Below are 241,636 nucleotides of genomic sequence, written 5' to 3' on the forward strand. Positions count from 1 at the left end.
CTCAAACAGTGTTTAATCTCAGATGTGATTGTTGATCGGCTTCACATATAAAGTGAACCTCTTGCCCACATAGATGTAGGTCAACATTGGACAAAATTCATAATTTAAGAACTGGCTCCTTTACAACTCATGAGTGTGCATATGAAATGAATTCGCTACACCCACAAGATGTTGAATATGCATGACAGAAAGGCAGGGCACGGAATTTCAAAGAAAGCGTTCAAAGAAATCATTCAAAGATATTCAACACACAACTGGATTTGCAAACATAATGCAAACAACTAAGATCCAATCAAAAGTAAAAATTTAATTTACCATGTAAAGCTGTTAACTTTGTCAATACACACCAAAAAAACACACAAACACAAGAAAGAGGCTTTGGCATTTTATTACCCAAGACTTCTTTTGTGATCACAAACTGAGGAATAGCTTATTTGAAACCAGCACCTGAAAGAGTGGAAAGCCTTTTTTATTTCTATTCTGAATTGTAGTAAAATGATTTGACATCCTCACTATTCAAAAGGCATTTTACGTGACATGTTTAGACAAAAGAGACGGGTAGAAATGTTACCTAGTCTCAATTATACAGGCTGGCAAAATGAAGTGGACTACATTCTTTTACATTTGTGTAGCCTGAAGCAACTGAGCAAAGCAATGGCATGAATGGAATTACTGACTGATTATCTGTGCTGTGTTAAGAGGATGATGTGAGACTATGGTCTGAAATACTGGTGAATGACATCACACAGACGTTAAAATAAGTCTCTGCCTTGTTAAGTTTCATTATGCAGCAATAATGCTGTTGCTAACCAGTATCTCATCAAATTCTCCAGTAACATAACATTCTCAAAACAAGATAAATTTACCTGCAAAGCTAAAAGATGATTAATGTTATCATTTACGCTCATGTTATTCTATCAGTGAAGAATGACTTCAATTTATCTTAAAGGAACAGTTCACCCAAAACTGAACATTTGCTAAAAATTTCCTCACCCCGAGGCTATCTAAGATGTAGTCTGTTTCTTAATCAGAACACATTTGAAGAAATTTAGCAGTACTTCTCTTGCTCAAAAATGGATCCAATGCAGCGAATAGGTGCCGTCAGAATGAGAGTCCAAACAAAGCTGATAAAAACATCACAATCCACCCAAGTCCAGATCATTAATTAATGTCTCTTGAAGTGAAAAGCTGCACGATCTTAAGAAACAAAAGCATAAAGACGTTTTTAACTTCAAACCTTTAGCTGATTTTGATGTGAGAGGACAACACTGAATGGGCTTTTTCACTGGAGGAAGCGTTATTATGGATTAGGAACTGGTATTTTTTTCCAGAAGCAACAATTAATAGTTCAAATGCCTTAATGATGGATTTGTTTTTACAAACGCGCAGCTTCACAAAACATTAATTAATGGACTGTGGATTACTTGTGGATTATTAATGATGTATTTATCAGCTGTTTAGTCTCTCATTCTGACGGCACCCATTCACTGCGGAGGATCCATTGGTGAGCAAGTGATGTTTTACTAAAATTCCACAAATCTGTTCCGATGAAGAAACAAACTCATCTACATCTTGGATAGCCTGGGTAAGTAAATTTTCAGGGTGTTTATATTCCTTTAAACATAAATTAAGTATTGATTTTTAAGCATAAGCTTCTTTTTTATGAATATTATTTATTTATTTGTTTGTTTTTTAATTTAGTACTGTTTTCAAATACATCTTTCACATTGTAGCCAGGTAGCATGATTTAACATGCAGTGTTTATTATATCATTACATTGCTGTACACAGCAGAGTAACACCTGGTCAATTTTCTTCTTGGCCTTATACCAACTTGCATAGTTCAACTGCTAGGAGCTGTTAACAGAGATCTCATTCTTAGGTAGGGCATGTCTTCAAATGGCTGCCATTAGATGCCAGTGCCATAACGCTACAGATGGTATCGGCCTGAAGGCACTGCAGCACTGACATGTATAGCTTTTCTGTTTTTTTATAAGCCTCAAAATGACAGATCTTTGAAATCTGGCCTTATATCTTATGCATGCAGAATGCTGGGTATGCATGACTGAAAAATATGAGTAGAAAACTGTTTTAAAGTCCTTTGGATGTTTATTTTGTGTTATAAAAAAAAAATGATGAAACATGAATGATAAAAACTGCAATGTATTTGATAAAAACTGAACAACTGTTATTCTAATGTTATTCTTTATTAAACAAACATTTTGACCTTCATTATATTTATATGAAATTAATTTAATAATTCAGCCTGTGTGGATTAAATTGAAATTTGACAGACTTAAAGCATTTCTTTAGTTCTCCCATTGTACCTTAATATCAACTCCCAAACAGCATATCTACAAACCAGAGCGTGACACACACCAAATTAAATAAATGCGTAGACGCAGGGGCGTAGAATTAGGGGGGGTACGCTAGGGACATGTCCCTACCAATATCCAGCCACTAAACTGTCCCTAGCAATATTTTGCTCAAATAATTAAATATATGTATATGTTTTTGTCATTTCAGACGCATCTGAAACGTCATATCATTGATATTATCTAACAAGTTAAAGTTAAAGACTTCAGAAATCTGCGCGCTCTCAAGGACGCGCATTTAATAGCCTACATGTGCGGAATGTAGTTGCACACCGGATGAAAAGCGCAGCGCTCACAGGTATTGCACCCAATTCAAGACAGTAGTCGGTTTATGTCCCCACCAATGTCGAAAGCAAACCTACGCCCTTGCGTAGACGTACCTTTCCCAAACAGAGATTGCTGAATTGCAAAGAACCATTTTTGCCAGTACAATTTAAAATTATGCAAATTGAACCCTCGTCCCAGCTATGTGCTAGTAACTCTATTCTGTTTTTGAACGCATGCATTTTACGTATTTCAATTACAGTAGGTGAGCGCTGTGACCTCAAGGGACAGTTTTACCTTTGAAGTTCTTCATTAACACTCTGAAGGAGCTGAAGGGAGTAGCAGACCACCGTCTTAAATCCCTTTATAAAAGCCCCTTCCCTTTCTGCCCCTTTGCAAACTCATAGGGTCAAGCACATTTTAAACACACACGCACACACACACACACAATTAAATTGGACAATGAAGAATTTTTATGCTTACCAAGGCTGCATTAATTTGATTTAAAAAGAGAGTAAAAACAGTAATATTGTGAAATGTTATTACAATTTAAAAGAACTGTTTTCTATTTTAATGTATTTTAAAAATATAAATTATTCCTGATGGCAGTTTTTGCTGCTTAATATTTTTGTGGAAAATGCAATACAATAAGATTTAAAGACATTTATATTCAGACGTTTATAGTGTTACATATAAGATTCCGATTTCAAATAAATTTCTTTTGAACTTGAATATGTACATTTTCCAAATATATGACAGAAAAAAATTCACAACCAAGATTTCCTTGGGTTTGCGCAAATATAAATGCATATGAATATTGAGTGGTCCAATGCATGGATAAAGCCCACATTTTCACAAATGGTCAGGCAGACATTTGTGAAAGCCCCAGTCGTCCGCCTTGTCCTGCTTTGTACACACGTATTTGGAGCGGTGCCAGTGGGGTTGTCATTAAGGGTTCTTTGTTAACTCTGAGGGGGGATAATTGTGCAGCAGGATATTGCTCTACACACCCTCAATGAGTGACAGAATATAGAGGGAGCCCCAGACCTCTTAGAGCTGCTCATTACTGCTGCTCTACAGCCCTCTATTGTGCTGATGGGTAGAGGTGTACATATTCACATACCCACCCTCCTTCCTCAAAAAAAACAACCTTTTTTTTTCTGGCACAGTCTGGTTTTTATGCTGGTTAGAGTTGCTGGGGTGTTGGTTAAAGGTTACTCTTATGGAAGTCTTTTGTGACAGAACTGTCCCACCAGAGATATTGGGGGAAATCACCAAATTTTAAAAATCTTCACTAATCTTCATTCCAAAAATGTTTTAATATGTTTTTCCTAAACTATGACCTCAAAATTTGAAGTTACAGCAAATATTTATTTACTAGTATCGTAAAATGCTACTGTTTTAAGTCTGTCACAGTAAGTTTGGAATTCATAGGCCTAAAATTCCAGTAGTGTCAAAAAAATTGAATAAATCACATATTATAATTATTCATTCATTCTTCTTTCAAAACATGAACACCTATACCTTTTAAAAGTTTTGGATCAGTAAGATCTTTTTTTTTAAAGAAATTAATACTTTCTTTCTGCAAGGATTTTTTTTTTTCCTTTTTTAATTTTTTTTTATTAAAAATTTTTTTTCTGCATTAAATGCATCAAATGTGACAGTAAAGACAATTATAACATTACAACAGATTTTCTACTTTTCTATTCATCAAAGATTCCTGAAAAATATTTTGCACTTTCCACAAAAATATTAAGCAGCACAACTGTTTTCAACATTGATAAGAAATGTTTCTTGAACATCAAATCTGCACATTAGAATCTGTAGGATCACGTGAGACTAAAGACTGGCTTCTGAATAGTACTGAATAGTACTGTAAATATATCAAACAATGTGACAAACTTCTGTGTTCTGTTATTAAAATCAGTAATAAATAGTCCAATGGTTTAACCACCGTTGCTGGTTAAACTAGTTACCCTAATAGAGACACCAGCATACCAGAATGTCATGCTGGGGACCAACATCCAAAACATATGCTGCTGACTACCTATGCTGCTCTTTTCAACAGATCTTCAGAACAATGAGGAGAAAAAATGCAATTTAATCATCATGATAATTGTTGTTCACTCAGACAAAATATTTCTGCCTGTCTTCCATCTTAATCCGCTTATATCGCTGGATGAGATATCAGTTCATTCAGTGTTTGTGGAAACAGCTAAAGATCAAGGCATCTCTGCACATACTTTGTACCTGGTGCCAATTTGGTGGCTGTGAAACGTGAAAGACAGTGGATAGAAAGACGAATCTGAATCTCAGGCTTCTCAGAGCTCAGTAAGGCGTGGAGAAGGTGACCTCTCCCTGACTGCGCCGGGCTGTCGTCCTAAAGAAGAACAAACAGTCTGTCACCAGCTGTCCCCCAGAATATGCCAAGACTGCTCTCCCACCCACAATGCACTCCTGTTGCTTACAGCCAGAAGGCCAAGGGATGGGCACACTGTGGAAATGCTCCTCACCCAGATTTTTTGGGATTAATAAAGCTGCTTGGGAAGCCCCAAATATTTTTATCTACCAACACTGTTGCGTATAAGTGCTGATGCAAGAGCAAAAAGAGGGGAAAAAGATTTTGTACACAGGAAAAATGGTCATATTTTATCTGGACAGAACAGTTTTGGTGACTATTGACTTGCATTGTTTTAAAATGCACACACACACACGCTTTTAGAAATTCCTCAAAATATTTTCTATGCTCATACAGGTTTGGAACAACTTTATGAATAAGCAAATGATAACAGAATGACCATTTTTGGGTGAATTATCCCTTTATGACTACTAGTAATCTTTTAGCTCACAAATACTTTGTTAACAGGGAGATCAGATTTTCCCCCTTGAATCTGATGGACTAAAATGGCAGGTTGTATTAGGCCAGATCTGATATTTTCTTTTCAGATTAGAGTCACTTTTACACAACCTCACTGGTAGTCATAGAAACAAAGCAAATGCTTAGGTTTGCCATGCGTGAGACATTAGCAACGGATTGTATTTTTCATGAGGGCAGTATCTAACATATTTGTTTGGACAACAGAATGAAAAATGGTGACATAACAGCCCACTGTGCAACAAATAAGGAGGAAAAACACTGATCTGATGGGCTAAGATGCCTTAACAAAAGTCGGATTTTAGTTGGATTTCAAATGGCCAAAAGTGGTTTAAATTGGCCCTGCAAATATATATATATATATATATATATATATAAACAACTAAATTGGGTCTAAACATAGCTGTTAGTGCATCTTTTTTTCAGCCTTTTTTAAACTAATCAATTAGTTCATTGTTTGCTCATTTGATTATCTGTAGGTGAAAATTATTAATCACAAACATGCCTCTACCTTCATTTCTTTCAAAAAAACATACCTGTACATGCAATTCACTACAGTTTCCAGTTGAAATGAACAATGGTGGCAGTAAAACACTACTTTTATTCCTTTTCACACAAACTACGATTACATTGGCATATTATCAATAAAATTAAATACTTTTGTTTCCTTATACAATACTTTGTTGTGACCTAAGGTTCAGGTTCAGGTTCACTTTATTTGTAGCCATGGGTAGACTATTGCAGTGTTATGAGTTCTCACATCTTTCACATTTTGCAAACACCACAAACATTAAACAACATATACGATAAAGTGCTATAAAAGTCCCAGCATCACCAAAAACCGCCTGGACAAAAAACAATAAATAACTAATATACAAATGATGTAAAAATTACAATAAAGGTTTTTTTTTTAAATATAATAGTGATAAAATAAAATAACACTTTTATCATAGTGCATGATTTGTAAATTTGTAATACATTTTTATATCTGCATTACATAACCAGCACCATATGTATGGCTTTTCTGATATAGTAAACTTGCTTAGTACCTCACCTGGTATAGTGTTGTACTTGCAGTGTGAAGTGTTGTAGTATGAGTCCTGTGAAACTCAATAAAATGATAAAAAAGACTTTGTCAAGTAAAAATGGCATGGTTGCTTCAGCAAATGTGTATTATGATGCAAATGTTTGCTTTTGTTAACCATATCTGTAAGGTGGCATGTTGGTACGCGACAGCATTAACCTTTTAGCGTCACTCATGAACATTTCACTTCTAAACTCCTGCAATACGTACAGCTAATGTAATTAAACATTGCCAGATTCACGTTCATCTGTTTCAGATAAAACGGAACATGCTTTTATGCACTCATTGGACATTTTGAAAGTGTCTTGAAGCATTCAAGAAGCAACATCATTTTGCTGAAATTTTGCCACAGGCACATTTTCCAATGAGCTTGGGTTGAAATTATAAATCCCATCAGGTTTATAACAGCACACTTCTTCTCAATATGTCACATGGTCTAAGGTCAGTTATGTCTGTAGCTTAAACAGTACTGAACCTTAATACTTAAGGTTAAGAGTTTGTTCAAATATCTAGAAGGAATAGTTCACCCAAAATGAAAATTCAGGCGTCATTTACTCTCCCTTCATGTAGTTCCAAAACTGTATGTCATTCTTTCTTCTGTGAAACATAAAAGAATATAGTCTGGGGAATTGATCAGTGTGTGTTATCCATGCAAACTAAGTCAAAGGTCACCAAAACTGTTTGGTAAGCAACATTCCTCAAAATACTTGGAAGAATATTGTTAGAAAGAATGCAAGTGACGTATTGTATATGCTGACAGAATTTTCATTTTTGGAAAAACTATCTCTTTAAGTATGAGTAAAAGTCATTATTGTGTTATCAAACATTGCTAATAATAAAACATTGCTAAGTGTTCACTCTCCACAGCTAAGACTACTCAGGACCCTGGGAAGTGGCCCTATGCTTAGATCATCTTTGTAAAATCACAGTAGGGCTACTGAATAAAGGCCTGGCTTATGAACATTAAAAACATACAACAAGCAAGCTTGATGTTTGGCCAGAGAGAGACTATTTTTTAGCTCAGAAATGATACACGTTACCTTTGTGGAAATCAATAGTGCCATAAGGTTTCTTTTCACATAACTTTGAGGCCTTGCTTCAGATGATTCAATCATCCCCAAAGCAACAAAATATCTTGTACCGATGGTGTGATGCAATGCAACAGGGACAGAAGTGGGCCGTGCTCTGTTTGTTTCAAAGATTTGAACAAAAACACTTGAGCTGAATACAGAAAGAGAACACTTCCACAACAAAAATATCATGTAGTTTCATCTTATATCTTTGTTTGGTAATATGGGCTGCATACTGAATGAAATATAAATGGTATCAAATAAATAACTGGCTTTGTGCAGATGATTGCATCAGTATGTATAGATTTACTTAACAGCCTTTTTTTTTTTTTAAATCATGAGTTGGCTTAAAAATGGATAATCTGTATGCAGAATTGATTCATTCTGACTGTGCAAGGAGTAGATTTGCTGTTGCAAGCAGGGCTTTCAAGAGTTTATTGATTCCCCACATGAGCCGCTTGGCTGTATTGATGTCTCTCACAGTCTGGTTTTGCCTAAAAAAAATAATTATACAATTTATGCAACTAATTTAAGATGGCATATTTCTCACACGTACTTGCACAAATGATCTGGTAGGCCCATGCATAAATCAGGAGGGAAGATAAGTTTTGGTATTAACCAAGTTGAGTGAAATGGATTCAGTCTTTTCTCGCTTTCCCCATTTGTACCATGGGAGGATAAAAAAAAATAGCTTTGAACTTCATACGCTCAAGTATGTTTGCCTGTGGTGGAGACGGTCTCTGAAAGATGTGGTCGGGGGTAATGGGGGTTTTCAAGGCAGTAGTGCATATTTTATTTATTGTTCACTGCAGTACTTTCTGATGTTGTCAGGATTTAAATCTAAACTCTAACATTTTATTTTTGATTTAACTTTTATTTCATGCTAATCACTGCTGAGATTATAGTACACAGATTTGACTACACATGAATGATGTTATTTAAAGTTATTCATTAGTTTCAGATAATTAAATGAATGAAAATGATCTTGCAGTGTAATTTGATGATTGCAAATGCTAGGCTATTAAAGGGCAGTTTCCATGAGTAGCCCTATGCTATATAAAAGTAGCGATGCTGCTAACTTTATATTTTTCAGTAACGTGACAGGTTTCAAAGTCAAGTCACAATATATAATGCTTGATACAATACCGATTGTTTTAAAGCCGCTTCACGTTAATAAACGGAAAAATAACAATGTTATATGTTGTGCAATTCAAGTTAGATTCAGTGAATCGGCTCATCCTAAACTGTTCTCTCTCACATGCAGCACTGGAAAGTCTGATGTCACTGAATTGGATAATACTAAACATTTCTCTCTTGCATAAATATTGAATCAGTTCATTGAATGGTCACACATATGTAGCAGTATAAAGTCCTGATTCCTTGTACTGATTTGGTTCATCCTAAATGGTTCTCTCTCACTTACATAGCACAGGAAAATCCAGTTTGGGAAAGTCTGATTCATTCTATCATCACAAACAGTTTTACGTGTAGCATAAAGATTCATTCTAGTGAACTGGTTTATGTGGTTGATTCTGGACAGAGTGATTTCGAAGCATTCTATTGATTCGGTTCAAGCTAAACTTTCCTCTCTGAGATGTAGGCTAGCACTGAAAAGTGTTAAATTGGTTCATCCTTATAAACACACACACATAAACATAAAATGTGGTAGTTAGCTAATCTGTAGCAACGGCTCTTCTTTAGCATAGCTAAATTTTCACAAGTGTATAACTTTAGCATGTCTAACTACTTCAAACTATGATTAGCTTGTAGCTACGCACCCAGCAATTGTAGACTCCCTAACATCTGTCAAGGGTAACATAAATGAAATCTTTCAGTGGTATCTTATAGGATACCATTCGTTGGTTTCGTTGCGTACAAATGTAGTCAGTTTGTCTCTTAATCAGCAAATCTCAGTTGTAACCTTATTAAATTTAGCTCGGTTCCTCTCTGGTGTTCTCTCATAACTCATCACCTCTGTATCTTCAGACTCAGGCAGGGCTTTCTGACTCCAGCTTGTCATTGCGTGGGTGTGTGGAGATAAGGGGTCTTTATTGGTAGACCCTGCTAATCTGACTTGGCAGGGGGGATTGAGGCCAGGCTGTCCTGATTGTGACGCCTCCATCCAGCATGACTTTTTGTGGATGGCCCCAGCTGCTCTGGATATGTCTTTAATGAGTGATGAAAGAGGCAGACGTAGAGTCGGGCAGGTTGTGGGGCCTCCCTCCTCTAATCCACCCAGCCCTCCTTCACTGCGTCTGTCTCTCAGCCCTTGTTTAGTTGCATGCCCTGCAGCAAATCCAGTGCTATGATTCATTTTTACATGAGAATAGCATTGTCCTTTGGGCTTTTCCAGTTTGGAATGGGTGTAATGATGTTAAAGTGGTTAACCTCAAAAGGTGAACACTGCAAAAATAAAGCTATTTTTAATCAGGATCTTTATCTTGATTTCTAACAATTCCTAAAGCATGAAAGAAAGAGTCGCCTGAGAAGATATTAAGTGATGTGCACTTTAATATATGTGTAATCCTCTGTTTTAAAAATGTAACATATTCTGAAAAAACACAGTGGCTTAGGGAGTGACAATAAATTTGGCATCTTTCTTTCATCTGACTACTGTATTCAATCTGTTTGTTCATATGTTTTCCTGGTTTGGATTTTTTTTCTTTTGCTACTGAAGCAAATGGGGACAGAAAAACAAACGGTAACACTTTCCAATAAGGTTCATTAGTTACCATTACTTAACTACATTAGTTATCATGAACTAAGAATGAACAGTACAGCATTTATTGACCTTAATGTTAATTTCAGCATTTACTAATGCATTATTAAAATCACAAATTGTGATTGTTAACATTAGTTAATGCAATGTGAACTAACATGAACAACTGTATTTTTATTAACTAACATTATAAAAGATTAATAATGTAATACATGTACTGTTCATTGTTAGTTAATATGTTAACTAATGTAAACAAATGACACCTTATTGTAAAGTTACCAAAAAACATATTTGTTGTAGTTTCCATTCTCCACTACAGTAGTTTAACCAATGTGAAAAAAGTCTAAATTTTACCCAAAAATGACATTTCTTTTCACCATGTCATTACAAACCCATTGTTATTTTGACAATTTTTGATGAATCATCTCACAGCTGTTCCAGAAGGGAGAAAAAGCACCAAAACGTTTTTGGAACAACATAAGGGTAAGTATAACGCAATATCAATTATTTCTTCAATATATTTAAATGTTATCTTGCCCCTTTTTTAGGACACTGCATTCTAAAGACAATTTCATAAAATTCAAATAAGCTTTATAAATCTTGATTTCAAAGTCTTTAAACAATGTTTTTCATGCTTGTTTAATGTACCATAAACAATTATTGCACATGTACCTGTAAAACAGTCATTAACGGTTTGCAGACAGGTGGATCTTTTCATGTTCATTCAAGTATTCATGCATGTTAAGAAATGTGCTGGAATTAAAATGTTTCTATTTTTGTGGTTATATAAACATTCATAAAACACAAAGAATATAATATAAATGGTAAAAAATGTGTTGAGTTACTGAAAAGGTTCATTTTATAACCTTTTTATACTTTTGATCATTTAATTTGTGGAAAAGAATGTATCATACAAACAAATATTTTTATTGCTATTTACATTTACAAACAAAACAAGCATATTAATTTATTACATTTAATACAAACTGACATTTGGACTTAGCAACTCAACCCAAGTACTGTAATTTAGATTCAGACTATGTACAAAATGTAGGCGTTCCTCTGCTGGTGATGAGGTCCTGTACAAATCAATATGAACTTAAAATCTTTCTCCTCTGAACTTCAAGGGAAAGACCTTTAAATATCTCCTCGAACAACATAAAACTTTCTGTAAAGTGTAAAGCCAACCAGGCTGTTGGACACATCAGTTTGGGCCTGTGGGAAATTTGGGCTAATCTAATGCAGATCTCACTGTACTGAACATGAAAGGCACCGAATCGTAAATGAGAAAACCCAATGACTTTGAGGAAGGAGAGATGGACTGCATTTCAAATGTCTGAGGAAAATCGCCTGATCACAAATGTATTTCTTTGAAGCTAGACTGATCTTGGTACTTTTATGTTAATGTAACTGTACCGAATAGATTGCGCATTGCCTCCCCCTGGTGAATGGACCATGCAATTACACCACAGTGCTTGTGGTATGGAGGTCTCAATTGTTACAAATAAACCATCAAACTTCATCCAGGTTTTTATTTCGCTTGTTAATCTTTCCTAAAACACCCTGCAAGTGACCCATAGTCTCCATCATGTGTCGAACGTTGTCTTGGACAGTTCCCATTCCCTCTCGCCTCCATGAAATTCGCAGTTCCTCGATCCATTGCAGCACTTCATCCAGCTGTTTCTGAGTTTCTTTCTGCTCCTCAAGCTCAGCGAGAAGCGCTTGCTTGGCGCACACCTCAGCTTCATAAGCCTGCAGCAGGTTAGCAATGGAGTCCTGCAGCTTCATGAGGTCTTCTTTGCCTTCTGGGTACTTCTGGTGCAGCTGGTCATCTGGCAACAGGACGTTGTGCGGGATGGACAGGATGCGGTCCATCAGCATCCCCTTCATGCGCTGAAACATGATTTCAAAGCGCTCCTGTAGGAACTGCCGGAGTTTTTGGGTGCTCTCTCGGGCTGTCAGTCGGAGTTCTGCTGGTGGATCCTGGCCTGGACACAATCTTTTCACAAACACAGATTCAACAGCGACCAATATGTGATTGAGGGAGTCTCGAAATGCATCGCGAACTCGTACAGTGCAGGTCTCTGGGGTGAAGCCGAAGAACTGTGCTTCATACAGCTGAAGAGATTCAGATCCCACTGAAACTGTAGTCATAAGAGAGACAAGTTAAGCCACAAATATATGCACTTATCCATACACTGGCAGTCAAAAATGTGGTTACTAAAATGTTTCATGTTCTAAAAGAAATCTCTTATGCTCCATTTATATGATCAAAAAACAGAAATATTGTGAAATATTTTTACTAACTAAAATGGCAAAGCTGAAATTTCAGCAGAAATCATTGCAGATTCGCTGACCAAGAAATATCTAGTATTTTATACACACACGTATATATTATATAGGCTTGCTTTTTAGTCGTGTCGTTGGATAGTTTCCAACAGCAAAATGACTAACTGTTACTGTTTCTCAAAACATGAAAGAACTAACTTAGCCGCATGAAACTATGACAATAACATTTATCTAACGTTACATGTAAAATGACTAAATCATTTCTAACATTCTAGAGTTGCGTGTAAAGTCACACAATTAAGCCCTTTCCACTATTTGTGTATTGTTGATGTTTTGTTAGTTATTCACGAATTCATAAAAGTTTGAAAACCCGAGTCGTGTTTTACCTCCGCTCTCTGCCATCTCTGCAGCGCGCGCGCAGTTCAACCTTCTTCGCGCCTCACTCAGTTCAAGTGTGTTTAAAAGCGCAATATATCGCCCCCTGGAGATTGGGAGCACACCAGCACTTCGTAGATTACATTTACTTTTGCATTTAGTCATTTAGCAGATGCTTTCATCCACAAAAAGACAAAGACAATGACAAAGGTACAAGACCGTGTACTGTTATGTCCTTCCTTACTCAACGAGGGAAAGAACTACAATCCCATGAGGCACTGCGAAGATATCATCGAATTACAAACTATGGATTTAAAAAATAAACTATTAATTTAAAGATGCTTTAAATATACTTCTGACTGGAACCCGACTGTTGCACTCTTATTTAATGTGCATTGCCATCCCAATGTGAAACTTTCAGCATAATTAACACTATTTTCATACAAATATGGACAATCTTTACCAACCAATAGAAAAATGCCAAACTTCCACTGACCGGGATCACACAGTAATTGACACGTTAGATGACCAATCAGAGCGGTGAGATCTTGAGGCGTTAACCAATTGGAATCATCAAAAAACCGAAAGCACCTCCTTTATTCGTTTCCCCCAGGTGATGACGTGTCAAGAAGGTGCCGGAAGCAGCGTTGTCGCTCCAAAAAATGGCATACCAGACAATCCGACAGGAATATTTACAGATTCCTGTGGTCACTAGAGCTTATACCACCGCCTGCGTACTCACTACAGCCGCCGTGGTAAGTAACTGGATGAATATTAGGGTCTTAACCGCAATTTTCTGCCGCGTCCTCGTCCCTGGGCAGTTAAAACACAACTTGTGTCCTGTAGGATGTTCTCAGGACATTTTAACATAAACCCTCCTGTAAAATGTCTGTGTATGTTATGCCATGTTAAGAGTAATGCATCTAATGTTACTTGTCTCTAGGTCTCGAGTCCAGTTGCTCTGTTTGCATGTTCACATCATACTTCCTGTGTTTAATTACAACCTGTGTTAAACCTCAATTGAATTTGCTTTGGATTTCACTTATTTTAGTGGAGTAGTAAAATGTCATTAAACGCTGTTTGTTTACTTGCAACATGTAATTTGTATCTAATTATGGTGTTTACTATGTGTCCACAGCAATTAGAACTCATCACACCTTTCCAGCTTTACTTCAACCCAGATTTAATATTGAGGAATTATCAGGCAAGTGTCAAAATAAGTGTTTCTTTCAAGAACATTGTGCTTGTGTATTTTGAACCCTGTAAAACCTGACATATGAAATAATAGTCAGAAAAAAAATGAAATCGAATAGTGTATGCGTGTATATATATATATATATGTATATGTATGTATCATATATGATACAGTAGGCTTTATAGTGTTAATACTGCAGCATGTGATTCTAAATATTTTGTGTGTGTGTTTATAGGTATGGCGGCTAATAACCAACTTTTTGTTTTTTGGTCCGGTTGGGTTCAACTTCTTATTCAACATGATATTTTTGTATCCTTGTTATATCATAATATATTCATAGTTGATTGTACAGTTAGCAGTGTAAGGGATGTTTGTCTGAAGTTTAAGGTTCAGTCCTTAACTGGAGTCTCACAGGTACCGGTACTGTCGGATGCTGGAGGAGGGGTCCTTCAGAGGGAGAACCGCTGACTTTGTCTTTATGTTCCTCTTCGGTGGCCTTCTCATGACTGTATCCTTCACATTTTCTCAAAGAGAAGCAATAACTTCTGTCTGAAATTTAGATGAAGGCATGCATGTTATATAGCACATTTCATTCACAATGATATTTCAAAATTATTTGCTTAGATCAGGGGTAGGCAACATCGGTCCTAGAGTGCCGATGTCCTGCAGAGTTTAGCTCAACCCTGAAAAAACCCTGACCTGCCTGTAGCCCCAGTAACTCTGAAGACCTTGATTAGTTTGTTGCCTACCCCGGCTTAGAAAATCAATTTTACTTAAACTTTCTGAAGGACATTTTAAAATATAAAACATTAAAAAGTTTTATTAAAATGTATATTCACTTCCAGTCAAAAGTTTTTGAACAGTAAGATTTTTAATGTTTTTTAAAGAATTCTCATCTGCTCACCAAACCTGCATTTATTTGATCCAAAAACACAAAAAGCAGTAATATTGTGAAATATTTTTACTATTTAAAATAAGTGCTTTCTATTTAAATATATTTTAGAATGTAATTTATTCCTGTGATCAAAGCAAACGTTTTAGCATCATTACTCCAGTCTTCAGTGTCACGTGATCCTTCAGAAATCATTCTAATATGCTAATTTGCTGTTCAAAAATCCTATTTTATTAATATTATTATCAATATTTAAAACAGTTGAGTACATTTCTTTTCAGGATTCTTTTAATAGAAAGATCCAAAGATCTGAAATAAGCTTTTGTAACATTATACACTATACCATTCAAAAGCTTGGAGTCAGTATATTTTTTTTATTTTTTATTTTTTGGGAAAAAAATTATAGACATTATTACTTTTAATTAGCAATGATGCTTTAAATTGATCAAAAGTGATGGTAAAGACATTTATAATGTTACAAATAATTTCTATTTCAGATAAATGCTGTCCTTCTGAACGGTCTATTCATCAAAGAAACATGAAAAAAATATTCTCAGCTGTTTTCAACAATAATAATAATAATAATAATAATAAATGTTTTTTGAGCAGCAAATCAGAATATGATTTCTGAAGGATCATGTGACTGGAGTGATGATGCTAAAAATTCAGCTTTGAAATCACAGGAATAAATTACATTTGAAAATATATTCAGATTTTGGCTGTACTTAAATGTACGTTTGGTGAGCAAAAAAGACATTAAAGCATTAATCGTACTGTTCAAAAAAGTTTGACTAGTAGTGTGTATATGTTTCTAATTTAAGATCTTAAGTCAATTAAAATACTACAAAAAAAATGAAAGTCCAAAAAAGATCGTTAAAAAAAAAGGATTACATGAATGGGGAAAGAAAGTATAAATAAAAGGACACGCTTTTAAATAAAATAATACAGTATAAAAAAATAAATGTTGATCATACATATTGCATTGAAGGCAATGTTCCAACTTAGGCATGTTTCTATTAATATATAATTTTCTAATATGCTTTAGCTCATCATCCTATTTATTGAGAATTTCAAAGAATGAAATAATAGTTTTGTGGTGCCATGGGAAGAAAAGAAGAGGAAGATTAGTCACTTCTCACTCTAACCTCAAGATGTAGACAAATATAGAAGCTGAATAATGAAAGATGTTTGAACTCATTCTATGTTTAATAAAGTCATGTGAAACATCTTGTAGAAACAATAGTAAAAGCAATCAAAAATATCCAGTTTGCTAAAAATAAATATTACAGATAAGCACTTTAAGATTTCAAGATGTATAACATGCATTACCTTTTACATTTGTTCGGTTGTAATTTTCTTAATAGCTGTGCAGATATTTGGCACGTTTGTGAGTCTTGTGTTCTTAGGTCAGGCTTTCACCATCATGCTTGTGTACATATGGAGCAGGAGGAACCCAAACGTGCGCATGAATTTCTTCGGCCTTTTGAATTTCCAGGCCCCCTTCCTCCCGTGGGTGCTCATGGGATTCTCTCTGCTGCTGGGAAACTCCATCATTGTGGATCTTTTAGGTAGAGACTTGTGTGGATTTATCGGATTTATTAACTTGTCTTGTGATGACACTTGCATTGACAATATATTAGTCAAATTTTGTTCATTATTATTTGTAATTTTAGCATGATGAAACAGATTAATTAATCTGTTGTTGGTATTTATATGTTCTGTCTTTCCATTTAAGGCATCGCAGTGGGACATGTGTACTACTTTTTGGAGGATGTGTTTCCCAACCAACCAGGTGGTGGCAGATGGCTGAAGACTCCCTCCATCCTGTGAGTGCTAATGTCTCATGTCTTTGCAGTGTCTTTATTTGCAAAAACGGATAACGGATACATTTTAAAAAATCATGTTTTTATTGTTAGTTAGCTGTTTTTTTTTAACCTAGTTAAAATAACCCAACTGCAGTTTGATTGAGATTAATTGGAATGCACCATGAAAAAACATATTTCTGAGAATCTCAAATAATAACTTCTAGGTACTGTTTTAGTCTTTTGAAGTAAAACATCCTTTCTTTCTACCTCTCCAGTAAGATGCTGTTTGATACTCCTGAGGAAGATGCCAACTACAACCCTCTCCCTGAGGACCGTCCAGGAGGCTTTGCCTGGGGTGAGGGTCAGAGACTAGGAGGCTAGTCTCAGCCCCCTGTGCCTGCCACATAATGGACATCTCTGAGAGCAAGAGAAAGAAAATCTTCTTCTTTCTTCTGTTTCTCTTGTGTACAGAAGAACAGAAGCTCCACCGAGCAAGAGGGAGACTTGTAGTTTGTGTGCACGGAAATCATACGCCTCGAAATGTCTTCATAACGCTCCTCCGACTGTGGGCATGGATTTAAAAAAAGAACTGACTTTTGATATGTTGCTGTTGCTGTTGTTGCCGTGAACAACCGCAATTACAAATCGAGCAGCTGTGAAAGACCAATATCTATTGACAGTCACCATTTTGTTTATTTTTTTTTTTTTTTAAGAATAAATGTATGGAATCAGTTTCAGAGTACTGCTTGTTTGTGTTGTTTTTCTTTTCCAAAAATAATTTGGAATAATAAAAAAGGTACAATGTAGTATCAGACATGAAACTTGTCAGTGCAAATATCATTAAAAGGCTTACTGTATAATGCGTAGGCCTATTAAGAGGTTTCTCAAACATCTTTAGAACTTGCATAACCACTTCCACGCAAATGTCTCATACAGTATGGTGCTTCAACAGAAAATGACCAATCAAATGACATTTTTGAAAAATGTATTACATTTCTAACAATGGGAAGTGAAAGATCAGTTTTGATAAGTGAAAGTAAATAACTTGGTTTTGCTCAAATGTACAATAGTAGCTTGAAGGAAACATACAGTTGATTTCAGTAACCCTTCATGTGTCCAGCTGAAGGGAAAGTCACTGATTTTGTGTCTTTTACCCGACGTCATCATAATCCTCACTGTCATAGTTAACAGGGACTTCAACATCGTCATAATCTTGAGAAACCGCATCTTGGTCTTGACTTTTAGTCACAGCAGTGGCGTAGTGTGGAGTGAAGGTGGGTTGTTGGGGGGCAGGAAGGTTCGATTCTTCCTCAACCTGCACATAGTCTGACGCAGGCTCCAAATCCTCATAACTCCGATCCACTAGAAATTCAGATAAGAAATTAAACTGTTACATTTCTCTTATTCTGAGCTCTTATTGGAAAAATCCTATGGAAGTCAATGGCTACGATTAACTCATAAAGGTTTGAAACTATATGAGTAAATGCAGACAAGTTTTTATTTTAAGGTGGTCCCTTTAACACGAATGAAAACGAGACAAATCGTGCTGGATAAACTTTACACTCTATAGAGTTTTTGTTTAGTGAAAGTTTTTTCAGAAAGAGGTTTAAATGATAATAGTAAATCTACTGCAGTTCTGTCCCTCACTGCCTCATTTTCATTCTTTTAAAACAAAGAAATATGGCTCTAACCTGACAAGCAGTTGAGTGCAACTTGAGCCATCAATATTTTGATCAGTTTTCCTGGAGAGACGGACAATTTTAAATAGTCTGTCAAACGATTAATCGCATCCAAAATAAAAGTTTTTGTTTACATAATATATATGTGTGTACTGTGTATGTTTATTATGTATATATAAATAAACACATACAGTATATTTTTTGAAAATGTTAATATAATTTATATTATACATAAATATATTTTTCATATATATATATATATACATATATGTGTGTGTATTTATATACACATAATTAACATACACAGTACACATATATTATGTAAACAAAAACTTTTATTTTGGATGCGATTAATCGTTTGACAGACTAATTTTAAATATTTATTGCTGATAATTTTATCAATGTTAAGGACTGGAGTAAGCCAGCATATAGATGACCCTGAGTTCAAGAAACGCTTTTTTATTTATGTTCTTTCTTAATATTTTTGCTTCTAAAAAAAAATGGGTATGTCATTGCGGTGCTGTAGAATGAAGTAAATGAACACATTATATTAAAACAAAACTGACCAGATTCCATTGATTTGAACTGATCTCTGGGAGGTAAAGGTGGTTTCTCAAGGTCTTTATGATGAACTTGGTTGTTCCTGTAATTAAGGAAGTAATTTATTGTAAACACATTGTTGTGTAGTTAGCATATAGTCTTATATGATCTTGACAGACTTACTGGTGTTTTAAATTTGTGCCACCGTAATGATTTGGTTTTGCTTGTGTACTGTACCAAGCAGCTAGAAAAAGAGGAAGCAAAGACTGAATGATTGAAATTAAAAGTGTTAAATAAAATGAATCAAACATAAGTGGTATACAACAATCAAAGTGCTATAAAAGTGTCGAAGTATTATATTTACTGCAGTAAAACGTGTGATAATGAACTCGTATTTTACCTCTTTTACTGATGCAAACATTGATGAATATGAAAATCATTATTATCACCAAAGATACCAGAATGATGGCCAGCAGTAATATTGTCCAGTAATACTGACGTAAAACCTCCATCTGTGAAATGAAACATATAGAAAATATTTAGATTCTATGATATATCGCTATTAGATTAGGATATTTTGTTCCTCATTTTGATAAATAACATATAACACGCTAACTTGAAACTTCTACTTCTTCTTTTGAGCACTGTTCAGGCACATGCTTGAAGTTTCTTATTTTCCAGTCAGCTGGGTTTTCTGGGTGGAGAATGTTAACCTAGTTTTAATATGCTTCCAAAACATGCTTCATTATACTATTTTAATATGCTTTCGTAATGACATAAAACGAATCCATACGTGCAAATGAATACAATGGTTTTCATTTGTAATATTTCAGATTTATCGCTATGGCATAAACAATATCTCTCTAGCTCTATCATGCACACAACACTCATCCTGCAAGAGACCAAGCTTTACACATGATTAACTGACTTCCTGCATCATTCTTTTATTAGCACTGGCTTATGCCATGCCACCTTCTCAGTTTTTGAATTCATTTCTTTTAATAGTTTAGTATTTGAATGTTTTTCTCACAAACAAAATTAGAAAATAGACCATTATTCATAAACTGAATCATTCTCAGTTGGTAAAGTGCTGATTCACACAATCCAAAATGTTAAAACAATTAATAACGTTGTAAAGGAATATTGTATATTGCAACGGAAATATTGTAGATAATTCACTGAATGGATCTTAGATTGGTTTTAATAATATAAAGGAGCTTTTTAGATTGACAAACTTCGATAACCAATAAATTATTGTTATGATGTGTTTCTGTATTCTTAATTGCTATTAATTTATAATCTACGCTTGATTGTAATTAACTCAACTGTTTTATGACGGCTGTTTATGTGTTTGTGAAAATAAGAAAAAAACAATTACCTTTGTCTTCAGTGTAGATCACATCAGTCTTGTACGTGTTCTGTACAAATGGCAATTACAGAAGTGTCCCATACATCTGGAAAATTGAAATAAATGATTAAATTCGTCAGAACTTCCAGCCTCTCTCCACCCACCAGTCCTTCCACATAAGCTGTAGGTCTGTGTGACTCAGTGTGTTGTCAGTCACTTGGGCTGTGTGTGTTTTTAGTGGGCTGTGGGGAGTTGACCTAGAGAGAGAGAGAGAGAGAGAGAGAGAGAGACTGAGTAATGGAACTTCTGCTATTCTGCAGTGATCTGAATCCAAGCACGTAATTCGCCGTCAACTCAACGAGGGGCTTCTATATGTTTGTATTGGGTGTGGCCTCAGGGGTTTGTTTGTTGATTTATTTGTGGTATAGTGGGTGTGGCCACCAAAAGATTTGTTGAGATATTCATGAGTTTATTCATTTATTTATATATTTTGGTCAACATAAGCCTTAGGTCTGTGTGTCTCAAAAGTGTATTGTTAGAATCGACTGTGTTTTTTAGTGTGCTATGTGGCATAAACTTACATACATTTGTTACATCAGCTAAAGATGGTGTCGTGCACTCTTAAAAGGATCCACCTGTGCTGGTTCTTACACACCTCTTTGTCTAAGGACAACACATTTAACACATTTTAACACAAAAAATGTGTTATTTAAATAGCCATTTATTTACTGAGTGTTTCATTGATTAATGACAGTGCTGGGTAGATTACATACAAATTGTAGTCCATGATTACAAATATTTTCCATTCTTTGGTATCAGCATCATGAAGTGCATGAAACGTTACATAACGTCAAGGTTTCCCAAAACGGCTTTACTGAAAGAACTGCAAGGGGCTTGTGAAGTGATGAAGAGCAAATAACTATAATCAAATCATAAAAATGGCAAATAAACAGTTTGTGAAACAATTTAAAGAAAATTTAAGAAATAATCACTTCTACCTTACAACTGGAAAGAATTAGATACACCATCTCTGGGAATTCTGCTAAATTTGACAAAATGTTGCAACCAGTTTTCTCTTTTCTGACCCACAAGGATTAATGACGTGTTCTATTATTTTAATTTAGTAACAATCTTTATATATATATATATATATATATATATATATATATATATATATATATATATATATATATATATATATATAATCATTGTAGGTACTCTTTATAGGATATTTTGGTCTTTTATGTTGTCATTCTCCTTTTTTGTCTTAATTTCGTGCTTCGTTTTACATATTGCACAGATTTTTGTAATTGTTTGTTTTTGTTTGTGTCTGTAAAAAAACAATAAAAATGTTAATAATAATGAAAATTTAAGAAATAAAAAAAGAATTAGGGTGAATCAATACATTATGAATAATTTACTGCCACCGTGTAAGTAATATGTAATTATGTAATTTATAAATAAGTAACTGTAATCTGATTATGGCACTTTAAAATGTAATATCATCTAATTAGAAGTGTCAATGAGACACATACAGTATAAATAAAATTGAATAGTGTGTAATAGTTTTAGTGAATTGTTCCTGAGATGATTTATTTGGCTCACTTACTGTGGAGTAGTGGGTATTCTGTACATTCAACATTTGTTTTTTTTTTGGTTGGTTGGTTGGTTTGTTTATTATGGTATAGTGGGTGATTCAGTGAATATATTCATGAATTTATTTATTTATTGTGGTATGTTTGATTGTTTTGGTTGTTTGTTTGGTTTTGTTTATTGCAGTATGGTGCCATGAAAAATGTACTGATCTTTTTTAGTTATTTATTAATTATTATTATTATTATTGTGTGTGCATTTATTCTTGTGGTGTTAATTTATTAAAATTGACATATATCTATCTAATGAATAATAGACACATATACAAAACAAACAGCACAAATAAAATTGCATTTATAAAATAAATAACTATAGATAATGCAAACATAATGTCAAATTCGAGTCTTTCTGTGTTGTTTGATTATCATGAATTTATAATTTACTGAAGAAAGCTCCGCCCATTCGGTGCGCGCATGCTCAGTGCGTGTTATTTCTACAATGACGTTGCTCAGTGTCTAGTAGCCTGTTCTGCTGGGCGCTCCTCGCTTTCGTTCAGAGAGCCGCTTTTCTAAACTCAGCCCCGGGAAACCATGGCCGAGCAGGCCTCGGGACCCACCCGGCCGCCTCAACAAGACGGTAAGCATCTTTCACCACAAGGAGAGGTTTATCGTGCTGATTTAGCTGTGCTCGTTGAAGGCCTGCGGCCTGTTCGTCCACGGATTAGCAAGCAACAGTCAACCGGCTGACAGATACACCTCTATTTGCCTCTTTATTAAAACACTCTCATATGATGGGTTAATCCTTGATATGCGTCGATGCCTCCGACAGAACGCTTTGGATGTGCTGGTCTTCAGGTTCACTAAAGCGTGTTTATTATATGGTCAACATGATATTGTTTCACCCAATGATCAGCAGATGACAGCCGGACTGACAGAGATCTGAAAGTATCAGGACAGACACGGGCTTCAAGTGATTTATCATCATGTCTACATGTTCTTGTTTGTAATGTTGTTCAGATGATATGATGATCTTAGATGGTAAATATGCCCCTGGCAATGTATTAAAGGAATAGTTCACCGAAATTAGTTCTTCTGGTCACAATATGTAGATCAGTTTGTTTCTTGAACAGATTTGGAAAAATGTAGCTTTATACTCAACTTTGGATCCTCTGCGGTGAATGGGTGCCGTCAGAATGAGACTTGTGAATTATTGTAATGTTTTTAATCAGCAAGTAATCCAAACAGCTCCAGTCCATCAATTCACATCTTGTGAGGTGAAAAGCTGCATATTTGTAAGAAACAAATCCATTATTAAGACTTTAAACAGTTGCTTCTGGACAAAATATATAATAATCCATAATAACGCTTCTGTTAGTGAAAAAGTCCATCCAATGTTGTCCTCTGACATCAAAATCCATCCACAATATTTGTTTAGAACTGTTTTGGACTGTTTTCGCTTTTGTAAACAGTGCTTGATCAATATTATTGAGGACTCGTATTTTAGGCACAAACAATGATTTGAAGTTAAAATGTCTTAATAATGGATTTAAAAAAAATTACAAACACTAACTAGACTTTAGTTGTTGTATTGGAGTCATGTGGATTACTTGTGGATTATCATGATGTTTTTATCAGGCTCTCATTCTGATGGCACCCATTCACTGCACAGGAGCCATTGATGAGGAAGTAATGCTAAATTACTTAAAATCTGTCATAAACGAAGAATCTAATTCATCTACATTTTGGATGGCCTGATAGTGAGCAGATTTTCTTTGTAAGTATTCCTTTATTATTATCAGGTATGACTCAAATGACATTTTATGGAAACGATTATTGTTTATGTCTATGCACGTGCTGCTTCAGTCCCGTTGAGCTACATTTTTGTTCATAACAGCCACCTGTCATCCCTGCAGGACTATGGTTGCTTTGGGTGTAGTCATCCTATACAGTCGTCCTTTGCTGCACTTTGTAATGCATATGTGTTTGGAAAAACTTGTGTTTAGGCCTAATTAAAGTAAAAACCAGCAATAGAAATGTATGATCATGACATATTCAGGGTTGACTGACCAATGTGGCTGCACTGGCTTGGACTTGGCAAGTCTGTGATTGTTTACTTTGATGAAATACTGCTTGTCTAGAATGATGTGAGGATTGAAGAAAGCGTTTTTGTTTTTTTCGTAGGCTGATGTTCTTTAAATGAATCTGCCAGCTGGCATGATGGCTATTAATCAAGCTGAAGTTTTATTAACATCATCTGTGGCTCTGATTCAATCAAAAGAGAAAAACATATCGTTCATAGTCATTTTTATTAATAGATGTGTTTTTCTATATTCATTTTTATTTCATTATATTATAATTTTTTTTGAGATAATGTAATTGTAAGGTGTAAAATGTCATGTGGGGGTCATAATAGTTGTCGTCTTTGACATGATATTTTGTAACACTTTAAAAGCCCCCGAACCTCACTAAGAAGTCAAAGTAGTCTGTGTAAAGTAGTCTGTCCAAACAGCAAAAGAGGGCTGTGATGTGTTTGATTAGTGAATTAGAATCAAAGATGTCCCAAATAAAACTACAACATGTGAACTCTAGAGATCTGAAGAGAATGTGAGCTATTTTTGATTATTTATTGGCCTAAAGTTTTATATGCTTGACATTAGTACAAGTACACTACTACAGCTCAAAAGTTTTGGGTCAGTTTGATTTTTCTTTTTTAATTAATACTTTCATTAAGCAAGAAAGCATTAGCCTAATTGTTGAAAAGTGGCATTATAAACATCTACATTGTTACAAATGTAAAAATTTAATTTACAGCATTTAAAAAAAATCCTTTTTTTTTTTTTTTTTTTATTGTGGCTTCCACCAAAAAAAAAAAAGTTTTGAACATTGAGAATAATAAGAAATGTTTCTTGAGCACCAAATCGACATATTAGAATGAATTCTAAAAAATCATGTGAAACTGAAGACTGCAGTAATGGCTGCTTAATATTCAGCTTTGCCACCACAGGAATAAATTACAGTTTGAAATAAATTCAAATAGAAAACAACTATTTAAAATTATAGTAATATATATTATTTAATGATGAGATTAAAAAACATCTGACCACAAGAATGGTAGTGTATCTTCAAAAAGAACAAAAATAAAAACAAATAGCCTAATTTACAAAAAATGTAAAAACATGCACAATATCAATCCACTAGCACAGCAATTCTATTATTTAGCCAAGCAAGCATGGTTATCTCAGTCTCTCAACAATGTTTGTTATTGGAAATGTCCCATCATGGGTCATGCATTATTTACATATATTTTCCTTGTGATTGTAAAGAGCCAAAGTGCCTTTCTGAGGTAGATTTTTGTGACTTTGTGGCACTGATGGATGCTTGATTGCTCCGGCAGGGGTTCTGCAGCAGGAGCAGGAGCAGGAGCAGGATCGAACTGACTTCCTGAAGCTCAAACAACAGCTGGAGATGGAGTTCAACCAGAAGCGGGCCAAGTTTAAGGAACTCTATCTGTCTAAAGAAGGTATTATATATGGTTTACAATATTTGCTGATGGACAAGTAAGAATCAGAAAAAGAGATTAGTTTTAGTTCATTTAAAAACAAATGGCTTGTTTTTAGTTTTGCTTGCTTGACTGTTTTTATTCATTTGTGTTTTTATAGTTATTATTATTATTGATGTTTTTGTTAATTTGTTTATTTATTTGTTCTTTAGTTCACATGGGTGTCATAGCAGAGGTGTAGTTAATCACATGCAGTTTTAAAGGGAAAATAAATTCTTTCAGTTCTCACCCTTTCAAGAGACAATGTAACGCATCCATTACACATTGTGCCTGGATGCACACATAGATACAGTAGACTGAACAAGAGGTCGTCAAAGATCTTTATTTCCCAGTGAATCTGTCCTGGGGCAGGATGAAACCACTAAGCCAGATACATTTCCAAACTTTCCTAACAATGTTAGCAGGGATCTGAACACTAAGCTCCGTTTACACTTAATACATGAATATGGAGTTCAGTTATTAGTCAAAGTTAATGAAATGTCATTGTGAGGACACGAAGTATTAGTGAAACAAATGCTGGTGACCTTACAGAACTGAAGCTGTTGGCTCTTCTACATAAACCTTTGTTCTTTTCCTGTAAATATCTCAGAGGAGCTGAAGAGGCAGGCTGCTATACTGGAGAAGGCCCATGCAGAGCTGAGCAGTGTGCAGAAGCAGCTGGAGGAGTCTAAAGCAGAGATGGAGACCATCAAAGCGGTGGCCACTGTCTCTGAGGACACAAAGCAGGAAGCCATCGACCAGGTCAAGCAGCAGTGGCAGGAGGAGGTGGCGTCACTGCAGGCTATTATGAAAGGTAATAAGATACTGATTATTTTCATGCTAAAGTGTCTGATAACTGATACGTAGAACCGCTTTTTATTTATTGTTCTATTTCTGCTGTTTGAAATGGTAACTAAATCGTTCATCTCTATCCTGAAGGTGACTAAACTGCTGTCTGACAAGACTAATATTTCTTTGAGTAATAATAAAAAGTAAAATACTTTTTGCAAGCAACAAATTAAAGATGGCAACCTTCAATGCCATAACAGCACTGCGTTTAAGAAGCAGCCATGGGTAAAATAGCTTAACATTTTAAAGACTTTCTAGATGGCACCATTTATTGCCGTTTTTCATATTAGCTACACTAGTTCTACCGAAGTAATTTTTTTTCTTTTTTTTTTCAGCAATACATTTAGTTCTTTACACAAAACATTTCTATTTCAAATAAATGCTGTTCTTTTTAAAGTGTTATTTAGTATTATTTATATACTATTAACATTTTATTATTATTTTGAATTATTATTTTTTATATCGCCGTTTTTATTTGAATTCTTAGTAAATTTGTTTTGTAATGTTGTCATTTGTTTATTTGTCAGTTTTTATTTGTTTCCAGTTCTCAGCTTAGTTAGTTGCCAGGACAACATTTCTCATTTTTGTTTATTTTTGTCTAGTATTAATTATTAATTTTATTTCAGCTTTAATTCAATTAACAATTTTTTTTAAAATACTTTTAGTTTAACTTTGTCTTCAGAGCAATTTTAAATTGTAATAACATTTCACAATATTACTGTTTTTTTTTACCTGTATTTTTGATCAGATAAATGCAGCCTTGGTGATCATAATAGTTATGTGCCTGAATACAGTTTTGAGAGGTGTTTGACTTTATTTTTATATTTTTGGCCATTTATCAGTAAACCTAATACCTGAACATACAGATAATCAATCTATCTCCATTAAAATGTGTTAAATGCACTTTACACATGTTGGTTGCTGAATATATTTTTATATTCAATATACTTAATAAATGAGCATTCAGGGGACACATGATGTGTAGAGACAGAAGTGCAGACCGAAATCTGCAGTGCGTCTTCTAGTTCAGATTCAGCGTAAGCCTTATTAAATCGTAAGCGTCATAAATAAACCCTATTTGGACAAGGAAGGATTAGCAAGATTTCTACTTTTGATCTCTGCCGTGAATGTAAAATGTGTTTGTGAGGCTTCCTGTGTGATGTATAAATCCTTATTTTGATGTGCATGTTCAGATGCAGAGCGGGAAGTTAAGTTGCAGTTTCAGCAGAAGCTGGAGCAGGAGCGCTCTCAGTGGGCACAGTACCGCGATGGGATGGAGCGAGAGGTGGCTGAGCTCCGCCGCCGTCTCTCTGAGGGACAGGAGGAGGAGAACTTGGAGAACGAGATGAAGAAGGTCAGATTCACTTTTCGATTTGACTACTTTTTAGCATTTCACTTCCCTGAACTGACAAAAAGATATGAAAGAGCCATTTTCTCTGAATCGTGACGCAAAGCCAGAGTATTTGCATCGTGTTAGTACTGGGTGTTTAACAAACTTGGGTTTATATTAATCTAGGCTCAGGAGGACGCAGAGAAGCTACGCTCTGTGGTGATGCCAATGGAGAGTGAGATTGCAGCGCTGAAGGCCAAACTGTCAAGCTCAGAAGATCGAGTTAAGGAACTCGAGGCAGCAAAGGTTAGACATGCATCCAAAAAAGTGGAACTGAGAGCCAGAATGTTTTTTTCAGAAATATTATTAGATGTGACTCATTTCTTTGTCATTTTGTTCCTTTCTTGTGGTTATCATGACCTCTTGAATAGACAAATTCACACCTGGCCAAGTGACTGAACGAATATGTGTAACATTATAGCCGTTAGTTATAATTATGACTGTGACAATGTTTTGGCCTTAGGAATGAGCCATAAATCATTTGAGTCTTGTAAAACTTGGTAGAAGTCAATGATCCAGCAGCCATCTCAGTTGTGAAGTCGAAAGGTTGTAGATGAGTCTGCCAGTTTATTTTCAAACATAAAATGTTCATTTCAAGTGACTCTAAAGTGTCAAGGTTGTGTGAAGGTCTTTGTTTATGGGTGCTTCTACTTTTAATCATGGAAAACATGTTTGAACATGTTTGGTTAAATTCCAGGTGAAGGAGCTCAATCACGTTCTGAAGGCTGAGAAGTCATGCCGTACAGATTTGGAGATGTATGTTGCCGTCCTTAACACCCAGAAATCTGTCCTTCAAGAAGACGCAGAGAAACTTAGGAAAGAACTACATGAAGGTATGTGACCAAAATATGCAAAATAGAAAATGTTTAGAAGTTTTAATTTCAGTTTCAAGGTTTTTTTTTTTTTAAACACTGTATGTAATTTTTCTTTTTGTTCTTATTTTGGTTGATTGGTTGGTCAATTCTGGTTGCCACAAGCTGTGTCTGGTTTTATTTATTTACTTGCTTGCTTTTAACTTTTAACTTGCTTTTAATGTCCAAGCAGGCACTGGTATAAGATACAGTTGATGTATATGATATAGGATCATTTTTTATTACGCTTTTATTTTCTTATTTTTTTCTATTGTTTAGGGTTAGTTTGGGTTTAGTAATGTTTTATAATTTCAATTAACATCAGCAAGGATGGATTAAGATAAGAAGTGAGAGGAAAGGCATTTAAAGTGTTTCTGTTCAAATAATCTTTTTTATTTCAAATAAGTGCTGTTCTTTTGAACTTCCTTCATTCAAGAATTCTTTAAAGATTTGTTAAAAGTTAAGCAGCATAACCATTTTCAAAATTCATAATAAGAAACATTTCTTGAGCACCAAATCAGCAAATTAGAAGGATCTCGGAAGGGTCATGTGACACTGAAGTAATGGCTGCTGAAAATTCAGCTTTCAGGAATAAATTACATTTTAAAATATATTCAAATAAAGACCTTTATTTTAAACGTTATTCCTAGTATTATTTTAAATTGTTTTCTTTCCTTTTTTTAACATTAATCTTACTGATCCAAAACTTTTGACTTTTAATTTAGTTATTGATGAGCATTATAGTTTGCACTACACTATACCTTAATGTCATATAAGGAAGTGCATACAGGATGTCTTTGTGTTCTCAAGGCCTGTTTTAAGAGTTAAACTATTTTTAACTTGACGCTGCCTTTAAACCTCACCATTCATGCATGGTGCCAGTTGCTCACAAAAGAGAACAAATGCATCCTGTGTGAATGTTCCAAATACAGTAGCAAACCTTTGCATGCTTTTTTGTTTACTTATACGGTAATTAACGCAATCCAAATCTAATATTTGCTGTAAGGCTAGATGCATTAGATTGTGTTTCATCATCATACGTTATGATTAGATGTCACTTGCACATGTGCACCAAAAATGGGCTTCATATCCCATTCCCTGTACATAGTCAGTTGATTTCAATTGATCGGCAGTTGTGGTTTGTCTTTCAGTGGTTCACCTGCTGGAGTTGGAGCGGCAACAGCACAATCAGCTGAAACACACTTGGCAACGTGCCAACGATCAGTTCCTGGAGTCCCAGCGGCTGCTGATGCAAGACATGCAGCGCATTGAGAGCGTTCTGTCCTCTGAGCAGCTGCGGCAGGTGGAGGAGATGAAGAAGAGGGACCAGGTACTTCTGTTGTTTAATGAACTGGAACCATTAATCTAGCAATTCTCAATTGAGGCTGTTTAGTAGGTATAAAAGGTCTGGTTGGTTGCACTGTGTCCTAACCAGACGTGAATCAACAAGCTTTCAGTGTAAAGTATTTTTTTTCTGGTTTTACTAAAAGCTAAAATGCTTCATGAAGCACCAAAAAACCCTTTGCCAGTCAGAACATTTCTGTTTAACACACAACAATGTTGAGCAGGAGTTTAGAGCAAAGATACTTCGCTGTGGGTGGAGCTGCTCAGCATGAATCAACAGAAACCAATTTTTTTAATACATTTAATTTTTCAGTATGTATTACCCATAAACATTTTGCACACAACATATAGAGTATGTCTAGAAGCATTAGATCAATTTTTCACTAGAGGAACCATTTCATAGTTCCTAGAACTTTTGGCACAAGTACCCGCTTTTGCTGTATTAGCACCGCAGGAATTAGTTCTAGGAACTCTGTTTCTGCGAGCTAAATTAGCTCCTACTTCAGAGTAAGGTCTAAAACAGTTCTATAAGAAATATAATTGACAAATGTATGCTGATTGGCCAAATGAATAGGAAAATGGCATTTTTAAAAAGCCATGTAAAAATATTTATTCCACGAACATGGAACACAGTGATAACGGGATTTACCTGTTGTGCTCTGATATGATATGTAACACTGCAAGCTGTCATGGGAGATTTAGTCACATTTACATGCTCTTAAATTTGCTTGTGTAAATTGTGCATTACATTCCATCTCCTTTAACACGAAACCTATGGCATCACAAAAACAGCTCTGATTACGGCGTCTTACTGTACATTTATGATAATATTTGGTCAGGAAGAGGATGAGAAAGAAAGATTGAGCCAGGCTAAAGAGGCCAGTGAGGATGATGGGACAGAGCATGCAGAAGCAGTGGAGGACTCTCTGCTCGGACTCTCCATAGAAGAGGTATTTTTACAGAAGTCTTTCTGGATTTATGATTTAATATAATTTACTATCAAAAATGGTTGCATTCAAAGGCATTGAACAATAAGAATTTAAATAATCTTTAGAATATAATTAAAATGTAACAATTCCTTTTTATTTTTTGGCAAACAAAGTGCTGCACAACAGAGGTTTATTGTTAAAATGAAAACATGAAAAAAAATTCCCCCAAAAAAGGTTGATTTAAATATTTTATTATATTTATATATACATGCATACATATACACACACAGGGTTGCACATAAGTGGTCCGCAGGTGTGCATGCACGACCAAATAAAGAAATGCGCTGTGTAAATACGTTCAGACCCTTCTTTTGCGTTCCGACATGGTTGACAGCTATTAAAGCCAAATTACCGTTTTAGATCAACAAACTGGAATACTGTATACGATTTCTATTCTAACTGAAAGCATAAATCATATACTGTGATAATACTCCCTTTTTATTTTAAATAATAGTATTATCACAATTTATTATTTTGTTTTATTATTATTACTTTAAAACTAAATACATAAAGTGCAATAATATTATCACTATTATTAATTATTTTTTTTTATAGTTATATTTAATGGGTCACAATATGTGCTGTGTGAGGACCAAAACAAATCTCCAGGTGCTCTTATGTGAACCAGGCTGAAAAAAAAAAAAAATATATATGTAATATTTTAAAGGCACCAGTCTATATCTTGTTTTGATAAAGTGTAAAGCCCAACTTTGATTTATTCTTCCATAATTTGACAAATTTCACTACAATCCATGTTATACCATAAATTTTTATGACTGGACAGAAGTTATAGCTGAATGCTGTGCTAAAATATTTTGTATAGTGTTATAAAAATAACCGTTCATCATTTTGGGTTGTAAATAGAATTGCAGTTAAACTTAAAATCTACAATGTTGACTGTAATGTTACTTTAAATGTTAAGCATCTTGTTTTCACTTTCTCATTTTGATCTCAGTCCCACCTCAGTCAGAGCATCCACAGCTCTTTACACTCTCTGGATGCAGACACCCCGGGCCGCCCAGACAGCTCTGACCCTTATAAGGATGGGCTTCGGAGGGTGCAGTCCACCGATAGCCTGGGTTCTTCAGGAGGGGCCCTACAGCCTCACGGGCTCGGCGGACACAACAACAAGGCCAAGTCAGCCAGCCAGCTGGACGAGTCAGACTTTGGTCCTCTAGTGGGGGCAGACTGTGGGGGCTTTGACAGCATGGACACCTCCTCCATATCATCCCTCCAGCCAGGACATTTTCTCCTCACCAAGGACCAGGAGAAGGCCATTAAGGCCATGACCCCAGAGCAGGAGGAAACTGCATCACTCCTTTCTAGCATCTCTCATACTGCTGATACGGCTTACCTGCCACCATCTGGCTACCGACTGGTCAGCGAGAGCGAGTGGAATCTGCTGCAGCAAGAGGTCAGATAGTAAATGCTTTTTTTATTTTAAGATCCAGTTCTTGCTGTTAACAAACCATTAACTATGACTTTTGCCTCAATAAACTCCTAATTTGCTGATTTATAGTAGTTAGTGAGGTAGTTGTTAAGTTTAGATATTGGGTAGGATTAGGGATATAGAATATGATCACTAATAAACAGCCAATATATTAATAATAGGCGTGCTAATAAGCAACTAGTTACATTACATTACATTATTCATTTAGCTGACGCTTTTATCCAAAGCGACTTACAATTGCTATATATGTCAGAGGTCACACGCCTCTGGAGCGACTAGGGATTAAGTGTCTTGCTCAGGGACACATTGGTGTCTCACAGTGGATTCGAACCCGGGTCTCTCACACCAAAGGCATGTGTCTTATCCACTGCGCCATCAACACCCTTCAATATGGTTATAGTGAGATATCAGTTAATAGTGAGAATTGGTCGCTATACTAAAGTGTTACCTTTATTGCCAAGTGTTACCCATATTTGAAGACTCGGCTGTCTCTAATTTGTTTTCTGTACTGTCGAACCCAGCCAAACAGTAGCCTTGTTAGTGAAAATACACTCACTGGCCACCTTGCTAATATAGGGTTTGACCCTCTTTTGTCTTAAGAACTAACTTAATTCTTCGTGGCATAGATTCAACAAGGTGCTGGAAACATTCCTCAGAGATTGACATGACAGCATCACACAGTTACTGTAGATTTGTCTTTTGCACATCCTTGACGCGAATCTCCCATTCCACCAAGGGTGCTCTATTAAATTGAGATCTGTGGAGGCCATTTGAGTTTAGTGAAGTCATTGTCATGTTCAAGAAACCAGCTTGAGATGATTTGATGCTTTGTGACATGGCATGTTATCCTGCTGGAAGTAGCCTTAACGAGATGGTTACATTGTGGTCATAAAGGGATGGACATGGTCTGCAACAACAATACTCAGGCAGACTGTGGCATTTAAACGATGCTTAATTGGTATTATGGGGCCCACAGTGTGCCAAGAAAATATCCCTCACACCATTACACCACCATCAGTCTGAGTCTGTGATACAAGGCAGGGTGGACCCATGCTTTCGTGTTGTTTATGCCAAATTCTTACCCTACCATCCGAATGTTGCAGCAGAAATTGAGAGTCGTCAGACTAGGCAACCCTTTTCAGTTTCCTGCTCGTTTGCTGCTGTAACCCATCTGCTTCAGGGTTCAACATGTTTAGAGATGTGTTCAGAGATGCTCATCTACTCACCTCAGTTGTAACGAGTGGTTATTTGAGTTACTGTTGCCTTTCTATCAGTTCAACCAGTCTGGCCATTCTCCTCTGACTTCTGACATCAACAAGACATTTTCACCCACAGAGCTGACGCTCACGGGATATTTTCTCTTTTTCAGACCATTCTCTGTAAAAGCTGGAGATGTTTATGTGTGAAAATCCCAGCAGATCAGCAGTTTCTGAAATAGTCAGTCCAGTCCGTCTGGCAACTAAAATCATGCCACATTCAAAGTCACTTAAATCTCCTTTCTTCCCCATTCTGATGCTGAGTTTGAACTTCAGCAGATTGTCTTGACCATGTCCACATGCCTAAATGCACTGAGTTGCCGCCATGTGATTGGCTGGTTAGATATTTGCATTAACAAGCAGTTGAAATGGTGTGCCTAAGAAAGTGGCCAGTGAGTGTGTGTGTTGTGATCTAAAATCAGTTATAGTTATATTTGGAACGCCATATCATTTTGCTTGTAATATTTTAGTTCTGCATGTTATTTATACTGTGTGCAGTATGGCTTTTTTAATGTATGATCTACCACATAAGCTTTTATATAGCCATTGGAAGCCTACAGTACAACCATTGTCCAATTCCATGAACAAATGACTCTTCTGAGCCTTTCTTTTTAGGGAATCAGAAACAGTGTATTGGTAGATCAGTTACCAAACAAATAAATATTTCGAGCTGGTTCTTTTTAGTAAATCAGAAACTTACAGTGTAGGGCTGTGCGATTTGGGGAAAATATCTAATTGCGATATTTTTGACAAATATTGCGATTGCGATTTGATTTGCGATTTTTAAATTTGCAAAGTCAAGTTTCAGCTCAATATTGTCAGTAATGTGCAGCACAGTATGAGTATCATGACCCTACTGAAAAAAAAAAAAAACAATAGAAATTCTTAGTTTCCATAAAAACCATTACAAAATTCCTTTGTTTTGGGCATTATTCCATTCGGAATTACTGTTGTTCTATTGGTTGCCATCTGCTAAATTACATCCCACCAATAGAATGCATCAAATGTTTCTATTGTGTTTTGGGAGGGGATCTACTGTTTTTTTTTTTTTTTTTTTTTTTTTTTTTCTTCTGCAGGGAAGATTATAATGGTATTACTACTTTTACAACATTACTGAATTTCACAGGAAAGATTTGTTTATTATTTATAAATAAAGAACTGTATTTCTTTAGTCAATTATTAAAGTATTCGTATGCTACACGGGCTGATTTATTCATTTTTAAGTATTTGGGATTTTAAGAACAAGTGGGAAATGTGCTGAATGTTTCATTTCGTCCAAGTGAAATTGGCAAGCAGTTAGACTTAATTTACATTCGTTTTAAACGCGGAGCCAGGCGCGAGCTGACACAGGTTACGCGCGTGCGTCAGGCCTCGTCCATATTGCCAGATGCGCTCGTGAGAGACTTGCGGAGCAGAACTGGGTGCGAGACCGCGAGTATAAAAGTATAAAAGAGCAATACGAGACAGGCTGCGTGTGTGCAGCAAGTGTAAACGGCTCGTCCGCGAGACGCGCAGAGCGGAGCGAGTATGAGAAGCATTCAGAGACACGGGCTGTGTGTGCGGTCTTCTGAATTAGCGAACATGCATTATAAACTTATTTCAAATTAATCTGTTGGGGAGATAAAATGTGTAAGATAAAGTTCATGTAGCCTACTAATAAAAACATCTAAAAATCTCCAGTACTGAAAACAGAACCGATAAGGGAGCTCTTGATATGCGTTGTGACGCAAATGACCTTTTTTGTTCGTTGTCTGTCATTTTGAAGCTGAAGTTACATGCGTTTTTCTTTAGTTTTAATTTGCCTAACTTTCGATCTGACCCTTTTTAGATGGTGGGCGTTTACACAGTTGGCTAGAGCAGTGCTGATTGGGGAGAACGGAGGTGCGCTCATGCTATTGGTTAATAAGACCGTCACTCAAGGCTGGCACTCATGCATATGCTCTGGAACGGAGTAATATCGCGTCCACATCGCAACGTCTCAAATCGCGATTCGATTTCGATTAATCGCACAGCCCTATTACAGTGCAACCATAGCCAGTTCTTTTAAGCTCCGAAGTTTGAATCAGTGTAACGAATCCGTCACTGAAGGCACTAAATCAGAGGTTACTGATTCAACATCTGACTCACTAGACTATAAGTTGCCGTTGTTTCCACTAATGTCCATTTCAAATGAAGTTTTGTAAAACTTAAATCAGTATAATTACAGTGATATCCCTCACTGCAAAACTGATCCCACCCAGCAAAAACACGTTGAAAAGACGTTGAAAAGACGACAATGCCAGACGTCTAAACAACGTCAAAATGTGGTAGAAAAGTGAAAGGTGAAAAGACGTCTTTTTCGGGTCGTCAAAAAGACGTCCAAATTACGTCTAAATGTGGTTGAAAAATTGAAGTTGAAAAGACGTCTTTTCATGCCTAATTCCAACCGTGAATTCATTATTATAATTATATATGACAAGACAATTCACAAAAGAGTACCAAAACATTTATTGACACATTAAATACATCTTTCACGTAAAATAAACACATACCTGATCACATCTTAAGTGAATTTGATCAAACATACCATAAAAACAGCAATTTTGTGAAATATAACTACAAATAATTGTTTTCTATATGAATGCATTGTAAAAATGTAATGCATTCCTGTGAACAAAATTTTCAGCATCATTACTCCAGTCTTCAGTGTCACATGATCTTCAGAATGTATTCTAATATACTGATTTACTGCTTATGAAACATTTCTTATTATTATCAATGTTGAACACAGTTGTGCTGCACAATATTTTTGTGGAAACCGTGAGATTTTTCAGTATTCTTTGGATAGAACTTTCAAAAGAGCAGTATTTATTTGAAACAATTTCAAATATATTTTTCAAACAATTTAAAAGTCTTTACTGTAACTTTTCATCAAATGAATCCATATTTTCTATATAAACATAATTTTTCAAAACAATAAATCTTTAATAAAATATCTAAAATGTTTATAAAACAGAACAATGACTAATTATAACCACATTAGAACATATTTCACCCAAAAATGTAAAATCTGTCATTAATTAATTACCCTCATGTCACTCCAAACCCATAAGACCCTTTTGTGCAGAACATGAAGATATTTTTAACAGATACCTTGTGTACACAAAAAACCCCAACAACCCCACACTGATGCATCATGGTGCTCTTGTGAACGTGTTATTTTGTAAATAAAAATGCAATGTTTTTTTGTGCACACAAAACATTCACATCACTTCATAAAATTGGGGTTAAACAACTGGAGTCACAGTTTAATTTAATGATACCTTTAATACCTTTCTGAGTCTTGAAAGTGGTAGTTACATAAACTGTGAAATGGAGGGGCAGAAATTTCTCTAAAAAGATCAACATTTATGTTTCAAAGATGAACAAATGTCTTCGAGGTTTGGAACGACATGAAGGTGAGTGATGAGAATTTTTGGTTTAACTAACACATTAGGTACATCTGTTCATTCAGTGGCACCAGTAGATCTCTGCCTGATCTCTGATCTTCTAGTTCTTCTGCTCCTTCCACCATCCCAATCCTGGATTATTGAGCCACGACAGAAGTTTCCACTTTGAATGCTACAGCCTGGCTGTTTTTTCTCCAGCATCTGAAGTGAGAAAGAAAACAATAACCAAAATATAAATGTAACAATAAAAACAATAATAAATAAATAAATAATAATAAAAAGCAACGGTTGTCCAAAATGTAAAGTATACACTTGAGTGTTCCCTACTGTTAGGGCATTTCCACCTCAGGGCACAAAAGTGGGAACTGACTTGCAGCATGAGAACAATTTTCTAGAATTTTCAGCACAGTTTTTTTTGTCACTTCCTATACAGGGCTCCAGACCGTTTTGTGAAAAAATGTTCTGCCAGTGTGTGTAAACTTTGTGAGCGATCGCACTAGCACGACCACCACATTGCCCCACCTCATAAGCGCTGCTATTTCTGTTGCATATGAGAATCATTAAACAGCAAGCGAAACAAAAGCTAGTGAAACCGCGCTACTCGTTTTAGCTGTGCAGCGCTGACCGTTTATCAGTTCGGATCAACGCAGCACAAACAAACTTCACTGAGCTCAGAACAGGTTTACTAAAGAAGCAGTGTTGATTTCGTGACACGGTTACTGTACAGTGCTGCGAGATCCAGTGAGAAGCTCTTGAATTCGCTGCAGAATGAATAATGTTGCTGTGAGCTCTAGTGAGAAGCATTCGAATTCTGCACAGAAATCTGTTATAAACAAGTAAAACAGTGCTGACATATAACCAGAAGTAGTTACGCTAACTATAACCATGTTCTTGTGGCAGAAATAGTTGAATTTCATTACATTATGCATTTCAGGGTTTGTACAACCTTTTGAGAGAGAAATTCTAGCACTTTAAAGTATTTCACACAATTATTTACAGCACTTTAAAACTCTATAAAGGATATAATTTAAAAGTTACTTTCAAAGGGATGACCAAAATATACTTTGTGGTAAACAAACGCTTTTGTAAAATTAAAAAAAGGGGCATCAAACTAACACAGTAGATGGCAGCAGACGAACACTTATAGGCGTTTAAAAGAGTTCAAAAATTTGTTATCGGTCATAACTTGAGCAGACACTAGACATGGATGAAGCTTTCTAGAGCACATGTGTCGACCCCCGCGTTCGCGCACAACATCAAATGGAGTATACTTTGAAAGGCTATGCGTTCGACTGTACACATATGCTAGCGTATGCGTACAAAAACGAAGTATACTTTGGGATTTAGTTTGTTCATGTGCACTACACTAGGTTGGAGCAAAACTCCGCATGTAAGTGGACCTTGAGAGACAATGTTGAGATCTCCTGCAATATATTCTTTATTGATGAAGATTGATGAAGCCGCAGCCCTGCCGAGTTTAGTTCCAACCCTGCTCCAACGCATATACCATGTAGTTTTCAAATAAGCCTAAATGATTAGATTAGCTGAATCAGATGTGCTTAATTAGTTATATCTAAACTGTGCGGGGCTGTGGCCCTCCAGGAACTGAGTTTGACACCCTTGGCCTATCCCAGTTTTGCCTCCCTCCCACTGTTAAAAAGTAACTAAGTAATTTTTATTCTGAGTACATTTTAAATGAGCTACTTTTTACTAGAGTATATTTTTAGACTGGTACTTTTACTTGTACTTAAGTAAAATTTCATTAATGTAATGGTACTTTTACTTGAGTAGAATATTTTCGTACTCTTTCCACCTCTGCACAAAGTTCAAATAATTTTCAATGGTTGCTTTGTCGCGTCCAGTGTAGACACGGTTTGAGAGTGTGTAGCTTGTGCATTGCATTCTGGGTATACAATACAAATCACCAGAGGGAAAAATTACTATTTATGTTAATAAATAAATGGACTAATATTCGATTCTCGTGTTATTAAAGTTTGTGGTCAGTTGTTTATGTTTTTGAAATAAGTCTCGTGTTCACCAAGAAAACTGCATTTATTTGATCATAAATAAAAACAGTAATGTCGTGAAATATTATTACAATTTAAAATAACGGTTTTCTATGTGAATATAACGTAAAATGTAATTTATTCTTGTTTTCGCTAAGCATGATTTCTGAAGGATCATGTGACACTGAAGACAGGCGTAATGATGCTGGAAATTCAGCTTTGATCACTTTTTTAAAACGTACTGAAATAGGAAATAGTTATAAAAAAATGGTAATTTCACAATATTACTGTTTTACTGTATTTTAATCAAATAAATGCAGCAGTGGTGAGCATAAAATACTTCTTTCAAATACATGATAAATCTGGCCCTTAAACTTTAGGCAGTGTATGTTTGAGGTATTACTTACAAGTCATATGCTTCATTAATGTCTAGAGATGCTCTTCGACAGGAGATACTCTAGTGCACGGCCATCAGTGTGGAAGAATCTAGGAACATAAACAATCTGTCACAGAGCCAAAGAAAAGAACAAGAATAATTTACAGAATATACAATATAAAAATAAACAACAATGTACATTTTTACGTTTACTTATTTAGTAATGCTCTTACTTATGTTGCTTATGTTTGGACATTGAAATAACTAACAAGCAAACACACACACACATATGTATATATGTGTGCGTGTATATATATATATATATATATATATATATATATATATATATATATATATATATATATATATATACACACACATATATAAATCTTGCAAAATAAAATTACAGATCCATTGTGATATAGGCGAAATATATTGTGAAAGATGCATATAAAGTTATTTAATAATCTTTCTCAGATCACCTGTGTTTTCTATTTCTCTGTCAGCAGCTCCCTTCAGAAATGTTTAAATCAGGAACTTCTGTGTTGTAGAACGTTTTTTCTGACACTTCTGAAATCACAGAACAAGTGGTATCTATGTGTTTAAAGATCAAAACCTGTTTTAAGTTTCAGCCCATTTTCACACTCTGTGTGAGTGATTTATCCAATTAACTGTACAGTGCATACTTTTAGGTTAAATTAATTGGCTTACTTCCATTCATCAGTTGACAAATTGCTCGTCTATAGTTAGCTCTTATAGTTAGCCTGATGCTAACAGACTTTTTCCGAAGACACTAAAAAGAAAGTGTCAGGAACAATGGCATGTACTATTTGTGTAATTTTAGAGACTAAATTTACCTGAAATTAGTGAAAACAACAGTGAGAGACGGCGTTTAGCTGTTTGACAGTTGAGCTGCCGCCTCGTTTCCATGGAGACTTCCTCAGCTCCAGCTCAGCGCGCGCACATTAAAGCACGTAGAAGTCACGCAGAATGTACGCAAATATGATATAATATAATACATTATATTATATAATAGCTTTAGAAACGGTAAACTTGGTGTAGAAATAACACTGAAAAAAAAACATTGATTAAAAATGCATGAATTCGTACACAGCCAATTTACACATGTATCCCGAGGAACAATTTTTAAGCTTTGTTTAATGTAGGCTACTTTTAAAATATATTTCAATATATTTAACACTGCTTCAGATATATGTCAGATCATTCTTCACTTGCTACATGTGCATGGCTATTTTAGGGCTATACAGTCCGAAATAAACGTGCTTCTGCTAAATTTGGACTAAATTAGACAGACCAAACAAAACCCAATTTTCAACGTCGATTTTTGGGCTAAATTTGGACCAAATCCGACGGACCAAACAAAGACCAAATTTCAACGTCGATTTTTTTTTTTTTTTTGGTCTAAAATAAGGCCATGACGGGCCGACTTGATTTAGCCCCAAAAACGACGTCCAAATGACGTCTGATGCTGGGTGGGATTTCTGTAGAAAATACAGGGAACTGTATCCCACAATGCAATGCACTTTCCTTTTGCATTTTGGTGAATGATCTGGATCAAAACTGTTTGATAACTGGACACTGCTTGTTTAAACATGCAATGTAATGAGGTCATATGACAACAGGGTAGTATATATCTTAAATATGCTTTCATAATACTTCTTGTTTTTTTTGTGGTTTCACCCCAGTTGAAGAACGCTGGAAGGAAGTTGGGGCGGCGATGTGATATGTGCTCTAATTATGAAAAACAGCTGCAGGTCATTCAGGGACAAGAGGCCGAGACACGAGATCAGGTTTGTTTTTTATACGACTAATATCCCATATTGACAAGACCCATAATGAAATGATTCAAAAGGACAGTCTATAGTAGTAATTGTTACACCGTGAACTTCCTTTGCCTTTAGGTTAAAAAGCTTCAGGCCATGTTGCGGCAGGCGAACGATCAGCTGGAGCGGACGATGAATGAGAGTCAGGAGTTAGAGGACTCTGTCAGACAGGCCAATGAGGAAACTACTGCCAAGGTAAAGCTCATGGATTTTGTGAAAAACAAATCTGTTGACAGGTTAAAACTGGATGGGTTCACATGCTAATTGGAGCATCATATACAGTGAGGAAACTGCAGTCATGTTACATCTTTATAATATTTCCTCACATCAGCAAGATAACAGTTATGTATTAACCCCTAAGGCAGCATACTAAACAAAATGGAATCTCATAAGCCACAAAACTTAGATTTTTGGGTCACACTTTATTTTAACCTGTTAACGTTCACCAGAGCGACAGCGCACTTAAGTTCTGTACAGGCCCCTCCCACGATAGTTAATTGACAAGGCCGTCTTACCTTAGACCCGCCCTGATTGAGGTGAGAGCTGTCCGCCATTGTGTCGACTCCGGTGCAGGGGAAGACATGATGTCTCCAATTAAGAGATTGAAGTGATTAGTTGTTGGATGTAATAATGAATATAGCAGTCGTCATTTACTCCCGACATCTGAGCCCCTGAAGATGCAGAGGATTAACGTTACTTTCGCTTTGAAGGGAATGCACCGAACCCTGATTTACATAAATGCGTGTTAGGATAATGGAAGTTTTAAAAAACCCAAAAAACATTTGTTTCTCATTTAAATTTTTATTTTATTTAAACTGCGCACCCCCCCCCCCCCCCCCCCCCCATTATTTTACATCAAGGTGTAGGCCTATGCCGTCCGTGCCTCCAAACTTTCTTATTCATTTTGCTAATAAATGTTCTACGTTTCATAATTATTTGTTCCTCATTCTTCACAGATTTTTAGTTTTGTGTACCTATTTAAAATTTGTGTAAGTTATGTTATTTTATATTAGGCATATAGCATGGCGTATTTTTATTGGTTTTATTAATAAAAGTTCTACGTTGTATTTTGTTTGATGCCAAATTGCCGCTAATTTAAAAGTGTAAGTAAAACGTGCACGGAGCTTTTATAAGCTATTTAAGCAAAGGAAAGTGAGGAAAAGCTCAAATAAGTTTTTTTTTTTGTGAGGAAAAGAGGGAAAACTCAAACGAACTAAAAACAAACAACTGCTTGACGCCGAATTGCTGCAAATTAAAAGTGAAAGTAACATGTGCAAGGCGCCTACAGGCTATATTTAAAATCGAAGGAAAGTGAGGGAAAGATGGAAAACTCAAACGACCCACCACCACCACGGTGATACCGGTATTACCGGTGTTGTCACACGTCGATTAACCGGTTGGAAAATTTTCTCACCGTCACAACCCTAATGCGTGTATGTTCATGCAAATCATTCGTGATCCAGCTTTATCTACAGAATAAGTGAGTATACGGGTTTTTAAGAATCTTTGCAAACCACCTTTCCTAATAATGTGCTAGTTTGCCAGTTTCGCGGCTGAAGTTTAGTATGCTCCATAGATAGATACCTATACCTAGATGCCTTATTATCGACTGTTTCTATGGGCCGCGATACGTAAGCCATCCGCCATTTTCGGAACGGTCTGCGAATCTTTTAGCGCATTGACTGTGTGCATCTACAACAGCAAGTTATATGCTTGTACTGTATATCTTTGAATATTCAATGATTATTATGGTGAACACGAGATGGATGGCGCGTCAACGTATCTGGATTGGTCGAAATGGTAACATCTATGGTTTGCTCATCACTCCATGACTTTTGCCTCAAATTCCTAATTTGCTGTTTATTAATAGTTAGTATGGTAGTTGTTAAGTTTAGGTATTGGGTAGGATTATGGATGCAGAAAATGTGCTTTATACCAGTTAACTAGTTAATAGTGAGAATTGGTCCCTATACTGAAGTGTTACAGATTTTTGTTTTAATAATCACTCATCTACACCACACACTGTGTTTTTGATCAAATAGATGCAGCCTTGGTGAGCGTAAACATAAAAAAGATCTTAACGACCCCAAACTTTTGAACAGTAGTGTACCTTACAAGGCAGCTGTTTAGAGGAGCAAGTATTTGTTGACTAAAAATGATGTGTGGTTAGGCAGTTCACCAGGGATTAGAATATAGACTCAGTGTCTTCACAGTATTTTTCACAAATGTGAAGAATGTATGGACTGCTCTGAATGTTACTGTTCTTCCAAGTCAAATGACTTGAGTGATTTTCATTTGTCTGGTGCGCAGATCTCCGAGTTGAAGCAGAAAGTTCAGGAGTCTGAATCTCTCATAAGCGCTGTCCAACAGGCCTTCAGCCAGGCCAAGAGGAACACCCAGGAACAGATGGTATGACCAAATACACACACTTCTACACAATGACATTCACTTGCTTTGCCTGATGACTTTCAGTGAAAACATGTTTTGTTTTTCATTGAAAGATTTTTAATGAAGAATGTCTTGGTTTAGATATTGTCCTATTTTGAATTTCTCCTTCATGACTATGTGATTTATACTAATGCATAAAAGCATCTTTTGGCAATCGGTATTTATGCTTTCTGCACTTTCTTGAGCCACATCTGTTTCAAATCTGAAGTTGCGCTATTAAGGTGATACACTTGATGCTGTTGTGACATGATCCCCTAAATAAATCACCCTTGAAAGGTTTCTGTCAGTTAGTTATTACCTGAGGAATGCACGGTGAATCTCTCAGTGTCACTAATATTTTTATTGGCTGATTTCCTTAAAACATTTTCCACTTTACTTGGATATATGCTTTAGAAAACCATTTGTGGCTTCCAGTGGGTTTAGGCTAAGGTGTGCGTGTTTGTGTTCAGGCTGTGCTGCTACAGTCCAGAGAGCAGGTGACTGAAGAGCTGAACAGACTGCAGAGAGATAATGAGAGTCTTCAGGGTAAACACAGACTTCACATGACGCTGCAGCAGCAAGAGGACTTTCACATGCCCACCACTGTACAGGTACTACAGCACCTACTGTATAAATGCACCTTCCATTCAGTTCCACTGCGCTTTAACATTTGAACACACCCTGTTTGATTGGTCCCCCATCTTTGGCAGCATAGTAAGAAAATGTCAAATATTACAGTACTTCTGCAGATGAGGTTAAGGACTGTCACAAAGTGAAATGAAATCGTATTATATCTTGATGCACTTTGAGGAAGGCACCATTGGCTGAAATGCATCAAGTGTGCAGCCGTTTTATTTTATTTGTTTGTCAGCTGGATGAGCAAATGTTTTCTTGGACAATAAAAATTATACCAAGAGGCAATGTTCAGTATAATCGTTGAAATTGATCAGGAATATTATTTGAATCTAAGAAAATTATTTAATAAAAAGGAAAACTGATAAAATGTTAGAAATAGAAGAGTAAATGGTAAAATTGATGATAATCTTAAAGTATGGAGAGGAAAAAAGTTTATTTATTAATAAAATCTTCAAAAATTAAGGGAAAAAATGAGAGAAATAATAATGTCACTTTGGATAGAATCGTCTGATAGATAAACGTAAACGCTGACATGTTGACATACCAATATGTCACAGATGTGTATATATTGGATACTGAGCTCATCCAATCAGATTATACAGTCTGAACTATTTGTTTCTTAATATCATTTTGCCACCTAGGAACTTCAGAAGCTGGTGTTGCAGTACAGAGAGGACATTGTTTCTGCGTGCACAGCGGCAGAGCATTTGGAGGAGAAGCTGAAGGCTGAAATTCTGTTCTTGAAGGAGCAGATTCAGGCAGAGCAGTGTCTCAAAGAGAACCTGGAGGACACTCTACAGCTGGAGATAGAAGGCTGTAAAGAAGAGATCGGTGAGTGGATTGCAGAAGTCAGTTGAATTTGATAATCAAAGAAAGCTAACATTTGGATGCCATGATGGTTTATACAGTACCAGGGTTCCTCAAATCTGGTCATGGAGGGCCATTGCCCTGAGTTTAACTCCAACCCTGATCAAACTCACTTTCCTGTGATTTTCTAGGGATCCTGAAGACCTTGATGAGCTCGGGTGTGTTTAATTAGTGTTGGAGCTAAACTCTGCAGGGCATTAGCCCTCCAGATAAAGATTTGAAGAACAGAAAAGATCACTGCATTTTCAGTTCAATATATTTATAGAATAAAATTGTATGATGTTAATGTTTTTGAAGTAGGGCTTTATCAAGTTCCCATAAAAAAAAGGAAGAAAAATGAATCATGATTCATTTTGTCCGCTCATTTGTAAAGCATTTAATTTTCTAGATGATTAAAAATTTGTGGATATGTTATAATAAAGAAACCTTTTCCAGTTGAATGTCATGCTAAAATAAGTACATTATGAAATGTCTCCGTGATATAATATTGTTGATACCGCCCACCCTTACCTTGAATGATCAAAAGCTGCTCTCAGCGGCACTGAATGTTCACTCTTGCTTACACTGAGGTTTTGAAATATGAATCTTTAGTGGTTTGGAAAAATGTAACCAAATCCAAAACTGATTAAACTCATTGAAGGGCTTGTGAAACTCCTTCAATCAGAGGAGTGCACACATTTATCTTCTTGCATTTCAATACTGTCTTTTTCTCCTCCACTTCTCCCTGCATTGGTGACTTGTGTTCAGACATCCTGGAAGGTATGAATCCCTGTCTGACTGTTTGTGTGTCTAGGTCGTGTCTGTCTATAGTGGCACCACCGATGCCATCCAAACACACCCTAAACCCATTAGCACTGTGTGTACAGAACCTGCTCTATCACATCCACATCACTGCGTCCTACTTCATTTAGCTGTGTGCTACACTAATACTAATATATCTTCACATGATGTTGGGTTCAGCTCGGAGAAATTCAACTTGGGATGTGGTCATGCTCCTACAAATGTGCATGACCTAATAGAAATGTCACCCCACACTTTTCTGTGTGCATTTGAAATGTTGTCTGAATACTTGTAAGTGCTGTGGAAAGTACTTTGTAACTGTTGTCAAGCTTAGAATTTAAAGCCAAATTAGTCTTTTGTAGGTAATTACATTGAAAGTGAAAGTAAAAAAAAAAAAAAGGAAAGTTTTAAGATTTGTTTTTGCTTTTGAAAAAAAGTCTCTTATGCTCACCAAGGCTCCATTTATTTGATCAAAAATACAGTAAAATAAAATATGTGACCCTGGACCACAAAACCAATCTTAAGTCGCTGGAGTATATTTATAGCAATAACCAAAAATACATTGTGTGTCAAAATTATTGATTTTTCTTTTGCCAAAAATCATTAGGATATTAAGTAAAGATCATGTTCTATGAAGATATTTTGTAAATTTCTTACCATAAATATATCAAAACTTTTTGATTAGTAATATGTATTGCTAAGAACTTCATTTGGACAACTTTAAAGGCGATTTTTCTCAATATTTAGATTTTTTTTTTACACCCTCAGATTTCAAATAGTTGTATCTCGGCCAAATATTGTCCTATCCTAACAAACATCATACATCAATGGAAAGATTATTTGTCCAGCTTTCAGATGATGTATAAATCTCAATTTTGAAAAGTTTACCCTTATGACTGGTTGTGTGGTCCAGGGTCACACACAGTACAATTTGAACATTAACATTAGAAATATCTTTAACTGTCACTTTTGATCAGTTGAATGCATCCTTTATAAAAGTATTAATTTATTTTATTATTGTATTATTGCTATGGTGGGACATTTATTTTTATTAATTTGTTTTTTTAATTTGTTTTCAGTTTCATAACTTCCTTTTTTTTTAGCAGTGCCTTGCACAAAAACTATATTTAAGTAATAATACTTAACATTAATAATAATTTGCACTCATTTTTACATTAAGTCAAAGACATGATGAATAGTATTTAACTAATTATTACCTGCAGTTTTAATTTTTTAAGCTACACTGTAGGGATTTGTTACTTGTTAAAGTAATTAAAAATGCCACTGTTTTGAAACAGTACATCATATGTTTATGCTACTGAATAATGAAATATCAGCTACATATCTTTCAGTTAGTTAGTCCCCTGCACTGCTCAGAGGCAACCTTAATACTGCTTGTAAGGGTTCTTTAGGTGGCACAGTGCAGATAGAGTAGTCCAAGCTTGAGGAGAACCTTCATAAAACACATCCACAACTATTTACTTGTAATTTTCAAGTCATGTTGAATTCATTGTCAAGTCACAGTTTTTCAATTTTCCTTCTGGCTCAGTCAGCAGCACTAACACACGGATGTTTGAGCGAATGATTCCTCTAGTTACAGAAGAGAAGGCTTGCCTTGTTCTCGTGCTCTTGTCTTCGAGAACTAGCCATGCATGGACTAATGCAAAACACAGCAACAGCATGTGACCTTGCCTTTTGTTTTTTGTCTTCCAACATACAGCATCTTTTTCCAGCTTGAAAATGGAACTGGAAAGAGTGAAGAGTGAGAAGGAACAGGTAGGGCAGAAGTTGAAGGCAGACTGCTGAGTTGTATTACCTTTTGGCTGAACATTTTTCAAGTTTTTTTGTTTTTGAATAATAGATTTTGAGATGTGCATTTTTCTCAATGTATTAAATAATGTTTACTTTGCATGGTATTGTATGGTAAATTGTACTACTAGTAGTAGTAATAATAGGAGTATTTTTCCTACAGTATTTTTAGTCATTATCATCAATGTTTTGTTGTTGTCTGTACTTGTTGACTAATCTGTTGATTTTTACAACAGCTGGAGAGCAGCTTGGCAGAGAAGAGCCAGATGCTGGAGAGCGTCCAAGGCCTGAAGAACAGTCTGGAGGAACACTTAAAAGCTGCCCTCGGCAGCAAGGTCTGAACCCCCATGTGATCACTGCACTCTGCTTTCACACTAGACGTCTGCTTGCTGATCTTTGAGTTATGTTTCTCATAAAAAGTCTTTGCGAAGTTCATAGTCTACTCAGTGCTTCCTGTGCATGTGATAGATCATTTGATAAGATAAGCAGTTCTCAGAAAAAAAGTCCATACAAACAGCAGTATTTGATTTACAACAAACAAAAGATCACATGCTTGTTTTAATTAATGTAAGCGTGTATTATAAAGTAAACTGAAACCCTAATTTAAAAAAAAATTGTGTGTGTGTTTTGTAGAGCACTTTGGAGACTCAGGTGTTTGAAGAGAAAGACAAGGCACAGAGACTTCAGACAGAGCTGGATGTCAGCGAGCAGGTCCAGAGAGATTTCGTCAAGCTGTCCCAGACCCTTCAGGTAAACACATTTCACTAGTCGAACATGAAGGACTGCTTGAGGCACAACATAGCATGCCAAGACTGTTCACGGAGATGAGAGTAGCTTGTCTTTTTTTTTTTCTTCAAAAAGTCACATGACTTTTTTTGACGCACATCTAGGAATGTCTTCAGTACATGTTTCCTTTGGCTTACTAAATAAAAAATGTGAGTGTGTATTTTAATGCCTAGGAGTGTCAATGTAATATGATTTCAAAGATGAATTAATAAATTAATTGTTATATAATTAATCAATTATTTTAATCTATTTATTTGTCCAATTGAAAAGTGGTTTATTTTGATACATTTAACTGCACTGTTAAACATGAACAGTTTTTTAATGTTTGTCAATAAAAAAAAAAAATTCTTGCAAGTTGAGCAGTATTTTTTATATATATATATATATATATATATATATATATATATATATATATATATATATATATATATATATATATATATATATATATATATAAATACTTATATTTATCAAGGATGCATTCACTTGATCATAACTGATTCTTTTGACATTTTTTCATCATAGAATCTTAAAACAAATATATAATTATTATTATTTTATTTTTATTTTTTAAGACACTCCTAGTTCGCCATATAAAACAAAATGTGGACAAACACTTAGATTGTTTTTGGGATTGCTGTAGTTTATGCCACACACACACAGACCCCGACACAGATACACCACACACACACCAACATGTACGTGTCCAGCTGGAGATACAATGTTCTTGTTCTCTCTACAGGTGCAATTGGAGCGCATCCGGCAAGCGGACTCATTAGAGCGGATCCGTGCCATCCTCAACGACACCAACTTTACAGACATCAGCCAGCTTCCCGAGACATGATGTCACTTCCTCCTTATGACTCCACTGTGCACATAAACGCACAGACTCCACCTGTACCCCAGATCTTCGGCCCGACTCCATCAAGATAAACCGAATTGAGCGAGGAAGACTTGAGTGAACACTACTGATTCCTACTACTGCTATCCAGTTCGTACATGCGTTCTCAAGAGCACGAAACGACTCCTGTCTCAATTTGAGTGAAGGGTTTGTCCCTTATAATGCAGTCTCCAAAACCGGATCCTGGGAAGAGATCTGCCAATCTTTCAACGAATGCTGCTTTTGTTCCTCATTCAGTTCGGGAAATGAGAAAATGGGTCCGAGAGGATCAACTAACATGACTGTCCCATTCCCAAAGTTCCCTTCTCTTCCGCCTTTCCTTCTCTTTCTTCCTCGTCCTTTCATCTGCTAAGCTAGCAGCGGTAACCTATGAAGGAAACGGACACTTCTGAAGTGTTTTGTACATACTTGTATACAGATTATTTGTGTATATTGCGTTAGTTAAGTTAATACACAAGACTGTGATTCCCTTTTTAACCCGCCTCCTACGTTTTCACAAGCGACAAGCTGTTTCTCCTCGTCCGCCAATCATTTCACTGAGATGTAATTACTAGCTGCGTCATATCACTTTTCATCAACATCCGTCTTCTTAAACCCTCCAAGTTCTCCACAGTCCATGTTTTTTTTCCCACTTTCTGGCAATTTAACAAAATTGGTGACCTTTGCTTGAAGTTACTGCTACTTTAGTTAGAACCCACTGATGTTTCTGCATATTTTTCTGCGTGTAAGTGTTTTTTTTTCTTTCAGATATTGCAACCTGATATTGCAACCTGATGATTTTTACGGTTAACGTCTGGTCTGGTTTTGATATTTGCTTGATTTTTGTTAAGTACACGGCAACAGCACTTACACTGACTGTTTTAGAAAGTGTTTTATCCATCATTCTGCTGTTTGTATATTAATGAAAGCTCACTATGTTTATGATTTGCAGTCATTGGGATGTCCTGTGGGACTAAGGGGCATCTTGTGTACCTTGTTAAAGGGTACAATAATCAGTTTTTTTGTGTGGCGTAAACAGAATAGCGTATGGGATTTGCAAAACCAAAGCTCATCATGTTGACCTTAAATTCTCAAAGCTGCAGAGTTAGTTTAAATCATATTGAGAAGATGAAAACATAGAAAGGGCTAAAGGTTTTAAACAATTTTCTGGCTCACGTTTCCTTTAAAACAACAGATGCCAGGCGATGTAACTCAACTACAGGAAACAAGTGTTTGTGATTTATATTCCGTTGTCTAAATCCAAAAAATCTGTTTATTTTTTACAAGACCAAGACCAAAAGTGGCATGTGATTTTTGGCAAGGTCTTTTTAAAATCAAATCAAATAAAAAATAGATACATTTTAATTCGGGCTGCAGAGTTAACTTTAAAAAAACAAGTCTTGATAAAAACGCCTGTGGCTTGAAAATGAAAATTGGCTGAAATTCTGATACAACAACAACAAAAGGATAGTTAAAGCATGTTGAACATTAAGCCTGCTAATTTTGTAATTGTAAGAGACACAGCTGTCAATTTGAATTCAGACAAAATATGCCATGTATTAAAATGTGTAGCTTTTTACATCGATAAATACAATTTAAGTTTCCTGAGCAAATCCAACCACTGTCAACTACATATGAGTACACAGAACTTAAACAACGCTACTGTAGTATGACCAGTGCTGCTGCTGTGATCTGATGATGAAGCTCTCCTGTGTGAATATGTGCATCATATTATGACCATGTGTGTTGTGGATTTTATTATCTGTAAGTTGCACTTCATAACGCTCACGCGTCCCGTGTCGTCTTCACATTGCAGAAAACATGTAAGCTTCATGTAATTGCTGCTTCATATTTCACTAGAGCAACAGAAGCGATTCACTTCAGTGTAGTCTTGATGTCAGAATATTTTAGGAACTACATTTTTCATTAGCAGACACTGTTTGAACTCTAACTGATGTGGGGCAAGGAGACTACCGTTTTTAATGAAAATTATGTTTTAAAAAGACTTTTCTCCTCTCAGTATAATTTATAATTCATGACAGATCATTTCTACTGGGTTTGTGAAGAGTGATAGTTCAGATACTTTCACAATAACAACAGTTCTTTGCATGCTGTGTTGCAAATGCAGAAGCCCTTGCGGATTTATATACTGTACTGTGTACATATCCCTGTATATATCTATATAATAAAACAAATTGAAACGTAAGTTTGATGTGGATTGGAAGTCAGTAGTCATTCCATTCCCCTTTTTCGCTTTTCTTCCCATGATTACATAAACCTGTGGTTATACATTGTTTTTAATGCATTTTAAATGTTTACATTTTAATAACAAAGTGTAATTTCTGCCACATTGGAAGTATGAGTCATGCTTGGGTAATCATAATTATGAAAGTTAGAATTTTGATTCGTCACTATTACGAGATAAACGATGAAATGAGTCAAAATTAAGAAATAAAACCAATTGACATTTAGTCCAAATTGATACGTCATAATTATGGATAAAGGGTTAAATTGCCATAAACTCAAATTGAGAAAAGTTGAAGTTATGACAAGTCAAAAGTATAAAAGTGACAAGTTCGAAGCTGAAGGTCAATCGAAATAAAAAAAAGTCTAAATTATGAGATAACTGACTTTGACAGTCGAAATTGACTCGTCAATTATGACGAAAAGTTGACTTATCAATTTGTCATAAGTGACTTGTCTCATTTGACCTCTCATAATTGAGGTGTTGAAATTGAAAAAAGCTTAAATTGAGAAATTATTCAAGTAATTATGACAAGTCAAAATTGATTTTGAATTGACATCAAATGTCACAATTACAGCTGTCAATTATTACAAAGCAGTCAAATATGACAAGAAATGGACTTTGCATGTCATGACTGTGAATTTCATCAATTCTGCTTTTCATCATGATTGATAGCATGATTTTTTCATTATGTGGTGGAAATGGGCTTCCAATATCTTGCCCCATAGATATCCACTGTGAAGTAAATTACTTGTAAAGGAGCAGTATATTATTGTGGAGAGCAATCAAGATTAAAGGGGTATTTCACCCAAACGACTCCCCTTCATGTTGTTCCACAACCGCAAGTCCTTCATTGTCTATCATGGTACAGTTGTAAATGCACAGATGAGAAGAAATAGTTGAATGAAGTTCTTTTCTTTGAGCACTAAAATAATTTTCGTATCTTTATAAAAATACAGTTGAACCACTGATGTCACATGGACCATTTTAACAATGTCCTTACTACCTTTCTGGGCCTTGAACGTGTCAACTGCGTTGCAGTCTATGCAGGGTCAGAAAGCGCTCTTAAATATCTTAATTTGTGTTCCGAAGATGACGAAGGTCTTGCGGGTTTGGAACAACATTAGGGTGAGTAACTGAATTTTAATTTGAGAATTTCCATTAATGGTTGAACTATCCCTTTATCTTTGGTAATAAACAACAGATACAGTTGAGCTCATCATCTGTTGAACCCGGGACATTCCATCTCCTCACTACAGTAAATATCCAAGCTCCTTGTTCTTGACATGATCTTTTCCCTCGTCACATTCTGCCTTGTGATAAGAGGAGGGAAGGAAAAGAGGGAGACGTCTTCATATCCAGCATGACCTCTTCAGATAAGCCATTGTCTCAGTTCAGGAAATAACGCCAATGCCCAACACTGCGGTCTCACAGCTGATAAACTCTTACAGCAACATACACAGGAAAGACTCACTTTAAAGTACAAAACTCTTTATTTTCCAGGAGATGTGTACATGTACATACCACTTATTAAAAAATAGTTTATACAAAAAACCCAGGTATTTCTTTCTTAAAAACCTTCTGCATATAAGAGGTTTAGGTCAAATACTATGGTTTAAAGGAGATGTTCTTTTGTAGTTTCATTGAATGATAGAAAAATGATCATCTATTGGACACTGAGGACTGTTGATTGCTGATGGTCAGAAACTGAAGTGGTTCTTGATGTCCTTGATCTGCTTCATCATGCCAGCGATGTGCTCTCCCCTGCAGGACAGAAGCAAGCAGTTTGGGATTACTGGACTAACAACAGTTGTGTGTTATATATGTTCATCGCTTAATTAATGCAAAATCAAGAAAAAAAAAGTAAGATTACCCTTGCGGTATCATGAGACATCTGGACATTTGAACATTTTACTTAAAGTCGATTCATATTTGACTATAATATAATATATAATTAAAAATATACAAATAATACACACCATTCATATACAAAATAGATTTTTCATTACAATAAGGTTTTTGTTCAGCGTTGCGGTAACCAGGTTAAGATCTGCACATGGAAATGGGGAGGTTTTGTGTGTAACAAGTAAAAGGGGTGTTGATTTTTTTTTGCATAACAGTTACAAGGATGAAACTTTTGCGTAACAGGGATTTGATTTTTTGTTGCTGGACGAGGAGACACCACCCCTCACAATGTAGAGCGCTTTGAGTGCTTAGAAAAGCAGAAAAGCGCTATATAAATGTAATTAATTATTATTATTATTAAAAACAACAAGGATGAGTCTATGTAGAACAGTAACAGGGCTTTTTGCGTAACAGGAATGATTCTTTATGTAAAAAGTATTTGTTGATTTTTTGCATAACTTAACTTATAAAAGGACGAGTTTTTTACGTAACAGTAACGGATTTGTTTTTTTGTGTAACAGCAACAAGGATGATTATTGCGTAACAGTAACGGATTTCTTTTTTGTGTAACAGTAACAGGGATTTGTTTTTGTTTTTTGCGTAACAGCAACAAGGATGAGTCTATGTATAACAGTAACAGGTTTTTTTGCGTAACAGAACTGAACCTTTTATGTAACAGTAACAGGGATTTGTTTTTTTTTGCATAACAGCAACAAGGATGATTATTGCGTAACAGTAACAGATTTCTTTTTTGTGTAACAGTAACAGGGATTTGTTTTTGTTTTTTGCGTAACAGCAACAAGGATGAGTCTATGTATAATAGTAAGAGGGATTTATTTTTTTGCGTAATACAAATGAGCCTTTTATGTAAAAGTAACAGGGATTCGTTTTTTTGTTTTTGCATAACAATAACAGATAGTTTGTGTGAAATAGTAACAGGGACTCTTTTAAACGTAACAGGGATAAGTATTTTTGCATAGCATTAATAGATCAGTTTTCTTGCATAATAAGTTTTCTGAACATTATTTGTTTTTTTAATAACAGTAACAGATATTAGTTTATTTGCATTACAGTAACTGGGATGAGGTTTTTTCGCCCACATCAAATACAATTCGCCCCATTACATACAATCCTATCTTTGCAGTCTTGTAGAACACTGTCATGGTTTTAAAAATAGAATGTCATTTCTATTTTATATATCTGTCATTTCTTTTTATTCACTTGGATTCAGGGTATAATATAACCTAATCATACTACAGTATAAGAGATGGTCACAGACCAACAACAGACCTCTGCAAAGCGTCTTTGGATACACGCTTAACAGTATGAATGGCGCTAGCATTGAAATTTGGTGCTTTGTGTACGTGTGAAGTGAAAGCAGGTGGTAACTATGTACATACTCTTCTTTCAGCACTCCCTGTACACACTTCCTCTGGTGGGCGTTGAGTGTGAGACTCGAGCGAGCAGGAGATGCTCCTGTATTCATCTGCTTCTTCTGATATTCCTTCTTCATGTTCACCTGACAACACATTACAGCACACAATGACACTGGGGAAATGACATGCATCCGCTCTGCTCATGGCAACAGGGGAACACTGCCAAAACAAACCAGGTTTTAACTAGGATACATGGTGAAGCAGCGTAAATATCAGACTACCAACTGCATTAAAGAGACCTGTTTAATGCCGTTGTCAAGGTGACGAAGCTGATCATGGATGGTTTGCAGTTCCTTCCTCATTTCCTTCTCACTGTCTGACAGCACAGGAAGTTGACTCCGCAGACTTCCCAAAACCTGTTTTACTCTATACACACACACACACACACACACACACACATACATACACTCAAGTGGTTGCATCATAGTAACAATAAATACCATAAGGAAGTTCTGAGTTCAGAAAGTTCAGAAAAACATGCTCATTTCAACATTTTTCTATTTTCTATTTCTATTTAACTATTTTCAAATAAAGGTGAACCTGTTCATGATGGCTTCCTGACGATACTTGGCATCTTCATATTTAACAGCCAGCCGCTCCGCAGCCTCCGTCAGGCTTTTTCTACAACACACCATCACATTTACCATCTTTACCACAGCGATAATAACACTTCTGTGCAGAGCCCACTCACATATTTTCAATGTCTATCACGCAATAATAACATGAGGTTTTGCTTTCTATTTGTAGTACTCGTACATTTAGTTCTTCTCAATGACTCAACTGAGCTAAATGCATTTCTGTATGTGTGGTTGTGATTAGTGCTATTCAGGCAGTGCTGGGGTCACCTGTCCTCTCTACAAAGAGCAAGATCCTCCAGCTGCTTATTCTTCTGGCCGGTCAGGAGCTTTACTCTGAAAAGGGAACAATCATGAATAAATGATCACAGATGTATTTGCATGGACTGCAACAGTTTCTCAGTACTAAACAAGAAATGTTGATTAGGCTGTTTATGTGGAACAGTTTTATACTCTACTGAGCATATTTCTATTTCAGATATAAATGAGAGCATGCAGTGCTATAACTGAAAAATAGTAATGCATTGGTACCATGGTGCAAATGGAAATACTATAGTAGTTTTATATATTACAGTTGAAATGTTTGGGTTGATTGACTGATTTTTTATTTTTTTTTAATTGATTGATTGACTGCAAGAAGTCTCATGCTCACGCATTTATTGTTAGGTATTGTTGTGAAACAGTATTGTTGTGAAATATCATTACAATATATATATATATATATATATATATATATATATATATATATATATATATATATATATATATATATATATATATATATAACACATACACACATACAGTGGTGTGAAAGTGTTGGCCCCCTTCCTGATTTTTTATTTTTTTGCATGTTTGTCACACTTTAATGTTTCAGATCAAACAAATTTAAATATTAATCAAAGATAACAAGTAAACGCAACATGCAGTTTTTGAATGAAGTTTTTTTATTATGAAGGGAAAACAAAATTCAAACCCACATGGCCCTGTGTGAAAAAGTGCTTGCCCCCTAAACCTAATAACTGGTTGGGCCACCCTTACCAGCAACAACTGCAATCAAGCGTTTGCGATAACTTGCAATGATTCTATTACAGCGCTGTGGAGGAATTTTGTCCCACTCATCTTGACAGAATTGTTGTAGTTCAGCCACATTGGAGGGTTTTCGAGCATGAACCGCCTTTTTAAGGTCCTGCCACAGCATCTCAATAGGATTCAGGTCAGGACTTTGACTAGGCCACTCCAAAGTCTTCATTTTGTTTTTCTTCAGCCATTCAGAGGTGGATTTTCTGGTGGGTTTTGGATCATTGTCCTGCTGCAGAACCCAAGTTCGCTTCAGCTTGAGGTCACGAACAGATGATCGGACATTGTCCTTCAGGATTTTTTGGTAGACAGCTGAATTCATGGTTCCATTTATCACAGCAAGTCTTCCAGGTCCTGAAGCAGTAAACAGCCCCAGACCATCACACTACCACCACCATATTTTACTGTTGGTATGATGTTCTTTTTCTGAAATGCTGTGTTACTTTTACGCCAGATGTAATGGGACACACACCTTCCAAAAAGCTCAACTTTTGCCTCGTCAGTCCACAGAGTATTTTCCCAAAAGTCTTGGGGATCATCAAGATGTTTTCTGGCAAAACTGAGACGGGCCTTTATGTTCTTTTTTACTCAGCAGCGGTTTTTGTCTTGGAACTCTGCCATGCTGGCCATTTTTACCCAGTCTCTTTCTTATGGTGGAGTCATGAACACTGACCTTAACTGAGGCAAGTGGGACCTGCAGTTCTTTAGATGTTATTGTGGGGTCTTTTGTGACCTCTTGGATGAGTCGTCGCTGCGCTCTTGGGGTAATTTTGGTCGGCTGGCCACTTCTAGGAAGGTTCACCATTGTTCCATGTTTTCTCCATTTGTGGATAATGGCTCTCACTGTGGTTCGCTGGAGTCCCAAAGCTTTAGAAATGGCTTTATAATCTTTGCCAGACTGATAGATCTCAATTACTTTCTTTCTCATTTGTTCCTGAATTTCTTTGGATCTCAACATGATGTGTAGATTTTGAGGATCTTTTGGTCTACTTCACTTTGTCAGGCAGGTCCTATTTAAGTGATTTCTTGATTGTGAACAGGTGTGGCAGTAATCAGGCCTGGGTGTGGCTAGAGAAACTGAACTCAGGTGTGATAAACCACAGTTATGTTTTAACAGGGGGGTTTGGATTTTCCCTTCACAAAAAAACCCTTCATTTAAAAACTGAATGTTGTGTTTACTTGTGTTATCTTTGATTAATATTTACATTTGTTTGATGATCTGAAACGTTAAAGTGTGACAAACATGCAAAAACAAAAAAAAAAAATCAGGAAGGGGGCCAACACTTTTTCACACCACTGTATATACACACATATAAATTAGGACTGCGCAAGTAATCGAATGCGATGATTATGTGCATCTAGTCAGTAAAGCCGGTTCTGTGATTAGTGGTAAATTTCCTTTACATGCTTTCAGGTGAAGCGGCATTTACTTCACAGAGCCGTAGTTCACTGACAAGCTACACAATATTGCGTTTATAATCGCAGATTAATCGCATTTGACTTGGCTTGTCAGTGAACTATGACTCTGTGTAGTAAATGCCGCTCCATCTGAAAGCACATGAAGGAGATTTATTACTAATCACAGAACTGGCTTTACTGACGAGATGCGCAAGATCGCATTAAATTATTTGCACAGCCCTAATATATATTTATACGTAAATGTGTAAGTATATGCATATGTGTCTGTCTTTAACAATTCTCAGAAATCATGTTTTTTTCATTGTGCTTTCCAATTAATCTCAATCAATCTGCAGTTGGGTTATTTTGACTAGGTTAAAAAATTACTTTAAAAAACAGCTAACACAAAGTCATGATAACAAACTCTTCATATATATATATATATATATATATATATATATATATATATATATATATATATATATATATATATATATATATATATATATGATGAGTTCATTTGCAAAAACCAATAAACGCCACTTGTTCTCCACAGATCTGAACCCTAAACAACGTTTTGTCAAAAAAGCCGGTACTGTCCACTTTCAAGGCATCACAAGTTCACGTTTTACTGCAGAAGCCGACAGGCACCCTTGTTGTTTTTGAACAGAAGCCGATAAATCCATTTTAGCGAATCAGCACACTGTATTCAGGTCAGGTGACAAGGCTACTTTCACTTTGACGTGCTAGCTGAGAGGAGTTTCATCAAAGCTGATTAAAAGTGATCAAGGATGGATAATTTTGACAAACTTGATGAACCTGTGATATCTTCTTCAGGGCGAAAAAGGAAAATAAAAGCTGAAATGTTTTCATGGATCCTTGCAAAAGCAGCGTGTTACAATGGTGAGGGAAAAGCTCTGTGTATTGCGTGTAATCACATCCATAATCTATGATCACAGCAACAACAACGTTTGTCAGGCATCTACATTGTCATCCGAGGAGATTAAACAAGTTAAAATTAAAAATTTAACCACAAATTAAACAAGTGTTTTTTTAAACACTAAAACATGAAATGTGGAGTTATCTGCTTTTGCAAAAAAAGGATTTTTGGAGCTATCTGCTTTTGCTATAAAACAAACCTTTAATATGTAAAAAATAAAAAAACAAATACAGATAATAATTTACAAAATTAAAGTTCATTGAAATTGTTTTAAGTTATCATTACTTAATCAAAACAACCCAACTGCAGTTTGATATTACCTGGAATGCACAAAAAAAAGAAGTGATTTCTGGGAAAAAAATAAAAATGGAGTTATCGGTTTTTGCAAATGAATTCTTCATATATATATGAAAATGTCACAACGAAAACATCCTCATAATTCTAAAAAAAAAAGTCTATCACTTTTGATCAATTTAAAGCATCCTTGTTAAATAAATGAAAAATAATATTAATAATATTGACACCCACATTTTTGAGAGGTACCACAGTTATTTAAAAAAAACAGCACTTAAAATGATCCTAAAAGTATTTTATCTTGTACCTTCTCTGCATTTCTTCATGCGCCAGGCCCAGTTTAAGGATGTACTCCTCTCTGAACACCTGTGTGGCTCTGCTCAACAGCTGCAGACATTCTGGAGGAGGAGGAGACGAGTCCTTATCACCTGCCCTAAAACACACACACACACACACACATAAAGTAACAACCTCAACGACAGCTTCAATAAAGTTCAGAAAACATCCATTCAGAATGAGAAATATTAGTTAAATATAACCAATGCAATATAATGCAAAAAACAAACAAACAAAAAACAAGTTGAAGTGCTTAAGCTCCATTATGGAAAATGTAGGTGGTTTGTTGCTAGTTCAAGATGGTCTACCAGCCCTAATGGGTAAAAGACCAGGATGATCTAGCAGGCCTAAACACAGGTGATTAATCATATAATCTTAAATTGGTTTTAACTGTTTTTTTCAAACTTAATCCCCCGGTTTCACAGACATGGCTTAAGCCTAGTCCTAGACTAAACTGTAAGTCTGAGCTGTTTCTGCTGAAATAAACTTGCACTGACTGATCATAAAATATATCAGTGCCTTTGTTTTGTCTCAAGATGCACCCCAGTAATGTTTTTTTTCTAAGCATGTTTATAAATATTACTGAAATGTCCTAAATGAACTATGGCCTACTCCTGGTTTAGTCTAAGTCCTGTCTGTGAAACCGGGCCAATATCAGTCACATTTTACCTTAGCATTAATGGATTGGTTGAGCTGCGTGCCAGGATGTTGCGAATATGCTGTTCGAAGGAGTCTTCAGCCAATCCACGCAGAGGAGAGCTTCCTGACCCCGCCCCCGGATGAGAGCAGAGCAATGGAGGGGACAGGGGACGAATAGAGCTTCTACGTGGACATTTAAAAAGAAAATCTTAATCTTATAAAAGTAATTTACTTTCAACTACAATCTAACTCAGGGATTCCCATACTGTCTTGTCAGCTGATCCCCTTAAATATAAACCATGTAAAATATTTAAAGTAACCCCTGATCTCTACCCCTGTAATTTAATATTTCAATGATTTAGCAACACATTTGTATGCTCTCTCATGTTGGTAATAATACCACTATTCATTATTATTAGTTAAAGACAGTATGTTTTAAAGCAGTTCCCTCACAATCCCCCATTTGGGAAACCCTGCCCTAACAAATAGGGAAAGAGTGTGCTTGTCACATACAGCAGAGGGAGCAGGAGACACTCGTAGTTACTCGTGATGCAGATCATGGTGGCTCCCAGGGACAGGTCTGACACTATCCAAAACCCACGAACAGGAGCCGGCAAACTGAGAGCGAGAGATAAGACGAGAGGGGAATTTAAATAAGCACCAGTAATCTACAGCGCTTACTCATCGTCCCTTAAGGTTTGCTTAAACGTCTGCAAATTGGGCTTTTGTTTCACAAGAGATCTGGGTTTTAGCTTTAACTGTCACTTCTGGTGCCATGGCACTGAAATGTTAATTTCCTGTGAGTGTTCTTCTACCTATTAGTGAGAGGTCTGGTGCACAGGATGTGCTCAACTATGCAGCGCTGCTCTGCTGCCAACTCCTGCAGACTGTCTTTATCCTCTTCATCTGCAATATCAAAATACATATTGAGTTCTTCAAACAATGTAATCGTAAATATTTAAATGTCACAAGTAAAGGACGTACTCACCAGACCCCAGAAAATTGTGCAGTTTTTTGAACCAGGTGAGTCCTACACTGTGTACACCGGCCTCGTGGGTGCAGTGGTACCTGTGCTGACACAGAGGGTCTGAAACAGAGGGTTGTTGATATAAATTAAAGCAATGACAGTTATAAAATTACAAAACATTACATCAAAAAATTGTTCTTTTGAAATCTCTATTTAATCAAAAATTTGAAAAAATATTGCACAAAAATATTAAGCAGCACAACTTATTTTAACATTGATAATAACAAGAAATGATTCCTGAGCAGCAAATCAGCATATTAGAATGATTTCTGAAGGATCATGTGACTCTAAAGTCTGAAGTAATGGCTGCTGAAACTTCAGCTTTGCATCACAGTAATAAATTACATTTTACACCACTGTTCAAAATCAGTAGCACAAATGATGCTTCTTTTCACAAATGGAATTTATATGTGATCAAAAAATTTAAAACACCTATTTTTAATATTTTAAATATATTTTTATCCATAATGGCACATCAGCATTCACTCTAGTCTACTAAAAACTTGTTAAATAATCCTAAAAAAGATTTAAAATCTAATGTGCTGATTTGAATTGAGAAACCTTTCTTGAAATTAAGAAACATTTAATGAAACGAAATAGTCATCTGTAACTTTACAAATGTCTTTACTGCAACTGATAACCAATTTATTGCATCTCTCGAGAATAATAGTATTAGTAACTTCTTGCAAAAACACTTCACAATGATTGTAAAATTTAGAATTTTTCCAAGTATGCCTAAAGTTCCTGAAACCACAGTTTCCAGTGGATTTTTAAACGCTGGCCGACTATTACCCATGACATCTTGCAGATGTGAGGCCAAATCTGCCAAGAGCCAAGGAGACAGCATGCAAAGAGGTTTTTGGTATCAAAATGCAATTTTTTGACACACTACCGCATACCCAAAAGCAATTTGATTCTCATCCACAGCAAATTATGTATCATTACGGTGTAACATAAGTATTTAAATTATGACGTAGCCTCTGTGTGTGGTGAGTTCTTGAGTGACCTCCTGACCTCGGTGTAATCTGATTGGGCAGGTAAAATCTGACTCTGTAATTTCTTCCTCCTCCCCAGCAGCCAGTTTGAGGGTCAGTTCCAGCTCCACACACTCAAACACATAAAGCGAGGGCACAGCGTCGGAGCCTCTGGACCATCTCTCTAAAGCCTGAACGCACAGAAACACAGGGGCTCAGCATCTCTCACACTGCACGAGCCGCATTTGATGATTCGTTAGATGGATTGATTGAATTATGTCTTACTCCGCCATCCTCCTCTTCCTCTGCTTCAAGCACCACACAGTGGTACAGCATGCCTGATTCAGTGGCAATAACCAGGATGTTTGGCACACAAGGCAGGCAGAGCACAGCGCACGCATCATAGCCGTAATTATCTTCTGCTGCAGGGTACATGGGTAATGGGCCCATCGGCTTCCCTAAATTACTGACACTAAGAGACAGATTGAAGATAAATGGAGCAGATATCTCACAGGCATAACATTAAGAAATCATTATTGTGACAAGGAACTAAAAAAGATGAGGAAAAAAATCTTCAATTCAAGGCAACTGTGTTAACATCAGGAAAAATATTCATTATACATTTATATACATTATTCATATATATATTACACATTTTACTCCAGGTGTCATAACTGAAATGTGCCCAGACACTTTACTATATTTTTTAAAATTCCTATTAGTCTCAAAGTCAGTACAACAAATACTATAAGCCTGTTTCCACCGCAGGAACTTTCCCCAGGTACTGTGGGCCGGTACTCGGTGGGTTTCCACTGCGGGAACCACAAAATTTGCCCCTGAGAAAGTCCCTGCTCGTGAGTTAGTACTTTTTCAAAGGTCCAGAATTTTTGGGGGTGGGATTTGGGCACTGAACATGCTGATTGTATGAGTTCATGCAGCATTGTATTTCAACCATTTATTCGCAGAATTTAAAAAAATTTGACTGTTATTTTGTCATGAAAAGTATTTCAGGCGAGAATGTAGTTGTTTAAAATTCAAATCTGTGGTTTATTTATAAAGACACCTATTTGAAAATGTGCTGATTTTGGAGATGTGAGCTCCATGCGATCACCAGGCGCTCAGTGCTCATCTCTCAAGCTGAGAGGACCATAACCTCGGCTAGTCCTTCTGATATTTGCCGCTGGCTCTGATGTCTCTATAGTGGTTAAACATAACATATAATTCATTTTGTGTAAATGTAACAGGTAATCTTTGGTCTTTATTCTATTAATCCATTAATATGTTCAAATGAAAATAAAAAAGAGGCAGTGCTGTTTGATATAATATCTTGTTTCCTTGTAATGCACATACATTCTTTGAACTGCATGTCTGCGTCTATTAATATGTTTAAAGTGCCCCTATTATGGGTAATGAAAGGTTCATATTTTGGTTTTGGGAGTCCCCCACAACAGGTTGACATGCATGCAAGGTCAAAAAACACTTTCATCGTCTTATAATATGGATTTATTTTTACCCTACGCTAATCTGCGGTGATTGGTCTCATTTTCATTTCATCAAGTCTGTAATGCCTGATAAAGCAGCGTTTGTGAGCGCAGTGCTGCTTTGTGTACAGCGTTACCGGGGAAACCACTATTTTTAAAGCTCAAAAAGCTGCATCTAGTGGCAAAGAATGAATTTGCATTTTCATTCAGACCAAAGCGAAAAGACCAACAAGTGGGCGGGCAATATGCTAATGTTTCATGCTGACGTCAACATGAAACGGCTTGGACTTAGCTTTAAAAATGACAAATTTCAATGATTCAGAGTCCACTCTTTCTTTTGTGAGAAAATAACTTTATACATGGTACACTTTCAGATTTAAAACTTTGCAGGATGTTTTCATTCACTTAGAGCTGTATTACACACTGCATGAAATGTCATTTAAAAAAATTGATAATAGGGGCACTTTAAATGAAAACGAAAAGAGGTAGTGGTGTTTGATATCATATTTCGTCTTATTGTAAATGCAGTGAGGAAAATTGCAGTAACCAAGGCGAGCTGACTGACGTTATCAAGTACGCTGCTGTTCCATTTGCAGAATTACTGGACTTGCGTCATTCCATCAGGAGGAGCAGTCGCACACAGTCCTACGTCACCAGACTATTTGCCTAATCTTCACGGTACTTTAAGTTGCGATGAAAACACAGACAGGAACAGGTCTGGGGGAAAAAACTTCCTGGGACAAATTGTTCCAGGTAATTTCGGTGGAAAAGTGGTTTATAATAGGGCTACGTATTGGCAGCAAAGTCACGATACAATACATATCCTGATACAGAGGCCATAAAATGATATGCATTACGATAAGAGTCTGCAATAAATTTCACCTCTGCAGAATTTAGTGCTGTTTATTAAACACTGAATATTATAAGGCATTTGACCTCTGCATAATGTACCACAGTATAACAATATAGGTAATGGCGTAGGTTTCATGTTAATATTGTGCAGGTAACCAGGTACAATATTCTGATTTTTTTGCATCTTACTTTTAAGCCCACAAATAATAATGTAATCGTTCTAATAAATTTATTTTGTAATGTACTCATTCTAATATGTGACCCTGGACCACAAAACCAGTCATAAGGGTCAATTAATAAATAATTAAGTTTTACATTGATGTATGGTTTGTTATGATACAACAATATTAGGATGAGATATAACTATTTGAAAATCTGGAATCTGAGGGAGTAAAAAAATCTAAATATTGTGAAAATTGTCTTTAAAGTTGTCCAAATTAAGTTCTATGCATATTACTAATCAAAAATTAAGTTGATATATTTACAGTAGGAAATATACAAAATATCTTCATGGAACACGATCTTTACTTTTACTTTATTCTTGGAAAAAAAAAAAAATCTATAATTTTGACCCATACAATGTATTTTTGGCTATTGCTACAAATATACCCCAGCGACTCAAGACTGGTTTTGTGGTCCAGGGTCACATATATTAATAAAATCATCTTTACATTGCTGGTAGGTTATCATTACACACAACAACAAAAAAAATAAACTAATGTGCTGTCATTCAGCAATTTCTCAGTGCTGCCAGGCTGACAAAGATAAGCAACACACTTTGCAGATATTTCCGTATTGCGTAAGTGTGATGCTATGATTTGGGGATTACGTCTCTATATATCAGGCAACCCCCACTGTTTCTCTCTGCAGGCTAGATTAAACCGTGTTGCAACCTATATATTATAATCTATTTATTATTTTTAGAAACCTTGCACTTTTCTACTCAGTTTAAACGCTGTTCTTGTATTCAAATTAAGGGTGGTCCACTACTGTGAAAGTAGTATGTGACAAAACATGGTCGTATTGCTGTATCGAGCACAGCCCTTTACTATAATAATGTCTATATTCAAAATACATATTTATTTCACTGTGAATATATAGATTATATGATTTTTTCACATGACTGTACTGCAAAATTGATGGACGTTTCCATAACTGCCATTAAAATAATGTCTAAATGCAAAAAAGGATTTATTTTAATATTATTTCTTCTAGTATTTTATATTCTATGAATTAGCTATTATTTTGTTATTTTTGGTTTTCAAATGTGCTTGCCATTTTATTAGTTTTTTTTTTATTATTTCTATTTAGCTTTAATATTGAATCTTTTTGTTGTATTGTTTTTAGTAATTTTAAATGCTTTTTTAGTTATGAAAATTTGAAGGAAAAAAAAAATTTCTAATTTTTTTCAAATTAATATAATATTGTATGGCAGTTGAATGGGTTTATATAATTGAGATTTTTCACTGTTTTGGTAATAGTGAGTATTGTTACCACATCATGACAGGGTCATAGTAGACGTGTTTGTTACCTGTGTGTGAGAGAAATATAGCTCAGAAACGTCTCTCCATTCCAATAAAGTATGTACAGTGGATACACCAGTAGCTCTGCCTTCATACGCAGACCGCTCAGACGAGGAGAATCCGCCAGCGGCCCAAAGTCAAACGCCACGGCCGTCTCACCCAGAGATGCTGCATAGGAACGTCTATCAAAGAGAGTGACTTCTTTAACTCAACATCACAAGTTATTTTGTCCATAATATATATGTTACTCTATATCTTAATACCTCATTTTTAGATCCAAGCAGAATACTGAAATCTTCTAGCAACACTATCTAATGAAATTAATAATATAACACTGCCAAATTATGGTTTGATAAAAAAAAAAAAAAAGTCTTACTTAACTAAAAACTTACCCTCTTGTATGAATAAAGCTTTCCTCGTCTACCTGAGACACAGATACAACTTTGGCAGGGGACTGTGGCTCCTTAAGATTATAAAATCTGGAGGAAATAAAAAAAAGTGTGTACAACCCAGTAGAATCATAGCAGTAATTTTAGTTTTGGTTGCCTGAACTTTCAATGGAGAAACAGACAACTCTCAGGTTTCATTAAAAATACCTTAATTTGTGTTGCAAAGTTTAACCACAGTCTTGACACAAGGATGATATAAACAATAACATAACTAACTTTAACACCTCTGCCAGTCATTTATTCCAGATACCTGATGGTGTTATCTGAGGTCAGTAAAACCAGATGAGGCTCCTCAGTTTCACTGGGATACCAGGCAGCCTGTCGGAGTGTCACAGAGGCAGAACTGGTGAAGAAACGTTCAGCCACAGGAATCGTTCTGTGAACAACAAAACATATATAAAGAACCTGAAAGGCAGCACGGAGGAATAATGCAGGAATAATGCAGCTCTCTTAAACTTGAGGCGTACTCACTTGCAGTTGATCTGGATGCGTCCACCCTCGAACTCTGACCTCTTGCCCCAGCGCTGAGGCAGTTCCAGTACAGTCGCTCCACGCTGACCGATGAGAGCCACATGATACTGCGTCGGGCTGACGAGCACCTGACAAACCTCAAACAGCGGCGGGTTGATGCACAGCAGAGTCTGCGGAGAGTTACGGGACACATAGTCAGTGAAATAACGACACCAGACAAGCTCTGTTTAAACACACTGACCTGGTATTTAGAAGTGTCCGCGTCGCCGTCAGTGTTCAGCTGTCGCAGGTTTGTGGTGTAAAACACGCTCTCAACACTATCCCATATGAATAAGTCACCGTTCAGACAAAACGTAAGGTTCTTGGCTATTCTTTTGCTTGTCCCCTGAGGCTCTAAATGAAATCTGTCTTTTAATTTACTGAAGATGTCGTGGTTTTTCAGCGCTTCCCTCCAGCGATCTCCCGCGAACGACGCCATGTTTTTCTGTGTTGTCACAGAATAAAGTCGTCAGTGAAATCCACCAATAGGATCACGCTACACGACTACAACTTTTCTGTTGCATCGCGGGATTTGTAGTTTATAAATCATGTTAGCCCGAACTACTGTACTGTAGCACACTGAAATGAAGAAATATGAAATTATTAAAAACATACAAATAAAAAGTTGTTAAAATATTTTGCATTTATTAAACAATCTTTTTTTTATGAAAATATTTTCTACATTCTCTGGCTATTTGGCGATAATGTCCATTATGTCATAATTCACTATACTTTGTGTGAAACAAAACAATCCCAGCCCTTCAAAACTGAATATAATAATACCAATTATTATAGAATTAATATATTTAATACATAATCTGAAATATTTAATTTAAAGTTATATAAATGATAAAAACATAATCTTAAACGTATTAGATTTCAATTAGTTGCCAGCGCAAATTTTCGTTCATTTATTTATTTTTATTTTAAAATGTATTTATTTATTCATTGCTTTATTTCAATTAACAAAAAAACATTTTGCATGTCGATGGTGTCGAGATTAGGCCTGCAACAACTGTGCAAAATTTGGGAGTGTTGTTTGACTCTGCGTTATGCTTTGATTCACATATTGGTCAGATTGTTAAATTATGCTTTACCAATTGCGGAATATTGTTCGTATGTCCCTCACTTAATTTTGTAGATGCTGAAACTATTATCCATGCTTTTATAAATTCCAGATTGGATTACTGTAACTCCTTATATAGCGGCTTATCTGCCAAAGTTATTAATCGCCTCCAAATAGTACAAAACTCTGCTGCTCAAGCACTTACATTAAAAAGAAATAAAAATCTGCACGTCACTCCCCTCTGAACCGTTAAGCCCAGTGTTCATGTTGTGGCTATGTTTTTTTTTTTTTTCTTAAAAGATGTAATGTAATATTTCTTAGCTAAAGCTTTAGGTTAAACTGAAAGCTAAAGATTATTATTTATTAATATCACGTTAATAAAATTGTAAAATTATTTCGTTGTCTTTTTGCATAGGATGAGAGAACTCGGCTTGCATGAGGAATTGTTTTATATCTCTGCCGCATGTAACTGATTTGTGTATTTTGTATCGTGTCATGTAGCCTACGGCACGTTGTCAGTGCTGCGGCGTGGCGCCTCCTGGCGGTGGAACGCGGAACTGGAGGAATCTGTAAACGTGTGCCATAGTCTCTCCGTGCATTGTCTTCGCAAACAGTCAGTCCTGGAGCGCCTTCATGCCGATGAGAGCTGCTCCAGCACCACTCCCGTGTTCACGTACATTTGGCGCCGAGCGTGAGCAAAATGGAAGTTAAATGGCTGGCAAACGGAGTTGTTTAGTGCGCCTCACGGGGACAAGAATGTCCCAGAAAAGGGACGTGAACTCTTACCCAGATGGGTACAGGGTCCTCAATAGCAGTGAACTACGGGAGCTCCTACAAGATGAAGAAAAAATGAATCAGATCGTGCGACTCAGTGAAAAGGTATTTCTTCCGTCCACACACACAGTTTGGACCATTAACAGGCGGTTTCTTTGCATGCTTGTCATTTTTCTCTGATCAACTGTTGTACTTGTCATTTGAACAAACTGTGAGGTAGATTATTGCATTCACACATTATACTGATCGTGTGATTTGTGTTGGGTTATATGCATTACACGCCGTCACATACATCTGTACCGTATACAGCGCTGCAGACGAATACAAAGACTCATGTACTTGATAAAATAATGTTTTGTACAGACAATGTTTCTTAAGGGAATCTTTTCCCAAAAATGTACTGTCAACATTAAAGTTTTTGCATTAAAAGTAAATAATGAATTAAACTATTTTAGTAATAGGCTGCTTCACATATTAACATAATTTCCCATTACAGCTTTGCCAGCGTACAAAAGTATTGACAAAAATGCGATTTTCCCTTCCTTGATATAAAAACCAGTTTTAATACGGAATACTTCATTCTGATTGGTCAATTAATTGGTCATTAGGCAGTGAAATATATTCATACATTATATATACTGCATATTTCACTGTTGTGTAAACGGCAACATTAATAATATATAAATGACTATTGTTATATTGTTCCAGTGTTCATGTTGTTCCTCTCTCTCTTTCTCGCTCTAATTTGACTTTTTTTTTTCTTAATAGATAATGGACTGTTTTTGTTAGCTGAAGATTTAGACTAAACTAATTCTCAAATTCTTTCTAAAAACTCTTATATTAAATGTCCATTTATTTATATTATGTATAGATGCCCCCTCCCCCATATAGACAGTGGGAGTCGCAATAATGAGCAGCTGACTGTACACCATCTCTTAAATATCACTATCATTGCATTTTAAGTGGTTATTGTAATGCAGTCAGTCTTCATTGTATTCTATTCCTATATCAATCTGAAATGAATTTTGTGTGGTTGTAATATTTTCTGGCTCACCGTGTATAGGCTATAATATCTCTCTCTCTCAGATTATTGTGTATTGAAACACAGCGAGGTTATATGAGAGCTCTCAAGGTGGATCATTCATTTTCAGCTTAGAAAATCGTTTCTCATTTGGGACTGATCCGGTGTCATTGTATATGACATTTGAGACTTAAATTGCTGTAGCTTGATACCAGTTCCCTGCATGCCCACAGGAAGCATGAGCATGTTATTTGAAATATAAGGATAAATATGTTTGCACTAGGTCATAAAACAACCTCAGTCTTCATAAAATATGATATACACATCAGATACAGTACATTATACTCATTAATTAAAGGAATAGGTCCTTATGTCATGCTAAACTTGACTTTATTTTATTTGTGGACACATAACAGGAGATGCCCTGGCTGCTCTTTTAAGCAACAGTGAAAATGAAGGAGGACCGAGGATGTCACGCTTAGATAATGACGAAAATTATACCAATCACAAAGTCTGTAGAGGAGAAACAGAGCAAAATTTAAGCTAGTATTCTTAAATCTCATGCTTGCACATGTTCAGACTTGCATCACAATTGTTCACGAGATGACACATGAGAACCAATAGAGGCATCACTGACTTTAAATGTAAATGACACATTAAAAAAGAAAGATTTTCCAGAAAGCCATCATTTACCATCAGAAGACTATATGGCACGACATTCATGGTCATTGTCATTTTCAGTGCCTTTTGGTCATTTATGAAACTTGACAGCCTCTTTCTAAATTCACTTTCATTATATGTAAAAGAGCAGTCAGGACATTCTTTTAAATTTATTCTTATGTGTTTCACAGAAAGGAAAAAATTTTGGTTTGGAATGACATGTTTGAATTATGAACAATCAGCGTTATTTTACTATTACTTATGTGAGGATATTGTTAATAATTGTTAATTTTTTATTATATTTTCAGTGTACGTGTATATATATATCAGTTTTAGTAATTTTAGTACTTAAAATGAAACTTATTTCAGTTTTATTTGATCATTATTTCAATTACCAGAAGCAGTTTTTAGTAGCTTTTAGTTTTGGTCAACAATAACAATGGAATTAGATTTTTTATTTATTATTTAAATATATTTATTTATTTCCCCTAAACTGAGCAATGTTTCCACATTAGATAGATTACAGATGGTCAATGTGTTTTTAACAGCAGAGGCATGTGGTAAAAATAAGAATTATACCAACACAAATAACTGCAAACACAGATGCAGCCTCTGTATACTGCATCTTATGGATTGATGGCTGTGCACGAGAGTTATGCGCTGGGGTTGTAGAGGTCAAACTCCTAATGACTTGTGATCAGTGAGGCCCATCACTATTCCCATCACAAACAGGTCAATTCATTAACACACCAAGGTCTCCAAGGGCAACTGCAATGAAAGGGTCACAATGGGCTAGTGCTCTGGATACAGTTATTGCTCTTGTATGCATGAGCGTCATTCCCTAACAAGGAATTGTGGAGTTTTTACTAAATGGAAAAGGCTCTGTAATACCCAGGCTGTGCTCTTTCCTATGAATGGCAATGAGATGGCCTTTATGGTTAACTTTATGTGCTCATTAGTGATACAGAGGAGAGAGTCAGACTTACTCCTTGAATTCATCAGTAACAGCAGCTCTTTGGTCATTCATGGTTTATTGACCAAGCCAGACTATCTCGGACTAAACAGATGGTCTTAATGTACTGTGCTTACGCTGCATGCTTAATGTGTACAGCCATCATTAATCATATAGATTCTTGCCTTTGCTGTTTTGTATTGTTTACATGTTGAAAACAACTACATCTTAAGCTTGGATGTTGAATCTCGTTGGCGCAACCAAAGGTGTGAGTTTGGGGAGAAGCCGTCTGTTTGTCATTCAGGGGCAGCGTGCAAGGAACAAGTGTGAATTTTTTTTAACTACATTTTTGGCAAATATTTTAATATATATGTCTGTGTGTTTTTAAACTCTAAAACATGAAATGTGGAGTTATCTGCTTTTGCCAAAAAAAAAAGATTGTTGGAGTTATCTGCTTTTGCTAAAAAATAAACTTTTAATATGTAAAAAAACATACTTTCAATTAACTTTAATTTAGTAAATTACCTGTATTTGTTTAAGTTATTATTACTTAATCAAAACAACCCAACTGCAGTTTGATTGATATTACTTGGAATGTGCAATAAACAAATTTGATTTCTGAAAAAAGAAAAACAAATGGAGTTATCAGTTTTTGCAAATTAACTCTCTCTCTCTCTCTCTCTCTATCTCTCTCTCTCTCTCTCTCTCTCTCTCTCTCTCTCTATATATATATATATATATATATATACAGTGCTGCTTGAAAGTTTTTGAACCCCTTGCAGAATCTGTGAAAATGTGAGTAATTTTAGCAAAATAAGAGAGATCATACAGTACAAAATGTATTTTTTATTTAGTACTGTCCTGAGTAAGATATTTTACATAAAAGATGTTTGCATTTAGTCCACAAGACAAAAAAAAAAAGCTGAAATTATTAAAATAAACCCATTCAAAAGTTTGGGAACCCTTGGTGTGTGGTTACCTGGATGATCTACGACTGTTTTTTGTTTTGTGATGGTTGTTCATGAGTCCCTTGTTTGTTCTGAACAGTTAAACTGAGCACTGTTCTTCAGAAAAATCCTCCATGTCCTGCAGAATCTTCAGTTTTCCAGCATCTTTTGCATTTTTTGAACCCTTTCCAGCAATGACTGTATGATTTTGAGATGCATCTTTTCACACTGAGGACAACTGAGGGACTCAAACACAACTATTAAAAAAAGGTTCAAACATTCACTGATGCTCCAGAAGGAAACACGATGTATTAAGATCCGGGGGGTGAAAACTTTTTGAATTTGAAGATCAAGGTAAATTGTACTTAAATTGTCTTCCGGAAAACATGCAAGTATCTTCTGTTGCTTCCGAAGGGCAGTACTAATGGAAAAAATATATATTTCTACAAAATAGCTCTTAATGCGTTGTGTTTCATTCTGGAGCATCAGTGAATGTTTGAACCTTTTTAATAGTTGTGTGTGTGTGTGTGTATATATATATATATATATATATATATATATATATATATATATATATATATATATATATATATATATATATATATATACACAACTTTTAAAAAGGTTTTATATATGTTATATATAATTATATATAATCACATGATTGTCATGAGTTAACTCGTGATTAATCGCAACTTTTTTATTTGTTCTAAATGTACCTTAAATTAATACTTTTCAAGTTTTTAATACTCTAATCAACATGGGCATGGACAAATATGGATACTTTATGCAAATGTATGTTTATTATTATTGAAAATGAAACCATAGTCAACATAGAGCATGAAGACATGTCATAGATGTTTTTTCAAAGAACTTGTTCATGTCTATTAGACACATGAAAAAAGAAATAGCAGGTTCCCATTACTTCTCTTTTTTTGCACTAAGCAATTTACTCACACAAACCTGTTTATATTTCTGGATGACAGGGCAGCTCACTTCTTCTGAACATGCAAAATGTACATTTATTATTTATTATTAGATTTGTTTGCCTCTCTGTGCCCACATACTGTATTTTGATGCAGCTAAATTCTCAATAAAACCATTTTCATTGATATATTTTACTGTTTCTGTTGTCAGACAATAGAATGAATATGAAATAGTGACTGAAACGCAACCCAGTAAGACTACATAACCAGGTCTCTCTTTAATCTGCACAAAAATCCTGATAATAAAGCCGTCTTCTGATGAAATAAAAATACACATAAGATAATGACAATAGCTATACTTGCATGTAAATTAGAGAAGCAACATAATATCAAACGGCTGTTTCATCAAGAATGAGGCAGTTGTTTCTGAATGGGTCATTGAATCTTTGACTCAACCGATTCGAATCATTCAGTAATGAAAACACGGTTGAGTGTTGCTGTGAGATGAGGCGAGTGAGGTTATGGTTCTGCTGAAACAACAAAAAAAGTCAATATTGCGTCTAAAATGTAAGTGACTTAATATTAATTACTTGTTTAGTGAACCGTCATATGAAATCAGTGTCAAATTTTCAGTCGTGATGGTATTCAGCACTCTTTGTCGTGTGATGTTGCTTAACTGTATCATGTTATAAAAACTCCACACTTCTAAATTTTACCGCAGTATGCTAACTGAGTTTAACTCACTTTAACACACTGTTAACTCACTTTGTGTTTGCTGCGCTCATTTGTTTCTATTTCTCCTCGAGAGAGGCAGCGCAGCCTTGTTAGCGTCATTACATTATGCACTATCGATCGCCATTTAGACTAAATGATGAAGAATCATTATCGCGTTTTGGTGATTGTTATTGGCGTTTTAATCTTGTCCGGTCGGGCAAGTAAAATTCTCTTTCAGTTGGCCTTTTAAAAAATCCACTTGTCCCGGATAAGCGGACAAGCCCTGCGATGTGTGTTTAGACTGCTTCAGTAGGCTAGGTCCAATCTTTACGACTCCTCTGTATTTAATTTAGAATTTAGCGTTTGATAAATTTATTCAATTTCTGTATATTTCTGCTGAGGGGCACAGGTAGATAAATATGACATTTATTATAATGGGTTTATGTGAAGATTGTTTTAAGTTCACTTAAATTAGAAGTTATTTTTAAAGTCTAATAAATGTTCAGATAGATAGCTCTTAATTATAATGTAAAGTTGAATGGCTATAGTCAATGGTTAAATATTATGGGGAAACATTTTTATAGGGAAGTCAGTATTAATTGGTACCAGTGATACTGGCCCTCAGTCATAAAAAAGATGCCATTAAACAAATATTAAAAATAGACTGTCTTAAATATGTTGTTTGTACATTAATTTGAAGATTTGAAGATAATTTGAATGTAAAATTATTGCAATATAAAAGTATATTTAAAAACTTTAATGTTAGGTGGGATTAATCGTGATTATTTTCAGAAAAATGTGTTTAATTAGTTATTTTTTTTAATAATATATATATTTTTTGTAATATATATTACAAATCACTGCTCTAATGACAAACAGTACATATGATACATATACATACATACAATTTTTGAATCATATCATGCATTTGCTTCCACAAAATGTATTTAAAATTATGGAAATGCATGGAAAGCACATAAAAGTTAAGTAGCTAAATACACCACCATTTGAATGTTTGGGGTTAGGATTTTTTATAAAGCAAATGATACTTTTATTCTGCATAGATGCATTCAATTGATCAAAAGTGACAGTAAAGTGACTTACAAAAGATTTCCATTTCAAATAAATGCTGTTGTGAACTTTCTATTTATCCACTATTTATCAGAGATTCCGGAAAAATATATTTACACATATATAGCCATCAGCATATTAGAATGATAATAGAAGGATCATTTGACAACAAAGACTGGAGTAATAGAGAAAAACTGGAGAAATATTTAAATTCTTGAAATATTTCACAATATGACTATTAAAAAAAAAACTTTTGACCAGTCGTGTATATTTTAGTGGCACTTTAAAAACATTTAAGTCATTTTGGCCAAAGAAACATTACGAAAGGATCAGCCATTGTAGAAAAGTAGCAATTTGTGAATCAGTTGTTCTTTTGAATTCTTTTTACTGAATTGATTCTTAATGATTCATTCACAAGACTGATTCAAAATTGTACTTTTATGGTGCTTTAGTGTCATTGAAGTTTGAAAGTTACAGTCCACCTTCATTCTTAATAAACCGTTTCCTTCTCTGTTCTTTGAAAGAAAGAAAGTCATACAGGTTTAGAAAGACATGAGTAAATAATGACAGAAGTTTCACTTTACTTGGAGTGAACTATTTCTGTACGGTATTTTCCAGTTTGTAACTGTAGGCATTTGCATTTTTGTATTTGTTTTATGACCATTGTATCATCCAGTCTACATGGTCTCCAGAGGACTTGCATCTGCACAGTGTATAAACAGACATACAGGCAGCTGCAAGCGGATAAGGATAGTGTGTGTCAAATCCTGTTTAGGGAAAATGCTCTCTGTAGGTCCAGGAGTTTTACTTCTTGCATTAAACAGCAAGAGAGAGAGGAAATGGGCAAAGAACAGAGATACTGGAGAAACATACACCAAAGACCCTGCTGTTTCCCTCCGCTTTCAGAATGTTCATTCTCCAACCACAAGTGTGAAAGACATGCACATCAGCAGGGGCTGGACTGGACTGGACAGTTATTGGCTCTGGGTGACTTATGACGCATGCGGCAGACTCAGCACTATGGAATACTAAGAACCAGAGAGGGAAAGAGCCTCAGGACTCACTCAGATGTTCCTCTGAAGTATGCCCCAGTAACTAAAAGATTGATCATGGCCCTGTGAAATGTGAAAGAGCATGTGTCTTAGCTGTCTTTGTGGTATGAAGCGCTACATCCTCGCCAAGATAAACCACATCCTTTCCTGGAGTTGCAAATGCTGAGATGAATTTGTAGGTGACAAAGTGCATAAAGTTTTAAAGAGTTTTATTTCAATTATAGTTTTATTCAATTATAGTTTTTTAATTGTGAAATTGATGTGGCTGAATTCATTTAATAAACAATTCACAACTTGGTGCATTAAAAAAGACAAACCGACACCCATAACTAACAACAACAAAAAATAAATCAAAAATCAAATCAAATACCCTGTGAAATCAAAATGAGAGTTTTATGGCTTTTTACTGGTGTACTTCTAAATTCACTTTTAGTAGATATTACTGTTATATATTATTAGATATTACCATTATTATAATGTACTTAAAGGGGTCATCGGATGCCCATTTTGCACAAGTCGATATGATTCTTAATTAAAAGTCTGTAACATACTTTGGTTAAAGGGGTCATATGATGCGATTTCTTGTTTTCGTTTTCTTTAGTGTGTTATGTACCTGCTTGTGCATGTATACGATCTGCAGAGTTACAAAGCTCAAAGTCTCTCACAAAAGGATTTATTCTATCTAAAAGAGAAGGCTGATCCAGACCGGGCTAAAATGCCTCATTAAAACACGCCCCCACATGTCTACGTCACGCTGTGGAAATATTTGCGTAATGCCTCCTAAATGTGCACGCAAACAAGGAAGACGTGGTTTCAGTAACCGCAGTAGTGTTGATGCAGCCATGTCAGAGAGACGCTGTGTGTTTCTATGCGAAAGCACAAGCACTTTATTTGGCCTTCCGAAAGTAAACAAAAAAACCCCTAAAAATATAGGCTAAATATTATATATAATCATAATCATTCAAAAATTTTAATAAATAATATAATAGTATATACATAATACTAAAACAACACTGACTCATAATAATCCCATACCACCTTCTACTGACAATCATTGTTCTTGTCTGTGACGTAACTGATGCCTTTTAGCTCTAAATGGAAGAAGCTTTTGATGTCTTGCCAAACTTCTTATTTCATGAGTCCTGAAAGTGTGACCAAAAAAGAAAGAGTTAAAAGCTGCTATTGCCCTATATTTGATTTTTTTGTGATTCACACGCAAACTGGCATGTCGCCTATCTAAACTTCTAACAGTTATGCATATTTAGCACAGCATGCTTTGGGATATGTTGCTCTTTTTTAAAGAAAGAGATAAATATTCATGATTTGACCTCCATGTGTAGTTAAAAAAGATGACATGAATACTGAGTCCCGCTGAGCAGGCATAATTGTTAGGCAGAGCATCAGAGTGAGTGTAATTTCTGGGTGTTGAGTGTAAATGGATTAGGTTTGCAGGAGAGATAAGAAGAACGTCGTCTCCGCTGAAGCCACACTTTGGATTATGAGTGAGAACTGTAGGAAAATCTATGACAACCCATATCCAATTCATTACCCAAGCCATTTATCATCTTGTCTAGATCCTCAAAATGGCTCTGTAGGAATTTAAACGATCCTTCACTGATCATACCCTCATTTAGTGGTCGACAACATCTTTATCGTCTTTAAATAGATTCTGAAACTTCAAGTGGAAAGATGGTGTGCTCTTTGTTTGCTGTGAAACCATGGAAATGCTTGCCTCGTCGGAGTGGGCTGCAGTAATGGGAAATAGTTAATGAAAGCTGAGAGCTTGTAGTCCTCTGCTTGGTCCAGTCATAAAAAAGTAACACCTATCAAGCTTAATTTGTGGTGTTAATTGCACCATATGATTTACTCAAGTAGCCCAGGTTACTGGATTTACGTCCATTATCAAAAGATCATAGCCTTAACTCTATTCCTAATTCTAACCATAACCAACCCCTAAAACCAAAAACAAATGGTAGGAAACTAAACACTAGTATGCAGGCATGAATGCTTTGGCCACCGCATCAAGTGGTCCCATTGTACATATTTAACATTCATTCTTGCATAGCGATAACACACTTTAGTACTCAAAGGAGAAATATAGTTGAAAACTGACCATAGAAAAGACATATTACGCTAATGACCGGAACAGAATGCTGAGAATGCAATGCATATTGTACCTCAGATGGTGTTGACACATTCTGGATTTCAAATGTGCATAGTTAGATGATTCATAGACTAGCGTAGAATATGTTTTAGGCCTAACCAAGGAGGTCTATAACACCTAGTTTGAGCTATCCATTAGCATTCCTCTTCATCTCAGTGGCAGTTATTTGTGATTTGATCTGTCATTTTTTGCTAATGGTTGCTCAGTTCTGCAGCCAATTTCCTGAGCTATGAAAAACGCTAAACTCTTACTGTAAAAACAATAGTTCTAAAATGAGTTTTTTTTCTGTAGAAATGCCATTGAAGAATAATTTTTGGCTTCCCCAAATAACCTTTCAGTGATCAGTTCTTCAAAGAATATATTTTTTTTCCTGAAAGAACAATTCAATAGTACTAAAAACCTTTTTCCACTATAAAAAACCCTTTGTGTAATGGATTTTGTTTGTTAAAGGTTCTTCATAGAACCATGGATGCTAATAAAGAACCTTTATTTTTAAGAGTGTGTATATAGCTAATTATTTATGTGGTGACATGACACTTGATTGGCTGATGACACACTGTTCCGAACCCTTCATTAGTGAGTCTCACACTTGGCTCATTTGGTGATTTTGTTTAGGAACCTGGCATGTTTTCTCTCATAGTTTGGTTTGTTTAGGCATACATGAACACGGCAATCATGGTCGGATCCGCTCCAAGCCAATTGTTCCAGGATTGGCTGAACAATGTGGTCCTGGCCTGATTGAAAACTCTGGAGTGGTTTGGTTGTGGTAAGAAAGCAATCTGACCCAGTGGACCAATGATCCAAGCTGTATCATAATTCATAATGGGAAATATGTTACAACAGTGTCTGTTTCTGTTGGTGAGCACATTACATATCCAACGAGAGCCATTCATCTTAAAATGTTGTGTTATTGCAATTCTCTGAAACAGGTGCATTGCAAGAATGCTGCCCCGACAAAACCTTGATACTATTAGCATAATCCCAGAGCATAGAGGTGCACTCTGACCAATGAGAGGACAGTTTTATTCACATGTGAAATGCATAAACACATTATGGTATGCTTTGAAATGTTGCCAAATGGAAACAAGAAGAAAATGCTAAATTGTAATGATTTATGTCCCTGTTTCAGAACAAAGCCAACAATCTACTGGTCAAGAAATGCTTTTTTGTGACTATAAGTCCATTTGAATTGGGCATATAATCTAAAATATCTCAAATTAAATATATTTACTTGAAAAAATCTGTACACTCTTAAAAATAAAGGTTCCAAAAGGAGTTTTTTGCTGTATTGAAGAACCATTTTGGTTCCCCAAAGAGCCTTTCATTGAACAGTTCTTTAAAAAATTTATTTTTTTCTGGGTGTGAAGAACATTTGAATAATTCAAATAACCTTTTTCCACTAACCTTTTTCCTTTTGTGTAATGGAAAGTTTCTATACCATTGATTCTAATAATGAAATCTTATTCTAAATGTAGTTTTCACCCCTAAAGAATTGAATGTCGACAAACTGGGACAGCACAGACATTTCATGTGTTTGCATTTTACTCTTCACGGCTTCATTCGTCATGCAGAACTGATGCGTGTAATTTGCAATTATTTAGCGTTATGTGATCAAAAAACAGCTTGACGTTTTCCATCTGCGTTTGATGAGGGATTAGTTCTGAACATTTACATTGCTTACACTGTATATAATATTCCTTTAATTAGAAAATGATTATCTGCTCGTTCTGTGCTCCGCCATTCTGGAGAAGTTGTCTCTGAGGAGAAACATTCAGTCATCACCCACTCTCTTGAAGCGTTGATGGAACATCCCCATCATGTAAACAGCAATTATTTGAGAGTTGAATCAAGCAATTGACCTTTAAAATTTGAGGTTTATTGTTTCTCAGCAAAAAGAACCTCACATAACCTTAACTACGTTTTGATCACGTATGCTCTTTTGAGTTATTTTAAGCAGCTCAAGTATTCCAGATTCGTCGTCTTCAGAAGATGATGGCTTGATCAAAGGGGACTGCTGTTCTCACATTCGCCCTTAGCTAGATAGATTCTGTAATAGTTGTGCCACCAGTGGGAACGTCAACGCCGTGTTTGGGGGGTCTCGCACAGCATTAAGAAGGAAGGTGAAATTCTCATATCCGTTGAGCGAATGAATCATTAATCCTCTTATATGCTTGACTAAGCATGCTCAGTCTTCATAATGTTCCCCAAGTTTTGAAATGCATAAAACTGGCAGTTAATATTCACAGCAGCAACAGAAGAAGAAAAATCAAGTTCTGTTATGACCCAAACCCTCACTTACAGTAAAAGTAGGGGTCTGTGGTTTCGACTGATGTCTGGGCCTTTGCGAATGCTTTCCATGAAGACATTGGTTTGGACGTGGCTCTGCTTTTCCCTCCATGGTTAGAGAATGGTCTTGGGCCGTGTCATGTAGGATGGTCAGAGCGAATAATGGCACTTTTTTTCAGGGACATGTGGACAGATTTATCCAGCAGCCATTCCAGCAGGATTATTTCAGCATGGGACTTTGTTTTATTGTACTCAAGCAACGCGTGGTAGACTGAGTCGGTTGGTTAATCGAGCATTGTCTTCATTGGCGCTTCAGGCTATGTCCCCTTTTCAACGGCAAATCACTGGAAGAATGCTCATTCGCTCTCATCTGGAAATCATCAGCTTGCTTTTATAGAAATATAGTTGAATGTCAATATTTAGTGTCGTTCGGACTGAATGAACTTGTGGTGAGTGAAGGCTTTACCTCCAACATGCTATGTTGCTGTTTCTGATGCCATCCTGTGTTTATTATGTTTTCTCTCATATTGCTTGTTATGACCTTGAGCCGTAAGCCTTCCTGTCACATTCATGAATTGGGCCTTGAGAGAAAATCACTACTTTAATATGAATTAAGCAGAATCTTAAGAACTGGTTATTGATATTCATTTCCCAGTTCACAAGCCCTCCATTCGAATGACTACCAAAATTGATTCACCTTTATTTATAAAGCGCTTTTAACAATACAGATTGTGTCAAAGCACTTAACAGTATCAAATTGGAGGATAGAATGCCAGTAATGTATAATAATATTAAACACTCAATTTTCAGTTAAAGGCATTTCATTACTGAATTCAGAGATGTCATTGTCTAGCTCAGTTTAGATAAATGGTATCTGTGAAATCAAATTGACAATAATCACTAGAAATTAAGTGTCCCCAATTTTACATTTACATTTTTTCCAATCTTAGTAAACTCAACTAAATGCTAAATGTCTTTGTTCACTCACAGATGTGGGCCCTTGCCCAAGCCATATACCCAGTTCTCACTGTTCTCATGAAACATAAGGATCTTTTCTCTACAAATCAAACATATTAGCTAAAGCCCTCAGTCACGCTAGTGTAAATTGAAGGCTATTATTTTCTCTTTTTTAGAATTCCTACAATCTCTTATGGACACGTTCATGGATTCTGTGCCTGGCATAATAACCTAACTTCAATATGACCCTGAGGAATTTGATGTATTGAGTTGCATTATTCACACTCACTCTGTACAGCTCATAACTCCCGAATAAAATTTTGAGTTCTCTGTGTTCTTGCATTCCTGATGTCTGTGGTTTGACCTTGATGGCCATCTTGTTTGAGGAGCATTCTTAACAGCATCTACACTGGATTACATTGAAACAAAGGTTCATCTGCTCCAAATGAGCAAAAAAAAAAAAAGCTAATTTGTGAAACAAGCAATATAAGCATTCGCTTATAGCAAATCTGATGCAGCTGTGACAAGCAACAGGACATTGTGTCATGGAGAACCATGCTAGCAAGATGTTAAAACGTGTTAGAAACATGCTAGCAACTAATGCTTCTTGCTGCTAAAATATCAGCAAGAAGCAAGAACATGCTAGCTAAAATATCTTGGGTTACATGCCAAAACTTAAAACATGCTAGCAACATGCTAAACCATGTTAATATAATAGAGCATAATATAGTATATTGCACTAGCAACACCAAGTAACAATGATAACAAACTACACTAATCTAATTTTCATATAATATTGTTTATTGTATAATAATTTTTTACTTCATCGTTTACAGTTATTTAATAGAGGAAACAACATATTGACTTTATAATATCACATTTCCTATTTTTCACACAGTAAATGTACACCGTATATAAGAAATGAGCTTAAATGTCCCTGCGATACTCATCACTGATTAACACATCTCTGACTTTCTTTAGGTTGTAGAATCGATTGATTGGTGTTAGATGGTATTAAAGATTATCAAATATGTTTTTAGCTGATGAATAACTAAACTTTTGTGTTCAGTTCCAGGAGCTCCAGCTGGACAGAGAAACCTTGTTAGTAACCAATCGGAGTCTTGCAGAAGAGAGCCTCTCACATCGCCCTCACCTTCAAAACGGCAAGCGGCAGTTGGCTGCAAAGTACGAGGAACTGGCAAAACTGACCGCTGCCTGCAGGGAAAAGCAAAGCCGACTTGGTGAGTAGAGGTTCAGGGTTTTGTGCGAGTGATGCTGTGAATGCTAATTACACCAAGTGTTTCTCATTTTCCTCATGATTCAATACACATTGTGTTGTTTGCGTCTTATATTAACTATAGCTAGGTCTAGGCAATAAATCCATATCAATATTTATCAGAAAAAAATAAGTCTATGATATTGATCGTCTCGTCTCGCTGTATGAGGAGACTCCACATGAAATCAATCTCTTCAGAGCTGATCGGTCACTTCATGATTTCATTTGATGGAAGTCATGTCGGATACATTGTATTTACGAGTTGAACGCACATGAACGCCACCACAAAGTCGTTATTACATGTGGGAAACTCAAAATTTTCTTTAAGCCCCGAGTTTCCTAGTTGGGGGCGTGTCAGTGTGAAAACGTGTCAGATGCAATGGATGCAGCCGAAGATTTTTTACAATAAAACTATGTTACAAATACAAAATATCATATTATTGTATAATTACCATAGAATATATAATTATTCCGTTTACATCACCTTCATAAATTAAATAAAACAGAAAAAAATAAAAAAACACAATGATGTGCATTCTTCATTCATCATTTTGTAGATGTAGAGTTAAAAAAATCATTGAATTTTATGTAGAAAAGTTCAATCTCCGACCAAAGTGACTTGAATGCACCGGACATTGTAATTACGACTTGTCAACTCGTAAGTACGAACGTCCCAGGAGGACTTGAACCCAGCAGAAGTGACTGGCAAATACAGACTGAAACTCAAAGGTCTTTGTGACAAACCGCCAAAATAAACGTTTGGTGTAATTTGAAGAATAATAACAGAAATATATTACTATTGTCTACAATTCTCAAAGTAATAATAACAGCAACAATACAATTTATTAAAACGTTACATTGAATTAGTAGTGGAGCACCTTATTTGACAAAACTAAAAAATATGTATTTTTTGTTGCAATTCATATTTTCATTTGATAAATATAAAATATATTTTGATTTAAATCTTAATTAAGTTTTATTGTTTTATAAATTCCTTACATTACACAACATTTTAAAATGGTTCATTTAAATAATAACATACAGTATCCAGAGAGGATAAAAAAACAAAACAAACATAGAATTTGGGGTAAAAAATAAAATGGATTTCAATGAATGTGAGATTTCAAGGATTAATCGGTCACACTTTAATTTAAGGTCCAATTGTCGTGATTTACAAATCATTAACTACAACTTTTGTCTCAAACACCTAATTTGTTGCTTCATTTAGGTATTGGTAGGATTAGGGATGTAGAATATGGTCATGCAGAATATGTGCTTTATAAGTGCTAATAAACAGCCAATATGTTAATAATCGGTATGCTAACAAGCAACTAGTTAGAGAGAACTGATCCCTATACTAAAGTGTTACCGATTACTCTATGGAAATTACTTTTAAACAAACAAATTCTTTTAACATCCATTTTCAAAAAAACATGGCGTGCATTTACATCCACAATAATGATATAAAATGAATATTAATATTGAATAATATGAAAAATGTGGCTATTGGAATTTTGGCTATATCGCCCAACCCAAGCTATACCATAGTAGGCCTATATAATAGTTAGTTCCGGTCCTCTAATCTGATTAGCATGCAGCAAGGAAAAAGCAGGAAGTGGGAAAACCAAGAGTAGATCTGGAGTGGTTTGAGTACAGAACTGCTTTAACCACACAATCTGGCCCACCCTGCCTTTTTTTTTTTTTTTTTTACCTCTACCTGCTTTTTATGTTGCTTCTCTGGTTAGGTTGTGTTTAAAATGTGACTCAAAAGTGTCAGGACAGAATGTCTTTCAGGGAAAAATTATTGTGTGCTCCTCCCAGATTAAACATTAGACACGATAATTTAAGCAATAAGCATGCCGCTAATCTGATGACGCCGGCTGTTGACTGAGCAGTTTAAGAATAGCATGGGGACACTGCTGTCGTAATATTTCAATATCACCAGGCAACATTGTTCCATAATAACACACCCTGATGTCCGGAGCTCCTAAATTATTCAGCACGAGAACGGTTGACATGCTGACCTATGCTTGGATTGTTGATCCGTCCAGCTGCGATCTCCAGTGCTGGAGCAGCGTTACCTTCATTCGCCCCCTTACCAGGGTGGAGTGTAGCGGTCAGGTCCCAAAGGGGTAGTCTGGGGCCACAAGGTCCCCACCTGGCTTCCCCACCTCTTTTCAATGCCAGTCCAGGAATAACTGCCCTCATCTGGTTCAGACGTACTTAAGGTGCTCAGATTTCACTTCCCTAACAGTTCCTCATGGGTTCACAGGGACTTGTTTTCCTTTTTCTCTCAGCATGGCCAGAATAAGAGAAATATTATTGTGTTCTTCTACGGTCTTCCTCTCTTGGCTGAACGCTCAGCATGATAGTTTCTCACGCCCCATCTTTTTTATTGGCCCACTGACATGGCATGCCGATTATAAGCTTGTACAAGAGAGAGTTTGTAGGTTAGAAATCAGTTCTTTTGTTATTGTTTTCTTTATTATTTTAGGCTTCAGAGTTCATAACGGTACATGGTCAGGATTTGAGCATTGACGTCTTTCGATGGTTAAATAGTCACGGTATTCTAAATGTTTATTAAACCGAGGAAAATAAATTGGAGGAAAATAATTTCAACTTGAGCTTTCCTTCAGTTTGTAAAAACAAACAAAAACATGTTTATAGTAAGGCACTTACAATGGAAGACTGTTTGGCAATTGTACTGGAGGTTTTAAACGCAGAAATGTTTTTCAATAAAAAAATATTCAGTAAATATATGTGAACTTGGCCTTTCAAGGTTTGACTACTTTTCTAGATGGATGAACTTGTCAAACGATTAATCACATCCAAAATAAAAGTTTTTGTTTACGAAATAATTTATGTGTACTGTGTATATTTATTATGTATATATAAACACACACACATAGAGTATACAGTTTTAAATATTTACATGTATATACATTTGTTTTCTTACATTTTACATTATACATAAATATAAACATAACATATTTGTCTTAAATATATACATGCACGTGTTTGTATTTATATATATATATACATACAGTGCCCTCCAAAAGTATTGGAACAGTAAAGACAAAATTGCTCTGAGTCAAGACATTTACAAATATGATTAAAAGATGAATATGAGACAAAACTACAGAATGTCACATTTTATTACTGGGTGATTCAACACACAGATGTTTTACCAGCTAAGAAGTTCAGCACTTTTAGAGTTTCATCCCTCTATCTGATGTGAGCAGAAGTATTGGAACAGTTTCCTCACGGGTCTTTCTAAGTGATCAGCTGTGTCCTGTTGCATTAATTCTTCAGATATTAAAAGCAGGAAATGTGTCGTATTAGTTATATCCATTACTTCTGTATTCTGAATCTTGCATTCGATGATGACACACACAAACCCGGATGAAGATGAGGGAGCTGACTTTGAGAGAAAAGCAAGCAATTTGGATGCTAAAAGAAAAGAGGAAGTCAATTAGAGCTATAGCAAAAACAAAGGGCATGGAGAAATCAAGAGTTTGGAAACCACCAGCGACAACGGCAACCAACAACTACCTGATCGGCTGAGAAAGCAACAGTAGTTGATGACAGATAAGTCATAAAAGCTGTGACAATGAACCCTAAAAGACGTGTCTGTAAACTCACCAACAACTTCCAGAAAGCTGGGGTGATGCTCTGACAATCTACTGTCCTCAGGAGACTTTGACACAGAATTACAGATGCTACACAGCAAGATGCAAACCTCTGACCAGATTCTTTGGGAAGTGCTTCATATTGCATCAGGAGAGTGACCCAAAACACCCTGCCAGTTCAGTCAAGGAATTTATAAGGGCAAAGAAATGGAAAGTCTTAGATTGCCCAAGTCAATCTACAGATTTAAATCCGATTGAACATGAATTTCACCAGCTGAAGAGGAGAGTAAATGTAGAAACTCCCCAAAACAAGCAACAATTGGAATTGGCTGCATTAAAGGCTGGGAAAAGTATTTCAAAGGATGAGACCAAGAGTCTGGTGATGTCTATGGGTCACAGACTCACTGCTGTGATTGTGCGCAAGGGATCTGCAACTACTACTAACTGTCCCAATACTTATGCTCACATCAATGAGTGGGATGCACTCTAAAAGTGCTGTTCTTTTTATTTGGTAAAACATGTATTTGTTGAAACGGCTAATAATAAAACGTGACATTCTGTAGTTTTGTCTCATAATCATCTTATTTGTAAATGTCTTGACTCCACAGCCAACAGAGCAATTTTGTCTTTACTGTTCCAATACTTATGGAGGGCACTGTATATAATAAATATATACAGTACACACACATAGGGTAAACGTACAAGCTCACCAAAATCTACATTGAGACATTTTTAGTGCAGAAGATATTGGTTTCGGTACAAAAAGTTATGCTAAAATAAAATATTAATCTCTCACATAAAAATATTTAATTTTATTTTAAATGACAAAATAATTTTTATTAAGATATACATCATTAAATGCAAAAAGTCTGGCTGTGCTGAATTAATGGGTACATTTGTGTAGTCTTTAAGCACACCCCTGTTCCCATTAAGCTTACATCATGTTTTATAAAAAAATTCTTGTTTACTTTAAGAAATGTTTTTAAAGAATAATTGAAAGGTTTAATTTGAAGGTACAAAGTCAATAAAAAAAACACTAAAATCAAGCAACAAGGCGTTCAATTTAAGCAGTTATATTTTCATAGGGAAGTGTCATTTGAGCACACTGGAACATCAAGACTAGTCCACGTTCAGCTAAACATGCATTAAAAAATTAAATAAAACAAACACACCAATAAAACATTTCATTCATGGGGATGAACACAGAAACACTTCTGTGTGAGTTTTTTGTGATCGGAAGGAATTTAAAATCTGCTAGTGTGTGATCCTCAGTCGTTTAGTGTGTGATGGCCAGTTTTCCTTTGGGACCATTTACAAAGTCGTTAAGTGTATGATGCCCGGTGTTTGGTGTTTTAAAAATTTGTTCACATTTTAAAAGTCATGTAGTGTATTCCAGCCTTTAGTTGTTTTTTTCCTGGAAAGATACGATAGATTTCTGATGGACGACATGCCTCTTTCATCTTTGGGCATAAACTATAGCTATGTCTTAATTTTGTAATCTTAAAGCTGTTAAAATAAGTTATTAGACATTTTATAAATATTAACTTAAAATGATTACCATCAGTTAGCATTTAAAGTCTGTTTATGAAGTATTTACATAGATGGTTAATGTGGAAGAGCATAAAGAGAGCACACTGAGCTTAATTGGAGCAGCAACAATTTTTAATACATTTCATGTAATATTTATTAAAATGACAAGATTTAGCTAAATAAATAATCTAGTTTATGTATTAAGTTCATACATATTTTAATATGAACAACTATTATTAACAATATCTATGAAATTATACTTTTCTTTATTGATGTCACACTGAAGCTTTTCATAGTCGTGCACCCTGTCAGCTCACCTTAAAATAATATGAAATCTTTCAAAATTACAGCACTGTAAAACGACAGACTAGCAATAAACTGTCAGTTTATAATATTATGGATGTAAAAGTACAAGCTAGTAATGCCTGCAAAGTAATATGTTAGTGTAGCACACACTCTTATCCAGCTAGTTAGCTAACTGTGTTCTGTAGCATCTGTGCTATGTTGCTAAAACTATCTAATGTAATTACTTCCCACATCCAAGTTCCAGGTTATAATATGCAAAAGTCTGAACATTAATCTCTTAATTTTACAGTAAGTAGTGACACTTACCCAAAATAAAGGCTTAAACATCTAAAAAACTCACATTTAAGGGGCTCCTCTTTTGGTGAAAAGTTTTTAGACAGCTTTCAAAATGGCTGCCAGACAGTGTCAACACATGGAGACTCATATCTCAATGTGCAATGATCCAATTGATTTGAAATTATAGGACGTATATAGTAACAAACACATCAGTTGGTTAAGACATCAAGTGTAATAAATTATTATTATTTTTTATAATCTGAGCTCCAAAATTAAAGTGTGCTTAATGGGTATATGAGCTTAATAGGTACGTTTAATAGGTACCTATATTATGTAAACAAAAACTTTTATTTTGGATGCGATTAATCGCGATTAATCGTTTGACAGCACTACCCAAAAATGAAAATTATGTCATTAATTATACTTACCCTCATGTTGTTCCAAACATCACATTATGGTTGAAACACTGATGTCACAATGACTATTTTAATTATTTCCTTACTACCTTTCTGGGTCTTGAACTTGTCAGTTGCGTTGCTGTCTGTGGAGGGTCCGAAAGCTTAATTGATCTTGTGTATCTGGGTTTTTATGCCCTGCAAACTTAATTGTTTGATTTTCTGTGATGTACTCTACATTGTTGATGCAAATTAGTATAATGATATCTAGCTGGTTAAAATGGATTAAAAAAAAATACATTACTACAAATAAAAATTTATCATTTTCTGGTGGGCCAGTGAAAATGCTTGCTGCACAAAGAACTACTGGCCCAACTTTGTCAACAAGAAAAATTATTGTTTAACCTTGCTTCTCCATCATTTGCTTTCTTAGTGCTGCTATGATCAATTGGAATTGTACTTATGTAATTTAAAAGAAGGTTTTTTGGCACATGATTTAACCAGGGTGCAAGATTAGTTGTGGAAGGCAAATAGCTTTGTGAACAAGACCTATAATAAGCCTATTTTACATAGAATTAAGCTGTGCTTTTGCACTAAGAAGAATGACAGTAACTTTAATTGATTAAACCAAATGAGTTTAAGTACTTGTTGATGCTTAGTTTAAGGGTATTAAGTGTCTTGGAATGTGGGTGGACAGTGAAATACCACACTCAAAAGTAGTGCAACTGTTTAGTTTGCTTTTCTGTGTGTTTAGGCCTAGTCAAACAACAATTATCTGTTGTGTACACTGATTTTTTTTGTTCGCGAAGGAAGCTGCTTAAATAAAGCTGCCCAATTGGGATCTCAGAGGAAAACGTTGGAATTCTGGAAGTCTGTCTCTGAAATTCTTGCTCCGCCATCGTTCTTGGCCTGTTCAGTGCACAACCTGCTGTGTGCATAAATGATTTAGGCATGTGGTGGCTGTACAGACTACAAATTTAACCAGTTGCATTAATTCATGTAAGGTCAGGCCGTATATTTCTGCTGTAGCTCACAACATTGGCCCACCCTTCGTACTTTTGGGGCTGCATTTTAGCCCTTAGACCAAAGAGGCTGGTATGTATTATTTGTTGACTTTTTTTGGCCCCTCCTCACCATTGTGCAACCCATCTAGTGATGCAGATCCATTTGAAAGGGCTTTTGTTTGAAACCCCACCTCCAGTGCCGTTCAAAGAAAAGGCAGAGATTCTTATGATAGTCAGAATGTCTCAACCGCCAACCCACCCTTTCACCCGAGAGCCCGGCAACGTCTGGGAACCAAAGTCTGAAGGAGATAGATGAAAAAAGTTGCTGGAGTGAAATGCCAGCAGGAAATTGAACTGTCGTGAGCGGGCAGAGAGGAGGAGGAGGAGACGGTGGGGTTCCTTCGGTGTCCAACAGAACAACAAAAGATCAGCGGCGATATCTGCTTGTCCGCTTACATGCTCTGACAGAGCTTGTACAGGAAGTTCCCATCTCCATGACCACACGGGCAAAGATCCACTCAAGAAACGCTGTTTCACAGAACGCTTTTTTTCCTTTGCGTTTGCAGCTGCCGGCCAGTGACGGAAGAAGGGTGGAATGTTCACCTTCCTGTCACCATGTAGCGCATGTGTACCAGTGCCTCCAGCTGCAGGCTACAGCCGGATGGGTGGGATAGATTGTTCCCCCAACCCCAAACATCTGATTTGAATTCTCTCAGAGCTGAAAGAAAGAATGTAAAACTGTTGGATTGCTCCATCAGCTGAGACCGGAGTTCTGGCTTGGAGGCTTGCGAGTTATTGCGTAATACACAGTGGCAGTGGCAGACGTTAGGAGAAGAATTTGGCTCTGGAAGGTGCACTACTAGTTTCTTGGTGGGAATTCAATCTAGCTTGATGATGCCACCATGTCGGGCAGTTTCGCTCCCACTTAGACTTCCCATTTGCTTCTAATGCTTTTGCCAAATGTGAACGAGCATGACTCAAGATTATTTAAGTCTCTATTTAAGTGAAGTGAAGTGACATATTGCCAAGTATGGTGACCCATACTGGAATTGGTGCTCTGGATTTAACCCATCCAACGTGCACACACACAGCAGTGATCACACACACACACCGTGAACACACCTGGAGCAGTGGGCAGCCATTTATGCTGCGCCCGGGGAGCAGTTGGGGGTTCGGTGCCTTGCTCAAGGGCACCTCAGTCGTGGTATTGAGGGTGGAGAGAGCGCTGGACATTCACTCCCCCCACCTACAATCCCTGCTGGCCCGAGACTCGAACCCGCAACCTTTGGATTACGAGTCCGACTCTCTAACCATTAGGCCACGACTTCCCCAACTTCTGTTCTTCCTCACATGTGGCCAACGGCACATTCTTGACCTGTAGTTTTTTCTGGAGGGCGACGTGGTCCTGGTATGCAATACCATCCATCCTGCTTCAAAAGCAAAGAGCACCGCGAGTGCCCTTTTATTGTTAACCTAGCGTGACGACACCGTTTACCCGAGGCCCGACCTGCTAACCTTTCACACACACTACAACCTATCATTGACATCTCAACACAGAACTTTCACCATACTGGTTGTCAATCACTCTGCCCTTAACAACAGAACCCCCTCCACCCCTCCAGAGGGGGGTCAGCCGTCATTGCGAGTGTGAAAAGGGCATCTTTATCTCAAAGTGCCTTTAATCACATGGCTAAGAGACATGCTGGGACAGCCGATGACGCCGGGGAACTTTGTGAGAGCGCACTGATGGAGGAGTTGGTAATTAACTGGATGGGAAGTCGCTCTGGCCCTCTCTCAGTGTTTGAATGCAGGGGGCAGTTATCAAAGCTGGATTAGGGCCATTCAGCTACCACACACATGAGGCCTTAATCACTCAGTGGGAGAAAGGGGCCTCTCACAAGCTTTTGAAATCAATCTCCTGAGAATCCAACCCAAACTGGGAACTCCACGCCAAAAGACCTTAGGAAAAATACACTTGATACATTATGTTGACATTTCTGTGTTTGACTATTTCACATTGGTTTAAGCTCAGTGACATTGAAAGGAAGGGATAACTAAATGCTCTGCTGAATAATAGGCAGAGGTGTCAAGTAACGAAGTACAAATACTTCGTTACCTTACTTAAGTAGAAATTTTGGGTATCTATACTTTACTGGAGTAATTATTTTTCAGCCGACTTTTTACTTCTACTCCTTACATTTTCACGCAATTATCTGTACTTTCTACTCCTTACATTTAAAAAATAGCTCGTTACTCCTATTTCATTTCGGCTTGTCATCGTCATGGGCGTTGCTAGGCCATTAAATTTCTGCTCAGCCCCCCTAAAAATCTTGCGATTCTTCCCCTTTAAATTTGGAACGGCAGCAGACTTCGGCTTCTCCCCATCTTTCTGCGCGTTCTTCAATCCACAGACTGCGGTGGCGCAGAGGAGAGGACAAGGTGTGTGTTTATCGATAGATTGTTATAATATCTACATCTGTGCAGTTCTATGTCTTAAATACAGTTTACAAAAAGTCATGGGAGAGCAATCGGTTTCCAATCTTCTGTAAAGTTTTCGCTGCATTCACCACTCATCACACCACAGCTGTTTCCTTCAGCCAAAGCCCTTAACACATTATACGCATACTTTATAAAACGATCACGTTATTGCTATTTTCATTTGAAAATTTAGCTTTCAATATAGAACTTAATATTACAGTGCATGTGGTATTAACTACCATACAGTTATGCATAGAAGTGATTAAAGACAGTGACAGACAGCACTCAGTCAGTGCACTCATTTTAATTGCATATCAGAGTGATTGACAGAGATTGAAACATTGTGTGTCCTTCTCACAGACTGCTTCAGTTTTGCTGTTTTTTTTTTTTTTTTTTACTTTTAAAAGTTAATCACAGCACCCACATAGTTTAATCCATTGTCCAGCCTTATAGCTGTGTTGTTTATATTGCTAATATGGATAGTCAGTGTAAGTTTAAAGTGATATGATGTTTTATGTTTACAATTTTCTGTTTGTACTTGAGCATAGAAAAAGATTTGTACTAGTAATGCAAACAGTAACATTTTTGGTTTGTACAGTAAACAGGTGTGTGTGTGTGAGATCAGGTAGACTTGTATTTGGCTTGTACTCGGATGTTATACCCATCTATGCAATACAGTGGAATACTGCAATAAGTTTAGTATACCATCCTACCCTATTAATACATTTATTTTGTAAATATTTATTTATTTTTTATTATTATACCATCATTGGGGGCTGAGCCCCCCTAAAATGAAAATTCTAGCATCACCCTTGGTCATCGCTCAAAAAAAATAAAAAAATAAATAAAAACCTATCCAGATAAATCGCGCCATCCGGATAGAGTGAATTGTGGTTGGATGAGAATATAAACCTATACCATTCCGACACCCTATTGGTTTGTACGCGATCCATCGCACCTGCACATGACACAAATCACGTCACACTCAAAAAAGATTATTTCTTAAAAGTTATTATTTCTCCACTACTGGCTCATTTATCAAACGGGTGCTTTCTCTTCGTCCGTTGCCCTCACAGATTCCTGCAGCTAAGCTTGGATGTACATTTACTTTCCAATAAAGGTTATTGATGACATGTCTCTGAAGTTTGACTTTTTGCACCATTACAATACTTACAGGCAACTAGTCATCATATCTTCCGCTCCATGAAACACGTTAATGCTCAGTAGTACACATATATGGTTTTTTAATGTATTTGCATTGTACTAAAATGCGTTCATTTTCAGTGGGCACATATCCGGCTGAAACGGGTAGCCTAGTGCATCCCACATTTTTCAACATTAACATTTTAATATAACATTATAGTCATTATGGCCTTTAGAAAAAAATTTTTTTGAGGAGGTGGGGTAGTGCACAATAGGCCCCTGTGCCGCGGCCTAAGCTTTTGTCCTTACAGTTTTTCTCAATTGCTAAAACACTAAACCCTATTGTCTGAACCAAATGCTCAGTTGCCTGAACCCACTGATTGAATCAATCACTCTTTTGGCAAAACCATAAGCACTTTTCACCTGTTTAGACACAACTTGCCAACACATTTTCATTGTGATGCACCCGTGCTGCATAATGGTGAGCACAGGTGACAAAAGTCAAACACAATTAAAGCACAGCTGTCACCACTTGAACACAACAACTCAAAACTGATCACACTTGTGGCTAATGATGTGAGGGAACATATACAGTAAGCCAGTTCAGAGAGCACTGGTTTGTGAGGCCCTACAATGGATAGAAATCTGAGAGGAAGAGTTCGTGTGAGAGGAGGTCGAGGTGGTCAGCGAAGACAAAGAACAGTAATATCTGATGAAATCAGAGCTACTGTGATTGACCATGTTCTTGTCCATGGTATGAGGATGAGGGAGGCTGGACAAAGGGTACAACCAAACATCAGTAGATTCACAGTGTCCACCATAATCCGAAGATTTAGAGAAGAGAACAGGTAATTACCTTTTTTTTACATTATAGTACAGTATGTAAATGTTGACAGCAATTACTGTATGACATACAGTATAGAGTCCACTATAGTATAGAGCTGGTAAGTCTCGCCCATCCGTAAAACCCCACTGGACCTCTAGATTGAAAAATCGTGGGGTTTTACGGATGGGCGGGACTTACCAGCTCTATATACTGTACCACAGTATACTGTAAGTAAATGTTTCAGTACATCACTGTACCAATGTACTGTAGTATTGTAATGGAGGGTTGGTCTAACTGTTTGTAGGCCTAGTATTCCATGTATATTTTTGTACTTTATTTTTACAAGTGGCAAACGCATAAGATTTCTGTTTGTTTTTACAAGTGCTACGTGTAAATGCACAAGATTTCTGTTTTGTCTTTTTGTACAAGTGCTATGCACAGGTTTTCTTTGTTTTGCAACATGCATTTAGCCTACAGTGAACAATAAACATTTATTTCTCCAGCTTCATGTCCTGAGCATTGTTTTCTATTTTTCTACGTAGTGTTTTTAATTTTGATTGACTCGGGGCACGATTTGACAACATAGTTCAGTTTTGAGCACAGATTGAACTGTTTTGAGGGGAAAGTTTGGTTTTGCAAGAAGAGTCTGAGGTTTTGTGAATGTAGCTTGAAAATGGGGTTTTGTGTTCATAGTTCAGAGAAAAGGATAGCAGCTTTCAAGAAATGTGTCTTAGCAATCGAGAAAAACTGTAATGGCATTTTTTTTTTCTTCCATTACTTTTATACTTTAAGTAGTTTTGAAACCAGTACTTTTACTTGAGTAAAAAACTTGAGTTGATACTTCAACTTCTACAGAAGTCTTTTTAAACCCTAGTATCTATACTTCTACTTGAGTAATGAATGTGAATACTTTTGACACCACTGATATTAGGAAAATAGCTCAAATATTTTCATAATACCACTAATAAGCATAAATTGTCTGTAAAATGGTAGATTGTGCTCAAGTTAATTCACAGTACTATGATATAAGTATTAGACAGTATTATAATATAGGACCGATCTGCTCCTTCATGATACATTTGATAGAACTGTATCTAAAAACTATGTTAATGCATCTGATTTAGCATGGTAATATAGTTGGAAAGTTGAAAATAACTTTTCTATTTTAATGTATTTTTGTTTGTTCCTTTGATGGCTGAGATGTGCTGCTTAATATTTTTGTTGAAATCATGAAACATGAAAAAGCATTTATTAACAGTAGAAACCTTTTGAAATAATAAAAGTCTTTACTTTTAATCAGTCTTTAACATATCCCTGAATAAAAGTATTCATTTCTTTCAAAAAAGAAAAAATGTAGGCCTACTGACCTCAAATTTTTTGAACAGTTGTATATTTCTATTTTGAATAAATGCTGTTCTTTTAAACTTTTTATTCATCAAAGAATCCTGAAAAAAAGTATCACAGTCTCCAAAAAATATTAAGCAGCACAACTGTTTCCAACATTAGTCATAAATCAGCATATTAGAATGATTTCCGAAGGATCTTGAGACACTGAAGACTGGAGTAATGGCTGCTGAAAATTCAGCTTTGTCACCACAGGAATAGATTATATTTTAAAGTATATTAAAACAGAAAACTGTTATTTTAAATTGTAAGAATATTTAACAATATAACTGTTTTTACTGTATTTTTGATGAGCACTGACACTTCTGATGACACTTCTTTCAAAAACATCTTACAGATCTCCCCCCCAAAAAATCATACTGATCCCAAACGTTTGAACGGTAGTGTATATAAACTTAGTGCCTATTTTTTTATTTATTATGAGCCATTTATGGCCATACACGATTGTTGAAAGAGATGTAATCATGTTGATTCTGTTTTTAGCATGTTGCGGTTTATTAGAAGAAATCACATGCTGACCTAGCTGTCAGGCCTTTTAATTAAACAGAAAGGTCTCCTCAGGCACCTGCATCCTTGTGTTTGGGCTTTTGTGGTGTCCCCACATTGTCTGTTTTGACCCGAGGAAAACCCGAACAAAAGCCCTCAATGAATGCATTCTTCAGAAGGGCACTGGTGTGCTTTCCCCTCTAATTTTGCATCAGAAGTTTACATTTTAACACAGAATCTTGCAGTGCTGGAGCATTACAGATATCAATTCAGTGCTTTAATGAAGGAGACGTGTTAATCATTTACTGCCCTCGTATTGTTCCAAACCTGCATGACTTTCTTCTTGGGAAAGATCATCATTGATTTATGACTTGGAATATAGTGCAGAAGCCATATGGACTGCTTTTATGGTTCTTTTTGACATCTTCACTGTGAACTGTCATGCGTTATGATATTTTTATGTAATTATCCTTTTGTGTTCCATGGAAAGAAATTATAGCATACCGATTTTAGAACATTGATGTTGATTTTTTGCCCAAACTAATCTTTTACACGTGAATACGAGAGGATTTGATGCACAGGCTTTCGCATGCAAACCCACCGGGGTTCTTTAGTCGTCTGAAGTTATTCCTTTCATTCTGATGACAGGAAAGCAGCCGGTGGTATTTATCTGTAAAGACCACAAAAGAACACCCACCGTTCTGTTATTTTGACAGGAAGTGAGGGAGTGTGTGCACACACGCTTGCAAAGTAGAGGGCTTTGCAATTTTTCCTGTGCATATGCTCACACATTAATCAAGTCTATTACAACTCGTTTTGCCAAGAGTTCCATTAAACGAAGCCAATGTGAACTAAAACACATGGAATAAATTCCAGATAATCAATTATTCCAAATAGTTGTCACTTTTATACTTGTATACCGTCCATCATTGTGGAAGTACACACCAATTTCTTTATTGAAAGAGAAGGTGAGTTATAGAAAGTGAAAATATTCTTGAATGAATGATGGGAGGCCGAGCACAGCAATGTGATGACACAGCAGCATTAGTTGGTGACGCAAACAAAACGTTTGCTAAAGTGTTACATTTCAAGGTGGCTTTACACAGACAGAAGTCCTTGTGTAAATAGCGCTTTCCTCCCATACATATTAATGTATGGAGTCCAATCCATTGACATATGACTTGGGCAGTGTTGGGGAAGCTACTCTGAAACTGTAGTTTGACAAGCTACAAGCTACTCGTAAGTTAAAGTAGTTAAACTACAGTCAAGCTACCCTTTTGGAAAAGTAGTTAGCTACACTACAAGTTACTATCAAAAAGTAGCTAGCTACATTGAAACTACTTTTTATTTTTTTGAACAACGTATATTATAAATAACTGAATACGTGTCTGAGGAATGTTTTAAGTAAAATATTTAGTGTTTAAAACAATGCAATACAATTCTGTTTAATTATGGTTTTATTACACACAACACTCAAATATCTCAGACTGTTACAAAAAGTGTAACCTTTACTTGTCGTTTCTTTGAGAGACATGAACTTGGACAAATAAGGCCATGGGTAATTAACGTTAGTTGTTTCTCCATCCTCCAAATCTGCCGCCACGTCTTGCTCCATCATGGATAATATGGGTGTGTCAACCCACTTCTGTACGTCAGTGAACCGTTAGCCGCAAGATGCGTGATTAAACAACAGGTGGCGGTAATGGCAAAAAATGAGTTTGTAATCTAACAAGAAGAATATCCTTGCATCGCGCTGATTCGCGCAGGCTCGACAAAACGCAATGTAGCTTTTGCTCGTGCTACACCGCTACTTGCTGCAAAAAGTAGTTAGCTGGAAAAGCTACACTGTTTAAAAAGCAACTGAGCTACTGCCAAGCTACTGAAAAATGTAGTTAAGTTAGTAGCGTCGCTACTTGTAGTTAACTACTCCCCAACACTGGACTTGGGTTGACAGGGTGCATTGCGCTGAAAAATTGACTGGTCCACCGAGTCTTGCATGCTAAGTTCTTTTAGCTGTTCAAAACTTATTGAATGAATGTGTTTTATTGCAATGAACAATTAATCTTCAATCAATCATTCACCAGTCAGCTAATATCTCATGCTTAGAGGCATGCTCATGCATATTTTACTGACATAATAATTAGGGTAATCACCTAGCTGGCGAGATGAAAATAATTAGGTTTCAGTTCACTTCAGAATGCTTTTGTGGCATGACAAAAATAGATTTATTGATTCTTAACCAATTATGAGCATGTAAAATCAAGTTCATTTACATCCTCTGAAAGCTGCACTAACACTGCAATAACAATAATAGTTTTTTTCTAGGTTATTGGTAAGTCAGCAGCAGTGTTGCTATTGTTAACTAAAACTGAAACTATTAAAAGGTGTTTTCATTAATTGAAATTAAGCTGACATAGAATATAAATATTAGATAAAATGCATTAAAAAGCTTAGCGATTGATATAGTTTATTTATAGTTATTGTCAAAGCTTCAATGTACTGTCAAAAAAACCTTCATTATTTTTTATTTAATTCTAACAAATAAGTTCTTGTTAAAAACAAGCCAAAATTAAAAATATTTTACTTATAATTTCTGCACAGGTGAGACTTGGTGTTTCCAAACAAAAGGAAATATATTGGTATCGGCCAAAATATCGGCAAAAATTCAATATCGCACATCCCTAACTAAAACCTAAAAAAACGTGAACTGAAAATGTAATAATAAAAGCTACTTAAAAATATTAATAAGTGCTATAATAGTACATAAAGTAATTCATGAATCTTAGTCTCATGTGACTGGATATCATTTTGTCAAATATACATAATTTCATTACGAGTAAAAGGTTAACGTTGCAGACTACTGGAAGCGTTTTCTGAAATTCTGTCTTGGTGAATTTGTTGTGTTGTTAGCTTTTGTTTTCTTCACTAATAGCATTGTGTTGCGTATTATGTAATGCATAGCAGTGAGTCATATCCATTGACATGACTCAGATTGACATTGCATTGCATTGAAAAAAATGCCTAGGCCATTGGGTCTTGCATGCTAAATTTGTTTTTCTACTCAAGACTTGGAGTATCAAATGATTAATCTATAATTTATCCAACACTCACCATCTTCAGCTAATATGTCCAGATCAGAGACATGCATATCTTTGTATTTGTCTGTTGTAAGATAATTACCAAGCCAGCAAGATGAATAATCAAGATTTAATTCATTTGAAAATGCTTGATTGCAAACAGTCAGTAGTCTCCCTTCCTTGATCTTTGGATCATCTCAGTCCTGCTGGAGAACATGATCATCAAGTTTTGTTTAGTGCTTCAGTTTGAGTGCTGCTGAAGGACAAACCTAATACTACAACATTCTAAAAAATCATTTTTTATTTTTTTTTACTCAAGTTATTACACTAATGAATAATATTTTTTTATTTTGGACCCTTGGACTGTATTTTACAGTATTGTCATTATAAATAAGTGAGAATGTGAGTTTTTGTTGTCGCTGACAACTGATTTCATAAGGTTCGCTTGTCAAAAAAGAAGCATAATAATATACTTCAAATCTTAAAAGTATATTTAAAAAAACTGTACTTGAATACAGTATAATATAATATAATATTAATAGTGCTGTCAAATGATTAATCACGATTAATCGCATCCAAAATACGTTTTTGTTTACATTTATATATGTGTGTGTACTGTGTATATTTATGTATATATAAAGACGATACGATACCTTGAAAAATATCGATATTCGATACCATGGAGAAAAAAACTGCCACAATATTAAGGGGGTAATTTTTTTAATTTAAAGATAAATGTAACAAGTCGAGAACATGCGGTATATTTTACATGAACAAAAAATGTCTTGAGGTACTGCATTTGTTGATTTATTTATTAATCTTTTATTAATCTTAGTTAAATGTTAATTGAAACTAACGTTTACTAATACATGTACTAATTAAAATCCAAAGTTCTATTTGTTGATATTCTCATTTGCTTCATAACCAAAATATTTCCAGATATAGGGCCCTATGAAATCCGTTTTATTTTTCCCCAAATTCCGTTTTATTTTTTCTACATTAAATTTTTTTCCATTTTAATTTTTCTGGATTCCATTTTTTTTTAATGGTCAAATTAAATGCTATTAATCTAAAAGCATGTCTAATTCATTAAAATCATGAAAATTATACAATTTAATATTTAATTTATTAAAAGTGTAACAAAAATGACACGTTTAGGGCCGTATGAAATGTTTTATTTTTTTCTCACCTTATGTTTTATTGTTACCAAATTCTGTGTTTTAGCATGTCTATTATTTGAATGCATACAAACTATTTTTATTTATTCTTACAGTAGCCTTATGAAATGTGTTTTCCTCCTCAGAAATTCTGTGTTGTGTATTTAAATTTTATATCAGATGAAGGCATAAAACAATTTTAATTTATATTTGAATTAATGAAAATTCAACATTTACATTTTTGGCAAATGAAGGGGATTTACTATTAAAATTAAAATATTTTGTGATTATTTCTTTTTTTAAAATGAACAGTAGTAGTAAGTAGTAGTATTATGTACATTCTACTAAATAATAGTAATATAGCCTATTTCTGGCACACGGTCTTTAATAGGCTAAGTTAAACCGAACTTTTATTTTGACGGGTTGCTGTGAATACCTTTAAAGTTCTGTGTGTGTATGATATGATGCTAGTTTTACTCAAATTAAATGGTAAAATTTAAGGATCAGTTCTGGAGATATTGTTGATGTATTTATGTCCTCATTGAGACGGCAGACGCTGAAATCACCGCGAGCGCCACATTAGTAAACACAACCGCCCGTGCAGCACATTCACACAGAGACGCGCAGAACATGCAGGATTCATATTTAAATCGACTTTTGCAGCTTAATATTTACAGATACTAGTCCATATCGTGATTTGATTTAAGTGTAATTACCTACTTTTGATTAATTCATCCAAACTTTGACAAATTCCGTGACATTCCGCGTTAAACTGTAAATTCCGTTTTTATGACTGGATTCCGTGGCGTTCTCTGCATCGCGGAGATCATAGATCCCTACAGATAGCGCTCCTGCTGTGTTCTTTAACAACCAGAGCAGTCATCTTTCTATTCACTTCACTTTTGCTATTTAACCAGAGCGAAGGAGACGAGTGCGGTCACGTGTTGTGCTTGTCCATGCGCCTTTGGAGAGAAGTGAAAGTGACAGCTCGGCTAGTATCTGTGTATCGATACTTCGGGAAATTAATATTGGTACCGTTCAGATATTTCAGTATCGATATTTATCTAAATATCGACATTTTTGACAACACTAATACACAGTACACACATGTATTATGTAAACAAAAACTTTTATTTTGGATGCGATTAATTGCGATTAATCGTTTGAAAGCACTAAATATTAATGAAATAAAAAATAAATTGTACTTAAGAGAACACACTGTATTGTTTTTTAGCACAATTGAGTGCACACAAAGTATACTGTGTGTGGTCATGTCAGATTAAAAGTTTTAAAGTACTTTTTTTTTACATACTAAAGAACAGTACTTGATTATCATTGCAATGTGAAAGTGAAAGTGAAAAGTGTGAAAGTGAAGTGACATACTCGGAATTCGTGCTCTGCATTTAACCCATCCAACGTGCACACACACAGCAGTGAACACACACACACCGTGAACACACACCCGGAGCAGTGGGTTCAATGGGTTCAATGTGTGGTTCAATATTATATTTAAAGTTAATATATTTTAAATGTATTAAAATTACAAATGTGTAATTGCAAGAAAAGATAAATGCTAGTATTCAACAGTACACTTTAACCATATTTCTAAGACAATAGAAGTCATTATGAAATTGCATAAAAATAAGTGGTCTACAGTAAGTAGGTACGCTAAAGTGCAGTTAATTGCATTTCATGTAAATTTAAACTATAATAAATTTTAATTTCATTCAGTTTTCAGTTACGTATGTTCATTTAAATTGCATTATTTCCAAAAGTGTTCTTTCTAAAATGATGCTAAAATGTACTTCTTTTTAACAAAGGTTATCCTGTGAGAAGAAACAGCTTAAACTTTTGGAGAATAAGAATGTTTTTCTTTTACAAATGCTAAGTCAGATCTCAAAAGACCTTTGTAACAAAACGATTGTGTGGACTCAATGAAATCAATTAGCATTATGTATTCATGGAGGGAGGACAGCGCTTGGCTCTGGTTATTGAGCTCTGAAGTTCAGTCCAGGTGAATGATGATTTTCTTTCTTTGATTGGCCATTCCATTCATGCGCCTAATTGGTTTCAATTCTCAATTCTTTTCTGCTATTGTTTCTATTTTAGTTTCACGTGACCACTTCCAGAAGAGGACAGTGATCTGTCATGTCACAACAATGAAAGCGTTGGGTCCTTAGCTTCATATCCATCACGATCCATTGTAACTGCGAGATCCCACATGCCCCGGGTCATATCTCTGGCTCCAGTAGTTTCCTCGGCGTGAAGCGAGCACCCTGCGGCCCATCTGCATGGTTTCTCCCCAGTATGTAGGTCACCCACAGCTGCTCCCCAAGTGTTTGTTTGGCTGTCTGTCGTCTTCCATTACCGTTTCATAGCGTGGGTCTCCGGGGTCATCCACGTGGTGTGCCACTCCCCCCCAGGCACACGGCAAGAACCTACAGATACACACTAATGCATGTGACATAGTGGGCCTTTGATTATTCATGTTGTGAGAGCGGGGCATGTAGCGGCAGTATTAAAGGCTTTGTTGTGAGTTATTGGCAAGGCGTGTGCCTGAATGTTGGCATCAATCCGTAGTAGTGACGAGATGAATTAAGGATGAAGCACATTATATATGAGTCTTGCTTACATGAGAGAATCTCAAATAGATTAACTTGAACGAAGCAGCGGTGAATGCTTGAAAAAGCAAGTCTGGAGATGCAGGAGCGTACTTGAATAAAAGCTATTTTACCATTTCAACATGGTATTATAGTGATGACAGGTTTTTGGTCACTACCATGATTATTACAATGTAATAACATGTAATTAGCTGCTGTAGTCTGTTTCACGTAAAGTATGTTGCGTGATTTTCCCACACCTGCTAGTAGCAGGGGATGTAATAGAATTTATCATCCAGAAATATTTTTTAACAGCTATAAAAATCTTTCTGTATCATTTTATCAAAACTTTTTAAAAATAAATCTCTTGACAATCTAATTATTTGAATGTTTTTATTTCCATATAACGTTCAAAAGTTTGGGGTCAGTATTTTTTTATATATTTTTTTATTTGATCAAAGTATACAGTAAACAGTAATCGTGTAAAATATTATTACAATTTCAATGAGCTGTTTCTTTTTTTGTTAGTGAAGTGAAGTGAAGGGACATTCAGCCAAGTATGGTGACCCATACTCGGAATTCGTGCTCTGCATTTAACCCATCCAACGTGCACACACACACAGCAGTGAACACACACACACCGTGAACATACACCCGGAGCAGTGGGCAGCCATTTATGCTGCGGCGCTCCCGGGGAGCAGTTGGGGGTTCAGTCGTGGTATTGAGGGTGGAGAGAGCGCTGGACATTCACTCCCCCCACCTACAATCCCTGCCGGCCCGAGACTCGAACCCACAACCTTTGGATTACAAGTCTGACTCTCTAACCATTAGGCCACGACTTCCCCTCGACTTCCCCTTTATTTACATTTTTGATCACTTTAACACATCCTTTCTAAATAAAAGTATTAATTTCTTAAACACCTTCTTAAAAATTTTACTGACCCCAAACTTTTGAATGCTAGTGTATATAATATATTTGTTTAATTATTTGACATTTTTTGTTAAAATAACTGAAAGATTAAGTTAAATTGTTATTATTTTTGTGACACTTTTAAGTTACTTTGCTAAATAATATCTTTTTTGTGAAAAAAAAAAAAAATTGTAAAACACAATTTGTAACATTATTTACTTTTACTGTAAAAGTACATGTAGTATTTTCTTAAATATAATACTGATTTCATTCTACATTTTAAACTGATTAATACTTTATACTGCTGAAAATTCGTAAAAGTGCATACATTTTCTTGAATATTCTCACACATTTTAAAATTAAATGACATACGGTATTTTTTTACTGTATAAAAGGTCATATTTACTGTATATTTTTAAACCTTTTTTACCTTATTAAAATGAACTTTTTCCAAAGTGTTGGAGTACCATTTAAATGGTGAATAATCATACATTACCATTATAATTACCAGTTGATACCTTCATTTTGCCATTGTAGCTCCCCACTAATTTTCTCAGGAGCATTTCCATTCTGTAATGGAGGTTTGTTTAGGGAGCAGCTCTGGCTCATTGAAGCGCAAATGGTGTCATTGCTGTGACCTGTCTGTGCCCTCGATGGCCACTAGCTCAGCTTTTCACATCCCCTGTGGACTCAACACATCTGCACATTAGCATAATTGCCGGTTGCCACAGCAACCCCAGCACAACACTTAGAGGGTTCGAGCCCCTGACTCTCATCGGTGGACATGAGCTAACAGAGAGTGATTGCATCCACCCTCACCCTCAGGGCCCTGCAATAACACTGTGAAGAGACCTGAGAGCAGCTTCAGTCCCGCACTTTACACAAGACTCAAGCCTACGGAGCTTCTTCACAGCTGAACACACTCTCAACTGAACTGAACACACTGTTGCGATGTTCTTTTGTACTGTTGGCACACAGTCACCAGCCCCTGAGAGACCTAATTTCTGTTTGTGCAGCGGGACGCTATCAGCTGATGTTTTATTTATATATATATATATATATATATATATATATATATATATATATATATATATATATATATATATATATATATATATATATATATATATATATATATATAGTATTAATGTGCAATTTATTGCATCATGCACCTAAAAGACCTCAAAAGTAGTCGTAGCATGTTTCAGTCTTCTGAGGTAGCTTTATGAGAATAACAGACAGAAATGTAAGTTTTTTTTTTATAGAAATCATCCTCATACATAGCTCTCAAATCTCAAGCAAGCTTGCACGTTCAAACGTGTAACAGTTTATGACAGACTGACAGCTTAGTGAGCAAGCTTTTAACTCACTGCTCGCTTGATTCAGTTAGGAATTATTTCACTTGGTAACTGAGGGTGGAAATCAGTCTATTCACACCAAAAACGATAACTATAACTATATGGCCATCCACACATGGTACGAATGTTGTTTATTATAAGCACTTTGCCTTTATGTAATCTGTAATCTGCTTTCAATAGGCCTAATCAAGTTCTTTAAAGTCTGGATTCTCATTGGCTGTCTATGTTTTTATTGTTCATCAGCTTTAAAAAACGTTCTGAAAGTGATTCCAACAAAATCATTCCTCTGTTGTTATAGTTATAGTTGTGGTGTGAACTTTGCTATTCTCGTATAATTAGAGTGATTGTTTAGCGTTTATATTTACAGTTATCATACTTAATGTGAACGTGCCTTTACAGATTGGATATTATATAGATATCTGAAACACAATATGGTAATATTGCAATTATTTAGGTTTTGTGTATAGTTTCTCAAATATGTGTTTTTCTGTTCTCTTTCATTTGCATTAGACTTTCATTTGAAATGCTTTACACAATTAGATTCTAAACTCCTTTTGAGTTTGGATTTTCACATTCACATTTAAATTCACATTTGTATAGCGCTATTTACAATATATACTGTATATTGAATATGCCATTTTATTTGTTGTGTTTGTTTTATTTCTATATACACTGCTGTTCAGAAGTTTGTATCAAGTTCAAGTTTATTTGTATAGCGCTTTTTACGATACAAATCGTTGCAAAGCAGCTCTACAGGAAATTAAGTTTCCACAATATATTTATATATTGCAGAACCTTAATATATTTAACTTATGGCAAAATTTGGTAATTCTGTATGTTGTCTTGAGCGTTGGCATCCTCTGATGTCCTCTGAGGGGTTGGCATCATCTTTTCTCAGGTGTTCGGTCATCTCAGATCATTTTAAGGGTTGGATCCAGACTGAAGCTTCTGTAATTCGTAGTTACAGAAACAGAGAAACAAATAGAGACATAATTAGCGTAGCTGCTGTTCCATCTAAGCAAAAATGATTTGTTCAATAATAATGTACATTTGATCAGATATAACTGCAGTACAAGATTATAAGATGCATTATGTGAATGCTTGGCTGAAGAGATGTGTCTTTAATCTAGATTTAAACAGAGAGAGTGTCTGAACCCCGAATTTTATCAGGAAGGCTATTCCGGAGTTTGGGAGCCAAATGTGAAAAAACTCTACCTGTCTAATATAACACCCAGATTTTTTACTTTAGAGGATGTAACATTGTATCCGTCTAGTTGTAAATTGTAATCCAAGAGATTCTGTGTAATGTTTTTTGGTCCAATAAGTAATATCTCTGTCTTATCTGAATTTAATAGGAGGAAATTATTGGTCATCCAATCTTTTACATTTATTACACAATCTATTAGCTTAGATGGTTTATAAGTTTACTCTGGTCTTGTTGAGATATATAGTTGAGTATCATCATCTTAACAATGAAAACTAATCCCGTATTTTCTAATAATATTACTAAGGGGCAACAAGTATATTGAAAATAGCAGAGGACCTAGGACAGATCCTTGTGGTACTCCATACTTTACTGGTGATAATTGAGATGACTCTCCATTTAAATGAACAAAGTGGTAGCGATCGGACAGGTAGGATCTAAACCATCTTAAAGCCTGCCCTTGAATACCAGTATAGTTTTGTAATCAATCTATGAGTATGTTGTGGTCTATAGTGCTATAACGCAGCACTAAGATCAAGTAATACTAGCAATGAGATGCAGCCTTGGTCTGAAGCAAGAAGCAAGTCATTTGTAATTTTAACAAGTGCAGTTTCTGTACTATGGTGAGGCCTGAAACCTGACTGAAATTCTTCATAGAGATCATTTTTTGCAAGAAGGAGCACAATTGAGCAGACGCAACTTTTTCTAAAATTTTAGACATAAACGGAAGATTTGAAATGGGTCTGTAATTTGCCAGTTCATTAGAATCTAGTTGTGGTTTCTTAATAAGAGGCTTAATAACCGCCGGCTTGAATGGTTTTGGGACGTGACCTAAAGACAACGAGGAGTTAATAATATAAAGAAGCGGTTCTTCTGCTACAGGTAACAACTCTTTCAGTAGTTTAGTGGGTACATGATCTAATAAACATGTTGTTGGTTTAGATGCACTAAGTTTATTTAGCTCTTCCTGTCCTATAGTTGTAAAGCACTGCAGTTTTTCTTTGGGTGCGATGAATGAAGCTGAAATACTAGACGCAGTAGAATATACATTTGTTATTGTATTTCTGATGTTATCTATTTTATCAGTAAAGAAATTCATAAAGTCATTACTATTAAACTGTGAGGGAATATGTAGATGGGGTGGCGTCTGTTTATTTGTTAATCTAGCCACTGTGCTAAATAAGAACCTTGGATTGTTTTGGTTATTATCTATGAGTTTGCGGATATGCTCTTCTCTGGCAGCTTTTGGAGCCTGTCTATAGCTGGACATACTGTTTTTCCACACAATTCTAAAAACTTCCAAGTTAGTTTTTCTCCATTTGCGCTCAAGATTACGAGTTTCTTTCTTGAGAGAATGGGTATTATTGTTGTACCATGGCGCAGTACGTTTTTCTCTAACCTTTTTCAATTTGAGGGGGGTAACAGCTTCTAATGTATTAGAGAAGATAGTGCCCATGTTGCTAGTCATTTCGTCTAGTTCATGTGTATTTATGGGTACACAGAGCAGTTGAGATAAATCAGGCAGGTTATTTGTGAATCTGTCTTTGGTGGCTGGAATAGTTCTGCCCGGGTGATAACGCGGAGCCATATAATTAATATCAGTAATACGCAGCATGCACGATACAAAGAAATGATCAGTAAGTTGTATGTTTTTTTAAAGATGTTTGTTCAAATGGTTCCAATTTTTTGTCATTTTTATAAAAAATTTGAACTGAAATTAATGAAACTGTTTCAGTTGTTGATAATGAAAAAAAAATAAAAAATTATGCCTAATTAAGTTTACTGTTGTTCAGCACTACCAGCTCAACCATGACAATCTTCAGCTATTTACTAGTGATTATTTTAGTAAATGTGTTCTTGTTTTTTTTTTCTTCTAAGCACAATGTATGTTCACGATTTTAATAAACTACTCTTCAGACAGATACAGACATTTGCTCGTCATCAAAAGTTGGGAATACACTATACAACTCCCAAAAACATGCTCCTCGTTGCTGAAAACATTTGCATGCCATCAGTGCAACATTTTTTTTTAATAAAGGGTGATCTTTTTTCCGCCTACTGTCAGAGAGTGAAATTGCATTTTCATTCAGCCCGTCTGCTGATTTTTTTTGCAAATTTTTGTATTGTGTGAACAGACCTATAGTCCTCTGATAATAACTGCAAGGTAAAATATACAGCACAAAACATTTTTTCCTACTCGTATCAATAAAAGCTCATTTTGATGAGTGATTTATTAACTCAGTAATTGCGAACCACTCAACTCTTCGAGCGATTTAGCAGTTTTGTGAATCTGTTCAGCCAATTACCTGAAAACATACTAAAAGAATCATTCACTCACTCTATGTAACCGGAGGATATTTATTATGTTTGTTGTCTTTCACAGTTTTTGCTGTAGGGCTGTAGACTCTGCAGCAGGGCTACTGAAGCACTGCAGAGTCACAGTAATATCTATAGAAATGAGTTTTCTCTCCCTTCTCTAGAGATTTTAATGCGATTCTGAGCCAGTGTTGTGTTGAGAATTTAAACTGACTGAGATTAAATGTTTGTGGTTTTCCAGAGGCCTTCATGGAGAAGCACAGCCCTCAGACTGCCCACAATCTGCTCCAGGAGGAGGTCGCACGTGCCGAAGATCAGTCTGAGGTGATTTCAAAATCATTTGCTTCTTTTATATATACAGAAACTCTTTGTGTCTTCTCTTCTCGGTCCCTACCCACCCTGTATCAAAAGACAACAAAATGCAGGTAAACTTTTGACATGTTGTTTTTTTAGCAGAACTCTCAGGATGTTGTTTATTCAGACACACCGTTGAATGAACATGCCCTGCCAACTGAACCAGAACAAAACAGAATGAAAGCTTGACAAAAGTGCAGAAAGTCTTTACTCTACATGACACCATCCTTATTTACATTGAACCTGTTGATCTGAATTTTTGAGGGTGACATGAGGGTGAAAATCCACCCTAAAATCCACTAACCTCTGCACTACTTACAAAGATGGAGCTGTGATCTAATCAGTGATTTAAAGCATTGACAGCCGTGTGACATAAATAAGAGATGAGGCAAACACATCATGTCTGATGTCATGTCTCCTGTGGTTTGTCCCAGAAGTGGAAAACCAGCACTCCCAATATTTCATTAAGAACATTTGACCACACATGGTGCTCAGGTGCATTTCCAGTTACTGTAGATATAGGTGTATAACCCAACCCCACTTTAAAAAAAAAAAAAAAAGGGAATGGTTTGTTGAACCTTTGGACAAAATATTACAAAATAATTAAATAAATAAAGTTTGTATGTGAACTTTATACATCAGGCTTTTATGGCATATATAGTATGATACAGAAGAAAAAACACTACATTTGAGCAACAATATGTAATTTGGCACAGTTGCTGATATTTAAATGCTTAGTTTTTTGATAATACAATGATAATTTAGGTACGTACAAATAAACAGTCCTCAAAAGCCTCATGTATCCTGTTTGAAACTCACTTTTTAGCTCACATCTTTTTTAATGGATAATCACGTAAGCCCAAGTTGCTTCAATTGTTATCTTAAAATACTAACAATAAAAGTTGTTTACTTTTCTCAGGTCCCTCCTTCAATAAATCAGGCAAAAAATATTAATAATAATTTTTTTCTTAATAATAGTACTCAACAAGCTGCTTGATTTGAGGTGGTGTCATTCACATTTAAAGCACCGGTGTAGGGCAAGTTATGAAGTAATAGACTATACAAATTGTTCAATATGAATACAACAGTTGTTATAACATCAGCCCTCATTGTCTCAGAAGCATGAAAATGGTTCCATATGTTTATATGGATATAATTACATTTTAGCATGGCCATCCCTGTTTTTCATCCATGTGCTCATGTTTCTTGTTAGCATTCATTACTAGTGATGGGAAGTCTTTCCACAAATCTTTTCTAATGAAAAGTGTTTCAATGAACTGTTTAACAAAAAAATGATAAAAAATGATTTAGCAATTCATTGCATATTACACTACCTTTCAAGTTTAGGGTCAATGTAAATTTTTTGAAAGAAGTCTCTATAGATTCATCAATTGTACATTCAGCTGATCATAAATACAGTAAAAACAGTAATATTGTGAAATATTATTACAATTTAAAATAACTATTTTCTGCTTTAATATATTTTAAAGTGTAATTATTTTAAGTGTAATCATTACTCCAGTCTTCAGTGTCTCACGATCCTTCAGAAATCATTCTAATATGCTGATTTGCTGTTCAAGAAACATTTCTTAATATTATCAATATGAAAACAGTTGTTGAAAGCAGTGCTGCTTAATATTTCTGTCAAAACCAATGGAAGTTCAAAAGAACAATTAATCCATCCCTCCTGAATAAAATTCATAATTTCTTTAAAAAAAATCCTGCTGACCCCAAACATTCCCAAAAACAATATATAGGCACACATTGCTGTTTATTCATTGTTTTATTATTAATTATTAGTGAGGGTATTTATTGTAATTTCATGAAAAAGAAAATCACATTCAGGTCAATGAATCAGTGAGCCGTTGACCCTAGACTGTTTATTTATGAACCAATTGAATGGATTCATTGAAAATATCTGACTCAGAAGAATGATTTTTCCACAACCTGAACGTCTCCATTCATTATGTAATGTGTTAGCATCACAGACTATTCAACAAAGGGCTTAAAACAGCTCAGCACAACATGGGCCATTAGGAAAAAATACTCCTTAGACCTCTTCAGCCGCCTTGCCCCATCTGTTCAGCTTTGTCTGATTGATCTACGTAGGTTTATCCATCCTCAGGCTGTAAAGAAGCACGGTGTCTTCCACCCCACACAGGCCCAATCAATAGCTCCGTGATTTTGTCATTATACCCCTGCCATCTGATTGATGATCTTACTCCATCATAAGTAAGCTGTACAGAGAGCCAGCCTTCAGCAGGAAGCATGCCAGACAAAACATCAGTCAAAACGTGTGTTTCTGAGCTGGATTAGGCCATGAATTCCCACAGGACTTGCATATTCTATTAGTTCAACAACGTCTGGAAAAGGGCTGATGCAACTGTTCGTAGTCTGTTCTCATATGAAACTATAAAATTTTAATGACGTCTTTATTGAGAATTATAGAGAGCTAATAAACAGCAGGAGACCACATGAAACACGGTTCGAGGGCTCTGCTTCATCCATTAAGACAAATGGTCTTTTAAAAATAAAAGCTTTGAATGTATAACTTTGGATTCATGCAGTAGTACTTTTTTTGTTGATTACACTGAGAAACCCTACTGAAGGAAGCATTATTACTGTTGCTTATGCTTGAGAGATTTGAACAAACCCCTGGCTGTATAGTATTAACGGTAACACTTTATTTTAGGATCTCTTAACTAGTTGCTTATTAGCATGCATATTACTAGAATATTAGCCATTTGTTAGTAGTAATTAAGCACATATTAATGCCTTATTCTACATGACCTTATTCTACATCCCTAATCCTACCCAATACCTGAACTTAACAACTACCTTACTAACTATTAATAAGCAGCAAATTAGGAATTTATTTAGGAAAAGTCGAAGTTAATAGTGAATAAGTGTTCCCTATTCTAAAGTGTTACCGTATTAACTTGTCATGCAGTGTTTTTTGTGTTTGGAAAGGTGTGTTATGATATTTTTGACCTGATTTTTGCCAAAAACTTAAACGAGGAGAAAAAACACAGACTTGCACTGAAAGAGGAACTCAAGCCATAGCTATAGACCAGAATATTACAGACTTAGTGGCGAGCTCTTTTGACTTGGGCCAGGAAAAACCACTGAGCAACATCCTATAAATAAGTGCTTTAATATTATTTATTTATAGTATCCATAGTATTATTGTTATATTTTGTTAAAAAATATTTTTAAAAATATATTTTTTCTTTTTCTTCTAAAAAATAAAAATATTTTTATTGTTTTATTGCCCTGGACAACCTAGCAACCTCACATACTAAACCACTCATAACACCATAGCAACATGTATAACAAATGTTTTCTATGGAAAAAATAAAAACTAAATATTTTCTGAAAAAGGCAAGAAATTAAAAGGAAGTCTTACAAAATCAAGTATTTGTATTCATGTAATAGCTTTTCGCTCATTTAACTTTGTGTTTGTGTAATTGTAGTTTTATCTACAGTTCATCCATCTATCTATCCATCTGTCTGTCTATCATATTTATTGTTTGTCATTAGAGCAGTGATTTGTTTTATATATATATATATATGTGTATGTGTGTGTGTGTGATCGTATTTATTAAAATTTTAATTAGCTTTTATTTTTATTTTTCTAAATTACTTTTTTGAATAATTTCAATTTAGCTTTTTCAGTTTTAGTTTTAGTAACTGTAGTATTTTATTTCAGTTGCAGAAAGGAAATGTCTCATTTTTGTTTAAGATTTTCAGCTAATATTTACATGTGTATATTGATTTCTTATTTTATTTTTTTCAATTTCTGAAAATTTGTGAAATAGTTTTAGATTAACAATAACAGTACTGGGTTAGAGTTGCTCATTGCTTGTTATTGTCTCACATTGATGTGTAGTTTGTCAGGGGAGGTGTCCTAAAAGTCTTTATTGTTCTGTCTGTGAGGACATTTAGGGGGTGGGTTTGTGCAGACAAGACTTATCAATTATTCAGTGTCCCATACTGAGACAGACATAGCGTAGACACCTGCCCCTTCCAGCAGAGCCTTCCACAGACACTTCAGGGTCCTGGTATATTTATTGTGTGATTATTTGAGCACACGTCATCTTTGTCTGTTTGTTAAGCCCTACAGTGATTTTGTCAAGTAACGTAAAAATGTTGCTTAAAAATACATTAAATTACCCTAACTTAGTTTTTTGGCTGGTCAGGCTGGAAAATCAGCTACAGTAAATCAGGAGTGAATAACTAACTAACTAAATAGGTCTGCACAATTAATCAAATTTGAAGCTGAAACCAGTGCAATTAGCATAACAAAGACTGCAATTTAATTAAGTATGTAGTCTGTTGCGCTGCATGTTTCAAAGTGAAGCGCGGCACTGTGGTCTGCATGCACACAGCTCATAATTTTGAGTTTTCAGTGTCTCAGAGCAACTTTGCTCACTGTAAATGCAGTCAACTCAATCTCTGCATGTGAGATTGAGTTCATCTCACAGCATGTGTCTCATGCTGTGAGTTTAACACACATTTGGGAACACATTTACATAATTTCCAACATTTTTGTGGACAGATGTATACAGCATTTCACCAGTATTCCACAAAAAAAACTAAAATAAATAAATAAATAAAAGCTTAAGGATTTGACATTTTTGTAAGGTTTTAATGTTTGTAAGTGAAGAATTTGAGGGTCTAAATTTTAGTATCGCCACTTGTAGCATAAATGATTATATAATGATCTAATGTTCGTTTTTTTATTTTAAAGTTGCTGTCTATTTTTTACAATTTAAAGTTAAAACTATCATAAAATCATAAAATAAAATAATTATTGTATTTTGTTTTGTTTTATTTTACTTTAATTTGTTTTGTCAATTATTATTTATAATTGTTTTGAGTTCCCAAAAAAAGAAGTTAGTCATACAGCACTATATATGAATAATTTTACTGCGGTGCCACTAATTAAAATAACAAAATCAATACAAATAAAATACTGAAAAAATATTCAATATTATATCTGGTTGCTTGCATGTCGTGTGCATATCGGTCACCATTAACTGGTATTCGAGAATCTTACATTTTGGTGGGTACTTCAAGCTTCAAGTAAATGTATTATGTGCAAGGGATTCAGCTGACCATCTTACACCTGCTTAGAACAGAAAACCACCTTAGGCTGGTCTAAACTGTTTTTTTTGGGGTTTTTTTTCCAGCAGGGAAAAAATTATTTAGTGCAGAAATATTTGGTAACACTTTACTTAAAGCCTTTGTGTGTAATGCATGATAAAAGTAGTTTTAATGCATTATGCATTATCCCTTGTAATGCACCTTATAATGCATTGTACAATCTCATGAATAATTGAAACCACAATTAATTCATTATAAATTCATTGTTAGACTATGCAATTTAAATTTGGTTTTAATTATTTATGACAAGATCTAATATATTACAATGCACATTAAGAATAATTATAATGCATTATAGCCTGTAATGATCATTTATAATGCATTATAATATAAAGGCTATACATAAAGTAAAGTATTACTTATTATTTCTTTAAATGATGTAATCAGTCGGACTTCATGAGATTCCACCATCAAAGTCATTTTGAAGGGTCATGTACAAATAACGTTCTTTATATAACTAGGTTTTGACATTTGTCTTGGAAGACGATGAGTCAGAAAGGGGATGTTTGTGTCTGCGTCACACTTGTTATGAATCCGGCTTGACTTCCTGTCCTCTAATACCTGTTTATTTGTCATTTGACCTTCACAGGAGTTGCTGGAGAGGTTCATGGAGGGCCACGTGCCCCTGGAGGAATTCCTTGATTCTTTTCAAAGCCACAGGAAGATGTACCATATCCGCCGCGCTCAAGCTGAGAAGCTCCAGGAGCTCAACAAAGCCGACAGGAAACCGAAGAAACAGGAGGAGGAGCTAAAGAGGGAGGAGGAACATAAGGATTCCCGGCCAAATGGCATCAGCGCACACGGCCCTCCCCGTGTCTTCCAGCTCCGATACGGTCTGACCCCGGCCATCCTGCTGCCGCTTTCCTCTTCCTCTGCTTCGGTCCTACCTCCTCTGGACTCCCGCTCAGGCCAGCCGCAGGTCTCGGGGCCTTGCGCCCGTCACTCCTGCCCCGGGCAGCCCGTCGGCCTGAGAGTAATTGGACAGTTACCCGGGTGGCCGATGAGACCGGTCCGATTGCAGCAGCTGTACAGGCCCAGTCCCCATCAGCCCAAGCCCCCATGTCGATAACATGAAAGCCAAGTTACGCAGAGACCACGTGAAGCCTTCATCGAGTCGATATATCATAACGATGCTGCCATGATATCAAATCTTCATGTACCCAAAATGGGAGGAGAGCGGAAAGCCATGAAGTATTTGTTAATGTCGCTTGTCGTTGTTGCTTGTTCGTTTCACTTCAATCTGTTTGGTATTTGTGTGGGTTTCGTCGGGACGTGGCAGCAGTTAAGCTGCTGTTTGTGTGAGGGAAGTGCCCTGTTTCATGAGACACTGCTTTTTGCCTGGAAGGTCTTTTGGGCCACTGAGGGACACCACTGAGGGAAAATGGCACCTTTTTGTAATGTTTATGGGTGTTCAATAAAGTCTAATCATGATGTTTATTTTAAACCTATATCTTGGTTGTTTCGTATTTTATTTTCCTGTTCTTAATTTTACTGGCTGCACTGTTTCTTAGTCCATATGTTTTTTTTTGTTTGTTTTTTATTGCATAGAATCATTCTTAAAACAGCAAATTTGCCTGAGATTCAAAAATGAGTTAAATTCATTTCACTTGTTTTATGTATAAATCTCAGTAAATGTATTTATTTTTTATTCATTTTTTAATATCATTGAAAAAGTATCAGGTATAAAAAAAACTGTTGTCTTATTACATATTTCACCTCAAAATAAGAAAAATAATAGTAATTATTATTATAATACAACATATTTGTGCATAATGCAGTATTAAATTCTTTTCAAATTAAATATTGTGAATTAATTCATTCTTAAAAATGTGTAATTATTTAGAATATTGTGAATTACAAAAATAAGTAAATAATAATAATGATAAATATAAAAACTAAACTAAAGTAAACTATTCAGGCACATTGCAGTAATGAGGCTATGTGTTAACTGTGCACAAAACTGTCACTAAAATATGTTTTAATAAATAAATTAATTAAAAACTCAAAGTCAACCATCCAGGCACATTATAGTATTGAGAACTGTGTGTAAAACAAATGCAGAATCTAAAATATTTGTCTTCCTAAAAGGTTTTCTTGATGGAAAATAAAGTGTATTATTTCTTATCTTTTGATTTTTGGGGTGAGATATGACCCAGACATATTTTTGTGAGATTCACCCTATTATTATTTTTCTATCGGATAAGTTTTGGTATATTAGGGAATTTTCTTCCAAGTAATACACAATAAAAAAGATACAAGCTTGGGTTAGATGAACTCATTAAGTACATTTGTCTGTGCGAGACTCGTTTTACAATGAGAACGGTGCAGATGGTTTATTTATTATTGACACAATTCAATTAAATTAAATTCAAGTTTATTTGTATAGTGCTTTTTACGATACAAATCGTTACAAAGCAGCTCTACAGGAAATTAAGTTTCCACAATATATTTATATATTGCATAACCTTAATATATTTAACTTATGGCAAAATTTGGTAATTCTGTATGTTGTCTGAGCGTTGGCATCCTCTGAGGTCCTCTGAGGGGTTGGCATCATCTTTTCTCAGGTGTTCGGTCATCACAGATCATTTAAGGGTTGGATCCAGACTGAAGCTTCTGTAATTCCTAGTTCCCTATCTGTCGGTCACTACGAGTTATGTCGTGACGACATAGGGGATTTACTTGGAAGCCCCAATCATCTCTGACTTAAGAGAAAACGCCAATGAAATTGGCTAGTGGAATTTGCATACCTGAGCCACTCCCCGTGCATACGGGCATAAAAGGGCGACAGGTGCATCCACTCATCAGATTTTTGCTTCGGAGCCGAGTGGATGAACGTGTTGATCTCCACAAAGCCATTCATCATCTGTCTGGAAGCTGTTCTGGTTGGTGTCACGGTGCGAACAGCGGTGTCCTGTCTGCAGCGATTCCCCTGGGCACTTCAACTAAAAGAGCAGATTTCCTAAAAGAGCAAATCATGGTCGGTTCACGTCCTTTTAAAGACGCTGTTCCGGCCGTGTCCTCTTGGTTGCGGTCGTTTCCTGTCCTCCGTCAACAGCCACGATCGTTGTCTTCAGTGTCTGGGGCTCCAGCACGCTGAAGCTGCGTTCGTGGATGGTTTATGCGTTCATTGAGCGTGTAACCATAGCAGCGCTGCGATCGCGCCTCTCTCTCCTCACGGGGATGAGAGGGGCTCCCTCTGTCACTACCCGCGCTGGCTTCTCTGCCACAAGCAGAGAACCATCGGCTAGTGCTCTGGGCGATCTGAGGGTTACAGTGAGAGCCTTCCGCCGGGCCAGTCCCCACGGACCTTTCACTCCTCCTGCAGCAGCTGTGCTGTGCGGCTCCCCGGTGATTCTGCTGTGCCGTCTTACGGCATGCCCAGCAGTTTCATTCAGCGCGCCGATAGAGGATTAGATGTCGATCGCGGCATCGGGGGATGGGCAATCGTCCTCTGAGGATGAAGGTTCGGCGCAGCTGCCACCCTCGAGGTTCGCGGCCGCCGCCGAATCGGACCCAGAGTTGACGGGCGTGTTTCCCGGGCCGCCGCGAGATCGGGCTGGAGGCGTGCACACCTCTCAGTCCCGAGCCCTCGCGGTGAGATGATTGGCTCCTCGGCATAGACTGTGGCTCGCGACCACGCCCTGCCCTGGTTCCTTTCTTCCCGGAAGTTGCACGAGGAGCTGATGAAGTCGTGGACGGCCCCTTTTTACGGCCAGAAGCGGCGCGTCTGCCTCCTCCATCCTCGCTACCCTCGATGGCGGGGCGGCTAAGGGTGACGCTGACATTCCCCAGGTGGAGAGAGCGGTCGCGGTGCACTTGTGCCCGCGAAACGCCGCCACTTAGAGGAGTCGTTCGCGCCTCCCGTCCAAAGCCTATAGGCTGATGGTCGTTCTCGGCCAAAGCTTATAGTGCTGCGGGCCATGCCGCCCCTGCCCTGCATGCCACGGCTATCCTGCGAGTACACAAGCCAAGGCATTAAATGCACGAGGGTAGTACCAACCCGAGGTTGACGCAGGAGCTGCGCTCAGCGACTGGCCTTGCCCTACGGGCAACCCGGAGGTGTGGGAAGCTGCTCTATCTCAGGAGATGGCGAGATCAGCGCCGCTCCTTCCCCCGAAGGAGGGCTGGGGGGAGAATCATTTCATTCTGGTACCCACATTGTCAAAAGAAGAGCAATTTCCTTTTTCCCTGGGTTATCAGGTTCGCGGGTTGACAGTGCGCGACGCGCTGCCTCCTCACTCTCGCCCGCGACCCATCTTGCCAGCGGCCAAGAGAGTGCGATTCGGGGACGCAGTGCCTCCCCACGCACCTCTAGCCAGTCCCCTTGGGACCTAGGTAGTTCGTTAAGGATGCTTCAGAACGCGCTGCCTTCTGCACCACCGCAGGTACGTCGATTGTGCCGTTGGAGCCCCTTGCACGGCGTCTGGAAGCATGGCTTGCGCTGCCCAGCCCGTCTCGGTGGCTCACGCGCACAATTCGACTCGGCTATGCGATTCAGTTCGCCAGGCGACCTCCCAAGTTCAGCTGCGTTCTCGAGACCTCAGTGGTAGCTCGGAACGTTCCTGTCTTGCGCGAGGAGATTGCTGTCCTCCTGGCAAAGGGTGCAATCGAGCCGGCCCCTCCAGCCGAGATGAGGCAGGGGTTTTACAGCCCTTACTTCATCATACCCAAGAAAGGCGGTGGTCTTCGACCAATCCTGGATTGCGAGTCTTGAACCGGGGCCTGCTCAGGCTCCCGTTCAAGATGTTGACGCACAGGCGCATGATCAGGTGCATCCAGCCCCAGGATTGGTTTGCAGCGATTGACCTGAAGGATGCTCACTTTCATGTTTCGATCCTTCCGCGACACAGACCGTTCCTATGGTTTGCGTCCGAAGGTCGGGCATGACAGTACAAGGTCCTCCCCTTTGGGCTCTCCCTGTCTCCCCGTGTCTTCACGAAGGTCGTAGAAGGCGCCCCTTGCCCCGCTACGGGAAGTGGGCGTCAGGGTCCTCAACTACCTCGACGACTGGCTCATTCTGGCCCAGTCCCGAGAGCAGTTGTGCGATCACAGGGAGCTGGTGTTACGGCACCTCAGCCAGTTGGGGCTTCGGGTCAACTGGGAAAAGAGCAAGCTCTCCCCTGTGCAGAGAATCTCTTTTCTCGGTGCGGAGTTAGACTCGGTGAGTATGACGGCGCGCCTCATGGACGAGCGCGCCCAATCAGTGCTGAACTGCCTGAGTTCCTTCAGAGGCAGGACTGTGGTGCCACTGAAACAGTTTCAGAGGCTCCTGGGGCATATGACATCCGCAGCTGCGGTCACGCCGCTCGGATTGCTTCATATGAGACCACTTCAGCACTGGTTGCACTCCCGAGTCCCGAGGTGGGCATGGTGCCGCGGTTCACTTCGGGTGAGTATCACACGCGAGTGTCGCCGCTCCTTCAGCCCCTGGACGGACCTTGCTTTTCTACGGGCCGGGGTGCCCTTAGAACAAGTGTCCCGGCATGTTGTTGTCACAACAGATGCCTCCAGCACGGGCTGGGGCGCTACATGCAACGGGCAGGCAGCCTCGGGGCTCTGGACAGGGCCTCGACTGCTTTGGCATATCAATTGCCTGGAGCTGTTGGCAGTGCATCTGGCCTTGCGGCAGTTTCGGCCACTGCTGCTAGGCAAGCATGTGTTGGTCCGTACGGACAACACTGCGGCTGTGTCGTACATCAACCGGCTGGGAGGTGTACAATCACGCCGCATGTCACAGCTCGCCCGCCATCTCCTCCTCTGGACAGGATGTGGCCTCCGTAGCGCCCTTCTCCGGAAAGGCTCGCTTCCCCGTCATTACTGCCAAGCTGTAACAACAAATAGGAAAGACTTGAAGCGGTCTTTCATAGAAGGTCGAAATCCCTTCCGATTTCTTGGGGAAAGGAACAGCGGCTTGGCTATCTCCAGCAGCAATGTACTCTTTGGTCCCTGCGGGCACCAAGGTTAGCGAATTTGCGCTGGGGTGATGGGAAGGTTGCGACCTTCGCATGGCATTTGTCTGTCACGCACTAGCTTGTCAACATCTGCATGCACAAGATCGTGACGGGGTTCAGGTTGTGGCGCTTTCCATATGACCCCTATGTCGTCACAACATAACTCGTAGTGAACGACAGATAGGGAACGTCTCGGTTACGTACGTAACCCTCATTCCCTGATGGAGGGAACGGAGACGTTATGTCCCCATGCCACAATCTTGAACCATCGCTGCCAGGGACACGTTCTCGGTTCCTCAGCGGGTAAAATCTGATGAGTGGATGCACCTGTCGCCCTTTTATACCCGTATACACGGGGAGTGACTCAGGTATGCAAATTCCACTAGCCAATTTCATTGGCGTTTTCTCTTAAGTCAGAGATGATCGTCACGACATAACGTCTCCGTTCCCTCCATCAGGGAACGAGGGTTACGTACGTAACCGAGACGTTACCATGGGATGTTAATCCCGTGGCAGAAACAGAGAAACAAATAGAGACATAATTAGCGTAGCTGCTGTTCCATCTAAGCATAAATTATTTGTTCAATAATAATGTACATTTGATCAGATATAACTGCAGTACAAGATTATAAGATGCATTATGTGAATGTTTGGCTAAAGAGATGTGTCTTTAATCTAGATTTAAACAGAGTATGTCTGAACCCCGAACGTTATCAGGAAGGCTATTCCAGAGTTTGGGAGCCAAATTTGAAAAAGCTCTACCTCCTTTAATGGACTTTGCCATCCTAGGTACTACCAAAAGTCCAGAGTTTTACGACCTTAGGGAGCGGGTTGGATTGTAGAGTGGTAGAAGACAAGTTAGGTGCGCAGGAGCTAAACCATTTAGGGCCTTATAGGCAAGTAATAATATTTTGTAAATTATACGGAACTGAATAGGTAGCCAGTGCAGAGACTGTAAAATTGGGGTAATATGATCATATTTTCTTGACCTGGTAAGAACTCTAGCCGCTGCATTTTGGACTATCTGTAGCTTGTTTATTGAAGATGCAGGACAACCACCTAGTAGTGCATTACAATAGTCCAGTCTAGAGGTCATGAATGCATGAACTAGCTTTTCTGCATCAGAAACAGGTAGCATGTTTCGAAGCCTGACAATGTTTCTAAGATGGAAGAATGCTGTTTTTGTAACATGGGAAATATGATTTTCAAGGGACAAGTTGCTGTCTAATATAACACCCAGATTTTTGACTTTAGAGGACGTGACAGTGCATCCGTCTAGTTGCAAATTGTAATCCAAGAGATTTTGTGTACTGTTTTTTGGTCCAATAAGTAATATCTCTGTCTTATCTGAATTTAATAGGAGGAAATTATTGGTCATCCAATATTTTACATTTTTTACACAATCTATTAGCTTAGATAGTTTATAAGTTTCATCTGGTCTTGTTCAGATATATAGTTGAGTATCATCAGCATAACAATGAAAACTAATCCTGTATTTTCTAATAATAATACCAAGGGGCAACAAGTATATTGAAAATAGCAGAGGACCTAGGACAGATCCTTGCGGTACTCCATACTTTACTGGTGATAATTGTGATGACTCTCCATTTAAATGAACAAAGTGGTAGCGATCGGACAGGTAGGATCTAAACCATCTTAAAGCCTGCCCTTGAATACCAGTATAGTTTTGTAATCAATCTATGAGTATGTCATGGTCTATAGTGTCGAACGCAGCACTAAGATCAAGTAATACTAGCAATGAGATGCAGCCTTGGTCTGAAGCAAGAAGCAAGTCATTTGTAATTTTAACAAGTGCAGTTTCTGTACTATGGTGAGGCCTGAAACCTGACTGAAATTCTTCATAGAGATCATTTTTTTTGCAAGAAGGAGCACAATTGAGCAGACACAACTTTTTCTAAAATTTTAGACATAAACGGAAGATTTGAAATGGGTCTGTAATTTGCCAGTTCATTAGAATCTAGTTGTGGTTTCTTAATAAGAGGCTTAATAACCGCCAGCTTGAATGGTTTTGGGACATGACCTAAAGATAACGATGAGTTAATAATATTGAGAAGCGGTTCTTCTGCTACAGGCAACAAGTCTTTCAGTAGTTTAGTGGGTACAGGATCTAATAAACATGTTGTTGGTTTAGATGCACTGATAAGTTTATTTAGCTCTTCCTGTCTTATAGTTTGTAAAGCACTGCAGTTTTTCTTTGGGTGCGATGAATGAAGCTGAAATACTAGACGCAGTAGAATATACATTTGTTATTGCATTTCTGATGTTATCTATTTTATCAGTAAAGAAATTCATAAAGTCATTACTATTAAACTGTGAGGGAATATGTAGATCGGGTGGCGTGTGTTTATTTGTTAATCTAGCCACTGTGTTAAATAAGAACCTTGGATTGTTTTGGTTATTATCTATGAGTTTGCGGATATGCTCTTCTCTGGCAGCTTTTAGAGCCTGTCTATAGCTGGACATATTGTTTTTCCACGCAATTCTAAAAACTTCCAAGTTAGTTTTTCTCCATTTGCCCTCAAGATTACGAGTTTCTTTCTTGAGAGAATGGGTATTACTGTTGTACCATGGCGCAGTACGTTTTTCTCTAACCTTTTTCAATTTGAGGGGGTACACAGAGCAGTTGAGATAAATCAGGCAGGTTATTTGTGAATCTGTCTTTGGTGGCTGGAACAATAGTTCTGCCCGGACGAGCTGCAGATAAAGTCTTTGAAAGCCCAAACTTGCCAAACACTTTGTTGTTTCAAGTTTTTTCAGCCACTGCAGTGGAGTTTGTAGTTTTAAGGTATGGACACGCTATTGTCTTTGACTGAGCTCTCATAGACGGCTGATTTAACTCCAGGGTTATGCTTTTATTCTTAAGTTACAGCTGAAGAGAGTTACAAATAAACTCGGATTAGTACAAAATACATTATAATAAGCATGCTCTTAAACTAGCGCCAATGAAAATCATATCTAAGAGCGAGGGATTTAGTTATTTATGAAAATCCTGTCATGGAATACCCCTTGTGGACATCAAACACTGTTTATTTGTTAGGATTTTATTTCCAGGCAGAAAGATCTGCGTTCACTTTCTGTGGAGATTGTATTTTGAGCAGCTATGGGAAAATATGATGCATTATAAAATATTACAATGGAGAGAGTGGTGTTATGTGTCTTTTACATTTAACACCCTGTAGGGATCAGTAAGAGGTGCAGAGCAGAAATGTTTACTAACCTTCATCTGTTTCTGACATGAATGGAATTCAGCTAAAAGTTACAAGTGCCAAGACCTAACCAACATTGTGTTTGCACCCATTCTTAAAATCTGAACCTATTTACTTATTCAATGTTTTTAACTTTTTTAATTTCTGATATAAAATAAATTTTGATACTTTTGTCCAAAATGTCAGGGTATTACAATTGTTGAGAAAGAAAAAAAAGTAAGAATTTATTATAAGAATTCAACAAGAAAACTATACAGTGTTTCAGCACCGTTATTTGTTACTTCAGCACACGGAGATACTATTACAGTTTTTAGTAATATTTAGAATCGTTATTTTTATTTTTTTATAATGTCTGTTTTCATTTAAATTTGAAAGTTTTAGTAATATTGTGGTGTGTTTTGACATTTTTCTTACATATTTCTATTAATTTGTATTTCAGTTTTTCAATTTGTCACCTTATTTTGGGTAAATGGCCACATTTTCATAAATTTTGAAAAACTTGAAAATAATTTATATTTATAGTATTCAAAGTGTACTTGCACATGACATATGAAACAATATGTACATGTATATACAATATATATATATATATATATACACACAAATATATCTGTGTGTGTGTGTGTGTGTGTGTGTGTGTATATATATATATATATATATATATATATATAAGGTGCCACTAATTAATAAGTTGTGGGAATAAATTCTTAATTTTTGACAATTTTTTCTATATTTCCCCCATGTCATGTGTGGGGCTCCACAAAAGTGTAAGGAAAATGTATTTCTAGTTATTTTTTCTTAGAGTCATTAAAGGTAAAGCTTTCTTGAAAATGCTTATCAAATATAAAGCCAACATGAACAGAAAGTTTTAAACAACATACATTTGTTTTAAACAACACACTGTCATGGCACTCGCTTCATAACTATTTTACATTTAAGTGGCTAATTTAAATGAATTCATACATTCCTGAGTTTTCCTATACAGCCTTTTTTTCTAAAAATTACACGTTTTTTTTTGTACAAATCAAACCATTCAAATTCATACAAATCACCACCTCATAAAATAGTTATGTTTTCTCATGAGATCAGGTTGTTTTGTCCTATATTCTATATAATAATAATACAGCAAGAAAAGGCACATTTGATTAAAATATCACATAAATATTCTAAATATCAGTTGTGGCGTCCACAAATAGCTACAGTATACAGTAACAGAACTGGCCAAAAGATATGTGTTTATAAATCAACCCCCTGTTTTCCTGATGCTGTGGTGACTCCAGCCTCAGCATGAGACATGAAACTCACTCAGTAGATCATCTGCTGTAGATGTATGATATCACTGTGCAAGAATTAGCATGAAACCTAGAGGCACATTGGTTTCTAAGAACAAGAAGCCTCTTCTCTGCGTTTATGACCCTTCAGACATCCCGTCATAGTGGCAGCGTCAGTCTGCGAGGTCAGACAGAGTCCACATCTGTCAACCCATCGTCACATCTAGCATAAGGTGACCCTGAACATGATATCCCTGATCCGATTCCCCCTCCTCAGAGACCCTCAAATCCTGCTACTCCAATGTGTCTTCATTTTCATTCCACAACACTGGCTCTTGACATGCAGCGGGGCGACCCAGAGGAGGGATTTGACTCCTAAAAGCCAGAGTTCGTTTATCAGGCTGCAAGAGTTTATTTGCCCGGTGGATTTGCTCGTTGTAGCATGTGCTATCATGGACCAAATCAGTGTTTTCATTATAGAGGCAGGAGGAATGTTGTCTGTACATAAGCAGGAAGGTGTTTTCTGTTCTGCACTGAATTCAATTGGTTGATTTCATGCTGCAGATTTCAATCGGGTTTAATCATAACAAAAGGCAGTCAAGAAAATACAAAAGCACAACATCTGTAATGCTTGTCATTCATCTCAGTAACACTAGATTCAGAATACTGAGTCCAAGAAACAATTTCCTTCAAGTGGAAAATGGCAAATACTTCCTTGTAATAAAAGTGTCAAGTACTGTATTTAAGACATTGCCTTTCTTAAATTCATACAGTATCATATTCAGGTCATCAGCACAAACTATGGATCAAAACCATAGCTCAACTAAGATTTTTTTAAATGTTTTTGAAAGTCTTGTATGCTCACCAAGGCTGCTTTTATTTGATTGAAAACATGGTTAAAAATACAGTTATATTGTACCATTTAAAATAGCTGTTTTCTATTTTCACATTAGTCTTCAGTGTCACATGATACTTCAGAAATTATGATTTGCTGTTCAAGAAATATTCTTCTTATTGTCAGTATGGAAAATTATTTCTGCTTAATATTTTTCTGGAAACCATCATACACTACCGTCTACACTAGTTTGGGGTAAGTATGACAAAAAAATTACTTAATACTTTTTATTCTGCAAGGATGTATTAAGTGTATTAAAAGTGATGATAAAGATATTTCTAATGTTACAAAGGATTTCTATTTTAAATAAATGCTGTTTTTAAAATTTCTATTCACCAAACAATCCAACAAATTGATGATATAAGAACCATTATTAATAATTGATCATCAGTCATAACTGATAAGAACTGAGCAGGAAATCAGATTATAATATATATATATATATATATATATATATATATCATGTGAAGGATCATGTGACACTGAAGACAAGAGCAATGGCTGCTAAAAAACATTTTGAATTGTAACAATATTTTACAATATTAGTAATTTTACTATATTTTTGATCAAATAAATGTAGCTTTGGTGAGGATAAAGAGACTTCTGCCAAAAACAATAACACATATGAATTATTCCAAACTCGTAGGGTAATAACAGTGTATATACAGTTAGCAAGAGTATTTTCATTTTGTAAATGACTGTGATCTTGTTAAATTCCATAAGTCCATAACCATAAATGCAGCTTGGCATTAAAGTGATTCAATCACATAGTATGCCAAGACACAGGCAGATCTCACAGAGCGCTTTGCATAAAAAAGGAATATGGAGGCTTTCTCATGAACAGCACTGCTTTGTTCAGCCAGATGACATCTTTGATGAGCGTCAAATGATGTGCTGTCAGGCCTGTTGACATCCTGTGGTAAATTTCAGTCACAACATCATTATAATAAATTTCAGCACAGCATTATTTGATCAGTATGAAGCGAATGTATTGTGTGGCTTTATGAATGCTGGACCCTCAATGAAATGACGGCTTGCTGAGATTCTTACAAATGTGCTTTTGCAGACACAAACACACACATTATTGTGCACAGGGCCATAGAAAGTGGATGACGCCCGGACCATCTGTTGTGCATTCAAACTGCTGCTTTGGGAGAATCATAATGTTTTATCTAACCGTTCCATAATCTTTTTCTAAATATCGATGCTTTTAGTCTGTGTTCCCCACTGTAATCTGTTTAGATGGGTTACTGGCAGACCGGATGTCCATTTTCCGCTTGATGCAATTCCCCACTGGAGTAAAAAGAAGGGTTATGACCTTCCTTCACTCTCAGACAGTGTCCCTCCAGGCTGTTTGTGTTGGTCAAATGGTTTCTTTAGGGCTCAGCTTGTTTCTGGATGGCCTGATCCCCTGATTTAATACTAAGGATGAAATGAAAGACCTGAGGAAGTTACAAAAGATGATTCTATCTCATATCAATCATGAGAGACTCATTTTGGACTGCAATTCACCATGCTACATAAATAACCACGAGCAAAAACTGCACTTGATAAACATTCTGTAAATCATTTCATGATATGTCAATTGTACTTCTCTAGGGTTGAATGTTAGCTTAATTTTAATTGAATTTAAAACAAAGAAGGAATTAATCAAGAACGAATTGTACCCACTGATGGCTTTGTTTATTTGCACATGCTGTCTGCTCCATTTGGCATCAAAATCAATGTAGAAATCATACTAAAAAGGCAACAGTGCAATTATTATTAATAATACATTTAGCTATTTTTGTGGTAACACTCAATTATGAGCGATAAGTTGATGCATTTGTTATTTTAAAAAACACAGTAAAAACAGTAAAATTGTGAAAAATTATTTTCTATTTAAAAATTTAATTTATTCTTGTGATGGCAAAGCTGAATTTCAGCAGCCATTAATTAAGTTTTTAGTGTCACATGACTTTTCAGAAATCATTCTAATATGCTGATCTGCTGCTCGAGAAACATTTCTTATTATTATCAATGTTGAAAACAGTTATGCTGCTTTTATAATTTTTGCAGGATTTGTTGATTAATAGAAAGAACAGAACAGCATTCATTTGAAATCGAAATGTTTTTATAACTGTCTTTACGATCACTTTTGATCAATTTAAAGCATATACATGGGGGTCAGTAAGATGAAAAATGTATTAGTGCATTTCTATTATTTTATTTATTTATTTAGCATTTGTATCCAGTTGCCTTTAGTTTATAAAAGCCCTTCGAGTATGTCACAGTGATTTTAACATAGCTAGGAAGGTTGCACCACAACAAAGAGGTTCAGCATCATTGTATTTGCAGATTGGCCTCTGCATGCCACCTTGAAACCTCAGATTATCCTTATCTTTCCTGTGTCCTAAAAGCCTTTAAGTTCAAAGGATTCTGCTTAAGTCGCTGTCTATCCTTTTGAAAATGTCTTATAGTAATACACACAGACAGACTGCCTTGATGTTTAATGCTAGCTGAAATATTCAAATGAGAGCCCATCATATCTCACTAGGATGGGGTATGTGAAAAGAGCCTCAAATACAAACTTCCTTGTTTTGATGGATGTTGGGTAGGCAGTCTGCTGAATGCAGTATCAGCTGGAATGTAATGAGAAAATGAGAAGGGGGATGATGTATAGCCACCTTTGATCCTCCGCTGCTTTTATCAACTGAATCGACTAGCCGCAGCGCATGAGGTTGTAAATTTGACAAGCTGTTTATACGAGTGTGTGAGAAGAAATATAGAGAGAAGGAAGAACGACAAAGCCATTTATCACAAACCACTGAGCCATATCAGATGTGATAAGTCAGTTCCATGTCTTTGTTTAAGATGCTGCAGTTTTTGATCAATGTTTGGTTAAAGGCAAATCGGATTATGCGGCGGCCATCTTGGTAATACAAATAGCTGTATTAAGTATTAACTACAACCTAAACTAAAATCGTATTTTACTGTACAGGAGTTAAAGAACAGTCAAATATGCTTTTGTAGTTAGCTAGCTATACACTATAAGCTAGCAAAACATGCTAATATGCAACAACTATTGAAGCTACTTCAATATCTTAATTTAAATATAACTATGCTAACTATTTGGTGAGATAATTTCTCAAATGGTTTTGAATCATGTTCATTTGGCATCAAAACAAACACCATGTGAGAGAGATGACAGTCAAGCATTTTTGATTACTTCCTCAAACATCCCTTACGAAAAATAACCATGGTTTTACTGTAGTAAAATTGTAGTAACCATATTTTTGCCATTTGATTAACGTTTGTATAACCACAATTTTACTACATTTACCATGATTAAACTATAGTGTAGCAAAACCATGGTTAATTTGTGGTTGACTTTGTTTTTATTTATTTATTTATTTTTATTTGTATTAAAAGCATAGTTAATTTTTGTAAGGGATTGCTAGTATTTGAAAATTAGAAAAAAAAGTTCAATCAAATCAAGTGCAAATCAATGTAACATAAAAACTTTTACTTTTCGGAAAAAGAAGCTTATAACTGGAAAGTTGCATTATTTTTAACAGATGACCTATTGTCAAACTACTATTAAATATGCCCACATTTTTAGTTAGTACTAGTGTCACTACATTTAGTTAGTAACTCCCCATATACAGTATTGCTACTTAAATAGCAAAGACTTAAACTTCCAACACTGTCTAGTTTATGTAAACAAGACATATTTCTGATCATCAATAAAATCTGACTAAAAATATCATACATGTAACCATGTCTTGATTACTAGGGGAACCAGACCTTTTGTGTGTGTGTGTGTGTGTGTGTGTGTGGGTGTGGGTTTCAGGGGATACTTTTTATGACCATTTAGTTATTGTAATTTTATTTAAAGGAATATAATACTTGAAACATTTAAGGCATTAAAGGAAAATAGTACAAAAAAAATTACAATTATTTGCAAATGATATTTTTGTTTTAAAATCTGCTCACATTCACTGTTAATCTTCGGAAAAGGCTTAATGTTAATGTTTTTTGTCATGTTACATTTAATAATGAATTACATCTCATCTTAATCACAAATGCTTATGATAGCTTATATTTTCATTTAAAATGGCAAAATTTGACAAAAATAGTTATATTACTGTCGGTCTCAACAGTTGAGAAATATAACATTTTTACCTACATCTTACCTCACACTCTTTCTCCACTAAAACAGAAGAGTTGCACTGGAACTGTAAAGCCAACCTCTTTTAATTTGATTGGCAATCTCAATCATTTTGACATTGACGAGCACTGTTAACACAGACCAGACTAAAATTGAAAACTTGAAAAAAAAATGCTGTCATTCTAACAAAAAACAAGAATAATCAAGAATATTAAAATTAATATTAACGCTGGGGTGGACAATTCACCATGATTGTTGTTGGTTACAGCTACCGTATGCATAAATGTAGGTTCTTCAGTCCAACTCAAACAACTCACAAAAAAAAAAAAAGAAAAAAAAAAAAGAAGTATTTTAATGGCTGGTCCAGAGCATTTAAGAGCAAACATCCATTCCTACAGTCACCAATTTGAGTGTTGTGTCATGTCTGCAAGTGGTATTTTTTCTCCCCTTGCATCAGCTTGCACGTTAATGTACACATGATGTGCGTATTAGTGTCCATATGTGTTAGCATGCTTCATGGTTCTATAAGGGGTCATCATTTCATAGACTGAACACATTTGTCCTGGAGGCAGAATTCACACACAGGCAGTGACAATCTAGTCTTAAGAAGTGACATTATGGGAGAAAGCATGGTTTGAGTCACACACATCGAGTGTAGGGTACATGCTTGATGGACTGACGTTCAAGGGCAAGACTGTGAGGGCACTCAACCGGTGTAGACAGGATTCAACATCTCAAATGCACATTGGCCTTCAAATAAACACAAATTAGCTATATAGCATATGTGCAGCAAGGCATAAGCACATCATAGCATGTAGGCCCTACATCTATATCGAGACAAACGTACTCGGTTACTAACGTAACCTCGGTTCCCTTAGATACGGGAACGAGTACTGCGTCGCTAGACGCTAATGGGAAAACTCCTTTTTCTCCGAGGACCGAAGACTTTTTCAATCACGCAGTGTGACTGCACGGCCATTGGTTCGCTGCACGAGCCTATGGCAGCAAAGCCCGCCAGAGCCCGTCAAAAGGGGTGGGGTCATCTGGCTATATAAGCAGGCGCTTCGCCATAGGAAAACAGGCCAATTCGACTGAAGCGACGACCTGAGTCGAGCAGCTGCATGGCATGGCATAGTACGCAGTACTCGTTCCCGTATCTAAGGGAACCGAGGTTACGTTAGTAACCGAGTACGTTCCCTGTCGATACTTCACTCGCACTGCGTCGCTAGACGCTATGGGGAACAAATACAATCCCGCCATGCCATGAAGAGAAACGACAAACATAAACTGGCCTTGAGCAATAAGGCTCAGAGGGACCAATTATAAGCAGGAAGAATCCTGCAGGAGGCATGAGGACCAAACTCTTAGAGGTCAGTCCAGCCTAAAAATCGTTTCAACGGTCATAAGTACAGCCTCAGCACCAGAAATGGGGCCAAGAGCGTTCCTATAGAATCAGGCAATGCCTGAGGGGACCGCTTAAGACAGGCGTGTGCCCTCTAAGCAGAGAGAACCCGAGCCTGTAAGGCTGGAACATCCAAGCTATAGAATCTAGCAAATGTGGACGGCGAGGCCCAGCCGCCCGCTGCACAAATATCTGCTATGGACACACCACTAGACCATGCCCAAGAAGAGGCCACGCCTCTAGTGGAATGGGCTCTCACTCCAATGGGGCTCTGGAGGCCCAGGGAGGAGTATGCTAGTGCGATAGCGTCAACTAACCATCGAGATATTATGTGCTATTACAGATATTATGATATTTTGTGACCGGAGACCCCTTGGTGCGGCCGCCAAAGCAAACAAAGAGTTGTTCCGTCTGCCTAAAGGGAGCGGAACGCTCGATGTACATTCTTAATGCCCTGACCGGGCAGAGAAGGTTGAACTCTCGGTCCTCCTCAGAAGAGGGGAGTGCAGAGAGCGTAATAACCTGGGTCCTGATGTATAAACGTTGCGTACGCACAAAATGGGCATAGAAATATGCGTACGCATTTTTCCACGCACATATCGGGATTTATAAAAAATAAACTTGGCGTAAATAAGTGCGCACCGTAAGGATGCTCTTGACCGTGCGTACGCACTCTTTTAGAAGAGTATGTGTTTTGGCGACACCAACTGGCCCAAATAGCAATAATTATTTAAAATGAAAAACTTCTAAATTATCCTATTACATCACCCAATAAATCAAATTGCATCAACCTGAATTATCATTATCAGCATTATTAACCAGGTGCAAATACTTTAAATTTACAAAAAAATTTTAATGAATGGGCTATAAAAAGGTGTGTGCGTATATAACATATCATCATAATGGATGCTCTAGCGCTGTTAGAAGACCTTGCTAATGACGCTCTACGGAGGGAGCGTGTTTTCAGAGACTGTGAAGATTTCCTTGCTCATGATGATCATTGGCTCATGAGCCGATTTCGATTCCCAAGAGCCATCCTCTTGGAATTGTGTTCTGATTTAAGGCCAGTATTGGAAAGACCCTCGCGGAGAAACCACGTGCTGTGTGTTCCTGTACAAGTATTGACCACATTAGGCCACTTGGCCACTGGTACTTTCCAGCGAGAGTTGGCAGACCGATCGGGTATGTCGCAGTCATCCCTGAGCCGTGTCATGCCATATGTATGGGATGCCATAGTGGGGATGGCACCCCGATACATCCGTTTTCCTTACACGCAAGCTGAACAGGCCAACATCAAAATGCAATTTGCAGCAATCGCCGGTTTTCCCAATGTAATTGGTGCTATTGACTACACTCATGTTGCAATAAAGGCACCATCTGAGAATGAATTTGCTTTTGTTAACCGAAAACATTTTCATTCTTTGAACGTGCAGATCATTTGTGATGCGCATATGTCTCTGACAAATGTAGTTGCGAGATGGCCCGGGTCAACTCATGATTCCTACATTTTGTCCAACAGCAGTGTAGGGAACAGACTGCAAACAGGAGCTGTGCGTGATGGATGGCTTCTTGGTAAGTCGGCAGGAATGCGCATGTAATTGTAATTGAGTAATGATGCAAATGTGTTTAAAGCATACCTTTTAAAATGATTTTTTCTTTTAGGTATAATTAATTGAAATGTTATATTAATTGTCCCATTGTATTTACATTCATTGTTTTGTTATATTTTCTTAAAGAAATATTGTAAATGTTTTACCTCTCAGGAGACAGTGGTTATCCCCTTAGAACGTGGCTGCTAACTCCACTAACTAGACCCCAAACCGAACAAGAACGGCGTTATAACGAGAAGCATTGCCGGAGGTGGACGTTGGTGGAGGCACACAAGATGCCGGTGGTGGCACACAGGATGGTGGTGGAGGCACACAGGATGGCGGCGGCGGTGGCACGTAGGATCTAAGCCTACATCCCTTGTCTACCCCACTTGGACCACTCACCGGGCTTGAAGGCATACCAGGATTAACTTTTCCTTTAATCATTAAAAAACGTTTAATTAAATAAAGGTTGTATTGCCTATCTGTAAATGTGTGAAATAAAATGTGCACTTGATGACTTGCTTTTGTCTTTTTAAGTTACATTTTTTGCATATGAATAAACAGGAACATCGACTATTTTAATAAACGTATATCTTAAGGGCAGCTGCATCTATTGCTAGATTTGTCACTTGGATATTTTAGGACTTTCCACTTCCACGGAATTTGAATTGGTTGATTTAAATTATCCACAATAAAAAAGCAGAATTTTAAACAGACAAAAACTTATATAATGTGTACATAAATCAATTACTTACCATCGTCACCGCAAATCACATCCGTATCACCTTGGAATTCTGGAAGAACTCCACTTAATCCTGTTTCCCCTATAATCGCACCCACCCTTGCATCAAAGGCTGAGAGGTCAGTGATTCCTTGACCACCACCAGTTGTTACGACACTGCGCCTGTGTGCACATATTCGTTTTTTTACGACTACTTTTAAGTCAGACCATTTTTTTTTGTCTCTTGGACTGTGCGAGGCACCGAGGTAACAGCATTGACTGCTTCTGTTACTTGCTCCCATTCTAATATCTTTCTTTTATTTGAAATGCCCGCAGAGAGCCCACCAAATAATTTTTTTTTTTTCGGCCCTCCACCTCAGACAGCAGTACCTCCATCTCGCAGTCGGTGAAGTTTCTTTTTTTTGCTTTTCGTTTCTGTTCTTCCATTTTTAGCCAAACAGATCAATGACAATTATCGGTCGTATTAATATGCAGGGAGATCATACATATTCAAAATAGGCGGTCTTAACCTCCAAATATGGTTATTTCGGGAGGAGATTGGGGTAAGCTATAAGCACGTGCACCTGCGCACAATATTCAGATAATTGTGATTTATAAAGTGAACCTTGCGCAGGTTCTGGTGTACGTACGGTTTTATAAATCTGAAAACTTTTGTGCGTACGCAAATTCTGCCTTATGTGCGTACGCACATTTTAAGGATGAAATCTACGCAAAGTTTTATACATGAGGCCCCTGGGCTCTAAACTGAGTGTAGAGCGCCTTAGGGACATAGCCGTGTTTTGGTTTTAGGATGACCTTAGAAGCTGGCTGACGAGGGGCCGTGCGGCACCCCGGCAGGAACCATTTGTCCAGACGACTACGAGTGGGCTCCTCCGGCGTAGACCGCTGGGTTTGGCAGACGAGGAGGGGGCGGGGTCGATGGTAGAGCCCGAGATATCCTCCGCGTCTGACGCTATTAGAGACATGCTGTCATCTAATAGCTCGTCCTCAATAGCACCAAACGAGATCACGTCACTCGCACCAACCGAGGGACGCTGATCCGCGTGCTCGAAGAGGACGGGGGAATCCTCTCTGCATAGCGGGGGCGAGGCACGCGGGGTCTGAGCCGGCGTGAGCTCGCTCGCCGCTGAGCGCTTAAGCCCTTTACTCCGTCGTTTTTGTCCACCAGGTCCCTGGGAGGAAGAAAACGGGAGGGCGCGAGGGGCGGAGTCGCTCTCTGAAAAGAAAGTGATCCGAGCGCGCAGAGTCACGAGACTCATGTTCATACAATATGAACATTCCATCTCGCTCAGAGCGGCTTCTGCGTGGGATTTACCCAAGCAGGAAACACACTCTGAGTGGCCGTCGGCATCATGCAGAGAAAGTCTGCACGAGACGCACTGACGGCGCAGCATTTGCAACAACGCCGCGATTGCTCTTTTAGAAGAAATTTGCTCTTCTTAAAGGCTCGCCGGATGGCAGCTGGGGACGAGCTGGCGTCTGCTTGATCGCTGAAGCGGCTCGACGAAGCGGGCTGGATCAGCGGGGAGCAGGAAACTCTGGAGTCCTGGATCAGCGAAGAAGTCGTCGCTGAAGGAGAAATTATCTGTTTTCCTATGGCAAAGCGCCCGTTATATATAGCCAGATGACCCCGCCCCTTTTGGTGGGCTCTGGCGGGCTTTGCTGCCATAGGCTCGTGCAGCGCCGCTGACGAGCCATTGGTTCGTTTTTTTATTACTGCACGAACCAATGGCCGTGCAGTCACACTGCGTGATTGAAAAAGTCTTCAGTCCTCTGAGAAAAAGGAGTTTTCCCCATAGCGTCTAGCGACGCAGTACGAGTTAAGTGTCGACAGGGAGCTCATATTTACACACACTACTACTGGGTGCACATGTGTTTTTGCCATACATGAAATAGCGGAAACTGGGTTATCACACTTTTTAGTAAACTAAAACATTTTCCAGGCTGGGTTTATTTTTGAAAGTCTGTTTTATATATTTTTTGTACATTTCTTCAAGTTTATCTACACAAATCTGTTAATCATGTCCATTGTTATTTCCCAGTGTTTATTAAACACTTTTTTTTTCTGAGAACATGCCCCTATAGCTTTTCCTCGTTACATAAGGGAGAAAACACACATTTGACTCAAAACTAACTCCATGCCTTATACATGTCTCTCTTGTAAAAATGTAGATTTCTTATTTGACATGTGGTAACCCTCCAAAATTAGGATGTTCTTGGCCATCTGAATGACAAATATAAATTTGAAAAGAGGGACTAAAATGCTACTCATATATGCGAGAACTATCACATATCTCTAATGAAACTATAGTATCTAGTAACGCTTGTGTTGGTAACAGGGTTGACAAAAATACCAAAACATGAGATAGAAAAATAGTCATAAAAAATAAATTACATGATGGCACAACACAATATCTTGTCATTGTAAGGTTTTTAATTTTTCCAAGTTAAAAAGGCACTGATTTTGTGGAATGACCCATATATATATATATATATATATATATATATGTGTGTGTGTGTGTGTGTGTGTGTGTGTGTATATATATATATATATATATATATATATATATATATATATATATATATATATCAGCCCTATTTTTTTCTCTCTTGCTGGGACAGAAATCTCCACCTCAGTAGCAGTTACATACAGCAAACTTAACTTCAGAGTGGTTTGTTCATATATGATTTGCCTGATTTATGTAATATTTTTTCCTATATACATAGTGATTTTTTCCTCTGGCTGTTGACAGTATTTTCTGATTTATGTAGTGATAAAAGAGACATCCAAAATCCCCTTGATAAACACCTTTGACTCTAATATGTCAACTAAATGAAACCAAATTTTGGAACCTGTTTATGCAACGTTCAGAAATGTTGAAACGTATGCAGATTAACGTATATTTAATTAGATAATGAATTAGAACATATGCATATTTAAACATAACAGTTAAGAAAACTTCTTATACAAAACAATTGCCTTTACCGTGATTAACAAGGAGAAGTAGGCAGATTTTTACCCTATCCATCAATAGTTGATAGCCTATAAGACATTTTACTTGAAGACAAGACAAAATACTTATTAAGAGAAAGATTTGAAAATGAAAGGCACAAAAGAAGCGGGGAGACAGTATAGGGGTATATCATGCACTGATGCCAGCTCGCTCCAACATGCTTGAGGAATTGGCCTACACGCACCGTTTGTGATTACAATCGGAAAATCAACAGCTGCATTGAGTGTGGATCAGATCTCACAATCACGGCCGAGTGGAGATGTGAGATACTGCTACGGTTGAATTCTGCTGAATATTTCACTGCACACTGATAACTATAGAATCCAGACAGCCCCTCTCTGCTGAGCTATCATGCTCACAAAGGACTGTACGATGATTATAATGATGGCTGTAGCCTGGGAACTATTGCATTTAACATCACATACTGCTAGCATTGACACAATGTGCAAAATATGTTCCCCAGCATAAGGACATGATACCCTTTCTGTTTAACACTTAATCATTTCTAATTTCATTTTATTTCAAATCAAACATTCTCTCTGTAGCCACTCATCTCACTACACTCTGTCTTCACCTCCTGGCACAAAACGGGAAAAGACCCTGGCAGTTATGTCAACACATGTTAGCGCTTTACGGGTTGATGATGGTGAATCACATGATGAGTAAATGAAGATTGTCCTGGGTCTGTTGGGTCACACAAAGTATTGTGAGAATTTCTTTTTTTTTCCAAACCAGTTGTGAATGATGCTGAGAGTAATTAGTTATGAATGATTTGCAGGTGAATATGGTATTGCATTAAAGCCCCCATGTGGTGAAAATCAATGTTTAATGTTGTTTATGTCTGGTGTTTTCAATACACAATTCAAGACAAACCATGTGAAAATTCATAAGTCAACATCGTTGCTGAATAATTTCATCTTAAAACTGCAGTGTACCATGACAGTTTCAAAAATGTGGTTTGAAATAGTCCCTTTTACTGTCACAAACATGCAACCAATCCTGTCATACATGTGGTGTGGGTCGTTTCATATCATTAGTGAAGCATAATGTTGATTTTTAGAAGGTAGCTTTTCTGAGATTGAAAACAGGCACATGGTTTGTGTAACATTAGCAACACAATACTGGCTGTTTGATAACGTAGTCAAGCCAAAGGCTAATGTTCTTTACTGTTGCGTGTCCCATTGTAGAGAGTGATACATTAAATGCTTTACCATTCTCATACATTGACTTGTAGACGACCCTGTATAATTTGCTCTTCCACTTATTTTTCAGAATCAGTTTCTGGTTCAAACACATATGGTGTGATTTAATGGAGGGCTGAGACTAATCTGCATATTCATGAAGCCATGTACTAAATTTGATAAGGGTGTAGAATTATATTAGACAGTGCTTGAAAGTAGTCCCAGGCACTGCGTAATATCATTGCGCCTGCTGCACCCATGGTACGGCAGCAAAGTTCCTTGATTATTACGCCGGAATGAGAGTATAGTTCCTAGCCATATCGTCCTAAAAAATCACAACTTTAAATTTTCCGTCAGTCTTAGTACACAATGTAACTACAGAAGAGTTAAGTTTTAAATAGGAAAAATATTGAAACTCTTTGATCATTTTTGAGTGAGATGCTAACGATCTAATCAGATTCAATGAGATAGGTATAAACGGAGATCGGAGCCAGCTCCAAATGGGTTGGGCCTTGTTAATATGCCCTACACCAAACCCAACCCTCTTGGAGCTGTCCCAACCTACTTGCGGCATAGGTCCCTCCCACTTGGAGGTCTCCGGGCTGCAGCGATATATATACATAGATTCAATGATCTATCCTAAACTACGCTAAAAGTGCTACCGCCAGACCCAGAGATCGGCTGAATGGATTTGAAAACGGTAAACCTCAACTGTTTAACTCTTGGGGAGTTGGAAAATGAGCCTATTTTTAAAAAAGTGGAGTGTTCCTTTAAGCCATTTTAAGGCATGAAGAAACTATTTTCACCAGAAAAATGTTTACATTTATAATTTTGATGATCAAAGATTAATTTTAAGGGATAAATCAATGATTGCAGGGGGACTTCAAATAAAACTCGCTGGTGGAAATATGTACAGGTGGTTTAAGAATCTGTATCATATTTAAGAATCTGTATGTATCCTAATGCATCTAAATAAAATAGGTTATTACTTTTATACCATAGACCCCCATTATCACATGCAGGGCCAGAGACAACATTCATGTTTTTCCTCCTTGATTGGTTTCAGTGTGTGGTTTATTAAGCCTCTGCATGTGTTAGTTTAACGCAGTAGTATTTGAGGAAGGACCTGATGTATGAAATATTTGTTTTTATGTATAGACTTTAGTAGAGCAAAAAAGACTTGGTGGAAGTGGGATTCTGTGTGCTCTGAACAAATAAGGGTGGCAGCTGGCAAGCAATGAAAATGCTGAGGACCTTACCCTGCCTGTATGCAGGAAACTCCTGTTGAGGAAGGGTGAGGTGATGTCTATAATAAGAAAGGCATCCCTGGATGAACTGCACCTTCTCTGCGATAAATTTACTTGCCCCATTAAAATAAGGTGACCAGATTTCTAAAATGGAAACCAGGGGCATTTCCTATTTTAGTGGTCAAATATAGTGGGTTCCCTATATACTACTGTTAAAATGAATTATTATGATTTTATCACACTATCAAACCACACCATGAAAAGTTAATAGTGACCATTGTAAATAGCAAGCAGTTCAAAACAATAACAAAGTTATGACGTTACAAAAACTTATTTTGAAAATATAACAAAATAAATATCAGAAGAAAGGATAAATAAACTGTATTTAACAAATATTATTACAATTTTCTAACTTAATACTCTAATTTAACCAGTATGCTGTTCCAGTAAATTAAATTCAAGATTGACATACAATTTATTAGAGTATGAGATTAATCTCAGGTACACATATCACCGTAACAGACACCTGCACACATATACAGGCTACATAAGTGCTGTACGTCATGGTACTCTCGATAATGATGCAGACTCTCCCAGGAGAGAAGAAATTGCTGAATAATGTCATTATTTTAGTTTTCTTTGCGTACAAAAAGTATTCTCGTAGCTTAATAAAATCACGGTTGAACCACTGATGTCACATGCACTATTTTAACAATGTCCTAACTACCTTTCTGGGCCTTGACCGTGGCAGTACCTATGCTGTCTATGGAGGGTCATAAGGATCTCGGATTTCATCAAAAATATCTTACTTTGTGATGAATGAAGATCTCACGGGTTTGGAACAACATGAGGGTGAGTAGGCTAATTTACAGTGTTGGGAAGGTTACTTTGAATATGTAATAGGTTACAGATTACAAGTTACCCTACTTAAAATTTAATAAGTAGTGTAACTTTTCAATTACTTTATTAAAGTAATGTAACTGATTACATTTGATTACTTTTTGAAATTTCAGTGTTTTCAACTGGTAATCATTTTAAACATGTAAACCAGTCAGGTCAGGTCAGGTGATGTGATGTGATGTGATGTGATGTGATGTGATATGGTGATGTGATGTGATGATGGATGTGATGTGATATGGTGATGTGATGTGATGATGGATGTGATGTGATATGGTGATGTGATGTGATGATGGATGTGATATGATATGGTGGTGTGATGTGATATGATGATATGATATGGTGATGTGATATGATATGGTATGAAGTGAAGTGACATACTGCCAAGTATGGTGACCCATACTCGGAATTCGTGCTCTGCATTTAACCCATCCAACGCACACACACACAGCAGTGAACACACACACACACCGTGAACATACACCCAGAGCAGTGGGCAGCCATTTATGCTGCGGCACCCGGTGAGCAGTGATGCTCCCCGGGCGCCGCAGCATAAATGACTGCCCATTGCTCCGGGTGTGTGTTCACGGTGTGTGTGTGTGTGTGTGTGTGTGTGTGTGTGTGTGCGTGTGTGTGCATTTGTTCACTACTCACTGCTGTGTGTGTGCACTTGGATGGGTTAAATGCAGAGCACCAATTTCGAGTATGGGTCACCATACTTGACAATATGTCACGACTTTACTTTACTTTTTACTTTTATATGGTGATGTGATATGATATGAAGAAATCATATTAGCCAGTTGAAGACTAGGGAAAACAAAGTTAAAATATTTTACTCTCGGTGTGTCCCATGAATTGTGAGGTTTGCAGGAGTTCAGAAAATACAGGAACATGTTATTTTGTGTGAACACTGAAGCCCAGTGCTTTTAAAGGGACAATACGTTGGGACCAATAAAAAATATATATATATTGGTATTTTTCAGTGTTATGGGAGCTATTCTAAAATGTAAGTGCAACTGAGAGAACATTGGTCATTATGTAACGTTACATGGTAAATGTTTACCGGTTCACACGGTTCATTCATACCCAAAAACGATGTAGATCCACATCGGCCCAGTAGGTGACAGTATGCGCACTGAGATCTGTGCACTGCCATTAAAGAACAGAAGAAGAACTCAAATCCTGGCTCGAAGAGAAGAATCATGGCGGTGGATAAGAAAGATGTGCGATCGGGAAAAGCTCCTAAAAAGGAGTCTCAGCCTTTAATTATCGCCAAAACTCCAGCAGAAGAGCAGCGTTTAAAGTTGGAGAGATTGATGCGAAACCCCGTGAGTTTGCCCTTTAATTTGGAGTAGTAACTCATGCTAATGATGCTAAATTACTCAACTGTTGCAGAAGCATTGAACATAGTATTGAGTTTTATATTTTAATTTTAAAGGATAAACCTGTGGCCATTCCAGAGAAACCAAAGGAGTGGAATCCACGCGCTCCGCCAGAGTTTGTGCGGGATGTGATGGGTTTGTGTTTAGTTTGTGGTCTCAGATTTAGAGATGAAGCTCATGAATTGCTACCTAACGCTAGTTCGAAATATCATCAGTTTTACTTTGTACAATATGACTTATCCAAAATAAAGTTTATATTATCTGTTTGTTTTTGATCTTAGGAAAAATATATATATTCATCAGACTAAATGGAGAAACTCAAAACCAAATTTTTCTTATTTTCAAATAGCCTTTAAGTTTAATTTTTTTTTCTTTCTTTTTTTTTCAAGAAAATAAGCCACAGGAATTCCCTTAAATTTAAAATGTATGCTGTGCTGTTTTATTTTTTCAAACACTGTTTCTGCTCTGGGGACACCCATGGCACATAAGAAACACGTGAACTTAATACAGTGCATTAAACAGAAGTGTGTTTCCAGTGGTTGGTAATAAATTTATATTAAATAAAATGTCAAGTAATCAGATGTGTGTAACATCATTCACTTTCAGCTGATTGCAGGAATTCATTCAAATTGATTCTAAAATTTTAGAATTTATTTTTGCCCTCGCAAATAATCTGCCAGGATTAATTTGTGTTATATTTCTTTGTTGAATTTCCGCAGGTTCCAGTGCTGGAGCAGGCAGCGGTGAATTCCATGTGTATAGACATCTGCGCCGTCGGGAGTATCAGAGACAAGACTTCCTGGAACGAATTTCTGAAAAGGTAAGTTTATTTTATTCCCTCTTAAAGCATATGATTATTAAATGGGAGCTGCTTTACCATTTATGGAAGTGACTAGTTCCCTAAGAAAATGTGAAAATATAAATATATCCTTAGCATTGTTGCAAAACAGTATATGAATGAATGGGTATAAAAAGACTGTGTAATGCTTATTGGTGATATGCAGAGTTTTTTTCCTTTTCCAGTCCTGCCTGAGATTTTTTTTAGACGTTAAATTACCGCCACTGAACAGAAAAAAATCCAGGTGCTTCGGTGGAATGCGGATCCACCTGTTATTTGTAGCGGCTTAACAGAATTTGGGTGTGAGCACTGAGCAGTGGTGGATCTGCTCGGCTCTCCAGCTCACAGGTGCACGCAACAGATGTTTTGCTGTTGCTGATTATGTGAATCAAGCAAAATTTAATTGAATTTGTCAATGTAATGTTCCGGTGTGTGATCCATTGGTGCCAGCTATTGTTTCCTTTGGAAAAATACACTTAGGTCATATCAAAAATCAACTCTTATACATTTGTCACACCAAGTTCCTCTTTCTTAGATATACTGTTGGAAAGTCAGATTCATAAGTGAAATTTGATTGAAATTGTGATTTACACTATTGTTCAAAAGTTAGATTTTTGCTAAATTTTTAAAGAAGTTTCTTACACTCAGCAAGGCTGCATTTATTTGATCAACACAGTAAATAGTTATATTGTGAAAAAAAAAATTGCAAAATAAATGACTGTTTTCTATTTTCATTTTTTTTCAAATTTTGTAAAACATTAATAGTCTTCAGTGTCTCATGATCTTTTAGAAATTCTAATATGCTGATTTAGTGCTCAGGAAACATTTATTATTATTATTATTATTATTATTAATGCTAAGAAATTTGTGGAAATGTCTTTTCTGTCACTTGATAAATGCAATGCATTCTGGCTGAATAATTTACGACTTGAAAATTAAAAAAATCTTAAACTTTTTTTCAGTAGAAACGGATTAAAAATAATTTACCAACACTATTTGCATAGACTAGAGTATGTTCCGGGTCTTCAGTTTAGCCTGAGTTGATGGTGGTACAAAAAAAAAAAAAAAAAAATCTAAATTTTATAAAGTACAGTTAATATTGGTTCACAAATAGTTTATTTTACTCTTGCAGCAAAAGCTGGATGAAGAATATATTGAGAAGTTGAAAGAAAACCAAAAGGCTGCTGACGAAAGAACAGCCAAACGCAAAAAGAAGAGGTTTGCAAAATACTGTCTGGTGTCTGTTTTAAATACTTTAGAATCATCAGAAAACTAATTTAGAAGTTTACTATTGTTTCTGAATCTTTGTTCTTTTGTGTCATTTAGGGAAAAGTTGAAACAAAAGAAGCTGATGGCCAAGAAAGCCAAGATGGAGAGCCAGAAAGATGAAGGTACGAGATAACGTAATTATCTTAGAAATCCATCCCATTGTTCCTTGAACGCCAACTGGAAGACATCTACTAAACATGATTGTCTGAACACTTAAATATTTTATAATGCTAAAATTGTAGTTAATCGAGCTGACTGTATACATTTTTTTCTGTTGTGTAAAAAAGCATTTCTCTGTGAGAGTGAATGTTTATTATAAGCGCTATATTTAAAAGTGCTATTTATCATCATAATCATCATTATAGTAACTGCAGTTCTTGAATTTCAGCATTCATCTAAGCAGTGAGTAATCATGTTTGTTGTGTCAGCAGGCTCAGAGGAGAAGTCATCATCCTCTGCTTCTGAAGCAGAAGAGCAAGAAGATGATGCAGAAGTGCCCAGCTTCATCATGGGGAAGAGGTGACCGAATGAAAGGATGGAAGTATCCAGCATATACTACCGTATAATAGCAGAAACCCCTCCGGCAGTGAACATTTACTGAGCTGTGCTTAAAAATACTCAAAATCTGTTTGGAATCAATGTTTCAGAAGTGCATTCATCTTTTGTGCTTGAGTTAGATGTTCAACTGAATGTTTTTCTTTCAATGGAGTGCTGATGATAAAACAATGTGACCAGAATAGACTTTTATTCTGTTGTAAATATGTAATTTTCTTTTTTAAATAAACAACAAAGGGAATAATTTTGGCATTTCAGTGTTTCATGGAAATTATTCTCACTGTCCTTTAACTGCTTCTGCTTTTCTATTATGTGAATAAATTTATATTTAAAAAGTTAAAATAGAAAAGTTGTTTTAAATGGTAATATTTTTTATATTACAATAATCACAATTGTATTTTTACTATATTTTTTAATACTGCCTTTTTCCCAAGGCTACATGTCTTAAGGCCCGTTAAGATAACGATAAAGATACAGTTCTAAAAATCGTTGTCAGTATTAAAGAATAGCAGCGTCCACACCACAACTGTAACGATAAAGGCACAAAGAAAAGATATCGTTGGAATCACTTCCAGAACAATTTTTTCCAGCTGATGAACGATAAAAACACTGACAGCCAATCAGAATCCATCCTGCTATAATGTGCTCGAGAATTTAAAGCGGCAGACGCACGTGCGCTTAGAATAAATAGACGATGTCGTTCGCTGGTGTGGACGCTAATATCGTTATCTTTATAGTTATCTTTATCGTTATTGTGCTTTGTGTGAATGGGGCTTAAAAGGGGGTCATCGGATGCCCTTTTTGCACAAGATATGATTCTTTACGGTCTTAATTAAAAGTCTATAGCATACTTTGGTTAAAATTTCTCAATAGTAGTGTAAACAACACCTTTTTAAACCTTTCAAAATCAGCTCAGTTTTTAGCAAGCTATTATAGTCCATGTTGCTTTAAATACTAATGAGCTCCGCTGACCCCGCCCCTCTCTTCTGTGGAGTGACGAGCAGACTGTAAACTTCAGCCACGAAACTGGCTAACTAGCACATTATTAGGAAAGGCGATTTGCAAAGATTCATAAAAAACCCTTATACTCACTTCTTTTGTAGATGAAGCTACATCACGAAGGATTCGCGCGAACATAGATGCATTTATGTAGATCAGGGATTGGCTCATTCACTTCAAAGCGAAAGTAACGTTAATGCTCTGCATCTTCAGGGGCTCAGATGTCGGGAGTAAATGACGACTGCTGTATTCATTATTACATCCAACAACTAAACACCTCAAACGCTTAATTGGAGACATCTTGTCTTCCCCTGCACCGGAGTCGACACACTGGTGGTCAGACTGTTTACAGCTCACTCGGGCGGGTCTAAGGTACGACGGCCCTGTCAATCAACTATTGTGGGAGGGGCCTGCACAGAACTATGTCATTCTGATTGGAGTCTCAGAACAGCCTGATTTGAGAGAGGGGATTTTAAAATAGGGATTTAAAAAAAAAAAAAAAACACCTGGTGGATTTTTATAATTATAGGATGGATGTGTACACACACTTCCAACACACATTTATGTTCAAACAACTTGTAAAGTGAATTTTGCATCCAATGACCCCTTTAAAGTCTTAATTCACCCTTCACTATTTAAGGTCTAAAAAAAGGTTTTAAATGAGAGCACAAAGTCTTTTAAATTCTTAAAGTAATGGCATTAAATATTACACACATTGAAAAAAAAACTCCTTATTGTAGTTTTGTCTTTCAAAACAAATATCTAAACTATCTAAAATCAGGATACATTACTCGAAATGAAAATATAAAATGAAGTCTGTGTGTAATGTAACAATTAAATTTAAGAATCAATTAACATTTAATGAAAGTGAGTTCATGCTTAAGAACAAATATCGGCCAATGGCAGATATATGTTATTGTTCTAATCACAAGCTTAATTTTGATCAGTTTTGCATCTAAATGTCTGAGAGCATGTCGTTTTTTTTAAACCTGAAACTAAAATGTTGCTCTTTTTAATCGTTAATCATGCACACCATTTTTCTGACCTTATATTAATGGAGACACATAATAGTTTTTGGGGGGAAAAATGTATGCACAGGACCATTAAAAATGTCAATATTAATAATAATAAAATATACAATGGTTGATTTGAGGATTTTGACAAATTATCTCTAATTGGCAAAAATCACTTAAATGCAAAATAATCTCTGCATTAAAAAAAAACAAAAAAAGTAATTATTGAGAGAGCTAGTGGTGTAATTGTTCGTTAGTCACTAATGGACCCTGTTGTCATGTGTACCACATTCCTTTGAAGCACATGTGAGAAAAAAAAGCATAATTCTCTCCACCCTGTACTACCACTTGGTAAATACTGTTAATAGCTCTAGTTCATAGTCTGATTCACCACAATGGGATTCTGGATATTGTTTTACTACTACGTCATTATTTCAACTCACCTGTCCAGTCTTTTTGCAAATAATATGAATTTTTGAGTTTTACATGCTCACACTGAGAGAGTATATAATCTGCTTTTTATTTTAATTTTTTACCAACAAACACAATTTTGCTTATTTGATTACAAACACTTCAGACAGCTGCAGAACATACAGCCAAGTTTGTCCTAGAAAACTAATATAATGATGTAAAAACATTTTGATGCACATTACAGTATTAATTATGTAACACTTTGCCCTCAAAACATTAGGAATCGAGTCTTACTGATATATTGTATCTGTACTCCACATCTCTGTTTTTGATGTCATGTCAACTTGCCTGTTTGTTGGGAATTAAGTCACCAGTATGTGGAGGGCTTGTTGACTTTAACATTAGTCATTCAAACAGACATTTGCTTTATTTTCCATTTTAATTCACGTTGCAACTTTGGTCACGTTGACATTGTAACTGTGGCTTCGGCAATGAAAATGTGTTCTGTGCTGTAAGATTAAAGCAGAAAGTGTTTTAACATGATTCAAGCATTTTTCACAGCTTACAGATTAGCAACAGTCAGCCTTTGGAATTTCAAAGCACTTTTTTTTTTATATCCAAAGCACCTCACCTTTTACACACCCTCATGAAAAACTCTCTCCCCTCCCTTCAGCTTCTTTTTATATGAGTTGATTAGTATCTGCCAAGCATATTGCTGAGCATAGACACCAGCCAGCTTGACTTCTACTCACAATTTTATTAATAAGAATCTATCTGCATCCTTGTTACAAGATGAAGACAAACACAATGATCTGTTTGATGTCACTGATGTCTATATGGATGTGGACCGGAGAAGGTAAGTGCATTTTAGCCTTAATTATAAATGTTTGTTCTTTTTAGATGAGGGTTACTATAGAGATCTGGTTTCTGCGTTATATCACAAATGCACTTCGGTTATACTTTAATTACATTGTCTTATCCTTCAGTTTAAATGGAGAGAGGCTTTCTTAGGTAATAGCTCATTAAAGACAGATTAAAGTGCACACAAATGTCTCATAAAATTTTCATCATTTTGAATTAGATGTTGGATGTCGGACAAAGATGATTATAGAATAACAAGCTAAAAATCGTCCTTCCATTCAGCAAAAATACCCTGGCGACTATTATGAACAAATGAGTAAGATAATTCATGAAATGTTATTGAAGAACTGTACTAATGGCCCACAGATGCTAATGTCTAGCGTGTCCATTCATTATGTCAATTTTCTGTATTCTATATTTTTATATTTTCTATATATTATAGTCTGCATATATATATATATATATATGCAGAATATGTTGATAATTTAAAGTAAGAGGGATCATAAAAATCCTCCAGGTATAACGACACCTCATTACTTATTTAAACTTTTGAATGGGGTCATTTTTTAAGCTATTATTTCGTTCTGTGTACTATATTTGTTATAAATAGGTGAAATAGCTCACTGAGTCATTAATTAGTAGTATGTCATGGGATGCCACACTCATCACATATTTTTTTAAATGGCCTACTACAGAGATGAATACTGATACAATGACGCCTTTCGTATGTCATATTCATACTAGTTGTAAAAACAGAATCTATATTGAGACTTGAGGGAAACACACTAGTACACACTAGTTCTGATTCGTGGCCAGTTTTCAATCAATACACCTGTAGCACTGCAGTTACAGCATTTAGGGATGGTAGGTGTTGTTACACAATCCTTTTTTTCCCCTAGGACAGGTGCATCAGACTGCACCTGCTATTGTTCTGTGACAGACTTGAATGGGGATCAAGTTGGAATAATGAGGTCACTTTAAAAAAAGGCTCTTTAAAGTCTTTTTCTCTGTCTACAGGTCAGATATTCCAGCCTGAGCTTACATCTAATGCTTTCCTAGCCAGGGTCACCAGTAATACAGTGATACTGAAGCAGCCGTATTGTGTATTTAATCAGTCGTGCCCTGGCTGTGAGATATGGCTGGTGGCTGGGCTGTGCTCAGGTAAAACGTCTTCAGAAATTTTAATAATATTTCACAATATTGCTGTTTTCTGTATTTAATCAAATAAATGCAGCCGTATTGAACATAAGAAGCTAAAAATAAGATCTAATGCAAATTCTCCCATCTGTTTGCATTATCAATCCTCTTTCACTTTTAGCAAACGGAAATTTTGATGCTCTAGTAAACAGCTCAACTACCAACATCCTCGGCTTGTCACCCTACCCAACAGCATTCAACCCATCATCACAGAACTTCTTTCTGACCAGAGTTGGACTTCTGTCAGATTTCCCCTGTAATCAGTACGCCAATGATCGCTACTTTGTAGTCGGCGCTAATGGGATTTGTAGCACCACCAACTGTAATGGTGTATTACCTGATGGATCCACAGTTTGGTAGGACCTTTTAATATATTGTGCACATCCACAACTGAACTGCACAATTGCAAATGTAATATTTCTTTTTTACAACAGCTAAATAAACAAGAAACTAATTTGATTTAGACACAATATTGATATATACTTACTTTTTTTCTCTGCAACAAAAATCTCTGAAATCTCAATCAGTCAACTTTTGCACATTTCAGAGCAACACACAGCAGTTCTGTTCATTCCTGAATTAATCAGTAGCCTACATTCGAACCAACTGGTTGAGTGAATGATTCAGTGGTTTCACTGTGATTCAATCCTTCACTCATAAAAACAAACACTTGTCGCCACCTACTGGTGTATCGATGTAACCTACAGAAAGAGTTACTGAAAATCCCCAAATCTAATACCCAGACTTACAATATTTATTTATTTACAAGATTCTACACAAATATAGCCTATAATACCATACAAATGCTGGTATTCTTCTCTAATGCTGTCCTTAAATCAGATTGTTATCTGAATCATTGGATAGTTTTATATATTTTAAAAGATTTTTAAAATGACTTTACATTGTCAAAAGGGTGTCTTGACTGTAAAGTAGCTTCTTAAACACTAGATTTGAGTTTGCTTTTAATGTATTGAAACTATTTTTCCCTTACAGTTTCAAGTATCTTCTAATCAATGCTAATGGGACTCTTGTTAATACGTCAGACTGGTCTGGCAACATCACTCTTACCAAACGTAAGAATTCATATAAAATCCTTGCTAAATAATATCGGAGTCATCCTAATAGCTGCTGGAGTTAATAGATATCTTAATAATCTATTCATACAGTACTACCCCTTCACTCCATTTATGATGGTCTGAGTGCGAGATCTGGTGCCATGGTTGTCATTACTACCATCCTATGTGTGGCTGCGGCTCTGCTTTTACTTCTTTTCCTTATTATGTTATGTGTAAAATGGTGAGTAAATTACACTTAAATCACACTTGTGTACATATATGATTTGTCATATATTATTTCTTAATTCCATCCAAATGTAATTCATTTTTAACATATGACTGAATCTTATCCATCCAGCTGTACCAAGAAAGACGGTAAGCAAATCTCAGTCATGAACTCAATCCGTATCCCCCGCTATGACACCCACAACCTAAAAGAGCGTGTGCAACCCTACGAGAACCCTGCTTACCAGTCGGACTTGAAAAATTACTCCACATCTTCCACTCTACCCAAGGATGGCGCACGAAAACTGTGAGCTCCCAAGGAGACCATCACTGCACTGCATATTCCAGGGGAAAGCAAACTACTTTGCAGTATTTTCTCTTTCACTGTTACAAGGCAAAATAAAGGACAGGAAGTAATCTTGAAATTAAGAAATCAACTCTATGACATTCACACCTTGCATATGTTACATTGCTGTTTGGCATCAGAAATGCTTCCTGTGTAGAATCAAACCAGAATTGTTGTGCTAAAAGCTTCTTCTTTTGGCTTTTTGTAAACTGACCTCAGTATTGTTTGAGATCAAATGAACAGATGGAACAGAACTGCACTACCCTGACTACAACATGCACATTCACTAGATGGCGCTGTTTAGTAGGTTATATGTAGTAGAGTGTGTAGTATTTACTAGTGCAGTGTTTTCTAACCTTTCTTGTCTTAGGGGTCAAATAGGTCTAAATAGTCCTTTATCAACAAACCATTTGGGAATTGGTTTCTTTTAACTCATATTATACTGGATATCTTTGATACTTTCTTTCTTTTTCATGTTTAATCATGATTAGTCATCATTCTCTTAGTTAGTGGTTTTATAAGTTGTTTTAATCTTTGTCAGCTGAATGCTATATGTATACAAAGTAGTTACCCTGGTCTTTAATCATTTGGAGTTTAGGTTAAAATGTTATGAATTTACATATATTATAGGTGTTCTAAGTTTTTTTTTTTAAATGATTGTTAATCATGTTTTATGCAGAAATCTTGCTTAAAAAAATCTTGAAGTACAGTCAAAAGTACAGCCGTTCCATGTAGTTTCTCAGTTAATAGTATACAATGCAATTAATAAAAACTAGATGTTTAATAATTATACCGTTAACTCCTGAGGAAGCATCCTAACTGTGATACACCCTCATAAGTAAATTTGTTTACTTATGAGGGTGAGTAAATTTGTGAGTAAAAAAGTGAGTAAATTTTATTGATACTCTAACAAGCATAAAAATAAAGAGCACACATAAGTATTGGGTAGCTCATTTTAATTACTTTTTTTGTTGATACTACTCAGTATTGAATGAAATAAAAGTTTATTTATAATGCTGCCTTACATTTTGGCCATCAGTTAATTATTTTTAAGCTTAATTAAGCTTTTGGAAGAGTTGTAATGTCAAGAGTGAACCTTTGAATTCTACCTTTGGAAACCTTTGTATTAAAATATAAAATCTGATTATTATTTGGACATAATCAACTTTTATTGTCCTGGTAATTGTACCACTCACTATACCTTAAAAAGTCAAGTGATACATCAATGCAACACACTTTCATGGCAATTTGTAACTATTTTACTTTTTGGTGAATAGAAGGAATAGGAGGTGAATAGGAATTATTTGTCAAGTTCATTTGTGCGTTTATGTACTACCTGATTATATGCCCCATTGATGGTCAGATTTATTCTTGGGCTTCATGCTTACGTTTCCGTACAAATTGCAAAGTACAAATTCATACGAAATTGCCACCTCGTAATACATTTTATCATGACTTGTAACATCTCTTGCTCATCAGTGGATCCTTTGCTGTGAATGGGTGCCGTCAGAATGAGAGTCCAAACAGCTGATACAAATATAATGTCTGTAATCATGTTCCTCTCCTGATTCAGATGAGATGACTGTTCACTGGACAAAGCAATATTGAGAGGATTCATCATATTTTAGCCAGAAGTGACATTTAAAGTTCAAACATGATGAATCTATTACAAACATGCAGCTTTTCACTGTACAAAACCTTAGATGGTGGCCTGGAGTCGTCTGGATTACTTGTGGATTATTGTGATTTTTTATCAGTTGTTTAGTCTCTCATTCTGACGGCACCCATTCACTGCAGAGGATCCATTGGTGATCAAGTGCTACATTTGCAAAGCGATAATACTACTAATGATAATTATAATTCTAAATTTCTCCAAATCTGTTCTGATAAAGAAACAAACTCATCTATATATTGGATGGCCTAAGGGTCAGAAACCTTTCAGCAAATTCTCATTTTTGGGTGAAGTATTCCTTTAACATTAACTAACAATGAAAAAGAATTTAGCCTACTAATTTTATGGAAAGTTAATACCAATATTTACTAATACATTATTAAAATAAAAAAATCTGTTATTTCATATACCCTACTTAACATGAATTAAGAACAAACTGTGGCATTTTTATTAACTAATGTTAAAAAAAAAAATAATACTGTAACAAATATGTTGCTAATTTAATGTTTGGAATTTTAATTATTGTAAAGTGTTACTTGAAATAAGATGCAAAAACATGGGATATCCTCATATTCCAGATGAAAAGCCTGTGCTAAACTGCCACACACATTCACACACACACACACACACACACACACACACACACACACACACACACACACACACACACACATGTTGGGTTTCCATGTTTTATGGGGACATCCCATAGGCGTAATGGTTTTTATACTGTACAATCTGTATGTGCTATTGCCCTACACCAACCCTACACCTAAACTTAGCCCTCACAGGAGACATGCTGCATTTTTAGATTTTCAAAAAACTTTATGCTGTATGATTTATAAGCTTGTTTCCTCATGGGGACCAAAAAATGTCCCCACAAGATTAAGATTTACTGGTATTACTATCCTTGTGGGGACATTTGGTCCCCAGGACGTGATGAATACCAGGTGCACACACACACACACACACACACACACACGTTGGTTTTTGTGGTTTATGGGGACTCTCCATAGGCGTAATGGTTTTTATACTGAACAAACTGTGTGTGCTATTGCCCTACACCAACCCTCCACCTAAACTTAGCCCTCACAGGAGACTCTTTGCATTTTTAGAGTTTCAAAAAAAACACCATTTAGTATGTTTTTTAAGCCTTTTAAATTACGGGGACATAGGCAGTGTCCTCATAAACCGCCTTCATATTGTAATACCTCTGTCATACCCATGTCATTATACAAATTTGTGTCCTCATAAACCACATAAACACACACACACACACACACACGTTTACTTAGCTATCTAAATGGGGACTCTCCATAGGCGTAATGGTTTTTATACTGTACAAACTGTATGTGCTATTGCCCTACACCTAAACTTAGCCCTCACAGGAGACTTTCTGCATTTTTACAATTTCAAAAAAAACTTTGTTTAGGTTATTTTTAAACTCGTTTTACAAATGAGGACGTCCCCAAAGGGAGGTTTTTGGAGATTTTGTCAGGTTTACCTCACTTTTGGGTACAAAATTTGTCCCCAAAATATGGTTAAGTAGGTGCACACACACACACACTTTATATCTAAAAACTAAAAAGAGGGCTGCACCGGGTAACTCTTTGATAGACTGGTGAGTCACAAGAAGCCCACACAGCATACCTCCTCTGGTCACATTCCTAAAGGTGCGTCTGTATTCCTGGATCAATGAGTCAGCCGTTAACACACTCACATACATGAATTACGTGGCCTCTGGTTCGCCTATATTTTGTAAAAACATATAATTTTAAGCAAAACGTCACTGAAGCCTATACAACATTCTCAAACATTCTACCTTGCTTGAGAATGTCTTTGAATCAAGACTACTATTGTGTGAACTTCCCTTTCATTACTATAGTGTTGGTCAGTTTGTTTATCTCCGTCTGGAAAGAAACTATGTTGTGATTCGTCAGAGAATCACCTTCCTTTTTCTATGATAAAGGAACACTTCTTGATCTTCCACCTGCTCATGTTGACAGCCCTTGTGCATATCAGAATATGTCAGTGCTGACATTATGTGAGAGTCTATGCTTTGATTTCCTCCAAAGACCATAATCAAGGAGTCGTTCAGTTTTCCAGCTTGTTTATTCGGCTGCATGCATTTAGTGAGGCTGTCAGCCTTCAAAAACAGCTAGAAAGGTATTTTCTTTCAGTTTTGCAAGTATTTTTGTTCTTATGTGAGTCATTTCAGTTAAAGTGTCTATTTCCATTATGATGGCAGACTGGGGTTATTTGGTCAGATCATGAGTTTATCAGTCAAAATAACTTGTGTTGAGGCATAATAATAACTCTGTGAAAAAGGAAGTACACAGTCATAGTACACTTACAGCTCTCTGATGTTCTGAATCACTATTTTGAATGCAAATGTTCTCTACTGCTTTTTTAACACTAAATGACATGTATACCGAATCATTTGAAAAAAGCACTTTAGCATTTCACAGAGGCTTGTGCCACAGTAAAAAAGGGATCTAGCAATGTCTCTATAAAGATTTTAATTAAAGAAATAAGAGAGAAGTGGATAGCTGCCCTCAAATAAACTCTTAAAAATAAAGGCTCAAAAAGTCTACCAGTTTAAAAAAAGAAAGAACAAATTATAATCATGCTATTGTATATTTTTACAATAGATTACAGGATAAAAAAAAATACTGTTTATGAATGAAAAAAAAAAATTGATAGAGACATTGAAAATCATAGCCTATATGTGCGGAACAGTTGATGTACTAATGAATGAAAGTTAAAAGGCTGTTTTATTGTGTAATTTGTACACCTGTATAGCAAAATACATAACAGAAACATATAGACTAATGTATTTGTCTTAATCGTCAGATATCATTCATCAGTATATCAGCCATATACCATCAGATACAGTAAATTCAGATATTTTACACTTAATTTTTTTCAAAGCTCATGCCAAAATACTGCATAAACACTCTTTTCTTTGTTGCGTGGAGTGTTTGTATTTACACTGTAGTGACGCTGCCAAAAATGCACAATGGCAGATTGTAGGCTATAGCTACTTTCTCTACAAACATGCTTTATTTACACAGGACTTGGGTGAGCTTTAGTAAAGAGTAGCCTACACACCTTTTTGAATTTCACTGGATTTCTTCAAATGATTCCAAGGTTCTGGAAAGATTAGCTTGTATATTCTGAGCTGATTATAATCAAGCAGGCGGTGAGCAATCAGCACCCAGACACAGGAAATATGAGCACTTGTTTTCTGAGATAAATGTTCCTTGATTAGGACATTTACAAGATCATAAGTAGAGAATGTTATCAGATAGGCCTACTAGATATTGTTGTCAGTCATCATGATGTTTTGTTTGTAGTTTTCGTAATTAATATCAACTTGGATATAAAATAACAACAATAATAAGAATTTATTATTATCATATTATATTATTATATTTCATCGCACAGCTCTGTGGAACGCTCGATTCTGATTGGTCAGTCACCACATTCTGAGGTATGTTATTCCCTGATAACAACCGGTAAAAACTAATAACATCTGCTCATCCGGGTAACTGCAGTCAGCGCTATTCGCTTGCTGGGAACGTTTGGTTGGCTAATCAAATATTAAAACTCAAATCAATATTCTCTGTACAAATATTTAATTACGTTATCCTGGTGTTGAGGACTCGCTCTCTCTTGTTTCATACAAACACAGTTGCTGCCGTTTTGCTATGATTGTACACTGTAATGGATTGTAAGATAAATAACAAATTTTAAAACACTTTCATCTTAAATCAGTGTCTTTCATTACCATAATTATTCATGTAGTGAAATGTAGTATGACTGTACCATATCTCTTAATGTCCGTCTAGTTTGAACTCGCCATTTGCTTTCTTCACTGAAGCTTTGAGTTCAAATATTTCAAGTCAAATCAATATTTTGTGTCTATTTATTTAGTTTTGTGGAAATTAGCCATGTAATAAGCGTGATAAAGGTTATATAATAAAGGTTTATTCTGCGATAACAACCGGCTGGATGTACATTATCCCTTACATAATGCTTTTTTATTCTATTATTTATTTGACTAAATAAAATTATTAAATGAAATAAGAAATATTGTTATATTTTACTGTAAAATAAAAATCGAAATATTAGAAATAATAGCCTAATATATAAATAGTAATTTTTACACTACAACTGTCTGACTGTCTTAATTTATTCAAAAGTTTTATCTAAAACTTGAGAATATCTTCAAATTTAATAATGACACTATACACCATGTTGCAATTTCAGCTATATTTTTAATTGATTGTGCAGCCTTAGACCTAGCTGTAGTTTGAGAGCAAATTCATCTTGTTCGTGTTACTTCTTATTTATCCATTGACTGTTAGATCTGTATTCAGAATGAGGCTCAGTGTTAATCAGTTACAGCTAAACTTTACAGCTGACATAGTTGTGCGCTCCTGCAAGAGATGATAGTCTGAACCAGAATCACAAAATAACAAATGAACCCTTCAGACAGATGAGCTATGCTGTCATGCAGACATATCAAGCTGTATTCATATGACGCAGAACCCACCTGACACTCATGTTCTGTTGAGATGACTTTAATGTTATGTCTGTGGTCTCAGAGATACCAAAGATGTGTGTGTAAAATTAACAGGAGTGTCAATCAATTAAACATTTGAATGAAATTAATTACATGATATCCTGAGATGTCAGTAACACTTTAGGTACCAATTCTCACTGTTTAGTTGCTTATTAACATGCCTATTATTAACATACTGGTTGTTTATTAGTGATTATAAAGCACATATTCTGCATATTCTATATTCCTAATCCTACCTAAAACCTAAACTTAACAACAACCTCACTAACTATTTATAAGCAGCAAATTAGGAGTTTACTGAAAGAAATAATTAATGATTAATAGCAAGAATTGGACCTTGGAATAAAGTGTGACTGAGATATCAATGTACACATGAAGACTGACATCCTGTAGGCCATTGCAATATGTTTTTCAGCAACTTTGTTTTTAAGATAGTTAAACAATTGAGCAACACTTTACGTAAAGTCTTTAAGTATAATGCATTATAAATGTATTCATAAACAAAGTATGTTATAATCCATTTTATGTTTTCAGGAATAATTGTAAACATAGTTAAAATGCATTAAAATGCAATATTTGACAAATCCTTGTTGCATCTGAAATTGGTTCTTTGTCATGTTTTAATGTATTGCATGTGACCCTGGACCACATAACCAGTTATAATGGTCAATAAATAAGCTTTCTATTGATATATGATTTGTTATAGGACAATATTTGGCTGAGATACAACTATTTGAAAATCTGGAATCTGAGGGGGCAAAAAAAATCTAAATATTAAGAAAATCGCCTTTAAAGTTGTCCAAATGAAGTCCTTAGCAATGCATATTACTAATCAAAAATTAAGTTTTTATATATTAACGATAGGTACTTTACAAAATATCTTCATGGAACATGATCTTTCCTTAATATCCTTGTGATTTTGGCATAAAAGAAAAATTTATTATTTTGACCCATACAATGTATTTTTGGCTGTTGCTACAAATGCGATATCCTGCTCCTGCAGGTGGCATGAGAATGATAGTATGTGGTTCAACTGCCAAGCTACAGTGCTGTTTGATGTAGCACCTGATTCTGACAATGTTAGTCAGAAGAGCGAACAATATCAAATTTACTGTCGCTACTGTAGCTGTTGAATTGAAAACTTCCTCACAGCAGCATTAGTATTTTTTTGTGATTTGATGCAATATAATACTAAGAGCACTTTTTGGTTTAAAGTGATGCAGATGATCATTGAAACACATCACAGTCTGTGAAAATGGTCCATGAAGGAGTTTTGGTGAAATATTATTTTATTTTTATGCCAAATCAAAGTCATGTTGTGTGAGCAACAAAGTAATGTGAAGAGACCAATGTGCAAAAAAATAAAATAAAAAACGTAAAAAAGGAAATTATTATAATAGAGAGGACCCTTGAAGATCATGTGTCAATATCAATAATTCTCTTAAAATATGACATAATTTGACCTTTTTATGACACAGTTAGTTCAGTTTGTAAAATGTCATGTGCAGCAGCTCTCCAAAAGCTTAATGATTTATGAATGACTAATTCATGATATTTTTAAAAGGGGAAAAAAAACTCTATAATAACCAACATGAATACAAAGACTACATTTCTATGAATTTGGCACACGTGTTCTTAAACTAGATTTTTAAATATATCTCTGAAAGTTTTTGACCCCATAAATGGCTTTCCTCTGGAATCTCATTAATATCATGGTTGGATTGATAACGATTCTGTGAAATTAAAGATTAATAAATGTTCTTTCATAGGTTTTTTAAAGCTCCAGAAAGGAAGATTCTTTGTGGGACTTGAAAAGGTTCTTCTATGGAATGAGGCTATAAAATCTTTAGTTTTAATTAAAACATTACTTTTGAAGTGTACAAAAATATTTTTCTTTTAACCTTGTAAACCATAAAAGTACATTATCTTTCTATATTTAAACATGCCTTGTTGATCTGAGAGAGCAACAACATCATAATTAGCATATAATTAATTATTGATTGCATAAACCAATCATATGTAATCATGAGATTAATAACTATTGCTCAGTTATTAATCTCATTGCCAGTATGCAATAACATTATTGTTCATTTCACTTTCAGAAGTGGAAGCAGTGATCCATACTGCATCGTGAAAATTGATAATGAGGCAATAATTTATTTAATTTTTTTCCCTGACATTACAATTTGAGTGCTATAGTCTTTGGGGATCTTCGGATATCTTGATGTGGTAGGTAATTCGTAACTTGCTTCACAGGTACAGGAGATCGCGGAGGACGGAGAGACTAATCCAAACGGGGAGCCAGGAGACGAGGAGGACAAGGAGACGATGGAGGGCGAGGAGAACACACTGGAAGGAATCACAGAAGGTGAGTACAGGTAATAATACTTGGAAGGCTATAGCTTCGATAGCTGAATCAGTTGTGTAGGAGTCCACTACATGCAAACGAGACCGGACAATGATGCTGACTGCTGTGCGTGCCTTTGTACCGTGTTGGTGATGAGGAGATTGAGTGAGTACAGTTGAAGGGGATTGGCTGGAAAGGGTATCCGGCTGTTCTGTGTCAGGTTCAAAACGCAAAATATATACACTGTGACCATAAGTACAGTGTGGGCATATTGATTGCTGGTGCTCTATTTAAGAGTAGGAGGTAGAAGGTAGAAGAAATGCTTATATGCATGAAGACCTTGCTAGGAACCACTAACACAATGAAAGCAGTGAGAATTTTGAACTGAACTTATTAAATTTATTACATTGTTTTATTTGTTATTCGCTCCACCATCTCTTTTGTGACTCATTTTATTCCAAGTGCCTATAAAAATAGCTTATTTTCCAGCTGAACTGAAAGGTTTAACAATCACTCTATTGATATCAACAGTGAATGTTACTGAGTGTGAATGTTTTCTGAGCCACAGCGATTTTTTTGGGTCAATAATTAATTTTTTTTCCCTGGAATACCAAATCTGAAGGTAAATAAAGGTTAAGTATGGATTGTAGACTGATGTTTGTTTCCACAGGATCATTACCGTGGTAAATAAGCTTTGTGAGTCTGTTGGCGCCAGAGAGAAAATGCGATATGCTGTGTTTATGAAACATATTTGCCTGAAGAGATTAACAAAATGCTAATCTTTTCAGATCAGATATTGACATTTCTATGCGAACCACCTGTCTGCCTACAACTGTGATTAAAATAAAACTGCTGTCTGGTTTTGTTATTGTTTAAATAGAAATCATCATCTTTATACCCATTCTCTCCTTCTAATTCATTCATGTATACGAGTAAGATCAGTGTTGTTTTAGTATTATTTATAAATTATTATAGTATTTAATCTATTATTTTCATTTGTAGTGATTTTGCCATGTGCTTTTGCTTTTTTTTTTTTAATTCTATTTAGCTTTTTAATTTTTATTTTTCAGTTTTAGTAATATTAGTATTTTTTTTATTATTTAATTTAGTTGCCAATGTGTGTGTGATTGCCAATAATAATTTCTTACTTTCATTTCAGTTTTTTAAGTTTATGTTTTTATCTAATATTTATATTTTATTTTATCTTAGCTTCATTTCAGTTAAACATTTTTTTAAATTGTTTAGTTTTAGTTAATTCATTTTTAGTTGTTCTTAAAACAATTTAGATGTTCAACATTTTAGAGGATGACATTTTTCATTTATAGACACACCAGGATGATTTTGAACTTTTCACACATGTGAAAGAGTAATAATTTTTTTTTTGTTCATTCGTCTTTTAGGACAGCAACAATATGGAAGACATTGTCTCCGTTTTGGGGTGAAGAATACACCGTCCATCTTCCTCCCTACTTTCGTACGGTGTCTTTTTATGTCCTAGATGAGGACTCTCTCAGGTCTGAACCTACATACTATGTACTACTTACTGAATGTGAAGTGTGTGATATTTTTCTGTAAAAAATTGCCGTTTTCTGAAATCACACTCTTTCAACTACTCATATATGAACTTTATTATATTGAACAGCAGTGTAACTGTGATTGAAATAATGCTTACGTAGTACATATGTTTGCTCATTTTGCTGTTCACAGCCGAGATGATGTCATCGGGAAGGTGTCAATCAGTAAGGAGCTTCTCACTGTTAAACCTCAAGGTAAGAGACCGTATTTCCTAGAGAGCATTCACACCCTTTATTCACTCGCTGTGGTGAAATGGGAAATCAATATCCAGAGCCAACAAGGCATTTCTCAGTGTCAACAAGATTGAGACTCCAAGACAAGTGTTGCAAGAAAGCTGTGACAAATATTCAAGTCAGACGCTTAGTCATATGTTCGTAAAAGTGGACTTTAAACTAAAAGATATAGTTAATATTGCTACATCTATTCATAATACTAGTAGATTAACCCCCGATTCTAAATGTTAAAGGTATTTTTGACAATGGAAGAGTGGAAAATCATTACATTTACTAATGAAAGAGTGGAAAAAGCTGAGATTTACATTATAAGACAAACAAGCAACAAACAATATTTGCTTACTAAAAAAATCCCAGAAACCGCAATCAAAATCAGTGATTATCTGTTGTCTTGTATTTACTATTCAAAATGTATATAGCCTAATTAAAGCTTTATTTTGTAATTATCTTTCAATCCTAATGGTGCATTAAAATTAAATAGTCCTTCAAACTTAGAAGTATTACACAGGAGTCACAATGCAGGTGTAACGGTTCGTGGTTGTAGGGAAAAGGAGCGCGCGACGAAGAATAACAAAAGAGATATTTATTTAGCATCAACTCACATTTACCATATGTTAACTTAAGATCAGACAAACACAAAGGCAGAACTGAGGACTTATAAAGGGGCTGGAACAAACGAGAAAACAAGATAATTGAATCAAACACAGGTGATGCATATAACTAATTAACAGAACTAGGTCAGAAACTAAAACAGGAAGAACCAAATAAGGACAAAAAGGAAACTAAACAAACAGTTCTGTTACAGATATCGCCCCCCTCCCGGAAGGTGCGTCCCGCACCATAACAGTAACATCGGGGAGGGGGGGGGCGGGCGTCCTGGAGGCTGGAGCAGGACCAGGATAGGACAGGGAAGCCTCCAGGACGGATCAGGAGCCTTGGGAGACCATGTCAGGACTGGAGATTCGGGAGGCCATGGCGGATCTGGAGACTTGGGAATCCATGGTGGATCCGGAGCCTTAGGAGGCCATGGTAGGATTGGAGATTCGGGAGACCATGGCGGATCTGGAGACTCGGGAGTCCATGGCGGATCAGGGGCCTTGGAAGGCCATGATGGATCTGGATCCTCGGGCGGCCATGGCGGGTCGGGGTCCTCGGGCGGTCTTGGCGGATCGGGATCCTCGGACGGCCATGGCGGATCGGGGTCCTCGGGAGGCCATGATGGATCTGGGTCCTTTGTGGCCTTGGCCTTTGGCCTGGCCACACAAACTGCGGCTATATGGCCCCCCCCCAAAATTTATTTGGGAAAGTTCCCCTCTGGGGGCCACATTGGAGGAGCGGGTTTTTGGGGGCGCTCTGGAGGAGCGGGCGCTTGGGGGCGCTCTGGAGGAGCGGACTCTTGGGGGCGCTCGGGAGGAGCGGACTCTTGGGGGCGCTTGGGGGCGCTCTGGAGGCGCGGAGCTGGACGGGACCAGTGGAGACGAAGGAGAGCTGGACGGGACCAGCGTAGTTGCAGGAGGGCGCTCTTGCAGCGTGGACTCGTGAGGGCGCTCTTGCGGCGCAGACACTTGAGGGCGCTCTTGCAGCGCGGACACTTGAGGGCGCACGGGAGGCGCGAAGCTGGATAGAACCAGCGGAGACGAAGGAGAGCTGGACGGGACCAGCGGAGACGCAGGAGGGTGCTCTTGCAGCACGGACACTTGGGGCCGCTCTGGCAGTGCGGACACTTGGGGGCGCTCTTGCAGCGCGGATTCAAAGGGGCGCTCTTGTAGCGCGGACATTAGAGGGTGCTCTTGCAGCGCGGACATTAGAGGGCGCTCTTGCAGCGCGGACTTTAGAGGGCGCTCTTGCAGCGCGGACTTTAGAGGGCGCTCTTGCCGCGCGGACATTAGAGGGTGCGCTTGCCGCGCGGACATTAGAGGGTGCTCTTGCAGTGCGGACATTAGAGGGCGCTCTTGCAGCGTGGACTTTAGAGGGCGCACGGGAGGCGCGGGGCTGGACGGGACCAGCGGGAACTCAGGTGGGCTGGACGGGACCAGCGGGACTTCAGGTGGGCTGGACGGAACCAGCGGGAACTCAGGTGGGCTGGACGGGACCAGCGGGAACTCAGGTGTGCTGGACGGGACCATCATCGCCGTAAACGGCGTAACGTTCATCGCCTGTGATGACGGTATCCTCCTCGTCGCCGGCGGAACATTCATCGCCGTGGGTAGGGCTCCGACTCGGGGTGATGGCTTCTCTCCAATCGAGGTCTGAGGTGTCTGGGAGCTCTCGCTGTTGGTGGTAAGTGAGCCCGAGCCGGAGCAGCATCTTGAGGGTTCCTCCTTCCAGTGAGCTGGCGAGGGCGAGAGGCGCAAATGCCATCACAAAGCTCGCTGGGTCCTGGATGGCGTGAGCCAGCTCAAAAAATTGTGCGAGCTCGCCCATCTTCTGTGTCGGTCTGATCTTCTGTAACGGTTCGTGGTTGTAGGGAAAAGGAGCGCTCGACGAAGAATAACAAAAGAGATATTTATTTAGCATCAACTCACATTTACCATATGTTAACTTAAGATCAGACAAACACAAAGGCAGAACTGAGGACTTATAAAGGGGCTGGAACAAACGAGAAAACAAGATAATTGAATCAAACACAGGTGATGCATATAACTAATTAACAGAACTAGGTCAGAAACTAAAACAGGAAGAACCAAATAAGGACAAAAAGGAAACTAAACAAACAGTTCTGTTACAGCAGGAATTAGAAGGAATTATTTTAATAGTTCATTTATTTATGATCTGCATGTTTCATTTTAGCGTTTTAATATTTGAATGTCATTATGTATGTTACACTACCATTCATTATGTTTTTGTTTTTTCAGAAAATTAATTGAGAAATTAATTAGAAGAAATGAACTTTTATTGAGCAAGGTGTCAGTCCTCTGTCGTGTGTGTCATGCGTTCCGGCCTCTTGTGTCCATATTTGGTTTGTTTCCTGTCCTTGTTTAATGTGATCATTAGTTAATTATTGTCCAGCCGTGTACGTCTCATTATCTATGATTATCCTGTGTCTTTATAGTCCTGTCTATTCAGTTTGATTTCGTCTGGTCTACTCGTTACTCCCCGGTGTTCCTGTCTGTGTCTGCCTTGCCTTGTTTTGCCCTGCCTTATTTGAAGTAAAGACACCCATTACATCCTCATCTGCATGTTCCTCGTTCCTCCCTGCTGTGCGCACCGTGACAGAAGGATGCATTGACTTTTATTTCAAACAAATGCTGTTTTTGTTAATGCTCTATTCATCAAAGAATCATGACACAAATGCATCACATATTTCCCTAAAAATATTAAGCAGAGTATTAGAATGATTTCTGAAGAAAGAAAATTAGAAAAATGACTGTTGAAAAATTTTGATTTTCATTTTAAAATGATATTAATATTATATATATATATATATATATATATATATATATATATATATATATATATATATATATATATATATATGAAGAAAAATATCATACATTTCACAGCAATGTACTTTTGTACACCAATGTACTCCAGTTACAGGAAGAAACCATGATGCACAGGGATGTTGTTAATAATACCAGCTGCGTTTTAATGTGTGACTTCACATGTGTGTCACAGGTAATTGAGTTATCCATGTCCCAAATTCACGATATACCGATTCACAACATAGAGAACTAGGGAATGGAATGAATCACAGCCATATTCTCTTCAAAGTGTTTCTCAAGCAGATGTAATTTATTTACTCTGAAAACAAGGCAACAATACTGATTAGAAAAACTGCATGAACTGACTTGAAATCAAATGTAATAGGACTCCCTCGTGTACTATGACCACACGTTTTAGTGGGGTTCCTGTGAGGTGGTGTTTTGAGATTGGTGCTGGTGAGTCATTGTGGTTGTCTGGGCTTGCAACTCATGTGTGTTGTGCCTGAGGGGCAAGGACATGGCAAGGTTATCCATTATCATGACACAAAATGGAAGAGAGCATCACTCTTTGTACCCCCTGTGACGTGTTGATGACCAGTCACACAACGCAGGCCATCCGTGATGGAATAGAAAAGCGAAATGACACCATTCATTACCATTGTTTAGTTCACTGTGTTGGTGTCTCAGAGAGATAAGGTATAATAATGATTGTTTGGATATGTGGCTCAGCTTGTTAACGTTAACAATAGCCTAAACATGATTGAGAGCCCGTTAAATGTTGCGCAGAAAACCTAGACTCATTTTAGGACTGCAGAAGCTTTGTCAGAGTTAGTGCACTTTTCAACATATTGAGTTTTGGTTCTCATGTGGATAATGCTGGTTCGAATCTTGCTCGCAACAGTTCTTTAGCTGGTTCCCTACAATTTGTTGTCTATGACCATATGTACTTCCATACACTATCAAAAGTTTGGAATAATTAAGATTTTTGAAATACTGAAATTAGTCTTGTTATGCTCGCCAAGGCTGCTTTTATTTGATCAAAAGTACAGTAAAAACAGAAATGTTGTGAAATATAATTGCAATTTAAAATGACTTCTAATTTAAGACATATATTAAAAAAAATAAAAATAAAAATAAAAAATGAGATGGCCAAGCTGAATGTTCAGCATCATTACGCCAGTGTTCAGTGTCACATGAATCTTCAAAAATCACTCTAATATGCTGATTTCGTGTTAAAGAAACATTTCATAGCATTATCAATGTTGAAAACTGTTTTTGATGGCTAATTTTATTTTTATTTGTGAAAACCATGATACACCATCATTCAAAAGTTTGTGGTAAATAAGAAAAAAAGAAAGGAAAATAATATTTTTTTTTCATCAAGGATGAATTAAAGTGAATGTTAGAATCTGAAGTGTCAGTAAAGACATATAGTGTTACAAAACATTTCTATTGAACAAATAAATGCATAAATGCATCTGTTGCATAAATTCTCTTCATTACATTTTTTATTATAATAATTGAGCACCAAATCAGCATATTAGACGGATTTCTGAAAGATCATTTGACACTGAAGTCTGGAGCAGTAATTAAAATTGTTCTATTTAATTTTTTTAATTGTAATAATATTTTACAATACAATTGTTTTACAGTATTTTTAATCAAATAAATGCAGCCTTTCTGAGCATAAGAGACTTCTATCAAAAACATAAAATCTTAATGGAGTACATGTCCGAACCAGGCATGGTATGATAAAAATGAGCCAATAAATCTCTTAGATGCATATAGAAGAAGATTTAACAGTAACTGTAACACAAGTCAGCCTTCATTGACTTTTAAATGACTCTTTATGCTGGTTCTCTTCTTCTCCTCATCTGTCCTCTTCTCACCCTCACTCTCTCTACAGCTATAACAAAAAAATGGCCTCACATAACCTTTCTCTCCAAGGGCTCTGAAATAGCATTTAGTGAAAGTACACGTTCTACAGAGAACAGAAATAGCCGCGCACTCAAGTTTCCCTTTGTTTGACAGGGTGTGAACATTCAAGTTAGCTATAAGTCAAATCATAGTCTAACCACACCGATAACGGTGCGTGTAGGCCACTGTTTTTGAACATATTTATGAGGCAGGTCTTTAACTGTCAGCCAATGCTTCCTACCTCATTTCAGTGAAGCTGTCTCAATGCATGACTATATATATGAGTGGAAAAATTGCTTCTAGAAAATAGATGTTCAGTTAAATTTAGTTGACTTTAGCTTATTTTTCCTGGTTCTGTTCTTTATTTTAAAAAGATAATTTGCAGACAAATTCGTCTGTATGAATGTCATGTTTTTGTTGTTAATTTTAGTGGTTGGATAATTGAAGTGAACAATGGGCTATTTCAGACTATTATAGTGATTTTGCATTCCATTCTCTTTTCAGTTCATTTCGTTTGAGCAATACCGAGTAACAACATATAGTATTTTCCTGGAATACTTAAGGTCATCTCTCTCTCTCTCTCTCTCTCTCTCTCTCTCTCTCTTTAAAAATCTGGCATATTGTCTGGTGTATTGAAGATACAAATTACATCTGAGCTTCAAACAAATATATGAAATGTATGCATAATCAAATGCTATAATGATGTTTAGTTCCACAGAATAAACTGAAAGCAGCTAAATGGAATGGGTTTCCTTGGTAGGCCCAATTTATTTTTGGGCTTCTCACTAGAGCAATAAAGGAAAATGGAGCTTGACGAGTGATACACTGGAATACTAATTGAGAGGAAAACCTGCTTATCAGGCCACAAGAATAAACAAGCCTCATGTCCACATCAGGAAAGCCAAAAGAACTAGCCAGTGACTGAGTGGTTTAATGGTCCTCGAGTCAGTCTTTCAGTGAAATATATTAAACATGATTTCCTAAATACAGAAGCTTTCTAAAGTATGGAACCCCACACGTGACATGTGAAAAAATAAATATCATGACCATTTAGTTAGTTGATTAGGAAAATAGTTTGTTTTATTTTTAGGGCAGTATTTTTCATGGTGGTCACACTTTATTTTAATGTCCAGTTCTTGCCATTAACAAACCGTTAACTATGACTTTTGCCTCAGTAAACTCCTAATTTGCTGTTTATTAATTAGTAAGGTAGTTGTTAAGTTTAGGTATTGGGTAGGATTAGAATATGGTCATGCAGAATATGTGCTTTATAAGCACTAATAAACAGCCAATATGTTAATAATAGGCGTGTCAATAAGCAACTAGTTAATAGTAAAAGGTCCCTATACCTAGGTATAAGTGTTACCTTAGTATTTTATTTTAATAGAGTGTTCAATCTTCATCAGTGAAAGAATGCAAGCCAATTAGCATGGTAGTACCGCAAAAACCCAGAATTTTAGTGCCAAATGTATACTTGTCTGAAGTAAACCTTGTGAAAACTGGAACAAGAAACTCCAGCATCAAAAAATTTTTTAGCCAGGGTTAACAATCTGATGTGTAAATACTATTCAGACAATGTATTTAAAAGATTCTGAATCGAAAACAAAAGCATCTCAGTGTGTGTGAATCAGGCATTGACTGCTAGAATGGGGATTCAGAGATTTTATCTTCATAGATTACATTTGCATTTGTGTCTAATAGCTTTATGTACTTTCGGTTTTGTTTCTAGAGATCTTGCAAAAAAGGATAGCAATGGGGCTTCTGATCATTTTGTCAGTGTGAGATACAACGGCAAAACGTATGAGAGCGCGGTAAGGCTGTGTCTGTATACTTCTGATTTCATCTGCCACACACTTAGATCTGTCTGTTACTGATTACCATGACCCCGCTTCCTCCAGGTGGTTAAAAAAGTCCTGTTACCCACAGTGGAACGAGAGTTTTGAGTTTGCGCTGGACGAGACGCTGGCTGACACTGGTCTTTTGAGTGTGGAGGTGTAGGACTGGGATCTGGTCAGCAGAAATTACTTTCTGGGAAAGGTGACTGTACAGACATTTCCTTGAGCATTTAGAGATTTGGTTTAGAGGATTTCCTCATATTCTAAAGTTGACCTTTGTCATAGTTTAAAATAAATCACAAAGCATTTAATTAGTATGACACTGTGTGTTTAAAATATAAACTCTCATTATTTTTCCACCCTCATATTGTTCAAAAGGAGTGTGCTGTACTTTCCATGGATCACATAAGTATAACTTTTAAATGGGCATGCAGCTCTTTTCCATTCAATGACAGTTCATTGTCTAAAAAAACCCAGAAGAAAACATATATCACGATGACAATAGTCCATAGAAATCACGCGCTATATTCCAAGTTGTTTTTTAGTTCATCCTGAACTGAAATGACAATACGTCATTCACACACGTCACATGCTATATATTAGATTAGATTAGATTAGATTCAACTTTATTGTCATTGCACATGTAAGGTGCAGGGCAACGAAATGCAGTTAGCATCTAACCAGAAGTGCAATAAGCAGAGGTACAGGATATACAGTGCCTACAATATAAATATATTACATATGTACAGAAATGTACAGATAAGGCAGTACTATGGACATAATTTACAAATTTTTAAATACTATCAGTATGATATACAGTGGGTACGGAAAGTATTCAGACCCCCTTAAATTTTTCACTCTTTGTTATATTGCAGCCATTTGCTAAAATCATTTAAGTTCTTTTTTTTCCTCATTAATGTACACACAGCACCCCATATTGACAGAAAAACACAGAATTGTTGACATTTTTGCAGATTTATTAAAAAATGAAAAACTGAAATATAACATGGTCCTAAGTATTCAGACCCTTTGCTGTGACACTCATATATTTAACTCAGGTGCTGTCCATTTCTTCAGATCATCCTTGAGATGGTTCTACACCTTCATTTGAGTCCAGCTGTGTTTGATTATACTGACTGGACTTGATTAGGAAAGCTACACACCTGTCCATATAAGACCTTACAGCTCACAGTGCATGTCAGAGCAAATGAGAATCATGAGGTGATGGGTACTGCCTGAAGAGCTCAGATACAGAATTGTGGCAAGGCACAGATCTGGCCAAGGTTACAAAAACATTTCTGATGTACTTAAGGTTCCTAAGAGCACAGTGGCCTCCATAATCCTTAAATGGATGACATTTGGGATGACCAGAACCCTTCTTAGAGCTGGCCGTCCGGCCAAACTGAACTATCGGGGGAGAAGAGCCTTGGTGAGAGAGGTAAAGAAGAACCCAAAGATCACTGTGGCTGACCTCCAGAGATGCAGTCGGGAGATGGGAGAAAGTTGTAGAAAGTCAACCATCACTGCAGCCCTCCACCAGTCGGGGCTTTATGGCAGAGTGGCCCGACGGAAGCCTCTCCTCAGTTCAAGACACAAAAAAACACCTGAAGGACCACAAGATGGTGAGAAATAAGATTCTCTGGTCTGATGAGACCAAGATAGAACTTTTTGGCCTTAATTCTAAGCGGTATGTGTGGAGAAAACCAGGCACTGCTCATCACCTGTCCAATACAGTCCCAACAGTGAAGCATGGTGGTGGCAGCATCATGCTGTGGGGGTGTTTTTCAGCTGCAGGGACAGGACGACTGGTTGCAATCGAGGGAAAGATGAATGCGGCCAAGTACAGGGATATCCTGGACTTAAACCTTCTCCAGAGTGCTCAGGACCTCAGACTGGGCCGAAGGTTTAATTTCCAACAAGACAATGACCCTAAGCACACAGCTAAAATAACGAAGGAGTGGCTTCACAACAACTCCGTGACTGTTCTTGAATGGCCCAGCCAGAGCCCTGACTTAAACCCAATTGAGCATCTCTGGAGAGACCTAAAAATGGCTGTCCACCAACGTTTACCATCCAACCTGACAGAACTGGAGAGGATCTGCAAGGAGGAATGGCAGAGGATCCCCAAATCCAGGTGTGAAAAACTTGTTGCATCTTTCCCAAAAAGACTCATGGCTGTATTAGATAAAAAGGGTGCTTCTACTAAATACTGAGCAAAGGGTCTGAATACTTAGGACCATGTGATATTTAAATTTTTCTTTTTTAATAAATCTGCAAAAATGTCAACAATTCTGTGTTTTTCTGTCAATATGGGGTGCTGTGTGTACATTAATGAGGAAAAAAATGAACTTAAATGATTTTAGCAAATGGCTGCAATATAACAAAGAGTGAAAAATTTAAGGGGTCTGAATACGTTCCGTACCCACTGTACAGATGGGTGATATGAACATACTATACAGATGGATTATGCAGTAAATGTATGAGCAAAAACTATGAACATAATTACAAATGGATATGAATAAGCTATACATTAAGATATATAAACACTAGTGCAATGAACACTGAAAGTGCATAGAAAATAAAAATTTCCAGTACATAGTACTCAGTGTGTAGATGGATTTTTTTTTTTTTTTAAACGATGGGGAAGGGTGAAGAGTTTGTAGTGGTGTGTGAGGGAGTATCATCGGGCAGAGTTCAGTAGGGAGACAGCTTTAGGGGAAAAGCTGTTCCTGAGTCTGCTGGTCTTTGTTCGGAGGCTCCTGAAGCGCCTCCCAGAGGGCAGTAAGTTAAACAGTCTATGATCAGGGAGAGGAGTCCTTAAGAATGCAGCGAGCTCGACGTAAACAACGTTTTCTCTGGACGTCCTCAATGGCAGGAAGTGGTGTCCCTGTGATACGCTGGGCGGTTTTCACCTCCCTCTGCAGTGCCTTGCGGTCAGCAACAGCAACTGAGCAGTTCCCATACCAGACTGTAATACAGTTGATCAGTATTCTTTCGATCACACACCGGTAGAAGTTCACCAGGATGGCTGGAGACAAGTGGTTCTTCTTCAGTGTCCTAAGGAAGAAGAGGCGTTGGTGAGCCTTCTTGACTAGGCTGGATGTGTTGGTGGTCCAGGTCAGGTCCTCCGAGATGTGGGTTCCCAGGAATTTGGAGCTGGAGACACGTTCAACAACCATCCAGTTAATGTGGATGGGGTCATGCGTGCCCCTTTTCTTCTTCCTGAAGTCCACAATAAGTTATTTTGTCTTGCTGGTGTTGAGGAGCAGGCTATTGTCAGCGCACCATGCAGCCAGGTGCTGTACCTCCTCCCTGTAGGCAGTCTCATCGTTGTCTCTGAAGATGCCAATCACTGTGGTGTCATCTGCAAACTTGATGATGGAGTTGGATCCATACACAGGCCTGCAGTCATGGGTGTAGAGGGAGTAGAGAAATGGGCTCAGCACACAGCCCTGTGGTACGCCGGTGTTGAGTGTGATGGTGGTGGAGCAGGTGTGGCCTAACCTAACATGCTGAGGTCTGTTGGTCAGAAAGTCCATAATCCAGCTGCAGTGGGAGGTGTTAACACCCAAGTCTCCAAGTTTAGTGGTCAGCTTGGAGGGAATGACGGTGTTGAATGCTGAGCTGAAATCAACAAACAACATCTGTACATATGTGTTGTTGTTATCCAAGTGTGTGAGTACCGAGTGCAGTACTGTGCATACTGCATCCTCAGTGCTCCTATTGCTTCAATAGGCAAATTGGTGTGGGTCCAGTGTGGGTGGGAGGCAGTTCTTGAGGTGTGCCAGGACCAGTCGCTCAAAGCACTTCATAACAATGGGTGTGAGTGCTATGGGGCGGTAGTCATTCAGGCACGTCGGGGAGGAGTGTTTCGGCACTGGCACAATGGATGTGGACTTAAAACATGTTGGCACAGTTGCTTGGGTGAGGGACAGGTTGAAAATGTCTGTGAAGACCCCTGCGAGCTGCTCTGCACATGTCCTGAGCACACGTCCAGGAATGCCGTCGGGGCCAGCAGCCTTGCATGCATTGATCCGGCTCAGTGCTGTGCAGACATCTGTGGAGGTGAGTTTGAGGGTCTGATGGTCTCCTGAGAGTGTGATCTTGGTGGCTGTCTTCTTGTTGTTATTGTCAAAGCAAGCATAAAAGTAATTTAGCTCATTAAGGAAGGAGACGTCTGTGACCGTCGGAGTGGAGTTGCATGGCTTGTAGTCACTGATGACCTGGATGCCCTGCCACATGCGTCGGGGGTCAGAGTTGGAAAAATGTTCCTCTACCTTTAGCTTGTAGCAGTGCTTGGCCTTCTTGATGACCCTCTTCAGGTTAGCCCTGGATATGCTGTAGGCCTGAGCGTCATCTAATCTGAAAGCAGTGTTGCGGGCTTTCAGTTGGAGCCACACCTCCTTGTTCATCCATGGCTTCTGATTAGGGTACGTTGTGATCTGTTTCTCTGTTGTAACACTGTCAATGGAGGTATTGATGTAATCCAGTACAGAGGTGGTATAGATATCAATGTCTGTGTGAGAGCCACTGGCAGCCTGAGAAGCATACATACTCCAGTCCGTGTGTTGAAACTTGTCCTGAAGTACAGACTCTGCTCCCACTGGCCACAATTTAGCCCCTTTCACACTACACGTCGGTCCCGGAAAATTGCCGGAGTGCCTTCTGTGTGAACGCAACCACGTACAGGGATTGATTCTGGGATCAATCCCGGGTTGGGGACCTAGTAACATTGCCGGGTTCAGTCCAGGAACGAGCGCTGTGTGAACAAAACCCGTAGCCAATGCCGTAACGGATGTGTCATAGTGATGACGTAGTTATTGTGCGACTCTTTGAGCAGGTGTTTTCAATAATACAGCCCTGCAGTGCCGGAGGGACTAGTCTGTGTTTTAAACTCGGAGAGCGGTGAATAACAAAATAAAATACTAAAATAAACAAAAATGTGCGCAGTTTATAAAGCAGTACAAACACTTCCGCTTTGCCTCTTGACGTTCGTCCTGTTTCTTGGCTGTCTAGCGTTTTCGACTCGTACATTATACGTCACATGACGTCACGTGTCATTCCGGGACTTTTACGGGTTGTGTGTGAACGCATGCACAGATTCCGGGAAATCAGTGTGGCAGTGTGAATGCAGCAAATCTAACGACCCGGGAACAATTGCCGGAACACATTACCCGTGTATTTTCCGGAATCTCTGTGTGAAAGGGGCTTTTGATGGTCTTCACTGATGGCTTCACACGGTTGATGAGGGGTGAATACTTGGGGGTGAGAAACAAAGAATGGTGATCAGACTGTCCCGGATGGGGGAGGGGAGTCGCCATGTAAGCTCCAGCAATGTTTGTGTGAACATGATCCAAAGTTTTGTCTCCTCTAGTATGGCAGGAGACATGCTGATGGAATTTGGGGAGCACTGTCTTTAAGTTGGAGTGATTAAAATCACCTACAACAATAAATGCAGCCTCCAGGTGTACAGTCTGTTGTTTACTAATGGCCGCATGCAGTTCGTTCATAGCAAGCTTGGCATTAGCATCCGGGGGAATATAGACTGCAGTTATAATGGTGGAAGTGAACTCCCGTGGCAGATAGAAAGGTCTACACTTAACCATGAGAAACTCTAGGTTAGGTGAGCAGTGTCTTCCAACAATGTCAGAGTTCGTACACCAAGCTTTGTTTACATAAATGCACAATCCTCCGCCTCTGGTCTTGCCGGAGTCATCTGCCGTTCTATCTGCTCGGAGCGTGTAGCGTCCGGTTAGATCAATAACATTATTGGTATGTCGCTATGTAGCCATGTTTCAGTGAAAACCATGACATTGCAGTCCAAAAGTTTCTTACTATGGGTGATGCGAAGTCGTATCTCATCCATTTTGTTCACCAATGACCGCACATTAGCGAGGAAAATGCTGGGTAAAGAGAGCCGGTGCAGTGTTAGCTTTAGCTTAGCTCTTAGCCCTCCGTGCTTCCCCCGCCTTTGTTTACGATCTCGGTGCTGCCTGTGAGCACCTCCGCCCGGCCGAGCAGAATGCGTAGCCTCGGGTGTTCTGGAGATCTCAGGGATGAGTCGATGATTGGTTATAAAACTGTTGGAAAAGTGCAGACCGATATCCAAAAGCTCCTGTCGGGTGTATGATGTTAAGGCAAAGCTGTTCAGTGCGAACAGGCCCTGAGATGAGCGGGAAAAATACTGCAAAATTGCAAAAACTGGAGAGACGCTGAGCCTCGCGATGTGTACGCGCCGCCATCTTGGTCAATCAGTCGTAGCCTATATATATACAGTTGTGGTCAGAATTATTGGAACCCTTGGTAAATATGATCAAAGAAGACTGTGATCAAAGAAATGGGGGGAAATATCATTATGAAATAAATGTTTTTCTCTGATACACTTTAAATGATGAAGCACTGCACATGATTTGTGTGTGGGAGGAAACAATTGGGAACGAGGGAACAAATTATTAAATCATGGCCATAAATTAATAGGTTGTGGGAATGTTCTTAATTCATGGCCACGATATTCATGTCATGTTCATGGCTCCATACAAATTGACCTACACTGAAAAAAACAACAACTTAAATGAAATAAGCAAGCAGTCAAACAATGCAACCATATTAATTATTCACGCTCCAGTGCTTGATGGGAAAAGTGCAAATGGAACAGAACCACAAAACCATTTTTTCAGTATAGTGCTATTAGAACGAAAAAAGTATATTATTTAATAATAATAATAATAATAATATATAAATATATATATATATATATGCAATAAGATGTGTAACTATTTCAAATACTTTATGTATTTACTTTAAGTAATGTAATTAAAGTAATCAAATGTAATGTAATCACAAATGTAATATTGCTTTTATAAAACTAAAAAAATAAGCAAGGTTAACATTCAGTGCCTTACATTTTTAATGCAATACTGTCTGTTTTTGCTCTATATCGCCAACAAAAATAGTTCCAAACAAAGCCATAGCTGATTAGTTGCATGTCTCAGAGCAGCTCACAGCAGTGTTTTGTTAATGAATGAATCTGCATTTTTGAATGAATTGGTTGACTGAGTCTGATTCAATGAGTCACTCATAAAGACAGTCCACTTGCTTCGTTTCTGAATAAACTGGCTGAACCATCAGCTAAATTATTCAATGGCTCACTCATTAAGACCACCTACTGGTGGTTCTAGTTTAAAAGAATCATTTTGTTTTTTCAATTATTTCATATTTTATTCAAAATAGTATATTTTTACTATTAAACATCAATCATTGTAATAGCAGAATAATGCATTAATGCAGTGCAAAGATACATTTTGTTAATACTGATTTCAATAGATTGTACCAGCCCTGTAGTGTATTAATATTCTAATCTAATTTATTGAATAAATGAAAAGATTTGACATGAAAGATTACACATACATTTAAAAAGGTTGAAAAAAAGTATATATAAATATATTTAAGCTACTTTCATGACCTGTTTGTATATGTTTCCTCAGAAGGTGAAGTTCATTGCTGTGACCAGCTTCCTGTGCCTGCGGTTCATCTCACCTGCCATTATGTCTCCAAAACTATTTCACCTGCGAGAGAAACATGCTGATGCCCGTACGAGCCGCACAATTCTGCTACTTGCCAAAGTATGATTCTTTTATATATCTACACATATCTACAGTAACTTATATCACTTTCATATAACACAAATCAAGCTCAGATCCTTTCAGTTAACGGAGGATACATGTTGCACTCACTTCTGCAATAATATCCACTATTTAGGTCACAATATAGTCACGGATTATGACCTCAGAACATTCATAGAGCTTATTATGGTTAACATATTCCATCTTACGTCATTGTGACTGCCTGTTTCCTCAGGCCGTGCAGACCATTGGGAATATGGACACTCTAAAGAGCAGCCAGCCATACAGCAAGGCATCACCCAGCTCAAAGACTTCATCACTAAACTGGTCAACTGCCATGAGTCAGAGGGTGAGCTGTGATAAATTACTCATTAGATGAAAAATTGAGTGGATACTAGTGCTTGGCTGGAGACTCATTCATACCTGTCATATCTGATCAATCTTTAGATAATTAAGCTCCATTTTTTATCATTTTTAATTTTCTTTTTGGAGCTGCAAGTTTAATTGTGTAGTTCATCCAAAAATGAACAGACCCTTAAGAGATGGAGCTGATAGTCAAGACCCTAATTTCATTCACTTCTCTTGCTCTCTTTCTTGTTTGCTTTACTTTTTATAACAGATCTTGAGCTTCAGACACGAATGAGTCTCCAGTGTGGCACTATGGAGAAAGAAGGCTTCCTCTTCCTCCACAGGACCAAGAACAAGTGCATGCCCATGACATCAAAGTACTATGTCACGCTCAGTAAAGACACTCTGTCGTACTCGCGGACGCATTTACTCATAAAGGAGTAGCAAAATATTCATTATTATTGTTCTTATGAGATCAACATTACTCCTGACTCATTTTTATTTTACTTACAAATAACTTTTATGTATAGGTCTGATCCTAAAATAATAAAATCCATTATAACAATTAAATATTATTTTATTATTATATATTTTTTAAACTATTACATTCAACACTACTATTATTTTACTATATTTATGCTGTCATAGTTTTATTAATATTTTGAATTAGCATTTATTTTATATTTTCAATCTTTTTATTTACATTTTTAGTCATTTTGTTATGTGCTTTTGTCATTACTATTTACATTTAATTTATTTTTTTTACAGTTTTAGTTTTGATTTATTTCCGGTTTATTTATTTGCTTCCCCTCAAACTTATTTCAGTGAGGTCCAAAGGTAGTATTTCTATTTATAAATAAAATATAAATCTAAATTTAACGAATGAATTCCATTTTTCCTCTAATATAGAAATTTTTGTTTACTTCAGCTTTATTTCAATTAACTAAAATGTTTTCAATAGTTTTGTAACAATAATAATCATGAAATAATCGTATTTTAAAATATTTCATATGAATTTAGTACAAATGAATAATGTCCCTCAAATATTCTGCATTATTTCCATCACAACCAACAGATTTTCAAATGCTAGTCTACCTGGTTACAGTGTAGGAGCATACCTGAGATGAGATATGAGTTTTTTTTTTTTAAAAAGTGGCTGAAATTGTTTATAGAAACACAATATACATTACAGAGTACGTAAGTTTAATTAAGTAGACTCTGTTCTCTGAATCTGCAGAAGAGCTCGTCTATTTCGCTGCCAAAGATCCGGGCGGTAGAGAAGGTGGAGGAGAAGTGCTTCGGCAGTGCCAACGTGATGCAGATTATCTCTAGTGAAGATTCTGGCCTGCAGGAGACCCTGTACCTCGACTGCAAAGTTAGTGTGGCACTGCATTCACAAATAAATCAAGAATGTGGCTATGTATAGACACTGACTCAGATATTTGTTTGTTTTTGGTGAGCTTATAAGAATGGGCCCTGAAAAACCTCAAAAGGGTTATCTGATGTCTCATTGTTTCATCCTCTTTGTCTCTCTGTGTGGCTGTAGAGTGTAAATGAGTTAAATCACTGGCTGTCAGCTATGAGGAAAGCCTGCAGTCACAACACAAATACTATGAGCTGCTATCATCCTGGCATCTATAAAGCAGACAGATGGAGCTGCTGCCATCGGAAGGAGAAATCAGGTACTGCAAATATTGATGATAAAACATTTTGGGGGATGGGTAACATTGTTATGTTCACCAAAAATAATTTTATTGGATGAAACATAAAGTAAAAAAAAGTTTTTCCATTTTAATATACACTCACCTAAAGGATTATTAGGAACACCATACTAATACTGTGTTTGACCCCTTTCGCCTTCAGAACTGCCTTAATTCTACGTGGCATTGATTCAACAAGGTGCTGAAAGCATTCTTTAGAAATGTTGGCCCATATTGATAGGATAGCATCTTGCAGTTGATGGAGATTTGTGGGATGCACATCCAGGGCACGAAGCTCCCGTTCCACCACATCCCAAAGATGCTCTATTGGGTTGAGATCTGGTGACTGTTGGGGCCATTTTAGTACAGTGAACTCATTGTCATGTTCAAGAGACCTCTTGATGGCCACCATGTACCCATCAAGAGGATGGGTACATGGTGGCCATAAAGGGATGGACATGGTCAGAAACAATGCTCAAGTAGGCCGTGGCATTTAAACTATGCCCAATTGGCACTAAGGGGCCTAAAGTGTGCCAAGAAAACATCCCCCACACCATTACACCACCACCACCAGCCTGCACAGTGGTAACAAGGCATGATGGATCCATGTTCTCATTCTGTTTACGCCTAATTCTGACTCTACCATCTGAATGTCTCAACAGAAATCGAGACTCATCAGACCAGGCAACATTTTTCCAGTCTTCAACCGTCCAATTTTGGTGAGCTCGTGCAAATTGTAGCCTCTTTTTCCTATTTGTAGTGGAGATGAGTGGTACCCGGTGGGGTCTTCTGCTGTAGTAGCCCATCCGCCTCAAGGTTGTGCGTGTTGTGGCTTCACAAATGCTTTGCTGCATACCTCGGTTGTAACGAGTGGTTATTTCAGTCAAAGTTGCTCTTCTATCAGCTTGAATCAGTCGGCCCATTCTCCTCTGACCTCTAGCATCAACAAGGCATTTTCGCCCACAGGACTGCCGCATACTGGATGTTTTTCCCTTTTCACACCATTCTTTGTAAACCCTAGAAATGGTTGTGCGTGAAAATCCCAATAACTGAGCAGATTGTGAAATACTCAGACCGGCCCGTCTGGCACCAACAACCATGCCACGCTCAAAATTGCTTAAATCACCTTTCTTTCCCATTCTGACATTCAGTTTGGAGTTCAGGAGATTGTCTTGACCAGGACCACACCCCTAAATACATTGAAGCAACTGCCATGTGATTGGTTGATTAGATAATTGCATTAATGAGAAATTGAACAGGTGTTCCTAATAATCCTTTAGGTGAGTGTATTTTGAATTTGTAATATGTAATGCATTCCTGTGATGGTAAAGCTGAATTTTTAGCACCTCTCAGTGTCTTCATTGTAACATGATCTTTCAGATATCATTCTAATATGTTGATTTGATGCTCAATAAACATTTCTTACTATTATCAATGTTGAAAACAATTGTGTTGCTTAATATTTTTGTGGAAACTGTCGTAGATTTTATTTTATGATACTCTGGTGATTAGAAAGTTTAAAAGAACAATATTTATTTGTAATGGAAATCTTTTATTAAATTATAAATGTGTCCCTGGACCACAAAACCAGTCATAAGTAGCACGGGTACATTTGTAGCAGTAGCCAACAATACATTGTATGGGTCAAAATTATCGATTTTCCTTTTATGGCAAAAATCATTAGGATATGAAGTAAAGATCATGTTCCATGAAGATATTTTGTAAATTTCCTACCGTAAATAAACATATAAAAACTTAATTTTTGATTAGTAATATGCATTGCTAAGGACTTCATTCGGACAGCTTTAAAGGTGATTTTCCTCAGTATTTTGAGTTTTTTTGCACCTTTAGATTCCAGATTTTCAAATAGGCCTAGTTGTATCTCAGCAATCCTAACAAACCATACATCAATGGAAAGCCTATTTATTCATCTTTCAGATGAAGTCTCAATTCGAAAAATTGACCCTTATGACTGGTTTTGTGGTTCAGGGTCACAGATGTCTTTACCATTACATTTCATCAGTTTATTGTGTCCTTGCTGAATAAAAGTATATATCATTAAAAAAAAAACTGAACTTATAAGATCTTTGTTTATAGATCCAGGCTGTGATAAAACCAGGCATGGAGTGACTCTGCAGGAGTGGTATGACCCAATGGACCTAGATGTATCATCTACCAACATCTGTGTAGTGTCCAGCATGCCATGCGGTAATGTAGCATTAACATACTGCGCCTGTGTATAAATTTATGTCAGCTGAAAAGATTGACATCAAACACATAATTCTATACAAAAATAATAATTACAATTAAATTGAATGCAGTTCAATGTGTTTATAATTTTTGTAATACCTTCTATTCTTGTCTAAAATCCATGTCAATTAGCTATAAGTCCAGGTCATCTAAAAATGTCTTCTACTTCTTTGCAGAGATAAGTATTATAAGTTGAGAGAGCAGCAGGGAGTTAAGGAGGCAGATTCACTAAGAGGTAAGTTTTCAAGCCTGCTTTTTTCTGTATTGTTATCGTTGACTATTAAAAACATTTTAGGTATTTGAAATAAAGCTGAAATAAAATAAAATATAACATTTTTGGATAGAAAATTTAAATGGAAAAATTAGAAATGTTGCATTTGATAATTAAAATAAGTTTAAAGGAGGCCTATTAGCCTATTATGCCCCTTTTTACAAGATGAAATATAAGTCTCAGGTGTACCCAGAATGTGTCTGTGAAGTTTCATCTCAAAAGCTCAAAATACCCCCCAGAACATTTATTGTATCATTTTGAAAATGGCTATTTTGAGTGGAAGCAGAAACATGCTATTTTCACGCATGTCTCTTTAAATGGGTCCTATTATGCTTTTTCACTTTTTGAATTTTATTCAGTGTGTAGTGTGGTTTAGTTTAAAAAAAATACCTTTTCAAGAACTACAACAAATTGCTCATTTGGACTACAGTGTTTGTGATATCACAAAGCGGCCCATTAGAATATCATAAAAAGAAATCCCACCTACGGAAATTCTAATGTTTGGCAGGTGGGGAGAATGCTTGGTTGAGCACTGCACGTTTCAAAATCAAAACCCGGTGCGGGTGTTTTTATATCACTGTATTTCTGAAGGAAACCGACTGTCTTCAGAAAATTTTGGTTGTCAATTTCATTTCATCTTGCATGTAATGTCTGATAAAGTGGCGTTTGTGAGCGGAGCTCTGCTTTGTGTACAGCGTACCGGGGAAACCTCGGTCTCTCCCACTCCTACAGCCGCTGGCAGAGAATTAATTTGTATATATATGCCTCCACAAATAGTAGAACTCTGTGGGACTATGGTATAAATATATTTCACTGCAATTCATGTTATAATGTTTAAACAACAATAAACATAATACATATTACCATTGCACATATCTGTACATAGTAAATGCAGTTATTTTTAAGCTGTTGTTGACATCCTATCGAAAACGTGATTTAGCCAAAAAATAAAAACAACAACAACATAAACGTTACTACGGAAGTTCTAAGCGGCCATGCATTATTATAATTTTTCTGTCTTGTTTTCTCGTGATCATGACTTAATTTTCTCGTGATCTCGACATAACGAAAGTTGTTTTGTGGTTATCTGGACATAACGAAAGTTGTTGATCTCAACCTAAAAACCGTTTTCTCACGACGTAATTGTAGCTATCGTGAGAAAATCAGGGTCGCTATATTGTCTTCGACGATAAAGTTGCAGACCCGACAGCCTCCTTCTCAAGTGTCGAACACTTATGTGTAAGTCGTCAATCACTGACAGACACAGAGCTAAAATGGCCGAGTATGAATATGCATGAAAAGTATTCTATCATGGATCAATGTAGTCGGTCACACACACAATACCTTCAATATTTGGGATGGTACTTATACCATATTTTTATTATTTCAGTTTGAGTGAGTCCCTGATCAAAGTAAAAGCGAATACGATCATCCATGATGCTGCGATGATGCTGCTTCTATAGCATTTTCTCATGCCGAATGCACAGAGAAAATTGTCGTGATAACGACAAAACAACTTTCGTTATGTCGAGATCACGAGAAAATTAAGTCGTCATAACAACAAAACAACTTTCGTTATGTCGAGATCACGAGAAAATTAAGTCGTCATAACGACAAAACAACTTTCGTTATGTCGAGATCACGAGAAAATTAAGTCGTCATAACGACAAAACAACTTTTGTTATGTCGAGATCACGAGAAAACAAGACAGAAAAATTATAATAATGCATGGCCGCTTAGAACTTCCGTACGTTACCACTTTAATGTCTTGCAATATCCGTGCATGCAAAGGTTCTGCGCGATCCTCAATATTCTCGGGGTCTGACTTGATATGACAATATTGACGAACTTGCTGCTTTGGCAAGGGGCGGGGCAGTACTGAAACACCATCTAAGCTGTTTGCCAATCACAATGCACTGGGACAGCTAACAATCACAACACATTTTGTTTGTCGGAATGTGGGCCTTCATCAAACCCGGAACTAATTGAGCCGTTTGCGTTTTTCGAACCACCAAGCATATGAGCATGTTCTAGTACACCCCCAAAACAAAATCAAGACTTGTAAAAGAGCATAATAGGACCCCTTTAAATGCAAATGAACTGCTGCTTCCCACCCCCTTTTCCAGAATAGGGCTGTGCCTTTACAGCTCATACCTCAGATACTCTGCTAAAAAACATCGGTTTGGTTTTGATTATCATGTCTGTTGCACTGAAATCATGCTGTTTATAAACATAATAGCGATTAGATGTTATTTACACTGTAAAAATAGCATATTTTGTTTTGGGGGTGTACTAGAACATGCTCATATGCTTGGTAGTGCTTTGTACTACTTAATGCAAATAGTGGCAATTATCTGCACCTCAGTATTCTGGTACATTATAAAACAGTATGCAGTAATAACATATTGAGTGTAAATTATAGTTTTAATTCAAGTTATAAAATGGATGCCACCTTATTGGGACTGTAAAGCCCTCCCTACACCTACCCTAACCCTATAGACAATACTTTATTTTCAACGTGTTGATTATTTCCTTTCCGATGTGATACGAGTAAATAGACAATCCGTTATAATAACTTACTAGGTTAATCTTTTTCACGTTTCCTGGTTGATAGATGCCCGGGGACCTGATTATAGCATTTAAACATGGAAAAAGTCAGATTTTCATGCTATGTCACCTTTAAGTGTTAAAATTACTAAAACCAAAATAAATCAAACTGAAGCTAAATAGAAATATATTAAAAAAAACTAATAAAATTACAAAAGCTCATAACAAAAGCACAATTGAAAAAAATTAAGATATAAAAATAAAAAAGCTAATTGTAAATATCAATAAATATTATAATAATATATAATTAATGCCAAAACAACACTGCTTTCTTTTTCCATTTTATTTAACGATTAGTGTCCATGTTAAAACACCACTCACATGTACCCTTTGTTCTCTGGCATATGGCAGCTTCTCATAAATAAAGGACTGTTTTGATCTTACAGACAAGAAGAAAGTAGATGGACTATCAAAGCTCTTCAGTATTCTCCAAGACCTACATGATGCACATGCCGTGGTGGAAGAGGAGGAAAGATCAAAGAATAAATATGTTTTCTTGGAGTTACAAACATAAACAAAAGGACTTTTTAACTGGTTGCATTTCATACTGCATTTCACAGTGTTATTCAGTCACTGAGCTCATACGCAGGCTTCAAACCTGCTATTATTTGACACATAGACGAGAAAAGAAATGCTGTACAGTAAGTTGGATTTGTTCTTGTATTCTTGAACTTTTGAACCGATTCTTGATGGATAGATGGATATCTAGAGGTCTGTATGTGTTATGTTTTGATGTTATGTATTTTTATGATATGAACTGTAAAAAAGTATGCATTGTGCATTTCACAAAAACAGTGTATTCCTGTCATTTTTAAAAGTGGAAAATTACTTTTTTCCTGAAAGGTGGTGATGTTTGGTATTTCTCCACTAGGAGGCATTATAGTGTTCCTTATTGATAATCTGAATTCAGGCCTCATTTGCAGTACAGCTGCTTATGAACACACACAAAAAAAAACTCTTAAAAACTTATTCCAGAAGATTTCAAGAATGTCTCTGGATGGTGATTTAAATTCTTATGCAGCCATATTTAATTATGGCTGTAATTTACTACCTTTTAGTAAATATTATGTGCACTACACAAATCTCTTGAGAACAGCCTGCATTAACATAACTGTAAAATTATGAGGATTATTTCAGACTTTTTGAGGTTTAAAAAGTTTGTTTTATCCCTTGACTATGTAGTTTAATGCAATTGCATTCACAATATTTAATTTGTCTTAAGGGGACAAAACAATTTACTCGCCCTAATGTTTAAACCTGTATAATTTTCTTTCTTCCATACAAAACATTTTCCAGAATCTCCATGCTACTTATTTCTCCATATCTTATTAATCTCCACTTATATAATGCCTAAAGTCATGTGAAAACTGTGTTGTAAGACATTATGCAAAAATATATCTAATTTGCATTCTGTGGAAGAAAGTTTTGCGTTTATAGCTTTGGATACTCTGTGTTTTGGAAATACAACTGGATCTTTTTTATGGTGTATCAACAATTATTTATTAAACATATTCACTGAATATGACCAAATCAGGTGACAGTATGTGGGCAATATAGATTATGAATTGAGTATTATTCATTAATCTACTCAATTCATTTTTCTTTCTTTCTTACTTGCTTTCTTTTTTCTTTTTTTTTTTGTATTTTTACTATTTTTTAAAATTAAGTTGTGCATCCTTATTTTTTCCAGTCATTCTTACGTTCTCAAAAAAAAGGTACAAACCTGTTATTGGTGCTGTACCCTTTCAAAAAGTAATGCACACTTCATGTTCTAATATCTACTTTTAAAGTACTAATATGAATCTTTAAAATATGTACCGTTTAAGCGTAAATAAGGTGCAAAGATGAAAATTTTAGCTGTTGTACCTTAGGGTATTGCCCCAGTGACAGCTTTGTTATTGTTTTGAGTGTGTTATTATATGAGTTTTGGGAATTTGACATTTACAGCTTCTGTTATTAAAGAGGCAGTTAAAGTGGTGCCTTATGTTTACAAGAAAGAATGTGCTTCCTGTTTTCTCTTCAGTAGTCATCTGAAACATGACCACCCCTCTCTGTTATTTTCGCTTTCTCTCCACCTCTCTCAGTCTATTTATTTTGAAATGGGAAGACAGCATGCAAGGAGTCAGTTGATGTATTTTTGGTTATGAGGAATTTAGCCTATTAACTGACCAGCTGATGATTTTCACTCCAATGAAAAGTGTTGGCCACTTTCGGTAATATGGCAGAATCTTCATTAAATTCACCAAGGTTCTACTTTTCTGACACATTTCTTACTTATTTTAAAGGTATTTTAAGCATGTTTTAATTTCCTCATGGCTCATGTTTGTGGAACTGTAGGTTATTCATGCACAAATCAATAAAAAGGCATGAAAATTAAGTAAAAGATCTTTCCTTCTCGGTTACACCTTTTTGTAATTTGCATGTTTTTTATTATTATCATTTGATTTCATTTTGATTTCATTTTAAGAATGTGAAGATGACGCGTTTTTGTTGTGAACAAATGGTCTTTATTCAATAATTTATTACATGACCGGAAATACATAATTTCCATAGCAGCTGGACTTGTTTGTGGATTTTCCGGCCGGGATGCCCATGTTTCTTTCATTAATTGCATTTATGTCGAAACGTCATTATTGAGTGGTAAAGAAAAGTATGTAAAAGGTATAAATTATATGGCTAAATTGTTTTTATAGGCTGTTTTTAAAGCAGCCCAGTCTTTAACATAGGGATAACAGTCTCCTTCCCATGTTTGCTAGGATAGTAGGCTAAACGCTCTTGTTTACTCACATAACCTCGGTTCCCCGAAATGAGGGAACGAGACATTGCTATGGGAATTACCTTCTCCTCGAATACTACTGAAGCCTTATTGAATCACACCAGTGAAACTGGCCGATGGCGCCCAAGTGCACGAAATATGAGCGGGAATCCCACTCTATATAAGGCAGTGCTTGAACGTCATTCATTCAGAATCTTTGACTGAAGCAACTTGGCATTCTAAGATCCTGAGCTCGATGACACGGCAATAAGAGCAATGTCTCGTTCCCTCATTTTGGGGAACTGAGGTTACATGATACCCCTTTTCCACCAAAGCAGTTCCAGGTGCTAGTTCAGAGCCAGTGCTATAGTCGGTTCTTAGTTGGTTCGACTGGCGAGCGCTTTAAGAACCGGTTGCTTTTCCACAGGCTAGCGAGCCAATACAGAGCCAGGGCTTACGTCACTGAATACGTTTCATATTTTGGTTCACTAGCGTGGCACAACAGGCTTGTTCGAGGTGCATCAGCACCATGCAGATCGATCGATCGATCGGCACACAACACACTAAAGCACCGCGAGAGCGATCCAAAAGCATAAAGAGCCGTCTGCTTTCCAGTCGCTCCCGCAGCACCCCGATGCCTCGCACCGACCGGTCCGTGCAGCGCCGATCTATCCCGGACAAGCCTAAACAAACTATCAGCAATGGCGGACGTTGCGTTGCTATTGATGTTCATGGCTTTGCGAACCTACATCGGCATCCAAACACGGCGAATCAAACGTGTTAGCGTTTAGCTGCTATTTCAAATATGGTGGTCCAAGTTTCTGTTCGTCTTGTTGGTCACGGTAACCCCGTCCCCAGCCCCTGACGCAAGCGGTTCTTCCTTCTAGCCCAGCAATGTTTTGGTGCTACTTACGAACCGCTTTTCCTGGTTCGGAGCTGGTGCTTTGGGTGTCGAAAAACAAAGAACTGGTTTGAAACTAGGCTCTGGCTCCGAACCAGCACTGGAACTGCCTTGGTGGAAAAGGGGTACCAGTAACCCCTTCAATTCGGTCACTCTACATTGCTATGGGAACATATAAAATCCTGCCGTGTCACAGCGATGGAGCCTGGCTCGACTAAGTATGTCAAGTTTCACATTCTGAGCCGTAATGAGAGCGGCAATGATATTTGCCGTTCTTGGTAAACACAACTCTACAGGACCTAGTCGAAACCATGTAAAAGTCAGGGGGGGTGCGACAACTACACGATGCCGTGTCACCCCAGGGACGGAGTTAACTCTGGTGAAACAGAGAATGTGAAATGGTGGCGGCTTCGGCGCTTTCACATATAGATTTAATTTCAATGAAATCATGTGTTATGATGCACGGCCGTAGTGATGATGATTAGAACTGATGGTGATCAAGTCCTAAAAGACGTGGTGAACTATATCAAAACATTGTAATAAACTGTTAGGGACAGCATTGAATTGGTGGTGCGTCAATACAGGGTGTATACGACCTAGTCGAAACCACTGATACACATCTCAGATCATAGCTGAGGCTGAGTAGGCGCGTGCGCTGCTCGCACTGACAGCACATGCGTACCGCACGTACAGGGCACAGCAGGAGTGTATAAAGCGGCTCCTTCGCGGTCGGTGTTTCGGGGCGGAAAGCAGAGAGTGTTATGACCTGCGCTTTAAATGGAGTCGAAAGCACTTTAAGCACATATCCTTTTCTAGGCTTCAAGGTGAGTCTTCAATCATCTGGCCCGAATTCAATACACGAGTCGTCAATTGAAAGCGCCTGCAGGTCTCCAACTCGCTTAACAGAGGCCAGTGCGAGCAGGAGCACTGTCTTGAGAGAGAGCACTCGCAAGTTCGCTGATTGTATGGTCTCAAACAGGGGTTCCGTGAGAACGTCAAGCACAAGCGCCAAGTCCCAAGTGGGTAGAGTAGAAGGGCGAGGAGGGTTCAGCCTTCTTGCTCCTTTTAAAAATCGTATGAACAGGTCATTTCTGCCAATCGGCCGATTTTTGACGTGCGCGTGAAAGGCTGTTATAGCGGCCACATACACTTTCAATGTGGATGGCATACGACCACTATCAAATCGCTCTTGGAAGAAGGCAAGAATTAATGGTATTGGGCAGTTGATTTGGTCTTCACCCTGTGATACGCACCAACTTGAAAAAACTCTCCATTTATGTGTGTAAAGACGCCTCGTGGAAGGAGCCCTAGCCTCAGAGATAGTGTTCAACAAGCACTGAGGAAGTGCATCTGTTACTTTGGCCCTACCGAATACACTCCAAATTATTTTGACTGTCAGAGGGTGTAATCTCCACTCCCCATGGATTACTCTGCCCCTCGACAGTAAGTCAGCGCCGTAGTTCAGGCGTCCAGGGACATGTACTGCCTGGATGGAGAGGAGGTGTCGAAGGAGGTCTCTCGCGAGCAATGGTCGCGAGTTCACACCGCCTTGGTGATTTATAAACGCTACCACTGTCATGCTGTCTGTCCTGATGAGAACGTGACGGTGAAGAAGATCTGGGAGAAAGCACTCGAGCGCTAGGTGTACAGCACGGAGCTCCAGACAGTTTATGTGCCATGACTTCTCCGTTTCTGACCATGTCCTGAAGGTTGGTCTGCCATCGCATACGGCTCCCCAGCCCGTGCTCGATGCATCTGTCGTAACATTCTTTCTCCTGATCACTTGGCCAATACGAACACCCGGGCGATACAGAGTCATATTGCATATTGCAACATGTGTTCTGTGGCACTTGGCTCTTTAGCCAGAGCTGAAGCGGTCGCATATGTAGGAGCCCTAGATTGCACACTGTCGAGGCAGCAGCCATCTGGCCGAGCGTCCTCTGAAAGCATTTTAGCGGGGAAGAACGCCCTAGTTTGAAGACTGCGAGAGAGCTGATCAGTTTTTGTGAGCGCTCCTCCGACAGACGCGCTCGCATATTGATTGAGTTCAGCTCCACTCCTAAAAAGGAGATGTTCTGGCTCGGTACCAGCCTGCTCTTTTGCATATTTACAGTCAGCCCTAAGCTCTGAATATGAGCGTAGAGTCTGAGTTTGTCGCTGAGCAGCGCGCTCTCTGATTGGGCTAAGACTAGCCAGTCATCGAGTTCAGGATGCGCATTCCGCTCTGCTTCAGAGGAGAGAGAGCAGCGTCCATGCTTTTTGTAAACGTGCGAGGGGCCAGGGATAAGCCGAAGGGAAAGGAAAGTGAATTGGTACGCTATCCCCTCGAATGCAAACCTCAGGATGCGCCTGTGGTGGGGGGCTACTTGAATGTGAAAATAAGCATCCTTTAAATCCACGGAGATAAACCAATCTCTCAGCCTGATATGTGAAAGGATTTGTCTCAGCATAATCATTTTGAACGAGCGCTTTGAAAGCGTGCGATTCAGTGGTCTTAGGTCCAAGATTGGGCGGAGACCGCCATCTTTCTTTGGCACCAGAAAATGACTGTAGAAACTGCTCTCGCAGTCTGTGAGGAGTACTGCCTCCACAGCGCGCTTTGCGAGAAGGTTGTGTATCTCCTCTCGCAGAACTGAGGCATTCCGCTCCCGTACAGTGGACATTAACACACTGTTGAAACAGGGCGGTCTGTGGAAGAACTGAAGCGTGTAACCGTTCTTTATTGATTTCATAACCCACTCTGATACCCCTGGCAGTGCCTGCCATGCTTCTGTGAACTGTGACAGCGGGCGAGGCAGACTGCACACCGTGAGGGATAACTCGCCGTTGGGGGGGCGGGGAGTTTAATACCACACGAGTGTGAGAGTGTGTGATGGGAGAGAGGGGAGTGAGAGGAGGAAAATATTCCCTGATATTGAGGTGAGTTTTGTATTTTTTTCGACTTTATTGCACTGCATAGTGGAACAGTCAAAACACAAACATGACAATTGCTCTTGCCAGGGGGGCCTGGTGAGCACACACAGTGGAATGAGCGGGTGCAATTTTCCTCCTCCGAGAGACAGCATCAGGAACGCGGTTTTGATTCCGGTGCCGCCGTTTCTGTCAGGGCGGGGTCATGACACTGCCGTGGGGTGCAGTGTAATCCAGTGGGCTGTTGGACCACTCCTCTCTCCCAGACGCTCCCACTGAAATGGCATCCTCCTCCTCTTCAGTGCCCTCCATGGCACTGAAAGACAACACATCTTGAGCGTCGGAGGAGGGGCGGAGATTAGTGGTCATGAAGCGCACTGCAAGGGGACCTGCAGCAGGGGGGTGAGGAGTGCGTGGGCACTGAGCCGGCGCGGGCTCGTCACCTGATCCTAACAGATCTGCATCAGAAACTCGCGCCACTTTCCTCCTTGGCTCGAAAGAGGCTGCAGAGGAAGAGCGCAGCAGAGCTAGTTGGGCGAGTTCATCGCCTTGGACGATGGCCACACGGAGCCTGAGAGTCCAGAGACTCATATCTCCGCAGTGGGGGCAGTCCGACCCCCCAAGCGCAGCCTCTGAACGGGCGCCTCTGAACCCAGGCAGAAGACGCACGATTCGTGGCCTTCAGAAGATTCGATTGGCTCCGCACAGGAGAGGCAATTGCGAGTCATCTTTGCTTCCGAAGCTCACCGGAACACAGCAGGGGAAGAAAAGGTGTGTCCGATGCAGCGTGTAGATCACGGTGAGTAGTGTTTTCTTGTTGATAAGTTTCTTGCTTCTAGTAGAAGGTTGGCTGAAGGAAAAGATTCTGAATAAGCACTGCCTTATATAGAGTGGGATTCCCGCTCATTTTTCATGCGCTTGAACGCCATTGGCCAGTTTCACTGGCGTGATTCAATAAGGCTTCAATAGTATTCGAGGAAAAGGTAATTCCCATAGCAATGTAGAGTGACCGAATTGAAGGAGAACTGCTTTCTCAAAAACTGTAGTACCGTAATAGGAAGTTCGACTCGTTTCGTGAGAATCGGCTCTTTTGAACATTTTGTTCAAAGAACCGGTTAAACGTGATTCAGTACTAATTATATTCGTCATGGTATATGCTATTAAAGTACATGTATGTACATGCTCTAAATCATTAAAGCCAGGAAGGATTATTTATGTCTAATGTTGTCGATTAAGTTTGATTACAATGAGTATAACAGTAATTCTTTTCACTGAATCGACATTTCAGTGAATCCGAAAGAGACAGTTCTCGAATTGTTCGGACAAAATGAGCGCGATTCGTGAACACCAGTTTTCATTTTCACCCGATTCATAGAAAAGATTCGACTCACAAACGATTCACGAATCGGACATCGCTAAAGCAGCCCCCCCTGCTTGAAGGCTTTTACCCCTCCTGCTAAATGATGACCCTCATCTATTCAGCAACCATTTGCTCACCACTGACACACTTTCGGGACATTTCTAGGCATCTGTGTGTAAAAGAGCTTTCCTAAAATGTGCCGGTGTCTGTGAGCCTCGCATCCCGTCCCACTCTCACTGCCAGCTTTAGCTCAGCATCCATATTTTTCGCATCCGTGTGGGAAAGAGAGAGAGAGAGAGAGAGAGAGAGAGAGTGAGAGCACAGGGAGTGGCAGACGCTGACAAATCTCATGCCGGGAAGCCGACTGAGCCATCCCTGCACAGACCGTCTGAAGTTCGCCGGAGCCGACTTCTTTATAATTCACAGGATTTGGACTTCATAAGGTAATCGTGCTGTTTGTGAGAGCGGATCGGCTTTCTGTCGCTTGACAGGGGCGTGTGAAGACGGTCGCGAGCACGCCGCAGTGAAGAGCCAAAACAATAGAGCAGCAGAGTCTACGGCGTAGAAATTAACCAGCAGACTAAACTTCCGTTTCTTTTAAGATATATTATTCGCTTTATGCTACAGTCATCTGTCTTTTGATGTGAAATTCGGGGAGTGAGTTTTTAACGGAGCAAATTTATGGTTTGGAAGGTAGCTGTGATGACAGCATATCGAAACTGCCGACCTCAATGGATAATGGGTTTCATTTCACAGATATGCTAGAAAACCGCAAACGACCTTGCTTTATTAGTGATTTATCACTCATTGGCAAAACAACGCATTCTCAGTCTATCGGTGTCGATTACATTGTTTCAGCCTCATCCAAACGATAAAATGTGGGGTTTGTGTCTTTCTTTGCCCTGAAGCATCACATTATTGATGCTGTGGCTCCGCCAGTACGTTATCCTGTTTATAAACTGGCATGGGCCATTCAAGGCCATTCATATAGCAAATTGCATCCAGTCAATGGGATTTAGCTGTGCTCATGATGGTTGTCTTCAGTCCCGCAGGTAGAATGGAGAGGGATATCCGCCATCACATTTAGTGCCTCAAAAAACCCTTATTAAGCTGCGAAACTTGAAGTTTCTCCAGTGGACATAATGAACATGCTAAAGTCCAGTGGCTTGAAGATCCCTGGCAGGGGTCCTAAACACTCCAGTCCAGTGGGACGAACAACTGCTGGCCCATCAACCAGCCCTGCGGCTCAAAAAGACAGTAAGTCAGCTTCTTCTGTGCTTCTCTCGCCTTCAGACCCACACTAGCCAGTGATATGTCTCACTCTCATCATATTAGCCGTCACTAGACCCAGACAGAATCTGCAGACATTTTTCTGCACCAGCATTATTTTAGTATTATTTATATACTTTTTATGTATATTATAGAATTCATCAACATTTTGAATTTGCTTTTTTTTTTAAAAATATATTTTCAGTTTTAATAAAAATTTTTGTTTGTTTTAGTACTATAATGCGATTTTTCATTTATATTAGTTTTTTGGTAATATTTCTGTTTAGCTTAAATTTGTTTTTATTTCTATTTCAGTTTTAGAAATTAAAGTACTTAAGGATAACATTCTATTTGAGTTTTGAGCCATGGCAATATTTCAAAAGTTTTTATTTTTTTTAAGATTAAGCTTTTCATCAGATATTTTATTTATTGCAGTTTCAATTAAAGGCTTACTCTACCCCAAATGAAAGTTTTGTCATTAATCACTTACCACCATGTCGTTCCAAACCCGTAAAAGCTTTGTTCATCTTCGGAACACAATTTAAGATATTTTGGATGAAAACCGGGAGGCTTGTGACTGTCCCATTGACTGCATAGTAAATAACACTGTCACTGCACCACACGGATACGTTTTCTACGTTTATTTACATTTTGATTGGAATGAAAACAGCATATCTGTGTGCGCCTGACACAGAACAGTGTACGCAGTTTGCGTCCAGTGGATACTCTCCAAAATGGTGCTATGGTGACGCATAGGAGACGAATTGTTGAATAAATTTGTTATTTTTGTTTTCTTTGCGTACAAAAAGTATTCTTGTCGCTACATAAAATTCAGATTGAACCACTGATGGCAGATGGACTATTTTGATGATGTCTTTCATACTTTTCTGAGCCTCGACACGACAGAGTTATTTTCTTGGCAGTCAATGGGACAGTCACAAGTAGGGCTGGGCGATATGGCTGAAAACTGTATCACGATATCAGTGTTTCATATCGGTCGATATCGATAATTATTGATATTGCTTTTAAGGTGGTACATCAAGTTCGTGGTATTACCAGTCTTGGCGGGGACGACGGTCTTGCATAATTTGCAGACGACATTTGGTCTGACTACGGTCAGACTTATAATATCCAAAAAACTGCCATACTGGCGAGTAGGGCTGGGTATCGTTCAAAACATTTCGATATCGATACCGATACCTTGAGTTCGATACCGGTTCCTGAACGGTACTTTTTTCAATACCAGTTTTATAAAATCAGTTTGAATAAGATTACATTATCTGAAAAAACTATTTTTTTTAGCTTGTTGATATTTATACAGACTCAAAGCCTCATCTCCTGAGCCACTGCACAAAGGAACAAAATATATCCAACACAATAAATAAATAATTTTAATAAAGTTCAAATTGTTTTCAGTTTACACATCTGTTAGGCTACGTTTACATTAGTGCGTGTTCATTTTAAAACACACAGCTCAGACAGAATCATCATTTCTAGGTTGTTAAAGACTTCAAGAAATTTAAAATCTTCATCCACTTTCATAAGTGGGTGTTTTATTTTCTTTCACCATATGTTTTATTTTTATTAAATTCTGGTGTAGTATGTCTAATTATTTGAATGCATAAAAACAACTTAGTTTATTTAAATTTATTCTTAAAATAGCCTTATGAAATGTTTTATTTTTCCTCAGAAATTCTGTGTTCGGTATCTGGTTTTCAAATGAAGACATAAAACATTAATTTAATTTATCTTTAAATTATTGAAAATCAAAGTTTATTTATTTTGGCAAACAAAGGGGGGTTACTATTAAAATTAAAACATGGAATAACTGTTGTGTGATCATTACTAAAAAAGTAGTAGTAGCAGTGCTGTCTATTGAACAATATTAATACCGTTAATATTAGAACCGAACTTTTATTTTGACGGGTTGCCTGGAATACCTTTACAGTTCTGTGTGTATATGAGATGAGTTCGTTTTACTCGAATCAAAAGGTAAAATGCTCATGAAGTGACTTTCAGAGCAGTTCTAGAGCTGTTGTTCATGTGTTTATGTCCTCATTTAGTGAGGCGGCAGACGCTGAAATGACCGCGAGCGTCATGCGAGCTTCAGTCTGTGTATAATAAACAAACCGCGCGATATAGAGAGCAGACTGCTCCGTACGCTTTATAATCGCTCTCGCGGAGGTCAAACACTGATCTATCAGCACGTCGCCGTTTCTAGTCAAACACACCTAGTGCTGCAGGATTATTGGCTCACAGCTGACTTTCTCTTTTATTTACAATTTCCTCGCTCGCTGCGGCACTCATTTTCTGCTTATGAAGAGGAATCCAGCAGACCAGCCAGGTCTGGCTGCAGACGTGCACTCTCAGCCGCGCGTGCGCACTTAGACACGAGACAACGATATGGCGCAACCAAACGTAACACTGTTACATGATTGGCAGTTAGCGTGTCACTCCCTACGTTGCTAGGTTACCAGAGAGCGAGTGCCTTTGTTAATGCAACCAAACTTGCTTCGCAACCTTTGTTTTCTTCCGACGAAGAATAAAAAATATCGAACGTTTTATCGAACACATTTTTTATTGATATCGTTCACGTGTCTATCGCGATACATATCGTTATCGTTTTATCGCCCAGCCCTAGTCACAAGCCTACCGGTTTTCATCCAAAATATCTTAAATTGTGTTCCGAAGACGAATGAAGCTTTTACGGGTTTGAAACGACATGGGGGTAAGTGATTAATGACAAAATTTTCATTTTGGGGTGGAGTAACCCTTTAACAAATAGGCCTAACTGTTTTAATAGTTTTAGTTAACAACACTAACAGTATATTTCTGATCTTGTGTGTGAAATGGATTTGAGCAGGATAAAACACATTGAGCAAAGCTGAAAGTACCTGTATAATAAACACGCCTAATTTAATAAGTTATGAAAATATTGCAGCAAGTGTGCATTTTGGCAGAAATCTGTGTCATTTTTTCCTGAATTGGTTGCAGATTCTGTGTTGGGTGGATTGTTATTAAAAAATACTACTATATATTTTTTTTGGACATGATGCCGTGGTAGTACCATGTTCATATGGACTTGTACAATGCAAATATCATGGTATATTACCATGTTTATCATACACTACATGGTTCATATATCAAAGTACCATTGCTGACCCAAAGTACCACCACAATGCCTGCAAGGGATGAGTCAGCTGTTGTCAGTTGAATTGCAGTAGTTTGATTTAAATTTAGCAGTGTTTTCACTGAAATGGAACCAGATAACCTCTGTTGCATTTATGCTATTCAAAAGTTTGAAGTCAGTAAGATTTTTAAAAATAAATTAATACTTTTCTTCAGCCAGAATGCACTAAATTGTTCAAAAATGACAAGACTTGAAAAGAAGATTCACACCAAGAACGATAACTATATAGTTCTATAGAACTATATCTTTATATCTATAAAGATATAGTTCTAAAAATCATTCTCAGTATTAAAGAATAGCAGAGTTCACATCACACCTATAACGATAAAGGCACAGAGAAACAATATAGTTGGAATCACTTTCAAAATGATTTATTTCCAGCTGGTGAAAGATACAAACTTTGACACCAAATGAGAATCCATCCTGCTATAAGGAGCTGGAGAATTTAAAGCAGCAGACGAGTGTGTGCTGAGAATAATCATACAATTTCGTCTTCTGGTGTGGACACTAATATAGTTATCGTTCTTGCTGTCAACGGGCCTTTAGATTGTTACAATGCTCTTTCTTTCTATTCTTCAAAGACTCATGAAATGTATCACAGTTTCTACATACTTAGCAGCCCAAATGCTTTCAGCATTGATTATAATAAGAAATTATTTCTTAAGGATCACGTGACACTGAAGTAATGGCTGCTGAAAATGCATCTTTGTGATTACAGGAATAAGTGACATTTTAAAATATACTAACTCAGAAAATATTACAATATTACTGTTTTGTTGTATATTTAATCAAATAATTGCAGCCTTGGTGAGCTTAAGAGACTTTTTTTCTAAAACAAAAACAAATAAATCACACTGACCTCGAACGTTTGAATGGCAGCGTAGCACAATTTGATCACTCTTCAACTCACTTTTTTACAAAACGGTAGACCATTTGTTAAGATCAATGGGTGAAGATTGCTTAATTCTTTGACAGTGTGATCTGAGTTGTGGTTTATTGTGATTAATTTGATTAATTATCTTTCGAATCAGATGACAAGCGCTGACACTGGTGACACAGACATTGGTTACATAAATCACAGTGAGCTAATCCCTGCCTCGGTGACGTGGCCGACCTCACATCCAGCCACAACGAGACCAGACCATGCTATTTACATTAGTTTGTGTGTCACCCAGAAGGGTGTCATGCTTCAAGCAGACTGTGGAATGCTTTGTTCGTAAAACGCACACAAACAGGAAGTGCAGTGAAAATCAGGAGTTCTTCTGCTTTTCACATAAAGTCGTCAAACGTGATTTTCCATAAAAAGCCATTTTACACAAAACTCACATTTATTGCCCTCTAAGTCTTTTTTATATCAAAGCTTTGTTTTTCTTCAGTCTCTACCAACGATATGAGTTTTATGTTTAGCAAAAGCAGCTCATGGTATTTATAACTGCGTGGGTAAAATGTGGTAGCCTGCTCTTTTTAAAATTTCACACCATAGTATTAATGTGTCGTGTCCTGTGGTCTAATGCTAACCATCTGTGATACGAGGAAAATGCACTAGCATTGATCATAGTCCTCTGGCTGTTCTGAGAGATTGAAGAAGAGTGTGTGCTTGTGGCAAAATGTGACTTCAGGAATGCAAGCATTTCAGCTAGTACTTTTTAGCGAGGTTTTATAAAAACACTTTCAACATGAAGAAAATGTTGTGAATGAACACAAGGGTGCTTTATGTCAGCAAAAACAACCAACCAAATAAGCAAATAAATGAATAAAAGAGCATAAAAAATCAAAAGATTATATATTTTAATTGTGCTGCACACAATCTTGTGTATTACTAAAGTATATAGGCTGATCATTATTTTTTTGAAGACTACACCTTAAAGTCGGCATGAAATCAAAATGGACCTTATTTACTTTACTATCGCACATTGCTAGTCTTGATGTTAACAATTAATCTGTGGAAGTTAAACCGCTGAAAAAAATAATTTGTCTTGGTAATCTTTAATCAAAATCTTTAAATGCTCCTCCCCTCTAAAAAGATGGGCCTTCTCTGATGACATCAGTTTGACGGCTTGGGCATGAGTATGACATCCTTAACCACGCCCCTCCAACGGTCAGTTAATTTCTGAATGAAACGCCTACTTTACTACATCCAATCAATTCGCAGTAGAAAAAACAAGACATGCCCTCTATTTTCCTCATTCAATATTCTGTTTCTCTCGGAGGTACGTCACAATACTTAAGTAAAAACGGTCGCAAACTTCCGGTTCACGCGGACTTTAAAAACGGTATATAATGTGACTGGTCGGTGGTGATGGCGCAGTGGATAAGACACATGCCTTTGGTGTGAGAGACCCGGGTTCGAATCCACTGTGAGACACCAATGTGTCCCTGAACAAGACACTTAACCCCTAGTTGCTCCAGAGGCGTGCAACCTCTGACATATATAGCAATTGTAAGTCGCTTTGGATAAAAGCGTCAGCTAAATGAATAAATGTAAATGTATTTAGTTAACGTGTTAGTTGACTTGAGTGTGAGTTCTTTCAGACGAATCCTGTCGGAGTTATATTAAAAATTGTCCTGGCACCTCTAAGCTCTATCATTGCAGTCGGCAGGTGTTTCTGTCGAACAGTCCACAAGAGGTTAAATAAAGCGTGCTCATCCCTAATAAAACGGGCCTCACACATTAGTGGGCTGCATTGGGTTTGGGCTCCTGTGGGACCCAACGCAAATCTCGCAGGAGCGGGCGGTTTTACCTTTGCTGCTGGCGGGAGTGGGCGGTCAGAAAATTTTCCAGAAAACCAGGGAACGGTGGGATTTGGTGTGTAATAGAAATGGAGTCAACACATTAAATTGAGAAGAAAATTAAAGCGGCTGTTTACTTGACAAAAGCAAAGCAAGGCAAGGAAAGTCAGACATCTGGAAACAATTCTCAATTGTCACAAAAAAAAATGTGAAAGAGTTAAACTTCGTAAGTTGCGTGCACAAGGACATAAATCTGGCACCTCTGCCCTGAGACGACATACCTATTTTCTAAGTTCTATGTGTTTATTTACTTAAATGAAAGTTATTTCATATTTTGCTTTGGCTTATTTAGCCTACTTAAACTGTTTGTTAACAGTTAGGGTCATTGCACACTGAGTCCGGAATTTTTGCATGCGTTTTTCCGATTTTTCATATTCCTCATCCTTTCCTATCAAAATGCATGCTACGGATGCGAAAACTCGAACCTAATCCAATTTTTTTTTATGACAGACGAAAGTTTCAGAGGCAGTGTGTAAATGTGATTGACACAACGTGAGGTTGTATTTATTTTTTAACGTGCAAAAATTTCGGACTGGGTGTGCAATGACCTTTAAACCGTTTGTTTAGTAAATCGTTTGGTGCTTGTGTATCAAGCAGTAGGCTACTTTTAAAAACTGAGGTGCTGCTATTTGTGCTTTTGTTTTAACGGTTAATGTTTTATACAAAACTGGGTTTCTGCTGTTTGGATTAGGCGTTGCCCTGAATTATCGGAGAATTCAGGAGACGGGAACAGCTGTCCAAAACCTCACAAGGCTGCCCGTCATGATTGAAGCAGTTGGCAGAGCGGTCGCCTCTGAGACAGAGACTATTAACCGCAATATGGATTCGATCACGGCTAAGCTCTCGGCTTTGGAAAGGAAAATTGATGGACAAGGAGATCAGAATGGAAAATGAGAATAGCTGTGAAATTAGGCAGCTGTTCGCCCAAAGACACAACAATCTTATCTCTTTTCGGCTTCCCAAAACAACAGAACAGCTTGGCAAGGTTGCTCTGGAATCTAACTTCCCGGTTGAATGCTGCAGGGAGACGCTCTTTCTTCCCTCCGCCCTCAACAAACACCTTGTGATTGTCGAGCGTTTGGGTTCCGGCCAAGGTCGTTTCCATGGCAATTGTTTCGCACCACAATCTGCGGACTGAGACAACTTGTTTGGAGTGCCAGCGCGGCGGATCTCTAGGCACACGAACTTACACATACACACACTCATACGCTCATACATACAGATATTCATTCACCTCCCATTACCCCCATCCAACACCTTTGTCGCTTCTTCCCGTCAGTCTGATAACGGATCTGTGTTAGCGCTGTAATGGCTGCAGACCGGATGGCTGTTCGTCTGAACTGGATTACTCTCTGCAAGTTGTGTGTTCCTGTATTGACTGTGCTCTATGCTGAGATTTTTTTTGTCTGTTCTCACACTGTACTCCCGTTCAGGAGCATAGTGTGAGGATTATTTTTTCTCCTTCCTTTCCTCATGTTGTGCTGTATTTTTCTTCTCTATTGCATTTCGTTGCCTTGTACCTACATGTGCAATGACAATAAATTGAATCCAATCCAATCCAATAACACTAATAAAAAATACCCAATGTTTGTGGTGTGGTGCTTTGGTTTAGCATTACTTCATCTTATTTAAACGCAATCATGTGTAAAGCCTGCTATTCTGGATGTTAAGTTGAACGAATATTTGAATATTTATGTAGCCAATTTTTTACAAGCTCTGAGAGAAAGTCGGCAGGCGCGAGTGGAACACGCAGGTTGCGGGAGCGGGTGCGGGTTTAAGAAAACAGTCCCGCGCAGGGCTCTACCTCACACGGGCATGAATAAAGGCCTCCTGTAGCGAATCCATGCCTTTTTGTAAGAAAAATATCCATACTTCAAGCATAATAAACACTTTTCTCTCACTTCCGATATCTGTAGATGACGCAGGACGTGTGCGTTCCACGCGCCTCTAAGATATGCTAGTCTCGCGAGTTTGTTTACAAGAGCAAAGGAAGCAGTTTCCTTACTTTAACAAAGGAAAACCAGTCTCCTCTTGGCTTATATTGAAATCTTCTGACATTTTTTTTTTTTTTTTTTTACAAATCCTCGGTTTGTACTTCTAATTCATAACCGGCGTTTTGTTTTGTTCTGTCTCCGTCTTTGTTCTGTCTCCGCGAAAAGTCAAAGTGAAAAGTAAGTGTTTATTACATTTGAAGTATGGATATTTCTCTTGCTACAGGATTTGCTACAGGAGGCCTTTATTCATGCCCCAGAGCTGTGTGAAGCACGTTTTATTATGGATGCGCACACTTTATTTTATTTAATGTCTGACTGTTCAACAGAAACACTGCAATGATAGAGCTTAGAAGTTCCAGGACAATTTTTAGTATAACTCCGATTGTATTCGTCTGAAAGAATGAAGTCATATACACCTAGGATGCCTCGAGGGTGAGTAAAACACAGGCTAATTTTCATTTTTGGGTGAGCTAACCCTTTAAGGACATTTTTCTGTAGAAACAGATGGCATGTTTTTTTTCTGCTCAATTTTGAGGTAATCTATATGCCAGGTGACTATTAAACATTGACAAAATTCACTTAGATAAAGTTTACAGTTGCAATGTACAGTTTTTGCCCTACAAAGGTTCTTGTCCAATCAAATGCCTTCTGCTATGAGGTTGTCCCTCCCATCTACGACTAACATCAAGTAGCAAATCAGAGTTCATGGCTGTGATGTAATAAAGCCCATTTTACAAAGTATAAAGCTTTTAATATTCTCCATCCAAACATTTTTTTTTTTTTTGCGGTGATGTTTAGCGATATTCAAAGAAAAAGCTAAGCATTAATTTTGGAAACTATACTAATGTAAATACTGGTTAACACTATAAACATCCTCTGTTCATTTTGTCAGCCGCCCACAGACTCCCAAAACTAGAGTTTTCCCCAAAGATTTCTTACATATGCAGCCCAGGCACAGGAAATGAGTAGCACATTGGTTTAGACACAAGACTCTCTGAACCAGTGTAGCTTTTTGAGTGTTTTTAGCCCAGATAATTGTTTTGTATGAATTCTTTATGAATGCTTTGGTCGGTAGCATTTTTTGCTTTAAAATGGTGCCACGTGGTTTTTTACCCAATTTTCTAAGTGTAGTTTCTTAGTTTCTCTCAGCTTCAGAATGAACACCATTAAATCAGGTTGCAATTCACACATTGGGCCTCATTTATAAAGTGTGTGTATGCTCAGATTTATTTTTTGAGTGTGCGTACGCTTAAATCCACTTTCTTTTTTTTAACCCACTGTCTTTGACATGGAAAAATGCTTAGCGTCACTTCAGGGTCTGAGCAGACGTACACAGTTTTTCTTGTTCGAGTACTGCAGATTTTTGGAAATGTAAGCTGTTCTTGCAGCTCGCTGTTCTAAATTAAAGAATTTGGATTATTTACATGTTAATGACATTAATTAGGAGTCGTTTATAACCACAGAGCAGAAACCATTCATTTGCACGCAAGTTCAAGATCATTTGCGATTCATAGATTTCACATCTGAAAGAGACACATATGTGCGTTTTCTGTACGTACGTTCATTTTATGAACACCCGTATGCATATTTGAGAGATGATTGTAAGATACATTTTAAGATGTTTCTGCGCAACATTTTATAAATGAGGCTCATTGTCTGATGGATAATATTCAAGATTCAAGATTTTTATTTGTCACATACACAATTATACAGGGTATAACCAGCAGTGAAATGTAAGTCAGGTCCGCTCCAAGGACAGTGCAATTATATAGAATACAAATATTAAGAAAAAGAAAAGTAGAAAAAATAAAAGAATAAAATAAAATAAAAGATAAAAAATATAAATATAAATGTGCAGGTCAGTATGTTGTTGACTTAAATAGTAATAAAAAAGAATGTGCAAAAAGTTGTACAGAGTATTTAAATAGCAGCAATATGAGGTAGAGAAAAATTCTGAATAACTTATTGATATGTGATATTTACATGGAGTCAAGTGATGTTATGACACCGAGTTAGAGTTTAGGAGCCTGATGGCCTGGGGGAAGAAGCTCCTCCTAAGTCTCTCAGTTTTTGCCATCAGGCTACGGAAGCGCTTACCAGATGGAAGCAAAGTGAATAGATGGTTACCAGAGTGATTTGAGTCCTTGATGATCTTGACCGCTATTTTTGCAGCGTTTGAGGTAGATGCCCTGCAGAGAGGGGTGAGCAGACCCTGAGATGCGCTCAGCTAAGCGCACAACTCTCTGTAGTGCTTTGCAGTCCTGATTGGAGCTGTTTCCATTCCACACTGAGATGCACTGAGATGACAAGAGTTTCAATCTGATTGGCTGCCCACAGCAGAAATCAGGGTCACAGATCAGCATCAGTTCACCAGAAAACCCTAAAAGTAAAACAAAAAAAAAAGCATCCCCAACACCAAGTGCTTTGGAGAATTAATGAAAAGATGGATGGATAAAAACATTTCAAGATAGATGTTTCATAGTGAAAAGTCTTAAAGGGATAGTTCACCCAAAAATGAAAATTCTGTCATTAATTACTTACCCTCATGTCGTTCTGAACATCTTCGGAACACAAATTAAGATATTTTTGATGAATTCTGAGAGCTTTTTGACCCTCCCATAGACAGCAAGGATGTCCTTACACGATCAAGGTCCAGAAACGTAGCAAGGAGATCGGTAAAATAATCCAGGTGACAACAGGGGTTCAACCATATTTTTATGAAGCTTTGAGAATCCTTTTTGTATGCACAGAACACAGAAATAATGACTTTATTCAACAATTTGTCTCCTTTGCGTCACCCTGGCAGCATTTTGGAGAATATCCACTAAACATAAACAGCTTATGCTTTTCTGTGTTAGCTGCGCAATGCGGATATGATTTCTACGTGGTTTATGTTTTGATTTGAACGAAAACAACTTATCCACATGGCACAGCTAACACAGGACAGCCAAAAACAGCCCAGCTCCTGGAGGCAGGCTGTGGGCGGACAAGCACTTGTGCGACGATTGCCAACAAAGCACAGAAATTTGATGCAGTTTCACTTACGGCCTGCGGTTCTGAATCATGACCGGAATCTTTTATCACTGGGAATGCTCCATCTTTCAGTATCAAACAATGTGTAAATCCAGGTTTGAGGTCTTGTTTATAAAACATTCGCCATCAAAAAGACGGAAACAAACAAACACACTTGCGAAACTCCGTTGCTTTCCTTTGGGAGGCTGAACAAGGTTATCTTTCTCTCACAACCAAAAACGCACTTTTTTGGAGATATTCTTCTCGAGCAAGTCCTGTGCAATGCCCATACAAGGAATTCCTCCCTTCATGTCGTCATGAAGGGCCATGTTGGAAAACTTATACGAACCTGGAAGGAGTGTATTTGGCACAGAAATACTCTGTCATACGTCCAAATCGTTTTTTTTTTGTTTTTTTTTTACTTTGGCCATGTATAGCATGAGAATCCAACTCTTTAACATTGTAAATAACTCACAATGCATGAAATACCATTAAACCCCCCTTTAACAGATGAGAATTAGAAGCGATGTGCCGAAATTCCATCTTGTGTAGATAATTTCAACATCTCCATTCCTCCTCCAATGCGATGCACTTGTTAATTGACATTTTCACTGGATTGAAGTGTTCGCTTAGAATCAGGCAGAAGAGAAGAAAAATCTGACGAGAGAGGTCAGGCAACTGAAGGCTGAAATTGGCGCAACAAGAAGAAAAATCTTGACGAAATCACTGGTCATCTTTCATTTCGCTCAACCTCCTTGGACTCATGTTGACAAATCTCTGCACATCAACGTGGTCATTGGTCATTTTGCATGTCAGGCAGTTATTGGGGGAATCAATCGCCAAATTACATTCAAATAACACTTAATTACATTTGTACCTGCATGTAAAACTGGGATATAAAAAAAGTTAACACTTTATTTTACAGTGTTCTTGTTACACATAGTACATGTACATACTATAGCAATAACAGTAAGTTATGTATAATTACAAGCAACTAACCCCAAACTAAAGCCTAACCCTATAGTAAGTACATGTTGTTAATTAAAATGGCTTAATATTTTGTATAATTGTCTAATACACTGTAACAAGGCCGTCTTAAAATAAAGTAATGAAAAACTACTGTTGGAAAAGTTACATGCATTTTATGAATCCAAGTTTTTGTTATCAGGAGACACTCTTCTATTTCCAGTGGGAAAAAGTGGGAGTGTTTACAGTGGAGGAGTGATCAGGACTCCACAGAAAGCTTCTGAGATAGAAATGTGTGTGTGTGTGTGTGTGTGTGCAGGGGGAGGTTAAAGGCTGAGCTGGGGTCATTGTGTTAGCTTGTGCTGCTGAATGGTGCGATTGAGATGGTGGGAGGAGGAGTGCAGGCACAATAGTGAAGTGAGGCTTGTGTTCTTCTCTTCTTCCTGCATCACTCCCTTTTCTTTTTTTTTTCCCCTTACTGATCTAGTGTTACCGTAGCAACCCAGCTACTTGGGCAAGAAATGCACCAGAGCCTCCGCTAGAGCCCCGCAATGGGCCGGGACTTCCTGAATGGGCCTAGTTTTCTCTACCGTAGTGTAGTGCTCGTGTACTCCTCTCTCTCGAGTCCCGGCACATGCACACACACTCCTTCTGCTTATGTTTCACTGCACTGTGCTGAGTGTGTTTCACTGCTGCCCTAATGTGTGATGCACATTTTGGATTATAATGGGGTCATTGGCTAGTGAAACAATGGACCAGCGCATGCTAAGTGTAATACAATAAGTATAAATGTATATAAATGTATATGCTTATGATCCTCATTTGCTGCTTTGGAGAAAAGTGTCTGCTAAATGAATAAATGTGAATTAAGAAAAAAAAAGTTCAATAATTTTACAAAGGAGTAGTTGAGTAAAACAGACAGTTCTGTCATCATTTACTCATTCTTCTGTTGTAAAAAAAAAAAAGATATTAGAATGTCCAGGCTGCTCTGTTTCATGCAATAAAAAGTTAATGGGAATGGGTAAAAGTACAGTACATTCCTCTTAATACACTGTATTTAAGTTATTATTAATTGAAGGTTTTCTGCTACACAACTTAAATAACTGTGTACTTTACACAACAGAGCTGTTCATCGATGGTCCAAAATAAACATACCACTACAGATTTACCAGCAATGGGTATTTACCAGCAATTTACCAGCAATGGGTATTCTATATTATTACTTTACATATTTCTGACCCTCCATTGGAATATACTAATACTTTTAAACTTCAAATATTTCATAAAGACATGGTTAAAGTAATCTGTATCATTACTGTAAATGATGAACATATTTAATTTAGACTTTGTTTTACATCTAAATATTGATTAATGCATATACGTAGAGCCCATCAAATATGGTAAATGGAAGCTTAAATATGTTTGCTTGACCCGTGAGATTCAGCTCGCGGGTCTAACAAGCTGCAATTGGCCATATTAGTTTTTGTATTCTACTCTATTTTCTGCCAAAAAAGGGGATTTGTTTATATATTTCCATCACTGCTGACGTTTACACGTCTGCTTCTGTGTGGTAGACTACTGACCTCAATAATAGTTGAATAACATCCAAAATTCTCAACGTAGACAGTCTGTCAGCTCGTAAGAGGCACACCGGCACTGCATTGTTTCGCACCATTTCTAAACAACAGCGAATTATGTCAGGATGTTTTTTTGACTGATAAGGAGCCCAGAAATTCTTCATATCAAAGATCCTTAACCACCATGTTTATCAGTCCAAAAACATGTTGGAGCAATTGAGTAACAAAAGCAGTCATCATCCCCCTCCCCCCCAGCACCAATAACCCCCCACACACATGCGCTGAGATATGAAAGACTGACTGAATACACGCTAAATGAGCCGTGGCTCACACATCATCACTGTATCCTTCAAGCGGTATTTGGTAAGAGGCATGTGTCAAAAGCGCCACATGTGCAAAGCACCCAGGTTCATAAACTGTTTCACTGCAAATCCCACTGACCCAGATTCGTTCAGAAATTAGAGTGCTGCTCAACCTTGCATGAAGGCTGCAGTGACATCCAGACATCAGCGAAATGATGGCGAAGTTCTCTGATGCCATACATTAAATGAGCTGTGTAACAAGTGTTGACAACATATGCTGTGAAATACAGAAAACACTGTAAATTCTTAAAATGGATGTTTTTCAATGTACCTCATTGATTTATTAATATCCAGTTTCAAGTCAGTAAATTTCCTTCTGAAAAATTCACATTACAGATGTCAATACTTGGTGAAATCTGAATCATTTGACATTAACGTTTAATATTTTCACCAAACTTTGTATGACGTGGATTAAAAACATATGGAAACTGATGTTATGATCAGGAGTCAAAATCGGGGAAGTAATACATTGTTGTACCATGGTACACTACTGTTCAAAAGTTCTTTAAACTTTTTTTTAAATGAGATTCATGTTTAATCAGCAAGGATGCATTAATTTATTCAAAGTGACAATTTACAGTGTTACAATTGATCAAATTTGCAGTGATAAAATTCACTGTGTTAAAATTGATTAAAGGTGACAATTTACAGTGTTACAAAAGAAAAATCTGAAGGGATTCAGAAAATCCTGAAAAACTATCATCGTTTCCAAAACAAAAATAGAAGAAACAAAACTTCATGGTTTCTGAAGGATCATGTGACACTAAAAATTGAAGTAATGGCTGCCGAAAATTTATCTTTGCTATCAAAACAATAAATTGCATATGAAAACATTAAATTAGAAAACAGTTCTTTTAAAATGTAATAATATTTCACAATATTGCTATTTTACTGTATTTCTAATCAAACATTCTTTAGAAGACATTTTTCAAAAACAAAGAAAATCTTGCGATCCCAAACTGTTGAACAGGTGTGCACTTTGTTTTTGCATGATATTCCAAAGAAAGACTTCCAGTTTCTTAAACAATCCTGCATCTGTGACGCACTGTCAGTTACTACAGGAAATCATTTCCACTCATGCCTTATTTTGTAAAAACGTATTCACTGTTTCAGTAATATATCCAATAAACCAGAGAAACAGAAACGATACACACAGGGATACAAGAAAAGGGACATAATGCAACTATACGCAACACTGTTTATGTGGAGCAAACTCCACCCACAGTAATTACATTGGTATTGCATAATTAGAAGTTCATCCACCTACAACAGTAGTTCCACACCACTACAAGATAGTTTAGACTTTACATCTCAAATAACACATTTGTCAGAATGAATAGTAATACTTCAAAATGTTCAAGCAACAGAGAACCCTCCAGAATGCCTTGCCCCATAGACCTCCATTGTAAGTCTGTTATTTTACACAGTTTTTATTTGTTTTAACAAACTCGGAGTCAGTTCTTTCGCAACTGACAGCCACAAGTTATGTCGAATGAGCTTTGTTGTGCTGAACCTGGAATATTCCTTTCATAATCCACTACCAAATCTTTTTCTATCCACAGGTTGCCCCTACAAGCAGACGACTCCCACCCCCAGCAGCAACGCCTCAGACAAGTCCAGCTCCAAAGCCTCTGAGGTGGGTGATGAGGTGGCCGGGGACTTTGTGGTTGGTGAACGTGTCTGGGTGAACGGAGTCAAGCCAGGAGTCATCGCCTATCTTGGAGAGACCCAGTTTTCCCCAGGACAGTGGGCTGGAGTAGTGCTGAATGACCTGGTTGGAAAAAATGATGGCTCCGTCAATGGAGTGCGATACTTCGAGTGCCAGCCTTTGCAGGGCATTTTCACCAGGCCTTCCAAGCTCACACGGCAACCCATCGGAGACGGGAGCGATGAGCAGCAGCAGAACGCACAGCTGCAGGGTGGTGCGGGAGCATCTGGTCAGCGTGTGGTCATGCCACTCAGAGAAGGCGTGCTCAACAGCTCCGTCAAAACCGGCAATGAGTCAGGATCCAACATGTCTGACAGTGGATCTGTGAAGAAAGGGGGAGAGAAGGACCTTAAGGTTGGAGATCGAGTGCTGGTGAGTTTTGGAAGTTTTTCTCAGTGAGTATAATAGTATAAATATGTATATATACCAAGACAGGTAACTCGTATTACTATGAATTGGAGAAACTGCAACATGTGATATGGAGGAAAAAGTCACACCTTCTGAAAAGTAAAGCAAAAGAGCCAATCGCCAATTGGGATTTTCATGACATCACTGCAGCTGCCGTTAGAAGTTCCATTTCCCATAGAAACAGACGGTATCCTGAGATGCACACCAAAGTCCCTTTCAAGAAAAGCCTGTTCACTCTGCAACACCTCTGGGCAGCTGTTTTGGTCATTCAAAACAAAGTTCTCTTTACTTGAATGGGGAAATCCTTAAATCTCAAAGACTGCTGGCCACAGTCACATTTTAACATAACATATTTCAAATCGGCAACAAAATCTGCCATGTACTGTTCCATACTGTAAACGTTGTTTCCTATGCTTGAATAATGTTAAAGGGTTAGTTTACCCGAAAATGAAAATTCTGTCATTAATTATTCACCCTCATATCTTTCCAAACCCGTAAGACCTTTGTTCATCTTCAGAACACAAATTAAGATATTTTTTCAAAAATCTGAGAGCTCTCTAACCCTCCATAGACAGCAATGCTACTGCAATGTTCCCAGGTCCAGAAACGTAGCAAGGAATATAGTCCAAGGTAAATAGTCCATGTGACATCAGTGGTTCAACCAAAATTTTACGAAGCTATGAGAATACTTTTTGTGTGCAAAGAAAACAATAGTAACATAATGTATTCAACAGTTCTTCTCCCAGATTTACTGTCTTCTGCCATTTTGGAGAGTACCTCAGTAATCAACGAAATCAGCGTTGTTTACATTCAGTAGACAGCGCGCACATGCTGAATGTAAACAATGCAGGAATTGTCGTGTCGCGTCACGCTGCATCCAGTTTAGACAACATCACTGATTAGAATGGCTTCTATTGTATTTTGTCGCACCGTGCTGCTCGCGCCCGGTATAGAGACCCAGTTAGGAAATGTCACGATAGAACTGTGAAGAAATAAAAAAATTCTTACAACAAATGCAATTCGTAAAATAAATCAAATCCATCTAATTTAATTTGGGAAAATTTGTGGCCCTTAAATGAAAAATCCAGAAGTGCTTGGTCGTCTTAATAGATCCACTTCTGTTTCCAACCAGGTTTTAATGTGGAAAAGTTCAAGTTGTGTGCTGATTCATAATGTACTGCCATAGGATAAACCTTGTTTTCTCTGTGGGTTGCATTTTTATTGTCTATCTTGCAAATCTGTGCTCGGTCCAACCTAATGAAAACACTGACATGGATGTAGAAGCCTGTAAATTACTTGCATGCTCTTACAATTCTTGCAGAGTCTGATGAAATACAGTGCCATGAAAAGGTTTTTGCCACTTCCTGTTTTTTAAATTTTTTGCATATTTGTCACACTTAAAAGATTCAGACCATCAAACCAATTTTAATATTACACAAAGATAATGAATCAAGAAATCACTTAAATAGGACCTGTCTGACAAAGTGAAGCATGCTTAAAGAGCAACACATCATGCTGCGATCTCAAGAAATTCAAGTGAAGTGACATACTGCCAAGTATGGTGACCCATACTCGGAATTCGTGCTCTGCATTTAACCCATCCAACGTGCACACACACAGCAGTGAATACACACACCCCGTGAACACACACCCGGAGCAGTGGGCAGCCATTTATGCTGCGGCGCCCGGGGAGCAGTTGGGGGTTCGGTGCCTTGCTCAAGGGCACCTCAGTCGTGGTATTGAGGGTGGAGAGAGCGCTGGACATTCACTCCCCCCACCTACAATCCCCGCCGGCCGGAGACTCGAACCCGCAACCTTTGGATTACGAGTCCGACTCTCTAACCATTAGGCCACGACTTCCCCTAAAAGATGCTTATTGTCATATTGTCAAGAACAGATGAGAAACAAAATAGTTGACGTATCAGTCTGGAAAGGGTTATAAAGCCATTTCTAAGGCTTTGGGACTTAAGCGAACCACGGTCAGAGCCATTATCCACAAATAGAGAAAACTTGTAGTTTTACTAGGAGTGGCCGGCCTACCAAAATTACTCCAAGAGCACAACGATGACTTATCCAGGAGGTCATAAAAGAACCCAGAGCAACATCTAAAGAACTGCAGGCCTCAATTGCCTCAATTAAGGTCAGTGTTCATGATTCGACAATAAGAAAGATACTGGGCAAAAGCCATTGCTGACCAAAAAGAACACAAAGGCTCGTCTCACATTTGCCCCAAAATATCTTGATTATCCCCAAGACTTTTGGGCAAATATTCTGTGGACTGATGAGACAAAAGTCCAATGTGGCTGAATTAAAACAATTCTGCAAAGAAGAGTGGGCCAAAATTCATCCACAGCAATGTGAAATTATTGCCAGTTATCGTAAACACTTGATTGTAGTTGTTGCTGTCAAGGGTGGCACAACTTGTTAGATTTAGGGGGCAATTACTTTTTCACGTAGTGCCAGGCAGGTTTGGACAGCTTTTTTCCCTTAATAAATGAAATCATTATTTCAAAACTGCATTTTGTATTTACTCAGGTTATCTTTGTGTAATATTAAAATTTGTTTGATGATCTGAATCCTTAAAGTGTGAAAAATATGCAAAAAAAAAATAATTAAATACAGGAAGGGGGCAAAAACCATTTCACGGCACTGTAAGTTTGTTAGTAAAAACCTCTGTTTAAAAACAAACAAACAATTAACAGTATTGCAGGTTAGGCTATATATAATCAGTATAATCAGTCAATATAATCAGTGATCGAAAATTATATACTTTGAGACTGGAGCACTGTATAGATGTTATGGAAATGCTCCATTTTGTTAGTATCTGATGATGTGTAGCTAGTTTCAACTAAACCTTTTGTAGACAGAGCTACTCTACCCTTTTGCATGCTGTTTTATTATTGTGCTATCATCGATTTCAGATTAGCCTGTCCTTAGATGTCATGTAAAAAGCATTTTTTTTGTTTGCCTGTGAATGACTGTGTGGCTTTCCTTGTGTTCGATTCCTCATGTTAGGTAATAGATGCTGTCCAATAGCTGTCTGCTTCACTATACAATTGATTGGCTGTGGGTCAAATTGCTTTCCATTTCGTATAGCACAGTCCTAAAGCTTTTTAGGCAGTCAATATTCTCAATCAGATGGGATTACTGCTCCATTCAGCCATTGATCTACTTGACTGTCTGCTTCAATCCTGACTGACACCTGATTGGTTTGTATAGGGAGGAAACCCACTTAGACAAAGACACACCAGTTTTTATAGATTCTGTACTTTTTTATAATGAGATTTTTACTAAAATGAAATTTACTTCAATGTTTATTGTATGAAAATGATTTATCTCTATTTTTTCTCTTCTTTTTTTTGTACACAAATTACGACTGCCCCTCTGGGGCTAATTTACTGCATTTTTGTTGAGCTGAGGGACAAGTCGAAATTATTGACTGTGGATGCAGTCGATAGGCCTTCAGTTGAATTTAATCTAGTATATCCCTGTAGGTAAACTCAAATCTCAAATCCTGCCAGATGTCCCTGTAGAACTGTGTGCAAAAGGTTTAGAATGTTGTATGACACATATAGATTTTGTATATAATTTCAACATGCACATCTGTTTAGTGGTATTCCAGTTCACAATATAAGTGAACTGCATTAGAAAGATGTCAGTTCCCTGTTGTCGTCCCCTACAACTGGTATCTTATTACCATGACTGTGCTGTAGTACATGAAGGACCTCTCAAAGTGCTTTTCCATGGTTTGCTCTTCCAAGACTTCCACATGCACATGCGTGAAAAAGATGCTCATATATCAGCAATATATGAGCCATGGACCAGGACTCAACAGACCACCGTGACAATGCCTTGTAGCGATTTCACCTCATAGCTCCTCCAGCAGGGCTAAAAACTTTGCAAAACCACTAGGGATATAACGATTAACCGCGAGCCGGTTAAAAATCGATTCATATGTGTGACGATTCAAATTGGTTGTGATGCTAAACTCACAATTTGTCTTAAATCTTTTTGTAAAAAAAATATATATCGAATCGAATTGTGAACTCAAAATCGCGAATTGAATGGAATCGAGAGTTGAGAGAATCATTACATCCCTAAAAACCACACACCGAATGATGGAATCAATTTCTTCTACACGTGATCAAAATCATTTTAAAGGGATAGTTCACCCAAAAATGAAAATTCTGTCATTAATTGAATTTATTTGAATTTGAATTTATTTATTAGGATTAACCCTAATGAATATATTCAGATGTAGCATCTCGTTTTCGAGGGGGTCCCACGGAATCTGAGAGCTCTCTGACCCTCCATAGACATCAAGGGTCCTTACACGATCAAGGTCCAGAAGCCTAGTAAGGAGATTGGTAAAATAATCCATGTGACATTCAACCGTAATTTTAAATTTTCATTTTTTGGTGAACTAACCCTTTAAAGCTTGATACTCATGCACGTCATGCAATAATTTGTGGCTACTTCTGTTTAATCAACTTTAAATATAAATGTGGAATGTAATTAGTTATATCACCCAGGCTTTTTGTCACTTTTATTCAGAGACAACACCCTGTAAATTAATACTTCCCTACTTTATAGTATGCAAAAAACAGTACTCCAAAGGAGTAGTATGTGCAAATACACAGTATTTGAAAAATAGTAGGCAATGACCCTACTATAAAGCCATGCACTGTAAAAAAAAAAAGATATCTTCCACAGTATTTTTGTCCTATTTTTCATTACAAATATCTAAACATTCTTAAATCTAGATATATGTTCTTGAAATGCAAAATGACAATAGTTGAAGTCTTGTTTTCTGAGAAAGTCATCAATATCAAGAGTTTATACAAGAACAAATATCCCTCAGTAAACTGTGAAAACATGTTTTCTGAGCCATAATCATAAACCTATTAACTCGCTTTATTTTGATCATTTTCTCAGAAAGCAAGATGTCATTTTGCTTTTCAAAAAAAAATTTTTTTTTTGCTCTGGAAAACCAGACAGAAGTACAAAAGAAGAACAGCACTTTTCTGCAGTGTAATCAGAAGGTACAGTAGAAGTTATTTCCATATTCTATATTTTTGAATGAATTAAAATGTTATTGAAATTTGTTGAAAGATGCATTTTCAAACTGTTGCTTGACTAATTATCTGCTCCCTAGACGTTTTTGTTTAGAGATATTCTGTTCTCTTCAATATTTCAAATGTTATTGTTGAGTTACAGGCTTTCCTGTAGCTCAAATAGTAGAGCATGGCGCTAGCAACCCTAAGGTCATGGGTTCGATTCCCAGGGAAAGCAAGAGCTGATAACATGTAAAAACTGTAACTTGAATGCAATGTAAGTCACTTTGGATAAAAGCGTCTGCTAAATGCATAAATGTAAATGTTATTTATTTGGCCTTAAAAAGGTCTTTTAAAATCACAAATTGAGCTTTATAAAATCTGCAGAAACCCTGATGGAGATTAGAGGAAATGAGAAGAGCGATCATTCATTATATGTCACAAGAAAAATTCAAATCTATATGCATTTATGAAGTTGCAATCTCACCTAGCTATTGAAAGTATCAAAAAGATTTGGAAGATGTCCTTTTTAGACACAAAATTGGGTGAATTTGATTCTTCTTTTTTTTTTTTTTTTTTGGACGGTCAAACTCTGTTAGTTGTGGCATCATGTAGAGGGGTTCTTCACTCTGGTGTTATTTAGCAGAAATCTGAAGGTGCCTCAGTCAGCTCAGACCGTCCGTCAAAGCAACTAGAAGATGGATCAAGTCTCTGCCAAGTTGAAGCTTAGGCTGGCCAATTGTGGATCTGCAGTGTAGTGAGTGAGAGATATTGAGAGCAGAGACTGTCTGAGTCAGCTTTCTCCACTCCTCACCGCTCATGTATTCTGCTGAATTTATAGTTCTTCTCAGACTCAGAAGTACTGTTAGACAATAGCAGCTCAAAACCATATTGTTCTTAAGTGACTTGGAAGGTTTTGCCAAACATGTGTTTGACATATGTTTTTATCCTCATAAATTGCTACTGTTTTGGTTTGGGATGCCAACCATTCTGACATAAAAAACAGCAGATGATGCAGAGATGACATGATAAAGTAAATATTGCACATCTGGAACGTTCCCTCAGGAATGTTTGTATTGTCACCTTATCCACACTGGAACGTACTGAGGCTCATCTGCCACGTCAGTTACACACACACAGACTCGCTCACTGGCGGGAGGAAGTGATGCGTCTGTCTGAATATATTCTCTTCCGGACACTCTCATTTTTAATGCCAAACCACAGATGTCTCTGGAGCAGAATGTCTCGCAGTGCTCAGAATACCACCTGATGAAGCTGTGAAAACATAAACAGCTCTACTTAAGTTCCAAACTTTTGTTGAGGCCATAAGAACTGTGTATTTTAGAAGAATGACGAGGTACCCACAAACTGACAGCATGAAATGTTTTATTTATTTTGCCTTTGACATGAATAAATGCAGATTTATTTGTACTCTCATGTAAGTAGGGATTGAAATTGCAAAGAATTGTATTATTCTGGTTCTGATTCATTTTTTTCTGACTCCTTTCATTTTCAATTTACTTTAGAGACACGCAAATCAAAAAACAAATTATTACATTGAAATGTTAAATAGTTTAGAAAAAAAGATAGCATTCCCATGTGAAAAATAATTACTTTTTAGGAAACTTTTACCAAGAGTACTTGTTCAGATATAATACACTTTAAAGAATATACTTGAGTGTGAAGTGAATGTAATGTTTTTGAACACTTAATTGCATGTTCTTTACAATTAAATAAAAAAAAATGTGTTATGGTTTTAATTTATAATAAATCCATTTAGCCAAACTTTAGAGTTTTATTTACCCACTGAAGTAGGACTTGATACATCTTCATTTTTTATTTCATAATAACTTTTATTGTCTTTGAAATATGGTTAAAGTAAGCTGTCAACTGTAGTCAAACATATTTATGGTTAACTTTAATGTCATCTCTTTATTTGAAACTTGTGTGTTATGTATTTAAATGTTTGCAATTGCACATTTGAAAATAATAAAGTTGCAATTTAGTACATTTCAAATATATTAAAGGATTAGTTCACTTTTAAAAAAACTTTTGCTGATAATTTACTCACCCCCATGTCATCCAAGATGTCCATGTCTTTCTTCAGTCGAAAAGAAATTAAGGTTTTTGATGAAAACATTTCTCCATATAATGGATTTCATTGGGACCCAAACGGTTCAAGGTCCAAATGACAGTTTCAGTGCAACTTCAAAGGGCTTTAAACGATACCAAGGGTCTTATCTAGCGAAACAATCGGTCATTTCAAAAATAAATAAAAAAGTTTAAGTTTTATAAGCACAAATGCTCGCCTTGCTCTGTTCTGTGATGCGCGTTCGTGACGTCACGTAATACGCAATTACGTGGAAAAGGTCACGGTTGAGGTAGACGGAAGTACCGAGTCAGTAGGCTTTTTAATATTAAAACACCCAGGATACGCACACGAAATGGGCATTTTAAACGATAAACTGACACAAAGACATTTGAATATGTGTATATGGTCCTCCTTCCGCACATTTGTAAACACTGACTCGGTACTTCCGCCTAAGTCAACCGTGACCTTTTCCACGTAATTGCGTATTACGTGACGTCACGAACGCGCATCACAGAACAGAGCAAGGCGAGCATTTGTGCTTATAAAACTTAAACTTTTTTATTTATTTTTGAAATGACCGATCGTTTCGCTAGATAAGACCCTTATTCATCGTCTGGTATCGTTTAAAGCCCTTTGAAGCTGCACTGAAACTGTAATTTGGACCTTGAACCGTTTGGGTCCCAATGAAATCCATTATATGGAGAAATGTTTTCATCAAAAACCTTAATTTCTTTTCGACTGAAGAAAGACATGGACATCTTGGATGACATGGGGGTGAGTAAATTATCAGCAAAAGTTTTTTTAAAAGTGAACTAATCCTTTACCTAAGTTAAAATTATAATCAAAGACTTTGCTTTTGTATGTTAGAAGTGTACTTATTTTTACAGCACAACAAAATATTCTTAAAACGATGATTTAAAAGTACTTTAAAACCTTTAAATTACAAATTGCACTTTTTAAATGTATACTTGTTTTAAAAAATAGTCATGAAAGTGAACTCTTTTAAAGTACATTTAATGACATTTTATTATTATTTTATTATTATTATTTGCAAGTACAGTTTTGCAATATACTTTTACACTACAAGTGCACATTCAATATAATTAGACACGCTTATTTTTCACAAAGGGTTTGCAGAGCTAGGCTTTTAATTATTGGTACACAATGTTGTCCAGCTGGTTCACACTGCAGCTTATGGCCAAGAACCTCCCACTTAGACAGGATGAGACTGTATAACCAACATGTAAAGCGACCAATCACAGTTTTTTTTTTTTTTTTTTTGGCTTTTTTTTGCGTGCCTTTTAGGGGCAGATAAATCTTAATTCAGTCATACTATAATAACAGAATGGTAGTGTTGGAGGGAAAAGCTCAAATAATAGCATAGTAGTCTGTACAATTAGTTGTACAAACAGCATCATAGAAAATGGCTAAAATGTATGTAGAACTTTTGTTTCCAGGTGGACTGATTAAAAATTGACCTCCAGTGTTGCGTAGAGACCAGCCAACCAAATTGGAACAGCAGAATTTCATTCAACATTTGCAATTCTTGTCTGCAATATGCATCAGACAGTCAGTGAACAGACTGTGGGCGGTACGTGGGGTGTGCTGTCTGAGCTGAAACTAGGATTTGAGACCAGGAAACTGACAGCAACTGCAAATAAGCAGTTTGGTTTTCATTCCATTTGAGTAGAGTCAGATTAAAATGTAAATATGAACACAACTGTAGGCCATGAATGTAAGCATGTGTTTATGCATTTATGGTCCACTGTTTACACTCTCTAGTAATGGCTAAACCCAGACCCTTGCAAAAAGCTTTGTGTGTATGTCTTTGGCTGGGATATATGATTGTAGTTGTATGTACTTTTTTTTCTTTCAAAGCAGACATGCTTTTGATCCCTAACCAAGAGAGTATGTCTTTCATTTAATTCTTTGTTTTATCTGTTGCTATTTCTTCAGTTATTGCAGTCACTAGATAATGGCTCTCGGATGTGGAATTGAGCCAAAGGATGGATGGTTTCCTGCTTTTTTGTGTTCTGTTTTGCTCTGTCATATGACTAAGTATTGAAAGAGACCCTTCTGGTGTAAGGCTGGTTGATTAGGAACAGTAAAAAGATGTCTTTGTAGAAACGTGCCTCAAGGTTTCATACTAGGTCCATTTGAATTCTGCTATTTTTGGTCTTTATGTAAAGTTAAATGCTACAAAAAATGTGAAATTGTGAAGTTTATTCATAATGAATAATTGACAGAAACTTAGAACAGCAAAAATAAATGCATTTGATGCATTCAAATGTTCATAATGTTTTGAGAGGGTTTATTTGCTGGTTATGGACACCATATTGGTTATCAGCTATTTTAGGATCAGTTGCACTTGAGATTTCAAGATTTTCTGCAATATTTCAAATACTGCAATATTAATCCATGATTTTTTGTCTTTCTGCTGTCAATCTAAATTTAACAGCATCAATTATTTAACAGGTTTTCTGTTTCTGAACAGAACAAAGACAAATCAAATGGGTATATGTCACAAAAACTGCCAGTAAATGTCCCAGTCTTATATAATAATGACTGAAATGAGTGAAATAATTTTAAAGAGAAAGGTCAGCAAATCTCGTTTCTGTATGTTATGCATAATTGATCAGTAAAGCTATGAATGTGACCTGCTTGGAACCATAGCCTTTTCTTACAGCAATGCTCAGTGGCCATTGTGATTGTGTGTGTATGAAAGAAGCAGATTATTTTTACAGTACTATGAAAGCAAGCTTCTGAAGCACACAGAACGTGTGATTATACAGTTCTTTGTTTCTAAAGGCAGTATGCTTTCTGATGTGTAGTTGGGCCATCGCTAATGAATAGCCTGTGACCTCCTTTTTCCCCCAGCGCTGGGTTGATGAATCTAAGCCAGTTCAACCAGTACAACAGTCATCCCCAGTTACATTTCAGAACCAGCTGGCAGAGTTTACTACACTTCACTGCAACTCTCTCTATTTACCTAGACGTTAGACTTTTTAGACAGACATTTATTAACTAGTGGTAGACAAATATTTGGCCATTTTAAGGGCATCAACATAAGTAAAATATACCCTTTTCTGTTTTCAAACTTCACAAACGGTTAATGATATTTGGTATATATATGGTATGTAATTTATTAGAATAAACTGACTAATGCAGATTTTCTGTTGAGAGTTTCAGTTTTGTTACACTGTTACTACAGTAAACCATGTGTCCATGTTACCACTATGTACCACTGAACCTTCTCTGCTCTCTCCTCAGGTTGGTGGCACTAAAACAGGAGTAGTGCGTTATGTGGGAGAGACTGACTTTGCCAAGGGCGAGTGGTGTGGAGTCGAACTGGATGAGCCGTTAGGGAAAAACGATGGAGCTGTAGCTGGAACCAGGTACATCATTAGGCTTCTGTTAACATGTGCTGTCTTTAGCAACACCCTCAATGGCCTTCAACATTAAGAGGTCTCAATGTTTCATGTCTTTTTCAAAGAGGTTTAAGGACTGTTTAGTATATGTTAATATATATCCTATCAGTTGTAGTATGACCTACAACATGGAATCAAAATGGGCCCATTTTAATTTTTTCCAATACATCCTGGTCTTATTCAGCAGTTCATTGATTCATGTTACTTATGAGGCTACATTTTTTGTCTTTTTTCAACATCTGATAACCTCATCTTAACCTGATTAATGGTCACTGTTCCCAATCCAAACAATTCCTGACAGACAAACTCCCAACCTACATAATTTCTGAGGGAAATTCTGTCACATTACTGAAGTAAAATGGGTTGCAAATGCAGTTTTATGTTGACTTTTAGTAGTAAAGTACAGGCCAAGTAATTTGGACATTTAATCATTCACATGCTGAGCCAAGGTTAAACCTCTGATGTCTTTTCAATGAAGAATGGGGATGGTTGAGTTCCAAACAAGAATAAACAGCTTCATAATCGTTAATTGTTGACATTTGGCCCAGGGCCGGATTTAGTAGATTATGTAGTTTGTTTTTATAATGATAGCTTGACATCAGGCTGGACATTTGCCTGTGTTCAGTTCAGAGGATAAGAAAAGAAACATTTACTAATAGAAAACAGTGATTACAACAGCCACTACCATTCAAAGGTTTTGAAAGAGCTTTTATGCTTACCAAGACTGCATTTATTTATTGATTTATTGCAAAAACAGTAATATTGTAACCATTTAAAATTTGAAAATGGACTGTTTCAGCTACATGAAACTGTATTATTTTAATATGGAGTTTAAAATGTAATTTATTGCTTTGATGGCAGATATGAATTTTTAGCAGCCATTACTCCAGTCATCAGTGTCACATGATCCTTCAGAAATCATTCTAATGTGCTGATTTGCTGCTCAAGAAACATTTCTTATTATCTTGTTTGAAAATGGTTGTATTGCTTAATATTTTTGTAAAAACTGATACAATTTTCAGGATTTAGTTTTCCATCTTATTAGTAGTACATATGTTGACATTTTAATGTTAATCCCAGCTCATACGCATTATTTATTTTACTCATTTACTCATCTAGTTCTTGATTTATTATTTTACCATATAAATTAACAATCTCTGCGTTACTGGTAAAAGGCAAAAACTTCTTCTCTTTAAAAGCAAAACATGAAATTCCTAATATTAATTCTAATACTTACAAATAACATTTCTATTGTCACACAGAGGTTTCATAAGTGCATTTATTCAGTAACCTCAATCACAAACAATATAGTTAAGATGCATTTTGCATTTCTCACAGTTCATCACTGAGAAGGTTTGATCGCAGAGTAAGACACGAGCTATTTCCTTCCTCACTTCCTTATTCTCTCTGTCTCTCCCTAGATATTTCCAGTGCCCGCCCAAATTTGGCCTCTTTGCTCCAATCCACAAGGTGATCCGCATTGGCTTCCCATCCACCAGTCCAGCTAAAGCTAAGAAGAGCAAGCGTATGGCGATGGGTGTGTCGTCTCTGGCTCACAGCCCCTCCAGCTCCTCCATCAGCTCTGTCAGCTCTGTGGCCTCCAGTGTTGGGGGACGACCCAGTCGCACTGGCCTGGTAAGGGATGGTAAAATGCCAATAAGAAAGCGCCAATACAAACCATATCTTATGTTGACATTTTACAGCATTGCTTCCTGATGTGACTGTTAAAGGCCACCTATTATGCCCCTTTTTACAAGAGGTAATATAATTCTCAGGTGTCCCCAAAATGTGAAATTTCAGCTCAAAATACCCCATAGATCATTTTTATATCATTTTGAAAATGAGTATTTTGAGTGGAAGCAGAAATATGCTGTTTTCATGCATGTCTGCTGCAAACGCCCCCTTTTCTAGAATAGGGCTGTGACTTTACAGCTTGTACTAGTGATGTGTCTTTCGTGAACGAGCCGGCTCTAAGAGCTGATTCTTTGTAGCGAATGAAAAGAGCCAAGACCCAAATCTTCAGCCAAAGCCTTATATTTTAGCCCAATTTAGCAAACGTGAATGTTTTTTTGTGTTGGTAAGGATTTTTTTTATTTAGTGTTTTCATAAAAGCCTTATTTTTATTACACATGCAGCTAATCACATGGGAGAATAGACTAGGATCATACCATTATGTGAAAGAAGGAAGTGGGGGACACGCTCCGAAGATTGCAAGTGTAGTGGTAAAGGCCAGGTACACAGAGCAACAGAGAGAGACAGGGGAGCCGGATTTAAACGCAAGCATGTTGGTTAAGGTAATGGTAGGAAGACACTGCATTGTTGCAACATCGGTCCCTTCGGAGAGAGTCTTCTCAAAAACAGGACAAATAATCACAGAGATCGCATCAGCCCATCTATGCTGAGGCATCTGATATGCCAACCTGCACTAAAGACTCAAGTGTCATAATGTTAAGACTTTTGCTTTTATTTATTTATTTGATTTGTTTGCTGTGGTTCTGTGTTCAATTAAAGTTTTATTAAAATGTTAAATAATAGTAACTGTAATTTTTTTTTGTAACGAAAAAATGCATAAAAATAAGGCTTTTATAAAAACACTGAATAAAAAATTACTTAACAACACAAACCATTCACAATTGCTAAATTGGGTTAAAATAAAAGGCTCCGTGTGATACCAAATGAAGAGCCATTTGGGAGTCATAAGTGCCAGCTCTTCTAAGGGACCCGAGCCAAAAGAGCCGGACTTCCCATCACTAGCCTCGTACCTCAATTACACAGGTTTGGTTTTGATTATCATGTTGATCGCATTGAAATCATGTGTTTTAAAGCCATATCAGTTTAAACTTCTGATACACGTTTTTCTGAGTGTACGCATTGGAAGCAAGCGCACAGAAAGCGGCTGTCACATGGCATGAGAGTACTAAACTAAGTTCTCTTTCATGTCTTATTGCGCTTATACTGTCAAATACACACAAGTTTATGTTAAAAACACACGAGCTACAAAAAAAACTGTTGGTTATGTCTGTGAAGGTAAACTGCTTGAAAGAAATCGCAAAAACAAAATGGCAATGTCGTGGGTGGAAACGTGCAGATTAATGGGCGGTAATATTATAATAAGATTCCCTTCCCACGTCACTGGGGTGTGAAATCTGAGTGGCATGTTTTTCCACAATCTTGCCGAGAAAGGCTTACCAAAACAAAGTTAATGGGTTGTCCTTTTTCACGTTTTTTGGGTTGGTAGATGCACCGGAGACCTGATTATAGCACTTAAACATGGAAAAAGTCCGATTTTTATAATATGTCACCTTTAAAGGGGTCATTGTGTGTTTTATCACTTCATCACTTTAAATGCTTGATAAGAGCCATTTAATAATTCATCATCAAATCCTTGTTTGAATTTGAATCCAAAAGTCTTATTTCATTTCACTCAGCTAGCTTTTTCCTTCATTACTGGCAGTTGACAGAGACATCCTCGAGGTACGCGCGTAAGATCTCGGGGACCACGGCTCTGCAGGAAGCCCTGAAGGAGAAACAGCAGCACATAGAGCAGCTCCTGGCTGAGAGAGACCTGGAGCGGGCCGAGGTCGCCAAGGCAACCAGCCATATCTGCGAGGTGGAAAAAGAACTGACGGCACTGAAGGCCCGACATCTGCAGGTGTGACTCACACATATAAACACAACACTTATATGTGCATTTCATTTACTACATTTAGTAAATGAAATAGTACTGAAGAACAATGACCTTTTCTCATATCTCTTTCAGTATGCAACAGAGGCAGAGAGCAACCTACAGCAAGCCCGAGCCCTGCTGGCAAGCACACAGAAAGACAAAATGGAGCTGGCCAATCAGCTTGAGGAAGAGAAAAGGTACCGTTTTGATTGTACATTGTAGCCTCACATATATTGTACAATAGTATCCTAACATTTGCTGTTGTTCAGTTTAGTTGTTTTTGTCTTGGTACTTGAGTTAAAGGTGCACTAAAAATTATTTTTAATTTAAAAGTTTTAAAACCTAAATAAGGTGCTTATTGAAGAGCAGAGGTGAGTGGGGTAGCTGGGACACTTCTTAAGTTGTCACCTAGATGAGGAGTAATAACAGACATTTCAGGATGCATGTTACCCTATAAAATTAGAAGGCATATTCATCAGTAGTTCTCAATGGAGGGCTTCCGCAAACTGCCAAGGGGCCGCAGGATGACTTAAAATGATTCAAATTAATGTATTATTTTAATTATATGAATAATCATAACTTAATTAAAATGCTAAAAATGCATAAAATAACCATATTTATTTTTTCTTCTAAATAACTACTGTTTCTGAATTTGTTTATTAAAAAAAGACCAAAAACAAGCTTTGTCACAGTTATAGCAGAAATGCTGGCAGGGGGCTTTGAAAATGCTGTTGGACAATGGTAGGCTTTTGAAAAAGTCTACTGTATATCATAGGCCCATAGAAGGAGCTATAGCGTGATCGAGTGAGGGATAAGTTGGATCAGTGAGAATACCTATACTATGTTTAAAATAAATAAGGGGTCATAAACTGAGAAATCAAAATTCCCAAAATTAATATTCAGAGTGATTTGTTTTCATAATATTTTCTGCACTCACCACACACAGATTTTGAGAAAAATTCTAATCTAAAAATTGGCCATAAATTATTTACATGATTTTATTATTTGCTAATTCACCTGCCATGTAGAAAGTTTAATTTAATGTGTTGTAGCACAAAAAGGCACACATTCTCTTAATCACAACCAGCAGTATATATGATGAGATATATAATTGTGTATCATTTGCTAGATTAACAGAGACATCCACTGATAATCTTAACCTACTCTTCACAAAAACAGTCATGGATATATCACAGCCATGAATGTCAAAAACACCTGGAAATAGTGTATTTCTACAATTATATATGGTAATTAAACCTGCATTCATGCCAATAGGCGTCAGTATAAAGTCCAAAACCGCTGTCTATCTACCAAAGTAACAGACAAAAAATTAAATGAGGAATTTCCTGACACCTGGTGGTCATTATGTGTTATGACAGGAAGGTGGAAGATCTTCAGTTCAGAGTTGAGGAAGAGTCCATTACCAAAGGAGACCTGGAGGTATCTGCCTTTTTTTTACTACTTTACTATATTTGTACAACTTTACTGGGAGATGATGTGTACTTTTTTTCAATTTTGAGAATTTCTGTGAAGGTAACAGAAGAAAACTGATGCCATCACTGACATACTTTCCAAACATCTTCAGTCCTCAAACACTTAAACAAATTTTGTCATGTAAATGTATCAAATATGTCTCTGTTTATCCAGGCCTTTACTGTCATGCCGAATGTTAAAGCATACCCTGTCTTGCCTTTAAACGTCTTCACACTTTGGTATTATTATTGGTGAATAGCTAAGACCTGTTAATCTTTTTCTGTGCTACCTATGTCTATTTTTCTCTTTCTCTCGTGTCTTTCCATTTCCTCCTTTCTTTCTCTCTGTAGACTCAGACCAAACTGGAGCATGCCCGTATTCGGCAGCTCGAGCAGTGTCTGCATTTGGAAAAGTCCAAAGCAGAGCGGCTTCAGAAAGAGTTAGAGGAAAAGATGGTAAACATGCAGGGAGATGAAACACCCCGGCCTGTAGCCATCTCTCCCATTGCCATGTTTCTGTCCCTTTGTTAGAGCCCCTGTCTATGGGTTGCCACTGCTTGTGCTTTATTGACCAGGCTTGGGATCTCCATCATTTGACATGTTTGTAACTAGAGCAACTGATCAGATTTGTTTAATGCCAGTTGATCAGAAAAGATCAGATACTTCAGGCTTATTTTAATTGCACCCGTTTTTTTGAGTTTAGAGTGTTGATTTAGGCTAATTGGTATTTACTCCAGTTCTGATCAGAAATTGCATTGCTGTGAAACCCCAAAGTCATGAGTGTTGGAGATCTTTGCCTGTCTCTGTGGGGCAGCATTGCTCCTTGAACTGCCAGGAACTGCTTTCACCTTTCATTTGCAAAATATATTTTCATGCCTGTCTTCTCTTGTTCACTAAGCATCTGCCTGAGACCCTCAGGTGGAGTTGAGGAGTTATCTTCTCCACAGTGATCTCATTTCCTCACATTAGCCTTCATATTGTGTTTTAGATGCTGAAATACAGCCTCCAACCTTTGAAAGAGTTGTGATACAAACCCCCTCTGACACCTCTATGCTGTATTTGTAGCCCTTATTTTTTGTATAATTAGAGGTATCTGTTAAGGCATTACAGTTATTATTCCTCTTCTGCCCAAAATTGTTTAACTTAAATTGAAAGTTCACCCAAAAATGAAAATTCTAACATTAATTACTCACCCTCATGTCGTTCCAAACCCGTAAGACCTTCATTCATCTTTAGAACACAAATTTTTAATGAAATTCGAGAGCTTTCTGACCCTGCATAGACAGCAACACAACTGACATGTTCAAGGCCCAGAAAGGTAGTAAGGACATCGTTAAATTAGTCCATGTGACATCAGTGGCTTAACCTTAATTTTATGAAGCTACAAGAATAGTTTTTGTGTGCAAAGGACAATTTTTTTTAATCTCTAACATGTCAGTCGAATGTCGTAAACATGCATTGAAGCCTGACATGGAAGAGAAGAAATTGTTGAATAAAGTCGTTCTTTTTGTTTTCTTTGAAACACTAGCAATCACTTAGCCTAGTGTCTATCCAGAAAACCCAAGTACTGCCATAATGACCACAACGGACAACCCTAAAACCACCCTAGTGACCACCTGGAACACCATAAATATGGCTTAAACAACCATCAAAACTGTCTTGCAACACACTAGCTTCTAACCAGAAAACCCTATCAAGCAAGGCCTAGTGACTAGGGTTGTGACGGTGAGGAAATTTTCCCATCGGTTAATCGACGTGTGACAACACCGGTAATACCGGTATTACCGTGGTGGTGGTGGGGTCGTTTGAGTTTTCCCTCATTTCCTCGAATTTGCGGCAATTCGGCATCAAACAGTTGTTTGTTTTTAGTTTGTTTGAGTTTTCCCACTTTCCTTTGCTTGTAAAAGCACCGTGCGCATTTTACTTTCACTTGGGGAGAAAATCACACAGTTTAAATAAAATAAAAACTAGCAAATAGTGTGGAACCAAATAAATGAGAAACGAATGTTAAAAAAAAACCTTCCAATATCACCTTAGATAAATGGCAGGTCAACAGGCTTTTCAAAATCCAAAATAATTTTTTAAACAGGCGCTTTTACATTTCGTTTTGAAATTCTTCTGCCATCGTCTTGTCTGTCTCACCTCACTCTTCTGTCGGTCACCTCGGCTCACTCTCCTCACGTGTTCAATGATCTGTGATGCGCGACTGTCGTTCGCTCGATGTGTTGCATTGAGCAGCCGTGTTCAGTTTTAATTGTAGTGTCTGTTCTCTAACTGAACTAAATAATTTTTATTACTATTAAAAAAAATCTAAATTACGGTGAGGGACGGTGCCGCGGTGGGCAAGTGAAGTAACCGGTGTTGCGGCTTAACATCGGTATCACCGCCAACACCGTCTATCGCAGCAAGCCTACTAGTGACTACCCAGAAAACCCAAGCATTGCCCTAATGTCCATCGAGACCCTAGAATCTGCCTTAGCAATTCCTAAGCGATCATCCAAAACACCCTAACGTCTATTAATGCCCCACTCAATTCCTAGAAATCTAGAAACCACCCATATCACCCTAGCTAAAACATCCTTAGCACCCTAGTAATTGACTAACAATGCCTTTGCGTACAACCAGAACGACTAACACCCTAGTAACCACCATGAACACCCTAGCAAGCGCCTAGCAATGTCGTATCAACCAACTAGCAACACTCTGGCAACCACCAAATTTCTAGCATTATGGTTTTGCTTAGACAAACACCACTCAGGCCCATTTACACGTGGTATTAAGGATTTTAACCGATCCAATCACAAGTGGACAACAAAATACAGGTGTAAACAGGGTCTGAAAACTTTTGAACTTGTCCACCTTTGACCACTTCCAGAGGTACTTAAACCTCTAAAGCCTGCCTCCTCTAATTCTTAAATATTACGGGATGTGATGTTGAAACAAAATACCAATGTTATCTTACCAGTCCTGATTCTAACACATATCCACAGCATTCGGTGTAGTATTGCAGCTGTCAGAGCAAAAATGAAAGCTGCTGCTCTCTGGAATAGTTTTCTGTTGTCCCCCTTTGCAATATTAGCTTATTTTGTAATATTAGATAAAAAAAACAGGAATATGTCTATGCATACACCCGTGGACAAAAGAGACGTATTAAAACAGCAGCTGTAACCAGAAATGTGTCTTCATGGTCAACTTGTGTTCCAATCGACCAAAACGCATCTTAAAGGATTAGTTCACTCCATAATAAAAAAATTCCTGATAATTTACTCTCCCCCATGTCATCCAAGATGTTCATGTCTTTCTCTCTTCAGTCGAAAAGAAATTAAGGTTTTTGAGGAAAACATTCCAGGTTTTTTCTCCATATAGTGCCCTATAACTGGGACCAGTGGGTTGAAGGTCCAAATTGCAGCTTCAAAGGGCTCTAAAGAACCCAGCCGAGAAATAAGGGTCTTATCTAGCAAAATGATCAGACATCAGACAAAAAATTCTATACTTTTTAACCACAGATGTTCATCTTGCACTAGCTCTGTCATGCACATGCGATAGGGGTGGGAATCACAGGGTAGCTCACGATACGATATAATCACGATACATGGCTCACGATAACGATAATATCACAATACTGCGATTCTGCGATAATCAATATATTTCTAGAAAATCCTATAATGATGCATCACGATATCTCTAAACAAAATGCCTGTGAAAAGGTTAAGTGCAAGTTTTCTTTCTTTATGCAAGTCCAAACTGTTAAAAAACAGCAAAAAAAAAAAGTTCTGTAAATCAATTTTAACATGTTGAGTAGGCTAAATTAATCATTTTATTCTTGGACTTATTAAAAGCTTACACTTTTCTTTTTCTCTGTGTGTACAAACACATTTAACTGCTTATCAAACAGAGGGGAAAAAAAATAGATAGATATAATATAAACCTGGTACATTTCAAAATTTACCTGGAGTGCTTTCTCAACCTTTCTACCTTTCTCCCACACAAACAAATAGCCGTTCACGTCGCGTCTTTTGCGCGCTCAGGTTTGTTATTTCAAATCTAGACGCGCGGCAAGCATACACACTGCACACTTCTGCTCCGCATTACGTATGCCATAGGTGCAGATTTATGTTTCTGCCGGTCGGTGCCCACTGCTCACACTGCATAACGCGCACTTGTAGAGCATCCGGTGTTGTTCACATAAAACTGGATGCACCGGCGGCGCGCTCTCTCACACCTGCGGTCCGAGCGGAGAGGCTAGCTGTTCTGGGGCTGCTAGTTTTCATCTCCATAAAGATATATATATAGCAGTAAAGCTAATACAGTGGCTGGAAATCTGTTTATTCTTCGGTTCCTCGTGCTTCCCCATCTTCATAGAGAACGCGGATCATGGTTGCTCGGAGCGCTCTTGGATGCATTTTTAGACGCTGGGAAATCTATTTAGAGCACCTTATTGTATTAATTAAAATATCGATATTTGGCGGCAGATATCGATTATCGTATCGTACTGAGAAGAATCGCGATATATCACCATATCGATTTATTGTCCCACCCCTAGCATGCGCGTCTTCACACATTGCGAAATCACGTTGGACAGTCACGCATGGTTAGTTCTTCGCCTGTGTACTTGGGTTTAAAAAGTTAGGGCAGGGCGAAAAACTTCATCTCATTTTCTCCTCCAGCTTCAAATTCTTCCAACATTGTTGTTTTACCTTTTTTTTTTGTAAAGGGCGTTTCACTTTCTTTGCATGTTTGCTTTGTAAACACTGGGTCGGGGGAGCGCGGGGCACAGAGTAAGGCGGGGTTAGTTGTAACGCACGTTTTTTAAATATTTCCACACATGCTAGCATAACCACATTTTTACAGTATTTACTAGTTACCATATCAACATTATATAGAGAAAAAAAGTGCGCCAAAATTCAAAAGTCTTTTGAAGATATCGCTGAACATTTATTTTACCGTAGTAAAATTAAATTTTTCATCAGTTTTTATTGCTAATTTAAAATGAGACAAATCTGCTATTATTTTAATCTCCAATCTGTTATTTATCCGTTTAGATAACTAGCAGAAGACACTAACCGGTTTTAAATGAACACAGATGGGGTAAGTTGTAACACTGCGTTACAATCTGCCCTGCCGTACTATTCTATGACATTAGCGATGTAATTCACACTATTTACTTTAATACATTTTAATGAGAAACGATGAGAAACAGGTGAATAAAGACTGACAATCATTGTTTAATGTTCAGAAATTATTATTTGAAGACACGGAAAGCATTTTGACTCGTTTATATGGGCCGTCCCAGGCATGGTTGCAATGTGTTCGTTGTCAAACTCAAAAATCAGATTACTTTTAATTATTTAAAAAACGCCATTATTTTATTTAAAATAAATAATCATTTTATTTAATTGACAAAATATTTTAGTTTGTCTTGTATATTTTTTTCATAAGATCAGATCACATTTTAGGCATGTTACAACGTGCCCCTCAGCTGTTACAATGTACCCCACCTACAGGGCATGTTGTCACATTTCACTTCCAATTTTTGAGGGTAAATAAAGAAAAACGTATACACTGTATTTATGAAACAAAGCAACATATTTGTACTAGACAAGTGTGAAATTACTGTGGATAAAAAAAATATACTCTGAACACGAAGTGGATTTACACAATTTGAGAAAGTCAAAAAGTGTTACTTTGTGCCCCGCTTTCCCCTACTTCCTCCTACTTCACGTGTGACCTTTCCAACGTGACTACTTAATGTGTTAAGTCGAGCTAGTGCAAGATGAGCATTTGTGGTTAAAAAGTATATACATTTGTTTTTGTTTTTTTCTAAAAAAATGACCGTTGGTTTTGCTAGATAAGACCCTTATTCCTCAGCTGGGATCGTTTAGAGCCCTTTGAAGCTGCAGTGAAACTGCAAATTGGACCTTCAATCCGTTGGCCACCATTGAAGTCCACTATATGTTGACAAATACTGGAATGTTTTCCTGAAAAACCTTGATTTCTTTTCGACTGAAGAAAGAAAGACATGAACATCTTAGATGACATAGAGGTGAGTATTATCAGGAATTTTTTTTTTATTCTGGAACTGAACTAATCCTTTAATATCAAGCATAAACAGGGCCTCACATTCACTTAAATTTAAAAAGTGTAGATATGGCTGTCATTGAAATAATGGTGAATGAAGGCAGCACAGTTCAGGCACTCTAATCAACAGGATTTCACATTTATCAACAGGTCAGAGGCAGGCTCCAGCCAACACCCATGAGGCTGGGCAAGAGTGTCAAGGTGATATAAAGGGAGTAACATGCTGTGTGGTTTTCAGAGTGATCTTCTGCTTTAAACATGAATAGTATATTTAGATGTGTGCTCTTCTCACTTCTCTCTTGTGGTTTGAGACCACAGCTATGAACTCTTTTATTAATATCTGATTTCCTCTTTTCTTTGAACTATCAAATTTTCAGATGACTCCACAACGACTAACATTAATATTTGTTTGCTCTGTGAAATGAAACGCATCTTTGAATATTTTTTTTCTTTAAACATAGTTTGAATCCTAGTAGTGATTGCCTGCGTTCCTTTGGACTTGCTGTGTACCGTTCCATCTCATATTTGCCTGGCTGCTTTTAGATGGACAGACTGAGAAAGGCTTGCTTGGGCTTGAATTCAACAGGAATGCTGGTGTAGTTTCATAGGTTGCACTATATCTGCTTTTTTGCACATGCAAGAGCCATTTTTCCAAAAATGGCCATTCACTGAAATGTTTGCAGGGCAAGCAAATGCTTTGTTTGCTTCTTATGACTGCATTGCCATCCGGTTGCTAGTTCTAGTGGGCAACTCTCCAAGATATTTCATACCGATTATCAACAACATTAAAATGTTTATTTGGGGGATGCACAATATATAAACATTTTATATAATAACATATTATAATATATAAACTGTTTCTACAGATAGGCAATATGATGGCTGTGTTTTTATACTTTTTATGTTTTGGAAAAAGTATTATTACTGTTACTATCATTATAATAAACCGCTGTTTTCACTAGTGTTCTGTAGCAGTTTAAAATATCTCTGCAATCTACAATAATGCAAAAATAATAGAATTTTATTAATGATTCTGATTGTAAATTACACACACACACTGTACAATTGAAACTGTACAATTTAAAACCTTTTAAAAGGTAAAGTATTACAAAATTAATTGTAGAAAAGTATTTTATATTTTAATGAAAATATTACTTACAGAATTACTTTTTTATATGACAATTGTCTATTGTTGAGTTTTATTTAATTGTCATCAAAATAATGTCTCATAAAATAATGGTCCTAAAATGGTATTTTCTTAATTGTTTTAGGACCTTTAGGACAGATTGGCCATTACCGTTATGGTTCTCAGTGTGCATCCCTAGTTTATTTGTCTGTATCGTTATAGTCACCACATTTATTAACAAGCATTTTCCACTAGATGTCCATTAGTTTGCTCTATTTTGAATCTCTAATTAAATCCAAAGTTCAAAGGTCTCGTTGAAGAAATGACTAAATCCTTTGAGGGTTTCCCCTGAGCAGACTGGAGGTTTTGGCATATAAAAGATGCAGGATTTCTGACCTTCTTTCTGTCCTCTAGCAAACTACAGTTGAGGAGAAGAGTCGTGTTATGCAGCTGGAAGAAGAATTGGCATTGCGCAAGGCTGCGGTCGAGGAGCTCCAGGCTCGGCTTCATAGAGGTTCCTTTGGTCCAGGCACAGATGCTGGAGACAGCGGACCAGGCATAAGCTCGGAGACTCTGGTTTTGCGGGAACAGCTTCTCTCTGCAGGCCGTGAACGCCGTGAAGAGAGCAGCCAGTTGCGAGAGAGGTACGAAGCATCCTTGAGCACCAGCCGGAAAGAAGTCGAACGCCTTAAAGCCACAACAGAACGTCAGGGCCAAGAGATCTCCGACCTGAAGCAAAGACTTCAGCAGGCCACTCGTGAAAACATGGAGATGATGGACAGCTGGAAAGCCAAACTTGACGCTTTGGTTGGAGACCATCAACGTGCTCTAGAGGAGCTGAAAGCCTCGCTAACAAGAGATCGTGGGTCCAGTGATAACAGCGGAGGAGAGGGTGAAGGAACTACACCTGAGATGAGAGCAGCTCTGGAGAGCTTAAAGATGGAGCAGCAATTGGAGTTAGAGAACCTGAAGGCCAAACATGAGATCGATGCTGCTGTAATGGCCAAAGAGCGTGAAGATCTACGCGCTCGACTTCAGGAATTACGGGATCAGCTGGAGGAGAATGAGGAGAACTGGAAGATCCAGGTGGAAGCCAAGAGCAGCCAGCATACTCTGGAGCTCAAAGAGGTCTCAGAGAAGCTTCAAAAGGCTGAGTTGAGGATCAGCGAGTTGGATAAGTCCCATGAAGAGCATGAAAAGGCCACCCGACTTCTCAAAGAGCAGCTGGAGCTGGCTGAGAAGAAGATGGTAGATTATGAGGCCCTGCAGAAGGCTGAAGCTCAGAGCAGAGCAGAGATCCTCTCACTGCAAGAGAAACTGAGAGTCAGTGAGAACCGACTGCAAGCTGTAGAGGCGGATCACACCACCCAGGATGTTAATGTTAGTGACCTCTGGGATAAAAAACGGTTTTAATGATTTATTTACAAATGTGCTGCATTTTAGTTAATGTTATCCAAGTTATTTTGTAGATTCCAGTGCGTACAGGGCTAAAATTGGAATTTGATTAGTATATATTTAGAACCAGTCCTAAAGAATCCTAATGGGATGAATAAGAATCAAGATCGTACTGGATAAACTAAAATCCCGAAAAAATAATATGAAATTTTTATTTATCTTATCAGATGCTTAGATTATCCTTATGTGATCCCATTGAAATCATATGGTATTAGCTCCAAATTAAGAACGTCAATTCTAAAACCTTTAGGATTATTGACTAGTAAAAAAAAAGTTGACTTAAATATAATGTTTTCTGCCCATCCAGATGATCGAAAATAATGACAACTCTGAAGAGAAGATGAAACTAAAACAGAATATGGAAGGTACGTGTACAAATACTGACAATGAAAAATGTTTACTTCCGTAATTTTAATTCAAAAAAGTTTGGGCTTTGTATGATTTCTTTTTTTTTTTATGTTTTTGAATGTAGCCTCTTATGCTCACCAAGGCTGCATTTATTTGGCCAAAAAGTATACTGAAACAGGTGAAAATAACAAAATGATAATAACTGTTTTCAATTTCAGTATAATTTAAAATGTATTCCTGTAATGGAAAAGCTGATTTCTTTTTTAGCAACCATGAAGTCAGTCTTCAGAAATTTTTAGCGATATTTTCTACTATCACAGTTAAAACTGTTTTTGTTGCAAACCATGATATGTTGTTTTTTTTTTAAGAACAGCACTTATTTGAAAAATAAATCTTTTATAACATCATAAATGTCACTTTTAATCACTTCAGTGCATTGCTTCTGAATACATTGCTTTTTTCCCAAAAATGTTAATAACCCCAAATTCTTTACAGTAGTAAATGAGTTGACAGTGGTATGCTAAATCATTCAGGTATTAATGTTTTATTTTGTTTCTTTTAATCTAAATTTTAGAAGTAATTACACAGTAGTTTTCAGACATTTCAGCATGTGAAAGTTCTCTATACCTGTGTTTATAACTTCAAACTTTTTATTAGAAACTCTGGAGAAACTTACAAAAAGGGAAAAAGAAGTATCCACTCTAACAACCCAAGTAGATGCCTTGAAGACCCAAATAACTGGTAATTATCACATTTAAAGTGTTACATTTATGTCATTCTCATTGTTTTTTGTTAAAAAAACAATGTATCTTATTTTTGTATCTTATGTGTAGCCTTGGAGGAAAAGGTTCATTTGGGAGAGAAGGCGGCAGATGGACTCGTTAAGGAAAAGATGCGCTTGGAGGAGGAGCTGGAGTCCATGACCAAGAAATCCCATGATGCATCAGGCCAGCTTGTGATTATTAGCCAGGAGCTTCTGAAGAAAGAGAGGTAATTACATAGCATAACATGGAGGAGGAGCGGGCACTTAGTGATTTATTACAGGTGTGAGTGAGCTTTTAAGCACTTGAGATGATAATGACAGCATATCTTCCACATGGAAATAATTGTCTCAGTTTTTGAAGCACGTCAAGAAATGCTTTAATCATCTAACTTACACTTGTAAACTTGAACATAGTGTGTACTTGAGCCTCTATTTTATTCCTGTCATGGAGAACCATCATCTGGATCATATTGCTTCCCAATACACTAGGATAAATGGTTAGCCATGTACCATTGCTGATTGTAATCTACTCAAGAGCAGTTTGAGTTAATGAAGACAATTACGCTGATTAAAACTGGCTGAAATGTCATTTAGCCTTTTCAATCAATGCTACATGCTGTCAGGGGTTGGGCTCTGCCCTTAAAGGGATAGTCCATCTAAAAATTTAAATGTTGTCATCATTTGCTCACCCTCAAGTTTTTCCAAACCTGTATGAGTTTCTTTGCTCTGTGGAACACAAAAGAAGTAATTTTGAAGAATGTTGATAACCAAACATTTTTGGTTCCCATTCACTTCCATAGTAGTACCAAAAATACTATCGATGTCAATTGGGATCAAAATTCAGATTTGGAAAGACTTGAGGGCGAGTAAATGATGTCAGAATTTTCATTTTCAAACTTTTATTGACTGCATTGAGATCTAAAAATATATACAAAAGCTTATTACACTTATTACAGTTGGTTGGCTTTGATTAGGTCAAGCACACATTACAATACAGAAGAATGTTGCCTTAATATATAAATTTTATATTATTATAATAATATTTTTATGCAATATTTTGTCTTTTTCTGGGTGTATGCATATCAGGAGCCTGAATGAGCTTCGGGTGTTACTGCTGGAATCTCCACGTCACTCTGCGGGAGTGGATCGGGACCTTGGCCGTGAAGTCCACAGGGCCGAGTGGAGGGTGAAGGAACAGAAACTACAGGATGACATCAAAACTCTGCGAGAGAAACTTTTGCTGCTGGTGAGATATATGAACAGAAACCTTCGACTACAGTAGTCGCTGCTTTTTTATGACACACATCTCATGTCATTGTTGACACATTTAAATTAAATTTAAGTGAATTTTCATTTACTAATCAGATTTTCCTCCCAGACACACATATATGTACAGGTCCATCTCAAAAAATTTGAATATTGTGAAAAAGTGTTTTTTTTTTTGTAACTTATTTCAAAAAGTTAATGATTAGAGCTTACAGCTCATGAAAGTCTAAAATCCAGAATCTAAAAATATTAGAATATTTACATTTGAGTTTCATTAAATTACCATCCCTACAGTATAAGTTCGGGGTATCTCTTGTTCTTTGAAACCACAATAATGGGGAAAACTGCTGACTTGGCAGTGGTCCAGAAGACGATCATTGACACCTTCCACATAGAGGATAAGTCACAGAAGGTCATTACTGAAAGGGGTGGCTATTCACAGAGTGCTGTATCAAAGCATATTAAATGCAAAGTTGACTGGAAGGAAGAAATTGGGCAGGAAAAGGTGCGCAAGCAACAGGAATGACCGCAAGCTTGAGAATACTGTCAAGTAAAGCGGATTCAAACACTTGGGAGAGCACACAAGGAGTGGACTGAAGCTGGAGTCAGTGCATGAAGAGTCACCAAGCTCAGACGTCTTCAGGAAAAGGGCTACCAAGCCACTTCTGAAGCAGAAACAACGTCAGAAGCATCTTTCCTGGGCTAAGGAGAAAAAGAACTGGACTGCTGCTCAGTGGTCCAAAGTCCTCTTTTCAGATAAAAGTACATTTTGCATTTCATTTGGAAATCAAGGTCTGGAGGAAGACTGGAGAGGCACAGAATGCAAGCTGCTTGAAGTCCAGTGTGACGTTTCTGAAGTCAGTGATGATTTGGGGTGCCATGACGTCTGCTGGTGTTGGTCCATTGTGTTTTATCAAGTCCAAAGTCAATGCAGCCATCTACCAGGAGATTTTAGAGCACTTTATGGAGCTTTATGGAGATGCTGATTTCCTTTTCCAGTAGGACTTTAGCACCTGAATACAGTGCCAAAACCATTTCCAAGTGCTTTGCTGACCATGATATTACTGTGCTTGATTGGCCAGCCAACATGCTTGACCTGAACCCCATATGGAATCTATGGGATATTTTCAAGAGAAAGATGAGAAACAGTCGATCCAACAATACAGACGAGCTGAAGGCTCAATAGTGCCTCAGCAGAGCCACAGGCTGATCGCTTCCTCACTGACGCTGGAATTTGATTTTTTTCAAAGCCCCAACTAAGTATTGAGTGCATAAATGAACATACTTTAAGGAACTTTTCTGTTTTGCAAATCCTTTTTTTGATTGATCTTTGGAAATATTCTAATATTTTGAGATACTGGATTTTTGACTTTCATGAACTGTAAGCTCTAATCATCAAAATAAAATAAAAAAAACTTTTGAAATGTTTTACTTTACGTGTAATGAATCTAGAATATATGAAAGTTTAACTTTTTGAAATAAGTTACAAAAAAATTAACTTTTTCACGATATTAAATTTTTTTGAGATGCACCTATACATAAACAAACAGTTGTGCTGTTTAACATTTTTGTGGAAACATGATACTTTTTTCATTTTGTGGTAAGTAAAGCAAAGCACAGAAGTTTAACGAACATGTTCAAAGTTTGGGGTCAGTGTGTTTATTTTATATAATTTATTTTATTAAGTCATGCAATGAATAATAAGATGTATTTTTATGTATATCTCAAAGTAAAATAAGAAAAAGTTATATATATATTAATTCAGTCATGGCCAAAAATATCGGCACCATTGCAATTCTGTCAGAAAATTGTTCCAATTGCAAATATTTTGGTACTCACATGCTTATTGTTTTTGTTTGCACTGCAACAACACAAAAAATAAAGAAACGTCAAACTTGATAACTTCACACAGAACTCAAAAATGGACTGGACAAAAGTATTGGTACCTTGTCAAAATTGTAAGAAATAATTGCTTTTCAAGCATGTGATGCTCCTGTAATTTGTATTTAGACACCTGTGGCATGTAACAGGTGTGGGCAATGTTTTAATCACACTTGCAACCAGTTAAAATGGAGAAACGTTGACTCAACCTTTGTGTTGTGTGTCACACTGAGCATGGAGAAAAGAAAGAAGTGTAAAGAGTTGTCTGGATTTGAGAGAAAAAAAATGTGGAAAAACATGGACAATCTCAAGGCTACAAGTCCATCTCCAGAGATCTTAATGCTCCTGTGTCCACTGTGCGTAATATTATCAATAGGTTTGCCTATGGCACTGTAGCTAACCTCCCTGCACGTGGACGGAAGAGCAAAATTAATGAAAAAATACAACGAAGGATTGTTCGAATGGTGGATAAATAACCTCGGTTAACTTCCAAACAAATTCAAGCTGATCTGCTGACACAGGGTACAACAGTGTCAGCTCGCGCTATCCGTTGCCATCTGAATGAAAAGGGATGCCATGGTAGGAGACCCAGGGGTACACCACTGCTGACACAAAAAAGGCATAAAAAAGCAAGACTGGAGTTTGCCAAAACTTATGTGACAAAACCACAATCCTTCTGGGAGAACGTACTGTGGACAGATGAGACGAAAGTAGAGCTTTTTGGTAAAGGACATCATGGCACTGTTTACAGAAAAAGAAATGAGGCCTTGAAAGAAAAGCACTCCATCCCTATAGTCAAACATGGTGGAGGTTCAAAGATGTTTTGGGGTTGCTTTGCTGCTTCTGGCACTGGATGCCTTGACTGTGTGAACGATATCATGAAATCTGATGATTACCAAAGAATTTTTGGGCGCAATGTAGTGGCCAGTGTCAGAAAGCTGCGTCTCCACCAGAGGTCATGGGTCTTCCAGCAGGACAATGACCCGAAACACACTTCAAAAAGCACTCAGAAATGATTACAAACAAAGCGCTGGAGAGTTCTGAAATGGCCAGCAATGAGTCCAGATCTGAATCCCATAGAACACCTGTGGAGAGATCTCAAAACAGCAGTTGGGAGAATGCATCCTTCAGATCTGAATGACCTGGAGCAGTTTGCAAAAGAGTGGTCCAAAATTCTAGTAGAGAGGTGTAAGAAACTCATTCATGGTTACAGGAAGCAGTTGATTTCAGGTATTTTTTCCGAACGGGGTGCTACCAAATATTAAGTTAAGGGTGCCAATCATTTTTAAACATTTTTTGGGTTCTGTGTGGAATTGTATCAGATTGGACTTTTCTTCTGTTTTTTTGTTTTTTTGTTTTTTTTGTTGCTCCAATGCAAACAAACAAAAATAAACGTGAGTACCAAAATATTTGCAACTGCAACAATTTTCTGAGAGAAGGGTTGCATTTTCTGACAGAATTGCAAGGGTGCCGATATTTTTGCCCATGACTGCTTTTATTATATAATACACTATTTTTGACTGTGACTGATAAGTTCACTTATATTTTGTGCATCCCTTTTAATGTACAATTTCTTTCTATCAGGGTCGGGAGAGGTCATCTCCAGAGCACCGTCGATACTCGATGATGGACCCAACTGCTTCAGACACAGAGGTGGCCCGTCTGCGTCAAAGGCTGCTGAGCACAGAAGATGCCCTGAGGAATGCTCTGGAACACAACCAACACGTGGACCAGCTAGTGCAGGCCATGCGCACCCGACCGGACAAGAACCAGGTAAACAACAGACAGTTAGCACCTATCCTCAACCTGCTACTGCTCCTGGCTGTTCCTACAATGGACACACTAACACAGTCCATCAGTGTCACAAATATTGAAATACTCTTTCTTTGTGTTCACAGGCACATGCTAGTGCAAATTCTGCAAATGGAATCCATCAAGAAGACACTTCCTTCACACAAGAGGTTAATAGATCTTTGTTCAAAGAGGATTTAGAATCCTAATATTTCTGTATTATACTAAACTCTGTTTTTCTTTCTAGGAAGAACACTGATGAGGGCTAAAACGGCTCAGATGTTTAGGGAAGAATTGAGGTGTATTGGGAAAGAAGAAGCCAATTTGATGCCTAGACCTTTGGACTAATGCTTCACTGGACATCTTATTTTCTGTTTACAGTTAACACCAAAACAACGACTTTATAGATGAACAAACAGAAACCACAAATCGAAGAATATCTAAAATGATCCGAGATGCTTTAAAAAGACCTAACGGAAGTGGTTTTTAAGGTCAGTGGTACAACACGGACAAACTGACTCACCGACCCTGTAGACTACCTCCGAGATGGACAATGATGTCTGACTTAACAAACGAGAGAATGTTGGTCAGGATACTTGAATCCTCGGAAAATCCAATACCCTGCTATACTCTCAGTTGGCTGTAACCGTTTGCAGTTTAGAAAACATTTTTGGCCTCAATTTATACCGTTTAATTTATTTGCCATCTATGCTTTTTAAAAATGGTATATTCAAAGAGATAAACTGGCCAACTTCCATCATAAGCTTTGAAGGTCTTGGGTTGGTCACTTATCACTAGATACTGTAGCAAACAAGTAAATAAACCAGACAGGCTCCATTATTCCATTCCTGCTCATTTTTGTTGATTTTTTTTTATCGAGACATGAATTTTCGAGGTATGAATTATACAGTATTCCGCAACCATGTTCAACAGAGTTAGCAAGTTAAGGTGCACCGTAAAGCTTCAAGAACCAGTATTGCAGATTCAGTCAATATTAGTCCATACTTTTGTAATATCATAAAATATTAGCAGACAATGCCAACTCCCATCCTGTAGTTCATTTAAATGAACAATGAGCCAACAGCTTTTGTTTCATTTGGATTCATTTGCTGAATCATTTCATTCTTTTAATTCAGACTGGAGAAACTTTTCTTGGCACTTTTAAGAGGAGGTACTACATTAGTGACAATTGTTTGAATGAATTTAACAATATGGACTATGAACTATTTTTCATTGCAATGACATATAGCTGTATTTTCTTTTGCCTTTTTCATTTTATCTTTACAAAAGTGCAAAAAAGCTTGTTAATTTACATGCACACAGTATTGTATTTAATATTTAAAGTAAGCAACCTTTTTTAAAGTTAAAAAAACTTTTTTTTGTTAATATGCAAGTAAGTATTTTGATAAAAGGAAAGGTTCAACTTTAGTACCTCCCCTTAAAAGATCAAGAAAGACTGTTTAGCATTTTCTCTCTGATCAGATTTCTCTGTCCATACACACCTTTGTAGTAATACATCTGATGTTAAAACAGAAACAGTACAAAATATAACTGCAATCCTGCAAATCAGTGTCTGCTCAATGGTATTCCAGAATTGATTATCTCCTTTGAAAAACCATGTTGATGAAATACTGTGCAATTAGGTCATGTTTGTTCATTAGGCAACTTTATACTGATGCAATTGTCATTACAACCAAGAAAGCATTTTCTTTTTCAAAAAGAATAGGGAAAATGATAGGGCTGGCCCCAAGTTTTGCAGTTGAAATTGCTTTAGATTGCAGTTGGATTCGATAAAAATGCCTTTTATCTGTTGGGAAACAGTTTGCTCTCCACTTGCTGTAATGGTTCCCAAGAATCAGTAATTAAACATTAACAAAAGAGACACTTTGTTGCGTTTTTTGTAACAAATGCTTTCCTCTTATTTTCAAAAGGGCAGGGTTTGTATAGAAGCACTTTCCAATTTATCACTATATACACTACATGAAAATATTTATCTGTCATTCTCAAGAAATTTTGCCATTTGAACCCGAAAATGTCATGCTTTTATTTAACATTTTATTTGGAAAGGTTACTGTCATATTTTTCCACCATATTGGGATGCATTAATATTCAGATTAGTGGTCAGTAATATGGGATTTCTAATGGCTGATTCTTATACCGTTACCTTAATCTTGCATGTACTGCTTTAAAGCGATAGTTAAAAAAAAAAAAATATATATATACTAACTAAACAGTTGCTGGCCACCATTGACTTCCATAGTATGGGAGAAAAAAAAAAAAAAAGACGAAAAACTATGTAAATCAGTGGGAATCAAAAATATTTTCATTTTTCAAAATATCTTATTTTGTGTTCAGCAGAAAATATAAATATAAAATTGACAGAAATGTCCCTTTAACTGGTACCAGTAGTTATTATAGTTCTTGTAATAGTAGCTACAGTAGTTTAGTAGGCTCTACTAGGCTGGACAGAAATGGAAATACAATAAACTAGTGTTTAAAAAATAGTTTAAAATCCCATGTCATCAAGAGACATGCTTAATAAAAAAGTTAAACAAATTTTCATTCCTCAAATCATCTGGAAGATATGAGCCAATGTATTTTTAAGTCTAACTGGTCTGTGTATTGTAAGTGCAATATCCGGAGTGCAAAATATGTAGGCCATATGGGCACCGGGGCCATCTGAAGATGAATATCTGCAAACAACAACATGATTTCCACCAGCAAATCTAATGAGCAGCCGCTACAGAATGATAGAGGGGAGGGATACACGCATTACAATGTTACACTGTTAGGGGGAGACATAATATAAAACAAACCAGGCAAACTGTTGAAGGCTGTTCTGTTGCTCTCTAGGCTTTGTTGTTGTTGGACAGCAGTTTGTGATCACAGATCATCATCATGCTGCCGCCATAATATTCTGTGTCACGTGCTAGAAATATAATATTCAAAACTACACAGAATGACTATTATTAGGCCTACATTGATGCATTTTAATATATACAAAACGTTATATTTATTCCAATAATTTTTGTTTTGTTTTATTGTACTGTAATTTTTAAAGGTTGAACTGTGACCAAAATACAACATTTTGAAATATATACGTTTTGTGTTTGCTGGGTCCTATAAGCATAACTGGCCAAAATATGGTGC

The 241,636-nt window shown here is 37.2% G+C and overlaps 10 protein-coding genes and 1 pseudogene across 16 annotated transcripts; 8 read left to right on the forward strand and 3 right to left on the reverse strand.

Moving 5' to 3' along the window:
* Window positions 1–11,016: 11,016 nt before the first annotated feature.
* Window positions 11,017–13,458, reverse strand: LOC306871229 (protein MIS12 homolog). Its single transcript, XM_079419011.1, has 2 exons — window positions 13,062–13,458; window positions 11,017–12,530 (listed from the first exon to the last, which is right to left on the reverse strand). Exons 1-2 carry the CDS (start codon window positions 13,213–13,215, stop codon window positions 11,899–11,901), a joined length of 786 nt encoding a protein of 261 aa, XP_079275137.1. The 5' UTR covers window positions 13,216–13,458; the 3' UTR covers window positions 11,017–11,898.
* Window positions 13,459–13,652: 194 nt separating this feature from the next.
* Window positions 13,653–17,760, forward strand: derl2 (derlin 2). Its single transcript, XM_079420077.1, has 7 exons — window positions 13,653–13,805; window positions 14,189–14,254; window positions 14,481–14,554; window positions 14,660–14,753; window positions 16,510–16,705; window positions 16,873–16,963; window positions 17,218–17,760. Exons 1-7 carry the CDS (start codon window positions 13,713–13,715, stop codon window positions 17,321–17,323), a joined length of 720 nt encoding a protein of 239 aa, XP_079276203.1. The 5' UTR covers window positions 13,653–13,712; the 3' UTR covers window positions 17,324–17,760.
* On the reverse strand, window positions 17,613–21,117 carry LOC306871869 (uncharacterized protein). Of its 3 annotated transcripts, none has more exons than XM_079420078.1 (6): window positions 20,540–20,854; window positions 19,778–19,855; window positions 19,562–19,673; window positions 19,345–19,405; window positions 19,188–19,264; window positions 17,613–18,304 (listed from the first exon to the last, which is right to left on the reverse strand). In XM_079420078.1, the coding sequence occupies exons 3-6, from the start codon at window positions 19,671–19,673 to the stop codon at window positions 18,093–18,095; spliced, it is 462 nt and encodes a 153-aa protein (XP_079276204.1). In that variant the 5' UTR covers window positions 19,778–19,855; window positions 20,540–20,854; the 3' UTR covers window positions 17,613–18,092. The 3 variants fall into 3 exon arrangements, with proteins under 3 accessions (XP_079276204.1, XP_079276205.1, XP_079276206.1); XM_079420080.1 differs by lacking the exon at window positions 19,778–19,855 and adding an exon at window positions 21,091–21,117 and having other exon boundaries at window positions 17,618–18,304; window positions 20,540–20,615; XM_079420079.1 differs by lacking the exon at window positions 19,778–19,855 and having other exon boundaries at window positions 20,540–20,857.
* Window positions 21,118–22,562: 1,445 nt separating this feature from the next.
* LOC306871730 (rab GTPase-binding effector protein 1-like) lies at window positions 22,563–51,829 on the forward strand. Its single transcript, XM_079419850.1, has 18 exons — window positions 22,563–22,738; window positions 25,496–25,621; window positions 26,250–26,453; window positions 27,682–27,842; window positions 28,005–28,124; window positions 28,576–28,711; window positions 29,881–30,059; window positions 30,913–31,023; window positions 32,018–32,476; window positions 41,285–41,389; window positions 41,501–41,617; window positions 43,733–43,831; window positions 44,320–44,460; window positions 45,127–45,316; window positions 47,853–47,908; window positions 48,178–48,276; window positions 48,575–48,691; window positions 49,470–51,829. Exons 1-18 carry the CDS (start codon window positions 22,693–22,695, stop codon window positions 49,569–49,571), a joined length of 2,568 nt encoding a protein of 855 aa, XP_079275976.1. The 5' UTR covers window positions 22,563–22,692; the 3' UTR covers window positions 49,572–51,829.
* Window positions 51,830–53,324: 1,495 nt separating this feature from the next.
* Window positions 53,325–67,736, reverse strand: LOC306871984 (nucleoporin 88). The gene is made up of 17 exons (XM_079420290.1): window positions 67,471–67,736; window positions 67,230–67,399; window positions 67,009–67,134; window positions 66,702–66,788; window positions 66,318–66,491; window positions 62,739–62,925; window positions 62,494–62,644; window positions 61,441–61,539; window positions 61,268–61,358; window positions 60,966–61,070; window positions 60,483–60,635; window positions 59,785–59,910; window positions 56,039–56,104; window positions 55,734–55,814; window positions 55,433–55,559; window positions 55,158–55,276; window positions 53,325–53,616 (listed from the first exon to the last, which is right to left on the reverse strand). The coding sequence occupies exons 1-17, from the start codon at window positions 67,705–67,707 to the stop codon at window positions 53,553–53,555; spliced, it is 2,163 nt and encodes a 720-aa protein (XP_079276416.1). The 5' UTR covers window positions 67,708–67,736; the 3' UTR covers window positions 53,325–53,552.
* Window positions 67,737–68,877: 1,141 nt separating this feature from the next.
* Window positions 68,878–116,472, forward strand: LOC306871007 (vacuolar protein sorting-associated protein 37D-like). The gene is made up of 4 exons (XM_079418648.1): window positions 68,878–69,213; window positions 82,928–83,099; window positions 109,475–109,557; window positions 115,343–116,472. The coding sequence occupies exons 1-4, from the start codon at window positions 69,046–69,048 to the stop codon at window positions 115,820–115,822; spliced, it is 903 nt and encodes a 300-aa protein (XP_079274774.1). The 5' UTR covers window positions 68,878–69,045; the 3' UTR covers window positions 115,823–116,472.
* Window positions 116,473–132,554: 16,082 nt separating this feature from the next.
* Window positions 132,555–133,609, forward strand: LOC306870723 (putative nuclease HARBI1; the record flags this gene model as incomplete). Its single annotated transcript, XM_079418151.1, has 2 exons — window positions 132,555–133,224; window positions 133,416–133,609. The coding sequence occupies 2 exons, from the start codon at window positions 132,555–132,557 to the stop codon at window positions 133,607–133,609; spliced, it is 864 nt and encodes a 287-aa protein (XP_079274277.1).
* Window positions 133,610–141,488: 7,879 nt separating this feature from the next.
* On the forward strand, window positions 141,489–144,707 carry LOC306872009 (PRKR-interacting protein 1 homolog). The gene is made up of 6 exons (XM_079420322.1): window positions 141,489–141,653; window positions 141,764–141,842; window positions 142,427–142,527; window positions 143,678–143,763; window positions 143,872–143,936; window positions 144,246–144,707. The coding sequence occupies exons 1-6, from the start codon at window positions 141,528–141,530 to the stop codon at window positions 144,335–144,337; spliced, it is 549 nt and encodes a 182-aa protein (XP_079276448.1). The 5' UTR covers window positions 141,489–141,527; the 3' UTR covers window positions 144,338–144,707.
* A 2,925-nt stretch (window positions 144,708–147,632) lies between these two features.
* Window positions 147,633–150,441, forward strand: LOC306870724 (uroplakin-3b-like; the record flags this gene model as incomplete). Its single annotated transcript, XM_079418152.1, has 6 exons — window positions 147,633–147,648; window positions 148,671–148,814; window positions 148,972–149,206; window positions 149,844–149,923; window positions 150,017–150,146; window positions 150,264–150,441. The coding sequence occupies 6 exons, from the start codon at window positions 147,633–147,635 to the stop codon at window positions 150,439–150,441; spliced, it is 783 nt and encodes a 260-aa protein (XP_079274278.1).
* Window positions 150,442–155,640: 5,199 nt separating this feature from the next.
* Window positions 155,641–183,377, forward strand: LOC306870725 (ras GTPase-activating protein 4-like; annotated as a pseudogene). Its single transcript has 14 exons — window positions 155,641–155,663; window positions 158,836–158,892; window positions 160,481–160,594; window positions 160,788–160,849; window positions 167,932–168,041; window positions 168,129–168,267; window positions 175,550–175,687; window positions 175,923–176,036; window positions 176,307–176,475; window positions 177,278–177,410; window positions 177,582–177,717; window positions 179,833–179,943; window positions 180,162–180,220; window positions 183,250–183,377. The product of its transcript is annotated as a ras GTPase-activating protein 4-like (transcript).
* Window positions 183,378–190,901: 7,524 nt separating this feature from the next.
* On the forward strand, window positions 190,902–240,752 carry clip2 (CAP-GLY domain containing linker protein 2). Of its 4 annotated transcripts, XM_079420185.1 has the most exons (18): window positions 190,902–191,232; window positions 191,834–192,046; window positions 207,512–208,029; window positions 218,482–218,606; window positions 220,061–220,274; window positions 222,094–222,291; window positions 222,400–222,503; window positions 223,686–223,746; window positions 230,007–230,057; window positions 231,397–232,362; window positions 232,745–232,802; window positions 232,910–232,963; window positions 233,443–233,526; window positions 233,619–233,775; window positions 234,635–234,794; window positions 238,280–238,468; window positions 238,594–238,656; window positions 238,734–240,752. In XM_079420185.1, exons 2-18 carry the CDS (start codon window positions 191,932–191,934, stop codon window positions 238,743–238,745), a joined length of 3,129 nt encoding a protein of 1,042 aa, XP_079276311.1. In that variant the 5' UTR covers window positions 190,902–191,232; window positions 191,834–191,931; the 3' UTR covers window positions 238,746–240,752. The 4 variants fall into 4 exon arrangements, with proteins under 4 accessions (XP_079276311.1, XP_079276313.1, XP_079276312.1 ...); XM_079420187.1 differs by lacking the exon at window positions 232,910–232,963; XM_079420186.1 differs by lacking the exon at window positions 230,007–230,057.
* Window positions 240,753–241,636: the final 884 nt, after the last annotated feature.

The sequence above is a fragment of the Barbus barbus genome (genome assembly GCF_936440315.1).
Source record: "Barbus barbus genome assembly, chromosome: 6".
Taxonomy (NCBI): Eukaryota; Metazoa; Chordata; class Actinopteri; order Cypriniformes; family Cyprinidae; genus Barbus; species Barbus barbus.

Coding starts and splice junctions, on each gene's coding strand:
- LOC306871229 (XM_079419011.1), bottom strand. CDS start 13,215: ATGACTAAATGCAAAAGTAAATGTAATCTACGAAGTGCTGGTGTGCTC. Junction 12,531..13,061: donor AGAGATGGCAGAGAGCGGAG/GTAAAACACGAC, acceptor TTATGACTACAG/TTTCAGTGGGATCTGAATCT.
- derl2 (XM_079420077.1), top strand. CDS start 13,713: ATGGCATACCAGACAATCCGACAGGAATATTTACAGATTCCTGTGGTC. Junction 14,255..14,480: donor TAATATTGAGGAATTATCAG/GCAAGTGTCAAA, acceptor GTGTGTTTATAG/GTATGGCGGCTAATAACCAA. Junction 14,754..16,509: donor TCGGTGGCCTTCTCATGACT/GTATCCTTCACA, acceptor ATAGCTGTGCAG/ATATTTGGCACGTTTGTGAG.
- LOC306871869 (XM_079420079.1), bottom strand. CDS start 19,673: ATGGAGGTTTTACGTCAGTATTACTGGACAATATTACTGCTGGCCATC. Junction 19,406..19,561: donor TGTTTGCATCAGTAAAAGAG/GTAAAATACGAG, acceptor CTCTTTTTCTAG/CTGCTTGGTACAGTACACAA. Junction 19,265..19,344: donor GGCACAAATTTAAAACACCA/GTAAGTCTGTCA, acceptor CCTTAATTACAG/GAACAACCAAGTTCATCATA.
- LOC306871730 (XM_079419850.1), top strand. CDS start 22,693: ATGGCCGAGCAGGCCTCGGGACCCACCCGGCCGCCTCAACAAGACG. Junction 27,843..28,004: donor TGGAGAACGAGATGAAGAAG/GTCAGATTCACT, acceptor ATATTAATCTAG/GCTCAGGAGGACGCAGAGAA. Junction 30,060..30,912: donor AGATGAAGAAGAGGGACCAG/GTACTTCTGTTG, acceptor ATATTTGGTCAG/GAAGAGGATGAGAAAGAAAG.
- LOC306871984 (XM_079420290.1), bottom strand. CDS start 67,707: ATGGCGTCGTTCGCGGGAGATCGCTGGAGGGAAGCGCTGAAAAACCAC. Junction 61,540..62,493: donor CCCAATCAGATTACACCGAG/GTCAGGAGGTCA, acceptor CCTCTGTTTCAG/ACCCTCTGTGTCAGCACAGG. Junction 59,911..60,482: donor ACCAATCCATTAATGCTAAG/GTAAAATGTGAC, acceptor TGTGTGTTTTAG/GGCAGGTGATAAGGACTCGT.
- LOC306871007 (XM_079418648.1), top strand. CDS start 69,046: ATGGCTGGCAAACGGAGTTGTTTAGTGCGCCTCACGGGGACAAGAATG. Junction 69,214..82,927: donor TCGTGCGACTCAGTGAAAAG/GTATTTCTTCCG, acceptor TTTTGTGTTCAG/TTCCAGGAGCTCCAGCTGGA. Junction 83,100..109,474: donor GGAAAAGCAAAGCCGACTTG/GTGAGTAGAGGT, acceptor GTGGTTTTCCAG/AGGCCTTCATGGAGAAGCAC.
- LOC306872009 (XM_079420322.1), top strand. CDS start 141,528: ATGGCGGTGGATAAGAAAGATGTGCGATCGGGAAAAGCTCCTAAAAAG. Junction 141,843..142,426: donor GTTTGTGCGGGATGTGATGG/GTTTGTGTTTAG, acceptor GAATTTCCGCAG/GTTCCAGTGCTGGAGCAGGC. Junction 143,764..143,871: donor GCCAAACGCAAAAAGAAGAG/GTTTGCAAAATA, acceptor TGTGTCATTTAG/GGAAAAGTTGAAACAAAAGA.
- clip2 (XM_079420185.1), top strand. CDS start 191,932: ATGAACATGCTAAAGTCCAGTGGCTTGAAGATCCCTGGCAGGGGTCCT. Junction 208,030..218,481: donor AGGTTGGAGATCGAGTGCTG/GTGAGTTTTGGA, acceptor CTCTCTCCTCAG/GTTGGTGGCACTAAAACAGG. Junction 223,747..230,006: donor TTACCAAAGGAGACCTGGAG/GTATCTGCCTTT, acceptor ATTTATCAACAG/GTCAGAGGCAGGCTCCAGCC.